A 288,358-nucleotide genomic window follows, 5' to 3' on the forward strand; every position below is an offset into this window, starting at 1 on the left:
ACCTGTTATGTGTCATTGTCTGTTCATTTAATTGTATCTATGTGTTTGTCAGTCATTGTTCCTGACTTACGTCTTAGTAGCCTACGTGTTGTTCATGTAATAGCGCTAAAAATGCTGTTTTCTCATTAAATTACTCACTCCCTGTTACATATTGAAAATTACATAAATGAATAACCTGCTAAAAGCATGGGGCCATCACTTCCTTTGTGGGTTTCATAGAATGAGCAAGGAAGAAAAAAATATGTTTTGGGAGCTGGGGAATATTCTGTGGTCTCCAGGGAAGAAAGACTCTTTCAACAAAACAACAAAGGGGCATTTCAATCAATCTCTTTCTTGTGACCAAAGAATGGATTACTTTGAAGTCCTCTCCTTTGATGACTTTAATGTCTCTTGCTCAAAACTATAACTAATAAATATATATTGTTAGGATAGTTAGAAATGTAGAATGCTCATTAAACCCAGAATCTATCAATCAATCAATCTATCTATCTATCTATCTATCTATCTATCTATCTATCTATCTATCTATCTATCTATCTATCATTAATCAAACCCTGTGTGTGCAATAGACACAGCAAGACGGAAAGAGTGAGAGTAATTTGAATTTAACAATTATAATATTGGATTGGTAAGTGAAGGGAATGTAGAAAGCCTCTTGATCATGTTACAAACGCTGCATACGCAGACCTGCACCAGCACCATCTTTATGAGATCAAATATGTACTGCATGCTACAGTTAGAAAGTGTTTGCTACAGCACTGATTAGTGCTATGAAGGACTATACTATAATTGAACTATAACTGGAGATGATACTATAAGGATCTACAATGCTTTGCAAAAGTCTTAGATTTTAGTTCACAATTTCAAGTGAAGGGGTGACACACGAGTGAAAAAAGGTTTATAATAAATAAAGCAATGAAGGACTGGTTGAAGAGCAAACTGAGGACAAAAACATAACAGAAAAACAAGTAGCCTCCTTAAAATGTAAAAAAGATGAATGAAAGTCTGAGTAATCTCAGAATGAAATAGTTCATAATCTATGAATGGAGACAATCAATGCAAAGCACTGACTAGATGATCCTGTGGGCATAAGTTGGGAGGATGTAATGAGCTGCAGGTGTACCTGATAATTAATGAATGAGTGCTTGTGATTGTGATTGGTGGAGTGACTGGTGACTGATTGGCTGAATCCACCCCATCCTACACTGACACCTGCATGACCAGGGGGGTGTTCCAAGAAGCGGGTTAAGCGAGAAAACCCGGGTAAGTTAACTCAGAGTTCACGGAAACTCGAGGTTTTCCGTTGCAGAAAACGAGCTTAGAGAGAACCGGAGTCAGTTACTATAGCAACTTATGCTCAGTGGCGGACTTAGCAATTTGGGGGCTCAAGGCGAATTTAGCTAGGGGGCCCATCAACATTAATATGCGAGAAATAAGTTCAGGTTCACACTACACGATTTTAGGCTGGTTTTTCAGTCGCCGACTGTTTTTGTAGATCGCCGACAGAGGCGGAGGCAAATCGGGGATCATTCGGCGCTCGCTCAGTCGTGTAGTGTGAACTGCTGAAAGACGCTCGCCGAGCCGTCGCCGAGTGGTCGCCAACTCATCGCAGACGACCGGCAGATATCTAGCGTTTAATATGTAGCCCAGTCGGCGACTGAGAGTCAACAGCAGCGTCTAGCTCAGGGGTGCCCACAGTTTTCAGCTTGCGAGCTACTTATAAGATGACCAAGTCAGAAAGATCTACCGGGGTGGCGGCGAACGTAATTTGTTGAGCGGGGGGGGGGGGGGGGGTGGCGAACGTAATTTGTTGAGTGGATTGCAGATTGGCTACCGTGAATGTCAATCAAAATACAACCGTCAGTGCAGATGTGCGATTCATCTACTACTATTTTATGTGACGCGATCTACGCACATTCCTTCGAGCACCCCTGGTCTAGCTTCATACAACTTTACTACAACACTGTGTTACTGGGACAGCACTGGAGAAATAGTGCGATTGACTATATATATGTTCACTGCAACGGAGAGATGAAATAATTCTGGCAATTTGGGACTATGCAGTGGTTAAACGGTACAAAAAATAATAATAATAACGAAAATGTGGAGTACATGTACATTGTTTTTATCTTCTTCGTGGTGTTGCTGGTTCTCGCGAGTGTTTCGTTTTCGTGTTCTCGTGTTTTTGGACGGCAGCCAGATGAGTCGGCGATTCCCAAGTCGTGTAATTCGTGAGTCCGCGTCGCTGATCAGTCATGTAGTGTGAAAGCCACAACAACTGAGAGACTCGCGATTACAGCACAACCAGTCGTGTAGTGCGAACGGCACAAAAACCTGACGACTGAAAAGTCGTGTAGTGTGAACCTGGCTTTAGCTAGACAAGGGGGCCCTACAGTGGGAGGGGCCCAAGGCAATTGCCTAGCAACGCCTCTATGCAAAGACCGCCTCTGCTTATGCTCTGAAGCTAACCTGCTCGCTGGCAGGTTAACTTGGACCTGACCCAGAGTTACAAACACGTCATCATGACGTGTCCTTTCCTCGAAGATCACGTGGATATTGAAACTCAGTTTATTCGCTGAGTTCTTCGTCGGGAACGCCTTATAAAACCCCGAATAGACATAGGCCTACTATCATTTTCGGATTATTTTTTTAATGAACGTTATCGTTTTCAGCACAATCCATTACTTACATCAATAACTTTATTATTATAATAACATTTCAAATATTACACATCGCGGATCAGCCCTAAATTCTCTCCAGATTGTTATATATCGGTCTTCGTTTTTTGCTAGTGGAAGTGTTCTTTATAGTGTAGGAGATGCGGAATCTGTCAGCAAAGCTATGTCGGTCTGTCCGAAAACTATGTCCGGCATTAAAATGACTAGTGCCCGGTTTTGTGGTGTTTCCTGGGCATAAGCCAGTTATGGACATCAAAGAGGAATTCCACAGCATCATTGGTTTGTCTTTAATTCACACGGACAATAAAGAAATTAAGCAAAGGAGAAGCAATATATAACGAACTTCATTCCATTTACATTTTAAGGATTTCCTAGAGTGATTGGCTGTATTGATGGAACCTACATATGCTACCTATTCCAGCACCATTAGAACATGAAAATTCATCCATAGCATTAATGTACAGGTACTAACCTTTATCATCCTTAATGAATAATGTACTTATCTTTAATGGTAACAAAAATAACGTAGCTATTGTAACTGACCATTCTTCCCATTAAGATCATATGTGATGCTTCCCACCTCATCACAAATGTTGAAGCCAGATTGGCCAGGATCCATGTATGATTCCACACTGTACAACAAATCTGAACACAGTAGGCCTGCGGTAGTTTTGCTAGTTGTTCACATGCAGTGTAATAGTTAAATCATTGCAAACCCTAGTGTGATTATAGGACATGACGGCCTCCTTCATGGAGACAGAGGGTATCCCTGCCTGTCCTATAGGCCTACCTTATGACTCCCTATTCAGATCCTGCACCTGGACCACAGTCCCACTACAATCAGGCCCACAGCAAAACCAGGGCAAGAATTTAAATGACCCTAGGAATCCTTGAGGCCAGGTTCCAGTGCCTGAAGGAGGTCAGAGTTACCCCTGATAGGGTGTGCCACATAATAAAGGCATATGTGGTATTACACAACATTGCAACCATCCAGGAAGAGCGACAGCCTACCATCTCTGACATGCCCACAGACGAGGAACCTTACATGCACGTGGGTGACAACAGAGATGGTGGAGTTGTCAGAGACTCCATCTGCAATCACTGCTTTCCACATTAAATCATGCACCACCACCCACCCCACCATCCACCCTGTAACCTTTTAATATACATTACAGTCAAATTCACTGTTATGTTTCATTATTTAATTTTTCCTGTAAATAAATATATTTTATATTTTAAGAATAAGATATAGTTATGTACAGCCATACCTTTGTACAATATTCTTATACTTCATTTTTATCTGATGCCATGTGTGTTTCACACCACTCAGATTAGACCTGGAATTAGTAAGTGTTCAATAAAAAATATTTAAAAACTCAATACAGTATTATAAAGTTGGAGAAAATAATAATATAATCGCACCCTTCTGCTAAATATAAAAATATCATTTTCACTCACGCATTAACTCTGTTGGCAATTTTTTGACATGCTGACTGCCTTTCTCTAGCAGCTACCGCAGTATTACATTTACGTTTAATAATATCTAAATATTCTGCATACGCAGTCATTAATACTTCAAGCTACAGTGGTGTGAAATACGATGTTCGGCTGATTTTCGCGTTTAAGTCCATGATAAATCCTATTTATCTGCGTTCCATTAAGAAGGCCTTTCATAGTTACGCATGAACGCGCTTCTGTCTGGGTCAACCTACTCAGAGTTGAGCGACCCTGATTACTTTAACTCCGAACCGCCGTTTTGGAACCGAAAACTCGGAGTATGTCAGATCGGGGTAAGACAACTCCGAGTTCAGGGTTAAGTTTAGAGTTTGTTAACCCCGCTTCTTGGAATACCCCCCAGGACGATGAGGAGCAGGCATTGTCAAGGCAAGTTTATTTATGTAGCGCCTTTCATATACAATGGTAATGCTTTACATGTGAACAGAAAAGGTTTATTACCTCGGGAAGGTCTTCGCCAAGAACGTAACATAATGTTATATAATTATCAAGATTTAAATATAAAAAAACAAATAATTTAAAGAAACAAAATGAAACATTGAGGTCAATGCCATAGGGACTGAAATAATATCTAACCTGAGCCAACAGCCAAACAGGAATCTTTTTAATTTAAAAACACAGGAGCTCTTCTAATATCCTCCAACAACTTTCCATTTAGAAATGGCATTGTATCTAATTGCTGCCTCTCCATGCTTAGTGTTTACCTTTGGCAAGACTAATGCTCCTAGTGAGAACATATAAACAAAGTTACAAGACACTAACATAACAGACAGAACATGTAGGCTCTACAAAGACTGACAAACGACAACATGCAACACAGGGTTTAAATACAAAGGACAATGAGGACTATCGAGGAACTAAACTAGAAACAGGTGAAATGACGAGAGGCAGAGAACTAAAGTGTTGTGGAAACTGAAACCAATACAAGGAAACATATGGCAAATGGAAACAAGGAAGTGACATGAAACACAGGTAACCAAGGGAACAGGGAAGTCAAGGAAGGGCGAGCGTGACAGGATATTGACAATTTTAGTATTAAAGGACGTAAGCAACATTACTTAACTGATATTAATTCAGAGGTCTTTTGTGTATGCAAATGTAATAATTTGTCAACCATTGTGAAGAGTAATTTACTATTGTTAATGTTATTGTTCATAATAATGAAAAGAAAGGTAGTGCTTTGCATGTAATTATATTGTAAACACTGCATATTTTTGTGGATTTCTTTGTGAATCTGAAGTTTTGAATAATTCCATCTGCATTCACCCTTCCTGCAATCTCTCTTTTAATTCTAAACTGCAGTACCATTTATCCATTCTCATTTACCTGAAATATATTTAGTTTTAACTGGAGCAATCTCATTCATAAAACTAATATTTTTAAATATTAAACCAATGCATCAACAGACCCAAATGATTTGTATGGTGCTGGGCACATATTGTTCACAAAAAATGTAGGGGTACTATTGTTTATAAACCTCTTCTTAATTAGTGACTCGTAGGTTCGCATAACAAAGAACACAGTAATGATCTGACAAAGCTACATCCTTAACAAATGCTGATATTTTGACACCTTTTCAAATAATGAAATCCACAGTGTGACTATGACAGATTACAAGTTACAAGATTACAAATACTCAAAGAATGTCAATGTTGCACACCATTTGAGCTTGAGCTACCCTCTTCCATTACAGCGGAGGGTGACATCTGGGGGTCCTGTTGGCAATGTGATAGAGAGCAGAGTTGCTTTTCTGGTGGTATTTGGGCTACCACACGAAGTGGGGGAGCTTGATGTTTCTTAAGGATGGTGAGAGATGGAGGTGTGCATGAAGCAGTAGATGAGGGTTTAGGGGATGGTCTGAGGGATGGATCTGATGATGAAGCAGTAAGTGAGGGTGGTGGTTTGAAGCTGCATGCTCCTTACAGAGGAATTTGAGGGATGGAGTTGGGAATGAGACAGTTGATGAGGGTGTAGGGGGAGATGGTTTGATTTTTATAGTGAACTTGAAGGCTGGCTGGCCAGGAAGGCCAATACAAGCTTCTTCATTGTTGCTGGAAGGTTCATTTGGGGTGAGGATTAAGTGAAAATGGAGGACTGTCATGGCTCTCATCCATGGTCTGCAGTTTTGTCAGGGGAATAGTGAGAAAAGATGTTGCTGTGTAGCGATAAAACCCACTTATAGAAGGGAATCCTTGGGTGCTTGTGACAGTATTTCATCATTCGTGAGGGTGGATAGATTGCACACAGAGATAATTAAATTCTCTGTCAAAGGCACCCCTATTGTTTGTGTCCTTGTTTCCTAAACAGTTATCTCTTTCCAAAAAACAGGTTGAATTTATCAATGAAGCTTTATATTATTGGACCTGTTAATTTTGTGTTGCCTTAAGTGTTTAATTTAAGTAGCCTTCAGAAAATATTTGTTCTCCATGCAGGCAGAGTACAACTGATAAATGAATGCATTCTAACTGTGATGGAGAGAATATTATGGTCCTTTTTTTAATCACTCATACACCTACTTTTGTGCGTCACCTTGCCGAAATGCAAAATAAGTGGTCAGCCGATATTTTTGGCAGTTTATCATTTAACTCAGAAACTGATGTTTGGCTCACAGTGAAAAATGGATTTCCGATATTCCACGCCATTGATCACACCATGGCCATTCCGTATTATAAGGGCACCAACGGCATCCACAGGATGAGGGCACGGTGCTGGAGGCACGAGCTGTGCTGGAGCATTGGGGCAAGCAGGCAGTCACTGTTCTTTTTGGGAGGCTTATGGATCTCGTATTGTGCTGAAGTCTCTGAGCAAAACCATTAGCTTTAACATTAGCCGTTGTTGAACAAAGGCTGTTGGTGGGGGTAGAAGACAAAGACTACAGAGCTGTCTGCACCTTGTTGTTTGGGTTTGGTCCCAACCTGGACCCACTGATCTTTCCTGCTGCGTGTACTCATGGTAGTGGCTCTGTTCATGCCTTCCACTGGTCTGCCTCTGTATGTGTCCACTGCTCACTGCTCCACTAAGCTGCCGGTCATTGGTCAACTGCCAGCACTCCCACACTGATGCTCCACACACAGAATGGCAGCTTTTAAACTCAGATAACAACCTCTGAAAACTCATTTCCAGCACTGTCATTTTCGGTAGGAGATTGTAGCAATTCTGACAGCAAACATGTTCAGAAACCTGAGGAGCAATTTTTTTATGCGCTTCTTTTAGTATCCAAAATTAGTTTTCCCGTTTCAGTATCTGTGGCAGTAATCTTAAAAATGTGAAAATTACAAGACAAACTGACTGCTTTCAGATTTGCAGTTCTTTGAAATAATGATCTCAGGCACTGTAACATGGAAAAAAAATCACTTTTGAAAGCAAGTGAAAATACAGGAAACAGACAAAGATGAGCCAAGCCGAGAAGTGTAATCGGCGTACCACACCAGTGTAACGAACATGAGGAGCGTCAGACAGAAGACATGGCCAACATCCGGGCTGTCTCCCTCTTTATTCATGCACACAACCAGCAGTAACACCGTACTTTCTATCAGCTATGGTTTTTGTACCCTCTCTGGCAACGCTATCAAAGTCTGCCATTCCATTCATACGATCAACGATATGCACTCATAGCTGCACATACACACTGTATTATACGGCTAGGTTATGTTACTAAAGGAATGGCACTGCTGCTCTAATCTATACAGTGAGGGAACAGGAAGAAAACTGAAGAAAACGCTACGTGATCATATAGTGGTTTAAAACAATGTAGCTATTTTTTTTCTTATAGTCTCGTTGACTAGCCTGGAATGCAGATAATATTTCAAAGTATAATAACGCTGAAACAAGAAAAAAAGAGAGGATTAAAACATACCTGTGCATAACTAGCAGTTACACTGTACTTACTTTCAGCTACGGTTTTTGTACCCTTTGGGGAATAAAAATATAATATATTGTTACACGCCCACACTATAACCAGCTCTTGTCTAGACAACTAGTGGGCCTGTAAACAATTAAGTTCAATTTAGTTCAATTAAGTTCAAAACAATTAAGCAACCCTTACAACGACTGGTAGCAAAAGTCAATAGGATTAATATGTTAATATGTAGTATAGCTATATAAATATATACATATAAACAATACAATAGTTATGTATAGTATATAATTATACAACAATAAGAAGCACAATAAGAAGCACAAATACGACACACATATATATATCATAAATCACGTGCGCGCACCTCTGATCTGTCCCCCAACCGAGTAACAGCCCAGCAAAGTGCAAAAAACAGTACTACTAATAGGAATCAAACTCTAAAAGCCGGAAAAAGCACAGTCAATAGCTAACTCTGATCGAGTGAATAGGGTAGTAGACTGAAACACGGGGGTAGCAGGGGAAAGAACTAACATCAGCGCTCAAATAGCACATAGATCGTAAGACAAATTACACAGAGGGTAAACAAAGTTTCACAAAGTTCTCTCCCACAAATACTAGCTTCTTCCTCTCACTCTCTCATTTCCGCCGACCTCCAACCTCTGACGTCGCTTATATCGTCTTATCCCTGCCCACTGAGTCCAAGGTAAACCCTCATTGGCTGTCCACAGGGGATTCCCTGGTCCAATGGGAGAGGACTACTCGCATAGTGTGGTTAGGCCTCAGAAGTTTAAGTGTCCAAAACACTTCAGTATTCCAACAAGGTTTTATCAGCTTGGTGCTACTAACGTAGAAAAAGGGTATTCATTGTATCTAAAAGCTATTGAATTATTATTTTAATTTAGGATTGTGAAATCACTTTCATGATTTAACTCTGGCCACTTTATGAAAGAATATGGAAAGCCAGAAGCACAAAAAGTGTGAAGGCAGTTATGTAGCTGACACCCAGGAAGTTGTAATCGCATGGCAGAATTACAAAACTTGTAATGAACAACAACAACAAAAAGAAAAGACAATAGAAACACTTTGAAATGCGATGACAAAAACCAGAACCTTTTCATTTTGGTTGAATTCATGCACAATTCCATGAGAGTATTTTCAATTCTGTTACAGGAGCACATGGGCACAATGAATAGATGCACCAAATCTGGGTCCAGGTTCTGGCTGGCCAGCGCCCAACTACATTGTTCAGGTCTGTATCCCTACCAGTCCATGAAATGATGTATCCCTCTCTCGTATCTCCTGAAGTTCAGTAAGGCCCACACTGCTTAAGCTAGTTACTTGAGGTCAGTGGGTTTATACTCAAGTTCTGTGGAGGCATGACAGAGTGTGTTCTGGGCACCCAAGAAAGATAGATGCTCCAACTGTTGGAGTGCTCCTGGCAGTGCAGCCTCAGGAATGTGCTCTCCATTTACCTGTTCCACCTACCCACTGGGCTGTGGATGGTAACTTGATGTAGGTTTTCCTTGAACTCCCTCTGTACTCTTGATGTGAACCGTACAGCTCCCTCCGATATGATGCCCTCAGGTCAACCAAACTGGTTGAAGATGTCTCGGAAACTAACCTTGATGGAATTCACACAGTAAAGCTGGTTCTGGAGAAGTGTGCGCAAGACATTGGTCAAGGAAGGGGGAATAGTTCATGATGTGGACTATCTAGTGTTTAGGCTGCAGTAGTCTACACAACGCCTCAGCCCTCTATCCTTTGGGAAAAAAAGACACTAGCTGAAGCTGATGAGGTGGAGGGCAATATGTAACCCTGAGCTACAGCCTTGCTCATATACTGTTCCATTATGGATATTTCCTCCTGTGATATAGTACAGATTTACATCATGGGCGGCAAGCATTGGCCACCAGGAAGATTGAGCCATCTGTGGATCCAAGGGGAGGAAACTGAGTGACCTTGACAGGGCTAAATACTTCAGAGGTCCTTGTAGAGACCTCGAATGGCTAGGTTTGTATTAATGTTGGGAGACTCAGTGGTGACTGGAAGCACATAACTAGACATTATAGTAAGTGGGTTAGGCAAAAGGGAGACCACTGGATTATCTGCTCTTCGGCCCAGGAAATGAGGGGATTGTGTATGCGTATCCACGAGAGACCTAAAAGTGATACAGTGTGTGATGTAGCCTGCTCCCACAGGACTTCAGTCTAGTGCTCACACTGCCAGAGAGCAAGGAAGTGACAGGATGTCGATGCCCATATCTTCAGCCAGTTCCCCACCGCTCCAGACTTGAGCTGGAGTGGAGAAAGTGTGTCCCTTGTGTATTACACAGCAGGGTGAAGAGAAAGAAAGAGGTGGGAATGCCTCCTCTGAACAATTGAACCTCGTTTTGCTAAGTCGGGGCAATGAGGACAAGCAGTGATCAAGATCGGCTTCTTCATAGTAGAGGCAGTTTCACTCGCCAGCTCGTTTCTTAAGGAGACAGGCTGGCTGGTTCAACATTGGGCAGTTGGTGCTGCACAGATGACGTTCACTTTGTGGACAGAAACTCTGACCAAAGGAGTGGTGTTTATCTTTTACAAGGCAACCCAGAGAGTCTCCTTGAGAGCTGGGGTCTCTAAGTTCCACTTAGTCACCATCCACAAGTGCCTCCTCATTTCAACTGCAGGTTGCTGCCAGAGTACTCAAGGGAATATTCTGCCACAGTGCGGAACATAGCAGGGCTCTACCACATGCCCTACCCCACTCAGACTGAGAAAAAACTGCCCTGAGCTGTTGATGAACTTGAGGTAGGCGTACCGCAGAGGATAGTCACTGGTAACGATTGCAGCAACCCAAGCCTTGGCCCTCCCCTTGAGACGGCTGATAATAAATGACACCTTAGTGTAGTCAGGCTTGTGCAACTGATAGACAAAGTACAGTTCACATTGACCTATAACACCCCCCTTGCAATCCTCCTGTGTACCATTGCAGATCTATGTGATATGGCAGAAGCAATTCCTGCTACCTAGAAAAGAAGCCTCTCCACCAGTTGCCCTGGCTGGGTTCATGGAGAGATCATTTAGGCAGCTGACCAACCTGTCAACCATGGCAGGAAGTTGCGCAAACCCGTGTCCTTGCTGCCAGTGACAGCCCCTTGGAGGCTAACAACTTCAACCTTGGAGAGTTCACTTGCTGCGCTTCCAGAGTCTGGTTTGGCATTTTGTGATGTTTATGATCAAATATGCTTCAAGTGAGTGAGATTAAACAAAAAAGATTTTAATTAATAAAGTAATAAAGAATTGAGAGCAAAATGTAACAGAAAAAACAATATAGGGTTTTAATTTAGTGAAAGATTGAGTAGTCTTGGACTTGTGATCCATATTCTCAGGGTGGAGAAGGTCAACGCAAAGCACTGACTGGATAATCCAGCAATCTTAAGCAGGGAGGGTGTAATGAGGTGTGAGTGATAATAAATGGGTGATTGTGAACATGGAAGTCGATGCGTGTCGTGATTGGTGGAGTGATTGGTTGGTCGATGGACTGGAGGTGTCTGATTGGATGGAGATGGGAGAATGGGGCTGTGTGTGTGTGTGTGTGTGTGTGTGTGTGTGTGTGTGTGTTTGGCTGGGTGTGGGCCATAATATGATGTTAGGCCAATATTACATTAGTTATTTTATCAGTGATAATGATAATATGTAATTGTTTCTGTGTGCTTATTAGAATACAACCAGAAATGTGTATGCAGTATTTAAAAAGCAGAAAAACAGCTTCTAAAAGCTACAGTAGTAAAAATTTAGTGTCGTCTTCTTACACTTGAGCAATAGCAGTAAGCAGAGCCGGAGTGGCTAATAGGGAGATTTGGGAGGATTCCCGATGGTCCGGCTCATGTCAATCTCTAGTTTGGGCAGAATGGGAGAGAAAAATAATTTTGGGCCGGATTTGGGCATGAAACTCCCGGGCTGAAAAAGGGGCCCACTCCGGCCCTGGCAGAAAGCAACAGCATAAATCTAAAATATACTGTCAAATATACTATAAAATTACTTCAGAAAACTTCAGGAGTTTTTCTAAAAGAGTTCAAGATGTACTTCCTGCCAAGGGAGGTCACATTAAAAAAACCAAATTCCAGAACAAAATGGCTTCTACAGGCAAAGGTTAGTATTTAATGTAGTGTGTACATATTTTCTGTATTTTCTTGTGAGAAATAGAAATAATTACATATGGTGATTATACTATTACTGAAGCAACAAATGTAATGGAGGCCTAAGACTTTTAAACAGTACTGTTGATTTATTCAGATTTAATCATACTATACACCGCGCAACTCCGCCCAGTTCCTAAGCCATGCTAGTCATTTTACAGCTAATCACAATTCTCTTGTTAGCACTTGCACACTAAACAGCCTCAACTCAAGAGCTAAAAGAGAGAATAAAAAGACAAGAGATGGGGTCAGTAAAACAGCTCCGTGCATGCAGCTGCAATGCGTTGCTTTGCCGAGAGTCATGGCAAAGGTGAAAGAGGATCATCATTATGAATCTGGGATATCAATAACTTTCTCCTCCGGCACGGGTTCCGGCTCCCCCCGGTTCCCCTTATCCGGCGTTCATTAAAAGAGCCTGGCAGAGGGAGCTCTGAGTCCTAGCTGGAGCGTGGGCTGTATTTGTTGCTTGCGGCGTGGCACTCAGCCAAGGTGCCCCTCCACGTCTTTCCATCTTTTTGCCTGGTTACAACCCACAGGACCAGGCTCTGACCGTCCCACATGCTGCGTGGGGAGATGGGTTCAGATAAATCGAATCTGTCCGTCAGCCCGGCTTTGTGCTGTATAGCCTGTGATCCAGTGGACAGGTAGGAATAGAGGACAGACAACCAGAAGTACATATGATCAACATGGGCGTAATGTGTGAGCATATCTACTTATACATGCTTCTGACAGCTGATATCGGAGATATAATCTCACAAGAGCAATAAGGCGATAGGGTAACAGAATAGACATTTCTTTGATATTCAGCTTAGGCAAAGTTAGTAAAAAATTGTTTTGTAAAAACAATGCCAGAAAATGCTAACAGAATGGCACAAAAATAATTGCGGAAGCTCTGATACTGATACAAATCTATAAAAAGGTTGTAAATTCTAAGCCCCTATACATTGCATGGAATTCACAAGACAAGATGCTTCTAATGTCTGCATTGTGTTCTATCTATAGCTTTACTCAGGCACTAACTTCACAGCTGTGATTAAACAGTGACATGTACTATACAGTGGGTGCATTAACTCTAGGTCACCTTTGATTTCTAAGTTGAAGCTTTCTGTTAATAGGGATCTAATTTAGAAGAAGAGGAACCCATGAAATGATTCTAATAGGAGCTTCACTGAGAGTGATATGTAGACATTCCCTAACGTGTGTGTGTGTGTGTGTGTGTGTGTGTGTGTGTGTGTGTGTGCGCGTGCGTGCGTGTGTGTGCGTGCGTGTGCTGATACTGTGTGCATGTAGGTGAAAGTGAGTGTTAAAGACCCAACTCACGCATTGCAATAGTGAGCTGCTTTCAGAAGAAAGGTAGCAGATGATACCGCTATTTCAAAAGATGATTTCCAATTTCTATCAGCCAAGTATAAAATCATTGTGCTGCCAACACTGTCTCCCAGCTTCACTGGAAGGGTGGGATATGAAACTGAATCTTGTATTTGTAGTTCGAGGAATGAAACTCATTACTTTACCTTGCTGCTTTAGTTTAATCACAGGGATTCATTTACGGATCATTCACTTGGTAGGATAGAAATCAAGATTGAATAGGAATACAGATCTTTAATTTTCAGATTATTTCTCCAAGCTTAAATCTGATAAGATATTGTGCTGCTAGTACTATGCTTCATTTTCCAGTACAATTCAATAACTTTTATTATTCAATAATCACAAAAAACATTGTATATACAATTGTCTTTACTTCTACCAAGTGAAGAGGAAAGCGAGCACCTTTTCCTTAGGCTTGCCACTGAAAGGTTCACCTCATCCAGTCCTATCTAGTTACTGTGACACCCGAGACCATTGAATAGAATAGATTATTGATTTTTCTATCTTCACAAGCTGTGAAGATTTTCCATTTGGCCCCAGTGCAGTGAAAAAGCAGAGCAGAAGAAAAGCACTAGTCATTAGGTCCCCTGCCACTCAATGATGCAGTGGTTATTGTTGGGGAAGGGGGGGGGGTGGTGCCGAGCACGGCAGTACTAACGCATGACATAGGCGGCCTCCCCCCAGGGAAATGACAGGGAGGACTGTAGAGTCATTACAACTGCACACCCCTCCAACTATTTTTACATTGATCCCACACCTCGGGAGGGTGATGGTGACAGGCTTAGTCTCCGTAATGAAAGAGAGAAATAAAGTGCACAGTCTGCTGTGGTCCCAGTAGTGTCTTCACTATGTGATGTGTAAAAGTGGTAGAGGTGTGACTGTAAATATTACATTTAAACCTGATGTATTTACCAAATTAAAAGCAGGAATAATGATTTGCAATTAAAATGGTCAGGAAATAAAATGATTCTGCTAATCGGATGTTGATTTTTCTCCCTCATGCTCCAGTCTCTGCTCCATTCTATCAATGCTCAGCTTTGCTGCTATGTGAAACACTGTCACCTGTTCATAACCACCTGACACCTGTTCATAACCACCTGTCACCTGTTTCTGTTACTTCCTTCGCATGCCCCCTAGAGACATTCATGACTGCCAGTCATGTTTGTTCTGTAGCTTTCTGGATGTGTGGTGCTTAGTCTATTTGGAGTGTGTTATCCTATGCATCTGTTAATGGGTGTCTTTTCCTTTGGATGATGATTCTGGTTTATCCTTTGTGGTTTCTGGTGGCCTCTGACTGTTATATCGCAGGGCATGCTAATAATCAAACCTTGTATTTGCATCCTGTACATGCATGGTTAGTAGTCGGTTTACTTTCTTCAATTGCTCTCCCAGTTCAGACACAGTCAGGATTTTTTTTTTAAGTTGCAAGTCTGTTACCCAGTGCACCACTCAAGCACAAATCTGGAAGGGTAAAAGCCAGCACACGCCTCCTCCTGAAGGGTTTCTGAAGCCTTTTACAGAACTTTCTCATACCATCAGCCACGGAGCATTGCAGAGTGCCTTGGACTACATGAAGGACAAACATTCACATCTGCTCCATAACCAGTCACATGTTTATCTGAGTAACAGCCTGAATTGCAAAGGCAGAGACCAGGGACCCACTGCTGCCCTCCTCTCCCAAACAGTACACGGACAGCTGCAATGCCTGGGAATCCATGACCATGGAGGCCACATAGCACTGATAAGAATTATAAATAAGTGGCAGCTACGGTGTTCACCTAAGACATGCTGGGTACGGAGGAGTACAGATGCTTCTAAATCGGCATTGTTCTGCTACCTCTCATATAGTATTAAATTGCAATTACATGAATGCATAACGTTTCTTTTCTGTTTTATACCTAAAATTCTTACGGATATTTGTTGTGTTCTTCTCTGCCTCTGAAATCAACCTTCTATTAACACATTGGCACATGTACAATTAATGATATTCATGGTGCTAAAATGTATATATTTAAATATATTTGGGATGTTTGTATCCCAAAGCATAGGGCTTGCATTATATCTCAGATTATGTGAAAGAGATCTGGGCTGTATGGTGCATGTGGAAAGGCTGTGGAACACAGATGTGGTGAACATTCTGCTCTCCACAGATGGCAGCAGAATGCAAAAAATGGCCGACAGGAAACATGTCAACACCAGTGCTTCGATTATTTCTGCACTCGGGAGGTGAAGGTTTAATGCATTTGTGCAGCAACCAATTATTTTGATGCTGTCTAAAATAAAACCTGAAATAAATAAATGAGAAGCCACAGAGTTTTTTTTTTCTAACATTTTTATAACCATAGAGAACAAACACTCATCATTATCCTTTGACTGCCCACAGAATAAGACATTTGTTGTTGTGACGCATTGCCAAACCATTATATCATTATGAATATATTACCAAAGCAGTGGTATAGTAAAACACAGACACTAATTCAGTTTTGTTTACCATGTGAGATTGTAATTTCTCTCTGCCATTATTTTGAACTACTGCAAAATAAAACAGAAACAGTTTGTATTTAAATACTGTTGTCAAGCACAAACGTACATGTTGATCTAAAGCAAACCAGGAAGAGGATTTGATTAGTTCTTCACCTATGTCATGAGTAGCTGGTGCATTTAATTTGTAATAATACAAACTTCCTTTTAATGTCAAAAGAAGATGAGGTGTTTTTATAGTTTATGATGATTCATGGTCATTGCCCCCTTATATGCTTCTCAGGCAATTCTTTACTGGGTGCTTATCAGCTGAAGAAAAAGGAAAAAATCTAAATGTCATTTAGGAGAAAAACACCTGCCCTATCATTTATTTCCATATGTGTGTTATATAGCTAATCTGTTCCTTTATATTTTGTGAATTGGATTTTTTTCAATTTCTTTTTAAATATCATCTGCCTTACTCTGACGATAGTCGAGAAATATCAATTGAAGGCGGTGTTATCATCGTTTGTTGAATAACACCACAGCAGTATAGATAGTGACAGCGGGAGAAAACTCTTTTTAAATTCGGCTTAGTCACTCATGTTACTACATGACCTGATTACAAATACATCTCTTTAGAGGAGATCGTTAGAGAACATTAAACCTGGCTTTGCCATGGTATCCCTCCTTATTCTTTGCATGTGGGTTTCATAAGCACTGAGCCTCTGAGTCCCGAGTTCTGTTCATTGCTCTTCATTTTACCCTCTTCGCTGGTTCTGCTGGCAGACTTGTCTGATAGGATTTGTTCTTCTCTCAACTGATGAAATTTTAGCAGCTCAGCAGCTGCGATCCATGTTCGTCCCCTGGTGAAATATAGTCCCATCTCCTCTCTCTCTCTCTCTCTTTCTCTCTCTCTCTCTCTCTCTCTCTCCCCTCTCTCCCCTCGCCTGCTCTCTCTCTCTAAAACCTGTTCACACACAGACACACAAACCAAGACCCACACATACACACCCACACAAAAACACAAACATAAATTCCCAATTATAGTAATCATCAACTGTCTGCTGGTTGCACCATTATTGTCATTAAATACAACCCTTACATTTTCCACAGAGTGAATAAAAGGTGACAATATGAGCCAAAGGTGATAAAATGCACCTATTTATAGTCTTGTTTGATGTTCCATACCTTTGGTATTTGTGCAAGAAGCATCTTTTAAATATATTATTCATTATGCAATCATTTTACTGACAATGACAGTAGTGTGCAGTCATAGTCATTTGACAAGGAGATGTAATTGCTATGTTGAACTGTAAAAATGCCTATATCTCTCATATCCATAATATTGTATATTCTTTTTGCCATATGATTGTTTCTCAACATGTCCCTCATTTCCACTGTTTGAATGCAACATTGTCATACAAAACATTTAACTCTATCGTTACTAAATGCATTTCTGTTTACCAGAGTTTAGGGTAATGGAATCACTTGCAGTCCTGGTGCTTTCAATACAACTCAACTAATCCAATTTCTGAGGCAGAGTGTCCCCTGTTGATTAAATGTCACAGCACAAATGTGTTCATATTATGTTTATTCAGAATCGAAAAACAGGGCCAGGAAGCAGAATTCATTTAAGAGTCACAGTTCTTGCTGCTGGGAATATTACTAGTGACTTTACTCATATATTTGTACATAAATTCTACCTCTCTCTCTCTTTTCTCTCTCTCTCTCTCTGTCTATATATATAATAACAATACCACTTCCTGTAGGCAAGGTTCCCACTTAGTGCTGATAAAAGGCTTGTCATTTCTGTGGCAACATAGCTCAAAGAAGCTCAAGTAGAGAATTTTGACAAGATTTTTTTTTTATAACAACGCAATGACAATGGAAACAACCAATGCATTTGTCTTTTCCATTTTCTTTGAGTATAATTATTTCATAGTCACAGACGCCACACATCTTTTCTGGATGTCAAACATTGGGCTAATGGTCCAGTAATATGGAATGATGAGTTCAACAAAGACATAATGAGACTCCATTTGCTCACTCCAATGAGAGCAGACAGTCGTGATTGGCATCCAGCTCTAGCTTTTCAATCTTTCCTTCAAAGCTCTGTCAAGCTGGGTTAAAGGAACTATTTGTTTAATACTCAGAATCACAACTGCCTGTCACGGCTAAGGATGTGGGATGTCGTATGATGACAAGGTCACCCACTCCTGATATTTTCAGCAGCACCATCTATCATTCATTTCCTGTACTGTTCAGATCAAGCCAGTTCACAGTGTGGTTTTACACATGCAAAGCAGTGTGTGAAAAAAGTGCTGAAAAATGTCTTGAAGAGTTACTGTTTACTTGTCTGAATCTACCTTGAAATGTCAGACCAAAACTGGCCCGAAACATACATTTTAATCAGACTAAGCTTAGGTCAACTAGTTGGACCAAGACAATCCAACTACACTTTTAACATAAAAAACAGCTTAGTCATTGTCAGATCAATAGTGAACATAGTGAGTGTCTATGGCAGTGATGAGAGTTAATTCAGTATGGTGCTTCAGTGGTGTTGAAGTTGGCAATATAAAAACAATGCAACCTCTCAAATTGGCACTTAATGTATTCTCTTAGCCTGTACCGGCGGGGCAAATTCTGCTTGACGGTGAAATCTTCTTATAGTTGAGCATGTGTGCTTGGATGTCACGTGCACTGACAACTATGACAATGCACAAAACACTCAAAAATATCACTCCACTACTTTCAAACAGCCGTCTCACCACCACCGCCATCTTAGAATGTGACTTCAATAGCATTAATTGTCTAACATGTATTCTCAGGAGTGTAACACAAGAGAGCTTTCACACTGCATCACAATGAGAAAACAGCTACTATAAACTCTTATGCCCCAAATCCTGCCAGTAAGCTAAAAGGCTACAACCTCAACATGTAAATTTCCACGTTCAACAAGTAAAGTAGTTTATCATTCAGGATCCTCTGTCGCATACATTATTCACTTAGGTGATGGAGAACATAATCTGTAATATAAACAATGCTGAAACAGTGAAGGAGGGGTGTAGTGAGGAAGCACTGAGCCAAGGACGGATGTTTAAACTCAGCCTCCATAGCGTCAGTCCTGTTCCATGTTCCTGAACTTCACCATGCACAAGTCATTCTTATTTCTTTGCCTGTCCAGATTTAAAGGAGCAGATAATATTTGAACAGCTTTTTTAAAGGTATGGTCTTCCATAGACAACCCTTTCCTCTTTGATTCATATATGGCTCATATAGTAACTGGCTGCTTGACAACACGCAAAACAGATGGACTGTAAACTGCTGCTCTGACATCATGTATTACAATTACACTATGCCTGTGGAGTCCAGTTTTCCCAGAGACAAGGCTATTCAAGAAACAGCATCTCTGCTCAGAATTCATGAATGTTAACTAGGTACAGATGAACGATTATTTTGAAATCTATCGTTTTAATTGTGAGACCCAAGGCTGCAGCTGATTCATTAGTTTGTTGTTGAGAATATTTAACTTTTCTGAATTATTGATAGAGACAAGATTTTACATTGTTTAGTACTTATGTATTGTCATTGCTATTTATGGGTCTGTTCAGGATATTATTTGCAGAAGCAGGAAGTGTCCCAAGTTGAAGGTGAGGCATGAGACAAGATGCACGCGCAAACAGAGTTTATTAAAAGAAAAAAACAGCAGCAACAAACACAAAACCAAGAATAACTGAAAAAAAACAAACAAACTAAACAATATCTACAATATAACCACACACCTAAGTAGAAAGACCTGCTTCATACACCAGGGATTCACAATACGTCACGGCATGCCCCACGGACCCCTAGTGTTAGTGGTTCAGCCCGCCACGTGCTTGTGTTGCATTGTGTTTAGCTCCCTTGTTTGTAGCCACCCCCACTTGTTAATCTGTTGATGTGTTGCACCTGTGTGCTGACTCCATTCTGCTTCCACTCGTGCATGCGCTGCTCGTGTGCTTACCGCTGTGCTGCTGCCTTTGTGTTTACATATGTCACATTCATTATTGACATTACATAAATGTCTTTCTGTGTACTGCCTTGTGTTTGCATTCCATCCACAGTCCTCGATGCTCCCTAGCATCACAGAACGACTGACCACAAAAGGTGCAGTGAGTCTCTCTCAAAGGAGACCTCATGGGAGTGACGTACTGATCGGTTCTCCCCGACGACAATGAGCAAGTGTGGCATGAGAATGAGACGTGCTGCTCACCGCCTGGTCAACCAGCTAGCGGTGAGGGACACAACCAGCTGGGGAGACAAAAGACGGTCCTGCTTCTCAGAAGCGCTTTCTGCACCTGTGATGGGGAGTGAGGTGGGCGTGCTCTTGCTCCACAGTCAGTGATGGAGGAGACGGAAAAGAAAGAGAATCGGCTGCCTCCAACACCTGCATCCTCCCCTGCACCCTTGATTCAGGGTCTCTGAGGGAGGAGGGAGAACCCTGACATGCCCAGCGAAACCCAAAAGAGGAAGAAAAAAATGATGGAATCCCAGGAAGACCCAAGGAGGACCAGTCTAACATCTTGCTGCAGGTGTGGGACATGAAGAGGCACCAGACAGACCTGAGGCCCTTGATGAGGGCTGCTATTCACCCTGCACCTCCTCCATGGGCCTCCTGTCTGGTCCTTTGTCCCTTCTGCGTTGAGGTCCTGACCGGTACCTCCAGTCCTATGGTAGATGTGATCTCCTGCATGTCCATGGGGGCTGTTGAGATGCAGGTGTTCCAGCCTCCTAGTCCCCATGTCCATGTGGATGGTGGACGTGCCTTCATGTGGAGATGCCTGTTGGGGATGCAACCCTGGTCCTAATGTCTATTCCTGTCCCTGTTCCTGCCACCTCACTTTGCCTGTCTTTCCTTGTCTGTCACTGTATCTGTGTTACTCCCTCTTGTCCAGTTCCAGATGTGGTCACTCCATTCCCAGGTAAGGAGCAGGGCAGGAAGTGTCTTTTGGGAGAAGACCACTGGGGATGGCAACTGGGCCACCATGAGCTGTGACATTGAATTGACCACCCTATAGTCAGACACAGGAGAGTAGTGTTCCAGAACCTTCTCACCAGAAAACTAGTAAATAAACTTATCAGAAACTGGCTCACCCTACCTAGAGCCAAACCATCCTGAATTCATGAAAACCTGCTCCTAAACCTTCACCAAATCAAATGCCAAACAAGGGAAGAAGAGGTGCTGTATAGGCACACAGGTAAATTAGGGGGTACTGGGACAGGTGAACACAATAAAGGGAATGGACTCACACAGAACGAGACAAGGGTGGAGATGACAACCAAACAAAAACATATGGCGGTTGTTGCCTTGGTAACAGAGCTAAAAAAACACACAATAACATGGTGCACCGTGATGGCAAGGGGGAAATCACAACAGGAAGGTATGTCACATGATGAGCTTTAGAGTAAATACTTGATTGCTTCCCTATATATATATATATATATATATATATACAAAACCAGTGCAAGGGGGTGTAGGTCTGTAGGCGACCTACACATAGTGACCTTGGAGAAGATGCTACTGCCTTTTCTTCTGACCTCAAGCAGAGCTAGAGAAAGCTAAACATAGCATGTTGAAAATGACTTTGATGTGAAAGCAAAACAACAATTTATGGCCACGTGGGAGAAGCTTGTGCAAAATGCTGAGAAATAAGCCCAGCTCATTCTCATCCTAGAAGTAGAAAGGCAATTAGAGACTTAACGTGTAAAAAGCAGCGGACCTATTTTCACCAGACTCCGAGAAACACAGTGGTAATTAAAGAAGCACTTTTCCCTTCTCATAATTATATTGTACTTTCTCATCTGAGCTGTCACGTGTGTGTTATTCTTAAAGAAGGTGCCTGCTGGTAAAGAAAGCTAATGTAAAATTGAAAGCTTTTGTTTATTTAAGACCATTTTAGTTCTGTTTTTAACACAAAGAGCATTCTGCCCACTTAGTCTATTGGAAAAAAAAAACAAATACTAGCCATACTAAACAACAGTAAAACACTGTGGTATGCACTAGCCTATTATATTTGAATGGCATGTTTATCTCTTTAGTACAATACTTGAAAGATCCAAAAGTGGGGTTCCTGCCATCTGGAATGTACACAGTCCTTAAACACTGCCAATGTTTGTTATGGTCAGCAATTAAATATATGGTTGTGAAATTTTTGTATAATACTTTTGGATAATACTGCACTTATTCCTCATTGAAAAAGACTCTCGTTTTATGACCAACCCATAAGCTTTTAGTGGATGTTGCTAGATAAAATCTTCATGCACTGCAGCATTAGGCTGAATCTGGCCCTCTGCACTTTGTAGTGGTTCACAGGCCACAGGATTTACGGCCAGCCCCTAAGATTACAGGTTTCACTAGTGATGTGCAAATTATTAGCTCGGCTTTTCAGCTTGTGCTCTGAGTTGTACTGAATACCAAGCAGATTGACAGATAACAAAGCAAAGTCTGAAAGGAAATTCAAACACATTTTAAATGTGCATGATTGATGTAGGTCAAACAAAAACTAATATAAGCGATCAAATTGATAAACGATAAAATAAATGAGGCAAGCTCTGAGTAATGTGTATACTAATGCAATATTTATTTGTGTTGGAAATACAGTATGAATACAGTGAATAGATCAGGTATTCCCTTCCCTGAGCATCGTTATTGCCTTGGCGATGCCCTTCTATTATTGCCTTGGCGATGCCCTTCTGTGTTTCTTTGCATTGGCTTTGCTCTGTTGCACCTTCTTGTTTAGTTCCCCCCTTTACTCTAGTTATCCCTTGTTAAGTTTTGTATTTAAACCTGTATTGTTTTAGCTTCCTGGCTATTATATGGTTTGTCGAGGTTTTCGTGTGTGTTTTGTATGCTGTGTTCTTAGTGTATAGTTCGATACCTGTCTGGCTTGTGTTCTTTGCATTTATACCATTTCATTTGTTTCTATTATAATCCCTCCTGCTTTTGCCTCTCACCCTTTGCGTCTCCATTTCGTCCAATGTTCTGCTGTTACAACATGATCAAAATATTTGAGAATGTTTCAAACTGCATTATTAATTTTTGTAATGTAACTGAAATCTGTGCAATCTATTTAATATGTGTACATTACTAGATTGTAGCCCTCAAAGCTGATCTTTACCTATATCATCACACCTCTATATAACCATCCATCCATCCATTATCTGAACCGCTTAATCCCGCTAGTCGGGGTCACGGGGGGCTGGAGCCAATCCCAGCATCTCCGGGCGAAGGCAGGGTACACCATGGGCAGGTCGCCAGTCCACCGCATGGCCAACACACACGTACGGGCAATTTAGAGTGATCAATCAACCTAACACGCATGTCTTTGGACTGTGGGAGGAAACCGGAGTACCCGGAGGAAACCCACGCAGGCACAGGGAGAACATGCAAACTCCACAGAGCAGCCCAGACCGAGAATTGAACCCAGACCGTCTTGCTGTGAGGCGACAGTGCTAACCACCACACCACCATGCCGCCCCTATATAACCATGGGGTGGGAAATACATTTTGCGCGATGCAGAAGCATAGTCTATTTGTTTATTCAAACATCAGTACTCAGGCAGTGTCAAAGGCCGTGTGAATAAGTATACTGAAGTATATATATGTGAATAAGTATACTGAAGTATACGTATGTGAATAAGTATAGTGTTTGTATGATTTCAGAACAACAAAGTCCCAGGTCTAACAAATCCCAGCAAAGACACTTTTGCTCAACATCTATGAACTTGGGCAGTATAGCCCAAAGTCTTGCTAATTAATAAGGAATGAATGTGCTTTTAAAATGTAGAAATTTCATCATATAATGATTACAATAAAAAATGTAATATTATTAAATTATAGATTTTTGCATAGGAAGTATAATAATAATACTGAAGACTTTATTCTCCATTAAATGTGAAGGGAGCTTCCTCCATGTGTAGTGAAATGCCTTTTTAATGCAGGGAAGTCAGTAGCTCAGGCATCCAACCTGTCTCCCAGTCCCAAACCCCCAGTACGTTTCCCCATCCCATCTGTCAGCTCATTGACAGTCCAGTCACACTGGAGACAATCCTCAGGCAATAATTGCTACAAACAAAAATATCTGTTTATCTGAAAGGAACAGCAATCTCCACGAATAAGCTTTAGCATGGGGGAACCAGAGGAACGAAGGAAGAGGAATAAAAGCTTAAAATTCATACAAAGAATGAAATCAATTTGAATAATGCACTCATTGAGCTTTTTTCCCCCCACTTTATCATATTAAGTCCTTGATTTTGTGGTAAGCAGCTAAGGGTTCTGCTTTTTAATAGCTGTGGATTGGGTGTTTAAGTCTACAACATTTGATAAATAATTATATTCCACCTTGTCTGCATGCTTGTTGGCCTGGCTGTCATAATGTCATCACATGCACATAATGGAACTGTGACAGCAGAGCATACAAGTCACACCTCTAGTTCTTAAAGAAGACCAAGAATCCAGTCAGTTGAAGCAACGTCACATTTTGTGACATTCTTTCCTCCAGTGGGAGTTCACATAGCACATTTGGCAGAGCCGGGGGGGGGGGAGGGGGGGGGATCTTGTAGGGACCATTAGAAACACTAGCGGACATGTTGGGGAAGGCGCCAGCGTGTCATCAGCAGCAGTGAATTACTGCTCGGCTCAGGGACAGGAAGCACACAGAGCAACATGCCCTCAACGCTCCCCGTGGAGTCACACAACATTGTCTTTCAGCAAGGCTGTGGTTTCCTGGCCTTTGATCGCCTATGTCCACATTTGGCATTCGGGTGAAAACATTATATGTGGTGAAATATGATATTGTAAATAGGACATTCAATTTCAAAGATATTTTGAATACTTAACTGAAAGTCATTATTTGCTATGATTTGACAGCCAAAGTAGCAGCATTATCAGGACCTGATAACTATTAAATCCCATGTTTTCCCATTTTCGTGGAAAACGGACCTTCTTGAGTTATTATCCTCTTTGCATATTTCAGTGCTTCCTAACATTACAATGAAGGTAAATGATGATAACGCACTTTTCTGAATCTTCATCTCAGCCAGGCTCTCCTCACATTTAGGTGTTGCTAAGCTACCTTTGTGAGTTTTGAGGATCTTGTTTGCTTGTGCTGTGTTTTCTTGCATTCATTGTTCCCACAACAATCCAAACTCCTTATGTCTATCAGAGGTCCCTGAGTTGGCTGTCCACAAAGTTTTTGAAGTAAACACAAAGAACACAACAGTGCATGAAGATGGCTTGTCAGGTCCTGGAGTCCAGGTCTGTAGCTTTGACCCGGATCGATTTTGTTCTCCTGCCAGCACGTCCCGAAGCCAGATGGTCAGTGGCCTTCAGCCTGAGAACATTCATCAGTGTCTTTCAGTCAGAAGGTCCCTCCATGATGACATGAGACCTAATCTTCACAGTAGCTTCCCCTGCAGCTAGTGTGGCCCCGGGCACCAAGGCTCCTGCAATAAAAATGTAGAGGGGTCATCACACAGTCACATAATGAAACTCTCTACCTTCTGCTTGGCTTGGTATCAGTATGGAGTCGTCTGATATTTAACGTGGTACCTAAAGATATAGTGCGAGTGTAGACAACACTGAAATGTTGACTGATGGCAGTACCACAGTGGTCATGAGTAAGTCCGCGATTACTGCCCTGAAACACCGCTTGCTCCCTAATGACCTCAATGTGTGCAAGTTAATTACCTGAAGCAAATGTACCGATAGAGCAAATGGTCTCAGCATTCAACAAAATGCAGCATTACACAGAAAGTGCTTTATTACAACTCTGATCACTTCTCCTTCCCCCATCAGCACTCAGAAGAAAGAAAGCAGTCATAAAAAGAAAGCAGTCATAGAGAACAGAGACGACTCCATTTCCATCTCAGCAGGGAGACATTGGATTGGCTAGAAGGAATGAACAAATGCATCTTATTGCTGTATATTGTTTTGCTTCAATTAGAAGCCTAATGCATGGACAGAACGAGTTGCATTTCTGCAATCACAATATTTTTTTGGAAAAATAATCCATATACATGACGTGCTTATTTCCAAGCATGCCATAAATATTCCAATACACATGGTAATTATGTTTTATAAAAGAAGTTTTTTTCAAAATGCATTATAACCTGTGATACTTGTAGTTCTGCATTGTAGAAAAAATGTTAAAGCATTTTTGTGAGTCTTTTGCTAATATTTTCAAAATATTTACACCCACACCCACATCCAATCACCCCCACCCGTCCACACACACAGTACTGTGGTTGGATGTTCAGATGTATGTCTGAATGCTTCAAATATGTCATACAAACAATGAGAAGCACAAAACAGGATTATTAGAACTAACACAGGAAGATTCTTTTGTATGCGTCTAACAGTTCACTGGGATGTTCTGTGGAGATTCATTTGGCATCAGGAACAGACAGTTAGCCTCACAGGCACTTAGCCTCACGGGCAGTTAGCCGCACAGGCATTTAGCTTCATAGCAGGCTGCTGGATTTATAAAGTGTCAATTTGGCAAATTGTGCAAATGTTTCACTTCTATTGTCATTATCATTATTATTTTGTTTATTTGAACTCCTATCTATTTTTTGTGACTAAATGGCATTTTAAAAAATGATGCCATTAAAAAAATAAAAATACTAAATATTAGTGGTAGACACTAACTGGGTTGTTGTAAGGCTTTTATCCACACAAATGTTTCATCCTAAAAAAACAACAAAAACTAAAGAAAATAACTTGAGCCCCAACTATTTGGAATATCCATGAAGTTGTCAGCATGCTTCATTTTTAATGTTTTTACTGTGAGGTGGTATGTCCAAACTTAAAAGTGCTGGAATTTACTTTTCACCTCACCCCTGAACAGTGTTCTCAAGTCTCACGCATTGAGCGTGTGACACACGCATTTTACCGTCTTCACACGCTCTCACGCCACACTTCCGATTTCACACGGCGAAAAAAATAAAAAATAAAATAAAATCTAGTTTATTTACCTCTGATCCAGGTAACCCGACACCCTCCACTGGCGATCGATCGCCAACCCCCCCAACAACAACTTACGTCCCCCCCCCCCCCCGCTCAACAACTTACGTTCGCCACCGACTCTCACACTTTGAAATGAATTCAAAACTTGAGAGCCCTGCCCCTGAAAGACATTGAAGGGTAATAGTTTAACATGACTGTTCGGAGTAAAACATTTGGGAAAGTATTGCAGCGTGAGAGAGAGAGAGAGAGGGAGAGCACACTGGTCACTGTAATTTATTTTGGCTAAACTAATATTAAACTAATGTAACACTGTTAGGGCTGGACATGTTGAAAAGGCATGTGAACTATGTCAGAGCTTAAACGGATGACACCAGAGAGTATAATTTAATTTTCAATTAATGTCAAAGCTGAAGCAATCCCAATGGTGAACAGGAAGTTGTTTAGCACAGAACTACAGACATGCATTTGCTATTTTCTAATCACTAAACAGAGAGATGCTGTAAGCTACAATGACTCTTCTGGTCTTAAACTGCAGAGCCATCTAAAAGTAGCAGCAAAGCACTTTTCTTTCTGTTCTTTATTTTTCAGAGTCATTGCGCACAGGAATTAGAGGGCAAATTCCAGGAAGAGCATTTAGCAATTAGAACTCCAGCAGCCGCCAAGGTATGTAATTATAGGCAATATGTGTAATTAAAGAAAGAGGTTCAATACATTACATTAACATGGTTTTAAAGCCAAAGAGGAGATCCTGGCTTTAGCCTGAATGAGGTAAAAGAGGGAATGCAAGTATCGATTTCACAACCCCAATGAAAATTTATTTGGTGACTAAGAAATTGGGGCAGCACAATACAACATGTTCTCCGTACAGCTCCGTGAGTCAGAAATGACTGGCAAAAACTCAATGAGTGTCTAGAGATGGAAGTAAGAAAAATAACACAGAATCTGAGCTACAAAAAGAGGAAATCGGTTATTTCACAGGTCAGGAAGGCAATCAGCAAAGTGAACTTAGTGACATCTGGCGTCTGACAACTCCTATTAAAAATAAGAGGCAATCATAATCAGTTGTACAAAAAAGTATGTATCCTTTGATGTTTTTAAAGTCTATAGTATCCTTATGTTGCTTAGACATGATAATCTTCTTGATGATAATTTACTTAGGAAAACCAGGTGTGCCTTTTTAATGAGCCATTAAATTCACAAACTTACTGACTGCCGGGAAATCAGAGAGCAGTCTGCTTTAATTGATGGGACAAACCTCAAGAGTCTCCCTTCAGTGACTATGAAGGGTGATTAAGTGAAGTCTCCTCTGAAGACTGTGGCCTGGTTGGGCTCACTGGACAGTTCCCTCAGCTCCTTGAAGTTAGGAAGGAGAATGAAGGGACGGAGGACGGAGAGGAGGGGAGAGATGCCTGGCAGAGCCTGAAACACAGATGCTGGCTTTAATCGACTTTTCGGATGGGGAAGATTTTCCCATCCATGGACCCACACCTCCAAATCCGCTCAGAAGACTACTGGCAAAAGCGAAGCCCCATCCCTACAGTCTGACGCCACCTTTCAACCCACATGCTGATGGTCTGGCACAGTGCAGGGATCAGGGTTTCTGGGAAGGTGCTGGCAGCAGCACCGTGGCTTGCTCTCTTCCTTTTTTATGGTGGAGGAACCTAATTGCATATGGCATCTAAGCCCCCCAGACTTGGCATCCAGCCACTGCTTTTCCAGCGCTCAGGTTTCTAAGAGTTTCCCCCTCCTGTGCAAATTATACCAGTCACACAATGTATTTCCTCACCTCTTCAACTTTTCCTGGAGATGTTCAAAAAAGAGCTTCATTTATCTTTAAAAAAAAGTAGGTGGGGGGTGGGGGGAATAGAACCATTAGCAATATGTAGTTAGTTCAAATAACAGTTAGATAACAGTTTAAAGTAGATGAGTTGTTTACAAAGTACTCAGAGCTGTCATGATAATGCATTTACACTGGACTTATACATTTTTAAATAGCTCTGTCAACCAAATATTTCAGCTTTGGCTCTTGTGGTCTGTCTACAAGGTGTCGATGTTGGAAGGAAAATATGTTGCTGTGAACTGCTGGCAACTGATCTTTAAGAGAGGTGACAAGAAGACTGCAAAATGGCTGTCATTGCTCAAGATGGGCAATGACATCATTACGTTGATGGGACATTCAAGGTGATACTGGCAGTCTTAGAAACTCCCCCAGACAATCAATCCTTCTTATGGCATCACTAAGCCACCGATGTCACCATAATCTACTTTTAATATTAGCCATGAGCACATTCAATGAGTGTGCTTAAGGTGGGAGTTTTTTTCTTATGTTGACTTGACAGCCTGAACTCATAGGTCCAATGGTGATAAGTGTGCATGGATTATAGTGCAGTCCTCATTTTATGTATCCTTAGGGTATCCTCATTGCATTTATCTTATGATGACTCTTTTAAGCCAGCCTTTCTTTAATTTGATCTCCTTGATGATGATAATTGGATTCTGACACATTTTGTGCTTTGTATTCCCTGAAACAATTAGTACTTAACAGTGCAGTTTGTCAGCTTTAATCTGAGAGTATGTATATCTACACCTAGTAAACCATATATGCATTTCAGCCTATTTCAGTGCAAAGTAATGTAGTTACATAATGTACTTACATCAACACTGAAAAATTGAATTGCATGTCTTCACCAGTTATGACAAAAGAATGTGAATTACTATTTTAAATTGCAAAATGATCATATAAACTGGTAGATATCCCAAGATGCTAGATTGCTTATATCAATGTTGCATTACGTTTGGATAAAACAAACACACATTCTACAATTTTACCACCCTTCAGTATTGGAAATGGGATGTTCCATATAGGTCAGGGGTCACCAAATGGCGGACCGCGGTCCGGATCCGGACCCGAACGCCGTCCTGTCCGGACCCAATCTCAATCCCGATTAACTGGATACGGACCCAAATGCCAAAAATATTTTTTTATTTTTACGGGAGACTAAATTTTAAACCGGAGCATTTATTTCAGGGCTACTGGAAAAACACTCCGTGACGAGTGTTACTTTCGCCCCCCCGCTCAACAACTTACGTTCGCCACCGCCGACCCGGACCTCAGGTCAGAGCTATCTGCCAAAATGAGACCGCGAAAATATATAATTGATTACCCCTGATATAGGTCATAGCATTTGCCTAAGGGTGCTACCTGGTACAGCTATAGAAACAACTAAAAATTAGCAGTGGTTCTAGGACAGTTCTACGGAAATCCTGAAGGGTAACCTTCATAATGTGGCTTGTTTGGGGGACGTCATATGCTGCTTTTCAACATGTTGAGGGACGCAAGATTTTATGTATTCTGCACAAATGCATATGTATGCATGCCTATTAGTAGGAATTAACTGTGTAACATGCAAACATATTGTATTGTGCTCTTGTTTTGACAAGTACATTGTCATTATTTTGCATAACATTAAACGAGGTTCCAAAGTACCAATCCATAATTATCTATAACCTGGCATCAGATAAGAAGGAAATGTATCTGCACCTCACAGTTTGTTACTTTGCTTCATTGCAGCAGTTTACATTTCTTCATGCTGTGGAATCATGAAGTCTCTATTTTTACCCTTTCCCCTTCAAAGCTTGGGCTGAGTGCAGATGGCACTATTATTACTAGGCTGAAATGAGCCCTAATGATTGATGAGAAGCACATCCCAATCAATGCAGGTTGCATGATAAGTGTTTACTGTGCCGATTATGGCACGGCTGTGCTAGGTAGAGTGGCACTCCTTGTAATATAATCAGCACCTTGCAGCCCGAGCAGATGTCTCCTCAAGTCTTACTATGACCCTGAGAACACACTGCACTGTGCTCTGATTATTAATCATGTAAAAAACGTAGCCCGATTTCAAGATGTCTCATGTCTCCTATTGATCGGCGATTATTTTCTTTGCAATTTCAGAATGAACCGAAGGTGCCTGGAAATGACGCCGTTGATATAGTAGAGAGAGGAGAACAGGCAGGCTTAGGTGAGTGTGATGTATAGAGTGGAGTAAGTAGTTCACGCTCATGAGATGAAGTCATCTGATTGGTATTAGAGTAATACAACCTACACTACTTTATTCAATATTCAAGATTATTTGTGGTCATTTATCAGTTATAGCTTTGGCACTGTACTGTACTCCAATCAATATATACAGATTTAAATAGGAATAAAAATACCATTTCAAAATATTATAAAAGACTAAAATCATAATAGAACTCTATATTGATACTTAACACTGTATGTAACACTGACATTTTAACAATCGCACACAATTCGATAAACATTCAAATTAATCTGTAAATACAGAAGAGAATGTTCATGTACGATAGAGTAGTGGTATTGGATCGTGTTGTGGTACTGTTGAGGCAGACGGCCTGTGGATGAGAACAGTTCCTGAATCTGCGGGTGTGAATCTTCCTCCCTGAAGGGAGCAGGGTGAACAGTCCTTGAGCAGGGAGAGGGGACTCCTGCGTGACGCTCCTGCCCTTCATCTCACACCTTTTGATGTAGATGTCCCCTAAGTTCAGGAGACAGGTAGCAGTGCTCTGTTGGGCGGTTTTCACCACTCTGTGAAGAGCTTTCCTGTCCGATGTGGTGCAGCTGCTATACCACACTGTGATGCAGCAGGTCAAGATGCTCTCCGCTCCACATCCGTAGAAGGAGGAGAGTGTTGGTGCACTCGCCTCAGCTCTCTTCACATTCCCCACAACGTCAAGTCCTTGATGGGGGTCTTAAAATGGCAGATGTGTTTGGGACCAGGTAAGGTTCTGAAACATGCAGCCTCACAAACGTAAAGTTGCTTAGCATTTTCACTGCTGTACTGTTCAGACTGAGGTATGTGTGCATGTGAGTGTGTGAGTGTGTGTGTGTGTGTGTGTGCATGTGAGTGTGAATGTGTGTGTGTTTATGTGTTTATGTGTGTGTGTGGGCGTGAGCATGTGAGTGTGTTTGTGTGTGTGTGTGTGTGAATAAGTGATGCACGTTTTCCTAAAATGGACCACCTTCTCCTGTCTTGTTTATGTTCAGGATTGTTGATTTTGCACCATTCCACTATCTGTCTCACATCATCTCTTCAGGCTATCACCTCTCCTTTGGTAATGAGACCTACCCCTGTGGTGTCATCACCAAACTTGATTAAGTTGCTGGGCTGTTTGGCCATTGAGTATGTGTGAATAGTGCATACTTCAGTGGGCTCAGTACACAACCCTGGGTGAATTCTGTGTTGGTGCTGATGGGACTAGGGAGTTAGTTATGGATCCTGACCACATAAGACCGATGTGAGACATCTGGTTTCGACCATAAGCGTCAGTGTTCTTCTTTTACTTCTTCTTATCATACAGTCATTATTTTTGCCCTTACTTTTGTCTATAGTGTATTACTGCTGCCATTATGTTCTACCGATTCATTCAGTATCATTTGATTCACAGTGGAAACAGCCTGTCAGTCCAGTCCGTCAAGCATGAACTTTCCCCAAGCCCCTCAGCTCAACTCAATTTCATGCATTCTGTGTTTTTCCTCTATTTATTACGCGATTCCAGCCAGGTGTGTGTAGAAGCAGAGGTGGTGGCAGACTTTAAACTTCCTCTACGAGGAAGTGTCTCTAAAATAAGCCCAGGCTTGCCCAGCTAGTCTTGCCTCCCACATCCAGAAAGCACAGATGGCAGATGGCCGACACTTCTCATACCTTAAGCAAGACCAAAGCGTCCTCGCCTGCTGAAGTGTTCCGTGTCCTTGCTGACCATTTCTTGTTGGTATCTTTTGCAGAGAACCCACCACAAACAAATAGCTTCAACAACTGAGAGACTGAGATAGTGGATAGGGCTAGAGGTCTGGTTTCATTTTTGTACTGTGGCAGTAGTGTGACTCTTCTGTCCCTGTAAAATAACGTGGGGGAAAAACTTGTCATCTAAAACACGCCGACATCAGCTGCATCTGTTTAGGCCCAGAGACAATATTCTTGCAAGATCACTTTGGTGGGACACTGAGAGCCTTAAAAGACCTGAGAACCTGAAAGGATTTTGTTGTTTTTTTTTTTTTGTAATAAATATTCATTGATTACTTGAGAGTGTTGTTATAAATTATGGCTGGTCTTATTTCATGCATAACAACAAAAGGGAAGCTATTCGTGCCATTATTTCAGAAATGTTCCTTGTCAAAAAATAAATAAAATTATAACTTCATATAGGCCTAACACAGTGCATGAATTGCAATGTAATATGACTTTGGCAACAGTAGTGTTTACATTTTTATTTATTTTATTTATATCCATTTGTACAGTCCAACTCTTCTAAGGCTGATTTCTGATAAATTTGCATGTACACAGTTGCTCTGAATGTTTATGCAGTTCCATAGCAGAAATAAGGAATCTCATTAGCTTATTCATCCAGATATGATTAATCCCTATATCTGATTTCATAAAAGGTTATGACTGCATGAATATGTTTACTACGCCTGTTTAACACATCATTGGTCTGGAAATGCTTGCGATCCTTAGATGGCAGTATTAAACCACAATAAAATGGCCAGAACCAAAATTTACGACAAAAGTTCCTCCGATGTAAAATATTCAGATTTACCTTAAGCTCATAAAAGCCACAAGAAGAAGTGTTTCAAAGTGATTTGCCCTGTCTATCCTGAGGTCTCCGTCTTACATAAAATGGAAAGTAGAAGTCCAAATGAACACTGGAGTGACTACAAATGAATCTGTAGACAGTGATCAATAATCATGAAAATATGAGTAAATTTCAAAACAGTATTTATTAAAAACGGGGGTGTATTAACTACTGGCAGCTGTGAATGGAAAACCGTCACAGGGGACGTTAAGCAGTCTAAGTGGTGTTCACTCACTGAGGCCTGTTCTAAATGACAGCTTAATTTGTATGGGGCAGGAACTAAAATTGACTTTCTGACTACTACAGGCTTGATAGGACTTGGGTGGATAATTAATAGGTATCTAATGTAACTTTTGATGACTAAGATAAAGGTGTCCCGCGAAAATGGTGTATAATGTACTCCTCAGGAATGCGCAGTGTATAGGCCTGCAGCAGAACATGCATTCACAAAAGTAGGTGTGGGGGCCAGATGGGACTTTCTCCTCCGTGAATGATCTTGGCAAGTGACAATCACTGTCAATGTCTGTGTGACATGGGGAAAAAAACCCCAAAACTCCACAACAGCAAGAGCAAAGTTGCGCAAGGAAAGGAAATGAACTACCAGTCAAAAGTTTGGACACTCCTGACTAAATGCATGTTCTTTTTAGTGAAAAAAAGACATTTTAATTGAATGGATTATGTTTAAATTTTATCATTAGACAAATCTGATTTGGAAAAGGTGTTATATGAATTTATTGTCAACACACACACACACACACACACACACACGCACGCACGCACAATTTTAAATGCACCCTCAGCAAACAGCTTTATTTCAGAATGTTTACTTCCTCACTCTACAAGGTCTCTGCATGTGTGAGAATGTCTTCAGGACTGATGGAGAAGTGTCATAGGTGCTGCGTCATGAAGCGGCATAACAGAACACCAAATGCATGCGAAGCTCTCGTCACAATATAGTTTTTGTTAATTTTTTGTTGATTAGAGCATAATAACATGTTTTCTTTCATTCATTTGGCATCTTCCCTGTTTTTTTTTATGTCAAAAATAATAAAAATAAACAGAGTAGGTGTGTCCAAACTTTTGACTGGTAGTGTAGATATTCTCAATCTGGAGAATGTTGATGTAAAAAGTGAATTTCATTGTGATGCACAGATAGCTTAGTTTGTGTTCATGTTTAATATGCCTTACTATTTAATCTGGTATTCACTGACAATCAACATTTTACATTAATGAATTGTTATAGACAAAAAAAAACCTTTGCCAGGGTTTTACTGTATAAGAATGTACTCAATTTGTTCCCTTAATTAGTTCACGGTTCATGTTCTGTTTGGGACACCCCTCCCCCATTTCAAGGTGTGATCTGTAATGCCCTTTGAGCCAGTTGTCTACATGATTGATGTTCAGGCAAGTAGTTTTATCTCAATTGCATTTTGTCTGTTGATGCCTCCCCTAGAATCTCTATTATTCAATAAAACCTCAAAGTTAAATAAATGGCAACATCCTGTGGTTTAGATTCAATTTTACTGCTGCACAAGAAGTTACTGAAGCTTTTAGATTTTTTTTGTTTATTCATTGTGTTGAAAGTTTACATACCTGAGATGAATAGATGAATTTTAGGACACCATAAACAAATTTTAACATAATTGATATTTGCATACATAACAGCATGATCAATATTTTCCACACCTTTAGGAAGAGCGACAAATATAATAACCTTGGTGCTAATGTTGCCTTAGATGATGTCTCATACTATGGCGTCTCATACATCATACAGCATCACCATTAGTTGGTGCTCCTACCTTTGATGAATATCTCTCTTAGAGTCCAATTAGATGACCCACACCACACAGTGTAAGTTTTGAATGTGAATTATTTAACAAGGTAATATAACATGCATCACTGCTTTTTAACAAGGTGTATAAATGTGAATTATGATTCTAATCTTTGGGAGGTCTTTTAAGTGCACTAGGAATTAGACAGTAAGGCTACAGGCGTTACATGGTGTGACTGACTAATAATATGCTGAATATTCCATGCATGTTGTGCATTAGAATTAGAAGTTAAAACTGTAGTTACTGCATCAATGCTATTATAGACCTGTTAGCTAAGTGAGCTACGTTTTGACAGGGTCCAAACCACTGTATTCTTAGTGTATGTACACTTATACCTGACACTTATACCTCAAACATGGGAGTGACACTGCTAACAGTCAGGAGACAAACACACAGCTCTAACATGTTTTTACTCCATCTTCCCACAACTTGTTCACGGATCATGGAATTCCATTATGTACAACACTGTTTTCCTTGTTAAATGTCAAAGGATAAAACTTTAATTAGTCTAAGCATATATTTAATTAACTTTTGTAGAAGAAGTGGAGACTTGTGCCCTATAATTAAACAAACTGTGCTGACATCTCCATTTCACTAGCTGTTGAGATCTCTGACTAATTCCATCTGGGGATACTATGAATCACTGCAAGAGTCAGTGCTTCATAGGCAGAAACAGTAGAAACATTCGATTCATCCAAACCACTCTTCATTTGCTCATTGATGTTTCTAATCAGATAAACTACCTCAAAATGTCCACATAGTAACGCATACTGAAAAAGTGATTAATTACACACCTTAGACTTTACCACAGATAATTGAGGAACGACTCTTTACATAACATATGACCTCACTAAATAATATTGGAAGTAAGGTTACCAGCCTCTCTGTTCAAGGTCACTGGCCAACTGCAAGCTTCCTTATTACTTCTGTGGCTGACCTTGTCAGAGTCTGCAGAGCAAAGCCTCTTTTGCTGTATGAACTCACTTTCACACAAGCTATTCACTGACATATGGCAGAAGGCATGGCAGCCTGTAGCATTATCAATGGGGCCAATGTGCATAATTGCCTCTGCACGACTGCACTATTTGGCCCAAACCTGTGCTGTCACACAGTTCTTTTTTTTTTTAGTTGTTTTTACATGGGCTAACACACAAAGAGGCAACGGCTGACTCATATGAAAGTGCAATATCAGATGCAGTTGATTTTAGTTGCTGTGCCTGTAGATTTGTATTCATTTAAAAGAATGTTCTTACCATTGAGTGTCAAACTCTGTGGGTACTCTCAAAGATGAGACAATAACAGAGTATTTCACTAAAGTGTTATTAAATGAGATGAGTCTAAAAATGATTTTAGCAAATGTGTTTTAGTTGCATAGCTAATGTAATGAGGCAATGATAAACTTGGCTAATTTTGAGTGCATTTTTATTCAGAGGCCATCAAACTTTTAATCACGTGATCAGACAAAAGTGGTTCATTATCAGATTTTTAAAAACACAATATAAAAATTGTATTTGTAAAGCTTTTGGAGTTGTAAATATTTTTAGAGGCCCTTTAAGTCTTTAGTAGCTTTACAGAAGTCTGGGTTTAGACCTTGAGTAGTAGGCCAAGGGTAACAGTGGCAAGGAAAAACTCTGTAAGCTGGCATGAAGTAGAGGCTTTGAAAGATGAAAAAAGAGAATTCATCTTCGTCTGGGAAAGCTAACAATATAATTAGTCAAATTCAAATAGATTATATAGTGTAAGTATCAGAACAGCCACAACAGAGTCAAAATGTAGCATAGGCAAAAACACAATCATTAAAACAGTAGACCACACAAGCTTAGATTTTAAAGAAACACACCTTTGAAAGTGTAGATAAAATAATCTCATTAAAATGAAGAGCCTGAAGTGTACCATGAACCTGAAGCACTGGCCCCCCTCAATTCCACAATGAATGATGGATCACAATGAAGGCGATAAATAGACTCAGATACTGTGGAGAAAAAAGACATTTAGTTTATATAGGTAGTAGTACTTTGTAATCAGTAGTCATCTGGATGCTAGTTAGTTTAGATATAGTACTGATTAAGAATAAATAATGATTTGGTCTTTTTCTTTCAGAGTGAAAGATATGTTGACTATATTGCAATAAGCTGTTCTGTAGTCCACTGTGGATCATAGTGTATGATAGATCACCCGCCCCCCCCCCCCCCCCCCCCCCCCCACCACCACCACCATTTTTGGGGTTGGTACATTACTACCTAAGGTGCACAACCTTTAAATATATGGTCACTTGATTAATATCAATTGGATCAGATGGTAAACTACTGTAATGGTAAAGCCTGTAAAGGCTATGAACATATGTGCACTTTAACAACAGAGCAGTGATCCAAATTCATAGTCTGACAGAGAATATCTACATTATCTGCAGTATATTCTGACATTTTTTGCTATCCTTTGTAACTTATGACGAAGTATTTCTCCTGCTGTTTTCCACTTTCTTATATTTCCATCCCCATGTTAATTTCTCAAAGCATATCAGGATGTATAAGAAGTCAGACCCTTTCATGGCATGTATGACTGTGAACAATGCAGTTTAACACAAGTTAAGTTTTAGGTACTCCAGACAAAAGCATTTAACCCTTGCACACATTTAATTGTGAATATTTTTTTTTATATTCCTTTGATCAGGGTAATTGTAAACCTGAATGTGTATCACACCAGTGATTTCCTCAAAGCTCAGTCAAAAATAGATGTAGGTATTTATAATGGTACACTGGGTCATGAATAGGTGGCACTGTCCAGAAACCGATGAACAATGAACTAGAGGGTGAAACCTGTTTCACAGATCACAGGTTGGGCAATTGCAGTCTACAAGGTTACAAGAAGCACTGAATCTTTGATTCCAAAGTGCCCTGTGGGTTAGGATAAGATGTCATGGTGTCAAGGTGGCATTAGATATTTTCATGGCAAGGATACTATGAATCTGTCTGTCTGAGACTGGGTGGTACCTGAGTCTTCCAGAATTACACTGGTCTAAAGAATCAAACCCCTAAAAACCGGCAGCAGATTGGTCATTTCAGACACTTGACCTAAATACTATTGAAAACCAGAGATGTGCTGAAGGAGATCGTCCTCAAGTGGGGACTTGGAGCTCTGAAGGGGATAGAGTAGTGTTATTTTTATGGAGAGTCCTTTTAAATGTGTTTTCCCCATTTTGTATTATAAGCATTTATTATAAGCAGTTAAATTAAAATTGTAAAACAAGACTTAATGCAGTAAATGGACACCAAAAAATACTAAATGCAATGCAAATAGGCCAGTTTAGAAGATTAAAAAATGTTACTTTTATCATAATGTTTTTATTAGTCTCACTTTTACCAAGATTTCTGTGCAGTATTGCTTATGAAACAAACTTTGCAAGGTTTCATTTACTGTTTGATTCATTGAACTGTGTCAGTATATTCAATTCTACATACTTTCTCAACAGCTTGCAGGCCAGTTCTGTCTGCAGCCTGACCTTGGCCCTTGATTGTCTATGGCTACTTATAATAAGATGACAACACAATTTCTTGCGTTGTGGACACAGGTCTAATGCTGGCATATAACTCTTAGACAGTTCTTTGTATTTGCTATTTGCCTTGGCTTACACTAATCTAGTCAGCAGGGAGAGCTTATGCCTAGCAGCTCTCGTACATCTAAACAGCAGGTATAAAAAACAACAAACAAAACATCAATTCTTGAATTCTTGCTGTCATTTGCATTATTGTTATCAATGCAGTTCTTCTTACAGTCAAATTTGAATAACCAAGGCATTGTGCAAGCAGTTCTCTTCTGTTTATCTAAACATGCAGCCATTTGCTCAAGGGGTTGGTATTTATAGGCTCAGAAATATACACGGCTTGTTTACAGCCATCAAATCATCACAGCTGTCAAGAAGCATCTTTTGTAGACTAAACCTTTCCTGTATCTGTGTACTCGTAATTGATTCTCTGTTATATCACTGCCGAAATGCCGTTGAGATAAGCAGGTTTCAGCATGCATGGCACAAAAGCCTCAGAGAAGTTGAAAAGACCGTCACATCTTATCAGAAGTTTGAAACACTGGGGGAGAGAGGAGGGAGACCAGGAAAACGAGGTGCTGCTCCTCAGTGCTTTATAGCACTCTGTTACCATGGCAAATGTTCAAAGGCCTGCCAGGTGGAACATACCACAATCATTTTCCACAAATTGATCACTGAATGGTTTGCAAAATTAGTTCTATTTATGAAATTAAATGTATTTCTCTCTTTTTGAGCTCAACTTCTCATTATAGAACGATGGTTTAGATGTTTACTTCATCTGAAATCCAGAGCATAAATGTTCCTGTTAAAAATGGTTGTAAAAATAACTAATGACCTCACAGTTTTACTGGTTTTGGTCAAACTGACAGTGTAAATACACCTTGATTTAAATGTAATGGATGCATTTTCTTCCCACCATGTAAGGCACTGTTTTACTTAACAAACTACAAAATATGGCCATCGCTGTAATTTGCTTATCATCTGTTATTAGTGAGGTCTTGGATCTTATTTTTTAAATTATTCACTTTAAAGTGATCTCAATGCGTTTGCCTCTGATGTCTCTTCAATATTAATAAATGTGAGAACTTTCACAGTAAATATTATAAAATAAGCTATGGCTGCTATACCTGTTCAAAAGTCAAAGTAACATGAAAGTAATGACCAAATTGTAATCATTTCCAGAACACACTGGGAATAAATTAATTTATGAGCTAAAAGATAACTTTCTCACCATTCATATATGTTTTAATTTACGGTATGTTCAAAGGTCAATGAGATTCACAAAAGATATATTCAGTGAGTTTTAGAACTTCAGAATTGCCTAATTACATGGGGTAGTGGGAGCTGATTGCAGCTGATTATGACTAGGGTTATGCCTAGACCCTGCTTTATTATCATTTCCTTGTTCAATCAAGTCAAACATCATGAAGAAGCCAATTATCAGAGTTGCTAAATGCAAGACACAAGTAAATTATACAAGAGGTCCTGATTAACATTAATATGGATGTGATGAAAGTGCACAAATCAAAAAGGCAAAAATCAGAAAGACAGATTCTTAAAATTAGAGATAACCTCCAAAATTCTTCTCTTTCGTGTGCCTACAAGTAAAAATTTAAAATGTTGTATTAAGTTAAAAATAAGAACCTTTTTTCATCTGTCCACATGTGTGTTGTTGATGATTATCAGACTAAATAATAAGATTAATCGTAGCCACAAAGAAGAATTTTTATTTGTAAAATTCAGCAAATATCCTTTGTACAAAAGCTAAAATTTGCAGCATTTCTAATACAAAGTGACCAAATTTAAGATTTACATTTTCCAGTTGCAGCAGTGTTTTACAGGCCTTTTTAGATAATATACACTATATTACCAAAAGTATTCGCTCACCCATCAAAATTATTGGAATCGGGTGTCCCAATGACTTCCATGGTCACAGGTATATAAAATTAAGCACCTAGGCACGCAGACAAACATTTGTGAAAGAATGGGTCTCAGGAGCTCAGTGAATTCCAGCATGGAACTGTGATAGGATGTCACCTGTGCAACAAATCCAGTCGTGAAATTCCACAGTCAACTGTCAGCTGTATGGAAGTGTGGAAGTGTTTGGGCATGATAGCAACTCAGTGACAAAGTGGTAGGACACGTAAACTGACTGAGCGGGGTCAGCGGATGCTGAAGCGCATAGTGTGAAGAGGTCTGCAGAGTCAGTCACTACAGACATCCAAACTTCATGTGGCCTTCAGATTGTCTCAAGACCAGTGCGCAGAGAGCTTCATGGAATGGATTTCCATGGTCGCGCAGCTCCATCCAAGCCATACATCACCAAGTGCAATGCAAAGCGTCAGATGCAGTGGTGTAAAGCACGCCACCACTGGACTTTAGAGCAGTGGAGGTTTGTTCTCTGGAGTGACGAATTGGGCTTCTCCCTCTGGGAATCTGATGTACGAATTTGGGTTTGGCAGTTGCCAGGAGAACAGTCTGACTGCATTGTGCCATGTGTAAAGTTTGGTGGAGGGGGAATTATGGTGTGGGGTTGTTTTTCAGGAGCTGGGCTTGGCCCCTTAGTTCCAATGAAAGGAACTCTGAACGCTTCAGCATACCAAGACATTTTGGACAATTTCATGCTCCCATTCTTTGGGGGAACAGTTTGTAGCTGGCCCCTTCCTCTTCCAACATTACTGTGTACCAGTGCACAAATCAAGTTCCATAAAGACATGGATGGCAGAGTCTGGTGTGGATGAACTTGACTGGCCTGCACAGAGTCCTGACCTCAACCCGGTAGAACACCTTTGAGATAAATTAGAGCGGAGAGTGAGAGCCAGACCTTCTTGTCCAACATCACTGTGACCTCACAAATGTGCTTCTGGAAGAATGGTAAAAAATTCCCATAAACACAATTCTAAACCTTGTGGACAGCCTTCCCAGAAGAGTTGAAGCTGTTGTAGCCACAAATGGTGGACCAACGTCATATTGATATATATATATGTCACTCATATGTGAGTCAAGGAAGTTGAGTGAATACTTTTGGCAAAATAGTAGGCCTATATGTGAAAGAACCACAAAGTCAGACATCCAGATACTCTGTTAGCTGTTAGCAAGGGACAGTCTTGGATGTCAGCCCAGGCCTAAAAGAAAAAAAAAACATCTTAATCAACCAGAACTGAGATCAGGTACTCTCTTTATACTAGGGTGAACCGTGGTTGCTATAGTGTAGTGGTTGTAATTGTTGTAACTCAGTGTTCAATATGTGAATTTAGGTACAGGGTGTTACTTTAGAAGCAGTTTGAAATATTGTACTTTTGAATTCCTCCATGCACATGTAGTTATACACATACAGGAGGATGTGTCAGACAGCTTTTTTTGCCCTTTGGCTTATGTTTCAGATGAATAACAATTCCTCTTTGTCCCCACCTCCAGGACTCTGTGTGGGAGTGTGATTGTTACACCCCCACCCCTGCCAGGTGGCTAATGCTAGCATTGATAAATGGAAAAGGACATGCATTAGCTTAGTCCATATCCCATATGTCTCGCTCTCAGTAATGGCTTCACCTCCTGGTGATCATAGCCCTCTATTAGGCCAGGGACAGAATCTATAGATTTTAGAATACAGTAATACCATCCCTCATGATGGGACCCATACCCTTGTGTGGCTCTACCTCTTCAGAAGCATAGGATATTTACAACAATTTAGTTTCCATTTGTGAAACCTCTAGGAGATGGCTGCTAGAGGTAAAGAGTACAGATGTGGTTTTCAATCCAGAATACTTATTTTTGTTTCCTGTTTGAATGTTCAGCTTTACTTCATTTTATACATAAATTAATTTATTTGTTCCTTACAGTGGCAAAACTGTGGTACATAATTGTTCTCTAAGTATCCTAAAGGTTCCTGGGCTGCTGATCTTGATTGACACAAATGGATTTCACTGCAGTCAAATTAAACACTTTAAACTTCTCAAAACACAATATCCTGAATTCACACGGTGACGTCCCACAAGGAAATGTGTGAGACAGAGATAAGTCCTCAGAGCAACAGAAGCAAATATTAAAAGATTGACACACTCTGTATATGGCTTTGCTAAGTTTGGATTATTAAAAAAAACAACATCACATTATGATTACCATTTATGGTAAATTACTGTTTTCATATATGTATTTTCATAGTTATATTAGAGCTCAATTTTAGAAAGAGTACACAAGAGCTTTTAGAGACCAGAGAAAAGCGACCAGAACACAAGGGCTCGTGAGATGGTGCAATGTGATTCATGCTGTTTAAGCCACCATGCTTCCCAATGACATCATGTTGGCCTTGTTCCTGAACGATATTAAACATGGCTATTTTTCTCCACTTACACTAATCATAATCATGATTTTAGACTGTTATCTAAGCTGAAAACCTGTCAAAATTTAAATCAGTGGTTCTCTAAGTGGGGCTGCTAGATCCCTGAGAAAGCCTGTGGAATGATTTGCTATAAATTATAAAATTGTGCTGTATCATTAAAAATACATGTAAAATACATGTAAGTTTACTCATGTATACTTTAGGCCAATACAAACTCGATATGATATTATTGTGACACACGACTTCGCATAGGGTACAACCAGGGCTCTCAAGTTTTGGATTCATGTCAGAGTGTGAGAGTTGTTGACGGGGTGTGGCGAACGTGAGTTGTTGAGCGGGGGGGGGGGGGGGGGGGGGGGTGTTTGTGGAGTGCGACATAGATATGGATCAGAGGTAAATAAACTAGATTTTTTTTTCTCGCCGTGTGAAATCGGAAGTGTGGCGTGTGAGCGTGTGAAGACGGTGGTCAAATGCGTGTGTCACACGCTCAATGCGTGAGACTTGAGAGCCCTGGGTACAACAAACCATCCCTGCTGCTGCTACGATTGGCTTATTAGCCAGCTAGCTAGCAGGCCAGCATGGAGAAATGTTTGAATCAGTCAACATCATCACGTGACCCTAGGCGTGAGCTGGCTAAATTGAAAAAAAGGGGAAAATGTGACAACAGTTATATTGAGTTTGGTTTTACTGAGAACAGCAACAGGAGGCCAAAATGTGTCATGTGTCTTCAGATGCTAACAAATGAAGCCAGCCAAGCTAAAGCAACTTCTAATTACAAAGGATGTCATACATCACTCCGAGAATGGAGAAACTGCTCTGAGAGACATGCCCACCCATCTCATAAATTGAGTTACTGAGAATTGGTGAGAAAAGAATGTGATGTAGGAGCCTAATGCAAATATTCCAATCAAAATATTCTGAATAGACATAATTACTATGATTTTTTTCTAACACTGTTATGATAACTACAGTTTTGATTCATTCTGAGAGTTCTGCCACTGATTTGAATAAGGAGAAAGTGCATTATTTTAGAGTTCAAACACAAAATCAGCCTTAGACTGGTCATTTTAAACCTCTGGGTTTATTATAACTATGTATATGGTAGTCTCTCTGCTGTTCATTTTCTAAAAGCTTTTATGATCAATTATTTGTTTAAAAGTTTAAATGCGTGTGAAGACGGTCAAATGTGTGAGACTTGAGAGCCCTGTCCATGGGTAATATATGGTATTAACATGTTTTAAACTGAAATGTTTTTGTTCTGTTTATCCTATGCTTAAGAATATGCTGAATCCATGATAAAATTGGGAGGGGATTCTTGGAGAATGTTCTCCCCTGTAAGGGGTTCCTGGCACCACAACATCTGAAATCCCTGGGGTTACGTCATATTTGGTTACTACTGCTTATTTCAGATACCTTTTGTAGTTTCTTGTTCAAATGCTCTGAATACCTACTGATACCATCAATGAGGATCAGAATGATTTTGCATTTCAGGCACGTGTGTGGCCCTGGGAAGGAGGTCAACTATCCTGGGTGAGCAGGGCTGTGGGTCTTTATGCTGCTGCAGCTTTACAAGCTCCGGTCGTTTTTCTCAGGGCCATGATTAATTGGAGCAATGAGGCTCATTATGAAGATTAAGGAGTTACGGGAAAGTTATTGATCATTGTCCCTTAAATAACCCTAAAGTTACTTGTCTTGCATGTGTGTGTGTGTGTGTGTGTGTGTGTGTGTGTGGGTGTGTGTGGTGTGCAAGCGCACGTGTGTGTGCACGCTTGTTCAGCACAAAAAAATCAATGCTGGATTTGAAATGATCAACATATTGTGGTATATGCAGCACCATAATTTAATAGCTCGACATATTTAACCTAATTTTTATATTTTTACAGATATTTGCAAATATATTGTCTACGAGTAAGTTTACGTATTGTCATATGGACAATTGGCAATAATTAAACATTTTAGCCTTAGGCAGTCTCAATTTAGTGTTATTTAAATTTTATTTTGTAGGGTATGAACTCTTTATTCAACACAATTCATTAGAATATATATATTTTCCTTCGGAATTCTTTTATTTATTTATTTTTACTATTCCATGACCTATTTTGCCCAATTAATTTTTTCCCCAGTGCTGATTAAAAGATGATTTGAAAGTGGTGTTAGTGGGTGTCACATCATTACCATTCATATCACCATGGTTCTATACTGGCAGTATGCGAAAAAATTTGAGAGATGATATTTAGCAAGCTCTACTCTTAACACTGACCTCACCAGCTGTAGTTATTCATAACCACTAACGAGAAATTACAAGGACTTGCCAAAGAGTTAATGCCATTGTAGAAATTGTATAACACCTAATAATAATGTGGCGATGGTCAATCTAGGGCGCTCCATTCCAGTGGGTAGATAGGAGCATGGTGACAACTCCCAGAATGCCGTGCACCTCTGTGTGGACTTTATTTAGCTCAAATTGTAGCTAAATATGTATGCATTTTAGCATAAATGTGTATGTGTATGTATGAGTTTGGTTCTGCATATTCATATCTTTTTTTTAATGTTTTGCTGTCTCTTGGTGTGTCTCATATTTACTCTACCCCACCTCTTCCATTTTCCAATAGTTTTCAGTTCCCTTTTTTCTTGTTGCTGTGTCAGTTTTTACTGTCAAAGTCAACATATGTTGTGACAAAGCAGCTTTATAAATGCATGGATCCAGATCCCTAATGAGCAAGCCAGGGGCAAATGTGGCATGGAAGAACTCCTTAGGCGGGAATTAGGAAGAAACCTCGGGAGGTCCAACACTCCAAAGGGAACACGTCCTCCATTGGGGGACCCATTAATACCACACTTTATTGAGCTATTTATAGACCAAGTAGTTCCTCTGATGTGGGGCCTCAGGTATTTCAGCTGGATCAGGATGGATGTGAAGGGGCAGTGTCAGCGTGTCCACTGGCAGCGTCAGTGTGTCCACTGGCATCGTCAGAGTGTCCACTGGCATCGTCAGTGTCCACTGGCAGTTCCAGCGTCCGCGTGTCCCCTGGCAGCGTCAGCGTGTCCACTGTCTAATAAAGAGTGATTTCCTCAAGCACAAAATGGCACACTCTGGTATTCTTCAATGCTAATGCTACATTGGTGTCAGAAGTTCAATGTGGCTCCTAAGCTAAATGTAATCAAGCAGGGCATCATTGAACAGTGCTGACTGTTACATTTGCCCCATATTGAACGGGTCCAGCCTCCTGAGAGTAAGCTGGCTGGCTGGGGGAGATAGTAAACAGAGCGGCAAGGAGAGCAGCATAATTTTTATCATCAAAAATATTGATATATTGATGCTGAAAATTTTGAAAAGGTAAAATACTTGTACTATCAGTACTACCCATATCAAGTGTGCATTCCTGCTTGTGCTTTCTTTCTCTGCTGTGATAACAATGATGTCTCCATAGCAGTGCAATTTGTAATGCTAAAATTGCAACTGTAGCAGTTCACAGACTTTTTCGCCCGTCTTTGTTGACATAGAAAACAGCAGGAGTGCTGCGTGGACAAACTTTGGCAAATAAGGCTTGAGAGACATAGGACATGGGAAGCCAGTATGGGAACAGTGCTTCAGAACAGTTCCAACTAAAGCCTAGTCTAGAAGCAAAACAAGTCACAAGTCATAGCAAAGCTTGCCATTTAATACTGGTGAATAACCGTGTGTATAGAGATACAATGACAAGTATTCCCACAGTGACAAAGCAATGTGGATGAGTAGTAGTCCACTCCTGGAGGAACGATAATATCTGTTATTTGTGACTGGCTTTTTCGACATGTTTTAGCACTGCGGTGCAGCTGGTGTAAAAGGGTTGATTAACATAGGTGTGTTTTGCTTGGGACTTGCTGGAGCGTAGTTACCATGTCTACTGTAAAATGGTCTTAGAATTGACTTAATGGTGCTAACGTCAAACGTAGCCAAACTTAGAGGCAGACCTGTACAGAGAGTTCCACTAGTTTAATGGTATCTGCCTTTTTTAGCATTACTGAAACATTTACCATGTTGTCTCCAAGCTAATGGCAGCTAAGCTAACTTAAAGTTACTTCAAAGCATACAATAATGGCCTCAGCATTTATTGGTGTTGACAACTGAATGTTCCTGGTGTTCATTTAAAGAATATTGAATTTGGTTTTTAGGTTACATAAATTTTTCATGCCACTCTATCCACACTGATTAAGTGAACATGAGCCCCCTTTTAGTTTAGACTGAAATACACTTCCACTTGCTTCAAACGTTTCATGTTTTTTTATATTTGGTGTGAGTAGTCATTGTTAACATTAAGTAATGTTGCTACGTTGATATAAAACTGATCAGTTTGTGGTCATGGTCTGGTGGTTAGGGAACTGGTCTTGTGACTGCAGGGCCGTGGCTTCGATTGCCAGGCCCCAGGCCATGACTGAGGTGCCCTTGAGCAAGGCACTTAACCTCAGCTGCTCCCCGGGTGCGGGGCTAGGGCTGCCCACCATGATCACTAGTGTGTGTGTTCTCACTGCACAGATGGGTAAATGCGAAGGACAAAATTTCGATTGGTGTGAAAATCACAATTGACAAATATGGCACCTTTACGTTTGTTTGAAGTTTCACATTAGTCAGGGTTAAGGGTCAGATGATCGAGATGCTACAGCAGAAGTGCATGGGAACCTCTTCTGCACAGCTGGTAGTGGCTGCTGGGACTTGTAGTTTGTTGGAAGCCATCGCTGCAACGTGGCTGTGTTTGGCACCAAAGGGGAAAGCTGGCAGCATTCTTAGTCTAGCAGCTGCTACCCGAGGGGCTGAAGCTGAAGGGCGGGTGGAGAAGTGTGGTGGTGGAGGAACTGAGCGTGTTGGTTCAGCGAGCACACCTGCCAGCAGAGGGAGAGTCAGCTGGAACACTTCCTGTACGCGTTGCGGCCGGAGGAGCTAACGCGGCATGTGCAGCTAACTGTGCTGGCCTGCTTCCTAACAGCTGCCAAATGGCACGTAGAGCATCTTCGGGGAAAGATGCCACAGAGAACAGCACAGTGCTAGATGGTGGAGGAACGAGATGGAGCTTCTGCGCTGTTAGAAGAAGAGCATCTTTGTGGCCATAAAGACCAGATGCAGAGACTGATGCAGCACAACATCAACACTGGCAATACTGCACGGATTTGGCTCAGTTCCCACAGACAGTGAGGTAGATAGGAGCTGTGGGAGTCATTCAGCCATTGAATGGCCCCTGGCCAATGCCAGTGGGTCTGGCATATCTTTGTGGATTATTGATGGCTCAACACTGTTACAGAGCCCAACACACCCTCTCCTGTGGATTCATGATGCCGTGTATCATGTTGCTGGCACCACATGGTTCATCTCGCTGGATCTATGGGATGGATATTGGCAAGTGATCCTTGTTCTCACTGCTAGAGGAAAGGTGTTCACTCTGGACACAGGTTTATGGCAGTTCACAGTGAGGGCTATGTGCTACCGGAATTGTGTCAGTATATTTGCATGACTACATCAGCGCACAGTGAAGGGCTGTAATGCCATGGAGGAAGGAACCTGTGTATGTGTTGTTTGTTGCTCTCTGTGCTCAGTTACGTGAGGCATCATTACTGGCATTTCACAGATTGAATCAAGGCACTGCAGTGACTGTCACTGAAGAATACTGCCACTGCAAAAGCATCAAGGATGGAGCAGATGCTGCTGAATGCAGTGCCAGTGCTGGTTGCTCTCACGGCACTTGACACTGTGAGCTATGAGGAGTCCTGACATGGCTGGCGGAGGATGTAAAGCTTTCCTGGGCATGCAGATTGCACGTAGAGGGACGAGAAACAGGTTGGGCAGATGTGAGGTTGCATGGCCCATGAGAACAGTGGTTCTTCCTGTCCAACGCTCAGCAAGCTGCTGTACCGCCTGTCTGAGGAGCCGGTGTCTGGGCAGCATGTTTGGCAGTTGCTAATGCTGCACAGCTTGACGAAAACTGCTGAGCACGCTAAGTGTCATGGGGCATCTTGTTGTAAGTAAGACCAGCAGTTGCAGCAGAGCGCCCCATGGCTGGATCCACCTTCACGCATCAATCATGTCTTTGTTTTCAGCTTCCGTGTGCTTTGTTGTTTTCATTTCAGTTGTCATGCCCATGTCACTTAGTTCTCCACCTCTGGTTATTAGTTACACCTGTGTCTAATTTAGTTCCTCATTAGTCTTACAAATAGACTCTTGTCTTCCCTTGTTTTCTGCTGGTCATTATTTCCTAGCCTGTCTAATTGTTGTTGTATAGCCACTGTGTGTCTTACAGCTTTTCAGTTGTGTTTCTTGTGTTTGTTTTTGTTAATCATGACTCTTTGTGATATCCTCGTGGGATCTGCCATTCTCAAAGTTTTGGGGGAAAAGCCCCTAGTGATCCAGTTACTACAAGAACCACCGTTGCCTTCACCTTTCGTCCCGTTTTCTAACCCTTCTCTCAGCTCTAGGTTTTTTTGCAACCTTTTTGTGTTCCTTGTTCCTGATGTTGTCTTCATTTGGGAGTGTTACTTCCGTTACTATGCGGCCACTTTTTGCTGTTTGTTTGATTATATCCAGTTGGTCGGCCATTACCATTTTGTCGGATATATCTGGAAGTCCCACAGGATCTTAGCCTGGTCGTTCCCCACCACTTTCAGGGGTGTATCCCACTTTGACCTTGGAACTTCCTGCATGTTCTTAGCATAGACGATTCTGCGTACTACGCCAGCCGCTTGGTTATGGTGTTCCATGTATGCTGTGCCTGCTAGCATCTTGCATCCTACTGTTATGTGCTGGATGGTCTCTGGGGCATCTTTGCACAGCCTGCGTCTGAGGTCCTGCCTGCTGTGGTCGATCCAGCCTCTATTGATCTGGTATTCAGAGCTTGTTCTTGTGCAGCCATGAGTTGTGCTTCCATGCTGTCTTTCAATACAGCCTTTTCCTGTTCCAGTCATTATACAGAATATATTGAAATAAAACAAGATAGCATAGCATGTATGTATGTACGTTATATATATATATACAGTATATATATATATACACACACATACATTATATATATATATATAATGTATGTGTGTGTGTGTATATATATATATATATATATATATATATATATATATATATATATATATATATATGTGTGTGTGTGTGTGTGTGTACATAATTAAAAACAACATCAAGAATACAAATCTTTCTCTCAGGAACTGCAACCCACTAGAGCTTTCAAGAGATTGTGACTATTTCTATTTGTGTCAAAAATTCTTATTAAATCAAGGGTGACAGATTATTGGATGGAATGTCTGGTGCCTCAGATATGGGGAAAAATTTAACTCGTCCTCTGAGCACCAGAAGTAGAGTATGACTGATCGAGTGGAGAGAGGATCCATTTTCAAGAGCTGCACATATCTAGGAACATCAGGGACAATCAGTTCAGCCTGAACCCCCCAATTACTCCTGAGAGATGTCAGACAAACCAACTGAGTGGATCAGCACCTGCTCGTACTGGTGTGAAAGGTGCAAACCTGTCAGTCAGGGCTGCATGTTCTAAAAGGACCTGCTAAGCTAATGCTCATGGAGTCCAGAACTCAGCAGGCAGAATAAAAAAAAGTCAATTTAAGTTTGAGGCCGATTGCAGTACATATCTACTCCTTGAATGAAAGGCATGTTCTTAGCATGCTAATGATGAGGTACCGAGCGCATCATGCTTAGAGTTGGCATGGGGGCGTTCTGAGCATGTCCATGTGATAATGAAATAGCAGGGTGCATGTTCACACAGCTTATCACGCCTCACCAGGAGTGTGTTGCTAGCGCTTTTAACACCACCACAATGAAAAGAAACATCAACTACAGTAAATGCTGTTGGTGAGTGTGCTGCAAATAGAATGGGATATTTAATACCCATAGGAACTTTTTGCAAAAGTCCTTTTTACCTTCAACCATGTTGATCAAGATGTTCAGTTTTGCTAATGCTTTTGATTATTTAGTAACTGCATAAACTATGACCTCACACATTTGAAATAAAGTTGGTCATTGACATGTTAACATTGTAGTAACACTGCAGCTGCTGGTATAGTACACCAAAACAGTATCACATGTACCTCATCTGTTTAGGCATAAATACATGATCTGTAGCCTTCCTGTCAGGGCATCTTCTAACATAGACAGAGTAATGCTATGTTATCTTGGGGTCACCATCCACGCTGTCTGCTGTCATGCTAACTCATTCACTCCACACAGTATTAATTTTTGTGTCTCAATTGTATCTGCCAGGACATCTCACCATATCAAAACATGAACCACAAGATTCACTAACAGTTTAGATTTTTAAGTGAGTCCAATATATATATATATATATATATATATATATATATATATATATATATATATATATATATATATATATATTTTTTTTTTCATTTTCAATATACTCAATACAAATGACAAAAGAAACACTTAAGTCTCAAATCTTAAAAGCACAACAGACACTGATATGCATTATAATAAGATTTCTAAAAAGATAGCTCATGATGTCTGTGCCCTTCTGAGGCAATACTATTGATATTAGTGAATTAAGGCCTGTTGCTCTACTGCTAGCTCTTTGTAAGGAGCTCAACAAACAAAAGTCTAATCTCACTAATCTACAGGTGGGTTTGTGCTGCCCGCCTGGCTGTAAGGCTTGGCGGATATAGATAAGCAGATTCATTGACATCTACGACCGAGCTCCCTCTTCATTCACAGACCCCATTACGACTTATTGATTTGTAGGCTGAAGTTCATTTGAACCACAGAAACCACAAATAAACATGAAACTAAATTTATCATGCAACAATCAGTTAGATTTTGTATCTCTTTCTTACAAAGCTTTCTACATGTGCTGAATTTTCTTTAAAGTATGATTTGACCATTTTTTTAATTCCAGATGGATGCTTTTTATTACTGTGTGGATAACATTTGGAGTCAGATTTGTATTTTAAATGTCATGTTCGTATAGCCCAATTTGTTTATAGTGATCCTTGCAAAAAGAAAAAAAAGAAAAGAAATATTTTAATTTTGTTTGTTTAATGATATATATTCAGTTCTAGTCCCTTTGTTATAGCTCAGGTGCAAATCTTGCTTTTTTCACCTGTTGTATTTTCAGTAGACTAACACTGATTACAGTGAAAGACACAGTAACCAGTGAAACAGTAAGTCAATTGCATACTGATACAGGAATATGCTGAGACTTTCCATCTCTTCATGTCATGTATGGACAGTGGCATAAGTAATCTCTCATGTTTTCAAACCAGTAATGCTTTTATCAGTCACCAGGACATGTTTCTGTTTTCAGAGTTGTTAAGGTCATTGTCAACCAGGATCTTGTGTGTCGAACAAGTCATATCTGTTAATGTTACTGCCTAGCCATTATTTCTCCCACAGGGACGGTGAGCTGCCTTATCAGGTGTTGTTATCAGAGACACTGATGATTAATGAACATACAGTGATGGACCCTCAGTGCCTGCTGTCACAGTTTACCTGCTCACAGTGAGAAGCACTGAAGGGGATAAAATGGAAGGTTATAGTAAAAAAAAATGAGAGCATCTGTGTAGTAATCTACCATAGGAGGTTTTTTAGAGGGGGAAGGGACAGAATGCTAGTGTGGTGTCTGTCAATATACTGTGAACTGAAATAACTGTGATGCGTGATGTAGTTTCAATTTTTTTTTCCATTTTTTTGCAACCAAGCCTTTACTTTAATATCTAATTCATCCTAGCACTTTCCACCAACTGTGATAGCTTTCAGCACGGCCTTAATTATATGCATGACTGACAACTTGGTGATTTTCTTTAAAACTGTTTCAAATTAAAGAGAGATAAGATAAGGAATTATATTTGAGAGCAGTTATCAAACACATCTATTTTGTGCTGGCTACTTTTTGTCTTGAAAGAGGACCATTTTCTCCAATTACCAAATGCATCTCTCTGTCCCTCTCTTTCCAGCATGCTTTTTGGAATAAAAATAAGTTAGAAGATTGTAGATTACTTTTATGTGGGAGTCTAATTTGTAATTGAAAGTTTTATCAGAACTGATTGGGTGGCTGGAACATCATAATGAAAACTGGGTGACTCATGCTAAAAGCAGGCCAGAATTATAATCAAACATGTCAATGTTAATTGCACCGTGCCAAGATTTTCCATTTCTCAAAAGAATGATGTGATTTCTGGTCAGTGGTAATTATTTAAGATTCACCAAGTTCCAGCTGCCCTCTGTCAAAGCAGGTCCGTGGATTTAAGGTCACACATTAGAAAGTATTCATATTTTAGGACTTAGGATAGCATATGGGCCTAAAGGTTTCTGTGATGGTAGAACGGATACACCTACTTGTTAAACTACTTTGTTTAAATGGGTAGCGCCTTCAAAGTTTATGGATCAATATCATGAATCGTATGCTCTCACTCTAGAAGCTATTTTAGTAACTACCATAAAACTAATTTGAAAATGATAGTTACGAGAATGGCGAATAAAAGTCAGGAACCTCCCAAGATTTCTTGAATCTTAAAAAGTTTTAGCCTCGGCTTAAGCGGAAGCTCATTTGTGCTAGCAGGCGTGCCAGCGTTAGCCTCAGACTAAGAGACCTTCCAGCTCCATGGAAAGAGCAACATGAAAGACGCTGCACCTCAAAGAGTCCTTCTGGCAGCTTTATTTCCTTCATCACAGTTTGCACACACTTTATCTACCTCCTTTTCCTTAACACCCCATCCCAGGATGGCATTTCTCTGCTGGGCTATAGGATTAGAGTGAAAAGCAAAGCAGCGTGCAGCCTCTATTCTTGCACATATAAAAGGAGCAGGCTAAGCTTTTATACACCAAATCAAAATCTCACATCATTTGAGATTTGACATAAATCCATTCTACCCCATACAAAAGCCAGACTCCTTTGTGCGCTGAGTGATATTGCAGTGAATCTCATTTCATTGCTTATTGATGCTATACATACTTGCCTCCATGTAGAAATCAAACATTAGCAAAATTAATTTTCAGCATTCTGTATCGAAATTAATGACGCTGGGTGATTTATTTGTAGAATACAAATAGAAATGAACCCCCCACCCCCCCCCAAAAATCTCAAGCAATTCAAAAGCTACTATGCCATTTCATCAGCTGTTGTTCTGAATTACAGTTAAACTTATTTAATAGAGTCCACAGTTCTGCACTCAGTGACTGAATGCTGTGTCCTTGAAGGAAGATCCTTCTTTCCTCTGTGTACCTTTTGCCTGTTTTGTCACCCAATCCCCTCAATCGCATCGGGCAGATTTTCTAATATCCATTACTTCCACTGAGGTCAGTGCAATCCCACTGGGCCTGCCAAAGACTTGGCAGGTGCCGATAAGGGCCTCACTCCAGACACAGTAATAAGTTAACAAATCCGACCATGACCCAGAATCCTCACCACCTATTTCCATAAAGTCATTAAAATACACCTGGTGTCCTTCTGGGAGAGAGGAGTAAGGGGTCGCAATACCACGTGTGTCTCGGATCATTCACCGAAAAATGTAAACTAAAGATGGAGTGAACTTCGAGCATAACAGCGAAAACTGCTATGTAGTTTTAACCTGCTTTAAGTGTGTGATCTGTCTCCACCTTTGCACGTAGGGTGGTTTTGTGCATGGATTTGTGGCAAGTAAGTCTCTCACACAGATTTTCGTTTTCGGGATCAAAGTAACCCTCCATCCTTTTCTCTGACCCCCCAACAGAAAGTATCAGCAATGCTGATTCAGTAATTCCTGGGGATAATGTCACAGCCTCCCTCTCTGTTCCCGGCCCTTTTCCCAGGCTTAGCCTGCCAATCACTCTTCGGCTGCATTCAAGTGGCAATAGTGTTAATGATTCATTTCCCTTGTAATCCCTGCTCAGCCTGATAGCATTTGATGGCTACCATTATTTGTGGATGTTTGTCATTGTTTGCTCTGCTAAAGTAAGCCCAAACGATTTAGCCAGTGAGCCTTTTAGTGCATAGAACAACCCACAGGCCAGGGCTGGTGGGTAAGACTTATGAGCAGTGCCATAATGCTAGAAATACGCAGTAAACTCTGATTAGTGCAGTTGAGGAGGCCCATAATTTTTCAGGATTTAAAGGACAGTACATGTGCTACCCATTCTAATTTTAGTAGGGAAAGCTTATAGTGCTTTAACTAGTCACTAATGTATCCATTAGTATGTAGGATTTGTGATATTCACAGTCTGACATGCCACCCTGGCACATTATTTATCTAGTTTCAAGTTGTTTTTTTTCTTCTTCTTCTTCAAGTTTCCATTGAAATTGCACAAATTTGATAGATTTGCCAAAGCATATTCAAAACAGCAAGGAGTGTCTGTGAAGTGATTGGTTCATATTCAAGCTGATAAAATTCTCTTAGTTTCATTTTAAAGCAATCTATCAGTTAAATTTATCTATCTCAGTTAAATTATCTGAATACATAGAACTGAAATACGATTAGTAGCTTGTAGATGCAACAACCGACAGGTCAGTGTAGATTGTTGTACAACAGTGGAAGTGAGTCACATATTTTTATTACACACACATTACAGTTCCTGAATTTTGCTTTGCTCTACAGCTCCCTCTGTAGCATATTTCATTGGTGACAGCTTGGAATATCAGTTTACTCAAATTTGAGCATTAAAATAGGGAGAATTTAAAAATATATATTTTTTTCTACATAATAAAAATGCACATTAATTCAAAATGTGATGTAATTGACTGATGGAGACACATCACATATGCAATCTTAACAGATTCTGCACATTTTATCTTCAGTATAAGAGCATTCCCACCCTCATAAAGACATCGGATAAAGTGGCCCTGGAGGGAGAAGGAGGTAGTAACTTTCATGGCGCTGTAAATCTGCCTAATCTAATGATTTGGTTCACCTGCAGTTGCGGTTTGATATGTCATTGTCCCCGCTTTGTCATTTCAAGGAGATGTAGCTACAGCACACTGCTTTTCCAACCCAGATGTTTGATTTATAATATCCTCCATTTATTTTCACATAGCTGATACTTGAGATTTTATATTAGCATTGAACACTCTGAGTTCAAAGCTAATAGTGGTGTGTGAAAGTGCCCTAAAGGTAACTCTGTGCTTGACTGAAGAAGTCGGTCATAACGTGGATGTAGCTCTACCAATTCTCAATTGGTCATGAGACTAATATAGAAAGTTCTTGAAGGAGTTTCTATGTTCAGCCGAGGTTTGAAGCACAGTGACTTCTTGTGACATTACAGAAATGCCACCCGCTGTGAAAACTGCTTTCACCAGCAGTTCCCTGCAGACAACGGCTTGCTGAAACTGCATCAGAACCACACACTCGGAGACATTACTTCGTTTTGAGCAGAGGGTAATAAAACTGGAGAATTCTCCAATGTGCTCTTTTGATTCACTTAATTTAACGGCACTGCTTCATTACTCTGACAGAGGCATCGGTGACTGCTAAAAACGACCACAACACACACCAGTCAGGGGAGATAATGATGGAGCACAACAAACACTTACTGTCCACAAGCAGGACACTGGACCTAAAGCCATGAATGGCCTTTCTGTGCCAGAGTTCTGCTCCAACATAAAAGACTGTATGGGTCTGTGCCAATCCCTGACAGTCACCTAAGCTCTTTGCTGTTTGCAAGGTTATTAATAAACTGCCTTATTACTTTAATATACATTTGTGTGCAGACAGTTATTTTTCTTCTTGTTGACCTCTGTACCCTGACACATAAGCACAATAACAAAAGTCCTGAATGAACCTATGGACTATATTGCACAGTGTAGGGAACAGCATACTATATTTAAATGGCGATAAAATTAATTTCTCAGGAATGGATAAATAAAAAAACAAATAAGTAAATAAATAAGCAAGTCACACTTTACCATATGGAAAATATCTCCCTCCCTCCCTACCATTGTCAGTGTCATGTCCAGCCCCTTCTTCCTCCCTGGTCCCGCCTAGCTTCCCCGTTCCCATGGTTGGGGTCCCCCAGGGCCTCCTTGTCGCCCATGCCCCCCAGGGCCTCCTTGTTAACGCCCCGACTCCGTGGGGTCTACCTGGTCCCCCTGGTCCCCCGCCGGCCTCGCCTGTCCCTACGGCCCGCCCGCCGGTCTCTGCGACCCCTCGGCTGGACCTACCTGTCGTTGTGTACCCTCCGCCAGCTCCCACGGACGCTCCTCGGTCTGTGCAGGGCCCCACAGTGATTGCTATGCCCGCCTGTGGGCCTGGAACTGATTCAGTGCCGGTCTGTTCGAATGATGGCCCCCATGTTGATTCGGTATTGCGCTTAACTGTGTTCCCTTTGTTGCCCTATCTCGTATCCCATTTTCTTTTGGTCCCTGTCCCTGTGTGCGTTTCTGTTCATGTCCACGTGCCGTCCCTGTGTCTGTCTTTGGTGGCTTTCTCCAGATCTTTGTGCCTGTCTCTGTCCCCCAGATCGTCACCCACTTTGTTCCCGTCCCTGTCTCCGTCGTCCTCTGCCTATTTGCCTCTGTGTCCCAGTCTCCCTGAGTGTCCGGTCCTGTGTCCTCGGCCCTGTCTTGTCCGACCCCCTCAGTTCCGCCTCCTGTACCTGTCCCCGGTCCTGTCCCATCTTGTCCTGTTCCCGTGTCCCTGTCCGTTCCTCATCCTAGTCCTCCCTTGGGTTTGTTTTGTGGTCCCGTGCGCCCGTCCTGCCCCTTGTCTGTTGTCCCTGCCCCGGCCTCACCCGCTCGTCTCCCTCTGTGTCATGGTGTCTCTGTCCCTGGCGTTTGTCCAGCCCTCCCTGTTTATATGATTTATAGGTATCTTTTGGGCAGGTGTATTTAGTCACAAAATAATCTGAAGATGTGATATTACGAAACTGTTTAATGACAAACCGGAGTTACACGCCTTGATGGGGGGGGTTATGTCACGTCCAGCCCCTCCCTCCTCCCTGGTCCCACCTAGCTTTCCCGTTCCCATGGTTTCTCCCTCTGTCTGCCACGCCCCTGTCCTCATTGTTCCCACCTGCATCTCGTTTCACCGTCATGTTGTCTGTGTATTTAAACCCTTCCGTGCTACACTCCTGTGTCGGTCATTGTTTGTACGTGAGTTCCCCTTTACCTCTCTGTATTGTTTCATGATTTTTGCATCCATTACACCTGTTCTTACTCTTAGTTTAGCTTCTAGTCCTCGTTGTTGGTTTTTGTTTTGCTTCGTTTATTATTCAGGTTTTTGTTGTGTTGTTCCCCATCGTTAATGGTTATCGGTTGTTTGTTCTCTCGTTACCCGTTTAGTTATTCATTCATGGTTTGGTGTTGTTTGTGCCCCGTTACCCCTGTAGTCATTGATCCCGTTGTTATATTCTCCCCGTAATGTTTAAGTAGCTTCTGGGGTTGTTATGTTCTCGTGTGTATTATCGTTTCCTAGTTGTCTTGCTTACCCGTTTGGTTGTGTCTTCCCCTCTGTGTTTACCATAGTCCCTTTCTGCCTTCTGTGTTGTAGTCTAGTGTTTTGTTACTCCCTTTTTAATAAATATTCCGAAATCTGCATTTGCATCACTCCTGCTGTTCTGAAACGTTAGTCAGTAACTAAAATGAGCAATTAATGAGGAACTGGTGATGATTCTAAAAAAAAATTGCACATATTCCATTGACCACAACACATTTTGTAAGTGTCCTGAGAAATGTACAGTTACAGACAGCACAAAAATAGCTTCATTTCATGATTGTAAAATGCTTTTAGACACTAAAATAGCGATCATGTTGCAGTGTAACACTTGAGCTACAAAAGTTTTGAAGAAACTTGAATATAATGCTTGTAGAATTGTATGACCAACCAGGATAGTTGTACTGTTGTGGGTAGTTATGCATTTCATCACTGCGTCGTTTAAACCTCATGAGTATTTAGTTTCTATCTGTGCTAACTTTACACTAGACCTCAATTTAAATAAATACAAACTTTACTCTTATGGAAGCATTTCTACCATGTTGTCAGACATGATGTAAGTTAAATATGTCACAATTGTGGAAGTTGGTACTGTAACTAAAGTAGTTGCTGCTATGACCAAAGGAGCAAAGAAGATTCAGTGAAGGTACCTAGAGATAGCAGGCTTCTAGATGTCAATCTGAGATGATTTATAGGTATCTTTTGGGTGTATTTGGCTGGGACACAGGTGTATTTAGTCACAAAATAATCTGAAGATGTGATATTACGAAACTGTTTAATGACAAACCATATCATAGTACATAGTGGCTATATCAGCAATTCAAGGCTTCATAATTCTCAGCATATATCTGTGAATTGTGCTACAAGCATACACAAAGAAATGTGTCTCATTAAACATATTTACCCATGTGCCTATTAAGATCTCCAGTTGTAAAACTAGACCAACATTAAGGTTAAGGGCACGTGAGGGTTAAAGGCACGTGAGTGTTAAAGGCACGTGAGGGTTAAAGGCACGTGAGAGTTAAGGACACATGAACGGAGAGGCTGTCATGTTTATCGTCTTTTGTTCCTCAGCCAGGCTGCTCCTCTTTCTGCTCGGGCCTGCATTCCTGTGCTCTCCTCTCTGAAGACAGTGAGTGGATGAGCTGAACCAAGACCTGGCTACCACTGATAAGAGCTTTCCTCTTGGCTCAAGGTTCTCGGGCTTAGTGCGCAATGGCAGGAAGTGCAGTTTGAACTGCAGTTTGAAGAGAGACAGGGAACTTGCTCCTGAATGATTTCTGCCCTTCTTCGTAAGTGGCCTTTGCTCACTGGGTCGTCGTTGGTCGTTGGTGGACTGCACTGTCAATTAAATTAATGTCTGCTGTCACCCAGGGTTGTAAGGGAACAATAAGGGATTTGGAAAATGTCAGAAATGTCAGAGCTGCATCCTTTGCATGTTTACAATTTTGAAATTTCAAACAAACAAACAAAAAACAATCTAACATGAAGGTAAACATAGCCCACTTCACTTACAACCATGGAAACCAGCAAATATGGAGCCACACAGGGGAAACGCATCAGGAAGTTGCAGAGACAAAAATTACACTGTATGCTTAGGCTGTCACCCCTCACCCAAGTAATTTATTTTATCAGTTCCATCTTTGCAGCAGTACTTGTGTAAGCCATAAGCTCTCTGTAACAACACCTGTCAGTGCTGTAAGCTTATAAGCTGTGACGTCATTTGTGCTCTGAGCCTCAGATGCAGAGATATCATCTGCCAGCTATAGTTACTGTTTAGCTCTCGAGGCTAAAGCGTCCTTCACTGTTTTTGTTTATAATTGGACAAGTAGATAATTTCTCCCAAGAGAAAAATGTGTGTGTACACTTAAATCCTTTTTGAATATTTGATCAGATTTGGACATTTTACATAAATTGTGTTTCTGAATCCCAGCAAGTAACTCTTCTGCTTATCATGTATGGGTTTAAAAGTATTGGCATTTTTTTTCTGTTTTTTTTTTTCTTTCTCCAGCATTATACTCAGTTTGAATAGGGCCTGTGCATTAAACATTCAGAAATGATGGAATATTTTGTACATGCTCACCAAGTGATACAGCAGCAAAAGTATTTGAAGAACTAGGCCTGAAGCTTATGCTTATTCATGAGTATATGCACAATACAAAATTGTATGCAGTTGTAGTATAATCTTTTTTTTGCTATTTCAACATCATTCAAAAAATATCCAATATATACAGTAGGGCACCCAGCAGGAGAGGAATGCCCACTGAGACACACATACACACACACACACACACACACACACACACCTTCACCTGCCTGGTGTTCAATCACACAATTATTAACCATGAGCACCTCTGCCTTATTCCTCTATTTAAGTCCACAGGTACTCTCCTCCAGTGCTTTGCCTTGGACGCTGACAGAGTAGCCTGCTTCTGGCTCCACGCTATCAGCCTTACTGCCAGGATATTTGCCTCTTAGTTTTGTTAGCTGATAGCCGGCTCAGTGCTCTGCTTTTATCGTGGAGAATAAAGACTCCTCAATTGCACTCTTATCACTCTCGTATATGTATGAATGAAACACTCCACAGGTCTCTAGGACACCTATAACTATCTGGAGATTTTCCCATCACTTGGGATCCCTGAGGCAGAAACAAAGAGAGCAACAACCAAGTAACTCCCATACATAAATTAGTTCTTCCAGACCCAGTTTAGTTGGAATAATAAGATCAAAACTATAAACACACATGTTCTGACAGCCAGGTGGCAATAACGACCAAAACAAGAGCTGCTAGAAGCTGCTGACACTACCATCAGAAAATCAGACAACCTGAAATCCAAAATGCCAGCCAGAACAAGAGGGAAAAAGGGTCAACAAACTATATCCAGGGTGAGACACAAAAGATCCATGAATACTAGGGGTGACCTGCAATAGTCGCTGATTCGACTATAGTCGACTATACCCCCGAATGTACCATTCTAACTGCATGGTGGTGCCCAAGAATGCTGCTAAGCATTAGTTGTTACATGAAATGTCTTGTTTTCGTTATATATAGCTAGCCTTTTGTGAAATAAAATCATCCTAATTTCTGTTAATATTTTAAAATGATGTTTTAGCATTGACAATAGGCATCTTCCTTACTACACATTAATCACACCCTGCAGTTGCACAATCCAAACGAGCGGAGCTGAACACGCGACACAATACGCAGCATCTGCCGAGATTATAACGGCTACTAAAAAACTTCAAAAGTATTTTGAAAAAGATAAAGATGAATCAAACAAAGTAAAGTGCGAGTATGTCATCAACGTCTTTCATTTCGCACGACAACAACCAACATGGCATACCATTTAAAACGCGTAAGGCGAAAAAAAACTTTTTGTTGTTTCGGTCGTGCCGTCTCGTCGCGGTGCGTCTCGGCAAGTAGGCCTATAAACATTTTTTGATGTTGTTTGCTTATAAACCCCGTTACTTGAACCTTTCCTTATACTTTTTTGCTGTTGTGTAGCAATTTTTTTATATTTTCAGGCAGGCATATTTTTAAAATATTTTTTGACATTTTGCACTGTGCCTGTCTGACAGTTCGATATGCGCAATGCGCACTGACGGTTAATGTTCTCTAACGTTTCATTAAAAAATAAACAAGTAAATAAATAAAAGCTAAATAAAGCCAACCTACCGTGTTTATTCATTTATCTGAGTGTTTTAGGTTTTTACTTTGAAGAGGAAAAAAGTCCTGAATGAGAACGGGATCCCGTGCTAAAAATAAAAATAAACCCGATACGACTATTAGTCAACTAAAGGGAAAAGCTGATGAATCAGATTTGACTATGAAAATCCTTAGTTGAATACACCCCTAATGAATACATTCAAGCAATGGTACCCAGGGCTGAGCTGATGAGGGAGATCCTCTGACAGATGAGGTACATAGACGTCATGGAAACAGAGCATGTGCCATCACAGAATACACGCCTCCATGGAACTTCACACCAGCTGATAGCAGAGGTTGACATAAGACAATCATAGCAATGGCTAGAAAATTGTAGCACTGAAGTCTCACACAGAGGTGCTAATCATAGCATAGCAAGATCAAGCACTAGGTCAATCGAAGCAGGGTTGTTTCACATCACCCAAGATGAAGACAAAGGACACTCTGAAACAATCCAGCACCTAATATCAGGATGAGAGATCCTGGCGGGGAAAGCATACACTCAGACACAACCAAGTGGCACAGATAATATACAGGCATGAAGAAAGATAGAGAATGTTGAACGTTAACACCATGGTCGTCCTAGTAGTGGCAGGAGCACTGTGAGCTGTGACCGCTATGCTGACCATGCAATTAGTGTACATGTTGGAGTGACAGCAACAGATTCCAGGAATTACATCATCAATCTCAGTCCAGAAGAAGGAGTGGAAGGCATGAGTGTGGGGCAAAATAAGCCCTACTGGAAGGGTGAAACAGGATTTGTGTTTATATATTTATTTTTCATATTATAATAAAAATAAAAAAGTTAATTAAATGCCTAATTAAATTGTTGTAGCAGCCACGCTTCAAAGGTGCTACTCTTATTGTTGCTTAGCAGTCAAATCAAAATGCTTTTGCGAGGATATTTCACAAATTAAGTCTCAAAAGGCCAACCAAAATACAATTATGGCACTAAAAATCTCCTCCGTACTTGATCTACTGCTGAATTATGCATTATTTGTGATTGAAAGAAAGTCTCATAAAAAAAAATATCTCATGAGATAAATTATCACACTAATTTAACATACTAGCCAAGATAGCCATTTACTTGACATATAAATGTGGATACATGATCATACGAGTTTAAAAAGGAGTTTTTATCTTTAGTGATGTGCAGTAGCTTATTTAATTAGCACTAGCTAATTTAATCTTTTTGTAGCTCTATCTGTTTCATGCGTCAATGTGTTTGTTTCCCTGTGTGTACACATATATACAGTATATATAGGTAGATATTCAAAATTGTAGTGAAGTATAAAAAGTTTCCAGAGACACAGGAAGATTCAGACATTGCATACTCATGTCCCTCATGAGTATGCAAGCAAAATGCTTCTGAATTTGCAGGAGGATGAACCAGTTTATATTATTGATATGTCTACATTTATTACTACATTTTGCAACATATAACCACATTTATTGCATTATAATGTTCATATGCACATTTAAAAGGTTTGAATGTGCACTTTTCATTGCTCAGAACAGTAGAGTAAGGAACTTGGAGATAAAGAGAAATCGCATGAGCAAACGAAAAGAACAATCAATCTGAAAAAGAATTATTTAACAGCATCAATCAATAGGGCATAAATCTTTAAGGATTTAAGGCCAATGTATCAGCGAACTAAACAAACTAGGCTAAAGTAAATATTCTGACTCAGGAGTATCGCAGTTGCTTGTTCGAGCTAGTCCTACTTAGGAATTTCTCATGAAAGTAAAACTGTCTTCTGTTTTTAAGTGCAATGCAAGACTTGTTCTTCATGGTTGAGAAATGGAGTGTGAGTGGGAATGAAAACGGCATTCATTAAATTCTTTAGAACACTTAAAACTCAGCATCACACTGCTGGTTCAATATTGGGCTAATCAATGAACCATACTTATGTCCTTAGACTAAAGGTTTCTGTTGTCAGTGAAGAGGGATATGAGAAGTTGGAAAAATACGAGGGACTGAAAAAAGAATAATAGAGAAAGTTGAAGGTTAATAGCAAGATTGTCTCTGTGTTGGGGCACTTGGATCTTTGACCACTACGCTGGAGAAGACATTCCAATAGATTTTATTAATGGATTTATCTCTGTCCCAAACCCAAACAAACTTCAAGCAAGTAATTCTATTATGGATGGCATGTGTTTCTGAAAGTACTACCACAGATTACTGCCTAAGGTTGCGTCTGGCGTCTGTCAAAAATGGCAATCAAAAACAAATTTAGGGCTGTTTGTGAGACATTGTGATTAGTATGTTGAGGCGTTCCGGTGTGCATAAGATGTGCATATGCTGAGGGAGCTTAATAAAAGGATTAGCTAAGTGACGCCCTAGGGACAATGCTATTGTGAGAATTACAATTAGTTGCACCAGTGATATATCATCACGAGACAGCTTTCAGGACATAAATCTAAGCTTCTGACCAATATTTAACTTGACATTTTAGCATGACCCTGTCAAGGCCTAGCACTAGCAAGCAAAGAAAACAAGTCACCACTTGATTTTTTGTGAACTTCTACTGTAAATCTCAAAGTGCTATTTGATTCTAGATTTGTGCATCCATGTTTTACACATTCAACCAGCTGATTTAAATTATTAATTTTTCACAGGACTAGAATTTAATGGCTCAATATTACTTTCTAGTAGTACAACATTACATGTGCTTGCTAATTCAACTACATTCTTCATGCTGTATTCACTGTGGATTTATATCTATGTTCCTCCATAATTCTATGCTGTTCCATTGCAGTATGACAGCTATCATGGTACTGAACAGCCCATTTAATTAATTTGCACCATTTGATGTTGACACATCAGTTACTCCGGTTTTGGGCCATTAGATAAAGAGTGGATCACTTGTCTGCCTTCAAAAGACATTCTTTACTAAGTGCTGAATCATCTGAAATGGTAATCACATCTACTCTCAATTTGGCTTATCAGCAACGCTCAGACTTTCTCCAGCACCCTGACTCAGTAGACCTTGGGGACACATGCCTCTTCTACAGATGCACTGGGATGCTGTGTCAGTAATGCCATTTCTCAGCTTGCTGCAGGAACTATGCATAAGCAGGCTAACTCCGGCTCTTATTTTAATTCAGCTACCTTTTTTATCCCCGAGATTTCAGGGACCAACTGTGACATGTATTGGCCCACTTCAGACTTGCTTAGCACTGGGAACCATGCGGAAAAAATGTCTGCCTTTCCACAAACTTGACTGGATTATTGAAAACCTTCACAAACTTTTGATACTGCATCATTGTAAGAACTTTAGGGCACCCAGAACTCTGTGAAAGTGTGTGCATTTGTTGTCATCAAATATTCAGATGCAGAACGTCTACATCAGAATAGAATAATGCACTCTGATGAGATTTTGTCTTATTTAATTACATTGCCATTTCCAAATGACTTGTCTGACAGTATGCTGAATAATTGTGTTCATTAAGCTGCACTACTGCTTTGTCAGAAAGTCAGGTAATGCAGTGTCCAGTAGGGCCGTGAGGTTTGCACTTTCATACCTAAGAGGCTAAACTGTTAATGTCAGGAGCAGCTCCTCTAGTATCATGATAATAGGTGAGTTATTAAGGTGTAACAAGGTTAAAAATAATATTGTGTAAAACTGTGCCTCTAAACATGGCCACCCCACTGTGATGCATGCTGAACTGAGGGGAGTCTGCACAAAGATCCAAGGAACCAATTGCAGAGTTTAATCGAAAGCAAACCGGTTTAAATCACAAAGCCAGGAGTGCAATGTAAGTAAAGGCAGAGGTCACTTAACAGATCAAACAGAGCAATTCAACTCTAGGGCAAAACCAAACACAACAACATCATCCTTAGCAAAGGGTCACAACAATATGGATGATAAACAAAGAGAAAGCTCGGAATTGACTTACAGGCACAGTCAAGACCTTGCACAGACTAAGACACAACAGGTCTTAAATACACACAAGGATTAATGAGAAACCGGGAACGTGTAGACAGCCAGGTAAGAGACATGGGAAAATGAGCTAGAACTCTGGAAAGCCGATCACTGGTGGCCAGAGGCAGCTTTGCCTGGAGCAGGTGTTACAGAGCACCTGTCTGACAGTCCCCTCTAGATACCCCAGCATACTGGCGCCACGACCCTCTTAGGACAAATTACAGGTCAAATATGGTGGTCGCAATGGAAAACCTTAATTACGGACCTGACATGACGGAAGTCCATTCAGGTGTACCCCTCCCTGAAGATGTCTGCCATCTGGTTTGTGCAGTGAGACATGAAACGTAGGGGCAACATGGTAGGACGGAGGAATTTTAAAGTGGTACAAGACTGGAGCCATCATAGATCCCAAGTGATGAACCATGCTTGGTTGCTCGACTGATATTCTAGGGCTGGTTGGCATCACAGATCCTTATAGTGGCCCACAGCATGGCAGATGGTTCTCTTGACTAGGAAAAAGACCAGGGGCTGGAACTCTGGATTGGCATTAATCCTATGGCAGTCTGAGTCAGGAAGTTTTGGATGTATTCCACCCTGATGGGTGATTGGAGGTATTGTTCTATTTCCAAGTTCAGACAATCCTCCTGACCATTTCTCTGCAGGTGGTAGCTTGTGGTAATGCTAACTCAGATCTTCAGCCACTGACAGAAGGTCTTTTACAGTTTTGAGGCGAGCAAGCCCCCCGGCAAACATGACATTCTCTTGCAGGCCATATATATTTGGTTTGCAGTATGCAGTCTCTGGTGTTCTTGACAGTTTTCTGAATGCCACAAGATGACAGCCCTTCAATAACTAATCACAGTTAATGAGTATAGTTGTCTTGCGTTTGAGTGAAGGCAGGTCAGTGATGAAGTCCACCACTAGATGGGACCATGGTCATTTTGGGACAGGAGGTTTTTCAATCAGTTCTGATGGCAGCTGCTTAGGTTTCCAGTATGGCTTTCTATGTTGTGGGACAGTGACAGTCAGCAGAACCAGTTTATTGCTAGTGGGATGGTGCATTAGATGATGCCCTGAGTTCAGTGCTGTGTGCACTCACAGTCTGGACACTGAATGTGCCTAGATTCTGAGATTGAAGTCAGAAAAATCCAACTGCCTTAGTGTATTTGCTCCCTGGGTGGTATGACACAGTAAACCAGTACCACATAAAGAACCTGCCCCGACATGGGTTTAATCTCCTCACCGTGTTCACATTCTCCAGATTCTCTTATGATCTGTGAGTACCAAAAATAGATTGACTCAAGGAATAGTGGTTTTAGTTAGAGCTTGTGTGAAAGGAATGCACATGAGGGCACTTCCGCAGTGTCCATCCATTGGCTTTCTAGAATTCCTTTTCAAGAGTAAGGTCAAAGAGCTGGCCACCTTGCTGAAATTCTTAATAAACCTTTAAAAGTTAGCAAAGCTTAAAGACCTTTAATTCACTTCCTGCTTGTGGATCTCACACTTGTCCCACTACATGTACTCCATTTTTTACTTAAGAAAAAGAAGTCGGCTGCAGGTGGCTTGATAAACCCCTAAGCCAATGCTTCTCTTAAATGATCTTCCATGGCTTCTGCATGAAAGTGGGTATGAAGAACTGTATGGAGCTCTATGTGGCAGTATGCCTCTCTGTGAAGTAAATATGCCATATTTTGTCAATTGTGATTTTTTACACCGCAATCGAAATTTGTCCTCCGCTTTTAACCCATCTGTGCAGTTAACACACACACACACACCAGTGATTACTAGGGGGCTGTGGATCGCACGTGCCCAGAGCGGTGGGCAGCCCTAGCCCGGTGCTCGGGGAGCAGTTGGGGTTAGGTGCCTTGCTCAAGGGTACCTCAGTCATGGCCTCAGGTCTGGGAATCGAACCCACGACCCTCCGGTCACAAGACCAGTTTCCTATCACCAGGCCATGAGTGGGACTACTGCAGCATGGGTTTTACTAAACACTTCTAACAGATCATAGTACACAGGGCAGGTAGCAGATTCATTTGGAGGTGGGGGGCTCAGAAGCAGATGAGCAACCAAAGTTCACAGCCAGAGCTCCAGACTGTCACATCTGGCCCGGTCAGGTCCTAAATGGCAAACAAGATGTGCCAGAGATGTTGGCCATGTCTCATGAGCGATGTGCCCTGCTGATCGGGAGCAGAGTGTATGTCCTGCATCTCTACTGGGTTGTGCATGATGGCAGTCTTCTGAAACAAGGGACAGACTACACAGGAATTCAGAGTTTCATAGAAAACACACTGGTGTGGGAACTACATTTTAAAAAGCTTGATTATTGATTCTTTCTTCTTTCATTAATTCTTCCATTCATTCATTCAAAACAAGCCAGTTAGACTCACAGAGACAGAAGCGTGAAATAGGTGTAGGCAAAATGCACACAACAGAGAGACAGTCAAACAGGGAAACCAAGCTGTAGGGAAAACCAAACATGAAAACATAATCCAAAGCACTGGGTCATAGCAATGCAGATAGTAAAGTGAATGCTCAAAATTGAGTGTTTAACATTTAGACAAGTAGACCAGGACACAACAGGGCTTAAATCCACACTGAAGGCAAGTTATGAACAGGTGTGGACAGTTAGGTAACAGACATAGGGAGAGGAGCTAGAACTCCTAGAATTCCTGTTTTTTTCTGGTTATGATCTCCTGGTTTGCATTAGGTTAGATGTTACTTTTTCTTTTTTGTCAACTTCAATATTTTTCTTATTTTTTGCAGATTTCTAGATTAATAACACATCTTCACCTCAAAACAAAATATAGTAAGGTTTGCTGTAAAGCTGTGAAAGTATTGTTGTTAAAGGACACGTTTCATCCTCTTCTTTAATAAAGGGGAATCAGTACTACTCAGACGTCCAAGATAAGAGAGATACAATGTATTTTGATTAGCCTGCCATTTGCATTACACCATCATTGTGGTACAGAACACACATCACAGGACAGTGAAGTGAATTTGCATTAAATTGTAGCTTTAAGTTCCATCACAGTGAGTTCATGATTTAAATCCAAGGCTGCCCTGACAATCAGACTGACAGTTTGGAGTAAGTTAAATACAAGTTTGGTCAAGTAATCACTTTCCATGTTACTGAATCTTGCTATGTTTAATGGAAATGTGACTAAATTTATAACATTAATTACAACATTGATTCTTAAATCTATAATTATCTGCTTATTTGAAGTAGCCTTTAGACATGGTCTCTGACATGTCAAAGGATTTTGAGAAAATGGAGGAGCAAATTGAAAAGGGGGTACTTGAAGTAGAATTGACTGACCCCAAAGACAACTCCCAAGCCACCTTCAGATGAAAGAAATGAAAGGGAAATGAAAAACTTATTGAATATATTGAATAATTTTACTGTGCAGCTATGCAAGGCATCAGGAATTGGAATGCTGTCAGACTCAAGATGTCTGAGCCATTTTTAATGTATGGATATATTGATATATTATAAACAACCCAGGGGGAGCATGTTCTGTTATCAATAATACATTTTATTTTGAAATTAATTAAATCTTTTTGGGGACGTAAAAATCTCAGCTAATCCTTCCTTCACATATGTGGGAGTGATTCTGATAACTCAGTTTCTCAGAGAGTCACACCAATGTGTTTACTTTACCATCTCACTTTCAATGGCTCTCAAAATACCCTTGTGATAAACAGTGATCTGTTACTGATGGTGTGATATTATCAGATTTATACCATATTAAAAATATGTCTGTTATTTTTAATGAGAGTTTTGTTTGTTGCTTTTTAAGAATCCACAGACTATTAATTAACACACTGCTTCTTCCAACTTTGCAGTATGTGTGGATTTAGCTTGGCTGTTCATAGAGTAGAAAATTTGACAATTTTCTAGATACGAGTAGATTCCTACAGCTTGTTTGCACTTTGTTTACTGTAAAATATTTTTTGTCAACATATGTTCACAAGACGAGTTTATGGCAAGGACGAAGATGCTGGATATACCTGAAATGTACATCCAGCGATTGCAGAGAAGTCTTCATGAACTCAAGAGAGGCCTCTGGATGTTTTGCAAGATCAAAAACAAGAGGTGCAGCCCAAAATGCATTAGCAGTCCAGAGTCGGTGCAGTCCATGACAAGCACATCACTTCAGAGAAAACCTTGTTTAGTATAAGAACCTTAGCTAAATCTGTCAGAGTGAGCTATTCACTGTTATTAAGTCCTCTCTTTCAACGATCGTAAGTCCTGACAGATGCATGTATTGTTCTAATGTCAGTTTCTACAGACGTTATTGAATTTCACTCATAACAGCGTCTTACTATGTTTGAACTGAATGGGAGAGGTAGAAGCTCATCAAAGCCCTTAATAAAATAAGATTTACTTCCTTTGTGTTCCCCCTTCTTGCTTTGAGGAACTCCCAGCAGATATCTCAGCATATCTGCAAAGAGCACCAGAGGATCGTAGCAGGTTAATCTCTTCACATATGCAAACTATAGGGCAACACTTAAACTCTGGCCTCACTCATTGTGATGTTACAACATTTTTTGGCAACAATTCAACATAAGAACAAGTAGTTCCTCATTTTTTCTGATGTGTTTTGGCATCACTACAGCAATAATTGGAAATTGGATATAAGCCTTTACCTTGGGTTCATATCCCCAAACAAGGGCCAGAACCACACCAACAGGGTTTAGACATAGTGCTTTTGTGATGTGAAAATTAAGTGCTAAACTGTACTATATTGCACATACAACTATTATTACTGTACAATGAATGTTATATGGGTAACATGCATAAAATGCACATTTTGGAGCTGAATCAGCACACTTATCACTCTCATTCAGGGAGCCTGACTGCATGAAAACATTTACTTATTTGAGTGGAAGTAAATAATACAGCACTGTGGGCGAGGAGGGAAACAGCTGATGCAGCACGTTTATAATGGTCCTCACACCAATACCAACCATGGCATGTATAGAAAACAAAATGACGGTCCATTTGAAGGCATTGTAACCGTGCCATATGTTATAAGGCATAGCTGTGAAACGTAATGGTTTTAGATTTCAGCCGTATGCACGCAGAGCAATTCGGATAGAGAGGTAGACATGTGTGTATGAAGCTGTCACTTTGTATAGCTTCATATGCGTTATGTTGTATCATGATATATAGTTGTGGTATGGTCACGTTTGGAAAAAAAATCTGCCATCACTGCAATATTATTGACTAACCCACATCCATTTCTTTATATGGCCATGTGTCGTTCAGCCCAGCAAAATGCTTTCTGGGTTTATTATTCATAATGCATCTTGCATATTTAGTATTCTCTTGTTCTAGTGAGAGGAAGCAAATGCCAGAGCAGAAAGAGAAGTAGCAGACACATTTTTGTTATCTCTGCACAGACAGCATGGGGTGGTAAGGATGTGAATTGATCATTTTAGCAGCTCAGTACTAATTGAGGGCTGGTAAATGAATGCAGTTTCTTCTTCCGTCTCAGTAGGCAGCAACATCAGGTAGCACTGTTATAAGTCTATTTCCATAAACAGCTCTGGCACAATGTAATAAGCTGATCATATGCAATTCCCTGGCAGACAGCATTTTAACCGTGTGCACTAATCACAAACAAATTGAATTAAAATCTTGATATGCCACATGGCTATTTTTTTCTAACACTGGGAAAACCTAGGCATTCAAATCTCTTTCGAGTTCTTATAGTTATTATCTATTAATACTCAAACAGAACAATGATGTGTTAAGCATCCCAAAAGTAAAAGCATGATCACACACAACAGCCTTAAAATGTGAGCTACATTTTAGAAAGTCAACTCTCATTCTGTTGAAATACAGATTTTGTCTTGGGTTAGTGGCCTCATGGGAGGCCTGCTCAGGAACCCTTTCCTGCCAAGCTTCTGAACATTTTTCAGGTTTTGCAGTCCCCTCCAGGAGAGCAGGAGCAAGAAGCAGTAAATCAATAAGATCGCCACAAGGGCAAGTGACAACCCGTTTAGTTTGGCGGCCTACTTCGTTTCACAACATGTGGCCTGGCCTTCTAAACCAAAAGCAGCTTCTGGGAGAAAAAAATATTTCCCTGCTTTAAATCAGATTTGGCAGCGTGTGGTCTGGAAGGTTTACAGAGAGGTGTCTTTACTCCTGCCATGAACTGATGGAGGTAGGACAAGAAAAATATTATATTTACAGTTCATATTCATATATTTATAGCCACAAAACCAAATGATGTGTAGTAAAAGGCAATTAAAACCTTCAGTTATGCAGCTCTAATTCATAGTATAACGAATTAGAGCTCATAATGAAATCAAAGGACTTAATACACAGACTGATAAGAAATGATGTATTAGCAGTGAATGGGTGCTTGAAAGCAAGAAACACTAGGAATTGTTGAAAAACAAGCAAGATTTTGCAAAGCCAAATGGCAAACCATGACTGTTTCATTATTGGCTTTGACAAGCTTTCAACAAGTTGACAACTCCCGTTCAATTGAAAAGTGTGTATTGTCTGTCACAAAATTGGTCACTAGACAGAATTGATATAATTTTTTTAAGTTATGACAAGTAAGCTCAGTAGTAAAGTTAGCTGTCATGTCTAACAGTCTACGTAAAACACAACTTGAATATAACCATGTTTAACCTTTAGTTAAATCTTAATATAAACAATGTTAGCTAATACTGAATACTGACTTTTGTTTGTGGTTATAAAGAGTTTTTTCTCATTTTTTTTACTGTTTTGGATGAACTCAAGTACCTTCTGTTGGGACAGTTCAGATTTCAGCTAACTCTACTCAACCCTTGCCCCTCTAAAGGGAGCTTGTTTCACAGAATTCACTTTACCTAATAAAGTAATGGAATGGCTTTTAAGATGCATTGGGGATTTGCTCAAGGGGGAAACAGGGGGAGCATGTTGATGAGGACATGTTCAAAACAATGTAGAAATGGACTATATATGATGTGACTACATAAAGAGGCAATGTCACTAACTGGATCCAGGCGAGACTGATAAGCAGGGACTTGAGCAGATGATGCTGCATACAGAATGATCCAGCTAGAAACGCCCCAGATAGACACGGAGGTTCTTTGTACCTAAAGCTACAGTAGTTTGTTCCAACCAAAGTCACCCTAAAAATTGAAGCCTACAAGATGACTAACTACAAGATGACTAATACATATGTAATATAACTCAGTTATATAAAAATATTTATCTGATTGACTGCAGCAGTGACTAATTGTATAGTTTCTCTCTTTGTGATCTATAATCTTTACATTTTAAAACGGGCCTTTTCTCCTGTTCTGACCTTGGGCCATCCCTTTGCTTCAGTCTCCAGCTATGATCTCCATTACCCCAGTTTAATTTATGACATTACAAGAGTTTTGTTTGTAAAAGGTCTCAGCATTTTGTTGTTTGTTTTGTCTTTCTGAAAGTGATTCAGTTTAAAGGTCTCAATGCAAACTTGGATTTCCAAATCAACTTCTCTAGAAGTCAACACAAACATATTACTTTCCATAAAGAAAATGTCTATTTTGAAACTTTATGAACAGCATGGTAGGTCGGTCTCGGACCTCAGAGGAGACACACCCTCACATAGACACTCCCTCACATAGACACTTTCTCACATAGACACACCCTCACACCCTTAAATATCTGCAGGTCCTGCTATTCAGCGCTGTGCATTTCTCGAGTCTGTCCCAAACGAGCCAACCTGTGCTCCGGACTAAACGTGCCTTCTTTCGTTTCTTCGCACTGACTGAGTTTGTGACTGTTTAGCACTCTTGTGTTGTGAACAGTTATTGTTAGTGCTTATGTGCATTTTTGTTTGTGGACTGTTTGCATGATTTCCTGTTGATAAGGACATTAAACAAGTAATACTCAACAGCTCCACCCTCACATCCTGCTGCTTCTGCCTCGGTACAATACTACTTAACAGTAATAGTCCTTATAAACAAAAGTTCTACTTCACAGAACAAGTCAACGATTAAAGCTAGTAGTGGCAACACTAGTAGAATCTTGGACAGTTTGCTACCATTTCAACACCATCATTGTCTTCTCTGCCTCATCTGTTCTAGACTAGATAACAAACTGCACCAGAAAGTGAGGGTCACATTAACGTGTTTTATGCTAAAGGTTAAACAGAACATTTTAAATAAAAGGATTTTATTTAAATAAATAATTATTCTTGGATTATTCTTGGATAATATTTTCTTTTTTTGTTACAATTCCTTGTGCAAGCTTTATCAAATGCAGTGAATATACAGTAAATAATGTGCCATATTTTGTCAATATTGTGATTTTTCTCTGCAATCGAAATTTGTCCTCCACTTTTTACCCATTTGTGCAGTTAGAACACACACACACACACACTAGTGATTACTAGGGGGCGGTGGATCACACGTGTCCAGAGCAGTGGGCAGCCCTAACCCGGCGCCCAGGGAGCAGTTGGGGTTAGGTGCCTTGCTCAAGGGCACCTCAGTCATGGCCTCAGGCCTGAGAATCAAACCCACGACCCTCCTGTCACAAGACCTGTTCCCTACCACCAGGCCATGACTGCCCATGTGTAGTCACATGTTTGTGGGTGTTATGTTATAAATGAGAGAAGAAAATGGCTGAAACTTTGTTCAAGGATAAAAAATATATATGCGCCGTAGTTAATAATGTATACTAATTTATTAACCGAGCTATTATGCAGAAGTGCAAGATGGATGAATGTATTCTCAATCTAATTTGGTTTCCCTCAGTCAAAAGTGCAAAACTGTTGTTATGCCCATGGTTCTCATCTGTAAAGAGAGCACCATATTGTCAAATCACATTTAAGAGCCCACTGATGCCTGAACTATTTCTCACAAACATCCCCAGATTATTCAGTCCCACAGTGCTGTTGCCAGCATGCGATAAGATGGAGAATCCATGCAGCAGTGGCTTATCTTAAGTTTGCATGCGCTCTCTGGAGTATGGGATTTCATTGCAGCCCCCTCCACAGCACATCAGGTATGACCCAATTAGGCTGCCTTATTTTTAAATGTGACATCACGTCAATAACAGATAAGAAGTTTCATTTATTTTATATTGGACACAAAGTTCAAGTTTCCAAGCATGTACTGCTGACCACATCGGGCTGTGATATTTTTGGTTTGAGATAAAACAAAAAAAATTGCACAATACTTTAATTGAATAAATAGGATTTAATTGATTGATGTAATTAAATTTTTAGGAAGTCATCCCTAAAATTCTAAATCATAAAGTTTGGGTTTCACAGTCCTTGAATTTTGTCACTGTCTCCCCTCTGGCACTGTGGTTCCCATGATGTCAGCACTATGACTTTGACATCCTCTTTGCCTCTACCATAAAAGTGGAATGAAGAGGATTACATTATGCTTACTAAAGCTAATTAAGAGATGTTTATGGCACAAGCTAATAATGTGCGGGAAACAAGGGTAAACAAATGCAGTTCTCTAACTGAAGAGTTGAATGAAAATGAATTATTATTAATAATTATTGTGGGCATCCGTGGTGCCCACAGAGCTGGTGCCCCTGGATGGCCTCCAGACTCGAAGGACTCAAGCATCCACTAACTCCACCCAGAAAAATCGTGGGGGGAATCCCTCTTCCATGTACAGGGGCTTTGGCTCTTTTGCTGTGGCTCTTCTCCCTCAGGTGAAACTTGCAGTGCCCAGGGCACTGTGACACTGCACATTCCAGTTCCTCAATGTGGCCCCCTCTTGTCAGCTGAAGACGAAGACATAGAGATTATGCATTTCCTCAACGGGACCCTCTAAGGTCACCATGCTTGGACGGCAGAGCCCTCTTTCGTCGATACTGCATATGGATGGTGCCCCCTTATGTCAGTGGAGACCCCTTCCCCAGACAGACTATGGGAATGTCCTCTAAATCAATGGAGCCCCTTCTGGGTAATTGGGCACAGTACTAGCACCCTCTTGCCTTTAAAGGTTCAGTTCATCATCTATGCGACCAACACATCACCTGTGGTTGCAGGAATGTGCCAAGCACAACAGGTTGATATGTCCATGAGCAGTCATGCAGACGCGTAGGACCTAGGGCTCCACTAGCTCCCCTGTCCTTGGAGATGAGTAAGCTGGATCTTATCACCTGGCAAATGATGGTAGTAGCTTCAATGTCCCTGACAAGAACTGCCCATACTTCCTGGGAGAATTCCAGATCTTCCTTTCCTGCCCAGGGAGCTGTACAACCAGTTCACAAGGCCACTGGAAGAGAAGAGACAAACACAACACAACATGCAGGTGGAAGAGGGTGGAGAAAAGCACACCATTGCTTCCAAACATGGTTGGAGTTTAATGAAATCAACAAAAAACAAAACTGAGCATAAAAGTGCACCAACGAAAGAGGCACAGTTTCTAAAAGACTCTAGAGAAGGAACACAGGTGGTACAGAAAATCAAGTGACCAACAAAGTGGAGCATAGCAACAAACCTAAACAGAGACAAAAGAGCAAACATAAACAAAAGCCACGTGCAAAGCCACCACCATCTGACAGGGATGACTGGTAGGGGGGCATTGTCAGAGGTTGAATGAAGCTTAATAAAGTTTGCTGTACCTAGTACAAACAACCTACAAAGGTATCAATATATAAGCCTTCTGATGTAAAAAAAATAAAAAATAATATATTGCTGCAACAACTGACCCTGGCACCATATTCTCATTAGTGACATAATGGAAAACAACAACAAAATATTTCATGTAAACACAAATGGCAGTTAATGAGGGGTTGCCATGGAAAAATGTTGGCAAAAATCTTTCTCTTAATATGTATATCTATATTTCTCTATGAAATTAGAAGATCAAAACTTTGGTCCTGGTGCTATAACATGCTTAATGCTAGAAATGTGTCAGGGACATAAGTAGCTATATCTTTAGCCTTCTAAAGCTAATGAAGTCAAAAATGAGTACCTCTTCACTTCCCTGTTGGTCTGTTGAGCAAGAGTTCTTGTACCTCAGTCAGAGCTCAAAGGAGGTGATAAAGAATGACACAGAGGTTATTCTAGACACACCCAGTCTATTACAATATCATACACTATATTCTTTTGCTGGACCTCATTAAACATCTGTACAATTAAATTGGATGACAAAGCGGGTGTAGGATAATTATTAATCACACTTCCACTTTCAAGTGGAAAAAAGCTGAACAAAGAGACTACAAATTCTACCTTCCCATGCACAAAATAAACAATGAACTCAATGCAGAGAAAAGTAACATTCAAATGTATCTGTTCTTAGAAATTAAATACAAGTCGGTTGCTTCAGTAGAATCCAGAAAGCATATATTTCACTTATGCTTAACATGACTTGTGAATTCCTAATGTTAACAATGTGAAAGTGTAACGATTCAAGGGGGGCAGGTGACGCAAACGCAAGTTATTCAAATAATTTATTAAATAAAGGACACAAACACTAAACAAATGAGAGCAACCAAGTAAGGGGATGAGTAGACTGGGGAGAACATGCAAGGACTAGACAGGAAAAAAACATGCCGGAACAGAATATAAGCATACTACAACAAACGCTTGGGATAACGTGAACACCATACTAACAGGATCAGACTACACACGAGCATAAGGGCTAAGACATCAGTAACACAGGGAGCACCATACAAACATACAGACAACTCACACTAGCAGTAGCACAATATCCAGAACCACAGAACACCAGACAGAAAAAACGGGACAGAACAACGATAGACTATGAACTACGTACCCACGGGCAGAGATACACGCACCGAGGAGACAGAGAGGGAACTACAAGGGCGAAACCAAACTAACTAGGGGTAACACGGACAATAGACTAACCGAATGAACAAACAAAGAGAAGCACAAAGCCAAAACCAGGAAGATGAACGGGACAGACCAGGTCAGCTCGTGCAATCAGTGACAGAAAGGTACAGGATTACTGAGCGAGAGGAATAAGCCAGCACGGGGAGAACGGACACATGGGAAACACAAAGACCGACACAGGGGAGTAAAACTGAGGGGAATATATACTGGAAACAAGACGGTGAAACGAGACTCAGGTGTGTGTGACCAAATGACGAGGGCGTGACAGACAGAGGGAGGAACAAATGGGAGCGGGGAGCTAGGCGGGACCAGGGAGGAGGGAGGGGCTGGACGTGACAGAAAGTAACCATCAAAAATGTAAACCCAAGAAATCAATAAAGAACCACAAATTCCACAAGAACCACAGAACCCTCACACTTCTAAACATAATTTTTGATACAGTTAAGAGTCCAAACAGACTTATGTCAATACAGTGACACCACAAGTGTAACCATCAAAAATTAAAATCCAAGAAACCAATAAAATTACTGTAATGCAATGTGCGCTGCGGAGTGAGGGGATGGATACAAACGCTGAGAAGAGCGAGATTTATTATAGGGAACTCCATAATCGAAGTCGTAGCCGGGGTCAAAACGGGTGCAAGGTACAAAGAACAAAGAGCAAGTAACGGAGAATGCGATTTACCATGAAGGCAGAACACAGATCCACGAAACCAAACACGATCGAACATTAATCGAAATAACGAATAACCGACAAGGGGCTAGGGAATCACAGGAACTATAAGAACACGGAACTAACAAGACACAGCTGATCACACTGACAACACGGGCGTGGCAGACAGATGGAAACCAGGGCAACAGACAAGCAGGGCGGGACTAACGGGCAAGGAACAACACAGACACGAGGAACACGGACACCAGAGTGACAGCTAAGAGAGGGGGGTGTAGCCCTACGTGACAATTAAATTATAAAATTTTTGATAATATATAAACTTCAGGTTATGATTTCATTAGCAAATTAGAACACTACTAAACACAATTTTTCATACAGTTAAGATTCTCGTCAATAGAGAGTGACACCACAAGACAGGACACGTGAATTGTAAGGACCTAATTAACATCCTTAGACTGGATGGGTCAGCGTGTCCACCTCTAACTGCATAAAAGGCTTCAGTGGTTCTCTAATGTGATGTGGCATTCTGTAAAACCTTCCTCAGGGAGCTATGGGGGCCTCAGGCCTGGACACAGTCACACAATCTTGCACTCAGATCCATGGCTACAGAAACAGACCCAAAACAGAGCTTCTGGAGTGAACGAATAGGAACTTTAAGTGAGTGGTCTGCCAGCCAGTGTGATCAGTGCCATGCTCAAGGCGTTTGTTCACAGGAAGAGTGGAGACTAATTCACCACAGCTCAACAGAATTGACAACCCCCAATGGTTATCAGGGCTATGGGGCAAGATGGGAGAACTGGCTGACAACTGCTTGTCATAGTGTTTTCTATTGCTTTTGTAGTGTACTTCAGGGGTCATATTCACATGGTTGAGTGTACATGGTGAGGTAACTATGAAACCTAACCAGGAATCTATGTGTTTGGGGCGGGGCGAGGGGAGCACTGATCTGTTTTTTGCTGTTTGTTTGCTTGTTTGTTTGTTGATGCGGATGGAAGATCTTATGTTGGATCAGACTGAAGGAGAACTGAGAACCAATATCACTCAATATTGAAAATAAAATGTATGAGATGATATGCTAAAAACTTTTTGGTTATTCAGCATTTATCTAATGACAATTTTTAAAGAAAATGTAATTTTACTATTCTAGAAATAAATATATAAACGACAAAAAGATAGATAATACGAATAATTATGTTAATGGTGTGTTATCTGTACTGTTATTCATATGAGACATCTTGTCAACACTATGACCACCTGGAGGGTAGTGAATCTACAGGACATGCCTAACTAGCAGCAGGCTGCAATTAATGAAGACTGTACCCTTATTATTTTGCTCATTTGCTGAAAATGGTTGTCAGCTCATTGCTAATGAGCTGCTGAGGTCGCTGGCTCATGTTGCTGGACATCACTCACACACACGGGGAAACACCAAACTGTTTGTTATGACCTGCTGCAAAATTCAGTTACAAGATTATCAGTAACGCACTATTTTGTATCATCATCAGTACACATGTACAATTGAATGAAAACCATATAGGTTTTCATTGCTTTTAGGGTATTAAAGGATGACGGAAGGCAAAACGTCAACCAAAGAAGCTTGCATGTCACCCAAACTAGCAAACTAGTTCTTCATTTTGATTGGATGCTCAGTCAACTTTAGACATTCACTATGATCAGTGCAGTATCTGCTACATGTTATACGGACATGAGGGCATGACCAAAAGACACTTGTAAATTTCATTTGTATATATTGCAAACATATATGTGCAAGACAGGCTGTTGTTTAAAATAACGCAACAAAATACATAACATGATATTTAATAGTTAGTATCATCTCAGTCAGTCATATTTCTTCTGTTAACAAAAGTGCAACACTGTGAAAATAGCACATCTTTGGATCTTCGTTTTTACTTGGTGCAGCTCTATAAATCATTGGAGTTTAACTCTTGTGAGGTTTACACTTCCCTACCTCCCCACCTAAGAGTTAACTTAGAACTAAATATGCAGTTTGAACTGTAACGTAAAGGATGCTAGTTCTATAACTGTTAGTAATCCTATCTATGTGCTGCTATACATCACTGTAGCAGTCAGCGGCTCTGTGCTGATTGCAGTGCACTTTACTATTGTGCATGCATGATGTGCACAACTGAAAGAACTCTGAAAGCACACTGCAGACGTGCAGGAACGTGCATCACTTTTGCCACATCACTTTCGTACTTTTGTGAAGGGGAGTGAAAGCCTTTGGTGCATAGTACTCCACAGTACACTCAATATATAGACCCATTTCGAAAAGTGCAGCCCATATAATGTGAGATGTACACATTTCCGTTATAGAAAATTGATATAATGTTAAAAAAATACAAGATATGGATGCAGTTGTACAAGATATAGTGTCAGTGCAGGTGTAGATATACTAGAATTGCACGATACGAGCCGTTCAAGATCCTAAGATGTTCAGGATGTATTGTAGCACACACAAGCCAGTATAGAGGTGAGTGGGATGAAACGTCAGTGCTGGTGGTGAACAGTGTAGTGAACTGCAGAGTTACACTTCTAGTAGGCAGAGTGCATGTGTGGTGCAGATTGTCTACAGAGATCAGGAAGATGATGAAGATGATGATGCAGGTGAGGTGTGAGTGATGGACCATGGATGACTATTTGATGTTCAGCAGGCTGATGGCTTGGGGGGAAGAAGCTGTTACAAAACCTGCCAGTTCTAGACTTTATGCTTCTGTATCTCTTGCTGCTCGGCAATGGCAAAAAAACAGACAGTGGCTTGGGTGGGTGGAGTTCTTTAAAGTCTTGGTCTTCCTCTGGCAGTGGATGATGTTAGAATCCCAGCAGGTGTGGGGAGCTGAACCCTGGTGATGTGCTGAACCCTGGTGATGTGCTGAACCCTGGAGATGTGCTGAATCCTGGTGATGTGCTGAATCCTGGTGATGTGCTGAATCCTGGTGATGTGCTGGGCTGTCTGCATCACCCTTTGCAGAGTTTTCCACTTGAGATCACTGTATGTCCTAATTTCTACAAAAATAATATCACCTTCATGTGTCATTCACACTTTCAAACATTTTAGTTTCATGGAGGCAGTATCTATCTGAGCCTAACTTGATAAATTGGGCTTGTGTGTGGGGTGATCGTTAAATGATAATGTCATAATTTGTGCATGATGCAATGTGTGATATTACTGGAATTTACTGGAAAAAAAACGGAGGAGTATTCTTCATGGTAAACAACAATAATACATACTTTACATTTTATTTAACAACGTAACTTAATCTCTGAATTCCAATGGTAGTTCTATTACCTCTCAGCAAATCCAACACAATAGTCCAAGAAACAGAGAGATGGAGTTATTGCTATGAAATACATCACCATTTGCTGTCTCATTTTCCCTGGATTTTTCATCTGTGTGTGCTCCTGTATTGTGTTAAGTGAAGGGCTTCCCTCCCTAGACTGTCCATATATACCAGCTTCGTTACATCCAGCCTGTATTGCTGGCGTTCCTCTCAAGCAGCAGTCAAAATCAGAGCCGCCCCTACTTTATATGCCTACGAGACATTACACACTTATACTCAAAATATAATTTATAACATAGCAATAAAACATGACAGTGTTAACTATTGAATTGCATAATAGTATGATAATATACTGAGGTTTAATTGAGCCAAAGGGATATCACCAAAAATTCAGTATTTACTACGTATGTAGTATTTAGTACTGCAGGATGTCTATTGCGTTGCCTTAAGCATTGCTCTAAGTATTTCTACAAAGTCTGATAAAAGCACTTAAGGTGATAAATTTTAATGCCCTACACAACACAATTAAGACACATGCTTCATTCTGCTCCTCCATACACTTAGTGCCACTGTCCTCAATAACTATACATCACTGTGACGCTATAAGCAAAGAAAACACACAACTGCGATTGAGTCTGAAATAGGAGCACTTAAAAGTCAGAGTTTCTAATAACTTCATTTAACCTAAGGCTTCTTGTGTTCTCCAGTAATCACCTTCTCACTGCAAGTTTCACATCATTATTTAGTTTTTCCCAATGGCATTTCTAATTTAATTATCAGGTGAACTGACTAAAAGGCATCATGCCAGCTCAATGCAATAAAACGAATGAAATAAAAGTCTAAAAAAAAACCAATCCTAATGGCAAATAAATGTGTTTTTGCTTTCTGTCTTACAGACCACAAAGGAAAGCAGAAATTAATAATTAATTTTCATCCAAGCCCCATGCTTTGGAACCAACATTAAACACCTCCTGTTGGAATGCAACGAGTCCCTTTAGGAGTCAGATTTGGTGCCAACACAACCTAAGACTGTGCTTTACACAGACAAAATGGGACTTTAAAATGACAGCAAGCTCACCACACATGCTTTCTTGCCGTCTGTACCTACCACTGAGAATGACAGCTGGTATTTTTCAGAAATTTTGTACTGAAAGAAATAAAGCAAAGGCGTGCGCCCAACACTTATTTTTCTACACATTGTGAGATGATAAGAAATTGTGTTCCCTTTGTAAACACGTTGTTAATAAAACAACAAAAATGGATTTAGGTCAACTGGATTTCTGAACAATTTAGAAAGCACCTCATGCTGAAATTCAGAACTGCGGGGACTGCAAATAACTAGGCATTTCATCAAAAACTCTGAACATGAAAGTCGTTTTCTTGAAAGCCGATGGGGGGATTCTGCTTTGTGAAAAACTCCTGTCTGTCTTAATTCAGTGATTTTCAAAAGGGGAATTAAAAAGGGGAGTTATTTCAATGGCAATGCATGGCAAAAGGTTAATGGTTGCCATTTCTCTACAGTGTTTGTTCATTATCCAAATGCCAAACAGACGAGGTTTAATCAGCGCTCTCCGCCATGCATGGGAGTTACGTTGCAAGATCGTGAATACGTTCATTAGATTCCTCATGTTTTATTTAAGCAATCAGCCCGCAATCTACTCCTATTCAAGTCAGCGAGTGGCCGCTTTGATCCAAAAACAAGAGCGCAGAATGAAGTTTATGATGATGATGATGTCCTGGCAGCGCAAAGCCTTTCCCAGGCGATCATGTCTTATACAGCTGAAGATGGGTAATTTACCATGGGTGAATTATTCAGACGAGGTGAATTATGGTTTTGTCAGACTTCATTGGTTCTAAAAATGTGAGTTCTTTGTGCTCAGACTCATGCTGGGAGATAGAATGTGAAGCAATAATTTTTGTTTGTTTGGTGAATCTTCCTCAGACCGTTGATCTGTTCTGAACTGTCGCCCGCTCTGTGAAGCACAACAGCTGTATATTTCTAGCCTCCTAGCCCAAAATAATTTTGAATGCAGAGTTTGATGAGATATATATTTGTGATTATGACACTTGGACTGCTGGATGTTTTCAAATGAAATTGCATGAATAATTTTGAAATAAATATGCAAACAAATGTCTCACCAATAATTTTTAAGTGCAACAAGTGCAAAGAGTATAACAATGCTTCAGATAAGTGAAGTCTCACAGAACACTTAATTTCTCAGTCATATTGTGACGGGCGGGGTGTGCGAACTAAAAAGGAAGCGTTCACGCCAAGTCTCAGGGAAAAAGGATGGTTTAATAGAAAGTGTGCAAACCTAAAACCCGTGCAATAGATCCAAATTAAGGATATAATGACCAGCGGTCAACTGGTACAAAGACAAGACATATATAGGCAAACAAACGACCCTCAGGTGAGACGGATCACGGGCTCCGCCAACCTGAGGGACGCACATGACGTCACCAGACAACAACAACAACAGCCGCTGTGGACGGAGGCGGCCGGTAGGGGGCCGCCTCACCGTGACACATATTCACACATTTAAGATGGTGCTGAGACATTAGACTGCTCTGAGAATGTAGAAAGCCGAATAGTTCAGGCCATTATTCAAGTAAATATTGCATTTCAAGTTGCATTTCAAGTAAAATGCCTGACTAATAAAGTTTAAATATCAAGTATCTAATTTTACATGTCATTTTTTTCTTTGTATATATATGTATATGACCAAATTTTGGATCACAAATTGACATGTTCTTTTATATATGATTTGCTGTCATTGTAAATCAGAAACAGTTGCTGGAGGGTTTGGAGTGCACGTTAAATGGTTGTACAAATTAATAAGTCAGAAAATTAATTCTCAAAGGTCTTGTCTGTGTAGATTAATTCTCAGAATTTATGTTTCATACAAGATTTTCAAAATGTTATATAATGAAAATATAATGAAATATGATTTTCAGAAAAAAGAGTTTAATGAAAATAAATATTATTTCAATAAATGGAATCTTGTTAAGTACAATTAATCTTACAGTGCAAGACGCAGTGTATGGGAACTGAAAATGTCCCCTCCTGGAGATGAATACCAGAGCGTATGTTTCTGCATCTGCAATAATAACTTCCTCCTTCTGCATTATGTTACCACACATCTAATAAGATTGCTGGAAAATGGCAGCTGTTGAAAATAATGCAATTTATTTTGTATAGCTTCAGGACACTACCAGAGCCCAAATGAAGCATGTCTTCTATTAGACCCCTAAAGAAACAAACTAATAGCCTGCAAAGACTTGCCATTTGTAATGTGACTATAATTCGTATGATTCATTAACCAGAAATGGAAAATGATAGAATATTCTGATTAAAAATGTCTTTGGGGAAATTCTCACTGAATCTGTTCCAAAATCTTTCACTGCCTAAGCATGAATGGAAGCATGGATGGGATACACTGATCAGGTATTTTTATTTGCTTGCCTAGTTCATATGATTAAATGCAAACAGATTCAACTGCTTGCTCACCTTAATCTACTACTACTTTTATTATTGTCATGAAATCCAGAATATTAAGAAATATTAAATTCTTATTCTCAGACGCATTCCTTCTTGGTCCACATGTGATGTACGTGTGGCCCCATTCAGTTGTCGCATTCTGCAGTGCAGCAGTCCATATACATCAGATTGTATGATAGGTGAAGGATAAACAAGACAAATAAAGCCCTCTCAGTTATGGGTAGAGTCTCCAACGATAGTCCCGACCTCTGGGGGACTAATTGTCAGGCCCCCTGCTCTATCTGCCATTTGTCTGGAGGATAATTGCCCTCCTCTTTGCCATCTTTCACCTTGCAGCTGTACAGTTCCCCATGCAGGGTAAGCTCTTGCAGCTGCAAAGAGAGAGAAAGTGTCCATCTGTGTGTTGTAGGCCATGGTCAATTCATCACACCACATTAAGCAGCCTCTTCGGGTGGGCTTAGCCGTAGGGCTCTCTAAAAGCTATACATCTACATCATGAAGCAGTCTATGTTAGCTGAAAGATCATTTGTTAATTACACAGCAAGGTCCAACTATGTGAACCATATATCACTGTTTTCTGTGGTAAACACCATAAGGTATGATGCTGTGAAGGACCTGTGGTCAATCTCCTCTTCAAGGACAAATACAATTAAGATGCTTTCTTCTGGAATAAAACAGAACTATGTATTTATTCAAATACAATTTTTATATAACATTTATTTTGTAAACAATAAAAAAGGTCCAGCACAATTCCACACTACATTATAATTCTGTCATAATGTAATAAGACTTAGTCATGAAACCTCTTCCACAGACAAACTACAAAAGTGTAATGGCAAATTATTCACATAAAGTTATTCACCTCATGACTATTAACCAGTTGCACTTGTCCTTTATTGTTTAAGGACAATTAGCTAAATATGTAAATGTAATGGCAGTGCCAAAAGTATTTTTCACATATTCCAGCTATCAGGTTTCAGGTTTATGCCTAAATATATGTATGGTGTAACATATACATATGGTGAAGAGAGCTAGTTATGACTCCCCACAGTTAAATATGTTTTTAATTAATATCATAAAAAATTACAGGTAATAATTACTGTAATTATTCATTTACTGCCATGAATCATGTTTAGTAGTCATATTATTCCATATCCTGTTGTACGTCCACGTTTTCATTACGCCTTCTTTTCTATCTAATGCCAAAATCCATAATAAAAGATCATATTGTGGTGGGGTTTGGCTGTTGTGCTCAGAGTGGATGGTCCTTGGGTGTATTACACTTTAAGTAGTCATAAAATTAGCAGCACCTTTTCCTCCAGCTTCATCATTTGCCCGGTTAGTTGCCCCAGCCCTCCTGCTACTCGTGAAATTCATGAGGCCTGAAATGTCAAAAACTGGAACATAGTAAGAAGGAACCTGTAAAAAGACAGTAAATAAACATACATAAGTGATGAGGGATATATGGGTTTTAATCATAATAGAGGCATTCTATTTCTGAGATAAATATAATTAGAAGTTCCTCACCCTACAAGAACTCTGCATATATGAGATCTTCTTCAGGACTGATGGAAAAGCATATTTAGGCAGCTGGTTAAGAGAACACCAAGAGCATGCAAGGCTGTCATAGTATATTTACTTAAAATCCAAGATATATATCACAACATGAGCACATATGTGTTAGGCCACCAGATTGCAGAGGTGGGCATTCCAGGTTCAGAAAGTAAAACTCCTTCCCAAGCTTTTACTCAAGCTTGATGGATTTTCTAATTAGTGCCAGGTGAAATTAGTCAACACAATCCAGGAAGCCTGAGCAAAATCTTGGTGAGGACTTTTATTTTCTGAACCAGGAATGCCCACCTCTGTCATATTGATACCATCCCCTTATTTTTAAGAAAATAGTAAAAATAATCAAGGAGTAAGTGCGTCCAAACATTTGACTGGTACTATGTATGTATCACTATCCTACATCTCACCTCACCAACATAATGACTCTGCTCGGTTTGAGTTCTGTTCCCTGCTGCCATTTCTATTGCTGTGTACTAGATAGACAATATACAATTTAGGGGGATGACATCTACTGTCTAGTTAACGTAGATGTTTATGATGTAATGTGAGGATGTGACCACAGGGCACAAGAAGCCAAAAATAGCAGTAAAGTCTCAGTATGCAACATGACAATTGCAATACTTTGCAAAGTAAGAATGCAGGAGATGAGAGTAAATAGGATGTCCCAAGCAGGAGCAGAAATAAGGAATCAGGTGTGTCTCATTGACATTCAGGTGATCTCAGTGTGATGGTGGACAGAGGAGGTGAGCATGGCAGTGCTGGAATGGGCAGTCAATGGAATCTGTTACAGAGCCCTCTTCCTGGAAAGTGACTCCTGAAACCCAAGACCAAACCCCTCTGGGCTTACATCAATTATGGGGACCTGTACATCAGAAAAAAAGAGAGAGACATCTAAAAATGTCTGCTGCAGGCAACCAGATTTGTTCCTCAGGTCCGTGCCCTTCCCAATCCACAAGATATTGAAGTCCAAGAGTTCCTGTACCGCATGTGTCAGTTCACCTTTGATCTCATCTCAGGCCTAAGGATTGATTGGCAGACATGGCTGAAGAATACAGGTTTAAGCAGAGTCATATGAAACGTGGGGTTTATATGGTACCATGGGAGTATCTGGAGTCGATAAGACACTGGGTTGACTCTGTAGAGCACTTTAAATGGCACTATATATCAAGAGTTTCTTACTGGACAGTCTGAGCCTCAGATTTTGGTTAAAGCTCAAGTGTAGGACCATGGTGACAGTTGGCAAATTCCTGTCATGTACAAACTGTCCATTGTTGCTGGACGTGTGGATTTGCATGTCTGTGAACTGTGTCAGAACCACTTGTCTAGTTTTGATGTTTCTGTAGCAGTCTCATGCAAAGGGAAACAGGATGATTGATAGCCATAAACATGCTGAAAAAGTGTCACCTTAGATGGAATATGCACAAAAATTACTCACCCATTTCACTTCACTAAGTAAGTTATTCTTTTCTGCTCAAGGAAGCCAATTAGTTTGCATGACAACATCGGCAGAGGAATCGTCCCTCGTCTTGATTAACCTTTTCGAGTTTGCTGTTGGACTGGGGATGATTGCCTGAGGAGAGATTCACAGTGATGCTCAGTGTACTGCAGAATTGTCTCCACACTAGCAAAGTGGATTATGAGCCTCGGTCAAACTCTTCAAGTAAGCGATAGATATGAAACATGAAAACAAATATTGCCTTCTGCCGTTTCCATTGCCATGCGCAAATGGTGGAAAGGGATGAGGCTACACATTTCGGAAAACCGATCAACCACTACTGGTATTGCCATCAGAGATCAACAGATTGGTCATGAACTCTAGAGCCAGATGGGTCTACAGGCAATGAGGTATGGGCAGGGGATGTAGTTGTCCAGCAGGGGGAGCTTGAGGAGTACACGATTGTGCAGATGACACCTAAATTATGTACATGATTGAGGGAGGACAACCAGAATTTTTTTGGTCAATAAAGATGTCATGCACAAATTCATTTCAGCCTGTTGTAGGAATGTTCATCCAAGAGAACCAGGTACATGTAATTTCCCTAGGAGACATTATTCTGGGCTTTGTTTGGCTAAGAACCTCCTCAAGATCTTCTTGACAACCCCACCTGATCAGTGCTAAGAAGCAGCTGTTTGACAGTATGGAAGCTGGTTCATGGTTGGTCTCCTCCTTGGTCAGGTAGATGTATCAGATTGTCTGCCTTCTATGTTTTTTAGCCTGGCCTGTATTAGGGCAGATGCTAATGTAATGGGGATGTAAATGGTGCAGAGAGAAAAACAATGCCCCCATGGCCTGCTACAAATTGAGCCACCATGTGGATTTGAGGTATTCTAGGTTCTTGTGATCTATATAGACTATGAAGACATGCCCTGCTCATTCCAGCCTGTGTCTCCACCATTCCAAAGCCAGTTTAATAGCAAGAGGTTCCCAAGACCTCCACATACTAATTCCTCTGGGTTGTAGTTTCTAGGAATAAAATTACAGGGATGCTAATTCAGTGCCTTGTCTGCTCCTATGCAAAGACAAGTCCATACCAATGATAATGGGTACAGGAGGATCCAACTGGTGAATGACTGGTGTACATGAAATAATTTTGTAAGAATTGAAAGGCTTGATTGGCTGCAGTGGACCACTCTTATTCTGATGTCGTTCTTGAGAAGGTCCACAAGCAGATATTTATTAGGATATCCTTTAATAATCCTATAGAAATTTGCAAACCCTAGAAAATTATGCAGCTCCTTCCTAGTGATTGGCTTGGGCCAATTTGTCACCTTTATGGACTATCAAAATCTATGGAGATAATCTCAAGTTTGATGGTGCAGCGTAAAAAGGCAACAGAACATTTCGTATGCTCAAATGTTTCAGGTTTCGCTGAGATAGGTTGTGATGTCTTTGATGTGCCATCATGTCAGAGATGTGTTCAATATGTGACTTTGAAAAGAATATCATCATTGTGTATAAGGCATGAACATGTATGCATATAAGATTATATGCACTTTGCAGGTTTCATTTTGTAAAGGTATTAGCACCCAACAGACCCAACAGTAGGTGTACTTTATAGTTACCTAATTGAGGGCCCAATAGTCAATGCATAGCCTCTGGCTGCCTTTCTTTTTTCTCATGATGGTGAGATGTAGAAGGGTGGACAAATCCATGTTGAAGTGCTTCTGCAACATATGCCTCTATAGTTGCCTTTTTTGGTCAGGAAATATGGTACATTGGTGTCGGCAGTAGGGAAGCTCTTGCAAGAAGATCCAAGGTTGGTGTGGTGGTACTTCAATGGCTTTGGTCTTGGTCATTTTGGATTGTAAGTAGGGGGACTCAGGGCTCTCTATGTAGTGGAGAAAACAGGCAAAGACATACGGTGGAGGATACACTGTCTGCTCCAAGACACCGGTTCAGTGGCAGACCATGAAGACATGGTCATTGATGGATAGCCAGGGATAGACTAATATGGCTGAATCATGCTACACTGATTGTACAATGAACTGAATTTCTTCAAATGAAAAACATCCCACACTGAGAGTGACTTGAGTCGTTTGCTGCCTGATAATGCCCTATGGGCCGACCATTAAAAGCCTCATAATGGGGCATCCAGGATAATTGTGGGGATGGCTAACCGAGTAGCCAAGTCAGAATCCTAGAAATTCCTCACCGCTCCAGAATCAAATAATACAGAGATAGTGAACGTTATTCCCTGTCTGGTGAACTGGTGGTTAATAACATGTGAAAAAGAAGATATTCTTACATGGGCGGTAGACACAGGTGTCCTCTCCTCTGTTCAAAGTCAGAAGGTAAATTGGTCAGAGTAGTGCCCATCTGAGTAGAGTATACAGTAGAGGCATAAGAGGAATATGTAGTTATGTAGCAGTGCAAGCCAACAGCATAGGCTCAGGGATGTAAATATTTTACTAACTCGTAGGGTTATATGGAAAGGAAGCCGTGAGCTTCAGAGCGAACTGTAATTATTCTGATTCTGTTTGAGTACATCATAGTTTGTGCACTGTGATGGCTAGCTGAATGAGCTCTGATAGAGAAGCCAACTCCCCTTAACAAGTGAGCTCTAGTCACAGTTCTGACATGAGACCATGATGGAATACTGTTCTCAGTGCAGAGTCACTCCAGCCACTATCTGTGGTGACAGTATGGAATTCTCTAGTGCATTTCACTGCTGTGCATCCTCCCTGACGTATTTCACATAAAAGAGTGCTCAGTATTTCACATAAAAGATGTCTCCAGGATGACTGAAACCCGCTTTGAAAAGACTGTAAAAGAGAGTTTCTGATTGTAATACAGGATCATGACTATGCCAAAGAGCCATTCCCCATGCACATGCCTCTCCGGATAACAAAGACAGCATGAAGTGTATGCCTTGTTCCGCAGAAACGAACTGAGCAGTGTGAGAGGTGAAGTACATCGAACACTGCATAAGGAAGTTCATAATGGAGGTGAAGGATACACCATTGGAGAATGAATTGGAAGTAAACATGACAGTCTGTTAACCATTTCTTTGAGTCCAATGATGTCATGTCCTCCTAGAGGTGTAACAAATAATTTTAGGTGACTGCCCGCACAATCCCAAACCAAAACAACCCATATACCATTGCAATACAATAAATAATGACAGGTTTGCAGTTGACAGACAGTTTTTATAACATTACAGTTCACTAAATTTTTTTGACTTGCATGAGTTGGTGATGAACAAACGAGGGTTAGCTCGTGCAGCTACGTTGGAGTAGTCAATCCGTTCCGAGGTCGTAACGTGTTGGCAGAGTCCGAGAGGTACCTGAGGGCGAGGCAAGAGACGTGGTCTAGAGAACAGGCAGAGGTCGGTGCACAGGAGAATCAACAGGGAGAGAGAACGCATAGTATGCAACATCGTTGGAAATACTTCGCAACTAAGAAGTGAAGCGCAGGTGTATATGAATAGCTGTGGCTGGGATGAACAGGTGCGACTAATCAGGCTATCAGGTGTTATTTCTGACATTCATTTAAATAACGAATTTTGAGGTTGAATTCTTGGACAATTGGTGCCCACCTCATGATGCATTGATTCAAACTGTGCATTTGTGAAATCAGGGAATTATGATCAATATGCACACAAATAGCATCAGACTAGATCCAAAATACACCTCAAAATTCTGTAACACCAGCAGTAATAACAAAGCTTCCTTTTCAGTTGTGCTGTAATTAAGCTGATACTTTTAATACATCTTGGTAAAATAGCACACTAGATGGTCCATCCCCACTCCAATCCTCTTGTTAAAGGACTGCACTAGAAGCAGTTGCAATGCCAAGCAAACATTTTAGTGTCACACAGGAAAGTCCATAACAACCTACACTTTGACAGCGATAAGACAAACTTGACCATGACCAACCTGTTTTCGTAGGTAAGTGACCATAGCATTACCAAACACACACTTAGTCAGATGTAAATTTAAAGAAGCTTGATGCAGTCTATAAAACACAGCAGAAAGGGTCTTTAAATGAATGTACAGCACTATCATTCAGATAACCTCACAATCACAAAACCCCTTCAGTACCTGACTCATAGGTCATTGGAACGTGGCTGGTGTGTATTGAAAACCAAAAGGCATGACTTTATATTACAGAAAACTATCTAGTGTGACAAAGGCAGAAACCTCAGCTGCATGAGAGGTCAAAGGTACCTGCCAGCACCCCTTGAGCCAGTTTTGAAAAATTCCAAGGCATAAACCACCTTATCAACAAAAACCTCCATGCATAGAAAAGGAGATGAGTCTGGTTTTATCGTGGTATTACTTTCTGCTATAATCCCCATGACAACCCATGACAGCTTCAGCATTGGCTGTTTATTTGCATGTACATTATATGCATGCTGCTTTATAGGGGCGTGTTCACCAATATCAACATGAGTAAGCAAAGGAATATCATAAAATAAAGCACGGTTTATTTATCGGGATTTAATTAACAGTATCTCTCCAAGAATCTTCAGATAAACAAGACAGGAATGAATCCAAATTCTCTGAATTCTGTATATAGGCACCAGCTGCAGGAATGCTATGCATGCCTAAACCATCCTCACGAGATCCTCAACCAGCTCCATTTGGACACACACAAACATCAAGGGTAAAGGCACATTTCAACTCTGTGATGTTATCATCCATGCAGGAATATGGTATAAGTATAATATGACACACCCTAGTTTTATATCAGGACTACAATAATCAGTATCACTGAGTTTAGACTGAACTCCAAATAAACAGAAAAACATGTTTATAAAGTCGGATCAGAAATGGGGAAATAAAGACAACACTTTATCACATGGTTGGTGTGGCGGAAGAGGGAAGTGCAAAAATAAGGAATTGATCACACCAGTTTCAGGAATAATATAGCATTATTCCGTGAACAAATCCAAACTAAGGATGCAATAATCAGCAGTCAACTGGGGCATAGACAAGACCTATATAGACAGACAAACACCCCATAAAGGATATTTATCTTCATCTGTTATCTTCAAGTGGGACACTTGCTTATGTCCATGACATAAAGTTCAAACCCTGATCAGTTTGTACACCCCCATCCCCCAAAATAAACAAATAAATAAATAAAAGAATGAAGCATATGGCCTTTGAGGGACATTTTGCAGTCCATTATGCCATTGTTCTTAAGAGTGAACCAGGTCCACATAGTTTTCAGCCTTGACATTGCTCAGGAGGCCACAAACCACTGCAATGAAACCACTTTCTCCATCCTATTGAGCTACTTGGGGAATTATTTCTTGTACTTCGAGATCTTCTTGATCTGTGGTCCGACAAAGACATCAGTTTGACCTTTGCCTCAGACAGCTTAGGGAAGAGATCTTGCAGGTTCTTGAAAGCTGCCAACTCTTTTATCTAGACCTGTGAAAAATTGTTTCATGAGGTTACATGAGGTTACACCAACAACTTGTTTAGTGTGCAGTGGTGGCGTCAGCATCTTACTGGGTTCCACCGGGCCTCCCACTCTATGTAGTTCTTTGCTACAGAGAACTTGCTGTGGTTAATACAGTATTGGTGTCCCGGCTGTCCCAAAGACAAAGACAGAAGGAATTAATGCTATTATTTAACCATGAGGGATAAAAATCATTCAAGACAATAGAAATTATTCACTCAGACTTTGCTAATCTACCAATTAGCTTCTGCCAGCCACTCCTGCTCTATGTGCATCTTCAATCTCAAGTTCATACTTCTTAATGCACAAGAGCTCAGGCGTTGCATCTACATAATTTGTCATGCGACTAGGCTCCAAGAACTACGCTTCCCAGAATTCCCAGTGTCATTTGCCTTGTTTTGTATTACCAACTACTATGAACGCATACCAAGTGTTCATATCTGTTTTGGATTAGCCCCTTGGTACTTTTGCCTGGTTCTAGCTACTTGCTGATAGTTTTGCCTTGAGCTGATTCTGACTATGACTATTTAAACACACTCTTTAAAGGTCTGCAAGCATCTGTATTCTAACATGCTTCCAGCATTACATAATTGCCAATTTAATAGCTGATTTAGGAACAGAAATATAATAATATTATGCAACTACATATAATTAGGCCTTAAGTAAACTAGCTAAAGCCTGCAAAGAAGGGTTTTCTAAAAAATGTCTCAAAACTATAATCAATCAAGTGATGAAAATAATTGAGGAAAGCTACAAAAAAACAGACAAGGCCCCATTCTGTTACTTCTTCTAGGCATTAAATCTAAGAACATTTTTCAAGTTACTGTCCACACAGTTCCAGACCCAATATACCAACACAAACACAATAATGACACTAATTACTCTGGCATGTCTGCCAATTTTTTATGACCTTACAGTTTATAGGATTTTATAACTTAAAAGTGGTAACCTCTTGTTCGGTGAGTCTGTACTTTTGCTGGTAACGATGGGTTTCCCCTGTTTGGTGAGTCTGAATCAATAGAAAGACGCTGTAACAAAAAAAAAATTCAGGAGATTTTTATTAAGACTATGGACCAGGCTAACAGATAAGCAAAGCTCATGCTCGACGTGAGCACATCCGTTCTCGGAGTTGGTCCAGCCTTGTTAACAAAATCCAGACAGTGTCCAAGGGTCGGCCAGTAGGCTGGGTCTGGAAGACAAGCGGAGTTTGGTTACCAGGAAAGCAAGTAGATTGAGGAGAGGCGCAGTACTCAACATGACAGTGGCAATACGTTGCAGAGTACGCAAGAGTGGAGATTAACTATGGAGCCGTGAGCAGGGGGGGGAATAGAGATCAGGTGTGTCTCATTAGTATTCAGGTGAACTCGATCAAATATAATGGGGGAGAGAGGAGGTGAGGTGGCAGTACTCAAACGGACAGAGTCAATAGAATCCATGGCATCAGAATTCTCATTAGCAAACTTACTACAAAACACATTCAACATTCAGTTCAATACTTTAGAGCAAACCATTTAACATAAAACGTTACAAAATTCCAATTCAAGCTGCATCACATGTACAACAGCCGAGATATAGGCTAGTAGTCTCTTACAGTTCTTCTAGAATAATTCCCACATTAGCCATAATTAATATCAATACTATAAGACGTGCTTAGGTAAGCCCACAGTTCCTCAGAATAACTGCTCACTGACCCATGCCGCAAACCCAGATTTTGGTTAACAGATGAAAACAGCAATTGTAATTATATACAAGATAAGATGTGAAATATCCTGTACTAAATCATTAGACTAGTGCCTAATCAGCCTATTCAGTTGATATTAGAAATTGCAAACTCACAAGGTCTTCATAGGGGTCATCAGGTTTCGCCTGACTCACCCTCTTCCAAGCTCCATTTTAAACCAGATATACTGTATAACCTCTCCAAACATAAACAATGGCCTCCCTGATGACTAAGGCTGCACTCAGGGAAATATGTTTTTTGATATTGGGGATAGACGAAATTATTTAAATCAGTTTCAATGCTGAAGGGTGAAGTTCAGAATGACTTAATACAGTTGGGTTAATTATATTTGCCACAGTTCTTAGTTTCCTGAACAAATACAAGTTTTATTGATTAATGATATCAACAGGTTTAACGTTATAATGTAAATGACCCATAGAGAATTACAAGGTATTAATTGAACAAACCAACTGAAGTTAAACTAACTATGAAACAGAAAACTCCACAAACTGTTTAAATCGATAATAACTAACCCAAGAGCTATGATGATTAAAGATTAAAGATGATGGTGTGTCCTGCATTTATGTTAAAATGGATAAAAGCTCTAAATGCAAGAAAGGGACTGGCTAAATGTATGTATCATGCTACTTTTGTCACGTTGTGGGGGGGCCCCCTACCGGTCGCCCCCAGTTACAGCGGCAGCGGTCCTGTTTTTTGTCACGTGATGTTCGTCCTTCAGGTGGGCGGGACCCGTGATCCGTCTCACCTGAGGGTCGTTTGTTCGTCTATATATGTCTTGTCTTTGTACCAGTTGACTGCTGGTTATTATTTCCTTCATTTGGAACAATGCACGGGCTTTTGGTTTGCACACTTTCTATTAAACCATCCCATTTCCCTGAGACTTGGCGTGATCGCTTCCTTTTTTAGTTGCTCACCCTGCCCGTCACAACTTTGGACAGAATATCTAATCCTATATTGAGGTTAATATTAAGAGCACATCAAAGCGGCACTATGAATGAAGGCGGGCTGGTCTGAGCATTTCAGAAAATGCTGATGTACTGGGATTTTCACACACAACCATCTCTAGTGTTTACAGAGAATGGTCAGAAAAGGAGAAAATATCCAGTGAGCAGCAGTGCTGTGGGCGCAAATGCCTTGTTGATGCCAGAGGTTAGGAGAATGGCCAGACTGGTTCAAGTTGATAGAACGGCAACAATAACTCAAATAACCAGTCGTTACAACCGATGCATGCAGAAGAGCATCATCTCTGAATGCACATTATGTTTAATCTTGGGGAGGATGGGCTACAGAAGACCACACTGGGTGCCACTCATGTCAGCTAAGAACAGGGAACTGAGGCTACAATTCACACAGGCTCACCAAAATTGGACAATAGAAGATTGGAAAAATGTTGCCTGGTCTGATGAGTTTCGATTTCTGCATTTGGATGGTAAGATCAGAGTTGGCGTCAACAACATGAATGAATGGATCCATCCTGCCTTGTATCAACGGTTCAGGCTGGTGGTGGTAGTGCAATGGTGTGGGGGAGATTTTCCTGGCATATGCTGGGCCCATTAAAACCAATTGAGCATCGTGTTAATGCCATGGCCTACCTGAGTATTGTTGCTGACCATGTCCATCCCTTTATGACTACAATGTACTCATCTTCTTATGGCTACTTGCAGCAGGATAATGCGCCATGTCATAAAGCGCTAATCTCAGACTGGTTTCTATAACATGACAATGAGTTTAATGTACTTGGATCTCAATTAATGTACCAGATCTCAAACCAGTAGAGCACCTTTGGGATGTGGTGGAACGGGAGATTTGCATCATGGATGTGCAGCCAACAAATCTGTAGCAACTGTGAGATTCAATAATGATAATGATACTGGATTTAATATTCATGTTCTAACAGCAGTCCTAACAGGCAGACAAGGATCCAAATGCAGAGAATAGCCGCTTTTATTGATAGAGCAAATACAGAGCGCTTGAACTGACGAATAACTCCGTTCGGAGTGTGATGCACAGGGGTGCTGCAAACGAGGTCAGGACGGTCCAGGGTCACATTCAGAAGTCAGAACGTACAGTGGGACTAGGCAGGGAGAACAGAGGTCAGCACATGGGAAAGCAATCGCTTATAAGGAACGCTTGGTCATGAAAAGGGTGGGGTAATGAGTAGCAGGTGAATCAAATGTTCCAGGATAGATCATTTGCTGTTTCTAACAGACTGGCTGGTTATGTTCCAGACACTGGACACCGCTGGGCTCCGTGATCTGATGATCCTGTATTCTTTATCTATAAGTTATCCTTTTCTTAATTAGACTAATTGCAAATTTGGTGACTTTGGTTTGGTCTTGAAGAGCTGCTTCCTCTAGAGGGGGTTAGTGCCTCTATAGAATATAGAGTTAATTATAAGAATCATGGTCAATTTTGGAATTCTTGGATAAAGGTCTGTTCACAGAATTTGGTTAGGATTGCACCAACCTATGCAGCAAAGCCATAAACAGGCGCCCTGGTTTTCCTGGTGGAAGCCATAATTCCTCAGGCCAAGATCTTGGTGAATCTCATAAGAAGGTTTTCCTCAGTCCTGTGGTTGTGAATTTTGGGTCCCCAGCAGAAGGGTGCCGGGGTAGAAAACCTTTTTGCATTCTTTGTTACACAGCCCAAGCACTAAGGGATCAGCTAATGTTAGTATCTCAAACCTTATGAGGGGAGATCAGGCCTGTGGTTGTGATCATTGAGTCCTCAGAGCAAGGGTGATGGATAGAAAGCATTCTCTGTTACCTTTTCCAGGCACCTTAAGAGATCAGATAAGGTTAGATTCTCGCAATGCCCTTCCTGTGATTGTGATCTGTGGGTACTCGGAGCAAGGGAGTGGAAAACTGCTTTCTCGACTACATACCATTAACATGTAGTCTGTACTGCTAGTTCCATACGGATTTTTCCTACTACACCACCAAACCTTCCCCAACGCAGCCAATCCATACTGGTCTTTCTGTTGACTAAGGATATACCCAGCCCAAACTGGCACTACTTCTGCCTACTCAGTGCCACTTGCTCAATCTGGATGTACCATTATATATGTTTATTTATTATTAACCTGTATTTAACCAGGATATGTTCTCACTGAGATTACATCTCTTTTACAAGAGTATCCTGGCCAAGACAGGGAGCAGCATTATTGGCAGGATTACAGACAAGAATGGAGACATACAATGGAAAATAAATTACAAATGCATAACATAGCCCAAAAATGGTATCAATAAAACACCAACATTCAAGACAAACAAAGCTACTAAAATACATGACAATGACATGACACGACAATCCACTCACCTGTGCACAGAATACCTCAGCCATGCCATCTTTATATAATGCATTTCCCCAACTAGTCTGAGCTCTCCTCTCCACAGCCACTCTCTAACCCTTTTAATTACCTCAGATAACTCGGCTACTTTTCGCCTCTAAAACAAATCCCTCTGCATTCATCTCCACTGGCCTTTTATACACCTGCCACCTCAGGTCTCTTACCTCAGCCACCAAGTTTGCCACCATTTTTTTTTTCTTTTTTACTTTCTAATGCTTCATTCATCTCATCGTCATCCATCTTATTTTTTTGCCCACATCCAATACCAATTTTCAATCTTGTGCTTTAACTCATCTACCTATATTTACGCCTGCACTAGCTCTCCAGTACACTGTGCCTTGTGCACAAACATTAACACTCTACTCATATCAATACTGGGCAAGGATGTAACCTCTGTGCATTTAATATTGAATAAACTTTTTAATGAGCTAATGATTATGTACATCATCTATGTGACAAACTAACCTCACAGGCTGGTAAAATGCTTCAGCGTGAGGGGGCTGTCTTCAACCCCAGCACATTTTTGTAACAGAGCTGTTGTCTGTTTTCTGTACAAAGCCGCTGTTGCACACCGTGCTTCATCTTCCTTGGGCTGTCACGGTCTGGTGGTTGGGGACTGGACTTGTGACCGGAGGGTTGTGGGTTTGATGTCCTAGGCCCTGACTGAAGTGCCCTTAAGCAAGGCAGTTAACTCCAACTGTGCGCCAGGCTAGGGCTGCCTGCTGCTCTGGGCACATGTGTACCACAGACCCCTAGTGATCACTCGTGTGTGTTCTCACTGCACAGACGGGTAAACGCGGAGGGGTGGAAATCACAGCTGGCAACTCAAACTTAAAGTTCCTGTTCACAAATAAAACTAGTAATCATTTGCCTTCTCTCTGTGGATATGGCCTCATTAAAAGCTTTCTCTGAATCACCTGAGCTATGTCCTGCTCTTGCCCCTGCCCTAACACATCTCTATGGTGCCACGCTGTCCTTGCAAAGGGTTTGTGACTGGCACAGACACTATTATCACCACGTCTTTAGACCCTAATAATAGTATCTATGTGTGACTTAGAACATTTAAATTCCTGAGAAATGTTAACACGATAAAGTATCAGCAAAATGTCAATAGGTAAACTGATTTATGATTTGTTACTTGTAAAAAATGTGCCATATTTTGTCAATTGTGATTTTTTCACCGCAATCAAAATTTGTCCTCCGCTTTTAACCTATCTGTGCAGTTAGAACACACACACACACACACTAGTGATTACTATGGGGCTGTGGATCACACATGCCCAGAGCGGTGGGCAGCCCTAGCCCGGCACCTGAGGAGCAGTTGAGAGTAGGTGCCTTGCTCAAGGGCACCTCAGTCATGGCCTCAGGTCTGGGAATCGAACCCACCACCCTCCGGTCACAAGACCAGTTCCCTATCACCAGGCCATGACTGCCCAATAGTTATAGTGTTATGCACTATTGATAAGTATATATTTTAAAGGACATTTTAATATAGATCACTGTTCTAGAATATCAATAAGGTTTAACCGTTTTAATGGATTTGACATTTTGCTGGATGACTTTTAACATTATTGATAACACTTCAGTATTGATATAAGAAGGACAAAACTTAGAAATAGTAGTAGTAGAGGTTTATTAACTATTGCAATTGATGCATATGTTTGTTAAGGGTTAATGACCCCAGGTGTTCTTCAACCTATGCTCACACACCATGTCTGGACCTTAGTGCACCATCATATGCAACACTCAGTTATGAATAAAAAATGTATGTTATGGAGCACTGGTCTGCAAGAGCGTGTGGAGTTTTAGACATAGTCAAATGACATGTGAACCTTAACTGGCTTCTATGCACTGCTGTCAGTGTCCCTGCTGTTAGATGATAGCTAGATCAGATTACATGTTTGGAGTAAATCTCTGAATGGTAGACTGATGGAAAAGATGGAAAAAATAAATTTTAGACCACAGTCACTGATGTAATTGTTTGATACCTTTCTATGGATTTTGTGCGAAAACTTTAAACTACAGGTGTAAGATTTGTAAAATATTAAAAGCTTCACTATGTAAGATGTGTTAGTTAAAAGTGAAAGAAGTTGCTGAGATGAAAAAAAGTTATATATCTATAAAATATAGTGTTGTTCTTCTACTGCAAGTGAGCCTATAAGGTGAGAAATATTAATTGGATAGTCAGACCTGTCAGGTATATGTCTTTATGTAGTAATATCACATGCACAGGCTTAAATAAAGTGTGACTTGATGGGTTACTTGAGAAATGTTAGTCAGGGTGTGGCTCACAGTGCTGATCTTTACAACACTGAAAGTTAGTGAACCCAGTCATCTTCTGTGTTTCCCGCTGTGGTCTAAGCAAAGAAACTGAAGAGAGCTGGCAAACTGAAATACAGCGTGACAGCTCAAACTCAAAAGCTCAAAAGACCAGAATAACATCGCTTGGCTTTTTGGGACTGGGGAGTAAAACTGTGGAGTTGGATTTTGCATTGTTGAAAATGTATTACATTTTGGTGGTTTGCTAGATAGCTACTGAAAATTGCTAGACAGATTATTATAGTTGTGGGATTATTGTCACTTCTGTAATGTTCACCTTGCATTTGTGAAGTTGTTTTAGCCGTTTAGCTAAAGATAACTGGCTAAATTGATAACATTAGGTCAATGGCAATGTCAAATTTATTTATATAGCACTTTTACAACATCACTATTTAGCTCTAGTGAAATATTGACACATTTTTTGTAATAGCATACATCTAAATGCAGAAGATATTTGGTAATTTGGTGGTTTCATCTAAAATGTACAAACAAAATGTAGAAAAATCTTAGCTGTGATGAGTATGGCAAGAAATAACTTTTAGACACGCACTGAATCACAACTAGCATCACACTTGTCTTGTGTGTATGAGGAGTGAAATCTAAACCTCATAATATTCCAACTTGTGTGACATTTTACAGTGTGTTGAGATATTGTTGAGGTGGTTACATAGGTGGCTGCCACTTGTTTTGTTATTGCATTTACTTCCCTCTACCTCACATAGCTACAACCAACCAAGGAAATAGATGCAGGCAAAGGTTTAATGTGTGCAAAATGTAATCAACTTATCTTACTCCAAATTTTAACTAAATTGCACTGACTCTAAACCACATTGCATATCCCATGAGAATATGCATAACCAACTTTATAAAGTTCATTGATGCTAATCAGCCTGTTTTAATAGAGGTTTAGGGTGGGGGGGGGGGGGGGGGGGGTAGAAAGAGAGAAAGCAAGCCCACCTGTCTCCCAGCTCCACCCCCACCACCCTAATCCCCACCCCCACCACCATAAGCTCCACCCCCAGCTCCACCCCCACCAGCCTAAGCTCCACTTCAACTCTTTTCCAAATCTCCTGCATTGCCAGACTTCCTTTAGGCTTACCAATGACTGTATACTGGTATCATCCCACTGTAGAACATTTGTAGATTGTCTGGTTCTATAAGAAATAAAACCTTTATCACATACAGGAAGCTTGCACTTGTTGCAGTTTTTCTTCTCTCTGTGTGCTTTGCAGAGTTTCTCCTCATCTAAATTAAATTGGTGTAGGTTAATTGAATATGATTGCTTGACATTACTTAACATTAACATTAAAGGTCAGACTATACATACATGCCATTGTCATAATGACATTTTAAAATTATTATTAGTATCCAAGGAGATCTCTAAGTACAGAGAAATTAATAACATAGTTGATGAAAGTTCCAGGGCCATTAATAATTGGGTTCCATACTTGAATCCCCAGCTGTCCCATGTGTTGTCCATGGCAAACTGTTCTAAAAGGTGCTTTATTTGGAAATGAAGGAGAGTGAGGCAGTAACACACATTTTGACCATATAGTAGAAATGAGGTCTTGCATTCCTTCCTCTCCAGGGCACTCAAGAATGCTGTGACAGGCTGCACAGACAGATGTGCTAGAATGTCAGCAGAGACATACTGCCTTCTGTCCTTCTACCTTGGTGCCACTGACATGCAGTTTAAGAGTTTGTATTACGGTGGACACTCCCCACAAATAAATACTGAGGAAAAAAGTTCAGTGTTTGAGAAGAACCTTAGGCAGGGAAACAAGAGGTAGGAGTGTTGGTAATGTTTCCCAGTGACCTCAAGGGCAGAACTGCCATACACCAGTGTGACTGATCTGCATGAGAATTGAATGAGATCATTTTAGACGCCGTTCTGTTCTATTTTCTTTGGCAGGTGGAGTTGTGCCATCGTTACTGGCCTTCATGAAAGATGGGGTCTCTGCACTGAGGCTGCAATGATGCTACATGACACCTGACAGAGACAATGAGCCACTGGTCAGGTACTGAGAGCTTTCAAACAGGGGTTCAGTTTGGCAGCCTGGTATGAGTTACTGGAGATAGTCAGAAGAGCAAAGTAGTGAATTTTTTAATGGTGTCAAGTTAAAAAAAACACATATTTCATATATTTCAGGTTATATTTGCAATTACTATTTAACAAAAAAGTCAGAGAGGTAATTTATGTGTGAGTGCATTTACCTAGTGCAGGATTTTTTAAATTTTAAATAAGCCTCAAATACAAGTGTTGTTTAAAGCATTCCACCTCCATATTTTCAATAATTCCACACGTTCATCCAACAACTCATGGGTGCTGTCAGAAAGTGATCATAGTTACATCAATTAAATAATTTGGTTTCAGAGGATGATATAGCATGTTTTCTAGTGACATGGTTTTGATTGGGCACATATGTCTAAAAAGTACTGTAGGATGTCATAGCTTTCTTTGTGTACATATCATCTGTTTTCCTTGCTGAAGCACAGAGATCTAAAGGAGAGGAGGTAAGTGAAATGCTGACAGACAAGCAGAGGGTCAAACAATAAACAAAATTGCTAAAGATCCCTCACCGAGCAAGTTTATTGTGCTATCAAGTTAGAAGTAGAGAAAGATCATAATCACGGCAAACATTGAGCCTTTACAGGAAGTGTAATTACACAAATTAGAAGGCATTTAAAAAAGGCATCTTCAGCCCAGCTGCCTTCCGTTTTGATTGAATCTAACACTTCCTTCCATCTGAAGTACCTTTACTCTAATTAGCCAATTGTGACTGAGATCCAAGATTGCTCGCTAAAGAAATGATCACCAGTAGCCATGGAAACCATACATTCCTAAAACCCAAGGATTCCCCTCCTTTTTTCAGTGAGTAAATCAAGCAAAACTCAAAGTCGAGTCCTCTAGGCTTTTACATCAGACATTTCTGTTTCATCACATCTGTGGGGGTGCTGAATGAGCTAAGAACTTGGTACACGCTCAAATGGCTCCTCACTGCAAAAGCTCAGTCTCATCAGTGTTTGGCAAAGCAAACTGTGAATTGTGGGCCGCAGAACTGCTGTCACAGCCCAGCGGCCCCAGTGCATGATGGGAAGGCTACAGTCTTGTTTGACCTTTATCCTCAAGCTCCTGCGTCACATCCAGAGATGGCCACCACAGCCTTGATACCTTGAGTAGCATGTTTCCCTCCTAACCTCACCTAATATGAGATATATTCCTGCTGCGAACAACACTTTTCAGCCTTGCTAATCTTCCCCCACTGATTCTGGAATTTTAACATCCAGCAGAACATTTAGCATCTTCTCTCAGTTACTTGTATTTCTGTTTTTTTTTTTTTTTTTTTTTTTAACTGACAATGCTAAAATTGAATTGTACTATTTCTTGTAGGCACACCAGCAGAGGTAAATGAAAACAAGTGAGAACTGCAAGAGCTGCATTTCTTATTTCATGTTCAGAATTAAAATGTTCTATTTCTGTTCGCCAAGCAAAAACACAGAGAGGCAGTAGCACACTAGACATAAGGACCAGAATATCACTCTCCAAAGTTCAATTATAGTGTTGACAGTTGCAGGAAACCAGCCCATCACATCTATTCCATGTTTTTTCTTTGCTACAGTTCCTTTATATAATGTACATGTATAGACTTCCTTCAACAAATATATCAGTGCCTTTATTACATTTAAGATATATCTCATTCCAGCACCCTAACATTCTATAACATAGTCAAGAACCTGAACAATCTGGAGTCATTAATGGTGTGTAATAACACAGTGACATGTATTATTGTTTTTAATGTTGGTGATTGTAAATCTCCACATTTTACTGATTCTGGTAGATCAGTTTTGATAGATCTCAGCATGTGTTAAAGCATATGCGGTGTTTTCCCTAATAATATACACTGATTGTCCTTTGATGTTTTGCTTCAGAATGTCTAATGGAACTAAAAGCTGTTCAATGATAAAAGGAAAACTGATAAAAGATGAAGGACACATTTCCTAAATCATAACCAGCACCAAGTGGGCCATGATAATATACCCCACCCCACCCCACCCCTCTGCCCCTGCACCCAGAACATACCTTGCCTATTTCTTCAGACAAAACTGCAAACAATCCAGGCTGATTTTCCCCAAAAGCATAATACAGTATGCTTAAGATGATCTTAAATTTTTGAAAAATTTCTCATGATCAGGTGAGTTTTATCCTTTAAGTTATGACTCGTATACAACTCATAAACGACTGATACATGGAGTGTATGTGATCTGTAAGTATATAAACCATTATTGTAGTTCACATAAAATTTATGTACATTTGACCCTTAGTTCTGTAGAAATATTATTAATCATACATCAGATGTGCGAGGATACAATCAACCTTGTATTTGGGCAGATTCAACCTTGCACTCATGTACTCTTGCCTTTTGGACAGAAAGACTGCAGGGCAACTCTAACCCTAAACATTTGATGGTATATGATGTAGGCTATAGTTGTCTATACAGGACAGTCAGTGTTCTGTGTCAGTTCAACTAGTTCAAAGTTCAGTTCATTTTAATTAAAATGAACTAGTTAACATCCATATTCATTTTTCTAAGTACTGCAAATCACCCACAGTGTAATCTTGGGAAATGCAGGCAGCAGATTAACTTCCTTTGGCTGAATGAACTTTGTGGTTGTTCCCTCATAGTTCTTAATGATTTCTTGTACTCATCATTAAGTGGCGTATAAAACAACTATATGTTGTTTTAAATTTGATACCTATGTGACTGATGTCCAGACTTGTTATTTCAGACCAGGTGGGCACTGTGACGGGCAGGTGTGAGCAACAAAAAGGAAGCGATCACGCCAAGTCTCAGGGAAAAAGGGTGGTTTAATATAAAGTGTGCAAACCTAAAACCCGTGCAATAGATCCGAATTAAGGATATAATGACCAGCGGTCAACTGGTACAAAGACAAGACATATATAGACAGACAAACGACCATCAGGTGGGAACGGATCACGGGCTCCGCCCACCTGAGGGGCGTACACGACGTCACAAAACAACAACAACACAGCCGCTGTGGACAGAGGCGGCCGGTAGGGGGCCGCCTCACCGTGACAGGCACATTAAAACGTGAGCAGCGTTCACTCTCGTGAGGGCGTATGCTGCTCGCATTCACGTTCATTGTTTATAAACAGAATTGATAAAAAATATGAGCGCTGCTCATTGAATGCATGCATGCACAACACTGAGGACAGGGACTATTATTACATTTACATTTATGGCATTTGGCAGATGCCCTTATCCAGAGCGACTTACATTTTTATCTCATTTTTTATACAAGTGAGCAGTTGAGGGTTAAGGTGCCTTGCTCAGGGCACCTCAGTCATGGCCTCAGGTCTGGGGATCAAACCCGCGACCCTCCGGTCACAAGACCAGTTCCCTAACCACCAGGCCATGACTGCCCTTATTATTACACACTTATAGTTGTATGAAATAACTATGCATGCATTCTGTATGAAAGGCTCCCCGTGTAGATGTGTGTCCATATATGGTCTGTTTCCGGGTGAGGCTTGGTGCGTGCTCGTCTTTGTTCATCCCGTTATTTGTTGCATGCGTCTTTGCCTTGTCCTTGTGATATGTTACACTTGTATCTCATTATAGTGTGTATTTAAGTGTGCTTGTGTTTCTGCGTTCCGTGTTCGCCATTGTCATTTGTTTGGTGTTGCTTGTCTCCGGTCAACGAGTAAAAGACTAAAAGATTAAAAGCAAGACGCCACTCTGCCCATCTTGGTGTGTCTCTTTGACCCTCGCATCACACATATTCTCAAACTGGCTAACTTGAAAGCACTTTGCCAACTATAGAGAATACATTGACTTATCATGGCTTTTTATATCTAGCTTATTTTATTCCTATAATGATATTGCTTTATTCATAGTTGCCCTTGCCTCTTCCACACATTCATTATATGTTCACCATAGCCTCTTCTCACACTTCAAACGTTCTGTATGTTCGAGCCAAATTCCACTTGGCCTATCCTTATTCCAGAGGTTTCCTCTGCCAGACCAGGTTTTTGTTTTATTCCAGCCCCTAACATAAAACAGTGAGGAACTAAGACCTCTGCAGCCTTTTATTACCTGGTCAGGCTGCAGAGACTTTGATCAGAACAAAACCCTGGACTGGCTGTGGGTGCCTGAGGCCTGGATTTAGATTATTAGAAACTCCAGTCATTTTAGAGCACATTGGGTATACTGTACATAGGTAATAAATCTTGGAATAAATCTAAATGCTATTTATTGTAACGATCTGCGCGGGGCAGAACAGGTAGACGGACACAAACGCTGAGGAGAGCGAGATTTATTACAGGAAATTCCATAAGCAGCGTCGATGTAACAGGCATGGGTCAAACCGGGCAGGCAGTCAGGACACGAAATACGGACAGACATAGCGAACACAACGAGGAAGACTCACGGAACAGCAGCACTAGGGCGAACAGGCAAAACACAGAGGAAAAACAAAAAGACCGACAACTAGACCTGGGAGACACAGGGATTAATATACACAGGACTAAACAAGGGACAGGTGATGACAATGACACAGGGGCGTGGTAACAAACAAGGAATCCATCAAAACCAACGAGCAGGGCGGGACAAACAGGCAGGGAACACGGACATGAGGGAACCCAGAGCGACAGCTACGAGAGAGGGCGTTGCCCTACGTGACATTTATTAACTAAGAACAAGATAATATCCTGTAGTTTTTACCATTTAAAGAAAAATTGCACTTTGCAGACTGAAAAAAGGGCAGGTTATGTAGGAATAAAGACTTCATGGAGAGGTGTGTTGTTTCAAGAGTATTATTTTAGAACAGGAAAACACTGAATGTATAATAAGTACATCATTTGATATTAGAATAGTAATCACCAGTATAGTCTTTACTGACCTGGTGATTTTCATTGCTGACTTTCATTACTGGTAAGGTGGTTGTTGGAGGTCGAGTTATTAATAAAATAATAGATTGCATTAATGTTGCATTAATTATAAAATATTCTACATCCGTTTAATAAGAATGTACTCTGAGTAAATGATTATTAGAAGAAACATAAGTAAGGCATTATTTTATGAGATAGCAGTGATTAACAATTCAGTAATAAACTTGAGATTTGTTCAAAGGTTCAGTTTACACCAATGAATAGGCAGCATCTGTTCTGCTACAGCCACGCAGTGAAATAGGTCTAATGCAAACAGAATTAATTCTACAATTCCTTTAATCATGAATTGACTAACTCTATTGCACCACTTAATCTTTCTTGGCATATATTTCATGCTTCCCCATCAAAAAGAAAAATATTAATAATAAAAATGCACACTTCCTTAGCCCCATTCAGTATGTCTAAGATGTGGGTTTTCTGCTGTGCATGAGCCAAACCGTAGTAGGGTTACTACTGATTTACTTTTATAAATACATATGGGCCCAAAAAGATTGAAGCAGTTTTGTGTATTATGACCTTTTTTGATATTTTAGTGGCCATTTTCATGAACACTAAGCATATGTAACTAGCACATTTACACAGTTCAACACAATGTTGCCACCATGTTTAAGATTACATCTATAAGATTATGTAATAAGGGTTATGAATAGAGCAGTTTTGCTGTGATGTTTGGTCTATAATATCTCAGTTATCTAATGTGCTGTCTGTTCTTCTTCTGTAGTAACACATAATATATATGATTGTTAAAACTTGTAAATCCTGTAAAACTGCTTTGTGACAACGTGTTGTGAAAAGCGCTATACAAATATATTTGATTTGATTTGATTAATATCATATATAACGGTAAACACAAAAACTATATCCATCCATCCATCCATCAATCTATCCATCCATCCAAGCCTATATAAAATCAGTGTATATATGCATTCTAAAGAATAACAATAATATTAAAACAAATGACTGTACATCCACATATTCTTTATAGTTCTAACATTAAATATAACTGATAAAACAGAAGCTTCAATGAATAACACCAATTGCAAACAGGGCTTGATCATTTAACATACTAACGACTAGTGGATTAAATCAGAGCCCATGTTACAAAAAGGGTCTCTGAGTACATTTACCCCCTACCTTGTTCCACTGAGCTCTGTCAATAAGCCATCTCCCCAGTGCTGGTCGAGCTGCCGAGTGTGGATTAGCTCAAACTCGTTGTAGGCATTAGCCAATGTTTGACGAATAAAGCACTAACGAGATAGCGATCAGAGAGGCCCCAACACCAAAGACAGTCTGGCAGTGCCTGATAATTTGTTTCGCTCGATTCGTTTGGCTCCCTTTAATCTGACTTCACATAAACCTTCTGAGTGTTTTCTTTTTCCTCCTTTCCAAAACTCCTGATCAAGTAAATGCTTAATTATGGTTAATGAATTCTGTCCAGAGCTTGACTAAACATGACTATCAAATGTAAGCATGCTTTCTCATCTGAAGAGAGATATGGGGTAGAAAAAAGTATTCTCTCTGTGTATGTTATAGTGTATTTTATATAAATCATAGTACATATGAATCTTTTTGAACAGACTGTCTACAATCACCTCTCTGAAACTGACATACTTTATTTTGTTCACTGTTGAGGAGAGAGCTTTATGGAACATTATTCAGGTTAGTTACCTATTTTATTCATTAAAACAGTTATAGCTGTCACAAAATATACAGAGCTCAAAGTCTGTGTAACATGCTTAAATGTCTTTGTTCATGAATGAAAGTTGATCCCTCTCAGGTGTTTGAGCTTTGAGATTTTTTGTAATGGTATTCAGTTTGGATACAGTTACATAAAGAAGACCCCACATTTTGCTCAATTATATTTAGAAATCTGCCTTATATATTATATATAGATATTGATAAAAACCTTAATTCATTTTTCATTAATAACCATGCTCTTTTTAATGACTAAATCTGCTTGTGTTTTGTTTTTGTTTGTTTGTTAGTTTTTCATTTTATTTATTTATTTTTTTACAACGAACAAGATATTAAAAGATTCGAACAGGGGAATAGCGAGAGTACACATGTCACCTTAGGCAGTTAGGCAGAATAAGCAATTTCTGCTTTTTGAGTGGTGGGGCTGCAAAATCCTCTAACTAGACTTTTCCATTAATAATCCTCTCTCTCCACTCCACTGTCCAGCAGTACTGCATCAACAACACATCCAAGCTAGCCTGGGACGTACCGCTGCACAATCGCTCTGACCAGTGCAATCTCACCCTGGAACACAGTGGAGCGGAATGGCTCCAGAGAGCGCTCATGGATGGCTTGACTGGAATTGCCGTCTCTCCTCCCCCTCTTCACCCTTATATTTGTGAGACAGAAACTATCATCTGTGTGAAATAACTACAAATCTGTGTATGGGGCACCATGTAAAACTGACCTATTAATAGAGTTAGCTAGGTTTGTCTTAGCTAGAGCTAGAGTTAACGCTAGAGTGATGTTAGATTAATGCCGACTTAAATCTAGAGTGATGGACAAATGAGTCACGGTCCAACAAATGAGGACACAATATACCTTCCTTTACATTAACATTAAGGAAGTGTAGAGGTAATGCAAAAGTTTTTGGTCAGAATTATTAGTAAAAATGTTTATTCATTCCACAAGGTAATCTTGGTGTAATGTTGTATGAACCTTGATCTGTCTTAAGTATAGTGCTTAGGCACATTGGCGGCATAGGCAACGTGTACCTAAACCTGTTTTCACCCTATCTCTTTCTGTCTGGACACTGATGGTCATTAACTTACAAGTCTTGCCCTCTGGACTGGGATGAGCTGAATGGAGAGTGTTGGCTAGTGATTTCCACTGCTGCTTTGCTGCAGGGAGTTTCTGCTGATGTGCGGAGGAGGGACCTTTCGGACTAACTCTGTCATTGTGTCACACGCTGCCGTGGGTTTAGGCAGCCAAACATAAAGACACTGGATTGGGCTCCTCATTCTTCCTTCTGACTCGGTTCAGCCAAGCCTTGCTCAGTAGGAAGTTCAAGTCAATTTGAATTTGCTTTGTTAAAATATTGTGTCCTTAAGCAGCAAGGAATTCTGAGCTTTTGCTGTAAAATAGAGATAAATGATGTGCTTCGTATCACCATGCAACAAGAGCATTAGCAACATTGTAAGCATTAGCAGGATTAATGTGGAAAATGGGTTGTGTTATTATCTTGACCTGGGAGTGCTGTAGTGCATTTTATTCCAGAAATTAATTGCAAAATTAATGAACCAATTCAGTGTTATTTATTTAAATTATTTTTGTAGATATGTTTTATTGTCTGTACATGTTGTTAGTAAAGCAACATGTCATGTCACTTCTGAGACTCATTTTAATATCATGGGTATTCATATCTCGCCCTCACAGCCACATGTCTCGTCCATGAAGTAGCCTCCCTTTTCAAAGTGCATATTTCACTTGAGGAGGTGGTAGCAAAGCGGAAAGATAACACATTTTTCCAGATCAACACTTTCTGTTTTCCTCAGACAAACAAAGCTGGTCTTACCTGATCTTGTTTGTGGACAATAGCTGCTCTCCAGGTCATGGTTGTGGATTAAGTCCCTATTGAACTACGAGGCAATCTATATTTATATAGCACTTTATCTGCTGGAGGTCCAACTGATTCAATAGTGGCCAGCTCATGGTTCAGTGAAGTCAAGGTACTCCATCAGTTTACACACAACAACCTCATACAAATCCTCAGGATTATAACAGTTCTAGCAGTACCCGGTCCCAGCAGTAAAATCCGTCCTGATTCTAATGGCTAGAGGTGACCACCCTTTCCTGTGAAGGCTGATGAATGGTAGTAAGCAGAATGGAGCACTGACAGTACATGACCGGGGAGCAAGCTTAGGTTCAAAAAAGGAACAAGAACGGAGACAGTGAGTACATAAAAAATAAACATGCCATAGTGAATGCACCTCACTTTCCTGGAACCTGGTTTTCCTGCATGGCAATAAGATGTTGTAATGTTTTAAATGAAACAAGAATATATTAAAATAAACATATTTGGAAGCAAAATTTGTTTGCCATAAGGGTAGCATAGCAGCAACGGTCTGTGGAGGAGAAAAAAAAAAGTGAATTGGTGCCCCAGGGGAGAACAGGTGCAGGACGATGTTAATAGCTCTGCATACGTTAAGCACCCCATACTTGGCCAGATTTCAGAAGATATGGTCAACATCTATGGACAGAACAGAAATAGCATGCGGATCAAAATGGCCACCGTGTCTCAGTAAAAACATCGTTCTACACAGTGAGGCATCCCAAAAACAGGCTACAGGCTGCAAGGTACAAATATGTCAAAAGGGACATTTATCAGTGTCTCAAAGTGCTGTTCCATACACCATAAACAACTGTACCTGATCTATCTGATTATGTGTGTGATTTTAGCATGTCGCATGTGTTACTTTTGATTGATCAGTGGGAGACTAATTCTGTTTCAGCAATTACAAGATAAGGGCCTTGCTCAGAAACAGATAAGTTGCTAAGAGAGCCATGCTAGCACTCACCGAACAATCTGAAGATCTGCAGATCTGGTGTTGCTCTGTTTAATCTTTCCTATCTAATCTATTTATCTGTCTATATCAAGTAGTATTACCAAGGCTGTAATGTTCTCAAAGCTTCAGGTATCTGTAGTATAGCCTCGTCACAATATTAATTTTACTGCAACACATAACTAGCTAGTGTGCAAATAAATAATAAAAAGATAAACTTCCACTTTAGCATTTCCAGGTTTCAGCATGCTTACTGGCGCCTTTGTATCTCCAAAGTACAATTTATAAAGAAAGTATGGAGGTCTGTACTCAGCAAGGAAATGGGCAAGAGATCATCGCTGCTTAAATAATTTTCTGTTAAGGATATCCTACATTAGACTTCAGTGTTACCATGCTTCAGAATGAACACCTTCACGATGTAATGGGGTACACAGATTTGATCTTCAGGCCAAAGCATGATTATGTCCAAGCAGCCAGCCCGGTGTTGAAATTTCCTCTAAGATCAAGTGTGCTACAGTTCTCTGTCTGCAGAGTCTGTAGTATATTCCCCCTGTGTCAGAGAGACTTTGTTAAAACTCCACATGCGAGGAAATTGTGAGAGACTGATATCTGCTGCTGACATGAACATGCACTAAATGGGAGCGGACACACGCCACATGCACATTCACTGTAATCCGAAGGTATAAAGCTGAGTCTGGACACGACAGTCATTTTAAATGCACATAGAAGAAAGAGAAATGCCATAATGCATCACGTGTAATAAGATGAAGGGTAGCATGCAGATTTGCATTATTTGTAGTGAAATGTATCTATGGTTTTTAAGCTGTATTGCTAGAGCTGTTTTCCAGTCTGCATTTCTGCTGTTGCACTGCAAGCAGTCCTCGTTAGCATGATGGGCTTGATTGATTGGCTCCCAAACTGTGCTCAATATTGTTCTCTAAAGTCTCATAAGTGTCAATGAAGTCTCATACACATCTTTACATTCTATAACATTTGCAGAACAACATCATAAGATGGACTCAATATCAAGTGATATACTGTGGCAGAAATACACATTAAGAGACACAATGATTCCACACAGTCCTGGAGAGGCGATTTGTATACACAATGGTGATAAATGCAATGACGAGGAAGTGAGCCCGCTCATTACGGCTAGGTGGAGACATGCAAATGTGTGGCATGCAGTGTTGAATGGGTTAGTGACATAGAACAGGATTCTTGGTCAGGGTGTAGTAGGCTTCTCTGGGTAAAGAATGAGATAATGAGAGGTGGAGGTTAGAGAGGTTCGTCTGCTGTGAAGGGTTTCTAGTCATTTCTCTCTTGTTACTCTGGGCAGGGTGACTTTAAATATACCTTGAGTGAAGGCAGAGGTGCTGCACCTGGAATCAGTCATTGGAAAAGAGCCGTGCATTACGCCAAACCCCTGCCATGCAGCCATGTGTGTGTGATGGCCCACAGCGTCGGTGGACATGGCGGCTGGTCTTCACGGTCTAAAGCAACACAGCATATGAGGGGCTGGTAATGATGCTGCATCTTACTGAGACAAAACAGTTTCCCTCAGTGATAAATAAAGTGCTCTGTCTATCTGTTTTCTATCTAGCATCACAATGCCTAATTAGCAAGAGAAGGGAGAAAACTGTACATACATAACAACTAATGGGAAAGCAGGAACTAAAGTATATTGAAATACATATCACCATTTATTAAAATGCCATATGTTTATGCCAGCCATTATAAATTATACTAATTTATACCTAAGAGGAAATTTGCCAATTAAGAAATTACCACAGGCATTTTATTAAATAAAATAAATGAAAACACATGTGTTCATTTTCAGTAGAATTTGGCAAAGTAGTAGTCTTTTTAAACAATATATTGTTCATGAAATTGTACTCATGCTGTTAAACTAACCAGAATATAAAATGTGGTATAATTTGTAAAGCGTAATTTTAAACACACATTCCCCAATGACCTTCAACTGTCAGTGTGTCATCCAGGCACTCTGCTAACTTAATTAGGGCCATTACTGGGATTAATTGGACAGCTTTGCCTTTTATGAAATAAATCCAGTGCTCATTATGCAGCAGAAAGAGACACACTATGGTGCTGCATCATGCATTGTCTATAGACTAACGTGTACAGACATTAAACAAACTGGAGGACGATAAGAATAAACCAAAAAGTGAATCCCATAAACATCGGGCAAGGGGTGTGAACGGAAAGGTAAGTGATCACGCCAAGTGTCAGGGGAAAAGGAGGATTTAATGGATAACGTGTGCCAAGACCCATGACAACATCCAAATGAAGGATACAATAACCAGCAGACAACTGGTACAAAGACAAGCCCCGCCCACCTGAGGGTATCATGACACATATATAATGTACATAAATATTATTAGCAAGATTAATAGCAAGATTATCCTAAAATATCACATATATTAAATTATACTCTCATGCAAGTGGTTTACAGAAATAACACTTCTTGCATGAAATATATGTGATAAACCAATGAACATAGCACATAAGCAAATATATTTGCCTTTTTTTCATTTACTACATTATCAACATTCAGTTATTTTACAGGCCTTACGAGTTATCACTCTGGATACATTTCCCCAACGTTTTTATATCATTAGCACTTTGATCAGGCTTGGTAAATCTTGCTCATTTTTATTCACACATTGCACTAAACTCATGCGTAGGGGCCCAGGAACTGTTCTTCCTTTATACATATAAAAACATAGCAGAGAGACAGAGGTAATGCAGTCTCGTGTGGTAAAAACATGTTTAAGTCCTGCTGCAATGTAGCCAGTCAGTGTGCTACCATTTTCATGATGTTCTAGGCCAGGCGTACTCAACTAAATTTGTCCGCGGTCCAATTTTGGCAGATACCTGTGACCTGAGGTCCGGGGGGGGGGGTTGTGGTGTTTTGTCCGAAACGATATGTGGTAGAAACACCCCTCAAAACAGGGGAATGAACATTTACCTGACCAATTTTAATGTTGCTATGTGTTTCAGGTTTGAAAAGTGCTGGAATTTAGGTTAAAGTACTTAAAAATGCTTGAAATTGTAACTACTTGGTTTCACAACAAATATCTGTCTGACTGAATAGTTCTCTTGTATTAGGTTAACCCTCTATGGCATGGTGTTGCCCTCAGGCAACAAACCACTATTTCTCCCCCCACACTGCCTCTTTAAATTTTTTTTGGTAAAACATCACATTTTAAATCAGCTGATAAGTCTGGCACCAATAAAAATTGGTCTGGGTGTGGGTGTGTCTTTCACCTGGGGGTGGAGCACTCCTTTTTTGGAGCATAGCATGCTTGGACACACTGCTAGCAAAAGGTAAGATCAATATCACTTTTTCACATGTTTAAATGTTTTAAATTTGTATTAAAAAATATCTGTGATGTGCAGGAATATGTGAAAAAGCATATTTGATTGAGTAAAGACACTTTTTCTCTTTATCTATATTCTAAAATTTAGGTTTTTCATTCGTTGCCTCAGGGCAACATTGCGCAGTTAGACCACTTTAGTTTGTACAATGACATGTTCATGGATGGAGATGTGCAGGGACTCACAGTTATTTATATAACATTGTTTTTGCTGTCCTATCAACCATTACTCACAGGAAAAGGATGCAAGAACATGTTATGGGTGTAAGGAACATGATCCATCAGTTAAGGTCAAACCTTAGGACAGTGAGGACAGTGAGATTGAGGACAGTGACGGGGAAAATTTGGATGATGATGGTCCAGTCATACTGAACATACTGTATGTAATGTGTGTGTGTGTGTGTGTGTGTATGAATGTGTATGAATGTGTGTGTGTGTGTGTGTGTGTGTGTGTGTGTGTGTGTGTGTGTGTGTGTGTGTGTGTGTGTGTGTGTGCATCAGCGGGCTATGACAGTTGTATATGACCTATTGTAATTTTATGCTTTATGGTTTCTTTTGAAAACAGATGAAAATGAAGATGATAATGATGTATCAGAGGAAGGTGTTTCAAACATACCTTGGTGGAGAACACACCACAGTCCCAACATCACTAATTTGCAGGCCAGCCTTCCAAAATCAGACAATATTGTGTCCCTATATCAACACTTCCAGATATTTTTTCTGAAGGCATTCTGGAAGTTATTATAGAGCAGTCAAATTTACAGGGGTTGGACAATGAAACTGAAACACCTGGTTTTAGACCATAATAATCTATTAGTATGGTGTAGGGCTTCCTTTTGCAGCCAATACAGCGCCAATTCATCTTAGGAATTACATATACACGTCCTGTACAGTGGTCAAAGGGACTTTAATCCATTCTTCTAGTGGCCAGGTAACTACATGATGCTGGTGGAGGAAAAGGTTTCCCGACTCTCCTCCAAAACACCCCAAAGTGGCTCAACAATATTTAGATTTGGTGACTGTGCAGGCCATGGGAGATGTTCAACTTCACTTTCATGTTCATCAAACCAATCTTTCACCAGTCTTGCTGTGTGTATTGGTGCATTGTCATCCTGATACATGGCACCGTCTTCAGGATACAATGTTTGAACCACTGGATGCCCATGCATTGCAATATTTTGAGCAAAACTGTGCTCTTACCCTGCTAATTGAACCTTCACTGCTCTTACTGGTGCAATGTGCAATTAATGAAGGTTGACCACCAGGCTGGTCCAATTTAGCCATGAAACCTTCCACACTAAAATGAAAGGTGTTTCAGTTGAATTGTCCAACCCCTGTATATGCCATTCAGTGTGATACCAACAAACCCTTAACCTCACTACTAAAGAACTGGAGTAGTTCTTGGGTACAGCAGTGCTTTGTGCTTTCCAAAAAAGGGAAACATTGATTCAATCTGTACCCCACAGGAACAAACATTCAGAAACACAAACACACATTGCAGCTAATTTCTAACCCACAGATTGATAAACCATTTGTGGAATTTGTGAAATAAAACTTCTAATGTGATTAATACTTCTTTGTACCTCATTACACTTATATGAAAATTACAGAAAACCTTGGCGTTTTAGTACCCTCATAGCATCTTGTTGCCCTGAGGCAACAAACCAAAATCTGGGGGCAGGAGGGTGGGGGGGCAAATTTTATTATTTATATATTATAAGGGACCCCTAATCTAGCAAATACTAGAATGAAAAAATTTTTTCCTCCTAAAATAAAAATTCATGCCATAGAGGGTTAACAAATACGAGCCTCTTGTAATTCCAGGACGAAACATGAGAACGTGAAGACGTGAAGATTGGGCGTTTTTAAAATAAACAACTATTAAATAATGTGATAAAAAGCGAATTATTTCGAGTATATGTATAAATATTTAACTTAATTATGTTTAACATGCTGGGAAATATTGAAATGGACCTTGAAAGTGACGTACAAGTGCTTGAATTCCACCTTGTAAAGGTGTATGAACCCTGAAAACGTGACTTTGTTCATTGCGCTGAAGCGCGGCGCGCGCGAAGTTACAAAATTCGAGAGGTGCACGACCTCGCGAACCGACAGCGCGCGAGGCACTCGCGCACACGCGGAGCCACAGCGATTACGTTATTTTCGCCGCGCGGACCCTCGCGCCGCTCGCGAAGCGTCAACCAGGCTTGTAGCCCGGGGGTGGCGAACGTAAGTTGTTGAGCGGGGGTGGCAAACGTAACACTCGTGACGGAGTGTTTTTTCAATAGCCCTGAAATAAATGTTACGGTTTTGTTTTGGTCCGTATCCAGTTAATCAGGAATGAGATTGGGTCCGGACAGGACTGCGTTCGGGTCCGGATCCGGACCGCGGTCCGCCAGTTGAGTACCCCTGTTCTAGGCCATTGTGGTTGTTCAGACACCCTTAAAGGAGAAGCACTAGTGATTTAGTTGGTCACTCAAAGCAAATGACTACCCTGTCTCTTTTTGGGATGATAGACATTACTTGGGCTGAATTCCATTTAATGAAAATTGCAAATACATGGCTACATCCAGCAGGGGCAGCACTAGTTTTCCAGTCCAACATTTAATTCCTAGTTACAACAGGAAATGTACAAAACCTGAAGAAACAATACATTCGGTGCATTCTCGCCTGTATGACAGGCTTTTAACTAATCTGGCAATGTAACATTTGTCAGAGTGTCTGAGTGTCTGCAGCTGTGAGATAATGATCTGCATTTAATTCTGGGAGACTGACTAAAATACCTATGACTCTTAGCCTGTTAAGAAAGTCTGCCAAGACCTTGCTTTGTTTCCAGGTGTTGAGAGTTGGACATGTTCCTGGCAAACAGCTGACAAATGAGTGAAGCACAGCAGAATTTGAGAGCATCCAAAACCTATTTAGGAAGCTGTCTATCAAAATGGAGCAGACGTTGCGTCATGTAGAGGATGACCAATAAGCTCCCTACTCTTCAAAAAGAAAAATAAATACATACAGAAATAAATAGAAATACCTCAAAATTATCAACATGAGAACCAATAAGAAAACTTTATAAAAATTTCACATATTACTAGAAAATGCATTTGAATCGTATTCAGGTCCATCTTGTAGAGTGGTTAAGGACAGGCTTGCATTTCATACTACAGGACAGCTGCATGGTAAATACAGGCAGGGGTCTTTCTTTATTGAACTATTATATTCCTCATATACAACAACAAGCTTAATATAAGTCATCATCCCATACTAACCTCATCGGGATCTTATGGCCCAGGAAATGATGTGAATTCACACATTACATAGAAACATTTTTAAATCTTGCAAGGATAACTTACTATAATCTAGTGACCATTTGCAAATGCTTTCTGGTTATCAGAATCAGAATACTTTATTGACCCCCGAGAGAAAATTGCAGATGTTACAGTTGCCAGATTCCATACATAAAAATGTAATATATGTTAAATATATCTATTAAATCTATATATACACATTAATAAACATATAATAAGAATAAAGTGGCAAAGTACGTGTAAAGTGGCAAATGCAGTGGTGAAGGGATCAATGTTATTGCACGTTTGGTATTGTACATATTAAAACTATCCACTGTATATACGTTGTATATACGTTGTTATTGCACGTTGTTATTGTACATTTTAGTTACATGTGAAGTGAGGAGTTGTAGAGTTTGATGGCCACAGGTAGGAATGAGCTCCTGTGGCGCTCTGTGGTGCATTTGAGTGGAATGAGTTTTTGGCTGGACGTGCTCCATTGTCTTGGCAGTGAGTGGTACAGTGGGTTGGAGACGTTGTCCATGATTAAAACCATCCCTGCACTGCCATAGGCCAGGGATGTGTAGTTTCTGTCTGTATGTAGAAAATTGTAGTTTAATAAAGGCTAGTGTTCGGTGGCAGTGTCTCCAATATTTCAGAAAGAAAAAAAAATTAAATATTGGCCATGTTCTAATATGTACTACAGTCCAAGTTATGCCAAGTTCATATTTATTTCTCTATACAACATTAAGAAAAAGTATGCCACCTTTTTACTATGCAAAAGAGTAAGGACTCTTTAGCAGACAACTGGACAACTTGGGGATATTGGGAAAATGGTTTGGATCAGCAGTGATTCCAGGTACCAATTTAGGTTCATCTTAGGCAGTGCATTTCCTTGAACTATAGATCCCACTGCACAATCAGATAAGACATTATAAATAGTGTCTTCTCTTTCCCTGAATAATTACATGACTGTAGTACTGTAACGTATGTAAGAGGCAGGAGTGACGCAAACGCAATAGAATGAATATTTATTAAAAGGGGAACGACAAAACACTAGACAGAAACTCAGAATACAGATAGGAGCTACACTATACACCGAAAGGCTAATACTATAGAACGAGACAACTAAGCAAAGTCAACACACATAGGAACATTACCACAATGCACGCTACATGAACGGAACGGGGAGAACCATAACACCAAGAGGAGTAATGACGAAGGGCAGAGAAAGAGAAACAAAACCTGACAGCTGATGAGAGAACAAACCAGACTACAACTAAACACAACGAAGGAAGAACAGAACAGAACACGACGAGGTTAAACATAAAAAGGCGAAGCAAACTAGAATATATGAGCGACAGGGAAACTAACAACAGTATAATTGATAAATAAGACAGACAACACGGAGCGGATGAGAAGGGCAACAGGAAGATAATCTACACTAACAGGAGCACATAGAGAAAACACTAGAAACATGAATCAGGATAACCTATGAACGGGGACCACGAAAGAGCATGAAGGCAAAGGAAGACATACGTACAATGACTGACAACAAGGGGTAGAAAAGAGGGGTTTAAATGCACTGAAACATGGAGGTGAAACGAGACGCAGGTGGGAACACTGAGGACAGGGGCGTGGCAGACAGAAGGGAAACCAAGGAAACGGGGAAAACTAGGCGGGACCAGGGAGGAGGGAGGAGCTGGACGTGACAAGTTCCACTTTACTGACATCTAACTACAATGATTAGCAAATATTAGGATTTAAATTCAGTCAAGCTGTAGCACATTTAAATGTGTAATAATGAAACTACAGATGAGGGTTCAATATTGAAGGTGCTTATCCAGGACTTAAGAGATTCATCCTTAAACTTGTTTAAGCAATTTAAAATTACTTGTTCATTATATCTAGACTCTTAGTCAGGAATTAGGTTTACAAGTGAACCTAATTAATGAAGTCTACTTTACCTCATACAAAAACCTGTTCAGATCTGTTCCATATGGCTATTCTGTCCACCGATTTTATGAATACAGACAAATTAGGCATTTATTAAAATTAATTTTAACTGTGACGCTCACAGACGTCCAACATACACAATGAAAAGGTGACAAAGAATACATAGAATCATCGCAAGTGAAAGAATAAAGACCAGCACAATGACCCACAAACACGAAATGAACAGAGAGGTTTAAATGTACTCACCAACAAGCAATAGAGTAACAAGCAACATGACTGGAAATAGGTGTAACAAATAATGCTATGATCCAAGGGTGTGGCAATACATAAACTACACAGAAGCAACAACAACAAACGTGGGCTGTACCACGTGAACAAGTAATGGGGGCGCATATCATGCTGTTACATTAACATTTCATAATGTTAACATTAAAAGTTACTGTCCAGAGTAACACTGCAATGTTTAATAGTGCCTGTGTAAGGTCACTGTGCCATGTCCGAATAAGCAAACACCCATAAGGTCACAAAAGTACTGTAAATTACCTTCACGAACAGCTGTTTGTAAAGGAGTATTCATGTGAATTCTGAATTAGCAGTAAGCACCCTGCCTGATTTGTCATTCATAAAAATGCAATCTGTGGGAAATAAATTATTCCTGTAAACAATTAGTTAAATAAAATAGAGCATCATAACATCACACCTGGAAATATTGACAAAGGAAAGGAATATAAAACATGCTTCTCAAGTTGTTTCTCAGAAAGCTGAGATGGCTCTCTGCAATATGCAAAAATATGTCTCTAACTTCAGTGTGTCCCCCTAAAGCCCAGTTTATGTGAGCCCAGTTTATGTGAGCTTAGTTTTGGACCAGGCAGCAGGTGTGTCTTTGACAGATGAATTAAAAGTGTGAGCTGGTGTTACACTTGCGAGTGGATTGTGGTTGTTGCAGACTGCAGCTCTTCCCCTCCCGAGGTTCCTCCCACACCTGATCATGCATTCCAACCTGTACAGGACTTTTCATGCTGTGGCCAGATTGGCTGCTTCGCACATAAGAGCAAGACTGGGAAAGAGCGATAGAGACTTATCACTGCTTGAGTTGTGACTGCTTGTGTGATTCTCTTTGATAGCTTTGGGTGTTGTTTAGCTGATTGTCATTGTGTTTCTGGACCTACGCCTGTTCAATCGCTTTGACTTATCGCTTGCTCCCACTTTCTGGGTATGTCTTCTGATATAAATATCATTTTGTACGTAGAGTGCAACACTTTGTTCAAAAGTCTGGTGTGGGAAGGGTGCTATATTCCCTGTTGTTTGTGTTCAGTTAGGGATTTTTGTTGTGTTGATGTTAGTGCTTTTCTAGTGTGATTTATGTTTCTTATTGTGGAGTTGTCAGCTCCTAAAGTTCGATCCCTCTCGCAATAAACATACAACTCATTTGACCCCTTCATTGATGTTTCAGACTCTCATCCTGGCACGGGTCATAACAACTGGTTATATTGGCAAATGTAAAGGGTCTATCCATGCAATCCAGGAGACCCCAAAATGCCATGCACAGGCCTTAGGGAGATGGGTTCTGCCATGTTTTAAGGCCCAAGGTCAAAGGTCCAGTCTTGTCCCAGGCCATTGTTTGATGTAGTTTAATGTATTGTGTTAGCTGTACTATGTTCTATAATAGTTTATTTGGATTAATTACACTATGTTTTGTATCACTTGTTTTTCTAGTTATCCTTCTCTGTGTTTTTTTTTATCTTGTTTGATTCTTCAGTCATGCATTATGGTTTTGTTTCTGTAACCAATTCCTATGGCTCTTTGACCTTGGACCATCTCTGTGACAAGGATTCTGGATTTGCAATAGGCAATTTGTGGTATTGGAGTATGTAGCATCCATGGTAACCACAGTAATGGTATAAAATATAGGTTATCTTGTGGCAAATTTAAACCATATGGTTTCCAGAAAACATATGGATGAACAACCTTAAATTGTGGCAGTTACATTGCATGAAGAAATATATTTTGCATCACTCACATAACAGAGACAGGAATGAAAATATTTACATTTTGTAGGTTGTCATCTCAAGCCAAAAATTTTTTATTTTTTTTACTTACACTAAGCAGTTCCCATTATAGGTGTGCTAATGTCCATTCCAATTAAGTCTGAAGGGAGATATCAAGAAAGGGCATTCTTGAAAACAGGTGTTGTTTTTTGACAATTATTTTAAAAGTCTGCAGAAATAAATAACTGTATTTAAAAGAGTAAATCACACAACATTCAACAAACCAACACCAGATGGAAATGAGAGAGTTGAAAGAAGTATTCTCTTACGACTTCCCCTTGACCTTTTCCCATTTCAGTCATGTGCCATTATATTATTAATTTCACAGAAGGTATGTTCGTAATGTTGTGATGTTGTAAGAACAACTTGAGACACATTTGTTTTATATTCCTTGCCACTGTTGATGTTATGGGAATCTATTTTCATTTACTGATTGTTTACAGCAAAGTCTTTTTACCCATGATCATATTTTTATGAATGACCCTTCTGGACAAATCAGAAAAAAGGTCTTAACTTTGTAAGGCATTTTCGGGTGTCAAACTTGCTAATTCATAATTCTCCGATGCACGCTCTTGTACAGATGGAGCTATTAATGAAAATAAATTTGGTGAACTTCAAAACATTTGCTGAATCTGTGTGTGTGTGAATCTGTGTGTTGTTCCTGGGATCTGCTTGAGCCGTTATCCTAGTTTGGGGGTTATAGCTCCCTGTGTGCTCCGATGTGCCATGGGAATCATCTTCCACATCTTTTTTACCTCTTGTCTCAGCCCTTGGTATATTTATCAAGCATTTTGTCTTCCTTGTTCCTAATGTCGCTTGCTTGCATGGCCTCTACCTCCTCTAGGGGTGTATGCCAGTTTGACCTTGAAACTTCCAGTCAGTACTTAGCACAGATGTTTATGTATGCTATGCTAGCCACTTGGTTATGGCATTCCATTTACACTTTGCCTGCTAGCATCTTGCATCCCACTATTATATGAATGTCTCAGGGACATCTTTGTCTGCATCTTGGGTTATATCTGGTGTGCTATGTCCAAGCCTCTTGCATTCAGAGCTTGTTCATGTGCTTCCATGATTAGTCTCTCCATGCTATCTTTCAATCCAGGATTTTCTGGCCATTGGTAGGATTTCTACATATCTGCCACTTCCACTATATGCCAATGGTACATACCATCTCGTGATGGTCCTGCTCCTCCTCATTCCCATCCTCCTTGGGCTCCCCTCAACATCTGATATGGTACGATCCCCTCAGTTCTATCTACATTCCTTCTCCTTGTCACCATGTGGACACACTTATCCAGTCCGTATGACATTGGGATGCCGTTACTGTACATTCTGGTGAGGTGGATTAGTGAGTGGATGATAGACGTCACCTTAGGTTTGAGACTTCAAAAGATCATACACACTAAAGAAAGAGCTGTTGACAAAGGTGTAATATCCATAGAGATAAAGGAGTAAGATGAGCAAGTATATAGTATATATATATATATATATATATATATATATATATATATATATATATATATATATATATATATATATATATATATATACTATATATATAGTATAGAGCAAGTATAGTAAATAGTCATAATAGTCACATTGTCATATTGCCACCCAACTATTATATTGGTTTTATGTGAAAACTTATTTTACAAGAAATTACCCATTTTGTCCCCACTGCTAATGACATCAATTGGTGTCTTTTTTCATTTGCCACTACTCTGCTGTAGAAACATATATACTAGCTGTCAGGTGTAAGTCTCAGTTTTCGTTTGAAAGTAAAAAGGCAGCCAGGCAGCCTGAAGCATGCTCCCCAGGGAAGAAGGGACATATGGTTAGCAAATGGACAGACTTGTTTTTTCCATGTAAGTAATCCTGTGGGGCCAGTTAAGTGGTAATGGCAGTATCAAATAAATTGGTGATGTCACTTGCCTAGAGGTAGTGAAAATGTTCAAGCCATACTCCTGCAGGTATAACGTCGTTGTGTTCTTTGTGGTCTGTAGAGCTTTGTCTAAAATATTCTACATGATTTGTGCATTTGTATGACTTATTGTATTAGCACTAAACTGCATATTCACTGACATTTTTCTTTCTACACATAAATAGACTGTAGTGATTACACCTGCTCTGGTTTTACTCTGGCTAAGTTTAAGACAACCAAGACATTAGTACAATCAAACTGTGTATTACATGATCTTATCTTAATCAGACTAAGAGACCTTAGATAAATATTGGATCATTGGTGCGCATTGGTGTAAACTCAGCTATTAAGAACCATTTGCTATTTTCCATTTGATAAATGTGTCTTAAAATGCCAATACAGTAGTACAGATTTATCTCCATTATATTGCTTTCACTTTACATGTTAATTCTGTCAGCACCACATTAAAAAGCACCTCATTCTTTGGTTGGCTGGCACTAAGGCACCCACAGCCTTTAACATTTTTATATCTCAGTACAGGTGCATTTACACATCTGGTATGTGAAGAAAAACAATGGTCATCCTTTGCATTTTGGTTTTTGCTGTGCTTATAAAGGCATTATGCAAAGCATTTACTCTGAGAGTAGATCTGTACTGCATGAGAAATGGTATGTTTGAATGCAAGCAATATTACTTCAACTGATATTCCTGCATATCACACTTAGTCAGGTTGAATTTAATGCATTGTAAGTAAAAAATGCTTAGGAAAAAAAAGTGCATATCTTTTACAAGGCTTTTTAGAGCATAATGTTTGTACTAACCCTAACCTTTGAGCACTTTAACCTCCATGACTATTATATCCTGTCATGACTAGGCATATTGTCTGTCCTGTCTTAACCGGACACAGTCCTACCAATTTTGGACTGTATTTTTACAAAATATATAAACTTTATTATATTAACATGGAAATATATAAACAGAATTCCTTAACAGTACAGATGTAGCAGATGTTTCCCTGACCTGTCACTTATCGTTTTGGATGTAGTCTGATGTAGATTATGGTTGTGCTGGAGTTTCATCTTGGTTCACAGGTGTCTCTGGCCACAGGAAGAAATCTATTGCAAGGATTCCCCAGCTGTATTTTTTGAACAACGGGAGCACAGGTGTATTGAGTTTTCCAGGCGGTGCCAACACTATTTCTGGGAGCACCCTATGGATCTGCAAAAACTACTGATCAGAGAAGCACTTACTGAGGAGGCTGTGAAGGCTGCAGACACTGCGGGACGAAAGGTTAGCAGAAGCCTTGCAGGGTTTCTGATACTGTAGATGGACTATTTTGCTTTCCTGCCTGCCCTGCTACCTCAGGTTCTGCTGGAGATTTCTGCTCCGTTCAGCCATTAGCAGTGCCAATGCCGAATGGAGCAGACAAGGCATCAGCCAGAGCCCACTTCAGAGCCAGATCCTAGTCTTGAGTGCCCTAGTCTTAGTGCTGCCTTGCTCCCTAGATGGCACCATTGTGACCTGCACCCTAAAGGACACAGGCTCTGCTGTGTTTTGCTATCAGAATTACATAGTCACTCCATGCTCCACAGAGGGTTCTTCCTGCACTGTGCCCAGAGAACACCATCACCACGCTCTGCTCCCTTCAGGGCTCTACATCTGGCATACTTTGCTTCCCAGATGCCAATGCCACACATTCGGACCTGCCAGCCACCTCTAGATGTGAGCCGTCGCCACGCCTCCAGAACCTGTTGACCCTGCAGCCACCACTGTGGCTCTGGACTTACCAGCTGCCCCGTTGCCTGACCCACAGCCTGCCTTATGTCCCACTTCCTCTACTCCCAGAACCGAGTCCAGTTCACTGCTCAACCTTCCAGTTCCATTTCGCATCACCCTTTATTTCTGTCCACACCACAGTTCTCAGCCATTCCTGTGTTCCCATCTCCCTTGCTTAAATGTGGCACAACAATGCATCTTGCCCACATATGAATCCATGTTGAAGTCATGCCTTTTAAAAAGTGGTGTGCCTAGGCATCTCAGTACTGACTAACATGTACCATGTTGCTGGGAATAATCACTGCCACGTAATCAAACATTTAGTGCCGTCTTCCAAACATATTGACTTGGCAACAGGACGTATTAAAAGCATGCAGCCGTGCACCTCTCGTGTCTTTGAACCTCACAGATGGGTAATATTTCCATGCAGCTTGAAGGTGGAGAGGGCTCTTTTTTGGCATTATCGTCCACTGTAGGAGTGTAATAAAAAAAAAAAAACAAACAAAAATGACAAATGCAAATCTAAATGCAAGTCTCTACTATGGCAATATGATTATAGAGGTTTGTTATGATAAGAACTGTTTGAAGGAATCACACTTTAGGAAGCAAATTATCTATAGAGGCACATGCAGAAAAAAACAAATGAGCAGATTTTCTGCGGAATGGGCATGTGAGGGCTGTAACCGAGCAACAGAGGCACTTCCCCCGGTGCCGGGCCCTTATCATCAGCCTGCATCAGGCGGCTCCCCGCACATATCAGCACATTATCACAGCTTTAGTACAGGCTCTTAATCACAACAGGCACAGAAATCCATTACTTTCTGTCAGTCTCACTCCCTCCCAAACTCAGAAAGGCTGATCTCTTATCTTCCATTAGAATTTTGTGTTCCCTTTCTCATAGGCTTTTACAAAAGCAGAGAAAAAAGAAAAAAAAAAAATATATATATATATATATATATATATATATATATATATATATATATATATATATATATATATATATTTCATGTAAACCATCCTCTGATTACCTCCATTTTGGGTTTCTAGGCTGAAATATTCTCTCTTTTTCCATGCATCACTCCACTGGCTTATCTGTCAAAGGCTTCAAACATATGTCAGACTTCCTGTCCATGAGACACATGAGAAGTGAAGAATTTCAGTACAAGGTTAGACATTTTTTCTTTTTCAGGCAGCACTGCCAGTATAAAAGTGAGCTATATTAACAGAAATGATATTACATTGGTAAGTACATGCACCTTTGGAACTAGCAATGCCTTTTTTTATGCTGCTGTCCAAAGCAACTTGCACCAATTACAAAAACACCCCTCGTAAAGTAACTTGCCATTCCTGAAAGCATAATAACAGGACCATGAAATTGTTCATCTGTTCTAGGCATGTTCTAGAATCTGGCAGACGACACTCACCAGCAAGTCTACTCAGCTGAATACATCCTAAATTATAAAAGGCCACAGCTTCTCTAATATGACTAGGCTATACTGCTCCAATTATACATATAAAAATAAAATTCCCACTGCACTCTTCCAGTGGGTGGTCATATCTTTTTTTTTTCTACCAGAGGCCCAGGATTTTTACTGTTTTTCACTGTTCCTAAGATTGTGCTCTTCTGGACTGAGATTGATGTTATTATTTCCAGGATCTGTTGAAGCTCGTCTTCTAGTTAAGGGGTCAGAGCCCGAAGTACCCATATCACCATGGGACTACCTTGGTATTAACCTCCCACGTTCTCTCTATACTCTATTTCCACTGTGTGTGTGTGTGTGTGTGGGGGGGGGGGGTTGTGTTTAACTCAGCACATATATATGTATGTGTTGCACGCTTTTCTTGTGTTTTAGTGTGATTGTAATTTAAGCAGTGTTTACCAAAAATAGCCAAATACAAAGTATCACAAAGTAAAGAACACTATTCTTAGAGCAAACAATATCGAGAAATCAAGAAAAGCAAAGAGATGTTCCAAGAGAAAGACACAGTAATCATATCTGAGGGGAGGGATGGGCCGTAAGGGAGGGATGGGCCCCAGCTGGCATTAAAGTCATACAGCACCACCACACAAGCGATGCAGGCAATCACTGTTCTGTAGCAAGCAAAGAGAAAACCCCCTCCACTCCTGTTGCCTCCCTGTTAATAGACTGTAGTACAGTTAATGTATAGTTGCACAGACTGGAAAGCAAAGAGAGTGAAGTGGGTTCAGCAAGGCTGATGAAATACTAGAAATAAGTAAATAAATCATTAACATAAGGAGCGTGAGAGGCAACACACATAAAGCATCAACCGAGCCATCGTCATGGCTCACATTAATATGTCTGATGAAGCAAGAATATCCCACCTTACACGCTCCCTACAGGTGCACTTAAACAACTAATGCAACCATGAGTATTTACAACAACAAAAACCACCACCACCAACAACAAAATGATCAAGCAGGAATGAATCAAAGGAAGTCAGATGTACACCAAGCCAAATGTGGTAGATGACAGAAAGCATGCAGTCACAATTAGCGGCTGGGGTCTCAGTCCTAAGTGGCCATAGACCTCAATACAGTAAAAAAAATCTTGATATATCTATAAACTGTAGAAACACTTTTAAAACACAAATGACTAGGCAGCGGTCCTTCAAACAAGGGGAAGGCAAAGACATGATCTGACCATTTTACGGTGTGAAAAGCCAAGCACAGCCACCTACACCTGTATTCTATGGCTGGTCAGGTTCAATCCGACCTTTCATAAATCTGGACGCCCTACCTGTTACGTTGTAGTTGATTGTTGTTCAGGAGATTCTTCAAAAACTCAATATTTGAAGATGACTTCATGAAGTAAAAATACAAGGCACAGTTGTTGTTGTTGTTTTGTTTTAATTTTCAAGAGATTCGTAATTCATTTGTAGCCATTGATCATATTAATTTATATAACATTACATATAGATGAAATAATCACAAATCAGATCAACTTTAAGCATTTTATATGTTAATGTTTACACAATAATTTAAGCATGTTTTATGTATATTTGTTTGTTTATTTATGTATTTTATATTATGCGTCGTCAATCACAATGGAATCTCTCTTCCTAATGTTTGACATTCAACCCACTGCTACATATGTCCTGCTGCTGGTACTGCTGGGTTTTCTTTTTGTCTTACTCTTTACCAAACTCAAGCTCCGTCCTCCACTGCTTCTGTTTGGTCATGATGGAGGGTGCTCATCTATTTTGGTGACATTTTCAACATGGCATCCGTAACCTACAGCACACTCTCTCTCCTCATTCTATTCCCTATAGTAAATCCAAGTTTCTTTCTTTCCTTCTTTCTTTCCTTCTTTCTTTAGTTTGTGTTCTCCTTCAACCTTTTTCTGCCGTCTGCAGTTATCAGTCTGTTTCTACAAACAGACATGACGCTGAAGGTTCCGACCCAGCTTTTATTTCTAGTTGGAACAGAAACTGAGACACAGGTGCAATGTGTCTTGCCAGCAACAATCGGTCTGGTCTGCTTCCTTACGAAAGAACTGGTGCATCGAAAAACAACCCCTCTCTGCTCACAGCTCATTATGCTAGTCAGTATCCTCCCCGTGAGAACACTCACATTATGGCCATTTCTGCTTTTCATTTAGTCAGGATTTTTGGGAGGGTTTAATAATAGTTAGCCAATGTTATGTTTTTACCATGTCGGTTGGTGTATGTAAAGGATCAATACAGATGAAATTGTCTGAATAATTATGAGATTTGGTCATTAGCAGATTGTGCCATTTGCTCTGTTCTGGTGCCAAGTGACTCAACATGCAGTGGACTTGGGAATGAGAGTGCTGCTTCTGCCTGTGGTGAGGAAGACCCACTGCTTCAGGAACCATCTGTAGCACATGCAACTCGGAAAACTGTTCCTGGGACTTATTTGTGTGATATGAAAAGTTTTGTTGAAAGCATTCTTTAGACAAGGCCTGCGCGCTTTTCGTGCTTTTAAGGAAAGCAGTGCTGATGCCTTTCCATGTTAACAGTGTTAACTTTCCATGTCTTATTCCAGAAGTATGATTTTCCCCAACAATTTTATATAATGGAAGAAACTGATAGTAAATGTGGGTATGACATCTCTCACACTCTCTTCTATGTACACATACACATAGTTTGGCTGTAAAATTACTCAGTGCCTCATTGTGTTAGTGCAAATGTTTTCCGTTTGTGCTCCTATATTTCCTCTTGGGTTTTGCTGTATATTTTTTCAGACAGTCTTATATCATGCACAAACAATGAATCAATCAAATTGATTGCATCTTTATCTTCTATCTGTGATGCTCGTCATGATCTGGGTGCTCTTTAATGGTGCACTGATGGAATCATTTTTGTGTCCTCCATGTGTTCCTGCTAATTGCATCCAGTAATAAACATTCAATTTCCCCTGAAAATGCTAGCCTGTGAATGTTAGCTGACTATAAAGAATTTAATTATGAAATTAAACACCATTCATCAATTTGTTTGGGTGTGTTTGTAGTTTAGCCTGTTATGCATTGCTGTTTAGTTAGATGTGCAAATTAAATAGTAATTCAGATCCGTTATAAGATTTCATGTACATTTTGATGAATTTATTTAATTACTGATAAGGGGAAAACAGTTTCTGAAAATTCTGGAAACTTTTTTGATATAAATATCCAAGCCAAAAGTATGAAGTAAGGCAGCACAGAGAGTGAATACTGCACATTGGCTAACCTCTAGTCTCCCTGATAACTTCTGCAATATTTAACGTCATAATGTTTCTATTTACAGCATCTGTTCAATAAGGCAATACCTCAAGATCGATTTTGCTTCTGCTCATTCTCTTCCCATCTTGCTACCCCTCCCAGTGCTCACTGGATATGATAACTCAAGCACTATTGATTTTTCTATAAGCAAAAATAGTCTTCAGCAGACCACAAACAGACAAGAGTGGCAATTGCAACTTGGTCCATTGAGAATCTGTTTCTTTTCATTATTTATTTTTTTTGTCTCGTGTTCCTTTGTAACTCTAATGGAGCCAGGATCATGTCATTTATTTCAACAATGGGTGTACTGATTTGAATTAACAAGCTAGCAGAGTCAGCCAGCCAAATCTAAACATGAAAAGGCTACCTAGGACATTAGCACTTTTGTCAGCTGATATAAAATGCAAATGGATGTGGAGAACAATCTCAGTAGCCTCTTTCGGCATTATTGCATGACCTAACTTACTGAGTAGGTAGTTGCCATCACTGTTCACCATATCAAGTTGAACATCGCAAATTATCATTCACTCAAAATGTAATATCCTTTAATACATATGTACTGTATATGCGGTTAATGCATTTCATACTAGGCATTTTGCAAATATAGTAATGATATGTATAGTTTAAACACAAACAACCCAAACAAAACCTAATAAACCCTAGGAAGTATATAGTCACTGTTTCACAAACACACTAAGATTGCATGTTCCCCTTTAAATGCTCCTTGGTGAGCTACTGCTATAATAGGATGATACACATGGTAAAGGAAGTACAGAAATGAATAGCCAGTTGGTGAAATAGGCTTATTGCCCATAAAGAGCTGTCTGGGACATATCAAATCCCCTAATAGATGACTGAACCACTCTAACCGAATTTAACCGACAACACTGGCAATGAATGAACGTTGAATTCAACAATTTAGTCATCCCATTTTGTTCCTCAGGAAGTTTTCCCTCATTGCATTTTCTCAACAGATGAGTCTCTCTTTCTGAGCAGCTGTTTGGGGTTATTGATGACCTCATTAGCATGCTGCCTGCGGCGTGCTGTGCGATGGTGAAAGTCTCCCCATATGCAACGACACTAACCGTCACCCTGGTCCAGACCCCTGCTCCTCCACCACGGAGCCCAAGCTGGCATTTCAGCACACAGAACCACAGCCCCATTCTCATGCTACGGGGAGAGAGATGGAGGAGAGGTTACTGGGGGTCATTCCTTCCACGGGCCCCACACAGAAGCTTCCGGGAGATTTCATTATGTCCCAGTCCATCGCTTGACATTTCGCAAAGAGGTTTGAATCTGGGCAGTTTTAATAACTTCTGCTAGTTCAAATCCCAAGGACAGCAACTAATTTGACTTAAGCAAATGAATGATTGCTGATATTTTTTTTTCTTTTATATGAGTCTGACATTTGTAGGTGGTTTATGTTTTGTTTGTGTTGTGCATTTGTTATTACTTTGTTAAAAGAGCTATACATTGGACATAATATTGTTGTAGGAATCTATTGATCAGCGTCGCATGGGTTTATGGTTATCTTAAACATAAGGAATTATTCAATATACAAAAGATAATCAAGAGAGTGTGGGGCAATTATAGACTGCTTTGTTAGGCTATTCCAAAGATTCAATAAAGTGGTCAACTGAAGCATTTGTGAAATGTGCTAATAAACTCATTCTGAAAATTAGATTTTTTAACAACTTGACACTAATATATCTACTCAAGCTACAAGGGGAATTTGTTTTCTGATACATACCAATTAGGCACCATGCTGAATTTAATAATGCAATTAACTGAAGTAATACATTTCATATATGTCAGTATAAATGTGCACTTTATCTTTTATTTTAACATAAAAAAGTCAAAATACAGATTCAGGTGGTTCCAAATTGCCTCAGTCAATGTGCAAAAATCATAATGGCACAGGTGGCTAATAGCAAAAAAATTGTCTATAAACATATTCTGTCTGTTTTTGAAGCCTAATTTGTCTTTATATGTTATACCCCCTTATGGCTTGATATAGTGAGGAGTTGTAAATTAGAAATAAATAATAAAGTACTAGGAGTCCTCTGATGAGAGGGGTGATAGTTGGGTAAAAAGGAAATAGCAACAATATCACAATTCCTTAGGTTAGCTGAATAATAATGACATGATAACTTCCATTATAATATAAAGGCCTTAATATAAAACATAAGAGGAATAATTGCACAATCCAACATGTATACTCATCAACTATTAATATTCAACTAATTCTTGATGATTATAATTCTTTACTTAAAGACCCAAAGCAAGCTGTGAAATATAGCTAATGATCAGTAACGTATTGTTTTTGGTCCCTTTTGTATGATATTCTAATCCCCAGAGCATAGCCAACAGATGCAACGGCTTCAAGGCTCCTGAGCAGCAGTTCCTAAACACCAGCAGTTCCACTGAAGCAGTGGCAGCCTCCCTTAGGTGCCAGCTACCGCTGCCAAGACCCTCCAACTGTCACTTCCTTACTGAATAATAATGAGAGTTTCACATTACAAAACGCTTGTGCCGTTCTACTCCTCAAGTCTATGAGGTCTACACAGAAAACACAGACGGTTTGTGCTGCAGACGGTTTGCAAGGTTTGTGTGCCGTCGTCGATATATGAAGAACTTAGAGGAAATAGCAGACAAGGGCTCTGTCATCATTCTGCTAAAATTGGTCTTCACACCTCATAAAGTTTCTCCACAGGCAAGAGTCCTTCGCCTTCTCCTTCCAAGCAGATCCTAGAACTGAGGGTCATAACTTTCTTCATTTGTCTGTGTGGCAATGGGAATTTTATAATGATCTTCTGAAGCCTTTGGCCATCATAGAATTCCTTATTTATATATCAAATCAAAGCTGCTGTTTAGACAAACTCAATATTGTCATAGCCAGACCTATGAGATCTACAGTTGTTTAAGATACAAGAATTTGTCTCAATTCATGAATAACCTTATGAAATGAAAATAAAGTATTCACATCAATAAAATAAACACATTTTATTTGTGGAACATCCATTGTGAAACACATATTGTATAAGACATGTATTGTCCAAGAATATGACCTCCTAATGGTAATCAATTTAACACTAGACCTTCTCTTCCCTTGGTCTGTTGTCCCTACTCCATATCATTTGTGCAGTAGAGTGGATTCCACAAATGAATGTTCTATAAAGTATCATTCAGTCCCCAGATCTGAAAAATGGATAGTAGGCCAGGACACAATACAGAATAGTAAATCGCATCTTTATGAACCCTTCTTCCCCACTGGAAATGGAACATGTCTAGGATTCGGTGTACTTCAAAGGCCCTAGCTGTAGGCTGCAAGCAACCTTGGGACAGAAACACAGGGCGCTTCTCCTCAGGTGAAAATAAAGGGAAAGAGCAGAAGTTGTTGTTTGATGAGGAGCAGTAATGTGCCTTGAACAGAGAACACCCATTGCATCCATTCTGGAAACACTCCCATAACATAAAGCATGCTCAATCACGCTGGTCCTCATTTTCAAGACTAAGCATTTGGCATTTTGTCCATTTAGTATGAAGAACGTTCAGGCATGTTTGTATTGGGCACAGATTTGGTGTGTATTCTCATACCCCACAAAAAAAATAATCCGTACATTTTCTTTATTAAAGCATGTCATCAGTTTCATCCCTTTGTTCTGAGCTGATGAGTTTCAGATATCCAACTGAAATGTCTTCAAATATTAGCTAGCAATGTTAGCCTTAGCCTATAGCTGAATCAAAAAGCTAAAAATATTGGACTACATTTTAGGAAAGTGTTAAATTCCTACATATCTTTTCCCTTTAACACACTATACTGATACACTTCTGTATGTTCTCCAATAGCAATGTCATTGAGGGATAGTGAACTACTTCTCATCTATCATGTTTGTATCGGGAAGAGCTGATGCAGTCATGTATGTGGTGTGTAGAACGATGTAAATCCACAGACACACATGCAAAATGGCAACTGTAACACAGATAAAGAGTTCCTGCTCTTTTTGCTTGGGTTAGTGTTTCTTTTTTTGTGTTAGTAGTGCAGGCTTAAATCAGAGCAGGTGAGGTGAGTGTGTGGGCCCCAACTGGGAGTGTCACTTCTCGCTCAGTCACCGCCTGTGCCAAGGTCAGTGCACAGCACCCTCCATCTGAACAATCTTCCAGCTCTGCTCCAGTGGATCCAGCCCTTTCACCCTGCGCTCCAAGCCAGGATCTGTGCCGCTCCACTCACCCGCACACAGGTCGATGACCCGGGGCCTCTCAGCAGAGGCCACTCACCCTGGAGAGTCAGGCACACCACAGACTCAGTCAAGGTCGAAGGAAGGCAGCGGTGACCTTTGCTTGGTGTGGGCAGCTTAGGAGCTAGAGCTTTGGTATCCCTCTTCTGGAACTGTGCTTTAGTAGTTTATTGGACATATTATTAATGACATTTGTTTTACAGCCCATATTAGTTTAATGGCCTCATGCCATTAATGCAGAAAAGTCTTTTGTGGGCAAGGGGGCGCAGTGGCATCAGAGTTTTGTCAATATAGTAAGAGACAGTTCAAAGAGGAACATTTGCAGTACCTTTCATACCATAAGATGGAAAAAAATATAATGTTGAAGCATTGAAATGCCTTTGTTTTTTCTAGCCATTATTCTTGAGCTCTGATCCACTGTCTGCATAATTATCTAAATTATTTTGTCCTTTCAAGCTTAAAAACAAACAGTCACTAATTCATGGTAAATTTCTGTTGGCTTTATTGACTGATTCTTTCATGTTTAGTCACAGAAGTCATGCTTGTACATTTTCTTTTCGTTTTTGGTTGCTTGTGACATTCTTTTTTTTTTCTACGCAGCATTTTCATCTAATACACAAACATATATATACACAGACATACACATATGCAGTCAGACAGACTCACACTCTCCTGGCCTTTGACTGCCCGTAGGGATTAATTGATGGTGTGAGATAATAAATCTTCCCAAATCTACCCTTCGCTCATTATTCACTGCTAGATGCTGCTCCATATGTCCTGAAACACCCCAAGATTTGAACAGTGGTGTCCGACACCTCCTAACTGTCAAGGTTAATTTCTCTTCTGTGTGGTCTATCTACTAGTCTATCGCAAAGTACTATTAGAACATTAAGGCATATTGAATTGCCTTTTCACTTCAAGACAATATACATTAAGGTATATTGAATCGCAGAGTTCACTTGACATTGAAACAAAATACTATACTGAGACTTGTTTGTGAACAACCCAAGAGGCCTGGAAACCCTCCCTCAGTCTCTTTATATATAATACAGAGGGGACAGGGGACATTGAAATGGCCCTTTCCTTCAAATGGAGTTACTGTATCAAGAGACCATCTGGATCATGCACCAAATGGGTTTTACTTTCTTCACTGGAAGCTTTGGAGATATATTCTGTCAGTCCAGAACAATCTGAAATGCATCAAAGCTGTTTGTGAATTTCCTTAAAAAAAGATTTTGCACTTTTGTATTTTATTTAATAATTTTAATTTCTGATTAAATAAAATGTAATTGCCCACACAAATTCAATTGTGTTTGTGTGAATGTGAAGTCTACAGATTACGTTGTAGACTTTGTTTACTATGTAAACATGACATTTACAAATGTAAACAACTACACTGAGTTACAAAACAGAAATAATATCATGAGTTACAGTGACTTGTTGGCCAATGACTCGAATTAAATGTAGATTTATAATATTGTCCTAAAAGAGCTTAAATGATTTCACATAATACGTAGGATCTTTATTAAGAATTTCTGAAACCTAGCTTTTAAAAAATCTGAAATTAAATCAACATAATCTAGAAATCAAAGGAGAAAAAATGGTCACCCAACTAAGTAAAATTACTCAGGGATCGGTCTTGTTGCTGTGTCAATACATGCTGGCTTTGCTTGTAGGTGTTCGTAGAAGAACTGCCTATAAGCACAATCCTCAACGCCAGTCCTGGCTGACCTATGAATTATTCCACTGATATCATACTGGGTTCAGGTCACTGGCCTGCCATCAGCACCTGCATGAGTTAAGGCAGGCAGCAGGTGCTCTGGAAGAGAGACTAAACAGAGCTACAGTTCGTGGTTCCCAGGAGACAAACTGGAGAATCACCAGGGTAAACGTTTAATCCCATGGAATATCCTGATCTCTTTACTTGCATTTCCTCTTACATTCTTGCACATGCCATGATTAACTCATGTCTTTGGAATGCCACAGTAATAAAGTGCAAATGCTTCACCAGCCACAGCTGATTTTATACAATTCAGGATACCATCACTAACAAAAGGATTTCGCATATTTTATTCAAAATTTCAAAATCAGATAACCCTTACAGCAATCTGTACAATTGAATTATTCACAGTGTGTCAAAAAAAATGGACTCTGCTGTCTTCTTAATCCTCCCTATTTGTCAACATCAGCTATACTATGCAATGCCTGTTAACACATACTGTTACTAAGAAAACAAAATACAAAACATTACAAAAAACTATATAGAAATTCTGAATCTCCACAAATAAACCCATGATATCTGTCGTATGACTATTATACACATCCTCCAACAATTAAGTGCTACCACCCCCCACCCCCCAAAAAAAGAAATAAACAAATGAAACAGAAAAAAACAATCATCAAATAAAAGATGTGAACAGCATCATCACTGAAAGAAAACATTTATGGATTACATGATTTATAAAGGTTTGCTTTATTTTGTGTCATATAATTTTGCAAAACAACATTATTCACATTGCTTATTCATTCTTTATAAAATAGAGGTTTATGCTCTTTAAATAGCACAGATTGAAATACTCAAACTAAATTTTCTATGTTAAGTTGCAATCTATACAGAAAAGAAGTGAAACTTCATAATACAACGTTTCATGTAGTACAGAAAAATGGGTAATCAATGTCATAATGACACTAATGTCTACACTGAGTAATGAAATTAATATTTGTAATGTAAGTATAATTATGCTTATATCTTACAAAAATTGCAATATACTCATCTGGTTTAAGAGCCAATTTTACCAATTTTATTCAAGTATATGAGACAACAGCTTAAATGTTTTGAAAATGTTTGATATGTAGTCTGATTTGTAGGTACATAATTCCTGGGATGTCGTAAGTGCATCATAGGTGTACCGCATTGTATGCTCAGGTTTTTAAACAAACAATGAAAAATATGCAACATAAATTCTGTTTCGCTTTCTAAAGTGGTGAACAAAGTTGATGCTGATCCTCACTCATGAATAATTTGAAGATTTGATGAAAAGTCATTTCGTTTTTTGAAGCAATCACAGCTACTCCTCTAAAAATCAAATTCTGTTTTTATTTATATACACTTGATATGAATACATTAGATTTGTTTTATTTAAAAAGGGGGACACATATCAAATTCTTTCCTTTCATCACTTCAATCCCACCTGTTAATGAATTAGTGTCTTTGATAATAAGGTTTAGAGATCATTGTTCTCTAAATTCCATCCAAGTATAATCATATAACAGATCCTATACTACAAAATGCATTTACAATTTCTTATACACCATTTGACAGATTATAAAGAGGATTGGTGTTGGGAAATAAAGACAACAATTTACAGGTAGAAATCAGTATTTAGCAAAATACAGTAATTTTCCCTTTTCATCTAATATATATTCTACTTTGCAAGAGGGCGTTAAAATTACACGGAATTTAAATGACACTTGCACAATGAGCTTGCACCGAATCAACACCAAGTCACATGAATTGGAGTTATTTTGTTCGTTACATTATCTGCAGTAAAAAGATTGAACACAAAATGTTTTTGACACTGTCTTTTATATTTACCTCACAGAGGTATGCAGGCTCTTGAGCTACCTGAAAAGGCAGCAAGTGAAGACTCTTAGCACCTACATCTCATAATGCTAACACTGCTCATGTGTACTGTTCATCACACCTACACAACAAACTAAGGAAACCTTAGACAAGTCAACCTAACCTAATGCAGTCTACGAGAACTGTCACTTAACGTTGCTCATGGTCTAAGGGAAATTAGACTGGATCAAAAAAGAGGGTCCTTCAGCCATTACTCAACCCAATTGTATATTATGAAGTAAAATTATTGTTTCTGCCTTATTTGGGGGAAACCCAAAATAGCAAAACTCAAGGCTGCATAAAATTCTCTAAACTGGTCAACAGTGACTCAGACAGCTTTCAAACTACATCCTGGCAAACTGCAGCATGTCCTCAGATACAGCAAGCTAAAAACCTAATTGCTGCCACAAAGCTTTTAGCTCATGTCTGCAAAATGGGTCAGCTAAATGCTATGCAAAAGCAAAGGAGATGTAGCAGAACACTGTTGAGACAAAATGGAAACACACACCTGCATGCATCCACACACCCCTACCTACAAACACGTGATCTCATACACATGTATGACTGTACAGTGGAAGGAGAAGCTCAGGTCATTTTGGGAATGCCACACCTAGTGTGCAAATCACAAGTAATTTGACAGTAAAACAACTTTAATACTTAGATGTCTGAATGTCAGTTGTGTGCCATGTACAAGAGAACAAACAAGGCTCAGAAGTGACTCATCTGGCTAAGAGGGATGTATCCTCAACCCCCAGACCTGCGTTTGAATCCTCACAATAACACAGGTATCCAGTAGAAAAGATGCCCATCTGGCCCTGCTCTCTCCTGGTGATCACATTGAAGGTAGCACAACTTTTCTTAGATTAAAAACTCAGCATTTGTCAGAATACAGTGACAAATTGTATAGACTGAACACTGAGTTGTCCTACAATATGGCACAAGCAGTAACTAAGGAAGCAAACCTTGGCCTTCTCAGATTGGGAGACATTGTGTAATTGGGTGTAGGGTGTTGGTGTAAGATGGGAACTGGCTATAAAAAAAGAGAAAAGGCTGTGTTCTGAGAAAGCTGCCCATAATCTGAAGTATTCCACCTTATCTGATAAATATGGCAGCAAACCAGCGATACAGGTTCACATGTCTTTATTGATAAATACCATCACTTACAGAAGCATCGTAAGTGCTCTGATCCAGCTAAATTCCAGTGACCCAAAACATACTAGGAAAACGCTCATGTATTAAGGCCCAAATATGCAGTGCTCTTGAATGGCCAAGTCAGTCACTTTAACCCCACTGGGCATTGATTTCACTTACCAAAATGAGACTAAAAAGTAACAAGTCCCTGAATGAGGACAATTTTATTTAACCCCAACACACTATATCCTTATATGAGAACAATTCTGAAGTTTGTCTTCATTGTTCCCTGGGTATGAGGAGGTTTTTTTTGTCCAATTATTTATGGCTCCCTGAAATAGGGAAAGGTAATTTCTTACATAATTCACCCTACGTAGATGTACACACCTTCATTGTTTAAATGCCAGAAATCCTCTAATACAATAAATCCAACATGTTGCAATACTGAGCCAAAAAATAAAACATTGTGGCACTGTCCAATCATGTACATACTGCACCATATGTACCTGATACCCAGCTATTGTCAAAACTATAAGCCTCCATTTTATGTAACCTCTCTAACCTCCATGATGGCATACATGAATACAGATCAAAAATGTTATATCAAATTCATTTGTAAAGATATAATACCATCAGAGGAAAGACAGAACACATATTCAGACTGATGGCAAAGTCTGTGGCTTATAGTACTTGCCGGTTTAATATTGTACATCATGGAAATGACATCCAAGGACCACTTATCTCTTCTTTTTATCCTTTCTGTAAGACTCTTCACTGGAGGACCCAGGCAAAGAGTAACAGAAATGGATGGAAAGAAACAAATGTAAGCAAATGCATTGGTACATTTTGTGCTGATTTTATATTTCAAACACTCTTAACAAGAGCATTCTGAAAGTTCTGTCTAGTATCCCTACTTCAGGCAGATTATATGTGTTTATGCACCTGAATTAATGTTTTTGTAGTCCCTACTTCAAATGAAGAAAACAATGGCTTAGGTGAAATATAGCTCAGTAAAACACTTATTTTGATGAAAGGAATGTATTTGTGTATGTTTGCTTTTTGAAATATGCTAAATCTAGTAGTGTGTATCGTTTTGTGTTAATGTGACCTTAGCAAAAGAAGAATATGATGCATTAAGATTTGCTTTGAAGATATGGAAGAATCTACATGTGTGTTTGAACAATAAACATTTTAACACACACAACTGGATCAGTTTTATTTTCTGCCGTTTTTGGACTGGATGTGTATTTAGATATCTATCTTGTTTTGTGGACAGATCTTTGGCAATTATTGTTTTAATCAGTCATCTCATTATCATTTAATGTGTACAAAACATCTGGCGGCAGGAAATGATGTGGCACACAAACAAACTGGATTTAGTCTCGCCACTATGATAAGACGCAGAACTACATACAAAGACTTTATTAATATCAGGGAGGAAAACAATGTAAATGGCACTAGGCTTTGTTACCTTGAGTTATGCTGGCCCTGTTTGTGCATTCACTCTGTGAACCAGGGAGGACACCATATTCACTGTTCTCTGCTGCCATCTTGGAGCTTGGAGATCTTAGATCTTAGAAGTTGCATACCATCACTAACTGCCGATATTACCAGTAGCCAAATCTACAACCCCAAATTAAATTAATCCCAAGATCCAAAGCACATCTGTCACATAGCTCCCATAAAACTCTTCCTTCGCCAATGGCATCAAAGGCCCTCAGCACTTTTTGACAAAATCCAAATGAATGAAGTCAGAGCACTGAATTTCCAAAGTGAATGTGCTGTCCTGTAAATGATGCTGTAGGAGACACTACACCCCTCATATTCTGTAGTTTGTTTATTGCCGTGCCTCACTGAAGTTTCTTTTATCTCCCATTTCATTTGCTCCGATGAGATGTTTGTCTTTTTTTTTTCTCAGTGTGGGGATCGGGTGGGGACTCCTTCGATTTCCAGTGAACAGATGGTGAACATGTGTTTGTGTTTCATACATAAACATCAGACTCGGGCCCAGAAAGCTGTCCTCATGGCTCCCTCTCACAGGAAAGACACAGTGCGGCCCCCTTCCCTCAGTGGCATGGTGGGGTACATTGGTTTGAGGATGTGGTCATTACCCGGGTTGCTGCTACTGCCGCCATTCTGGTTTGCCGTTTGTTTGCGGACGTCTCTGCGGTTGATGGTGAATGCTGTGATCATCTCCGAGCCGTAGTCGGTGCTCTCAGGCACGGCGCCGGGAACGTGCCTCAGGTGCCCGTCCCCCAGGCACGTCATGGAAACACGGGCGTCATCGCGGTGTGGCAGCTCACGCTGTCCTTTCCCGGCAGGCGACGGTCGTTGAAGGTGTGCATGTTGATCACGGCGTCCGTCTTCACCATGGCTGGCGGCTGGTGGCGCCGGTGTTTCACTCTTCTCTCGCACGTGAACGACAGTCTGATCTCTTCCACCACCGTGCTGCAGAAAGACCTCTTGGGGGAAAAAAAGAGACATGGTGGGGTAGGGGGAAAGCGGAAGAGGAAGTAAGTACACCCATGTCAAATTAGTGTGACGGCCAGACTGTCATTGTTCACACTGGGAGGAGTGGAGCAAACATGAATTGAGGTTAACTGGGCACGACACCATGGTGAATGATTTTTCTAGCCATTTTTACAGCTTTGCCCTTTTGCCTTTAGGGCCAAGTCCAATGCATCTGAGGGTCTAGTAGTAATTTGCAATGCACAAATTTTCCATGTTCCATTTTAACTTCTGCTATGTCTAATAGGAGATCAAATTTCCATGCTTCAATTAGCTATCTGCACAACTTCAAAATAAACAACACTTAATGTCAAACAGCAGTCAGCCAGCAGTCTGTCAGATTGTATAAGATATTTCATATATCAGCTGTGTTGTGAGCATTTGGAATATGAGAAAGCATTATTCTTGTCTCACGGGGCAGACTTTTGCTGCCCCACTTTTACAATTTATTTTGTTAATTAATGTCAAATGATGTGTTCAACATGTCTGACACAAGTGTAATTTGTCAAAGTGTAGAAATTCCAAAACACAAATTGTTTAGAAAAAAAAAGATCAAAAGTAACACCAACTAAGGACAATTAGCTTCACATCTCAAAATACAGCTAATATAGGATAAACATGAAATCATCAAAATAATGATACATGATCAAGTTGGGATATAACTGAAGTTACTGGACTAGAACCATCATAGCAGAACTGGCTACGTATTGAGGTAGAGTGTATAGTAGGCAACATGCCTGTTATTGCTAAAGGGAACAGAAGTGCCTACAATTAATGATGTACAGATCCAGTGAGTTACAGAGCGCAGCCAACAGCTTTAAGCCCATTATTATACCTGTTTCATCTATGAACTAAAGACTGTGTACAGACATTCGAGGTCTAAGTCTCTAGAAGTACATATTACACATTAGTATATATTACCTATTAGTACATTCTGATTGTATAAAAAACATTTAAACCTTAACTATTGCTTCACAGCAGAAACTCCTGGTGGTGGTAGTTGGCAGTGAGTCTGTAACGTCGGTGGTAGGGACGCACACACACCGCGTTAGAGAGAGCGAGGGAGAGGTGGAACCAAGTGCCACAAAAACAAAACAGAACTAAAAGGAGTGCCTGAATAACCGCGGACTACTCAACGCGTAAAAGAAACAAAGCGAAAACAAGGACGTCAGGGGAAGTAGCTGACTAATAGCAAAAAGGCTATATAAACAAAAAACCCTTCCCAAACAAACGGCAATGGGATAGGAATGTAACAGGTTGAGGAAAACTTGAGGGAGGTCAGTAGCGACGCAGGAGAGAACTCGAAAAAGACAGAGAATATAGATACGAGAGAGAGATGACGAGATACCTAAAGAGGCACACGCTGTAACAGAGAAAGAGAGAGGCTGAGAGCGTAACGGCATAACCAAAACGAATCAGCAATGATCTGTCTCCAAACGCTTCCTTATGAAGCCATGGCAACAGGTGAGACAGATCATTGCTGATTGCGCTGCTGGAGTCTAGGACTGGCTCGGGTGCCCCTAGCGGACGTAGATGGCACGGCATCCGAGCCAGCCCTGACAGAGACATGAATATCAATACAGAACAGTTAAGTAGTGATCAGCAATATCTGGAAAAAATGCAAAAATCAATGATGTATTGGCATCGCAGGGATGGTAAGAAACACTTGCAATGACTTTCTAATTGAAGCACAAAAGAACACCCATCCTGGTTTAATGAACCCATAAACCTCATAAGTGAACTTTGATTGGCTTCAGTAGACCATTGCTGTATACCACCAGACTGATGTATATTCAAAGGAGGTTTGCTATTGTAATAATGTATTAATTTATCCTGTAAAACTGTCAAGGGGACAAAGGAATATATTTTTTCAATTTTTTTTTTTTTATTCTGAACCTGTTTAATTAGATCAGTCATTATCCATATTAATGTAATATATGTAAAATAGGTCCTGGCTTGGTATGAGCAGAATTCTCACCTCAGTGCACCCTAAGAATAAAAAATGTAATATGGTGACAACAGCTGTCTTGGAAAATTGTTAGGCCTGCTGGTTTCAACAAAGAAATCACTGAAAATCTTTGTCCAAGGATACATAATAATATTTCAATTGGCTGTCCTGCTGCTAATGCGTCATCAGTGAAAGCATTTAATCACAGATTCATGAAGCTCCAGATTATATTAACATATTGTGGTGGTACACTTTGTTTCCAGACAACTAATCCTTGATTAGCCTGTCACTATATATCATTAAATGAGAATAACAACGCAGCCTTTTTACTACTGTGCAAGCAACACTGACTTTGACAATTTTCTGTCATATCTGCACACTTGAAGCAGTTTTTTAGGGCTTATGCTTCCAGCTTTGCCAGTTTCCAGCTGTTAAATTTGTTGACGTACCTTATTCAAACATTTATAACAGCACTGCAACAAGTCCTGAAGTGACACGGAAGGCAACACTCAGCAGATCACCTTAAATTTGCCAAATGAGCTTGTCCTGATGTCTTTCCTTCTCCTCGCGTCTCATCCTGTCCGTTTGTCTTTGATACTACATCCACAATCTCCTAACAACTTGACCTCCCACTTAAACATCCCTCACCTGCTCGCGCTCTGCCGTCTTGCGTAGTTTGTAGATGAACTCCCCTATAGCCACGAAGACGGACAGCACCAAACCCGAAGCCAGCACAATGAAGATGCCCCCCAGGTTCTGGATGCTCATGGGGCCCGTTTCGTAGCGCTCGTCCTCCTGACAGCTGCTTCCGCTCCACCACTTCTCCTTCAGCATGTGCAGACGTCCATCTTCCAGCAAGCTCAGGATCGCTATGGTTACTTTGTCTCTGTAAGGAGAACCTGTGTGGAGAACAAAAGAGGAATGTCTATATATACTGGGCTAAATCTAAAGAATCACTTACTATAGAAAGAGGACTACTTACTGAAATTACAGCTTTATACTCCAGGGACTCATTGGGGTGTTCAGCCTTTCATTCCTTAGTTTTGTAACTACATAATTTTTATATTACTTTCAAAGTAGCTATTACTAAAGACTTCACAGTAGTTACTTAGTAATAGGCTCTGAGATTAAGAACAAAATGATATTCCCAAGTAAGAGGTGAGAAAATGTGAACATCGTGGGATGAATGGCAAGACTGAAAACTGAAACATTACAAAGCCCCTCAGTGCCAGCTAAGACGTTTTCAATCAAAGGTTTAATGATGGGACAGGTCAGTTTGGACGAACTGCTTATAAGAGAGATTATAGCAACCATTATACAAACCATTATACCGCTTTAGCAGTAAAACTTAAATAAATTATTCTAGTTTTCTTGTGGTGTGCAGGATTACCTTTGGGTGTACCAATTCCATAGCCCTTGCTGTCAATAATGCCTCCAACTTGGGTTAGGTTGCAGTTTCTGCGGGTGACATATTCTATAGTAGTGGACTCCATGAGCAGCGCATAGTCCGACTTCAGAACCCTTTGGGTGCCGTCTTCAATTGACTTGACAAACGATGTGCTCTGTTTGCTGGTCATAAAAGCCCACATCTTCTCAAATGTCGAAACTTTAGATTTCTAGAATGAAAAGAAAATGGTTTATCATTCGGTTGGCTCTTTGCTCGACTCGTCAAGGACACAGTTGATCATTTTCTGTTTGAGTGTCTTCTTTGACTGTATGTGAGCTGATGCACCAGCTGATGTTGTCCTCAAGGTTGCATTCTTGTTTAAGGCATTTAGCAGTACAACATGGCCAGAATTGTTACGAGATATTCATGCGCTGGTATAAGCGCTGGCCAGTGTTGGCTCCTGTTTTGGGGTCACTAATGTAGATTTGAGCAGATATCCACAACACACACCACTGAGTACAACTAACATAAGAGTTCAACAAACAAATAAACAGCAAACAGCATTATTACTGCTCCAATGTGTGATGTATGCCTAGATCAAACATCTCAAAACATCTCAAAATACCTTAGATATCTGACTCAAAACATTCTCCACATCTTTCAAGAATAACAGTATTACCATGGCACATTTTGTTGTTGTTCAGTAATAGTGGTACATTTTTAAACAGGCAGTACTAAGGTGGGCTGTGTGTACTTGACGTCTCTCACACTATAAAACACATACACATGCAGTGTCATACTTCTTTTGCCCAATATCAAACTCTCACAAGATGTCATACATTCTCACATATTCTTTAAAACTGTCACGCATGTGCTATCACAGTCTCTCACACTCACTGACTCTTGTGCATACACACTCACAGTCTCTCACACTCACTGACTCCTGTGCATACACACTCACAGTCTCTCACACACACAGTATCAAACTCTCATGCCTATGCAATCACACTCCCTTCCATACCCCATTAAACTCTTATGCAAGCACTAATATACATCTCACACTCACTAGTCAGGTGCATGTGAGTATAATAATGTGTGTGAGAAGTACAGTAGTGCATGTGTGTCAGTATGATAATGTGTGATAGAAGTATGAATGTGCATGTGTGAGCATGGTAGTGAATGAAAGAAGTTCAAGTATGAATAATAGCCTAATAGGCCCTTCAGTGCTGTAAATATTCCATCAGTAATAAATGCAGACAGTGCATAGTCAAACACACACACACACACACACACACACACACACACACACACACACACACACGCATACAGATGAATCAAATGAGCATTTTGTTTCTCTTGGGCTTTGGCTCTATTACTGTGAGATTCTCCAACTCGGCACCATGCAGTCCTGTTGTTGACACTGTTCTGTTAACCTTGGGCACCTGTTATTCTTTGCCTCCCTCAAATGTTGTTTTCCCTGGTGTCTCACAGTATAATTGAAAGTGTCTGGGAATTGGCTGGAGCCTTAGACTCCTTGAGAATGAATAAGCAATAGAATGACAAAACCAACACAGGGTGATTCACTTAGCTTCTTTGTCTTTTGGATTATTGCATTCATAATCTGGTCTTACAATTGATTTGCTTGACTTACTGCATACAATAACATGGTGGCATGGGACGGAATACATCTACTCTAGTATGGGGGAAATGAATCCAGAATTGTATTAATATAGCACTATGCGATTTGCAGTTAGTTTAAAATGCCATTTCAAGCTATTCTCTATTCTACAAGGAGGTCATGTTAGCTACCATAGCTAATCACAGATAATTACTGGCTCAATTCCAGCAAGCATCTAAAGTGACACATGAGAATTACAGAGAGTGAGTGCTCTTTGATTACACTCGATAAAACGCTAAATTAACAGTCGCTGTTTCGGGTTCAGCAAGATGATCTCCAATTCAGCTCTTAAAGACTTTTCATGGCTAAAGATTTTGACTACCCCTGTGCTCTGTTAACTCAGTCAGGCTTGATAGTCCTCCCTGTGCTAATGAGGAGGAACTGACAGCAGTGATGGTTTAATTGGAAACACCTGTCTCTCTCATCTTCTTGTTTTTGATACTGCAATCATGCACTTCAAAAAAAAAAAAAAGAATGATTTTATTCAATCAGACTGGATAAAATATGACGGGGAGCAGACAAATGGAAAGTACTGGATCTGTCTAAATTACTCTCAGCCAGGCATCCCTGACAAAGGCTCTGTAGTATTTGTGGATTCGCTCAGTGTAAAAAAGTTCCTTAGCTCACTATAGGTTACTACCTTAGCATAAATCATTCAGCAATGCTGACGTACACTACAAAACATGGTTATAAGAAAACATTTGGAAAAAGAAAAAAATATTATCTAGTAAGGGAGAAAAAAAAACAGAATTTAAAAACCGAATTCATAAATATTTAATCTCCACTCGAAGGACATATTTTTTGTATCGTTTACTATAGAATGTGTGGTATTTATGCTGCAGTATCAGAGGAAAATCTTAAAATAATAAAACCAAATGCAAAAGCCTACAGGCCAAAGTTAAGACTGCAAAAAAACAAAAATAATTTATAAAGGAATACTTCGAGCAGCCTACAAAAGTGGCAGAGCTGAAGAATTTACTTTTGCAGTGGGAATTGTGATCTAACTAGGAGCTGGGAAAAAACCTTAAAAAACTCTTTTGTGGAATTATATTGATTTTTTTCTGTGTAAGAAGAAAAAGTTTTTGAAAGGGTTTCTGAAAAGTTGGCTCAAGCTGTTAAAAAAAATCACTTTGTTAACGTCTTGCTGGATAGCAGCCCATCAGCACACATCCATTAGCATGGCACATTATTAATACTGGGATGAAAGCAGGCTTTGAGTATTTTGAGCATGACACCCATCTAACCCGTCTTGGTACTCCCACCCCTTCAACAAAACACTTCTTACACATATACACATGTAAGGACATTCTACCTTGAAGAATGACATAGTAGCTCCATCTTTTACCACGCCATACTCAATCTTGGTCTGCTTCGCCAGGTCGTCGGCTGAATCGATGGGAGATTCCATCCTCTCCACCGTGAGGAACGCAGCAAGGTTGGCCGTGTAGGAGGAGATGATGATGAGGGTGAAGAACCACCAGATGCCTCCTATGATCCGTGTGGAGAGAGCTTTGGGCATCAACTCAGAGCCTACAATGGAATCAGCAGCTTGTTTCAGTCATGCACACCAACTATGGAGCAATAACATCAGAAAATTGGATCACAACTCTCAGTGAGAAGTGGTGTCAAGCATTTAAAGCAGCCAGTACAAGCAAGGAAAGGCTCACAAATAGGAGCGCAGTTCTGTTATGCCAAAAAAGCCTGCAAGGAAAATCAATAAGGCATATTAAAAAAAATCTGACAAGACAGGCTAGGTGGAAGTACTAATAAAATGTTGGAAAAATGCCTTTCATTGGCTTTATGAATAAATGTTTTTCTTTGACAGTCAGGGAAGGGGAGGGGGTGTTGAAAAAAATGTTGTGGAAAGAAATGACACATCTATACTTTTGGCAAGATAAATACATTTTTTAAATCTCTATTAACAATGCAGATAATCACAATTTACTAAGAAAAATGGCAATGTTTTGATACAATATGAAGAAAAGTACATTTTATTTTTATGCACTAACCAGACAGAAAAGACAACATTCTATTTACATCAACAATATGCAGTATGCAGTAATATGTTTACATATATTTCCAAGCCAGGCAATCCCAAAGGTACTATTGAATTGCATCATTTCCATTAAAAGCTTCTGACTCGTAGTATATGGGAACATGCTGATCTCAAAGAGTATGTCAGCATCCGCATTTCTGCCCACACTGCATGCCCGAAGGATAAGTTAACGTCCCCCAAGTGATGGAAATATAAACATGTAGCTGCTAGGTTTTTATGCTCTTTCTAAACAAATTTCTATGTAGAACTAGACTGCAAGAAAAAAGTGCTGATGTCATGAGAGACAGCACAGACTGCCAGATTTAGTGCCATAATGCTGAATCTTCACATCTGCTCATTTCCATAAAAGAGTAGAGCAGGTAAGTTGCTAATCAGCACCCAGCTGGGAGCTGCTCTCCGTGGGGCGAGCAGTGAATCATATTAAACGCACCGCTCTGCTTTTCAGTTGTGCTATTTCCCCCACAAGCCATGAAGCTTCGGTGTAGTATCACCGAGGCCCCTTGAGAATCATCAGCTGCAACTAACACTCCCTTTTGGCAAGAGCAAAGCAAAGAGCGCATCTCGGTGTAAGAGTGCAGGGTAACCCTGAGCACTGCTTTCTGTTTTTAATAGGGGGGTTAAGTAAACGTAAAACCATGTGTTGCCATGTGAGCACATGGGTGAAGAGTGGGGCGCATGGGTTGGGAGCGGGGCGCATGGGTGGAGAGCGGGGCACTTGGGTGGAGAGTGGGGCACTTGGGTGGAGAGTGGGGCACTTGGGTGGAGAGTGGGGCACTTGGGTGGAGAGTGGGGCACTTGGGTGGAGAGTGGGGTGCATGGGTGGAGAGTGGGGCACATGGGTGGAGAGCGGGGCACTTTGGTGGAGAGCGGGGCACTTTGGTGGAGAGTGGGGCACGTGGGTGGATAGTGGGGCACGTGGGTGGAGAGCGGGGCACGTGGGTGGAGAGCGGGGCACGTGGGTGGAGAGCGGGGCACTTGGGTGGAGAGCGGGGCGCATGGGTGGAGAGCGGGGCACTTTGGTGGAGAGTGGGGCACTTGGGTGGAGAGTGGGGCACGTGGGTGGAGAGTGGGGCACGTGAGTGTAGTGTGAGGCATGTGGGTGGAGAGTGGGGCACATGGATGTAGGAAGCTCTTAAAAATGGGAAGAACTAGTTATCAAGTTATAACCACCAGATAAAGAAAGTTTGCTTGGTGTGACAAGTCATGGTTACAGTAAATATGGTCACCATAATGATTGGCTGGCTCTGTGTTTTTGGTTGTTTTGGCATTGCAGTTGCCATGGTGATTCCGTGTGCCTCTATATAAAAGGTTTTCAACCAACCGTCCCATGAGCTGGTGTCAGATTGGTCCAATTCACTTTGCCTGTACTGAACCAGTGGTGTGTATGACAGATGTGTTTCTGTTCCCTGCTGTTTGTCCTCACATAATCTACGTATTTCTCTCTTCAGTCAAGATTAGGGACAAACCATCTGTCACACTTCACTCACGGCACCAGGATGTGCACTGCAGTGAACAGGCATGTTCCCTCTTTAGAGGAGACGACTGACAGTCAACCTAAACCACAGGTCTGGGGCACTAAACAATAATAGTGGAAGCAGTGACTTAAAAAAAAACACTCAGACGTAGCAAAAAATAAAATTTAAAATAAAATTTCAAGTAGGGAATACTCAATCAATTTGAATGAATTTCTTGCTGCATGCAAGTTTAAAACGAACCCCTTTCAACTGACCCAATGTAAAAAATAAACAAAAAACAAAACAAAACTACAGCTACAGTAACAACAACAACAACAACAACAACAGTACGGGGGAAGATGTGGGAATAGATGTGAGGACGTGGGGCCTCGCCAGCTGCTGGAACGTATCCAACACCGTTGCCAGCAAGCACAGAGAGATTTGAGACATGGGGGTCTCTGAAATACCATGTGGGTGTCGCTTATTGATTTTGCCTCTACACTTTCCATAACACCGCGCTACTTGTGAACTACTCGCATCTGTGAGCAGTGGCAAATTGACAGAGATTCCACGCAGTTCAAGGGCAGAGCAGTAAGGCTCTCGTACGTAATGAATTGAGTCTCACATTCTCGATCCTCACGGGCAGAGATTCACCACAGAGAACTCTCCGTTCGTCACTTTACACGAGCTTAAACATTTCATTAGTCATTCTTTCTCCCCTGCCTACTTTATTATGCCCGCTTCATTTTGGGGGGCATCATTTGCTAATGTGTGCCCATGAGGAGTATGAGAAACAACAGCACAGCCTTGTGTTTCCCTAATAGCTTCCATCTCCCACTAATTGTGTGAGGCTAGAACTAAGTGCACATGGAAAGAAGAAAATAATTAAAATGACATTCAGGCAAATATGTATGGAGAAGCAGAGAGAAATGATTTTTGCATCATAAGATAAAAGCTTGGGCATTTGTATACCATATTTAACATAAAAAGGGGAGATTAAATAGATCACCCCCCCCCCCTTCAAAAAAAAAAAAGGAAAGAAGAGTGTCAGAAGTTCTGGAAAAGAAAATCACTGAAACTTAAGGCACAGATTTCTGGGGGGACACCGAGACATTGGCAAAGTTATCATCTTTTGTGAGGTTTGATCCTAACCTCAACTCTTCACCAACAACATGAGAGGAGGGTCCCTGACAGAAGCAGCGCTTTACAGAAACAAACTCTACTGATATCCTTCCAACCTGCCACAGCAAGTGACAGCTCCCTGGCACTGCTCCTCCTCGCCGCGCTGACAGGGAGCAAGGCGACATCTTTCCTCTGTGATGGAAGAGCACATTTCTTTGGATGCAGCTTCCTCATGCTGCTGTCAGCAGAAGTGCTTTTAGAAGGCATGTTAAACAGACGTGGTGGAGCTGGAGAGATAGATACATATGAAAGTTCTTTACCTTGCTGCATCAAGGAACCCACACCAAACCAGAAGCTGTTGAGGAGCGTGAAGTTGTTCTCTACTACATCAGAGCTCGGGTTACATGGGTGGGCGTCATACCACTCATAAGGACTAAATCTGTAGAGAGAACAGAGGCAGGCATTATCCCTGTGCAACACAGCATAACCTCTCCTACTAATTTCATTTTATGACCAATTAGTTTAGTAGCAGGAGACACTTAATCATTTTTATTGAAATGAATTTTCAAGGTATCTGATTTTGTTAATATTACACTTACACATTATCTTCACACTTTCTAACAGTGGCAGGTAGTGAATGTATCATTGAGGGGAAAATGAGCTAATTTAGTCACATGATATTGAATTTGATGATGACAGGTGATAGGGTAGCTGCTTCCTGATCTCAAATGTGAGACAGATATTATGGCGATTTTACTCCTGATACAACATGCTTGATATTTCCTACCCTAAACACTTGCGGTGTATGATACAAAAGCAGACTTACACTCACCAGAAACACTTCCCACCAAGCTACAGTTTGCACTTGCCATTTGTTACTATACATAGTTTATTTGTCATCCTCAAGCCTGTAATCAGTGGTTAGTTCCTGACCACAGTAATGGTACTGGTTGGATATTTTTGGCAGGTAAACCATGTTCAACCCAGCTGTGACAGTGATGCATGTTAAACCTCCAGCCACAGTACTAGTGCAAAACGTCCGTCAGATGAAGATCCACAATGGAACTACTAGCATGTCACTATTAATGCTCTGCTGAAAATGGTCCGTCACCCAAAAACAATCTAGTCACCAGTGGTTGTGTTGTCAGACTGACCAGTGACGGATGGAACGGAGGATGTTGTGTGAGCATAGCAACAGAATCACATCAGCAGTGCCTCTGTGGTCTGAAACCAATCAGTGATGAGCAGTTGTTCACGTATAAACTATGCCTATACGTTCTGTGCACATACAGGGGGTTTTTAACAGAGCTGGTGCGGAGTGTGTACATAGCCCAGTGAAAGATACGTTTCTCCTTCATTAAGCAAATATGTATCTACTCTACTTGCAAATAATACATGGGACAGTTGCTGACACAGCCTGAAGCCTGAAGACTTTATTATTTAATATTAGTATTTTGTAATTTTTCATTATATAAATGGATAGAAACAACCACAAAAAATAAGAGATCATATCTGTGTAAAGGATTTAACTGAATGTAATGAAAGCTGACAAATAAGAAGCAGGCCAGGTGCAAACAGGTGAGAAGAGTGCTGCTCTGTACACCACTCAGGTGACGACCTCCAGCTGAAGTGCTTGAATCTGTCTTCACATCTTACATATGTGGGTGAGCCAAATGAAATGCAAAGTACATAACTGGTACTTCCAGGGTTAGTGCTGGTTCATGGAAAAATCACAGTCCTTCTTCCTTAAGAGCAGAAAAGAATATATATATATATATATATATATATATATATATATATATATATATATATATATATATATATATATATATATAGAGAGAGAGAGAGAGAGAGAGAGAGAGAGAGAGAGAGAGAGAGAGGTTCATGCCATAGAGCACACTGGACTGTCAAGTCAACTTTTAGCCAAATATCTGTCTCTCTCTCCCTTTCTCTCTCTCTATCTCTCTCTCTTTCTTTCTTTCTATCTCTCTTTCTTTCTTTCTTTCTCTCTCTAAGCTTATTTAGGTCTGAGGGCATTAAATGTCGTTTGGTACAAAGGAGACATAAAATAAAGAGTAGTGTATATAAAGCTGTCTATGCAGTAGATAGAAGCATTTAAGGAATGCTTAATATACAAGAGAGTGAGGCATCTAAAACAGCTTCCCAACCAGAAGCACACATTTACAAATGCTAAATAACAAAATAATAAGCTATATATCAGAATATCTCTACACTAAACATCTCTTACACGGGTCAACATTCAGTTCGCACCTGGGGTGTCAGTAAAAAAAAAAGACAGTGGTCCTGATTGTCTATACGTGTCTGTGATTACAATTAACAGAAGAAGCCATTTATCTTCCTTGTCCGGCCCTGAGCTCAAACACCACACGTCCACAGGATGCACAAACTGTCGGAAAACCGAAACGTGGGAACTGTGCAGGTATCTGACGTAAGGCCAGGAGAGGCAGGCAAGGAGGAGTTGTCCATTATTACACAGTCACTGGAGCGTAAGTGCTTATCCATACTGGGGAGATATTGGAGTCTGAAATTTTAATCTGTATTCCATTGGCCATTTTTTCTATCTTTTTTCAAATTCCAAATGTATATTTTCCAGTGCATGGGCAGTTATTGGAGCATTGCTGAGAGGGATCCACACCCTCTCTTAGTTACATCCTTAAATGATTCTTGAATTTAAGAGCACTGATAAGACTGCACTCAGGCTAGATTAGCTTTCACATTCAAGGCTCAGTTTGCTGCAATTTATTTCCATTTCATGGACCTGTAGGCATTTGAGGTAGCCTTATATATGTTTCGCCAAAAACCAATGACCTCAAAATGTCAGCATCAATAATTGTCATTATGAGATTATAGATCTTAATTTTTCTGTCTTATGCAGCTCATGGCATCGTGACATAATGCACCCTCATGTTCACACTAAGGGCCCAAACCCCCTCGCATAGTGTGAGAAATGTATACAATAGGCTTTCAATGTCTTGAAGGGTATTTCTTTAAAGCAGCAGGTTACTCATGGGCATGTGCTGGTGTTTACTGTGTAAGGCTACATAAATACGCACTGGAAAGCAGGCAAAAATAATAATTCCTACATTACCGTTACATTCTAAGATGAATAAATTAAAGCCATGCTAAAACATTATTTTATTTTTCTTATTAAAACTTTAACATTTTAATTGAACCTCACTGATACTTTGGACCAGAGTATTTAAGAAAATAATTGGTTTCACAAACACATTACCTATTCTAAAACTCACCCATTTTATAACAGTCACCTATTTTCAACTGTACAACTTTTTTTCTGTAAAACACCTGGATGCTTTGTATGTCACTGATTAGCTGAATTTAAATAAATTGGTTGGATGCATACCAAATGTCAAAATATAAGGCCCTCCAGTGCTACAGTGCTGCTGGCTAGATGTCACTAGCCACCAAAAAGCTTATGGACAAAATAACATCACATTCACAAAACCACTTTTATGTCTTTTCAGTAAAGTACTGAAAGGAAACATGTCCAACGACAAACCGACGCGTATGAGAGCAGCTGCCTCATCTTGAAACTCAGAGCCCAGCCAAACACTAATTTCCTCCAAAATTAACTCAAGTTCCACTCGTCACGCAGACCTCAATGAGTCAGCAACAATGGCCCCTCACAAGGAACGAGAGTCCTGAGGAGGGCAGTCTAAGAGCAGCTCTGCTTCCTGAGTACTTCAGCGCAGTCACGACTCGCCTGACTCTTTCTTAAGCTCAAAGCTCAGTAAACAAGATATTTCAAAGGGGTGTGACTGACAGCAAAGGAACATCTGTGAATGAATACAGATTTTCACTTTCAGTTTCACTCACCTGGCGATGACGAACAGGACACAGCTAACGCCCAGATAGGCCAGCAGGATGTACACCCAGATGTCAGGGGTCATGGGCTTGAGGAAGGAGAAGAAGCCGTTGTTGGTGCTATTCGGCCGATGGTACAGGATACTGATCCCTGTGTTCATGAAGGGCTTGGAGAAGTCGATCACTTTCTCTCTCGCAAAGGTGATCGTGAGGGGAGCTACAGCGAGATCCGCTCTCTGATCAGAAGGGAAAACAAGAAGAAGTCAAGTGTATAACATGTATAATGGAATAACATGCCTGAAACATGAACTTAATTTGCATTTAATGGTACAAAAACTATTGCCATGCTAAGTGCTACAATACCCCAATAGCTATATAACAATAAAATATAACAAATTTTATATATAAGGCATTTTTTAAAGGTTTTCCTCACTGGCCCCCTAGTGGCGCAGATGTGCAATTCCCTTCAAACTGGTCATATAATCAAATGGAAAAGAAAGCAGCGACATTAGAATCTGACAGTATGTACCAACCACCTGACATCATGCTGCACAAATAAGTGCTACAGTATGTGTAGTCTGGGCACAAAAACAAATGCCCATAAAGGAAGTGTGAGTGGATCTGTCCCACGTGTGCTTAACGTCAGGTCTGCCAAGGTGATCCAACTGTTGACTCGAATGGCCTAGTTTCTTCACTGCAACTATTGCCTTTTTTTTTCCTGCCCTGTCCATAAATTGCGGAAGCATAGAAGCGTTCAGTGGCACGTGTCTGGCTGCATATTTAGAAGGTCACCATTTACATCGCCTCACCCTGTTTCCCTCTCTCCAGGGTTGGACAGGAGGTTAATGAAACCAGCTGCTTGGCTCACGCTCGACTGCCTCTTTCCCCCCTAACATGATGGAATCACAAAAGAGTTCAGGCCTCCTTCTCCTGCTGCACGGAGAACCGGGCCGTGCAACACTTGCTCTCACAAAACGCAGCGTTGAAAACATCTGAAAACTAAACATTTTCATTACAATGAACTCCTTTCCCCTCCGCAAATAGTACCACAGCTCCTTCTTGACATTTCATTTCACTGCAATGGCCTCTGGTGGAGGTGGTAGGAAGTCTGTGTCTGCTGTCGCTGCCTTGCTCCCCCAGCCGAGTCTCTCAGACTTTGGCTCCATCCGTACGGAGCAGGAGTGACAGAAGAGGCCCCATGATGATTGGCAGGCGGACCGAGAACAGTGCAAAGCTGCATGCAGACGCCTGGATTACCAAAGCCTGCGTTAACCATTGTGGTGGCTAAATACCTGACAACCAGCCAGAGAGAGCAACTGAATGAGGCACACATAAAGAGGGCGAGAGAGAAAAAGACAGGAGAGAAAGACAAGAGAGATAAAATGCCAGTCTGGCAGTGAGGCTGCTGAGATTTCATTAAATATTTATGCGAAGTACACAAGGGCTTCCCTTTCTTCTCCACGACCTGCCGTGGATACGCAACCAACCTGACGCTGAAGCACCTGGCCGACCTGCAGGGCTGCCCGGCCATCTCTGGCATACCGGGAACACTGTGGCCGTGTCGTTGGCAGCAGCGTTTGGCCATAGCGGAGTGGACTCGTCCAGCAGCGGCCCACTGAGAGTCACTAGGCTGAGCATTAGATCCGCTCAAATCATGACCATGTTTGCCCCGGTACGCCTGCTGCTGCACGATGCGTTCGAGCCATCCTTGTGCTCAGCAGATGGAAATGTCAATATTATCACTAAGGCTCTTTAAGCACTCGGTTCTCTGTAGTCTGGACAACAACATTTGAGTACATGGCTGGTGACTGTAAAGAAAGTGACTTTTCATTAAAGGATATTCCAAAGGAGAATCCGGCCGCTATCTACGCTCAAGACAACAAGACCCTGCTGGTGTATAACCTTCCACTGAGAAGATTAATTACCAGGACAGAAACAAATGATGTGCTAAGCCAGCTATTAATATTGGTGTACTGGCATGATTAATGGGATCATCTATTGTAACTAAATCAACTTTAACAAGGCCTGCTGCATCACTTGGTGCCTTCCACATTGTGCCCTTTGACCTTGCACTGGCTTTTGTGGCCATATACAGAGGATCATCCAGGGTCATGTCCTACATGACACAAAAGCCTTTTTTACATTATATTAAGGAGGGTTTCATTTTCTTGCTACAATCAGGGGGTTCTTCTCTCCATGACTTCAAAGAACAGGAGAAAGGGCATACTCTGTCAAAGTGACTCACATGTGCATTGCCAAATGGATGTTGCTTTTGTGTGTGACATTTTTAGTTACCCTCAATTTGGTTCTGTGACAGGGTGCAATGACCTACGGAGTGGAGAAAAGAGGTCTGACTTACTTTAAGGCACCTACAAGCTTGCGATATGGTTAAATAAATGTGCCTGGCCAAAAGGCGTTTTGTAATTCGGTAATGAAACTGTGATTTATGTGGGCTTGTGGGGTGACAGTTTCAATGTATGGCCCTATCATTTAATGCCAATTTATCAGGTGAAAACAAGCGCAGACCAAACTGTTTGTCTGTTCTCTTCATTAAGTCCATAAGCCCTCACATGCATGCAAGTCTCTAGTAAGCATAAAACACACTTAGTGTACACAAAGCAATATGAATGTAATGAAAATTCTTTAGCTTAATAACAGCCTTGATAAAAATAAATTGAGCTGATAAATATCTTTGACAGTGTCTATTAATAACGCCTCCTTCCTTATCATGTGTGACAAAGGCAAAGACCCTGAAGCCAGAGAGCACTACATCTAAAATGAGAACCATTGGCATAAGTATATGACTAAATAGAAAGAAGTTTATTGTACGTTACCCATCTATCACTAAGGCAATTCATATGAAAGCAGGATATCTCACAATTCATATAAACAAACTTCGGAAATACTGAGATATACTACTTTAAATTCATTCTTATAGCATGCAACTACTGTCTTACTACGCTTAGCTGGAATCCGTATAAAAATCAATTACATTATGATTCTTTAGAGATTTGACTTGCTTTGAGTTAATGCAAATAAAAACAGTCTATCTCTTCCTGCCTCTTGTGGCAGTCCAAGGTCAGCTCTCAGAGCTTGTTCCTTAGTTTGCTTTTCAGCTCTACTGATTCCAGATCAGCTTATCTATACAGACAGCAACAAGAAAGGCACTCAGCCACAAAATGGAGCTCCTAAAATACACACAGAACCTTCAATACCGTACAGACCATTTGATAAGGGTCAAGAATACCACAGCCTAATCCATGGCAGAGATTACAAGGATGAAGAGATTTGAGAAATGGGCATACTCAAGAAAAATGAAGATTTTCAGTATAATAGGAAATTGGTGAAACTTGGTAAATTTATATTTTACTGGTTTACTGTCCTTTACAATTCATGCTGAAAACCTGACTATAGTATATCCAAAGTTTTTGATTAAGTAACTGGACACATAATAAAACTATAATGCATTAATATGTTATGATATGCCATATGGTATAATTATACTTTGTGTATGAGTGTGTCCTTTGTGCTCATTTGTGCACATAACTTTTACTTTTATGTTACAAACAACCACGGTGAACCCTCAGTATCCCTCCATGATCCCACACGCAATATGTCAATACCTCAATTGAAGTACGTCAACACCCGAGGAGATGACACCGTGCTTCCTGCATGTATACGCTGAAGTTTGAACGAAAGCACATAGCAGACACGCACCTCTGACTGCCCCTGCCGTAATCCCTCTGTTTGGCTCAAGGTGACTGTTATCAGAGCGGATCTGTCTTAGGCGTGCTGGAAGATGAAGTGCTGTGCTAGTGGCTCACCTCTCTCAGCTCTTCCAGGTACCAGCCATTGACTCCCACCATATAACTCCGTCCACTAAATGCCACTTAAGCTATTACAAGTTCCCAGCCAGCCCTAGCAATGCTCTGGGAAGGTGAAGGAAAGGGAAAAGGGGGTGGGATGAGAGCAACTTGGTAAATGCCAGCATGGCCGTGCCATCCCAGCCTTCGGTGCAGATGCCCCCGGGCCTGCAACGAAGAGGCAAGGGGAGGAGGCAGGAGAGGGGGCAGGGTGGAGGACTGGGGGCGTGGGTTTCAGTTCTGTTGCCCCTCTGCGGCATCTGCAGAGCTACATTTGCTGAGGCAGCACATGGTTGCAATCTTGCCCGGGACTGTCAGTGCTGCCGGGGTGTATTTCCCCAGTTTTGTCACTTGCTGTTTCATGAGTGGAAATTGGATTGAAATAAATGGTGCACAGTGTTAATTCAGACTGTTGTGTCACCTTGGCAGGTTGTCAGCAATAACGTAGCATTAAGTACTTGTGCTAGCAGCTGCCGTGAATTTGTTGACGTCTTGATAGATGGAGGATCAGCCATTTCATTCATGAGGAGTAGCACAGTAGCACATAGCGTGAGAAAGCTGACCCAGCATTGGTCAACCTATACTTACATGCTCCATAAGCTCTCTTATAATGCCGTTCCATTGGCCCTTGTCGTCCTGGAAGCCATATTTCCCATCAGGCACCAGGCGGATCTCATAGGTAAAGCCCAGAATGCTAGCCAGCTCCTTCAGCAGGTCAATGCAGAAGCCTTCAAAGCGGTCGTTACCAACAAGCGCCTTGTCAGACTTCTTAAGCATGACATATGGCTCCTCCTGCTCAGACACAAAGCATCACATGAAAAGCAGTGGTGAGGTCAGCGTTTCCTGTCACTCCGAGTATACGCTCCTAATTGAGGGGACGTGATCACAGCTGAGTGGTCTAACAGATAGCTAGAGCAGCTCACAGCCACTTATGCACTCACGCAGCCCCATTCAGCACTGCATGCTGCAGCTGTGACACTTTGATATTAATTAGCAGTTTGGGTACATTCGCATTGTTCCTAAAACATGCTGTCAACTTAATCACTGCTTTTCATTTAAGAACCGTTAATACACTATAATACTACACATACTACCAACCTTTTATAAAAACTCATTCAAAAATGTATAACGGTAATTATTATACAAAATTACCAACAGTAAAAAGCCATAACCTCCCAAGTCCAGTTCTTCCCTAATACGTTCCAATTCCCAGCTCAGTCTTTGAGGGCAGAGGAGGAGGCTTGTGTGCTTTATGTTCTAGGCCCTGGCTCTCTTTACAGCGCTGCAATACCTCTCCATGGAGCTCATTATTTGGTTCGTATAAAACCTTGATTAGGAACATAACACCGTTGTGAAAATGAACATACTCATAAAGTCATCTTCAACAATGTCACTGATGATTTTAGCGTGAGTGATGTAGTAAAATGCACCTGTATAGAGAAACTAAACAAAAATAGATTTGTAAAACATGTGCACTGTACTTTATAAAGGACTAATATGTACAGTCTCACCACTGGACAATAAACATGTAAAAATGTTTAAAGATCTCACAAAAAAAAAAAAACAATCTTAGTTCCTAATTACACTTACAACGTAGTGATGAAATCTACTTTAGCTCAGTTTTGTTTTACTCCGGGTTACTCTGACCACAGTCTAGCTTTTGCATTTTACACATGAATGAGAAGAAGAAGAAAAAAATTCCAGGTGTTCCCAGGCAGAAAGAGGACAGCTGCATTCAGTCACCGCTGACGACGAGTAATGCTTTAGACGTGTAATGATGCTCAGGCAGAATTTCAAAATCGATTTCACTGCTGTTCTCCGTCCCGTCCAGTTGCCTTGATAATAAATGCCTTGGAGCTCTGCCATTTGCATGCTTCTATCAGCGGAGCAGCCGCCGCTAATTCATCAGTGGCACACATACTGTATGAATATAAAAGCAGACGCACTGGCCTCAGGCAGATAGGAGGAACCGTTTTCATTTTCAGCTACAATTTGTCCATTGGTGGTACATACCACCTTTAAAAAAATTTATAAATCTTTCCACTTTGCTTATGTTTAATGTAAAAATAGACATGATCAGTAACAATTTCCTGACTGAAACACATTTCCTATTCAAAGTTTACTCTACGTGCTCTAAGAAGAATATTGTATATTTTCCTTGTAGAAAATTGCTGTCCCTTTGTTCGATGCATAGCTAACAAAATAGCTAGTTAGGTCACGCTAATATGGAAAATCTACTTTCTATAAACATTACACAATACAGTTACAAGCAAGGGTGTGTGTGTGTGTGTGTGGGGGGGGGGGGGGGGGGTGACAAACAAACCAACAAAAACTATTTGAGCACTCACCTGTGTTAACACTCACCTTTTCTAACACCCATACCTGTCAATGTTTTAATGGGAAATTTTATACTTCTACAACAAATTCTGAATCTCTTATTATTTACATGCCAATGACTTTCAATGACAAACTATTTAATAAACCCTAGCTAATAAATATTGATTATAATGCTACTTATGTTGATATGGACACCAGTCAGCTCTAAGGAAAACTTTATATAAGTTGTCCAATTATCTTGATCAAGAAGTTTACATTGCAGGAAAAAAAAAATGGTATTACCATCTGTTCCTAGACTCCTGATATGTTAAATTCCCCAAGGTTTGGACTGATTTCAAAGCTGTAAAACCTGCTTCCCTCTATCTGCCTCTCTGCATGGATGTACATAAGAGAAAGAGAAGTGGGGGAGACGACAGCACAGAAGACCATTCACAGGAAATGGAGTGAAGACAATGCGTGTGGGGAACTACATTACATATCTTGGTGTCTTTCCAGGGTGCCGGGTCTCCCAATGAAAACGGGAGCCATCTTATTTGTGTGCTGATAACGTTGTTTGATACAGTGCAAAAAGATCACAGGAAGGGTTTGTTTTCACTGGCTAAGCTTCTCCCTTCAAGTGGATTTTTGCACTGTTGCCATCATGGCCACAGCTGACCAAAGTTGTGATGGATCTTCAAGCCAGACGGTCTTTTTTCTTGTCTAAGCTTAGCCGACAGTGCCTAATAAACTGGCTGTTTGGCAGACCCTCACATACTGTATTTGGGAAAACGTAAGAGATAAAAACAATAATAAAAAATATACTGTCTAATCAGCCTGACATCGTATACTTCAATTAAGGTAAATTAAAAACTGCAGTTTGTATAAATTCTGGTTGGTCTAAACATTTGCTGTACTCATTAACCATACATTTATGATATTGTCCAACTCAAAAGCGAATGACACGGTAAAATTCCAGGAACTCCCACAGTTGGCACTGTAGAAGCAATGATTGCAGCCTTGCAGGTCAATCCAGACATAATGACAGTGTTTCTCGTCGTTGCTAACTCATGTGCCTGTCCAAAATAAGCCCAAGCATGCAGTTCAATGTCAGCACCCTACTGACAACTCCACAACACCCCCCCCCCCCCCCCCCCCCAACCTCCCGACAAGCATAACTACAGAGCCGTGAGCATCAGCGTGGCTGCTGCCTCCATAGGCAACGCCTGTTTATTTCAAATCATGTCACTAATGGCCTTTTCGGGTGCTTTTCTTTGTGTAAAACAGCTCTTCAGAATCCTAGCACAACTACCATTTGAGCACCACTAGACTACTATTCTGTATCCATGCTCTATTAAACAAAATAGCTCAGGTTGATGGAGATATAGGTTTCACCTATTTACACTGTATAGAATATCATGCTTCTTCAGTTTTTACTTGAAATTTCAAGTGACTAAGAGGAATGCTTGTCTCCTTCAAGCTTTTTAACAAGGTTACAAAGACAGGAAATACGCTTCAGGTTCATTCTGAACAGGAAAGAATATGTTGGCTCTCACTATCCAGCGGGGTCACCTCAAGGACAGAAATGCTGAAATCTAGCTAGGTATTAGATAGAATTAGATATTTCAGAATGGAGAGATTACAAATACTGAGGCTTACTTTACTGCATTATCTACATTGTTGAATTGAGCATTATTTTGACCTAAGGGGGTGGTTACCTTACCAGTATGGTGGTGATGACCAGCGAACGGTTGGAAAGGGAGTCAGTGATGTTCATGCTATTTCGCTTAGGGACCTCCGTGATGTTCAGTCCTCCTGAAGCACTCCACTTCCCCACCTGTACAAGATGGTAATTGGTTAGCTGGGGTGCACAGGGTTTACATGGTCCTACATGGTCCTCATGCTCCCATCAGCTTAGCTCACTGTATTAGCAGACCCTGCCGAGCTCGTCCACTGGCATTAGCCCGTTGCTCATGTCACCTGTATGCCGAAAGGTTTGGATTGGGAGAGCTACGGTGATGGTACCAAAAAGACTCAGGCTCTCATACATCTTCTGAATACATCAAAGTCAGAGGAAGGGCAAACCAACCAATGGAAATTGCTTTTCAATTCAATTTAGGAAAGAAAAACGTCGAACAAAAGAATAGGCGGAAATTACCATAGCGTGCATTACAAATTGATAACATTGTTTGCTTATCATTATTAAAGACTACAGACAGATTGTTCTGCAATCATTCTATCATGCTGCATTGAGGAGCTTTAGTAACTGTGCTTTACACACCTAAAACTTTGAAGATAGATATGTTTATTTTACCCAATATTTCTGTAGTTTGCAAAGGCTACTGTGCTTATTGAACTTCACTGTGTCAACCCTTCAGAAACTAGGCCAAAGTTAAGCCAGTTGAACAAATTATCACTTCAGTCCAACATTGTTTTTTGTTGTTTTTTTTTTATAAAAATTTAAATATTTGTCATATTTAGGTCATTATTTTAACCTCTGTCAGATGTCAGTCACTTTCCAAGTGACCTTTATTTTTTTCTAGAATTTTAGAATATGATTTCCTTAACTGCATTAACATTTGTTATAATATTTTTCAACAATTTTACTATGATTGTTTTGATTATATACCTATCAATGCTCAAGTTTTGGGTGATATGAAGTTTTGGGTCTTAATCTAGTGTAAGATAGTTATGACAGTATCAAAGAAGATAGCTGCGCATTGTTACATTGTTCTAACTTTTTATAAACAACTAAATTGCCATGTTGGCTAATATGGAACATAACCCCAAATTTTAGTCACTGGTTGAATAAAGAGTTTAATCCTAAAATAATCTCTCAGTTTTCATGAGGCCCAGAAGAATATGCAGAGACAATGCATTATAGTGTTTTTGTAAATCCTATGGGACTCTCTCAGTAAGGTTGTGTAAAGTGCTGTCTGGGGACATGGGTATACATGGGTATACATGGGTATACATGGGTATACATGGGTATTCATCTCACTACACTCTTCCTCTCATTATTTTAAATTCACTGTAGTTTGTTTGTTGTATTTTTGACTATTAAACAAATACAAGGACACGTACACACACAAACAATTGCACTAATAAATGAAGGGATTTAAAGGTATTATAGTGAGTTCAAGTTACACACGCTAAAAATAGTACATGACATCAATGAGAATTTTCCATGGTTGTATCTGAAGGTGCAATTTCTGTTATTCATCCCATAATTATTCTAGCTTTACAGATAGCAACCAGGTGTATCACAATTAATTAATCTGAGGAAACTAGTGTCCGTATGAAATAGCATGTCAAAAGAACGCACTTTGAGTTAATTATGTTCACACACACACACACACACACACACACACACACACACACACACACACACACACACACACATACACACACACACACACACACACGCACACACACACAGGTGTGGTTGCAAACACACACAGGAGCACACACAAGCACACAGACACGCGCATACACACGCACACACACACACATGCGCACACAAGCAGAATGTTGTCTGTCAGGATCAGTTTATTTTCCTTAAGAAGTTAAGCTACGAGTCCTGCTAATGTGTCTTAGTGGTGTCCTCACCAAGATCTGAACAAAGAAGGAGGCAACAAGAAGACCTGCATTTTGTATGCACCCTCTCAAGCAAATTCATAGTGCAGATAACACTGGCCATCAGCATCCGTCTTCATCTACATGTGTGCGGTTGCAGCACTACCCGTCCTCTGACTGTCTCTCCCTGTCTCTGTCTGTCTCTACCTGTCTCTCCCTGTCTCTCCCTCTCTCTGCCTGTCTCTCCCTGTCTCTCCCTGTCCACTGTGTTGCTGCTGGTTCTTAGACTGTGCACCGTCCTCTTTCCTCTCCCCACCAATGCAGGGACAGACTCCCTCTCTCTGACATTCAGGAAACTATGAAGCTTTAGCCATTCAAAGTGGCACAAGTGCCTTAGATCAGACGCCATAAAGGCCCAGTTATGCCATCCGCCTGACTCAGCAGCCAAAGTGTTTTGCTTTGACATCCACTCATGAGAGTTTGCGAAGATCCCAACTAATTCCGGAGGGATGTGCTCATGAATTTCAGCATTTCATCTTTGCTAAATGACAGCAATTTATCTTAATTCATTAAATGTGATTAACCATTAAAGTTATACTTATTTAGGAATGGCAAGAGAGTGTCTCTGCTCTTAACCACTAATGCTAACATAAAGCAAATTCTTTACCCAAGAAAGTACCCCTAATTCCAGTTAGCGATAAAACAAGGGCTAATAATCAATTAAAAGGATTAGTTCACCGCGCGTGTTTCTCCAATATGCCTGGACACATTAAGCTGATTTTTCTCTGATGCACTGAATCTGCCTTTGGATTTGTGGGAAATGTTACGCTTGTAAGTATTTAAATATGATTTATTATTGTTGATTTGACTATGTTTTCCCTAACATTTACCATTCAAATCAAATAACCATATGTGTACTCTGTACTCCTATTTTAATGTATTCTTATTCATACCATTAAGACAGTTAACGTATAGCATGACCACTGAAATTTAAAAGCACATGTAAAAATGTAACACTTTCCTTTCTATTATTTTTTTAAGGTCACAATGGTCACATATGAGATATGTAGCAAAAATGCCTTAAATATGTTTTTAATCTTATCTAGGAAACAATGAACATTTACCATCAGTGGTAAAACAAGTGTTCATAACTGTTGGCTTCTTTCTAAACCTATTTTTAAGACAAATACCTCAGCCATATTTATACACCTCATTGCCACCAAAAGCATTTTGGACATAATCTCTGCTTGTTGTTAACAAAGACTGCAATTAACAGTGCTGGATACCATAATCCAATTTACTTTATTATCCACTAACTTATGCTGATGTTTAAACAGTCCATTGGCTTCATTGCTAAGGGGTAAATTATTATGTCAAGACATAGATTGCTCTTTATTCGTTCTGAAATGGGGACCAAATTAGACAAGGTAGTAAGGAAAGTTTAGTGTACCATTAGACCGTAATGCCAATTGGTATTTAACAAGAGAAATGACTGTGTGGAATACTGTGTTCTCATATTTGTCTTTACAGAGAGAGTATTATGAAGCCACAAAATAAAGTATAAAACAACAGAGGATGGCCAATACGCATGATCCGATGCACAGAGAATTTAGCAGATAGAGGCCATTAGGCAGAAGCAGGCACCAGTGGCGGTGTGGAGTGTGATTTGGCTATTTACCTTTTCCAGGCCATTCTCTTTGAGGTTGACTATGTCTAGGTCAAAGTCAGTCCGCAGGCCTGTTGTCTTGTTGAAGGACAATCGTCCTGTCAGGCCGTCCCAGTGGGACTGCAGAGAGAGGAGTGAATTCTTCAAAACACACATACACACATCCACACACACTACAGTGCAACACCACATGTCAGCGTACACATGCTCACACACACACACACACACACACACACACACACACACACACACACACACACACACACACACACACACACACACACACAAATACACTTGTGCACATGCACACACACAGTGTATATTTCCTTTTTAATTACATTTTACATCCCAATGCCTTAGTTACACACAATATTCCCCAATGACCTTAGTCTTAATTAACGAGCATCTCATACTCACTCCATTCTCGAGAGAGCAGGAAAAAATTAACCAGCACCCTTTAAGCCCCTCCTCCTCCACCACGGCACACACACGCCCAGTGGGGACACTTCTGCTATTTTTTTCAAAGGGTTGTGAATACGGGTTTCATAGGGACACCTGTTTTGACTCAGCCAGATCCAAATTCTCTCCACACTAACTGTGACTCTCTCTCTTTCTCTTCTCTTATGCACAGAGCTCTGCTCAACAACTCTAATCTGCTTATTATAAGTCACAATCACAGACTCTCATATGAGAGCTGATTTTACTGTTTTTACTTCTGAGCTGAATGTACGGAACCATAAATGTGGGACGCCAACCCTGATGCACACATTCTAGTATCTGGTTTGTAGAGTTTAGAGTCTGCATTTCATAGTGTTTGAGGGAAGATTTTCCTGCATTCGTGTTCAGACGTTCCATTCTGGTTTCTTATCTCGGGTGCAGAGAAATAGCTACTGGCTACAGAACCTCTTCAAAATGTAAAGAAAACAGTCACTTCAGGGATTGTAAAAATGCCACCACCTCACATGATTTCAAGCTCTCCAGCAGTTGATAGTAAGCCACAATGAGCAACATCTACATATCTCTCCTTGGGTACATGCTAGCGTAGCTCCCTGTCAGGCAGGCTGAGCGGGGCAAGTAGCACAGAGGTCTTCATCCCTTGCCTGTGGTCATTACCTCCTTAATGAAACTCATAAAGCGTCCTCCGAACCTCCACGGCTTGTGTCGGTGGCACTGCAGAGAGTTGACCGTCATCTGCGGTGCATGCTGGTAGGAGACGGACACGATGTGGACCGCATCATACGTCAGAGCAGCGTCTGTCTGGAATAAAGGGGGACGTTATTTCAGCTGGCAGGAGCGGACGCTGAGAAGCCCCTGGCACAGCCCCCAGCAACCCCCGTCAGACGGGCAGACGAGGAGCTCGCTGCTCTGCACCATTAGCAGAGGCGTATCAAAAGCAAGTGAGGTAGGAGGGGAGAGAACCGGAGAGAGCAGGGGCCTGGGACACACTGATATCTCTGCAAAGCTGGTCCCTGTAGCTAAACACACGTCAGGAGGTGTTTTTTATTTTCCCCAGGAAGCAAAATGGCTCAAGAAGTTGCTAAATTATTTATGTTGCTCCCTCCTGCGCACATAGCTCTTTGTAAATGTGGCTATGAAGCTGTCCATTTGAGCAAAAGGACTTTGAAGGTAGGCTGCCTTCATGTTTATGCTAAGCAGTCATGTGCTTGTACTAGTTTCAGAGCAATTAAGTGCTTGTCTGAAAAAGCTGATTTCTTAAAACAAGGGAAAAGTATTCCAATTTAGAAGCAAACAGGCCTCAGAGAAACCTGAGTGAGAGTGTTTAAACCTCTGAAAAAATTATAATAAGTAAACAAATGGAGCATCCATACATCTTATAATAAAATACTTATACTCAATTCAGCCTGCGTTTAGAAACCTTTATCCTCTATTAGCTGTGCTCTCAAGTTTAACTGAGAGCTTCTCTGCTGGTATCAGGCAGAGAATGTAATTACTGGATTTGAACTGTTGTGATCTGAAGGATTTTATTGCAAAGTAATAAGCCCTGCTTAATAAATTTAGAAAACGAGATCAGAAATCTACAGATTCTGTGACCCAGCAGCATTATAGCACTGGTTTATCATCCATTACTCCACTAATCATTATTACTGGAGGAAACTAATCTGTGTCAGAGCTCACTTTTCCTTCGAAAACAACAGTTACATGTAATATAAAGTTCAGCCTGCATCAAAAAAAAAACAGTATCTAGTCAATCACCAGTCTACACATCACTATGGTGTTTTGTACTCAAACATTTGACTTTTTCAGGATTTGGCAGACACTGTTATCCAGCGTGACTAACATATTTATCAATGTGACAGTGTGCACTCTCCCTGGCAATTGAACCCAGTGTGACAGTGTGTGTGTGTGTGTGTGAGAGAGAGAGAGAGAGAGAGAGAGAGAGAGAGAGAGAGAGAACTGAACCCATGACCTTGGAATTGCTACTGCTTAGCAGTACCTGTGCTAACAGGTTCATGTGTGTTTGCATTGTTCTATGTGCTCAGTCTCCAAAGCTTTTGAGATGAAACTGGAAAGAAAATGTTGGAAAATAAGACATACTTTAAGGGAAAAAATGAAGCCTACCGTCATGACTCCCTCCAGGAGACCAGAGTCAGGCTTCGGGGGTATCTGCTTTTCTGTAGACCATTTCTCTACGATAGAAGCCACCTGAGGATTGTCCACATTCAGGATACGGAAGCCGGTCATATTAACACCACAAAAACGGTAAGGCTCTAAATTGATAGCCATAAGGTCCTAGAGAGAGAGATAGAAATAGAGAGAGAGAGAGAGAGAGAGAGAGAGAGAGAGAGAAAGAAATTAGCCTGGTATAAACAGGTCATTATTCTTGGTAGAAGAAGGGCTGCTTGTTTCTATGCATAATAAAATGCAAAATATAGGGAGGGCAATAAAAGATAAACAGAGGTAAAATAGGGCCAAAATAAAGGGGAGTGACAATAATGCTGTAATTCTGGACCGTGGGGTGTGTGGCGGATCAGGGACTGCAGGATGCACACACATCGGTGTATGATTTCAGGGACAGAGAGCCAGCAGTCAGCCTCTCAATGGCTGATTGAAACAGTTATTTCCACAATAATCCTGTGTTCATTGCTCCTGTTCTGCGCACCCAACCATAAGCAGGCTACCTGATACCGAATACCACCCCGACAATGAAATGGATCACAGTGTCTTCAGATTCAATGCCTTTTTCATAGAATGAATGAAGGATCAGAATTTCACATACCAAAGCAGTGACGTGAGACTAAACCTTTGAAAATGAAGCCACTAGTGTGGAAAAACGTAGTTGCGATCAGGTATAAATGATTCTGGATCCACTTGAGGTCACACCAAATGAACATACAGCAATCTCACATAAGCTTACATATGATATTTGGCCTATGGGCTGTATGAAATGTATTGCCTGGTTAAAAACACACACACATAGATTGTTCAGACTTTCTGGACATAATCCATAATGCAAAAGAATATGTGCTTGCTGTTTGTGCAGTTTGGTGAACACTAACTGTGCTTCTTGTAGAAAGTGCCATCCAGCCCTGCATGGTGCCTGCATATGCCAGGGGGATACAGACGTTTGGTAGGACATAATCGACAATTTCATTAACACCCTGTGGGTTCTGAACTGAAGGAACAGGAGCATGCAGGACCCATGGTGGAGAAATGCTTACCCCCAGCTAGAGAAAATTAAACTGCTCTTTATTATCTGGAAAACCTTTTTTTTATCCCGTGATGAGTTTTGGTGTGGATAAAAATAAATATATTGAAGGATTCTTCTTAAAAACTATCCTTAGCTAAAACTGAAATCTAGGAGTCTACTGTTGAGGTACTAGTGAGTTTATTCTGACATCGTTTGCAAAAAGCTTTAGTGTTATCAACATTTTTAATAGCTATAGAGAGTATTCTCACTGAATTCAAGACATAATCTTCAGCTATAATGATTCTAGAAATCTTAGATTCTTCACAACCAGACCTCAGGTTCTAATATATTAGATATAACCATTTTTTCTGCCACTGTATTTGAATTTTATTTGTATTTCATTTCATATTCAATAGGACTTGGACTTTTACACCAATAACTTGGGACTTGAATTGGACTTGAACCTGTTTACTTGCAAAGACTTGATTTTTTTAAACCCCAAATCTAAATTTTAAAACGCATATTAATATTTATAAAGTGCACCCCATTAATTTCATTTCAGTCCTTCTGACACAGACCGGTGTTACACCAGATTCTGTGACCGTCGAGTTTTGTGACCACAGGGGGTGCTATTTCAGTTTCTGTTCAGAGGCACAAACGCTTTACGAATGCTACGCTGATGCACTTTCTTTACTCGTTTTGTTGGTGTCCACGAGCCAAAATATGACAGATGTTTATATTTACATTTTATCGTCTCTTAATTACATAAATGTACTTAAACAAGATTTACCATCCCCTCACCATTGCAGCCAACAAAGAAATCATGAATGGGATGTACAGGTGAGCCTTTTTAACTGGGGTCACCAATTCTGATGGCAGCCATCAGAATATGTGACCCCACTGAATCTCCAGGTAACAATAGTAGCCTACACCGTGACCCCACAATAACAGAAAGCAATGAAAAAATAACCCTAACCTTTTATTAGTCTATATTTAAACATTTTATCCAAATGTTTAGAATAACCATTCGTAATGACAGCATCTTGCTTACGATGAAGCTTGCTATTTTCGTGTAAAATGATGTAACGAAACATTCTTGTTTAAGTACATTTATGTAATTAAGAGAAGATAAAATGTAAATGATCTGTCATCTTTTGGCTGGCGGACACCAACAAAACGAGTAAAGAAACGCATCAGCGTAGCATTCGTAAAACGTTGGTGCCTGTAAAAAAAAAGACTCGAAAGGACTTGAAATTCCAAGTTTCAGACTTGGGACTTGACTTGATGGTTGCCTGTCTTGACTCGAGACTTGACTTGAGTTGACTGTCTTTGCTTGAGACTTGACTCGGGACTTGAGGATAAAGACTTGGACTTACTTGAGACTTGCAAAACACTGACTTGGTCCCACCTCTGGCACTAAGTAAATGTGTTCAGTTACTTAGTACACTGTACATACTCTCTTGTTATACAAGTACATTAAATAAATGGTGTAGTTAGGCCAGTACAAGGCTGTATGGTATTAACTCCATTGCTCATTTCACCTCTAGCTGAAATTCTTTTTCAAGTGCAGAAAAAGTTGGATATTTTCATGGAGAAATATTTTGCCCATAAACATGGCACTACTAACTCTTCATGCTCTACTAAGTCAATAGCTTCATCCTCTCAGAACATTAGAAACTAATTTAGCTGGAGTATAACTGAGCTGCCATTGGATTGATTTACCCCTTCATCACTTTATAAAGTATCTACTTATGCAATATATTTTAGAATGTGACTAAAATCATAAGTGAATGTTGAGTTAGATTTGTCATTATGACTGAGCTATGCTATACTGATTTTTTTCCTTGAAATGAACATTGTCATTCATTTGTTTATTCACAATGCTCAGCAGCACAAAGTCTTGTTTTGTGCACAAACACCAGGTACCTGACAGTGTTAAAAAGCAGAGATCCCATGGTGTGGCACATTTACTGCTGTAAACACCATCATGCACAGCATAACAAAGCTTTTGTCACACCGCTGAGCTTGTGGGATGAAGTCTGTGCCCACTCTGCACCCACATGTGAGGAGAGGGTTAGATGACTATTCCTCATGTCAGGGAATTTACTGTGCCAGAGTGTTGACACACCTTGATTAGAGACTCTTACATGGAAATACTGAATACCAATATATGTTACAGTGCTGTGGGAACAAACTGCTATTCTGTACTTTGCAAGTTTTACACTAATGTAGGATCAGTTGTTTTAAAACATCTTCATCAATTTAAAAACACTATAACTAGATGACTAGTCCTAAATTAACACATGTATGTCACGTTGAGCAAGGTCGAGGCAAAAAAGCCAAGATGTTAATCCGTTCATCATAAACGTAGCCGTTGACGTAGAAATAATGCTTCGGAGCTAATTGAGACACGCGTCTGTGTTGCATGACGCTGACCAGACGAGATACAGACGCGTACACGTAGCAGAACGTAGACAACACAATCATAAACACAGGTACAAACACGCAGACACGTCCGAGGGAGGAGTCAAGGGCTGTACCATGGCAACCTACAGTCTAGACGGGGGCAGCTACGCATAGTGCACGATACATAGTGTCACTGCAGGCTGGTTAAACATCATTAGTGTTCATTAAAAATAGTGACTTTGTTGTACATCTTAATTCCTACTCATCTAGCTCTATAGATATTACCTGTTCTCCCATTGGGCTTTCAGAACATAATCCACCTGGACTCGGTTTCTTAAGTGCAGAGGAGAGTCATGGTTTTATAAATCAGAGAATGTTCAACATTAAACTTGATTTGCCATTTGTCTTGTGACTCTTACAGAAGTTTAGTGTGAAGGTTCCTCTGGTGATGTTCGATTTTTGCTTGAACCATACAGTTTGTGACTGCAACAGCCTCAAGTGTTTGTGGAGTTCGGGTGTTCACTACATTCTAAGTGATATATTTCTTGGTAATCATCTCCTCGTAGTATTTCCGACTGATATATGCTTAGGGCTAACGAGGGTTCTGCTAGCTCTGTGTTCCCACAATACTTAGAAATATTTCTGTGATTGACTGTAAAATTACAGATTATAACTACATTTTAAGTCAGTGCTGAGTTAGGAAAATTATTATAATTATGTATGAGAATAATCAGTTCCCACAATTCACTCTTCTTCAATTCAACCTTTGACATCCCAGTTATAGCCTTACACCCAACTACATTTTAAAAGGGTCTTCATTAATTCATCCATTCATCCAACCAGCCATTCATTTATTCATTTGTTTGTTTGTAAAAATCAACACTGCCAGAAACCTTGTATTACACACACACACAAACACACACACCAAGGGTTTTAAAAAGCAGTGATCCCATGGTGTGGCACATGAGTGATTTACTGCTGTAAACACCATCATGCACAGCAGAACAAAGCTATTGTCACACCGCTGAGCTTGAGGGATGAAGTCTGTGCCCACTCTGCACCCACATGTAAGGAGAGGGTTAGATGACTATTCCTCATGTCAGGGAATTTACTGTGCCAGAGCTTTGACAGACCTTGATTCTGTGCGATCAATCTAAATGTTTCTATGATGTCCTTTCTTTTTCTTGATGTAGAGCCATCATTTATCTTTAGAATAAGTAGCATTCACTTTCCCATAGTGCAAGGCAAAGAATGTAATGCATTAAATACACATAGCAGATGGAGATGGCAATAAGATTGCAAACACGGCACAAAGTTTATTTATGGCATCTCAGAATTTTTTTTAACACCTAGCAAAAGCAGTCTCCCAGATGGTTCTGCTCCGAGAATGACTGACACTTGTACTGGCCTGGCTCTGATGTATACACTTGTTTGGTGATCCTTAAAATGTAAGCAAGAAATATTATAGAACGATAATAACAATTAAGTCAACTGATTTTACAAGATATCAAGATATTTTTAATTGGGGGGTGTGTCTTTATTGGGGGGGGGGGGGGGGGTTCATATGCTGTATTGATTTGTATTCAGAGTGTGGGATAATAATCCAGCCCTAAGGAAGTTCCAGTAAGTTTCTGATAAGTATTCCTGCTTTGCACTTTGATAGATCAGAAGCATGAAAGGCCATTCAAAATGCACACTGAAGTAGCAGGTCTGACATTTAAAGACTCAAATGGAGGTAATACTGTAAACTGTCGAGCGGGTTTTAATTTAAAGGGCACTGAAATGCTAGATTATTAGCTTAGGCATTTACACCTCCATTAAACTCTCTGTTGACAAAATCAACAGACAATCTGTCACCAATGTAGACTTTAGTTGACTCGAGCTCTTTTTAGGGCGTATGCATATTTGCATTGGAATATGGAAGAATCTTTTGCACCGCTGCAGGAAACTGATATTATGAAGGGGATCCAATTGCCTACTGGAATTTAAAAGCTGGTTATAAAATAGTTACATAAGAATAAACGAGATTCAATTTGCTTTAACGTTACCAGAGTGGTAAAGATGTAGTGGTAGTACTCCGTCATCATCCCCATCATCTGGGCCTGCAGCAGGAAAAAAATGGGAGATAAAGGAGGAATAGAGAGCAAAGGAGAAAGAGAGGGAGGGAGAGAGAAAGAGAAATACAAGACAAAGGAAAAGGTCAGCATCTCAATTTACAATCAATATGACTCCCAACAAAAACAATGCAAAAACAAACCAAACTCCTTCACAACAAGGAGGCCGCTGGGAGCTGCAGACCTGAGCGCTCCTTGTGCCTGTGTTTTGGATAGCAAACCCAGTCCATAGGGCAGAGACAGTAACAGATGACGAATCCAACCTGACTAAAGTCTTGTCGCTGTCAGCCTTTTCAATGGATCACAATAGCAAATGTCATACAGGCACCTTTCCAGCAGCGATAAGGGCCCTTAATCAAAGAGAGTGATCATTTTAGTCATCTTCCACATCCACACCCCACTGCTTCGCTCACTCCGTCTCCATTGAAATGGCTGCATTTCCCAGGGGGGCAATATTTCCTCTTTAATTGTACCATCTGTTGTAAAGAAAACCCAAGGTTAAGCAAACTATCTAAAGCTCCTTTTTCAGCTCTGTGTCATTCCCTTTGTCCAGGCTGAAAAAATTACTTTGCTCCACTAAAAAACGCCGTCGTTCTACGAATGCAGAGAGGTCCTTTGTTTGGTCTGTCCGCGTTTACCAGATCGTGTGATATTTATTTGTGTGGATCATATCTAATTCCTTCAGTCAGTGTTCTCTCCCACCCCCGTACACACAGGTATTGCACTCGTTTTGAAAGCCATCTGGGATCTGGCCTGCAGACAACTTCAACAGACTTCTTGTCCTGTTACGTTTCCTGTTTTCTGTTGCCTAAAGGGGATGCATGTAGCGACAGAAGTTTGTGAGAAGGTGACAGAGGAAGGCCGAATGAAGGCACGCTGCACATACGTGACCGGAGGAATCTTTTTAGACGACTAAGGCATGCGGAACCACTCGTTCATAAGATCAAACGGGAAGTAATGTGACCTTCATCTAGAATGTAACTGCAGGGGGTTTCGACTCACTAAAATAACTAAAGTGTTGAGTAAAGACACTTTGGGGAAACTTAAAAGAAAGAGGTATATTCCATGACGAGTGCACTATTACACCCCTTACCTGAACCATAGTCTCATATAACTACAAGATTTAAAACATATATCCGCATTCCTTCTTAGCTCCAGGATGGCTTACTACATAATAGCTAAGGTGGCATTTGTTCAAGAGTTCAGAAGTGTTCAGAAAAATCAGACACTCTAAAATACACTCTACCTTACTGGATGTGCACTTTATTGATTTATTTTGTTAAATGGTATGGCCCAAATGCAGGGATTGTTTTAGCTGCTGTAAACAGCAGAGCTCTAGGAAAATGCATATGTATTATTATGGCTCACTAGTACTGTTGCTATGCACCACTCTGACTGCACCGAACATTGAAGTGAGCTGTGAAAACAGTGTACATGTCACACTGAGTCCCATGCCCTGCTCATTACTAGCATGCAGACTGACTTGTTTGAGTATCTGGGCGGCCATGACGTGGCTACAGTCGAAGATGATGCGGAACTCGCGACTCCTCTTCATCTCCTTCAGCAGGGGACGCGTGTCGGTGGAGTCCAGCGGGAGCTGGCGAATCTTCAGCCTGATGTTGTACCTGGACGGGGCCATGATCAGCTCCTGCAGTCTAATCAGACCTGCACCCCAGCAAACGGGAACAAACGTCAAAACAGTCAGCCGAGAGAGAGCATCGCACTTGCACTCCGGATACAGGGAGGACGTTTATCAGATAGGAAAAATAGAAAATAACAGTGTGTGTTTGTCTGGATCTGAATCAGAAGCAATGCCTTTCTAGATACCCTTGTTTTTTTTTTGTCATACAGTATGGCACAAATGTAGGGATTAATATTAAACAAATGTTTGTTTATGGTGGCTTATTATAGCTGTTGACACAGCTCTAGGTGACATGCATATTTATATGAGAGGTATTTTCACTCACCAGTGCTGTCGTCATACACCACAGTAGCCGTCTTCCACTTGAGGAACTGTACTAGATCTAGGATGGCATAGCTGAGAGACGAGTAGTCTGGGTACAGGTTGGCGTAGAACGTGTCCCTGTTGTCCATAGGGTGATGTTTCCACCGCACCTGCACGTGCGGGACCTCCAGTGCGTTGCAGATCGACTGTACTGCGTTTGACGAGGAGCTATGTGACGGCCCAAATATGGCCACTACACCTAAAGACAGCTGGTCACAAGCTGGTGGGAGCAGGGTGAGGAGCACAACTTCAGAAACATGCAATGCCTTGCTTGTGACTGGAATGCTTTGACATACCTGTACAGTAATATACACGGTTTAATCAATGAACTGTAGCAAATACGTTTTGATTAATTCCCTATGCTCCAAAGTCCTGCTTGTGGTTCTGGACACTCATTTCTCATTCTTGTTACTACAACATTTTTATATTATTTTCAATTAAATTACTGAATAATTCAAAGCAGTTACTAGAAAGTGATTATTTTACCGTTGAGATTATTTTGTAAATAACAAGCATATAAACCAAATTATCATGACCATCTGTCCACCAATAACTATTTTCAGTTATAATAATTTTGACGTGCAGTCGATGTGTAGCAGTAAAAACTAATGCAAAATCAAGTTATGAAACAAGGGCTTTGCTTCATGACAGTTGAAGAGCAGTTCTCACCATTGGAAACACGGTCTTCTTAAGTTCACTCACCTTTTCTGGAGGCCTCAAAGCTGTCATAGATATTAATCCTCTGGATGTCATATGTTAATGTTGTATTTGGCAATAATGTCCTGTTTCTGTTGATGTTATTGACTGCAAATTTAAAGGCCAGCTCTTCTGCACTGACGAGTGGGGCGGGTCCTTCCACTAGCTCAAAAATTCCTCCTGCAAGTCAAAAGAGAGAATGTGAATCATCACGGAGCAAAGCAGGCAGCAGTGCCTCTCAGAACTGCATTTAAACCTTCAGCTGGGGAGTTGCTGGTGAGCTAAATTGTATACTGTTAGGCACTGCATTCGATTTGCTCAGCAAATAGAGGGAGCTTCTCTGCATTCGGCACCACACCTGAGAATTTCAGCTCGATCTTTTAAAGTTCAGGGCCATTATGGGGAGAGAGAAGAGAAAAGGGGGGAAAATAGTCCCATCAAAGGTTCCAAGCCATCTTTAGGCCTGCAGGTCTCTTTTCATACTGTAATCAAATGAAAATGGATTCTTATATGGGGGGATATAGCTGAAGCTTTTGCAAACAAGTTTCATTTGTTCCTCTTTTTGCCAGTTTATTTTATAATCTATTGAGATTCCATAAATGCATCACATAGACTAAAAATAAATAAAAAGGCACTGCTGAAACTGAAAACAAAGTTGATTGACTGAGACCACTATATGGAATGGTCCACCAAACCCATAAGATGATAACATCTGGAGTGCCGAGAATGATCCAGAGACCCTTAAGGTTTAATACTATTAGATCTGCTTCAGCTTCTCCTAGTAAATTATCCATGGCCTTCTATCTAGAAGTCCAAAGCTCTCTAAGATAGTGGAGGAAAAGGAGAACCCACAGTAGTTTGGGATTTGATAACCCAATATTTCATTTGTTACTTAGAATACTTATGATTAATTCTTGCTACTAACACTTGATTCAAATCCTAGTATTTCAAAGCAAGCAGATCACCAATGGCAGAAACCAATTTAAAAATAGCACAAAAAGAAATCCATCATCCCAAATGCATTTCATCTCATTTCATCTGAATTTCAGATTCTTCCACCGCAGGAGAGGTCATCAACCCCCTGATCAGAGCGGCGGTCCTCCCCGAGGGCTGCTTGCCCCGCCAGCATGGTTCTCCTCTTCAGGATACCGCACAGCAGCCGCACAGCACCACACAGCACCGCACACTCCACTATTTATGACTCCAGACCTGCTCGCGCTCTGGAGGGACATGATGCATAAACTCTCTGGAAGGAGCGGGCGCATTAAAATAAATGAATCCTGCCATTTTGTGGGGAAATCTCATTAGAGTACATTAAGTAATTGCTGGAGTATATACTAATTTGACTGTTAAGAGGATAAAATGTGCATTGCTCGGAAGCACTTTAACAAATTTAATAAACATGGGGGTACCAGTCTTTTGGAGGAGTAAGAAACCCTGGGATCATTTGCATTGCCATTTTCAGAAACCCCAGTCTGAAGCATAATGCGAAGGCCAATCACAAAGATTTTACTGTCTGTGTCAAAAAAGTAAACAGCCCAGACAATACCCTAGTCTGAAAAACACATTTACACACACCCACAAAAAAAGAATGATAATGATGATGAGGCTTGTTATCATTGCCTTGTTAATAATAATAATAATAATAATAATAATAATAATAATAATAATAATGCCCAGTCTAAGCACAGCATGTGTTATAGCTACAAGTACTATAACTCTATATAAGGCAAATTGAGTTACAGAGTTTGATCTGAGATTTCTCCACTCTGTAACATCTGTCAATTTTGGTTGTGATTAACTTGTTTCCTATTCGTAGGCTGCATTACAAAAGAGTTTAATGAATCTCTTGGGCCTCATGTAGAAAACAGGTGCTCATTACAGCAGCTGCGTCTCCTAATATGGCCTCTGTGAGCTCACGTAGCTCCAGATTGTCCAATGAAATAAAAATATCCCAAATTTTGAAGTCACGTGCTACAATTCTAGACTCTACATATCTACTGTGTATTGTAAAATGGTATAGCCTTTGATAAATACTGCCACAAACCATTTCTGTCATCAAAGGCAAAGAAGTTTTAATGCAAAATGCCAAATGCAGTTTTAATGCAGGAAGGACGAATCCAGTGGTAAATGCATGCCAACGTTGGATTTTACTGCTGTGAAATTGGAACACTGCCTTGATTTTTGGCGGAAACAGGTTACTTAAGTCCTGTGTTTCCTGAAAAATGAATCATGGAGCTGGTCGTATTTATCACGCAAAAGCATGGGGGATAAAGTTTACAGCATATGGTTGTTACAGCATAAACAGGATTTAGAGAAAAGACGCTTAGGAGAACTGTGGGATAGAGGGTTGGAAGTGATATTCACACCCAAAAAGCAAGCTTCAGTGTACATCACTGCAATTTTCACATTAGTAGCTTGACAGATTTATTACTATAATATGGCATATTAAGCGTAGATTCCAGAGGTTCCAATAAAGTGTCCATATTTTTTATGTGTAAAATTGCCCCTAAGCATCTTGCATGAAATGCCATGTAAGACTTTTAGGAAATCCTGAGGTTCTTAACTTACTTTCTAATAACTACTGAAGCCCCCTGAAGCCAGGAAATATTGCTAAATGAAGAACAAAAGAGCTGATAAACTGGACTTAGCTTTCTACTCTACATGGTTCTTATTAGTGACAGAATATTCAGACTAAGGGACTTTAGACCAAGCTACATATACATTGTATATACATGCATGTACTTAATTGAAATAGCTGGCCATTGGGCAATTAGGGGGGGGGGTATCACTATGGATAAATTTACATATAAACATACATATAAATATTCTAAAAATTAATCATTTGTCTGTGTCTACATAAATATTACAGATATTCAAAATGTATTGGCCAATATACATATAGCCATTCTAAATTATTTTAAATAGTTAAAACTACAGTATGTACATATTTATGAACAATTCCTCCCAATGTGAAGCATTAAATGATGAAACTATAGCATATAGTATAGATGCACAACAAACCATGGCATCACTTCACTAGATTTTGATTCAATGTTCTGAAGTGAACTTATTTGTTTTTGCCTTATAATATGGTTCTCATTAATATTGTATGGTTATGATAATCATTGTATTATAATTTTATACAGTAAAACAGTAAAACCTGAAATATTCTGAGCATCTATTTAACTAATCAGGAAAGTACACAGCAGTCTATTCTAAAAGGCACAGGCAAAGTTTTAGAGTTCCTCCTTCTCAACTCACTGTGGTGCAGGAATATACCAGTGCTCCTTGTACCAGAATGCTCATCATTCAGAGTTTGTTCTTTCAGAAAGCCAGAGAAGCCAGAACAGTGCCAGGGCCTGCACAATGAGACAATATCATTATCTTCCTGGATGAGAACGTATGCTAGCAGACCCAGCATTTCCAGAGAGCTCTTTTGTATGGATGTGCTTCTCTGGTTGGGTTCCCAGGCTGCCTCTGAATAGATGCACTGCTCCACAGAAGCACAATGGAACTTTGCTTCACAATGGCAGAGCAGAATGGAGCAGAACAGAACAATTGCCCACGCTAAACAATTACAGCAAACTACCATCATTGTGCACAACACTGACCAATTAAGGGGAACATTGTGTTCAACTGTTGTCCTTTTCCATTTTCATATCCTCAAAGGAAAAGAGAAGCCACAGTGTTTCATTGCATAGTGCTTACCTGCCAAGGAAGACAATTCAGTCACATCACCGTTCTGACCAATTTGTTATAGAAAATGCGACACCATACAACACTGTTATCCCAGTAATACCTAATGTGACACCGCTGACGTGTTGACAACAAGATCTTTTTATGCTTTAACGATTTTACAGTAAAATAAATAAATATATGCTTAGGTGGCCTCTTTAAGGATTACGTTTTATTTTTTCCTCTGATAACTGAAAGAGATCAATATCTATGTAGACGCTGAAGGAAACCAGAAATCTGTAAACATTTCTGTTTACAGAAATGTAAGTAAGGATAGCAATCTTTTTACTTTGATTTCATGCGTTGAATGTTATGTTGGAGGAATTCTACTGTGGATTACGACATAAAGACTATCTTAAAATTTGTTCAACTTTAACCCTAAGTTGCAACAGCATGTTCAGGTTTGCACACTAAAGCTACATAGTTCTATGAGCAATTATGTACAACCTTTGCACTTTTCCTGGTTACACATATATCAATCAATGATATGAAAGTAATGTGAAAAATTACATCACTGTCAAATTACCTAAAATTTGTCTTATTTAATCTTACGCAAACTATGCGATCATAACAACAACATGAGTGCAACACAACCGCACTGCTCTGCTAAAAACCAATGTATGTACTGGGGTTTTGCATGTAAATAAGGAAAGATAATAGCAAGAAAGTGAAATGACAGCACTGTCAAAATGTAATGTCAAATTCCTTTAGGATTAGGATTTAAGTGTAATACATTACTAGACCATTTGGAAATATTTTCATTACATTAAACACTACAGTATTATAATTAGTACGGTCATGTGATTTACGGCTGGAAGACCAGTTTTGGATCTATGGAAAATCCTGAATAATCCTCTTTTCAATCAAGCCTAATAATCACACACCTTTTCTTCTTTAGCACAATTGATGAGGGCATTTTCAAACTAGAGTTCCTTAATAGCAAAGGTCTGCATTGTTACACAGTATTATACATTACCATATAAATAGCATCAGTCAATAATGCTAATGTTTAGGACTGTAATGAGAAAGTGTGCTGTAATTAAGCTTTGACCCTCATCTCAGGTCACTTATTGAATAGGTATCTAAGTCGCAATATATTCAAACTCTTATTTATTTGATATGATTAGTATTACATATAGTGGCTAGAATACACTGATATCTCTTCTGTCAAATAACTGCCAGGTAACAACATATTTGTAAAATCTAATTTTATGCTCAAGTGGCTCTGCTGGTGTAATTTATCGCAGCTTTCGTAGTCCTCTCCTCTTGCCTTTATTCTCCTCTCTAGCTTACTAGCATTCTTGATCACATTATCGCTTGAAACATTCACAGTAGATAACGTGACAGGCAATAACTGCTGTTTGAGCCCCGCATCACTCTGGGCCCCCTGGACTGGGAAAAAAAAACCCCACCGAAACACAGGGCTAACAGTATAAACAAATGCACACAGTCATCCATATAATTGACACTTAGGAGACGGTCCACGTGAGACGGGGGTAGAACATTACCAGAGAAGCAAAAAGGGTTAATGTAAAGCACGGGATTCATGTTTCGGTCCAGTGCACGAGAAATCTTGCGTCTCACAGCATAGTGCTGGGTTCCAATCAGGGCTGGCTAGTTTAGCAGGACAGTGCGGTTGTTCCCTTATCTTTAGTGTGCCGTTCTCATGAAGATGGACGGCTCTGGAGCCAAGGTAATCCCTGCCAGAGACGAGAACAATGGAGACACGGGCCAAATGAATAATGGACCTACAACGGTGAACGCCACCAAGAATGTGCACGCACACAGAATGGAGGGACAGGATGCAGTCCTTGGCATTCATACACACGCGGAGAAAAAGGAAAGGTAGCACAGCAGGAGAGCAGCTGGGCTCTTTCAGCTTTAGTTGAAGCTGTGAGCACTGCCCCTGGTGGCCAAGGAACTAATGTCATCCATGGGATGGCATTTCATGAACACAATTCTGTGATCTGCCATACCACTGAGAGCAAATGTCAGGTGACATGCCGGCAAAGTTAAAGGTGTAGGGGGCAGGGAAACACCCCAGGTGGCATATAGGTGTTATTGCCACCACTGTCTGATGTTAGGTTTCCTTTCATTTCCACATAAGACCAGTTATTAAAAAATACATGTACATATATATGTACAGACCATATAAATGATATCAGTCAATGACTTTTATTAAAAAATAATAATAAATACAAGCAAATTTAAGTGTATTCAAATTATTATTGCAACTTTTGCCATTTGTAAAAAAGGTTAATGTTGTTATATTGTGTAATGAACATAATACTGAGTAGCAGTAATTCAAAACATAGAAAAATGTCTGGTTAATTCTTTAATCCTGGTGGAAATGAAGGGGTGTAAGAAAAAGTGCTAAACTTGACGATAGTGGGAATACTCAGAAAAGACATTCAGCAAACTCTTTAGGCCGAGATCTTTAGTAGGGTGAACTTCTTCTCAAAAAGCTGCCAAGATAAATGAGAAATAACACGTTTTGAAATCATTAGTGAATGATGATGTAATGATCAAGCTTTTTCTTCATGTTATATTCAGAGCTAGCTAAAGCCACTTTCCCGACCTCATTTTAACCAAGCAGAACCCCTCAATTTCTGCACTTGCCACTGTATACAAGTATGAAACCTGACCTCCATTAATAGCCCATCTGGCACACTTTGCCCTATGAGTCTCTCTCTCTCTCTCTCTCTCTCTCTCTCTCTCTCTCTCTCTCTCTCTCTCTCTCTCTCTCTCTCTCTCTCTCTCTCTCTCTCTCTCTCTCTCTCTCTCTCTCTCTCTCTCTCTCTCTCTCTCTACACACACTCTATACATAGCATTTCACATTGAAAACAAAAGACACAATTTTTGTTTACAAAATGAGGGCTATGAATGAAAAAGGGATAAAGCAGTGCGTGTGAGGGAGGAAATGTGCCCGGTGCGTGTCGTTCATTTTAGGAAGCTGTCACCTCCGCCTTTTATTCTTGCTCTTGTTCAAACATTCATCATTCATCCATCTGGGCATAAATAAATGTATTTGAGACACAGAGCACTATTTTAGTCTGCAACATAAAGGCAGGTCTTAGTCTTAGCAGCAGACGTGTGTGTGTGTGTGTGTGTGTGTGTGTGTGTGTGTGTGCGTGTGTGTGTGTGTGTGTGTGTGTGTGCGTGCGTGCGTGTGTGTGTGTGTGTGTGTGCGTGCGTGCGTGCGTGCGTGCGTGTGTGTGTGTGTGTGTGTGTGCACAAATTTATTATAATGTGTCTCTCTTTGGCTTGGGGGCATAATTTTCATTAAGCCAACACGAAGAGACCTTTTAATTCCAGAGCCAGCAACGGCAGACTGGATATATCCTGAGGCTCAAACAATCCCATGAAGAAAATGGATCTCCAAAAGCCCAGATCCCAGAGTTAGATAACCACTAAGCAGTGCCGGTACTACGGATAGTGTAATTGACATTGATTTTACACTTTAGGAAGCAATTAATATCTAGTGTGAGTAGAGAATGGGATGGCATTGTTTATGGACTGCACCTGATTAGCTCACTACTTTGACCAAGACCGTTCCAAGACATTTAAAGGTGCCTTTCCTGAGCTCTTGTAAAGCTCAAGCTAGCACACCTTAATTACAACAGACATACGCTATTTTAAGATCCATTCATTCTTTTATTAAAAAGTAGAGGTGACCAGCAAAAGAAATGGCTTCTACTATATAAATATAAGGAAAGGGGGATCTATTTGTAAAATGTCCAAACATTTTTGATTGTTTGTCTTCATAATTCGTATTCAATTCTTGTATACAGTATAACAGGTCTACAAAATAATATGATAAATAATATAACAAAATAATATAGATTCAAACTATAATGTGAATAAATTGTACTGCTCACCCAGGTTAGAGAAGATTAGGTTACCCCACTTTCAAGGTGTAAGCGGTCAAAACTAAATATAAAATTGGCCCACTTATTACAAAACAGTCTGTTCCCATGCAAACGTAATGCAGACAAATGGGGGGAAGTTCAGGGCACATCATTTGGGACACCCCTGGCTAATTTCTAGGACAGGAGCTGCTGAAATGGGAATCAAACAGGCCTTTCCTTGATCGCTTTTGCAGCCCCTGGAACAAACCCAATAATGAGTATATGACATTGGGACCACCTTTCCTCCAGTCTCTGGACGCGTTCAGAAGATCCAGCAACCCGAGTTTTACATAGAGCTCATACTGCATAACTTTCAACGTAATACCTCGACTAGCTTGCTGTGTCACATTAAAGACTTTGAAGAAAGAATTTGTAGGTATACCAAACATATTAAGGTTTCCCAACACAATCAGCATTAACTAATCAATGGCTATAAAGCATACTTTTTTTTGCTGTATTTTCTTCTGAATGCACTACAGGAGAATTAGTGAAATGCTTTCATCTACTTACATATCCGTCTTCTCTAAATATGGATGCCTCTATTTCTCCCTGTTTATTTATGTGTTCGAAATGATATTTTTATCCACGAAATGTGATTGTTGTTGCTGCTGTTGTTGTTGTTGTTAGGGAATACAGAGAATGCTTTGCACACGACTCTTTTCAAAACCATCTTGTAGTTCAACTTTATCCTTTTATTTTCAAGGAGGACATGTTATTGTTGCATAAATGTCTGCACAAGAATTCATGTACAAATATCTAATAATCCTTCAGGGACCTTTATTTTGTTTTTCCTCAGCCACACTAAAACTACCAATGCATGCTAAGGCAAACAAAAAAAAAACCAAAACAAACATGCCTGAATATCATATAGAACAATGGCTATACTGTTGATAAGATGTCTCTTCTTCAAAGACAATATAATTTAATTTAAATTATCCTGACTTTGCTTGTCCTATATTTCAGATGATAACCAAGAATACCATGAGTTCATTTTGAAAAGATAATTTTGACAGATATTTTTTTTGGTTTGAGCACAAAAATACTAATAGTTGTTTTTCAACATTTCAAAAATTATTTGAACATTATTTGCTTTCCTGAATAAATTTGTCAGATCAGCCATTTTTAAAGGAACTTGTAAAGATGGACAAAGTCTGCAGCAAGTAATGAACATCATCATAATTAGAAATAAAATGAAATAAACATTTATGCAGTACTATCTACCACCAACAATAAACTTTAAGCACATGTGACTAATGTGGTATGTTTCCAGCTCAGAACCATTAATTACAGCTCAATGTAATTAATTTTGCTGGATTCTTAGTTAGGTAATTAGTTAATTTTTGGACTGGAATAAATTGTAATATCTTATTTATTTGGCAATTTCATGGATTTAATCCATTCCAGATAACCTTTGAATAAAAGGCCCCTGGAAACTGCATACGTTTAGGTAAAATGTCATGACTGGTGTGTACTTACATTCATCAGTCTGGGCTTTCGTCAGTTTACATTCAGTGGTTCAGAAAATAGTTTCTCGTCCCACCTTCTGAAGAGTTTTTAAAAACACAGAAGACATGTCAGAAGAGTTGAATATGAGCTATACCTCCTGGGATATGCTGTACTTCCATCTACACAATAGAACCAGAAGGACACTGATTCTTTTGAATGGATGTCAGCGGAGCGAGTCTTAACGTGCTGTTTCTCTGAAGGCTCTACTCAAGGAGCTGTGGGCATCTTTAAAGGATATACATAAAGGCTTTTCTTGAACTTATCAATGATCGGCATTGGATGAATACTGTGATGTTGCAATTGGGGGTTAATGTGTGAAGACCTGTGTGCTGAAGTTCCTTCATCGTCCTCCCTGTCAAAGTGGGGAACATGTGAAGACCCACTCTGCCTCGTGTCAGGTGCACCTGCGTTTTCTCCAAGCAGTAGTCACGCTAGGTGCGCAGCATGGCGTGTTCACTCTATTCTCTCTGATCTCTAGTAAGCACTCGGCGAGCTCCTTGACAGCCAGGTTGGCTCGTGTCTGACGGCAGTAATGGTTTGCTGGTAGCATAACATTTGGAGAGGGTTCCAAGATCTCTCCTCATCCAACAGGAACATTCATGGGTCTGAGAGTAGCAGAGCAGAGACCACATTTCCCTGACATGCCATCATCTACAGTGACCTCTGCTTAGTGCTTCAGAACCATCAAATGCAATTTGAACATATGGCTTTGCATGTTTTAGAGAACTAAAAGCCTGGCCTTGTTCTCAAAACACTGCTTAGAATTCATGTTCGTGTGTTTTTGAATACCAAGAGCAGTGGATTTAATCATGTTGTAAGAAATCCATCTTACAACCTGATCCTTATTTAAAATATTACACCATTTAGGACCACTAATTTTGATATGCAAGTTTAATTGAGTTTTCATTTAGGTCTTTAAATTATCATCTTAATAAAATCATAATCCAATTTCATAATTATCCCAACAGCTCAAAGTTGACAGCCAAACAAGTTAATTGTATTGAAATAAGACAGGTAGCAAAGACAAATCTTATGTCAATTACCACCACAATAACCATTAATTCAAGATAACTGTACTATTGAAGGTACAATTTATGAACATGATGCAGGACTATGTCAAATATTACATGCACTTATACAATACACCCTAACATAATTACAGTATATCATATATCATGTTACAGTATGGAAAGCTTTTTTCAAATATGAAACTTCAACATGAAATCAGATATAAGCAATAGCCATATGTAGGGCATGCTGGGAATTGTAGGAAACATATAGCTATAGGCTCCAACCATGATAGACTTTGCTGTGTATCATCTGAAATTACACATCAATTCCCTAGTGCAGTGGTTCCCAAGGTGGGGGGCGCGCCCCCTAGGTGGGGCGCGGAGCTATTGCAGGGGGGGCGCGGAGCTTGGAAGTAAAACGTGCACATGTGTCAATATGGGAGGGTGTGTGTAGGGGGGGGGGGGGGGGGGGGGCACAAAAATATTCTCATCTACTAAAGGGGGGCATGGCAGAAAAAGTTTGGGAACCACTGCCCTAGTATGATCTACTGGAGTGCCATTAAGTTACTTGCATAATATCCCAACTTTATATCCCAAAAATCTACAACTTATAATTGTGAATTAAAATAATAAAAGCCAGTGAGTGAGATTCTGCATACATAGCCTATAATGTAACTGTAGCAACCTTACAGGAAATAGAAATGAAATAACAATAATGGAGAAACCAATTACATTGAGGTCCATGCTTACATTTCTATGCATTTATGGTATGAGAGTGTTTCCTTGTTTGCATGTTTGAAGGAAACAACCATCATGATAAATAAGAGAATATCAGGATACATGTATTAACATGCATTAACATATCATATTCATTATTGATCCATGGCTAATGATCATACGCTGTTGTAAAATTACATGGAAACCTTATTTAGAATAGCCAATATAACACCATGTATACAATGTACAATGCTACAGATGATGAGCCTTGTAAAGAGTGTTGAGCCTTGTACAGAACATTTGGTTCTATACAGTTTTTTTCTTATTTCAAACCCTCTGTTACAAAATAGGAAAACAAATAGTAAATACAGCATCCTGCCTGGCATCGAAATGTTGTGTCGTGACGTATGGCTCTGTTAGCACACCAGTGCAGTGACTAACACACTGCAGCATGCACACATGTGCGTTTGCACATCCACACACTCGCAATTTCCGAGCTCGCTGTAAAATTCTTTAGCCGCAGCGTACAGGCCCGCCATTCTGATTCCACCCCTCATTCTGTCTCTACTCACTAGTGATCGCACCACAGGTTATGCATGGTAATGCTTCTTGCAGCTCTCTGAAAACATAAAACATTTTTTTTTACCAGCCAATGCATCTAATCTAAAATTTTAACATCTGTAAAATCCATAGTGGATCTATTAACACCAAGCCATTTTTTTTTTAAACAAGGGCCAGTGTAGCACCTTGGGTGAGGTGAGACTAAGCTGAAAATATGCAGGCGAGAGACCTGGTGGCATTTGAGGAATCAGTGAGGGGAATGGACAGCAAGCACAATGCTGAATTGAATAATAACCTCAGCAGGAGACCCAGAATGCTACAAGGCTGACAAGTTCATTACTGCTGGAAGCTGCCTGGTGTAGGATTTCTGATAGCGTAGTATTAACACCCCCTACCCCCAGCGCCCCACAACCACCCGCCAACTCAACCAGGGAAATCACACAGTATGCAGACGTACACGGGTGCCATTGTGTGGTAACTGATTACAACTCTTTCCTTAGAAGAAACCCCCTTTTTCACTGGATAAGGTAAATGCTGTATATTACTATAATGCTGTATAGTATAGCGTATAGGCTTGTTTTTGATTGGCTAAACTGTAAGAATAACTAAGTGTCATGAGAAATTCTCAGGAAATACAACAGGCTAGAATATGTTTGGAATTTGTAGGAATGGCACACAACTGAACAAATATGAACTTTACATATGATCCTGTATGAGGTATTAATGCAAATTTGATGATATTTTTATGTATATTTATGACGTTACATTATTATTTCTATCCACTACATCACGTACTTCTTTCGTTAAGTGAATCAGAGAAAAACTGAACACCCACCAAAGGTTGAAAAGGGGGTGGGGCTTGTTTTCATCAGCCCACACAATCACTTCTACATGTCACAAGGACACAAGAGTGCAGAATAAAGGCACTCGAGAGTTTTGTTCGTATAAGTACAGATGCGTCCATGGACACTACGCACAAGTGGGCTGAGTGAAATGGAACAGAAAGTGGAAGGTGCAATGATTAATTAGCATCTTCTCAGCTAGTCATGTTACTCATCTCATGGCTTTAAACAGCTGTGCTCAGCAAAACGCTGCATCACGAAAATAGAATATCTGCATCTATTTCTTACAGCTCTGCAAAATCTATGGAGCATGAGGTATCATGAGGAGCGTGAGGTATTATAAGGTTTACACCTTCATCTCCTCCTTATGTACATTAGCTAAAGGTGGAGCTAGTTATGATTAATTGCATAGAACAGCAATTCTAAAACTGTTTCATAGTTCTAAAACTGTTTCATCGTTGTTTGTCCAAGGACACGCATTAGTAAATGATGTACTGTAATTGTGCCTGCTGGAGGAATGACCAAATTATCAAAATTGTCAGGCTGTATTAAAAATGGTTTGGACTGTGCCCTCAGGGTTCTCACAAGGACTTAATTTTTACAAAAATACCAACACCCTGCATGGCCTCATCTGGATGTAGCTTCCATTCGGTTTCACCAGTCGTCTTCCCCTCTAAGACAGACAGAGCACCACATTACAAAAACTCACATCCCAAGGTCACAAACCGTCAATATATTGTTACACTGCATGCAACGGCCTTTGCTCATGCCCAAAGCTAGAGGCTACAGTCATTTTAAATGCCCTCCTTTCTCAGTAAGGGAATGTATTAAAAGGGTATTTAGTGACCCCACTACGTTTGCTCACCTCCTCAAGACCTAGTGTAGAGTGCACATGTTTGATGTGCACTTGCCCCGGTCTACATCAGCAGGACTTTCAGGCCTAATTGTTTTCCCTACAGATCTGACACGGTTAAATGAAGGGTGTGTCTTTGAAACTGTATCCACTTGGCCAATCTCTAGGGTGCCCCTTGTATTTCACAGAAGTGTGAAGTGCTGACTAAAAGATCGGACATCTCTGTGAAACAGCTTTGATATACGACTGATCTACAGGGCTTCATGCTTCAAAGTGGCACGAAGTTTATTATTCAACAGTAAAAACAGCCTGAAAAACCCTGCTATTATGTCGTAGCAATCAGAGCTTTTAATAGTCTTATGCAGCTTACAGGCAGCACACACTGAAAATATACAGGGAAAATGGGATAAGGTACACAAAAGCGGAGAAAAAAAAAATCTATGTATGAATCACTGAAGATTAGGGAGCACCACGCAATGGAAATGATGTGCCATTTAGATGCTTACAATTGTCCAGGTGAATGGGATTGTAAGCAACATGCGGAACACTTTTCTCTGTGTTCTTTGTTCCTCTCTGCCGCCAGACCCAAGCCGCCAGCCTCCTCTCCTCCTCGCCCGCCTGCCCCTTCTGCCCCTTCTCTCTTGCTCCTCGTTTCACCTCCTTCCCTCTTTTCCGAACAGACACCAGCAAACGCTCTTTGACTTGAGAAACAAAGGAGTTAATTTAGCGAACTCCTCTGTTTACACGCAGCACAGGCTGCGCATGAGGGCACACATGCTCTCTCGTAAGTCTCTAGCGTTCCATGGCTGAACGATTCAGGATGTAAGATTCATGTAAGTGATTCTATTCGCCTGGGAAGTGCAGCTTTTCACACGGTGTCCTTGTGTGTCAGCAAGCTTAATTAACAGGGAAAAAGATGATGCAGTCATGACTCGGTCCACTACACGTGTGACATGAACCTGACAAGTGACACATTTGTGTTAAGATAGAAAGAAAGAAAGAAAAAGAACGAGGGAACCTCCCTTGATTGAGGTGAGAGCACAAGAGAGCATGTTAAGTCCTCTCCATCAGTCTCCACACTCATTTGGCAGAGCAACACACTATTCAATAATTCATCTCTTAATATTTCCTAGCAAATTAATCCTCATTCTTTTTGACAAGGAGAATTAGGTGATGGCTTACCAGGTAATTTGACACGTAATTATTTGCTTTGCAAAGTGGTTGTTATGATAGTTGTTTCTGATGAACTCACACTCACATTACTTTGATCCTACATGAGAGATTTTGTCTATCCAGGTGGTGTGAGGTGGTGTGAGCACAAACTATCTAAATGTATAGAAGTGTTAGACCTCATTACCACAGTACCAGCAGAAGTTAAAACATTTTTTAAAATGGCATTACTAGACTGGCAAGAGTAGGTGTATTTAAATTAAGAAAGACATTGCTGCATGGAGTAATTAAATTATTTCGTTGCCATTAATGTGCATGGTATTTACATTTTTTACTGGCAGAATCATCTGTTTGTTCTTAAAGTTAACTTTTGAGTTGAGGTAATTGCTAAGGCAATTTTAGAGACAATTAAGTTCTTTCAGCTAAATCAGCTTTTGCCTTTACCCACACCCAATTATAGCAGAAGCTTGACATAAATTACAGAATTACATACTTCCCGAAAGTATCTGTGACAATGACTTTGTCTAGTGTTACATTAATTTTCTAGGATGAAAGAGGAAAATATGTGCATCAGCAATTTGTCAACATGCAATGAACACAGGCCTAACGAGATATTGGAAAATAATTGGGTTGGAAAGATGATTAATTAACTGGAAACCTCAGTATAAAATATTCATCAGTAACACTTCAATAAGAACTGGAGTTTCATAGACTGTCTTTCTGTAGCCACTGTCCAAAAACTAAAGAACGTATAGTTTCAGAAATATATATTTAATAAAAATATTTAGATAAGGTTAAGTTTGAGAGTTCTGACAAAATCTTAGCACAATACGTAGTCTAGCACACTAAAATTGTACTTAACGTATTTCGCATGTGACACTGTTTCAAAGGAAACAAAATCTAAATTAGGTTTGGAATAGGCTCAGCTCAGTGGATGTGCATCACATCATCAAATAATACAGCGCCATGCAGGCCATTTCTGTTCTCTATGGCATCGTAGCATCCGCATGTTCTCAGGGCAGTTATACAACAGCTTGTGTATTCTCAAAGCCATAGAAACAACCCATGACCTCAGTCTGGTTTGGAGACCAAGGTTAACACTCTGAGACAACTACATCTAAAAATGGATTCCATAGGTACAACGTTCACTCTCGCCCAGTCTGGGATCTTGAGGTGGACACGGTGAGGGTGTTTGCACAGCACCAAATTCACCACTCAATCTGTTCTCCTGGCTTTTCTGCTGAGGAAAGGGGAAAACTAAATGAACGGAAACTCACCATCTGTCAGAGCGACAAGCTCCCAGGGCTCACACAAAAACGATGGACTCTCCTGTCAAGCGGGTGAAAAGTGCCGGGTTTGTAATGGATGTTTTAAAGATGGACACCTTTACATCCATATTTGCCCTCTCCTGAGAGGAATCACTCAACAGAGAAAACAATTGATGAAATATTGTCCATGCTTTGTGGTTATTGTTTGCCTGCCATGTTCTCTATACACCAGTAAGTGAGGGTAGCATTAGTGTCTAAAAATACACATGGCAAATGGTGATCACTGGGCAATGACTGGGAGCAGCTGGACACAACGTCTGAATGAATATAGATATTTGAATTATGAAGAGAATTATAAACGTAGATGCGAAACAATATATTTTTTTCACCTTAAAAGAAAAGTCATTTGCACAAAGCACCACAATCCTGAACATAATACACAAAACAGTACATAAATAATCAGACACTGTTCATTGGCCAAAAAGCAACTGAACAGCAAATCATACAGATAAGATGACTTTGATGTCAGCTTTGATGGCTTTCATTACTATTTGCCTTTCGCATAAATGTGAACATCTTTGCGTTAAAGCTGGCCATTTACGATTGTCGTTTTCTAGCATACAGCCAATACCTCAAACAAAAGCAACTATAACAGTTCCACGTATTACCTACACTGGACATGTAAAGCCATATTTTCCACAGTTGTAGATTGTGTGCAGATTCGAGGTCTCGGGTGGAGCGGGACACGATCAAAGCAGATGAGATGCAGAAGGTGTGGAGTCAGTTCTCAGCTCTGCGGTACAGTTTGTGACTTTAAAAAGCAAAGAGGAACAGTAGTGCAGGATGTCAACATTTGAACAGGTAGGACCTGTGTCGTTTGTGATACATCCGGTGGGGAAAAGCTTTCCTGGGCACAGGAGGTAAGGCCAGACATGCCGGAATTACTGAGCACAGCTGCATGTGTGTGGCCACGCCTGAGTTTGAGCTGCTCTCTCGTGCCTCTGTGTCTGAGCCGAGTTAATCTGTTTTCTGCATCGACGGCTCGCAACAAGTCCACTCTCTATTTCATTAAGAGCCTGAGAGAGTCTGGAAGCTGAACCGTGCTGCTGTCAGAGACCTCAGCCAGACCATCTCGGAGCACAGTACCACTCACAGCACACTCGCACGTGTGTACGGGCATGTTCATGCATGGCACGCACGCACACATGTGCACTCACACACACACACACACACACACACACACACACACACGCAATCATGTGCAATCATCACGAAAAGCACCCATAACTGAAAGGTCTTACAAACAAAAGGCTACACAACATCACATCGATCAATATCTTTGTGAATCGTATCCACTGTTATAAGCCAAGAACAATCCGCCCATGAACTGAAGATTCCATGCGAAGTCCAAACCACATGACCACAGCAAGATGCATGCTGAGAGCCTGCTAGTTACTGCGGAAACAGCTCTTATTTAGAACTCTGCTCTGAGAGAGAGAGAGAAAGAGAGATAGAGAGAGAGAGCACAGAGGGATGGGTATGAGCACCATCATCTCCTCTCTCCATCTGTCTGTGCACTCTTCCGGGGGCTAATTATCCTAATCCACAGAATCCAGGATGCGGGTTGGTGGCATGCGCCTCGTCCCAGGATGCCACCGTTTTGCCTCCCGGTTAAACGTGGAAATTAATTACTGCCCGGCCTGCTGCCGAGGGGAGTATAACCACGACAGATGCACCATTCTCACCCTGCCGGGCGTGCCAGGGAGACTGGAGCCACCCTGCTTGGGTCGACTGGGTCAGGGAGTGGCATCAGGAGGACTCGGGTTGGGGTGAGCTAAAAGCAGGCCACTCCTGCCAGGCCTAAAAGCACGGCCGTATAAAACATTATAGTTTTATGTTTAATGTATTTATCAGTAAAATGGTTCTGTGACTGTGAGAGAGTTTCTACTCGATGTGAGCATCTGCTCCATATGTATAGTCTAGCTTCACTAGTTTATACATATGTTTAGCCTAATTAAAACATTAAGAATGTATTAGTCAAATGCACTTTAATCACATTTGAGCTAAGTATTTGTTAAAGTCCATCACTTCTTCACAGCTTTTGATAAAGCCTTTCACCATTCTTTTTATTTATGATATCTCACCTTAATCCAGTGGTTCCCAAATTTTTTTCTGCCATGCCCCCCTTTAGTAGATGAGAATATTTTTGCGCCCCCCCCCCCCCCCCCCCCCCCCACACACACACACACACACACACACACACCCATATTGACACATGTGCACATGTTTTACTTCCAAGCTCAGCACCCCCCCTGCAATAGCTCCGCCCCCCACTTTGGGAGCCACTGCCTTAATCTATTATTATTATCATTATTATACATGTTTATTTATCTAAGCAAAATAAGAGATAAGAAAATTTTCCCTGCACCTTAACTAGCATTATCATTGTATTAATGTAATAGCTGATTTAGTGGATTTTGTAAGCCTAAAACATCAAGAAACAGGAAATCACAAAAAAAATGGTAGTGGTAATGCATATGCATAATAAAAGCCACTTCCTTCCCTTACATTTCAGAACAGCTCTGTAAATCAAAGTGGATATATGTGAAATTTCCCCCAAAGCGGAGGCCTTTTCTTCTCCACCCGACTCATAAAGCAGATGAGGCTCTCGGTGGGCTCCTGTTCCTCCAGCCTACACGCCTGCTTCTGCAGCCCTGTCACAGATCGCCATCTCAGCCACGCACCAAATCAGAGACGGCACTCTCCCCCCGTGGTGCAATTAACCCCAAGCTGTGGGTGAGTCGTCCCCCTCGGCTGTGCTGTCCAGAAACATGGCAGCGGGCTGCTAAGGAGGAAACCCCTTGTACCCGACAACACCCTGCGTTTCACCATGAGCAAACCCCCCGGAGAGTCTAGGCATGGTGCAGACAGACAGGAATGCTTAAGACTATGAAAGAGGTCTTGACCAAGCAGCGGTCTTTTCAGTAGTATGTGTCTAAACTTTACACTCAGGAAACGCATGTAAAAATACTTTTTTGTCTATGCTTTCAGAACTTGGTTTTTCACATGATAGGTAGGCTCTCCTTAAAAAATGCCATGTATAAATGTAAGGATTTAAGCTTTTAACGGCATCACAGCTTTACATCATTCAGACATGAGAACATAAATTCAATATGAACAAATAATCACACAAATTCATTTTTGTCATGTTAACTGACTAATCATTATTTCACATACATGCTTTAAGAATTTTACTTAGTGAAAGGTGCATGTACATACAGAGCTAAATACGTCTACAACAGCAGATCAAATATGGTAGATTAGCTTTAGCTCCAGTAGGTCTTTTTTGTTGTTGTTGTTCAGTGTTCATGTTGATACAACATATAATAAAATTGAAACAGAAAATAAACTACAACCTATGGGCAAAGACAAACTGAACATTAAAGTATCACCTAAATGTAACATCACTACACTATCATTGGGAGCTCTCACTTTTTTTCTTTAAATTTTTAATGATAAGTCTGTATGAATTCTAATTTTGCTGTCAAGAACATGTCTAGTGCTAATTCGCTGATATGTTTAATGTATTCAGTTTGGTTTTGGTGAGTTCATTACAGATTACTGTAGGGGTTATAACCTCGCAACGCAGATCTCTAATAACTAATAGCTTGAACAGACCTTTGCCATAGAAGAGCCCAGCCTCACCATACATAATTTACAAAAGGCAGCAACTTGGAATGTAAAACAGGACCTTTAAAAACAAGACAAAAACACAGCTATTCTACATTTTCGACATGAGGCCACGAGGATGAATGAGCAGCAATAATTGGCAATGGGTCACAGATATGTGTCTGCAAAAGCTGCCTAGAGGAATGAGAAGTGATCACCTGGCAGGTATGGAATGAGTTCATCTGTCAACAGGTCACCGTTAGTCCCAGATTAGCTTCATACTGAACTGACTGTGCACACTGCTGTTCGAGGACTAGAATTCACAGAGGAGATGATGTTCAGAAGATCAATGCAAGGGATGCCTGTGACCTTGAGCTGCAATGCTGAACCGTCTATGCCAAACAGGATTAGCATTCCCCATGAGTGACGGGCTGGTGGAGGTGAGATCTCAGCTCCAGATAGACCAATTAGTTTTTATTCCTGATCATTAGGCACATAAGTGCCTTAATTGACGCCCATCTCACAAACAGATGACTTTCTGATTAGTATGCCACTATCCCACGCTCGCGAGCAGTAAAGTGAGCTATTTGTTCTTCCAGACAATCTCCTGGGGTGTCATTGTCTCACTCTGGGAAGGTCAGTTCAGGTTCACGTCCCACCTTTGGTGCTTCAATCGACTTTGTAGGTTTTGTTATCAGCTTATTGCTTCATCACTAAGGTCAATTGGACAACGGTGCGAAAAGGAAGTGCTTCTTTTAGTGCTTTCACTGCCCACTCTCTAATGCACTTTATGTGGTCGTATGTGTGCGTGGATCTCGTACTCTTTCCACTTGCTATCATTCTTACTTCAACATCACTCTGTGTCTGTGTCTCTGCCCGTTTCATTGCCTATTCATCTATCCACCTGTCTCACACACACTGACCTCACACACTCCCTTTGCCCACCTCATGCTGTACTTTCTCTACCCAGACACGCAGTCGTGGTTAATGATCCTAACAGGCCATCTATTACGCTATGGAAGAATAACCTCTAAACCTCAGTAACTTACACTCTGCAGGCAGACCTAAGGGCTAACAGAGGAAGAAAACAGCTCAATATAGGGTTGTCTCCACACATCCTCCCATCGCATGGAGCACAAGCTACTTGATGGGCTCTTCACTGGCAATGCTGCACAACCAATGATCTCAAAAATGATGGATACCTGGGAAAAAAAAAGGAAAAAATGTCCTGTCCTGACTGGAGGAAGTTTACACTGTGGCTCTATGGTGAATCTTGCTGTCTGTCACTGGCAAATACGCCTATGATTTAGCAGAATGTGTTAACAGCACAAAAAGAGAACAATGTGTGTGTTTGTGCAACACTTGTAGTTATTGTTCACATATTCATGTCAATACATTCTTCACAAGGTCAGACGTATTATATGTGTTAGGGTGTTAAAAAACACAAATTAGCATCTGTGGACTCTCTCTCTCTCTCTCTCTCTCACTCCCTCTCTCTCTCTCTCTCTCTCTCTCTCTCTCTCTCTCTATATATATATATATATATATATATATATATATATATATATATATATATATATATATATATATATATATATGTGGCAATCTTCTGATCTCTAGGAACACTGTCAGGCATATAATACACTAATGTATCCCATTACCCATCATTTCCCAGGCAGAGGATTTTCTTTGTTGAATCCCAACACATGTCACATGTGCTACACATAATGGCACGAAGCTTTCTTTCCCCATCCCTTTATGAAAGAATCAAGGGTAGCCCTGCCGAGAGTCATTAGGATAGCATTTACAGTGGGATTTTTTATATTTTTTTTACCCATACACATTGTCAGCTGTGGCCACAGCACTTTGAAGACAGCACTGAGATGTGCTGCTTCTGGAAGAGGCTCCACTTAGGACAACGGGTCTTGCAAATGGCACAGGGAAGGGCCAGCCACCTCAATGTATAGTCTGGAAACTCGGGCAAAATTGCAGCTAATGTTTTTAAAGAGGGTAAGAGCTTTGAAATATCCCTTTGGGGGAGACGGTGGAAAAAAAAAAAAAAGAAAAAATAAATAAATAAATAAAAGAAATCCCTGACAGCCCAGGGTTGGGGGATAAAGATGGTCGTTTGGCCTGCATTTGCAGAGCATGAAACATGAATTAGCACGCTGGGGACAGGAGCAGGGTGGGGAAATTGCAGCCTACTCTCAGCCTCTCCTCTCTGGCCTCTGCATTACCATTCTGTCTTCAAATTGAATCCGCGACTGATTTGAATTTTGCCACTGTATAACCCCTTATTTATTCATTGCTTTTCTCTCCCCTACATGCCATTAAATCTAATAATTCGCGTTCAGTACGGCCACAGCAGCAAATATGTGCATTCTGCCGATTTCACATTTTCAGGGCTCAGGTTCCAGCAGACCAAAAACAGAAATTAAAGGCTTCCGTGTGAGCGAGGGCTGCTTAGCAAAAGATGAAAGGCTGATTACAATTTAAAGAGTACATGTGGTCAGCTCTTTGATACTTAACCTGGTTAACCTCTTTGGTGGACATGTTACCTAGGCTGCCCCTTATAAGTGGTGTTGACAAACGTGGAGACAACAGGCCCAGGTCATTTTATACAGACAGCAAACCCTGACAATGACTCAATGACTCGACTTCTGCTACAGTGTGCTACATTTAATTATTATATGTAACTACTCATAACTGAGATTTCATACAGCATGCTTCTTTCTTTCACTCAAGAACATCTAGTCAACTACTTTGCATTCCTATAGCTTATTCTGTACTCAGGTAATAAAGTGTGCGCGAGGGAGATACGTGTGTGCTTTAATTAGGACAAAATACAGAACGCTCTATGTGGCAGTCACCTCATCTTCCGTCTATTACAGCTAACAGTGTTATTTATGTATGTGAAGAGACAGCGCATAAGGAATATAAATATTGATAAAATGTTAAGATACACATCATATACAGTTTTAGAATGGTTATTTGTTCAAATTGGTCCAATAGTGCAGTATAACAGAAAGAGAAAAGCTTCTACTATTCCAGAATTTTTGCATGCGAGTCATCTTTGTAGTGGCGGTTCTGCCACACTTCACCAATCATCAGGAACTGTTTCAATAGGATTTGCATAAAATAGTACAAATAGTGGTGCATTACTTAACAGGAATGCTAATGCATGTAATGTTGGTCTCCAGCCATTTACCCCAGTTCTCTTCTGAGAAGCCTGATATACCAGTATCACGCCATCACCAACTAAGTCAAGCATCTATAATGGATCACAAAGTTTCTCTCCAAAGAGAATTGGATAGAAAAAGAAAGTGTTCTGAGAAGTGAGTTGCACCCTGATGTATTTCATTGTCAAGAAAAAAAAACTGTTATTTATTCTGAATAAAATCTTTTTTCAAAACCAAGAAATTCAAAAGAATGTCCTGTGTGACCAGGACACTAACCTACAAAGCACTAACCTAGAAAACTTCTGACATGAGAACGCTAGGGTGGGAATATTGCACACAGCTGCAAACTAGGGCTTTGCTTGAGGGCTTGGTTTGGGGTTTAGAGTTCCTTTGTGTGATTATATTCTCAAGCAAACAGTCCTGAGATTGTCACTTGCCAAAATAATTCGACCAGACAACCTGCCCAGAGGGACGCAAAAGAGTAGTCTGACTTGGGCCTCTGTGAATATCAGCCAACATGTGTCAAACACAGCAGAAACACCCAAACAAAAATAATATTTTTGCTCACAAATGACCTTATCTAGAGTAAAATGAAATATGTTGACTCAAATCATGACACTTAAACAATTAGAAGAAAACTGCTCTGTGTGTTTTTAGCTATTTTTGTTTGCTGAGGAAAATGTAGAAATTACAATATTTATGACTCCCCGCTGTATGGGTTTGGCAGTGTTTGACTCTTGTATAATAATGCCTGTCCTACTTAAAACATATCACATCATTTACACAAGAAAAGACAGCTGGTGGTGACCAGGACATACCTGCTCCCTGTGAGTTAAAAACCTGATATGTCACATGGTAAATATTTTCATATTTACACATAAAATGTTCTGTAAATGTCCACAATCATTGACACCTAGCCGTTTATTCCTGGTCTTCCACTGTTTTAAGCTCTGTAAGTGACACTACTGTTGGCGCCAGATAAAACGTTTCATTCAGAATCCTGTTATGCCTTCGCAGGGTACAAACGGTGTCTACACTCAATACAGACCCGATAAGAAACACCTGCCATTCTCCTTCAGCTCCAGTAAACCCACAAGATTCATTACTACTGTTCCTGCCAGCAGGCATGTTAATCTCAATATGAACATGTGGACATGTGAATTATCATAAGCTCTTATAGCCAATGAAAAAACACACCCAAGAGCTGAACAACACTATACCTTGCATGTCCTGAAATGCACTTAGTTTCAAACTGTCACATTATAAATAAATAGCCAATTTTCTTACCACAAGCACACTTTCACATGTAATATGTAATGGGATGTCATCTCAATTTGAAGTCACCCTTTGACTTGTTCCCTGTGTAACTCACCCACAGGGAAGGACACTCACACACATAGAACTATTCTGATGTGTATCATGTAGCCACAGATCATATTTAGCAAGCTAAGAGGACAGTAGCGAGCAGTGCTCATTTCTGTCCCCCCAACGTGTTCTACTGTTTAGATTGCAAACTAGAGTTTGATGTGAAGTGGACATTCTCAGTTGGACGGACTGTGGACTGATGGAAAAGTCATTAACCTGAATCAGAGAGGTCTTCAGGCTGTGGACCACAGCACGAGTGGCTGACGCTCACATGGCGTAAGTCACCCTCCTGCCGTGTGGGTCACCAGACAAAACAATGTGCAGCACCACTAAAATGGACCTTATTCATCAGTCCTACGTGGGTTGTTCTACAGCTGAACAGTGTGAATGCAAAGGTCTAAAGATGATATATGACACTGCTTTCAGTGTGAAGACATTAGGGCCAGCCTGATGTCCTTGTGTGTGAAGAAGTGCGGCTGTGCTGCTGGGCTTTTTTCTGTTTTGCTTCACTGGTCAGCAGTACAGAGTGAGTCACAGGGTGGCCATGACCAGCTGAGTGGTCACATTCAGACTGTGTCCTTTTTGAGTGTCTTCTATTTGCCCTCTGCATGAAACACACACACACACACACACACACACACACACACACACACACACACACACACACACACACACACACACACACACACACACACACACACACACAAACACCTATGTTTTCTTGCAGCATTATTGCTAATGCAGTAATCTTCCAAGTCTTGTCTTGTATGCATTCTTTGTCATTATTTTTTACTTTATTCAGAATGAAAAAATTCAGTTTTGTGAAGCTACCACTCATCACCCACATAATAGCCAATAAAGTGAAACATTTTGTCAAACGGTCAGCTGCTGAGACTGTGTATCTGCATTGTAGTGATAGGACAGTCAAAGCCATTCTAATGTGCAAATATCAGCTGTTTCTTGAACTTTATATTCTAAGTAACATCAAAGAAATAATGACCTGTGAGATCAGGCTTGATAACTGTGTGTTGTGGTAACACCCACAGTCCTGCCAGCTCCGCCCACTTCACTGTCTCCAGAATACTAATCTCCTATCTGCCACAATCCTGCCATCATTCAGCCTGCACACTCCCAGTCTCTTTATCTCACTCGTGCCATGTGTCTCATGGTTCTGGCTGATGTTCCATGGCCCAGATCATGTTTGGCTATGTTTTCGGTGTCACTGTAACGTGTCTATTCACGTGTGTAACTGCATGTATCTGCATCGCTGAGTCCAACAGCAAACATGCGCTTGCCTCTTGTGACATGGTCGACTGTAAGTGTGACTTTTACGGAGTAACCCAGAATCAGAGTGAAGTACAGACTTGATTCTCCTCCCACCATCTCTGCCCAAGAAAAACAAAGATTCTTGCATTTCATCGAACGGTCTGATTTTTCACAAAAAACCCCTAATCAACGCAGTACAGCTGAATATCCTGAACCATTTGCTGTTGTAGTCCTGTAAATGGCTTCTATTAAAATGTTCTCATCGTTTCCTTCTCTTCCAGATCCAGGTGTGCACGTATACACAAGACATGAAAGAAGCAATTAATTTGTCTTTTTGACAAATACATTTGTTAATGCATTACTTGACCTCATGTGCTCATTGACCTCAGTGCCCTCATCTCCTTCATTTTCCCTCTTGTCTTGTCAGAGAGGGAACACACACACACACACACACACACACGCACACACACACACACACACACACACACACACACACACACACACACACACACACACACACACACACACACACAGAGAGATAAGTGCAAACTTGTGCAGTTAGTGGCTACTTCCTCACACATTATGCACACAAGCACACTGCTGCAGAACAACTGGGTGATTAGTGCAAAATGTAAACCCTGTGCACCATGGATAGCCAGTTCTAAAAGGTCTAGTATTCTAGTCTTATTTGTATAAAAATAACCTATTTTTATACATATGCTCCATTTACCTCTGTCTCTCCATCACACACACACACACACACACACACACACACATTATCCACTGGCGTTGGCCAACATACCATTTCCCTCTGATTACAACACTTTTCATACGCGTTCAAGAAAACTGACATTTTCTCTCCCCTTGCCTACTCCCTTACTGCAGCGCCCCCTCCCAGACTTCACTGAGCAAACGTGTAATGTTACCGCAAGCCACTCTTCTGCAGCAGACTTCCACTTCTTATGTAAATGCAGCACAGAATGCGATCAGGGTTTTATTTTCTCTCTGCCTGTCCACTCTTCCAACTGCATGGGTCTATCAGGAGACACGGTGCCAGCTCCGCTCGCCTGTTTGATTATACAAATTCAGCATTGTCACATTGTAATCTTCTCTGAGAAGACATGTTGTAGAGGTAGAAGTTACAATGGAGTGGAAATTTTCTCTGGGCTGGAGTAGAAAATCTGCAGTAGAAGAGACTCCCATACAAATCCACTACCAATGGAGAACAATTTTTTATTTTTTTTGAGAGTGAACAATGGGATGAATAAAAGAAGTCCACTTCACACTATGGAATGAAGGATTTTCAAAGGGAAAGGGTGGACATGTGAGGCTGACAAAAAACATTAGAGGATAGATCCATCGAGACATTGTGTTAGTGTTTATCTAAAGGGCAGCTCTGAGGACATTTTTTAGGATAAAAAGCAGTGACTAGGTTCTCCACAGAACAGGAATAAGCCCGTGGCCATTCTCACCACTTCATTTAGGCAAAAGAAATATATAAAACCTGGCAGCCAGCTAAATGCAATTGCACACATCAAGGGCCAGAGAGTAATTTTGAAGAAAAAAAAAAAAACAAAGGACACTTCTGCAGTGGAGATACTGTGAAAACACAGAGGTAGCTTATGTTTGCATTCTAGTCTTTGCACAGACATAACCACGGTGGAGCATGCTAAAGAGAATCCATTTCTTGAGTTATTCAGAGGAGGGGGAGGGCCAGGATGTTGGTGGAACGGGCAAGTACTTCCCATGTATAATCAGCTCTGTGAGATCTCAGACTAAAGTAGTGTCATTTTTTTTATTTGTTGTTATTTATTTTAGAACTAATTTTAGAACAAATTTGTCACAAATGGTCCATGTGTCAAGATATTTTCCCAATATTTATACTGTTGTTGTAACTTCAATTATGATTACCCATGACGTTTATAAAATATATATATATAAACCTCAATATATTGCCAATATATGTTCTCACCTATCCAACAGTTTCTTTCAAAACAATATATTGAATTTATCTGTATTAAATTGCTGAGTACATTTCATTTAACCCTCTAACCCTCTACCCATTTAACCCTTTAAGTCACCAGCACTAACACTGTTCACCTAAGTCAAGCTTTCCTGCCCAATGTGAATAACTTAGGCTGGCTTATTAGTAACTGCTAACCATTACATATATTACACTGAACATTAGTAATGGTTAACATATCTCAATGACAAAAGTATATTAGAATAATAAGTTTTACTTTAGACAAACTCTGCTTGCCATTGTCATAAAGAATAAAGTCCTCATTCCTTATCTTTATTTATTTGGTATGCCTTCAGAAAGTTAATGCTTTAATACGCAGAGGTTCAGAGCTGAAAGTGAGGGATGTTAACGAAATGAAACTAGGTTCTTAGATGAGATAATACTCAGAAGAAAGAGACAACCACCACTTCATATAGACGAACAAAAGAGCAAATGACTTTTGCTTCATTCATTTCCACATTCTCATACTTTCAATCATGTCAACCAAATTATTGTGAATGCTATTACAGACGTTCTATTAAAAGTTCCTTGGTAAAAAAAGTCATTACACAGGCTCTATTTTCTCCAGGCTCTGGCCATGTGAAAACTCGTAGTCTTTGGTACATCTGTTCAAATTCTAACATTCAGATAGCAAACCAGAACCCATCAATTCCTGAAGTACATTTGGTCGATATTCTGACGTGACTTCATTGCATATCCCTCAGTGAGTCCGTCTAGGTTGACACTAAATGTGTTACATTCTTGTTTTGAGCTAAAGATGTAATGAATGTACAGTAATTAACAGTAATGCTAAATTTTTTTCACATTCTCTACATACCTTTCTAGTTGTCTGTTTAAAGTGTTTTCTGGTATGTATGAAATCTTTTAGGTATAACAACCATCCTCCCCTCTGCCCCCACCCTCAAACCACACACACACACACACACACACACACACACACACACACACACACACACACACACACACACACACACACACACACACACACACACACACACACACACACAGAATTAAAATGGACAAGTCACATCTCAAGTAACATCTTTAGTAACCCAGAAAAATTGTTAAATCACTTTGTGCTTCTTCAGGTATTCCTTCCTGGAATGTAGGCAACCTGTTGTAGCATGGAAAGAATCACAATAGAGAATAAACACCTTCTTCTGAACTCTCCATACATACTTGCACAAGGCAATCCCCACACGTTTCCTCTAGATTATACATGAACACTCTTAGATGACTGTAGAATCATGGGTCTGCTGAAAGGCCTATGGGAAGAAGAATGAAATGCTCAAAAACAATGTGGTATTGAGTGGTGGAACTATGAAAAAGCTACTGCTTACTTTCTGACATAACTGAAAATCTGCAGCCATTTTGGATTTCTGACACAATGTCAACCATCACTTTCTCTAACATGCACCCTGTTTTTGCAGTGTGCATAAGCCCTTAAAAGAACAGAGCATTCAGAGGTAGAACAGACACAAATGGCATTGATGCCAGTGCATAAATATGTGTAATTGGTCGTCATTATTGAAATACAAACAGCATAATCCAACAAGATGAGGCAGGGGCTGGAACTGTAGTGAACAGGCATTTGTGTCTCAACGGGGATTACTACAAGTTGCACAGGCTGAATGAGATTAAATTTGCAATTTGACAGGATGAAGCATCCACAAAAGCACATTCTGTAAGGAGAGTGAGGACGGGGACGTTCACGAGCTTCAAACGTAATGAGAGGAAGTGTTTCAGAGGAGGAACAGGAAGCATGACACAGACAGGGACAGAAAGTCTCTATACATCATCTCTGGACCTCAGAAAAGAGTCAGACCGGCTGACAGTGTGAAAGAGTGTGGCCTTCCTTATTCCACTTGATCATCCTGGTCTAGGACACCAGCATGAGACATAACAGGAGGTGACTGCTTCACATGTTCTTTTTAAATCCTAATAGTGGGTGGAACTCATAGCACTTAATAGTCATTTAATAGGCAGCATCCAGTGTATGTTGGCGTTGTGAGTCCCGTGTGCGCTCTGCAGCAGACTTCAGCGGTTCAGCCAAGCACGTGGGCTTATTTCTATGCACAGGGCATCCTAAATGTCATTACTGGCTGGGAAAACAGCACAAAGACCCACTGATTGTCCTCTAGCCTTGACGCACCTCTTGCTTTTCAATCACTGCTCAAGTTGTTCAATCAGTGAGCTTCATTCATCTTTTTTTCTTCCCCAGACCAAGAACCTATGGTGGAATAATAGCTAATGTCATACAAAATTTCTGATGCATGATTTAGGGTTTACCAAGGTAACGTGGGAATAATTATTTATAACCACTTGGGTATGTTTAAGCACCTGTGTGTACAGGTGTAGATGATAACATGTACATGTATACAGTGTACTGTGTGTTCTTCCAGGATATATGCTGTGCACACACACACACACACACACACACACACACACACACACACACAAAGCATACATCCTGGAAAAGATTAAAGGACCACTTCGAATCCTGTATATTGTATAACAAACACACTCCTCATTGTCTTAAATGAAGTATTAATTAGGTGATCACCTATACCAAATCGTATTTAACAAGCAATATAAATAAAGATGCATGCCAAATATTCCACCAAAGTTCTTTTGTATTGATTAATAACTAATATGAACTTGCTAAATTAGTTTTTTTCAAATCCTGAAAACATAGCATATTTTTGTTGTAAACAAGTACATTTTTATCAGAATTTGAAAGAAATGTAATGTTACCAGTATGAAACAAAATAAAATATAACTATTTTGCAGTGGTCTCCTTATCTCATAATTGATAACTTCACTGTTTTTATGCACTGCATGAGATACAACTAACTGTGTGTGTGTGTGTGTGTGTGTGTGTGTGTGTCAGGGGTGTGGAAGGAGGGGGGGGGGTGGTCGCAGGGGGATGGTGTCCCCCCACTTATTTTAACAGGGGGGTTGCGTCCCCCCCAGTAGTGTAGTGAGAGTAGGTAGCGGCTGGACACCATCCCCCCACTTATTTTAACTGGACGTTGCTCTTGCTGAGACTGTTACATCAAAAGCTAGGTTTATACTTGATGCGTTAGTAATTCACCAACTCTTGGTGATCGATCGCCCCTCCCCCCCGCGCTCAACAACTTACGATTGTCGCCGCACCAAAATCGACCCCCCACTAACTTTTTTAGGACTACACCACTGGTGTGTGTGTGTGTGTGTGTGTGTGTGTGTGTGTGTGTGTGTGTGTGTGTGTGTGTGTGTGTGTGTGTGTGTGTGCGTGCGTGCGTGCGTGCATGCGGTAAGAGTTAAGTATTTAGTATTGACTTTCGTTACACTTGAGCAATGAGATGATTGCAGAAGATTAAAAGAGTTCAAGATGATTTCAATCTTAAAACACAGTACTGCTCAAACATTTTATGGAATATTTAAACTACGCAACGGATGTCGATGAGCGAAATTTCAAATTGAAATGATGTATTGATATACATTGTGTACTTCACTAAAAACAAAATGACATAACAGTGATCAATGGAAACCAAAATCATGAACCCACTGTGGAATGGGTTTAAACTCTCCTGATGAGATAGCAGGTCATCTCCAGAGGGATCACCTCCCAGAGTTGGAAGAAGAAGCTCTTGGATAAGGTTGAGTTTGGCGTTGGATGAACTGGTACATATCTACATGCTCCCCTCATAGAGTCTGGTTCTGACAGTAGACCAGTAGACCGTTGGAGATCATTTTGTAGGGCTCTAGCAATGCTACAATGTTCCTCCTTGCACAACGGAGCAGAAACCAGTCCTACTGCTTCTAAAACCCTGCCCAGCTCCTTATTTAATGGCTTGTGTCCTGGTGTCTTGTGTCTCCTCCATGCTCTTGAGACTGTGCTAGGAGACACTGCAAACATTCTTGTGATGGCACGTAGGTATGTGGCATCGTGGAGGTGCAGGACTACCTGTGCAAACTTGAATGGGCTGCCGGTACCGCCTGTTGCTACCAATGGTGACAAAGACACTAGCAAAATGCAAAAGCTACACTACTGTAGAGAAGAATCAGTCAGGAAGGATAAGGAGAGAGTACTTGTCTGTGTGCACCACTGGCAGAACTATTTGCTTTTTGGGACTGTCTTGCTGTTGCCTCTGCAGGGCACCTGCTGTTTGCTTTCACTTGCACTAACGCAGATGAAACTGATTCACAATTGCTTATATATGCTAACTGCACTGACTCATATCCCTGAAGTTGAACTGACTTGGTGTTATAACTGACTGTTAAGTGCTCCCATAATTTGTTGAACAGTGCATATATAGCTGCATTATCCAACAACACAAAACTAGACCATGGATAGTCTCATTTCACAGAACATCTTGCCTCACTCAAATGTGTCTCCATGACATTTAAACAGATCAATTTAGGCATTTCAAAACATTGCTGTCAGTAGGTCTTGCTGAGCTGTGGTCTTTTAACAATGTTTTTAAAGTCCAGACACCACATCATTGTTGGGGTGACTGAAAGATACCTTATTTTCTGTGTTTATTGGTAATCTTTAAGGTTGGCAAATCAGAGTGCAGCTTTAAGCTCTCAGCTTCAAACAGGATGGTCGTACACTACCTCTGCCTTTTCCCTGTCTACAATTGGTTAACTGTGCATCAATACATTAGTGGCTTATACCACCAGTTCAGATCATATTTACATGGTAGGAGTCCTAAAGCGTTGTTAGGGCAAGCAATGCTTAGCCCTTTTGTCCTGATTGCTACTGAACTTTCCAAATACATATTGTCAATGAACAGTGCTTTTTGACATCTTCAAACAAAACAAACATGTGAATGTAAAATGGGCCTTTTTTGACAGAATGTAAAGCTCTCTCATTTTAAAATTCCATTTGTCTCTCTTTTTTAAATTCCTTTTATGTAAAAATTTTAAAATTTAATTTGTAGCAATATGACTGCATCATGTAAAATTTATTTCTAATAAATTTTATATATGAAATCATATTGATAGATTAACAAGTAGCATTATTTATGCAACTTTCATGATCTTAAGTGTCCAATGTCACTTTTAAGCAACGTAATTAATTCAGTGAATTAATCTGTTTTAATTCCAGCCTTAGTTTGTGGCAGGATACAGCAATGCATTGAATTCTTATTGCAAGGCAAACTTAACACTTTAAGATTTGAAATAAAACTATTTTCAAACATAATTGAGTTCTGTGATGGTGATCAGTAATTGTTTGGGTGAGCCTAAACTGAAAGCCCTGAATAGATACACACAGGACACAAACAAAGACACTCAGCTTAATTTTATTATCAGCTGATTCTTTTAGTTCAATGTTTATTTTTATGTCTTGCACTCTTATTTGCTTAACATAATTTAAATTATTCTATGACTTGTTCATTTCTGCACGATCTGTTACAAATCAATCCCGAAACATCTCTTCTCTATACAAGCTAATGACACTTCATATCCGGTCAGTACTTCAGGACATTAACACCGTATCAGTGTTCTTCTGGCTGGGCTGCCCTTTATATAACCACTGCAAATGAACACAGTCAGAGACCCGGTCCACCTGGTTCTACCTACACAGCCCTTTAGCCCTCTCACAGAATCATGGGAAATTTTGGGAGAGCAATGACAACTAAATGAAAGCACAGAATGGCTTCCCATTTTAGTGATGAGTCATGAAATAAATGGTGCTGATTATGGTCATGTAGTTGTCCTGTTTTTCTGATTAAATGGGGTACAACACGCCAGGCATCACTTAAAAGCATATGGCAGTGCAGACATAAACTAGGTTTTACCGCTGTGTATGTGGTGTGATTTTCTGGCCCCGATATCTGTTTGCATTCAAATATATGCTTCCTATCTAGATGTTGAGGACATCGAGCATTTCTGTGTCTGGCACACTTGACACAATGCACACCAGGTTTGTTTTGAGGAAAAGCATATCACACTTGTAAATATCTGTGAAAAAATGAGAAAATAAAACTACATGACTTTTGCACACATGTGCCTCTGAGATTTTCCAAAGATTTCCAATATATGCTGGTAACAATAGCCTGGGGTCAAGAGTCAAATCATTATTTAGGCAAAAGCTACTCTTTATACCAAGAAAGCCACTTTGAAAAATATGGAGTTGAGTGCAACAAGATGAGCAGCTGTTTCATCGTAACCTCTGCAAGTTTTGCGTCTAATTTAAAGCCAAACCATTTGACATTGTGTGCGTATGTTTGATCACATTTGAGCTCAGTTAGAGTCTTCCCAATGGAGGACTCATTTGGTGTATTCTGATATGTACAGCTGCCTCCAGACTTGAGTCGATGCCCTGCTTACTGTGAAGGTTCCACATCACTTCTGCAGTCTTACAAAGGACAATGGCATGGAGAGGAAGAAATGTTCTATTGATCCAATGAATCCGTGGGCTACTCTCAATGTGAACGCTGACCTCCAAAGTCTTACTCAAGTGCAACTACAGTGGTGAACATAATGCATGCCTGCAGCCCACGAGAAGCCAATCAGAAGGTCAGACATCTGAAAATTCCATGTGCTTTGCAGGACCTGCAGGGTGACTAGAAGTTTCTAAGCAAAACGAAATACATCAGCTATGCTTCCTCTAATCGATTTTCAACGTGAGTAGCAAAAAACCCCAAATAAAATAATATTAAACATAACGTCTAGAGAGCTTTTACATATGGCAACTATATTTAGGCCAGAAATAGAAAAAAAACACTACTTCACCAGCAATATGCCTAATGGCTGACTCATGTTTAGCACAATAGCAGCACAGAAAATAACAGTTCATCACTTGCCTCAACTTGATAATGACATTAGCTGTTCATCCATATAAACACATTAAAAGATGTTTTAGAAATGTGAAAGTTTATAAGTGTGAACATTTGTGTGAAATGTGTGAAAAAAATTTTCAACTTTTCATTTTTAATGGTGTTATCATATTTAGTTCTTAGCACACTGCTGAGCGTCTTCAGACATTTAAGCAGCGCTTGTGTTGAACTTCAGCATGCTGAAGAGATCACACACAAACTCAAAACGCATGCACACAAGAATTGTAGGGAGCCTACTGTAGTGATGGCAACAGAACAGCAGGCAGACCAAAGCTTTGCTGTCTGCTCCAGCCAGTTCCAAGTCAACAAGTGTTTTTGCTTTGAATATGGTTTCTGTTTAAAGGTCACAACAGTCCATAAAAGCTGGACCAACTAATTTATATATATAAGAAAGAACACAATTTGAGTGGTCCTCTGTATTTTACTCAGAGACAGACCTCTAGTGTGTTCATCTGCTGCATAGATTTCCGCAAAATAAATATTTGTTAGTATTAATATTAAATACTAATATTAATACGTTTAATACTGCAATTGTTACATTCAGCCAAAGCTACAACCAAATGTTAAACATGAAGTCCCTTGGCTATCTTGTTTTATCAACAAATAAGTAATGAATTGTGTAAAGACCCTAATGTTAACCCAAAAATATGAGATCAATGTAATGTAGGTTTTTCTCCAAGCATTTGCCAGTAGTATCTGAGAAATCAACGTTATAATGTTTCTGATCTTGGGTTTTAATTTTCCCTTCATGTGTGCGAGTCCCAAGGAACATGGGCAAAGAATTACAAATAACTATTAACCTCATCACAAACATCACAAGCTAGTTAGAATGTTAACCTAAACTATTTTACAAGGCTATCAGCTTCTATTGTTGAAATAATGATTCTAAAATACAATCCACCCTTGTTTGCAATTTAATGGGAGAATAACAATCACTCTTCATCGGCAGCAAGGTTTTGAATTGTGACTTTGCTGCTAACCACTTAGTGCGTACTGTGCTAGCTAGCTCTCTGCTTAGCTACAACGTGGATGTTCTGAGACTGCTTGTGCATGCATGTATTAACAATGGCACACACGCAGTCACAAGTCAGTCACACTGAGCAAAACTGCATTTCTGCTCCTTCAGTCATTTGTGCAGAATGTCCACTGCCTTGAATCTCTATGCTCTTTTTTTGTTTGTCTCTCTTCCCCTCAGTGCCGCTGCTCGGACGACCCAGACCGTGACCTCACGATCATGACTCCTGTGGTTCCATGAGCTGAATGTGCCGTGTAATACCTAATGGCAATGTCAGTCCCTTCGCCTCCTTTTCTCCTGGCGTGGTGGGTTGGTGGAATCACACTGAACCTGCCATTTCCAGGCTGACACTAAGAAGGTCAGTTCAAACAAGTCACCCCCCTGCACACTCTCTGCTAAATATGGATTTAACCATGGCCAGTGAATGCCTTATGTCCAGGCCTGATTAAGCAGGACGAAAAGGTCTGCTATTGTATTGCCAGAGTAACAAGGAAGCTGCATTGTAGCACTTGTTCCTGCAGACGCTAGCCGTGTCTGGAGACGGATAGAGCAATCCTCATTGTAGTAATGGTGGGGACTGAATGCCACACCGTTTGAAAGGCGAGGGAAATAAGGCTGGACTTTATCTGGCTTTGGCCAGTGCACAAAAGAGGCAAGCACAGCAATGTGGCACATTTTCAAATCAGGATCAAAAGGTCTGAGCTAATTAACAAACTAAACGAGAGAACCTGAGCTTTGTCTTCTCCCTTTCTTTTCTCAGGCCAAGCCACAGTGGGTATTTAGTGGTCGTGTATATGTGTGGGTGTAAGTGTGTTTGTTTACAGCTGGAGCAATGTCGTTGTAGTTGCCGTTGTTGTTGGTTGCATTACTGGATACAGCAGTAATCGCCCATGTCCATGCTATAGCCCATTATGCAATGCTGGCATAAGCTGAGACCATAAATGGTGTCCGATGACAGAGGTTTTCCCATTTAGCTACATTAATTGTGTTTGACTTCCTCAGCAGTGGCCAGGCAATGGTGGAGACTCTAGAGTCCGATGGGTAAGACAGGAGCTCGTAATAAAGACAAATAGGGAGAACATGAAATTTGATCCTGTCTGCTGGTATGGCACCTCCCACAAGAAGTGTGTGTGTGTGTGTGTGTGTGTGTGTGTGTGTGTGTGTGTGTGTGTGTGTGTGTGTGTGTGTGTGTGTGTGTGTGTGTGTGTGTGTGTGGCTGTGTGTGTGACAGAGAGAGAAAGAGAGAGAGAGAGAGAGCAAGTACATTGACAACCCATGAATTTTCCCTGAGCTGTCAAACGTAGAAGGGCACACATCTAGCAGTAATGGCATGCCATCTCTGGAGACAGGCGTGCAAAATAAAACAGGAACAGCACAATATTATCTGCTTCCATCCCATGAACTCCCGACTGGATTCCCCAGCCGACCCCGACCCCCCCCCCCCACCACGAGACGCACGGGGCTCCACAGGCCTGCCCACCGCCCAAACGCAGGGTTCTCGTCCTCGTTATTCTGACGCCATCCGTGGTTGCGTCAGTGCAAGGTTCACCCACCTATTATTTATTTAATTACCAGGAGCATATGTTCCCCTCAGACCTTGTACTGTGGAGCACACACTTTGTAGCGTGATATGAAAACACCATCTGCTCTGAGAACAGTTCAAGGCTTGTAGTGGAGGGAAAGGCCTACTGTGTCTGTGGATTATCTCACTGTTTCCAAATCTTCATTTACCTTATCTCCTGTCCCAACTGACCATCAGGAAATGATCCTTATAATGTATAATAGAGTCAATTATTCCTGCATCGGGTAAGTCTATTTCCCAGATGATTTATAGTGAATCAGGTTTATCTGTACTAATTCCCATTGTTAAAAAGACCTGCGTTCTTCCTTCATAAGCACCTCTGGGGAATCTTTGGCCACTTGCATGGACTGCAAACTGTCAAACTTGCAAACTGTCATTTGTTCTCAACTCAGAAAAAAGTAAATAGATCATGCCTGCCCATTGAACATGTTGGCTTCTTCATATAGTGTTATGTTTGAGAGGAGTCAAAAACACATTGTGTTTGCCTCTGTGGACTCACGTGCCTTTAATTACTTTCAACATAATGTATAGATTTAAGAATTAGGTTTCAAAGCCATTATGTGGAGAGGGTACAAATTTCCTATTGCATTAAAAAGTAATCACACAGTTGCACGTGATGTGTGTCTGTAAGTGTGCCTAGAACTGCATTATATTTCACTGTTTTTATGCACTACATGAGATACAACTAACTGTGTGTGTGTGTGTGTGTGTGTGTGTGTGTGTGTGTGTGTGTGTGTGTGTGTGTGTGTGTGTGTGTGTGTGTGTGTGTGTGTGACATGTTGGATAGCTTGCCAGTCTGGTCTAGTCTCTCAGGAAGTCCCAATGCCAGTGCAAGCAGAGTGTCCCGCTGACACAAGAGAAGAGGCCACAGTGTGTTTGATTCAGACTTTCAAGAGGACAATACAAACATCTGCTGTCTCTCATTAACTATATTGAAGCTAATAGCAAGGCCACAAGTGTGCTGACTATGTTAATGAAACGGATGTGTGGAACACCACCAGAAAAATTAGACAGCTGTGAATGTATATGTGTCAGAACATCTGGTCACAGACTGTGTGTTTAGCGTGTTGTGATGGAAAAACATGGTTAACTTTATGTGTGTGTGTGTGTGTATGCGTGCGTGCACGTGCACAAAGGACTGCTTCCCATCTCATTTCCACATCTGAGTATAAGGTGCCTCTCCATATGGACACAACACACACTTACGCCTGAGTCTAAGCACAGCTTTCAGCACTGATCAGTTCTCTTTGCTGGGAGGATTCATCACACACACACACACACACACACACACACACACACACACACATGCAGGGAAGATTCATCACACATACTCATGCTCTTGCTAACTCTCCTATTAAATTTACATGAAAATTAAACATTCATTTTCTGTTCAACAATTGATCGTCATCTTAATTTGATAGAGCGTATGATGACGTGCCGGTTGTTGTCAGCCTCTTTATAAATGAAAGTCTTCCTTCCGTCTGACTGTAGGAAGCCTGTTAGTGCCCTTGCAATTGACTTGGTTATGACTAAGGTCACTGAGTCTATTAGACTCTCTCTCTCTTTCACTCTCTTTTTCTCTCTCTCTCACACACACACACACACACACACATGCGATGTCTCAAAAATATACATTCATACATAAACCCTAAGAAATATTTTAAATCTTTGAAAATGAAACTGTTATTTTCAAACAATAATGTACAATGTACGTACATACACAATATAACACATGAAACATCTTTTTCGTGCTCGCGATCAGATTAAGTGTCTACAGTAAGATTCAGATCTTAGAGCAATTCATGCATTGTGCTATATATGATGATAAAACACTGCACGCCCCACAAAACGAATACGAGAAATTTAATACAATATTGCCAACTGTTGCTCTGAACAAAGGAGCAAACGAAACAAAAGTGACATAAAATCATGAGCTAGATTGATTAACTGGCAATGATGAAGCACTTGAAGTATTAGGTAGATAAAGCAATTGATTATCCAATAAATCCTTGTCTGGCGCTGAATTCCCTCATTCAGAAATAGAAAGAGGGCCCATGGCAATAAATTAGTTCCATCCATCGTCTGCCTGTACAGAAGAGGAGGCATTTGCAACCATGCAACTTTGAACACTTACAAAAAATGAGGTGTAGGATTTAGGAAGTAAAGAAATCAGGAAATATGTCAGCAAACACGTTATACATGTTGTCATTTAAATGTTAGCTGTGAACCGTTCTAATTCCTGGCTTCATCAAGTGTTAATGTGGTTAAAATCTGTTTTCAAACTGTTCAGATTTCATTCGACAGAAAGGTCTCGTTGTCTCTGTGTTGTGTGATATGAATACAAGTTAGTTCCAAATCACATATTCGGAGCTGCATTGCACTGGTTGAAAACTCAGCTCAGTGGAAGGCTGTAGCATCCTGCCAAACACACTCTCATTACATCCATCATAATCAGTAGTGATGCTTACACAGAAGAGCTGCTGTTTTAAAAGAAAATAGACCCCGCTCAGCTCAAATAGCAAGAGAGCAATACGGAAAATAACAGAGAGACGCAGGAGAAACAGTTCTTCCCAAGACATTTACAGTCTTGCAGAGTGAGTTTGATCGGCCATCTGGCTTCCAAGAGGCACGTTGTAAAAACAGTGAAATCAGTGGAGGCAAGTCCACCTTGGATACCCACCATTACACAGATGGTGTGGAAGTACTTATGTTACCACTTGGGGAGACACAGACCCCTCCCTCTCCTTCTCTGGACAGCACCCACTTTAATGAATTTCACTGGTGTGGTTCCGATGTGCGTAGAGTTCTGGCGAACCAGTTAGCAAATGCAGTAATTCAAAGAGAGCCCTCTAGTGGCCATTCAGGGAGTGGTTTTAATACCGAAAAAAACGGGTAGCATTTATTTTGTTATAAACACTGTGACCTTTTCCTGTATAACACAGGTATATGCGTACAAAGCATAAGTGCGTGAGCATAAATATCTACAGAGGAAAAAAAACAAATGTGAACACAAGCACACACATTTACAGACACACAATTCATACAGTAGACACAAAGCAGATACACAGACACTACAAATACTAATGAACACAGAGAGGAAGAAAATGCATAAATATATGATGGCTGTATCATCACATCAATTGTGTGCATGTGTATGCACGTGTGTGCATGCGTGTGTGTGTGTGTGTGTGTGTGTGTGTGTGTGTGTGTGTGTGTGTGTGTGTGTGTGTGTGTGTGTGTGTGTGTGTGTGTGTGTGTGTGTGTGTTGTGTGCATGCACAAGTAAGTGAGAAAGTATCAACATTAGATTTCAAAGTTACATTTTAATATGTTACTAAATTTTTTTAAAGGTGATCACATCTTTAAACGTTTACTAAAATAAACTGCAAATCCTGGATGTCAGAAACGACAGAAACGGTGTTCACCACAATGTCATACAAGTCACTTCCACTGCCATCAACAGCCACAAATCCAAGAAGCAGACATATTAAAATGGGAAGCTTGATGGGAAATTCTGTTTTGGCCCAGATACAGGCCTCCTACCCATTACAGAATAAAAAAATGTAAGACGGTGTAAATTAAGTATAGCCTGAAGTGTTGGCCTAGAGAAATACGTGTAATGAAATTCAGTTTGATGACTCATATATATATATATATGTTGTTATTATTATTATTTGACCCAGCTAATTTATCTGTTATGTACTTAATGCATCTCATTGTAAAGTGAACGCGTGGTATTCTTTCATTTTCAACACTATTTACTCGGCCTGCACAGCACGAGCTATAGCCTACTTGTCAAAAGTGATATACCTCGAGACAAACCCGTATTGATCTTCATTCGAGTATCGTAAGCTCGTGCCGTGCAATGTGTCATCACCTTGCAAGTGAAACGTAGCATGTAGCCCCTTTTTGCACTCCAGAAGAGTAAATAGTCATCATAACAAGACTTTTCATTTAGCTAAATGATAATACACAACTTGTAAATGCGAAAAGAAGTCACGTTAAAGCAGTCTGCGATGTCCCAAACTTTAAAATGTACAGAACACTTGTTAAGTACGCCCACATCTCAACATTATTTTCAACGTGTGCTTTTTGAGATGTAACATTTTCTCCTAAGTGCTAAATGCAACTACAGTGCCAAAACCTTTCTCTTGTTTAAACGTAGTGCATGTTGAACTCAACGCCAATTTCATGTTAGGAAGCTCCACGCGACTTAATTTCAGGTCTGCATGTAACATTTTGCAGCATTTATAATGCCAAATCGTTCGCGCTCCTTCTTTATCGATACATCTGTTATTCCATCAGTTAAAACAGATCAATGTGCGAACACATTTAACATTCACTCCGTCTTATCAACAGAGCACACAAGTGTTGGTCGTGGCTTTTAGGATCAACGGTGCAGAGTGACGCATAATGCTTAAAATGACTGAATTGTTTCAGAAAAGAACTGAAATAAAATGTGAAGTAAACTCCGTCCGTGCGTCAGTGTCCAGTGTGCATAAGCATTTGTGTTCTCTTACCTATCCGAATGACATGAGGCATCCCGCAAGAACACTGAATCCAAAACAGACACACCATCACCGTGCTCCAGTATTCCAGAATCGCTCTCCGGGGCGACAACCAAGTATTTCTCATGATTCTCAGGAAGTGGGATCCACTTTTTTTTTTAGGAATCCAAAAACGTCTCAGAATTGCTCATCAAAACTGTATTCGTGGGTATCATATGAGGATTTCTCTGTCTGAAACAAATAGGCGCTCATACTTGATGGAACATTCTTCCAGCTTTTTTTTTTTTTTTTTTTTTTTTTTTTTTTGGGGCTCAAGTCCCAAAACAGCTCGCTTTAAATTGAACTCCAGTTCTCAACACATGCGGATCAGAACTCCACCTGCGGACGTGGGCTGGTACTATTAGCCTGCAGGAGTCTCTGCACCCCTCCTACTGCTGATGATGATCTTACGGCTGGCTCAGGCGCCGCAACAACCGGGCTGGAGTACCGTGCAAATGTGGAAGGGGTTTTTTTTGCGCCCACTGGGTTTTTTTTGGCAACCACAAACAATTATGTCGACCGTGTCAGCAAAGAAAAGGCGTTCGCTCCTCGGAGCTTTATCCGAACAGAATTTAACACACATGTATTTGCACATGTAAGTCTTTTAAGTAACTGTAGGTCCGAAGCTGTGAGACTGAGATTCCGTTACATTTCAAACCCTATCAGTGGATTTTAAAGAGCACCAAACCCACTTGTACATAGTTGTAACGCGACAGAACTGACTAAATTCGTGTAACGTTTGTGCTGCCGACTACTTTTATATAAAAAAATACGACTTAGGGTGGCATGTTCTCTCCATGCAACACAAACACATTAACAAAGTAGTAATTAATTTAAGGAACATGGCCATATCTGTGCATATACAAACACTTCAATTGGATAACAGAGATAGGTAGCATAACTAAACGTAAACCCAAATATTCCCACTTCTCACACAAGATTTCCAGACTGTTCAGGAAGACAACCAAAAGCTTTTCTTTTTCTGATGCATTTATCATATTTTTGTTTGTTTGTTGTTTTTCTGACATATTGATTTGTTAAGAACACTGGAATATTACTGGATCCAAAAGCCCAGTATATTTTTAATGAATGTTAATATTCATTTGAGAATTCTACTAAACTCTTGGCAGTTTTTGTCTGAATGAGTGTACATGAAAGGCTATTTTAAGGTTAATAGAGTGATGTTTTTAAGGAATGTGTTCCTAATAGTAGCCCGCTAGATGCAGGTACACTCTTATAGACAAACCAGCATGTTTCTGCAAACAAAGATCAACATCACATGACTGCACAATGAAACACAGAAACAGGTCAAAGTGTTAGCATGACAGATAGCAAGTGCCCTGTTGTGAAGGACAGACATGTTGACAGAGCGGGGTGCATATGGTCTTTAGTTTGGACCCTCAATCTGTGTCAATGAGTACATTAGGCCGATATAACCGCTTATTGCCTGTCTGTCCGCTCATTCGTCACGCTTTATGCGACAGCGTCAGCCGCACACGTTGGGTGAGACACGAGTGTGATGGCGTAGAGAGCATGCCACCACTCCTCCCTTCAGCCCGCGTCTTCCCCTCCCTCCGAGACGCGTAGCCGGGAGCTCCATTCGTGCAATGAAACGGAATGATAAGTGTATTTATTTTCATCCGTGACACATGCACTTTATTACTGTCATGATGCATTTCAAATAGTACTCGTAGCATCGTTTGTAGTCCTCAGCCTTCATGTGGCCATCTGCTCATGAGAGACAAGATTGATGATAGCAACAACAGTGGGTGTCCCATAACACAGTAATCAGCAATAGAACAGGCACATTTTGATGCTGAATTAGCTTTGCAGATTGTGCTGTCCACTTGGCACTGTGGGGTACTTGCTGTAATGGTATGTAAAAATCGTAGAGAATTGTGCCACTCTCTATGAAAATCGTGGCATTTTAATTTGTACATCTTCTATGTTGGGTTAAATCTGGGCTGTATTCAGTAAATGATTAATATGTAGCCTATAAATAAACAATGAAACATTAGAAAGAAAAACCGTAACAGGCAAAATAAAACGGAACAGGCAAAACAGTTTTGACAAATAAAATGTTAATGTAGCTGGGGACAAACAAAATGGCCGTGTCATTGTGCCATGAGTCCATGTGTTGAGATCCTACTATGAGCTGACCGCAAATGCATATTCATGTCTGCAAGTCTGGATTTACAGCCCTTTGGCACAATATAAGGGCTATCAATGTGAGTTATGTGCCCTGAGCTCACGCATTATCAAGATTCATTGACTGCTGCTTTCTGAAATACAAAATGTACACTGGTTTGGAAAACAAGACATTGTGGGACTGCTCATGGTCTTCTGAGGAGAGGCCTTCAGTCGCTCTCTCCATTAGCTGGAGCACTGAGTGGAACTGATCAATGACTCTGATCAGTGATTATGGCAGGTGTGTGCCAGCCAACACAAAATGGCAGTGAGTGGAAGAAATGGACCATCGTCATCATCATCACTCAGCTTGCCTCCACCAACAACAATTTTCTGTATTACTGTACCGGAGCAGATAATGCTAAACATATACATTGTCATTTTGCTTTGTAAATACAGCAAGAGTAATGGGAGAAGAGAGATTTATAGCACCTTTAATGCCCTGACTCAAGTGTGGCGCGGGAGTCGGTTTTAATAAACACTCCACTCAACAGCGTCCTCTTCAACTCTCACATGTTCCCTACAGCATTATTGAGGGAGAGTGAAGGTAAAACTCATTACTAAACCCTCATGAACTCCCTGGCTGTTGGCTAATCTAGGACCTTATGCACAACTTGCAACAGGAACCATGTCTTATTATAGCATGTTTATGAATATATTATTAATATTTCATTGTTTTGTTTAGTAATTTTATGATTATTACTTAGTTTTCATGGTGGTGAACTGTATGTATGTTGGTTCTATGTTAATGTTCAATGTTGTACGCATGAACTCATAGCAGGGTTCTTTGGAAGCATTTGGTAAATGGTCTGAACATCTCACGGTCAGTACACCTTGGCCTATCAAATGGAGTGTGGTATCCTACATAATCAATAAATGATTTTCCATTTGGGGAAGGATTCTATATTTGTCCCATTGTGTTTGTTATATAAGGAAAGAAATACCAGTAGGTGAGCTACATGCATTAGTACTCTATCTGTTAGTGAGAATTTCTGCAGATTTAAACTTACATTCTCATTCAATACGGCAAACTGGACAAACATGTAAAATTATTACGTGTGTTTGAAACGAATCCCTTTTGTTTTGATGTTTTGTTTTTGTTTGAATACTTACTGCTGTGGTTTTGGTTATACAATGAGATCTGCAAAGACTGTCGAGAGTAAACTGCAAGTGTCTCTACTTGTTGCCTTTTGTGATGATAACTGATGCATTTACAAGCTAGCCGACCCTGCAGATCAATGTCTTGTCTGGCAAGTCCGTCAGAGCTAATGGTTGTGAGAGCACAGAACCCCCATCATAAACCCTCACATATTGACAAGAGTTGCTCTTAGTTGACTGGATTGATCAGTAAACTTTTTTTTTCTCCTCGAGCTATTGCAGCCGAACAGAAAGAGGCAATCGATTCTTGCCAGGTATCTTTAAGTTTCTGCTTGAAATCCTGCTCTGTCATTGGCCAAGAGGAGCAATGGCGTTGAAGTTGTTGGGGTGTTCATAATTGTTTGGAAAAATTGCAGGGACTGTATTGAGCTGGAAAAAAAGTGAATCATGTGAAACATTTTTCCATTGATTTTCATTCACTCCTTTGGAAGAATATAAAAGGCTTATCCAACCAACTGAAGATAATGTTGAGATCGAACATCGAAAGGTAAAAAAGGAACCAGCCTCTTATTGTAATGTGGCCATGAATGGAGTGTCATTTTCAGGCCTCCTTTTGAAGAAGATAATTGCTTTTATGGCATTGCATTAAAGGGGTTTGAGATTTATCCATTTTCTTAAACAATACACAAAATGTTGCCCACAGTAGAGGAAAGTAATTTAAAGTCAGGTCTTGTTACCAGTACCAGTTGGTTTTCTACATTAAAACTTGTATAGTGTAACTCAAATATACGTTTAATTGGGTTTCATTTGTGTCTGACACTTGAAATGCCCCAAATGCATAAACTGCTCATAGAAACATTTAAGATCATAGTAGCATATTTTATGTAGATGTAGGGAATGATTAGATCATTAAAACAGATTCATAAATCTGTTTTCATGTTCTAAACTTTAATGTGTTTGTATTATAAATTTCCAGGTGGCACAACCAGTAAAATCCTCACCACTTTAATTCAAGTTCCATAAGCCTTAGCAATGGATGCTTAGCTGAGTGGCATTTGTGCTTAAGGGTCCTCAGTAATTCGACTGGAAAGGAAGGATAGTGGGCCGCTATTCTGTCTCATTACTGAGGAGCACGCTGGTCTTTACAGTATTAGCCTTTTACCATCTCAGTGCTTTGGATTCTGTTCCAAGCACACGGAGACAGGCTGCACTGAGGCCTGCTTACCGGGAGATGGAAACGATGTGGCAGGCTTCATGCACACTGACCTTGTGAAGATTTCCCTCTTGGACTGGTGGCATCAGTGCACATTTCAGAAGATAAAATAATGTGAAAATACCATTCAAAGTGCCCAGGACTTAGACCCAGTCTTATGAAATGTGTGGCACAGATAGAATACGCACTTCTGAAATTATTTGGAAACAAGTGATACTCTAAATTTGAGCCTGGCAGACCTGATGCAACTGCACATGTGTTTATGCCCAGGCAGTCAGGCCGTCTTATAACTAATCATTTTGGCTGTTTCAAACATTAAACACAAGCAAAGGATTCTTGAGACGTTTGCCGAAGAAACATTTGGGGTTTACGAAAATATATATATGTGTATATTTTCAGGATGACCGGTTGATTCTGAAACTCATTACAGAAATGCTGGAGTGACTGCTTAAGATAGGCAAAAGGTTAATCAACAAAACCCAGACTAGAAGCTCAGAAGACTAAATCTGCCTACTGATGTCCCCTGCCTACAACTGCATCTGTGCTTCTGTGCACCAGACACAGAACCACTGTGGCTTTCTGGCAGCTCTCTCATGCTGTCCTAACGTCCTTGCAGTGTTAGCAGGCAGACAGATGATTAAGTGTCTATTTACTCACCTCTGCTTTACTAGAGCAATATTGCCCCTCCACTCAGAGCTGACAGATTAGACGCAGGCTGTGGCCTCATGGCTGAGAACTCAAGGCAACCTGCTGTCTGCAGGCTCGCATATGAGGGATTGTCCCAGGCCTAGTGCTGATCACAGTGTTAACCTTAGCAATGACCATTTCCAGCCATTTCAGTGTGTTCAGCCATATGCCCAGTTCTAGGTATTTGATCCCATGGCTCTAGAACAGACCAAATGTCCAAAGACTTCAGCTAGCTCAGTGCCCACATCAAGGATTGTATGAAGTCTTCAGCTAGCAAGAGCTTTAGTATGCTAATGGAAATAAATGCAATGAGATTTGTCCTCTTGTTCATTTTTTTTTAAATTTGATAATTGATAATACATTTTTTGTCTTAAGGCGGGTGGGTGAACATTTCTAGTCTTGAGTTAAATTTTACTGGACATAAAGAAAATAAAGCACATTACATTAAGAGATATTGTTCAGTTAATTACTATGAAATCAACTTTGAGATGCTGTCCTGTAAAAACCAACGTTCAGCACTCAGGGGATGGCTGAGGAGACGTGGCCCGGCAAATGGGACCTCAAATATGGGCAGGAAACAAGAAATGGCCAGTGATCACTAGGACAGTAAAGATGATCGAGGGAGAATTGGAAGGGGGGGGGGGGGGTGGGGGTCAGGAGGTGTGACACAAACGCAGAAAGGCAGAGATTATCTATATTTGTCTTGAGATTGGTATAATTATAGATTGATTTCTGTAGATGGAATTTTCCAAAAGGTAATGGTGGACGGAATGGAAACAAGCTTCCAGTCACTTCCTAATAGTTTAATAGGCACTTTAGCAAGATGACTGTATTTCAGTGTTTATACCGTTTGCCCACTAGACTGTCACTTCCTAGCACAGATTTGTTTTCATATTAATTAAATAGATATACATTGAAGGCAAATATGCCTTACCCCCCCCCCCCCCCCCAACTGCATTCTGAACTAAGACTCAATTAACCTGAACGACATGGTACAAATGATGAGAATTCATAATGTTCCACACCTACTCACAATGACCAGGGAGTAGCTGCTCCAGATAACAGATCAAGTCAATCAATAACTATAGAGTTATAATCTATATGATCTATGACCTATATAGTTATGGTCTATTAATCTTTACTTAATTTTCTCATGACTACCAAACAGCCAAACAGCATACAAAGACTCTTGCAATAATAGTCGCAAAACTGAGAATCGACTGACTATACCTTATCTTTGACTAAATTACATCATAAGTCACCATTTTTATTAAATCAACCTTAACCCATGTCTAGAAAACTGTCTGTGTAACAAACGCAAGCCAACAATGTCTTCTCCACTATATTAAATAAATCAAGATATGGCACTGAAAATTGAATCTCCAGTTACAGAATTAACTGCTGTTTCCTTAGTGTCAATTACACTGATATAAATCGTATAAGTACCCCATATCTCTTGTAGGATTTCTGCAGTAAATCATAAATGAATGTCTAGACCTGATATATAGTTAAATGTGTCCTTTAAATATGTTCAGAAAAGTCACATCAGGCCATAAAAGTAATATTAGGGTCTTTGACTTTGACTTGCCTTTAGTTGATTTCAGAACTGATTTTGAAGTGCTACTCCTTATTTATAAATCACTAAATGGCTTAAGAATGCATTTAAAAATGCATTTCTTAATATGTTTAAAGAATACCTTCCCAATAGGCTTCTTATATCATTAGTGATTAGCCAGTCAGTAGACCAAACTGTATTGACAGAATTACCAAACAGAACTGAACTGTGCTACCCACCTGTAGACACAAATTTCAGATAGTCTCAGATGTGTCCCACTTAAAAAAAATCCTTGTTCAGGATTCATGAATTACTGCTTTAAAATATGTTCAAATAATTGTATTAAAAACAAATCTTTATAAATAATTTGAATCCCTGTCAGTGACAGGTGACTTGTTAAATTACATGAAGTGGAGAATACAAAAGATATCAAACTAAGTGGTATGCCTCTCACAGCTGTTGCAATTCCACACTGACAGTAATGAGTGGACATTCGGCAATGGCAGCAACCAGCTCACAACAAGACCCCAGTGAGAACTCCCAGTGTGGTGTTTCTGTGCTTGTCTCACCTTTTGGGTTGGTGGTGAAGATTTTCAGCCTAATTTAGAATAAAACTCTGAAAGTCTGATCAAGTGGCTACTGAAAAATAATCCAAAAACAATTTTAGCACAATGCATTTACCACATGAATGCAGATTTGTATACATTTATGTGCATTGATATCTCCTATGCAAAAAGCATTGGGAGGCAAGTACACACACACATTGATGTCTAAAGTCACATTTACTTTTGACTAGAGAAATTACACACTTTATTAACGGCAGTAGCAGTGAAAGACTCACTGCTGTGAAATTTGTTCACGGAAAAGAATTTAAGGTGACCTCTGATATGCTGTTCCTCAGTAACTGCAGGTTTTTCAAACATGATAAATATGAATATGATTTTAACCTCATTATATTCTCCAGTGCAGTGCTCATAATTTCCCTACATCTGGAACAAAAAGCTTCTCCTCTGTTCTACCTGACTGACCACTAGAGTCACGCGGGTAATGAATGCCTGTCCTGTAGCACTGGAATTATCACTGTCAGAGATTTGAGGAACCAAAGGGCAGGTTGTAGAGGTTATTCAGTTACTGTCACCTCAGTTAGAGCACATTTTGAGGCATTTTAATGAAAGAACATAGGTAGTCACTACGAGGGAAAGTTTACATTCACATATACTGATCTACAGGATCTGATCTACATTTTTTTTTTCAGTGTGTTACCAATTGCCAAGAAAAACTATGATTTGTGTCCTTAGTATGATGTGTTTTGAAGCAACACATGAATTAAATTAATTAGTCAATTGGGAAATCTAGATGTTTTTCCTCAAATGAGAGTGAGCAGATACAACACACCACCTGAATTGCCTGTATACGGTTCAAACTGTTTCCGCTACATAATGGGCAACATCTGAAGTGAATGACTGGTGAAAGGTTTTATTTGTGTTTATGTAAATAATTTTTCATTTTTATTGTTGAAAACCTGTCACTTGTATATAACTGTTCACTATGTTTAATGTTTGCAATACGATAATTCATCTCCAGAATAAGATAAATGGGCCTGTATTATCTGCTGAGTGGCAGGATTTCAGATATGTGAAGTGTTGTTCATTTGAACCTGCAGGAAGTGATGTTGACTCTTGTTCATGACATAAAACATACAGAATCCAGTTACTTTTTTTTAGAAATGCTGGTTTTTACAATCACTAGCCATTTACGTGCTTACTCTTACATGTACTTGTAAAATATAAGACATATCTACAGTGTAGTGGTTTCTAGTAATGTAGTTATTAAGTGTACAATTCCTTAACATCCCTGGTTGCTCAGGAACCTTACACCCTCTTCAACACATGTTCATTTACGATTGTAATGTTCATTGTCATTGTCCATTACCAACCATTGAAACCAACTTAAAATGTAAACAGATGACAGCAGAGATATCCATGTAAGACCATGAACAAAAATACCCAAAAAAGTCACAAAATAGATTTTATGCTTAAAGAGTTAAGATGAGGATTAAAATGTGTCACAAAGATATATCTTGCTATATAAGAAGTTATTTCCATTGTTTCTTTCTGTTAGTGGTAGAACCAGAACACAGGCAATAATCATGCATACACAGTAATGGTATGGTTAAATCTATATGAATTCCAAATACATTCGATATCTATATATAGATCCATATATTCTAACATATCTAATTTGCATCACAATGAAATTACAAATGTATTCAATTGAAGCAGTGTGAACAAAAATTTGATCTGATTTGAAAAGATTTTTGATCACACTGTTTAAAATAATCAGATTGATGTCACAGCCAAAGAGAAAAATCAGATTTGGATTACATCCATGCAAAATCTGTATTGTGAATATAACGTTATGAGATTCCACAGTAAGAGCGCTAAGATGTGTCCATCTCTCCTGGCAACCTTTGAAAAATGTTCAGCTCCTTTCCCAAAACCAGTGAACATATCAACATTGCCTCCAGTTTACATGTCTCTGAATCTGAATGTTGAAGCTCTGGGCAAAATTATGCAGCTGTCTCTCACAACTGCTTAGGAGGCACTGAAGCTACAGCTACCTCAGGAAAAAGCGGAATCAAATCAAGCCAGAGTCTTCCCACAGGAGCTTAGCCTAAGCCTTTGTTTCCTCCACTAAAGACAGTTCCCATTGCTCTTCCTGTCAGACAAGACAGAGGCAGACTCTGAAGTTTTGGTAGTTTAGCGTTAGTTGAAATCCCCCGAGGAGTGTCTTTATGAAATCTACGTAACTCTCTGCGGCACTAATTAGCATGTGGCTCAGTGTGGCATTCGGAACACCGTGGTTCAACCTGGACTCATGGGTGTATTATTACAAGACTTTATGCAGATGTTTAGAGTCCTCTGTCAATTCCTGAAAACAAGATTATGGGAGAAAAAAGACTCATTGGCATAACATGAGCATTCATTAGACACAATACTGATCAGAAGGGGCCTTTTTGGAAAGGAATATAACCTGCATGGGCAACACTGTATAAACACTGTAATACATAACACTTATATATACGATGTTGCAGTGGTCAAAAACACATGCCTGTCATTATTTGGCCCTTGTCATGTCTACACTTTTAGATAGACACTGCCAGCATAACATGCAGTTATGTGATGTGGAGGAACAGTTGAATCCTTCTACCAAGTTTGATGGTACTATCTTGAAAAACATTGCATTAACATGCATTATGTTTATTATTATTAGACATGTAGGTGACTTGTTTGCGACAAATGCTAAAATATTGCACCCAAGCTTAGGACAGGGTATGGATCACACATGGCTATTGTTGTTTTAACACCTCTGCACAGCACAAAATGTCTGGCCAAGGAGAACAAAGGTTTAACACTCCCCACTGGACGTACCACCCTTAATGTGATGCCAGTGTTTGTAGCATATAAATAATTAACATTATATAGGATAGAGCCAGTGTTTCTAGTATATAAATAATAATTATGGGTGCCCTGTAGCACCATTTGTGCAAGAGATGCCATCTAGTGATTATTACGTGTCAGTCTTTTGGCCAGCACTAGCAGGAGGTAGTAAAAGCAGTCAAATGATCACCTCTCGGCAATCCTAGGTTGAATAGAATAAAGTAGAATAGAGCAAAAAAGGGCAAAATTCAGTATCTTTCTGTGGGAGAACTCAAGGAGTATCAAGTAGTATTTCTCTATACAAGGATGATGCAATGATAGTAAAGTAAAGCAGGGTGTCTATGTCCCATCTTTTAGGAAACACTAGGATCTACAATTGTAAGAAGCAGTTAAATACCACAATATAATGTACTTTATATAACTAGTGACTGTATTAAATATAGCCCAGAGTAAAAGTCAGTAAAGTCAGTAAAGCAGAGAAGAATTTTAGCACTAGGAGCATCATAAGAACAGTTAAGCATAAAGATAAAAACAATATCAAAACCAAGCTGGTACAATAAACTAGAAAGTAAAGTTTGTGGGATAAACTTTGAGTTGCCTTGACAAAGCCTGCATGTAATAGCATGAAAACGATGTCTGTGTTAACTGAAAATCAGTGTAGCAGTTCTCAGTAGGGCTTAGTTCAATAAGTACAGCAAATGTAAATCTTTACAGTTGAAGGAGTTGTAAAATGGATTTCTCTAGGAGGATGGAGGGATGAATGAAAGGAGAGAAGGGGTGGATAGGCAAGTATCATCAGTATGACATGCAGATTGATGCTTAGGGTCCGGTATCGAGTCATTCCACCAAGTTTGATGGCTATAAACATAAATTAAGGGAGTTAGTGAATCACCAGGTTCTTGTGGGAGGATGGAAAGAGAAGAAGGTGTGGACAGACTAGTGCCATCAGTACGAAGTGCATTGGACCTACTAGTTGTGACATCTGTGAGAAAACGTATAGGGTGACATTTGCAGATCCAGGGAAAGGGACATTTAATAAGGCTCAAACAAAGTATCTGGTAGGTAGAACAGGCAAGGGTTAATATTAAGTCGGCAATAACACAAGCGACAGAGCAAAAATGCTATTTAAAAATCAACATCAAGAAAACAATCCAGTAATAAACTGATAAAGACAAGGCAGACAAAACTAGGAGTAGGCAGATACAAAAATCTATAAAGAGACAAATTACGGAAAACGGTAAGAGACACACTACAACAGCTTGGTATGCACACCTAGCTCAGGCAGAAATGGCAATACATTGTAAGGAAGAGAGAGTAATTAGAATAATATAAAATATTTCAATAAACCAATAATTTATCACCATTAAATAGAAAAATAAAAAGTCCATAATATAGTATATGTTGAGACACATAATGCACATTTGTGACACTGCATGCTGTTGGACATTCTTTGTCCAAATGTTGACTACAGCTTAAAAATTAAATGTATCAAAATCAGTAGTTTCAGAGGAAGCAAGAAAGGCTAAAAACTCCCGTTTTGAGTGTGATTGCTTGTACATTTTCTTCATACCATTCCTAGCACTGGCACATTTGTCCATCTCAGTAGGGATCTAGATCTGAATGTCTCTGCAGCTGCTATGCCATATAAAAAGAGCCATATTAAAAGCACTATTCAAATAAAAAGTGGTCTTGAATATATATATATATATATATATATATATATATATATGACTAAACAAACAGTGTCTGTACGCTGGCAATGATAATGTAAGCAGGTTTTGACCCACTGTGTTGATCTGAACAGTTAATTCAGTAAACATATATCAAGATAATATATGAATGTGTGTCAAAACATTCAAATTTTATACTTGCACACTAATGCTGCTTATAGGAAAGCATTTCAAAAGGTCCTTTAAAAAGGTCCAAGAAAATTATATCACAATAATGGTGAATACGTGAATCAACTTAACCATCGTGTTACAATGGCCATAGCATTTGTACTGAAAAGTTGATATTTAATGATCAGGCACATTAGTGAACAGCTTATTTGGTCACATGATCAGCAGGCTCTATGCCACTACTGCCCTGCTACCTCTGATGCCATTTCATCCTTTTGCTTACGTGTGCATGCAGAAAAGTGTATAAAGTTAAGTGTAATTCTTGACTTTAGTTTTGAATATGCTAAAACCACAGTTGATGTTTACTTAGTTTAAAGTTAACTTTATAGCTAGTAAGGGTTGCCACTTTTAGCATGGAAATATGCCTCCAACCCCACTATCAACCACCTACTAACCCCACTGACAACCACCTATTAAACTTACTGCCAACCACCCACTAACCACACTGGCAACCACCCACTAATTCCACTATCAGCCACCTACTAACCCCACTGCCAACCACCCACTATCCCCACTGTCAACCACCCACTACCCCCACTGTCAACCACCCACTAATCCCACTATCAACCACCCACTAACCCCACTATCATCCACCCACTAACCCCACTACAAACCAACCATTAAACCCACTGCCAACCACCCACTAACCCCACTGCCAACCACCCACTAAACCTACTGCCAACCACTACATTCAAAATTCCATTCAGAAATATATATATCCTTTCAAAGTTTGTAAACAAGGATGAGAGTATGGCCATACTGGCAACGAAAATTGAGATTTGTGCCATTGATCTAATCAATTAATAGAAGTCTGTAGCTAAGTGTCAAAACATTATTCCATTTTTGTCCTTACACAATGACACATGTATGCAAGCATTTAGATTATAATAAAAACAAAAACCAATCTGCACTTTGTCCGACAAATTATTTTAGGTAGCTAAATAACTTACCACTGTATACAACCACACATAGCACAATACACTCACAGTACAGTTCACCTTATGTCAACATGAGGTGCATAATTAGTCAGACCAAGAATGAACGCTATGCCCACCCAAGCCTCGTACATTGTTTAAATGTCTAAATCAAATAAGTAAAGATGTGACCACTGAACTGGTGGCCATTTCAACAAATCATCCAGTATTCTATAGATGTCTGGCATAATTTCTCCTGTTGGTAGGGTGAGTTTGCTTATACCAACACTTTTAAATGTTGAATTGCATTGGGACTTGCCTGCTATTATTATGAGAGATTAATTTTGAATGACGTTATAAAATCTAAATACCTATGTATAGCATAAATCACTATGCAAGGATAAAACAGGATTAATGCTTTGACACACATGCATACAATATCTTGACATATATCCTTTGATTAATAGAGTAAGTTTTTGAAGAAATGGGATCACCAATGTGAATCAATGGCACAAATCTGTTCCAAAATGCTTCCTGATGTTACTCCTGAAAATATTGGAAAACTGGATTAAATAGATGAGTAAAATCTGTATGAAATGCAGTCGTGTGCTTTGATCCAACAGCTGAATCATATTTGCTGGTTGCTGCTTGAAAGTTCAATATGTAATTAAATTAAAGAGTTTCTGTGGGGTGACTGTAGGCTTAACAAAAGCACAGCAGGCTTTGGTGGGCTAGATGGCAGCTCTGTGCTTTGGGGTCAATAGTTCATTTTTCTACCAAGTTTCATGGTTCTTAAATGCAAGGGAAAATAAAAACTGAAACACTGGGTTTCTAGGGGAGGACGGATAGAGAGTCGGGTTAGATAAACACGTTTTATTAGTATGAAACACAGTGCTTTGGGTCAACAGTTGAAGCTTAGGCTGAAAGAAATGTGATGGCTCTAGCTTGCAGATACAAGGACTATAAAATCAATATTTCTGTGTAGGTTGGAGCTAACAAAATGAAAAAAATCATATTTGGAAATTTGTGCTAAAGAAAAAGAGCAAGACTAAACTGATTTTAATTGGCACACCGGTGTAGTAGGCCTAGTCCTAGTACTTATTCGTAGCTGCAATTTATTACTCCATTTCTGCATCCATTATCAAACCTTTCTTTAAAACACCACATTAGAAGGAAACTGAGAACTGAGCACATTTTCATAGTAGTTTTGTGAGAGTCCTAAGAGCTAAGATTAGCCTACTTGTAGCATAGCATTTGTGTTGCAAATTTCATGATCGTGGTTATGGTGGGTTGCCATGGCTACAGAGCAGATGGTATTACCTTGTTTGGTGGATAAATGTATGAACCATAAAATGTTCCATATTCTTTCCAGAAATTCACTGCACTGCTACCTTCTTGGTTTCTGTCTACTTAAAATCCTGACCCTAAATTAATTGATTACATTTTTTTTTTTTTTTTGGGGGGGGGGGGGGGGGGGGGGTTGTTTGTTTGTTTGTTTTTTGTGAACTTTAATATTGGCTTTCAAACACTGGCCACATGCTGTATCTCATTTCGGTGAACATTTAAAGTATGTCACACAGTAAGCATATAAGTGTGAAATACAGAGATGCAATGTAAACAGGCATCTGCCAGTAAAACATGTAGCAAATTAAATCAAGAGGGAGCGAAGCGAGGACATTGTCAATGTCATGGAGGAAGTGAAAATCCTTTTCATCATAAAGGTCAACGAATGCAGGCTTCCCTCTGGCTGACTAGCTGAAATCCTCAATGGGTGAGCACCCTCAGCAGTAATGGAGCGTTGTGCTATATGAGAGATTATGGCATGAATGGAAAGAGTTTAGAAAACATTACATGTTGCTTCATTCTGTATGGGCCAAATGCAAAATGACTTCTAAGAGCTAGAACGGTTTGGGCAACGCTAAACCACTTCCTGTTTCCTTACATTTCTGTAATGTGCGGGAATGGATAGGCACTCTCACATTATGCACAGAAATATAATAGAGGAATACAGCGGATATAAAGGAATCCTAGAAAGCAACAAAATTGGGCATGAAGGAATATATATCTTAGTGACTGATAGTGGGTAAATATCCCAAAGTTCCATAGCCAGTCCTCCATAAATGCTCATCTTAGAAGCAGAGTGAAGGTGCATGAGGTGTGAGAGACACAGCACATCCGATCCTTAATCCAACCTCTCTCTCCTGCTCCTCCCTGATGTCATGAAGCTCCAATTAATTATTGATCATACTGCTTGTACAATGAAACTTGAGGAAATGCGTGTGGTTCAGCCTGTGTTTCCTCTCTCATTAAATATTAGTGAAGCCTTTCTCAGGTCTATGACTGTAGCACATGCCTGGAAAGCTAACCAAACATATGCCCACACAGAAAAAGGACCAATGACAAAATGATATAAAAGTTAAGTGTCTGTAAAATTTTCTTTACGTCCTCTAAAGGAATGGAACAATTTGGTGTGGATTAAGATAAGATGCTAAGCGCCTTCATGCCCATCACGAAATGTAGGATAGAGTTTTGCCTTCTGCGTCTGAACCTGTGCCATCTCTGTGCCATGCCAATCCTCCTAGACTCCCTTTTAAGCAGCTGCACTGGCAGTGAGCATCTGCCTGTCTCCTGAAGCACCCCCTCCCTCCAAACTCCCTGTTACTGGAGTTCAATCCAGCAGCCTACGCTCCTGTAGTGGATTAGGGGGATCCCAGGCAGTCATGCCACAGTAGGCCCCTCAGATAAAGAAGGAAACATTTCAGCAAATGAAAATGGGTCCCCAGATTAACAATGGCTGTCCAGATTTACGCTGCACTTTACTCGTCACATGGGTGGGGGGGAAAAAAGTGCTCTGCATGGCGCATTGGAGATAACAGGTAGCAGAAGTGCCACCATCTTCTAGTGGCATTAGGATTTCATCATGAGGAGTTCTGACTCTGATGTGAATTCGCTTCAGGTCATGACACAAGACTTGGTGGCTGCCAAGAGGAAACATTAATATCGACTGGCATTTGGCAAGCAATACGATTCAGTGGTATTAAAAACAAGAGCTGTTTTTCATGCTCATCATGCTCACAGGAAAATACATTTTAAACATAGTTGGTTTATAATATTCTAAACCTAAACCTCTTTGTGGAGGAAAATTTGAGAAAGGCACTGACAACATCCTGGCAATCACAGTTCATTCATGATTCTTATTTGTCTAAATACTATCTTGTGGTATTATCTAGGAAAATTCCTTCTGTCCGACACAGGCCACTACAGTGTGAGGGTGATTCACATTTAAATACACAAATTGTGCAGTCTGACAAGGGTAAATTACAACCTTCACAATTACAATCTGTCCAACCTTTAGTTTGGGGTCATAACCATGGAGAGGTCCACATCTGTGAATGATCCCACTGTCTTTCAGACCAGCACACAATCACAAAATCCACATCACAGCCCATTTTAAGCACACCACCTCAACCCTTAGTGCTGAAGCATGCATGTACACCCAGAATAGGTCTGGACAAGCCAGCGAAATATGGGAAACAAAAGCACATGCTGGCATCGAGGTGGGCCAGGCATCAAATGTGTTCTGTCAAAGGCTATGGCATGTGAAGATTTTGAGTGACCTGGTTTGCAAAAGACATTGGAGTAAAGTGTCATTGGTGTATTTTATGGAATAAAAGTGAGTGCTTTAGTAAAGTGCTTTTTTCAAATTTGGTAAATGCATTGTAAATTCTAATTAGTGTCACTGCTAACCTTAGGCAGTGACATCCACCTGGCCTTTTGTTTATGTTGTGTTGTGCTTTTCTGTTGCACATGTTGTGTTTTTTGGTTTTGTGCCACACTCCACACATGTGTGTTCAGTGTCATTTGCCATGTCACCTGTGTGTCAATTTAAGCTTTGTGTTCATATATAGTCAGTCATTAATGTTACATTGTCTTCCTTTATTCCTTCTTAGGCATGCTTATGTTCCATTATGTTTTATTAAACTCATGTTGGAGACTCACGTTGGGTCCTTTTTATTTTGTCTTGACCGCTGGCAAGTCCCCTCTGAGCAAGAAGAGCCCAGACGATGCCAAAAGGCGCAGTCTCCACACCCAATCGATGAAGGGGGTCAGGTCAAGGACACAGGGCGCCATCTTCCTGCTTCAATGAGGAAAGAGGGCAGGGATGCGTGCTGAGAAGCCATGCCCCGGGCTTCAGGTGGGTTCAGTGCCCACTGCGTCCCCCTCTCCCCTGCAAGATGGAGTGAGCGTTCACTGGTGGAGGAGCTGTGTTTCCCTGCCTTGCCGCCACATGTGTGTGTTAAGTGGACAGTACTGTGAGTGCGACTCCTATCCAGCCACCTCCCTTGAGCAGTGATGGCATCCGTATGGCCTTTTGCTTAAATTGTGCTTTTCTGTTGCGTGGGTTGTATGCTTTGTGCCACGCTCCATGTAGGTAGTGTGTTGTCATATCCTCCGTATTACCTGTGTGCCATTATATCTTTATGTTGTTCCTTTATAAGCCCTTTGTGCTCATATATCCAGTTGTCATTGATGTTACGCCGGCTTTCTTTTTTGTGTATGCTTATGATCCATTTCCTTTGATTAAACTGTTCGGTTGGAGACTCGTGTCTGCTTCCTTCCATTTCTGCACGTTCTACACCAGTGACAGTATCAACTCCACCACTGTTCAATTTACGTTTCATAATGGTTCAACTTCATATGCTGTGCATAACTCAAAAATGATGAATCTAGAAACTACTTATATATTATACCATTTTATCTAATCACTCTTTTGCCTTGATTTTGTGATCTCTTGTTTTGATTTCTCTTTCTGGAAAGGCAGCTGAAGTTGTGGGACCGAATCAATATTGTAACATTGCTTGAATATTAACAATTAAGATTCTAATTAACAAATGAATAATAATATTAACAAAGTCAATCACACTACAAGTCATTTGGCCCAGAGTCTTGTTGATAGAGGTAACTTGTCATGTTGAGAAGTTTGAGCTTTATTCATGGTCTATGATTATATCTCTTTATATTCCTAAAAAGGAATCAGTAACTTGTCTCTGCTTTAATTTAGTAAGATATTCATGGGCCAGTGAGCAGCATGATAATTCAATTTGAAAAATGTATCCCTTGAAGCTGCTATTTCTGTTGGAGAAGGTGGGTTCTTGTTTGTGTGTAGAGACTGTCGGTATGGAGTCTGAATCTTTTTGGAGAATTGATATTCTTGAGCTTTCTTGAGAGTGGATTTGTGTTTTAGATGTGATATGCAGCTAATTGTTGTTTTGTAAGTTTACTTATATGCTTACTTTTTGGTAGCATTTACTGATTGTAAAATGCATTAAATGCATTTAAATTTTCTAATTAAATAGTATAAACTACTGTAGATATTCTAATAGATATTCACCAATGCACTGTATATTCCTTTAAATATAATTTATATATTTTATATCAGCACCTATGCTTTACCAGTCATCAGATACCCAGTTGGTATAATAACCTGGTCAAATGAGGAGATATAAGCCATTGACATCAAGATAAGGAACTCCTAACAATGCACAGAGGGTTTTATTCCAAATCCAGCACTCTGAGGCTGTACTAGTCAGAGGACTAGTGAGAATTGCCACCATCAAGAGCCACTGTCCAGAACACAGCAACCAAGGTCTGGCAATACACCAGGACATGGCTGAAAGTGTCAAGGTGCTTGGGGAGTACATCTAGCAGCAGGAACCCAATGAGGAGATGAATGAGGAGGAGCAGATGCCTTCATGGGTGGATAAACCCCTGTGTGGCATGTACCACCAGCAAATAATGGAAGTGGCTGATATGGAGAAATCCTACCGTTGGCTGGAAGAGGCTGGACTGAAAGACAGCACAGAAGCACTAATCACGGCTGCACAGGAACAAGCTCTCAATACAAGATCAATAGAGGCTGGGATCTGCCCCAGCAGACCCCAGATGCAGGCTGTGCAAAGATGAGATGATCCAGCACATAACAGCAGGGTGCAAGGTGCTAGCAGGCAGAGCATACATGGAACACCATGGCTAGCATAGTATACAGAAACATCTGTGCCAAGTTTGAGCTGGAAGTCCCAAGGTCAAAGTGAGATTCTCCCCTGAAACCAAGATAAAAACTGATAGAATGGTAATGGCTAACCAACCAGGGAAGGGCTGTAGTGATACATAATAATAATAATAATAATAATAATAATAATAATAATAATAATAATAATAATAAGCTTTATTTGTATAGCACCTTTCATGCATAATTAGAAGTACAAACAAAATGTAATTAAGTTAAATAATGTCATAAATAATAAAATAATTAAATCAAAGTTGTTGAACTAAATGCAGCTCTAAACAAGAAGGTTTTGAGGCTCTTCTTGAAGCTCTACAGGGATGAAATGTCTCTGAGCTCCTCAGGAAGAGACCACCCTCTCCGATCTTTAACCAGTCATTGCTGTTTGAAGACCTGAGAGACCTGACTGGAACATCTAAAAATAATTTCACTAAGGTAAAGAGGAGCAAGGCAATGAAGACATTTAAAAACTATCACCAGAACCCTAAAATCTATTCTAAAACTGACAGGTAACCAGTGCAGTGAGTGGAGTGCAGGTGTAATATGATCCCTCTTTGTCCTGCGGGTCAGGACCCTTGCAGCAGCATTCTGAACTCGCTGTAGGTGTGAAATAGAGCTCTTTGGGAGAGCAGATAAAACAGTGTTACAATAATCTATCCTTGATGTAATAAATGCATGGACAAGTTTCTCACTTCAGCAGAAGGGAGCATTTCTCGGACCTTAGTGATATTTCGAAGGTGAAAATAAGCTGTTCTTCATGTAGTCATGATGTGTGATCAAAAGTGACGTCTTAGCACATTGTTTGGCCTTCAGATTCATTTGATTTAAATAAGTCTCAACATTAGTCCTTTGTGAATCACTAAATGAATGAAAATCTAAATCTTCTCTTTATTTAACTGCAAAATATTGTTATACATCCATGTCTCTATATCTCTCATCCACTTTAACAGTAAGCTAATTTGGTTTTAGGGCATAGGTTATAAAGAAATGTAAAGTTGAGTGTCATCTGCATATCAATGATAACTAATACCATGTTGTTAATGATATGTGGTAACGGAAGCATATAGTAGTTTGAACAGTAAAGGCCCAAGAATTTATCCTTGGGGGACACCAAAAGTTATTTTTTGATGTGTTGAGGAAGAAGTACATAATGCAACATAATCATCACACTCATTTAGATAAGATCTAAACCAGTCTAAGACTAAGCCACTAAGGCCTACCCAGTTCTGGAGTCAAGAAGTATTTCATGATCAACAGTGTCAAAAGCAGTGCTTAAATCTTGCAGAAAAAGGACTGAGAGTTTGCTTGTATCTTTATTCAATCTCAGGTCATTTACTACCTTATCTAATGCTGTTTCAGTGCTGTGGAGGGCTCTGAAACCAGACTGAAACGTAAATTTATTTGGTTTGCTTTAACAATAATTCATCTGGGTTGACACAACCTTTTCAATGATTTTGCCAAGAAAAGGAAGGTTATATATAGTTTGATAATTATTGAGAATTGTAGGATAATTCTGTTTTTCAGTAATGATTCAACCACTGCAGTTTTAAGAATACCTGGTAATTCTTCCAGTTACAGATACTGATCCAAGTTACCCAGACTGATTCATTAAATAATGAACTCAGATGGGATATGGCAATCCCATGTGATAGCAAGATCAGGAACATGAGACATTCTAAAAATATAAAAGGCTGAAAGAAGAACTGGAAAAGCAGTAAGTGCTGGGATCCCCAAATCTGAGAGTAGCTCCAACAGATGCCAAATCTGGGGAGTGGCTCAAACAGATCCCAGGAACAACATCCAACATCAGAAGAGTGCAGTCTCGTACTGTACAGGACCCTCAAGCTCCCAGGTTTCCAAGATCTGAACTTGAAGGAAAAGATGGCCCGGAAGTGTGATTTGACAAATTTTTTTTCAACGGTCTGGATCAAACCAAACATGACCCAGTTGATTATGCTCCAGGTTAGCCTCCAACCTTTCCCCAACATTCATTCAATATTCTATGTGTCACTCAGCAAACCTGAATTCCTCTGTATCCTTAGAGTAAAACAGGCAAACAAATTTTCATACTGAATCACTGACAGTGACTTACTCTAAAAGTTTAAAACAATAACCTAATTGTTTGTTGTCAGAGGTTGCTTGGACCATCAACTTGATTTTTCAGTTTTGCATGCGTGAAGCATACTATCATTCTTTGAAGAACTATTAGTAGCTATATGAGGTTACGATAGCTAATTCAACCAATCCCCTAGTAAACAAGAAGATAACTAATCTAACTGATCCCCTCAAAAACAAGAAGTATTTTGCATGTTCCTGTGGCAAGGACGTTTGTAACTCGTGACCTCCAAGTAATACATTGTTTCTCCTCATTCTCTTTGTCTATGATAATTTGGGTCACAAAAACTAAATCAGTAATTCATGACAGGGCAAAGCAGCTTTCAAAGCAGACCCCATCTCTGATTTCATGTCTTTCGGTGTTCAGATTCATCTCAAACATTAGCCATTAAGAAGGGTTATGGAGAGGTTATGAACTGCAGTGGTCTCATTACTTCCAAATCATGAGGCATCTGCCGACTGCACCAACACTAATTTAGAAACAGTTTGCTGTCAGAACATGGCAAAGCTCATTGGAGTGCTTCATAAATAACTGACACTATAGATGTGGTGACAAAGTGAGGAAGAGTCACATCCAATCAGTCCTGTGAGATTGGCGCCAGAATCACCCATGCTCATCTTTGCTTCCTCCATGGTGCCGTGGACACTGCCTTGTGACTCGATCTTACTGTCACAAATAACGTACCAGCAGTTACAAAGGAATGGAGACAAAAATGAAAGTGATTAAATCAGACTTGTCTGATTCAGAGCCTCAGCTCAAACGTGCCATGTCAAAGCTTCATGGGACCTCAGAACTATGAATCACTCCCTGCTCATCAGGGAGGTGAGCAAGATGTATGTCATGAGAGATCCCAGCATGAACTGTCCTCCCTAAACATATGGTGCTGCTAATTAGCCTCGAAGTATTTCTTATAATATCACTTTCTGTCCCTCAGAATTAGCCAAACTGATGACTGGCTTTTATTTTCTTACTCAGCAGTGTCAGTGGAAGCACTAGTAAGTTTAACTGGCTCCTAGGTGAATACTCTCATTACTGTATATTGTGACATTTCTACAGATTCCTCAGATATATCAGCATTGTATTTTTTATCCTGTTACCTACAGATCTTCAGTGAAAATCACTGATATTTTTATTTTTTCTTGATGAATCACAAAAATATCGACTGAGAGAGAGAACCACACAAATAAACACATTAAATCTGCACATTGCTGTACACATCTACATATGCATTCATTCTTCTTTACTGTATCTTCTCTATTGATGAGGAGGTCAAGTTAGCCCCTCATTCACTCTGTAGGCCTGCAATCTGCTCTCCTGCTTTTCTCCGCCTTGCTCTCGGCATTGTATTCTCTTCCTATTTGACCCCTCTTTTGTTTGGTCTTCTTCTCTTTTCCTCTGTATTTTGCTTGTCCACGCTGTAAAAGTCTCTCTCTGGACCAGCCTCAACATCTTCAGGCTTGAACTACCAGTTATCTTTTCAATACTGGCCATACTATCCTCACACTATACACACTCTTTCCCCCACCATTTCAGAGCTGTGCCTGCTTCTCTCTCTCTCTCTCTCTCTCTCTCTCTCTCTCTCTCTCTCTCTCTCTCTCTCTCTCTCTCTCTCTCTCTCTCTATCTATCTATCTATCTATCTATCTATCTATCTATCTATCTATCTATCTATCTCCCATTTCTCATTGTATTCAAGCAACACACTTGTCTTTCAGTCCTCCCCAATTTTCCTCCCACATTCTTCTTGGCTTCATCACCGTATTAACTTCCGCCCCATACTGTCAGTCTCTGATCTGTGTTATGGTCCCGGTCTCCAGGTCATTCTGTTGTCCAGCCTCCCCCATATACACCGTCATCCTCTGACATTCCCCCCCCTCCTGTCTGCCAGTTGCTGTTTTCGATGAAATTTCTTGTGAGCTCCAAATCCTGTTGGCGTTCTTGTGTGTGTGCGTTGCCTTGTCTCTCTGCCTCCCTTTCCATATGAATCATCTTCAGCAGCCTCTCCATAATTTTGCATATTTGTCTTTTCCACTGTTTCAACCATTAGCTTTGTTTTCAGTTCTCTCTCTTATTTTGATCTCATACCTCCAGGCTCATGCGTTCCCTGTGCATGCCGTGCGACTTGGGGAGTCCTCACTCTCCATGAGCTTAGCTCTGTCCTCTTTCCCATGTCTGACATTATCCTCCAAGTTGTGTGTGATCAAACACATTCTTTATTATTGTTTGTGTGTTTATATGGATGGATGTATAATTGGGAATTGTATATATTAATATTTTTAGTTCTATATTTGCCAAGTAGTGTGCCTTAATTCTATAGTACAATGACAAGATATCTATCCATCTATTTATTCTTAATTATTATCTTTTTGGAAAACAAAGAACCTTACTTATATGTTGGCTTAGTTATTGACTGTAGATTATTATGACTTGATTCATAACTTTCTCATTATATTATTAAATTCACCATTATGAAACTCTGGCACAAAATGTAAACTATATTGTTAGTTAGTACTCTGAAAATTTGTAATAATTATCCATTAAATATCACCACATTTTTACAGTTTTCTATCTCCTGAACACACAGCCCACAGAGCAGGTACTGGCATGTAAAACTGCTCACCAGCAAGATTAGTAAATAATGTGCCATCTTTCGTTGTGCATCACTGAAATGGCCTTGTTGCCAATCTGTTACTGGTAAGCCTTGAGCCAAAATATGTTTATCATCTATTTTATAATTGAATAATGACATAATGAGTGTTTACATGATCCAAGCTATTTGTCTGCCAGTGCGTGCGTGGGATGTTAGAGTGAAAGGCTACCCCTCTGTTACAATGGCAACAGAAGTGGTAATAAGCATTACAGTGAAAAATATATGCAATATACAAATGTTTTACATTAAACATTGTATGTTGTCAAATGTAACATGTCTCATTTTATATTCACGTGCAAAACATAGCTCAGTTAGTGCTGTACTCACAATGGTTAAGTTGTTGAAGTTATTCAATTGCAACTCTCATAAAATACAAAGCTTTAATTATATTATTCTGTTAATTTTCTTGTAGAGACTGTGTGTGTGTGTGTGTGTGTGTGTGTGTGTGTGTGTGTGTGTGTGTGTGTGGAGTCTTAATTTTTTTTAATTAGAGCATTATAATTTGAGTCCTGACAGTGTATAGGGGTGGAGAAACAAGGTGACTGTGAGGAGGTCCACGTTTTTGTGACATGTATTGCCTTTGGTGTTTGCTGTCACTGAATTCCATTACTGTGTCACTCTCCATGTCTGCCTCCTTGGTCAATCTTTCCACCACTGTGATGTGCTACCATTAGTGTGACAGATTTACAATGGCGCTTTAATTCAATCTACTGGACACTTGATATATCCCTATAGCAGACAAAAGGTTGTAGATTTTGATGTTGTTCAATCAGGACTGAAAACAGTGAACCTAATTACCTCGGAATTAAGACTTATTATTTTACGTGGTCTGTGCTGATTAGTGTCATAGGAATTAATAATCGCTTCTCTTTTTTATTACTGTCTAAATATGTGATTAGTTCTACTTATTATGCATTAATAACAAAAGGAGTATAAAAGACAATCCTAATCCTTTATTATTTGCTCTTAAGTAGAGATAAGTGAAGCTGCAAACTGTATTCTTCCAGTTTCTTTCAAAGTGTCATTGGGGATGTGAAACTTGGAAAAAAAAAGGAGGAAGCAAACAGGAAGTAATATGAACTGAAGGTAAATGAGGCAGAACGTACCTCACTTGAGTGAGGGGCTGGCACACAACCAAAACGCAGACACACGCAACAGAAAACAAACACGTGTACAATGCCACCATTGCTTAACGGCGGCAGCTGAAGGGAGACAATGTCACGGTCACACTGTTGAAAAGCCTGGCAAAAGGACTGGGTCACAATGGACCATCACTGGCAGGAGAGAGAATTTGAGAAAAGGGAAAACACGGACAGCGGCCCCAGGTCTGTAATTCAGAGATGACTGTTTGCTCTGGGGTTTCTCTCACTTTACTCCAGTCCACCTGTGCTTCACTTCTAATCTCCCTGGCTCCAGCTGCCTGCCAATTGATTTTAAGATTCTCTAAATCAATTACTCCTCTGTCCAAGGCCTTACCAGCAGCAGATCTCCACAGGTACATACCTGCAGACAAACATTCTCTCTCTCTCTCCCCTCTCTTTCTCTCTTTCTCTCTCTCTCACACAGACACACACACAAACTTGGAAAGACAGGTTTTCAGTGGTCTCTATAGGCTTCTATCAGCTTGAGATGATGGACTCAGAGTTTCATCAGGTTTTCCTGCATGTCCTGTAAACCTCTGCCCTCCTCTCAGCCTGTCCACTGCTCACCTTGTCCACTGTGGACATGTCAGGTCATTATCCAGGATGAGCCTGGTTCACCAGCCTGCTCTCATCAGCTCAGCTCTGTTCTAGTGTCTCGTACCGTGATTTATCACAACGGAAGGAGAAAAGGGGAATGACACACCCCAACAGGTGCATGAGAAACGCAAGACAGGTTGAGATATTCACAGCAGGATTTAGTTTTAGATTTAGTGTTTAGTTTATCGACAACGATTAATCTCAACGATTTACAAACAACTTTAAAAACACATTTAAGAACTTTGTTAATTAACTAAATTCACCAGCATCACACGAATATGAAATCGGAAATACTTACTTCGTCACGTAGTGACATTGTCCACGGTGTTCGCCCAGGTGGCACGTGCACGACACAGATAGCAAAGCCTCCTGAAATACACCAGAGGTTAATTTTTTTCACAATAATATCGCATTGTTTGACGAAGCCTGGTGAATGTCTTCGCCATAAAACACACACTGAGGACTTCAGTCTCCAAACTTATGAATGAGTTTAAGTACATTTGTTGACTCCACATCTGCTTGAAAAGTACCACTAGTCGAAAACTGAACCAACTATTTACAAATATTTTCTCATTATTATACCACAAAAGATAATTAGGAAAATAATAATCCCAATTTTTTTTGTGTGTAAACTTATGTAAAATAAAAAATGTGTATTATTTGCCTTTGTGTGTTCCAAGCCATGCTGGTAAAGTCATTGTCTGCTTTCTTATTGAAAACAGGAAGAGTGAGGCAAAAGGGATACCAACAGTCAACCAGTACTATGCAAAGGCAGGTTTTAAATTGAAGTGTTAATAATTTAATTTAGTCAGTTAACAAAATACAAAGTGAAAGAACCGAAAGATAAATCTAAATCAAGTGGTGTGACCACTCTTCACTTTCAAAATGTCTATTTTTCTAAGAACACTTGTGCAGGGATTGTGTAGGACAACAGGAGGGTGTATGATTACCCTCTAATACCAAACGTGATAATAATCATCATTTTCCTATGTAGGTTGAACCAAATAATTAACAGAAACAGCTGTGTAGGAGGCTTAAAACTGGGTGAGGAACTAATTCTGCATAGGTAAGTTTGTGGAAAACAGGTCATACACCATGGCAAGACTGAGCACAGCAACAAGACACAAGGTAGCTCTACTGCAACAGCAGGGTCTCTCCCAGGCAAAGATTTCAAAACAGACTGGGGTTTTAAGATGGGCTGTATAAACTCTTTTGAAGAAGCTGGCACAAACTGGCAACATTGAGGACCATGGGCACAGTGGTCAGCCAAAGAAACTTACTTCCCTTCTAAATCAGACCATGTCCAGCAGTGCTATCAGCTCAGAACTGGGAGAAGCCACTGGCAACCAGGTACACCCATCTACTGTTCGGAGACATCTGGCCAGAAAGGCTCTTCAAGAAAGAATTGCGGCTAAAAGCCATAGCTTTGACATGGAAACAAGGCAGAGCAACTAAACTATGCATGAAAATATGGGAGCTGGGGTGAAGGAAATGGCAGCAGGTGCTCTAGAATGGTAAGTCAAAGTTCGAAAGAGGCGATAACAGAAGACTGAAGGGCTGGAGAATGGCACCATAATAGGTGTCTGCAGGTGACGTTGAAGCACGGTGGAGGTTCTTTGCAAGTTTGGAGCAGCATGTCAGCAAAGGGACTGGGGAATTTGGTTGGGATTAATGGTGTCCTCAATGCTGAAAAATACAAGAAGATACTTACCCAGCATGCAATAACATCGGGGAGGCTTCTGATTGGCTCCAATTTTATTCTGATAGTGAAGCACTATCTTCAGCAGAGATATGGCCCCCACAAAGCCATAATCCACACATAAAATCTAATCCACAGCCCTAATCCACCCACAAGATCTAATACACAACCCTATTCCACATGGTTATTCCATTTATGGTTAGTTCTACAAGATGTCAGGAACAACCTCCCTGCTGAGCACTTTTTAGAAAATATTTGCGTGTGTACCGAGAAGTGTACCGAGAAGTGTACCGAGAAGTGTACCGAGAAGAACTGATGCTGTTTTGAAGGCAAGGGGTGGTCACACCAAATTGTGACTTCAATATTTAGATTTATCTAGTTCATTCACTTTGCTTTTTGACAAAAATAAATGTACACTTACTTTGTAGCAGTTTTCCCCACACATGCCTAAAACCTTTGCACAGTACTGTATCCACCAGCAAATGTACCTTCCCTTGCCATCTGACACACTCCAGAATTTGTCCAGATGAAAGGGTCATGAGTACTTCACCACAACCTACGCAAAGAGGCCTTGGTGGCTGTACATGACTTGCACATTCAAGGCAAAGAAGCCATTTTTGTCAGATGTAGTTAGGGATCAAGAGGCTGGCAGTGTGTATGGGTGTCAGTGTGTCTGGCGTAACTCAAAGTTACTTATTTGAGTAAATGATGAATCAGTCCATTGGACTGGCTAAGTTATATCATATAACTTGTAATAGGGTAACTTGTTTGCACATGATACTAATTTACTACTACTACACTGGAAAATACATTTAATTAAAATATTTGGAGTAAAAATGTACATGAACAAATAATCCCCTGTACTTCAGTCAAGTTATATTGTTTCAGTCACTTGAATAAACTGATTTAAATCTTGGAAAAAAAAACTAATGGTGCAAATTTATGCTGCCTCTATCGTTTTCGAGGTAGAACTGCAGATAAAATTAAAGTAAAGTAAAGTAAACATTTTGTGAAACCCATGCCTGGCCTTGGAATGTGGTTTTTGGTGGGTTTTTTTTTTACTAAAGCACACATTACCTGGTTCATTAATTAACCATTCATTCCTTAATGAAAATTAATATTTCAAATATCAATTCAATGATGTATTGAAAAAAACTGAAAACAGAAGGAGTCAGTACATATCCATGTAAAGCATGAAATGTTGTGTTTTGGAGCTGCTCTGTACTAGCTTTATAAGGCAGGTCAAAGATAAATGAATCCACTGGAGAGAGAGAGAGACACTCTGCAGGGATCTGTTGACCTTTAGAAGGATGAAATCCATTGCCTCACTCATTGATTGCATCTCTACTGAAAGCTGCAGTCAATGTGAAACCTCAACAAAGGTTGCACTTCATGTTGGAACATTTCTTGCTCTGGAGATGTTTTCATTGAAGGTGTGCAATGCAATTTCCAGCTGCCAAAAATAAATTGTCATTTATTGCCAATTAATCTAATAGGTTGCAAAATAGCCCAAGGTCTATGGCTTGATAAAATAGTAGATGTGAGGTGATGGATAGGCCAGAGGGGGAGGGAGTACCTCGTTCCTGGCTGCACTCATTAGAGGTTCTTCCAAACAGGTCTTCCCTGGAGCGTGTCTCCCCAGGAGCGACAGTGTTCACAGGGTTTCAAAACCCTGGCCAAAGGGAACTTGAGGATGGGGGGGGGGGGGGGTAAAGTTCTGTTTGACAGATGTCAACTGCAGGCCTGGCCGGCAGCAGCTTGTGAGAAGAACATCATTAATACTTCATTGTGCTTTAGCCTAACCTGGCACACCGATGGGCACAGATTGAGCTCTTGGTACCTCTTCTCTGTAGCCTCCTGTTATTTTTAGTAGAGATGGCAGTGCAGCATAAGACCACATACCCGTCATGTTACATTTAGAGAGATCTAACACACAGCATAATTCAGGTCATTTAGGTGAGATCAAAAGCATACTAAACATGAAAAAATTATATTACACTATACTATTCTGCAGCAATCATTCAGACCTTCCCCAGATGTTTAGCTATCATAACGTATTGGCCATCAGGCTGACACAGAGCTGTTCGAGCTACACGGATTATTAGTGCGAGAGCATCATTTTCACCGTTTTTCGCACTTTGCCCATATTATATACAGCATAATACTGATGCAAGCTGAAAAAGTAAAGCATCATTTTGTATTCTCTTTTGCAAACACACCCCAGCCATTCTCATTTGCCAAGCTTTTACCTCTTAGCATTTGAGAAGAACAAAGCAAGCCAGGCAACAGATCATTCCGCTTCTTATACCAAGCCAAAACTACATCAGCACAAGGTTATTAAGGTGCACTGGCTGGCTTTCTGTCAGACCTGCATGCGTGGTTGGCCTTTCTGTAGATTTTAAGATGCAGTCGGATTGGCTTCTCAGAACATAAAGTGATTCAAGATAAAAGTGAAATGAGCTATCATCTTGTCTGTCGACAAACCCATATGCCTTTGCTTATGTGAATGCCATTCGCCTCCTTTTCAGTGTGCGTGAGGTGGTGAACCCTTGCTTGGAAATGCATTAAAATTGCCTGTGGTATCATTAAGGATGAAATATGGTTAAAAGTCTGGCCTAATTCCCACTCACATAGGTATCTAAGGCAAGGCTTCATGAACCATCACTGTAGTTCAAGTGGCAGAGGGGAGATATTAAGGAGAAAATACCTGAGAATGCCTGCACTAAATCCTTTTGTTTTCAGCTTTAGTTTTTTTTGCTTGTTTGTTTGTTTTTTAATTACATTTTATTTTTTGTCATATTATATATCTGATATCTGTTTCTGTGAACAATCTCTACTCTCCCCAGTATTTTTAATTCAGAATCTTTGAATGCAAACCTTTCAAAAAGGCCTATAATCAAGTCAGACTTGGTTATAGTCAGAATAAAATAAATGCTTGTGTGACGTTGGGCGCAGGGAGATGGACGTGGCGCGAGTCTGATGGCCGTTGTACTAACGTCACTTTTATTAAACACAAAGTAGCGCGGATAGCGCACGTACAACAATTAAACATATGACGTGTATGAGCATAACATAACAAACATAAGACGAGCACGGGACACTGCGCGAACGCACATTAAATAGACAAAACCACATGGGCCCCGAGTGATGACGAGACGATCCACAGGTGAGACCGATGAACACTTTCAGACATATCCACACCCACGAAGATCCACAAACGCAGACGTCCAGACGTAGACGACATAAACACACGCCCAAAGGGGAGGGGTCAGGGGCTGTACCGTGACAGCTTGACTAATAAATTATGGAAAAGTCTCTTTATTATTATTATTAGTCTCTTATGAAAAATTTCCAACATTAATCTCTGATGTGACCCATTTATCCTCATAGTAAAGAAAGTTTGTGTTTGTCATGGAACAAACTCCAATTCCCAGAACAGACATGTTCACACACTTCAGCTCAGCAGTTCAGTAATAGTTCTCACCTGTTCCTAGTTTTCCTCAGATCAGCTCATGTATATGAGCTCATCAATGTTCCAATATGTACTCATATTACTATCACATCTGTCTGTATTATGCATGACCCCTTACCTGTTTTTTTTTCATCTGGAAACTATTACTGATTGAATTGCTTGTTATGACCTCTGTCTGGTTGATTTATTAATGCCTCTCTGCTCATTATTCTGTTTAGCTTGCCATCTTCTAAGCATTTTTTATATATTTTTTGGAAATCAAAAGACCAGAATCAAATAGCTGGAAAAGTAGATGGTTGTATCTCACGCCACTCAGTGCCGTTAGAAATGAATGGCTTCTGACTACAGCTTACTGCCAGAACCCTTTGTCCCTTTTCTATTAAAAACAACAACTCATGAGTACAAAATTAATAAAAGAAATAGCACTCAGATTTACACAATTACAAATTATTTGCATTATAGATCTTATTTGAAGGTGTTGTAATGCATTATAAAAGGATTTTCCCTGATCAGAAAGTTCAATTAAATCTGTTCAAATGCCTTTTACTCCAGTGTAAACCCCACTATTTATGCTGGAAAGGCACCAAAAAAGAACAAAAAGAAACAGTTGTATGTGTAATCACTTACTGTTGTGGATTTTATGACTTTTTCAAGACAAAATGTTTATCCTGCCCTTCAAATGACTTGCCCACACTGAATACAGCCTGGATTGCCAGTGCCAAAGTGATGACCCAGACACTAAAAGCAGAGATGGGGTCCTTGGCTGTCACATGGAATTTAATGCTCGGTCAGAGTGATCTCTTAGAGCCTGTTGATTTGTGTGGATTTGGAATACTACAGAACATCTTGTTCATTATGTTAATTATGTGCCACACCACAATCTGTGGAATGGCAATTAATTGCCCTCACAACATTTTTAATTTTGGGACCCCTCAGGCTAAATTGGCTTATTTCACCGCACTGGATTGTTATGCTAATGTGACTAGGGTTCACATGAATGATTTAAATCAATGAGGTGTTATGCAAAAGGGCCCTACTGACTATGAGAAAACCAGCATTTATCATCAATCCAGGCAAAATGCAAGAATGTGGAATCAGAGGAGGACATCCGTCTAGAATGTCCTAGTCACAAAATAACAGGATTAATTGTGTTCACGCTTACATTGTACAGGGTTACCTGTGAGCCAAGAAGGTTACAGTCCTGCAAAATGGAGGTGACAGGTTACCTCGCTGGGGCTGCTTATGGAGCCGCAAAGAAGCAGCACGTGGCTCTCGCGGGCCGCCGCGCAATGATCCCCTTTCTGCCTACACGATCACTCATGCTTACACTTTGCACCTGGCGGGGTGTCTTTTGGCCCCAGATCCATGATAACTATGGAGAACTTTGCAGTAAGGCGGTGCAGAATGGAAGGGTTTGAGCAGGCCTGCTGACCGGCACTTTCCACACTGTCAGAACCAATCAGTGTCTTTGAAGTTAATGGAGAACACAAAACCTATTTAAAAGCTACATTTACCACTTGGCTGATTCCATTACATTGTGTAATTTCCAGGTGTCACGTTTCCCCTCCACACGTCTGTCTTAATGCTCCCCCAAGCAGCCTCTGATTAGTCAGACTCTGCTGCCTCCCAAAATCCCCCCTGCTCCCTGGTGGGCAGAACACACCACTGGCCCCATCAGCGCTGGAGCTAGGATGGAGAAAAAGTGTGTCCCTCACCTCCACTGCTTTTGCCCTGTTTGCTATCTGCAAGCGAGAAATCTTGGACTGCAGGCATTTCCCCATGTATAAAAAGGGCTGCACTGTAGACCAATAATATGCATTAGGCTTGAAATTAAATGGGCAAGCCAAGATTGTTAGCTGTTTTATAAAATCATATGTCCACAGCAACAACAACAACAACAATAAATAATAGTGATAAAATAAGGCAGCCCAATTTAAGAACAGAGTTGTTACTATCACTATATGATTACTAACTTAGTACATTTGAGAAGTGTATATCACTTCAGTCTATCTGTAAGACTTCCAGCATTTGGTAGAATGCACATGACTTTTTTTCTTCAAATGTTGTGTCATACTGATTAGTTTATTGCACAAGTATATTTTATATGTATTGTGCGACAATAGACTTGAAATACAAAATACTTGATGCCCGAAATTATAATGGTAATAGTGCAATTGTAGTTGTAGTAGTAGTAGTAGTAGTAGTAGTAGTAGTAGTAGTAGTAGTCATAGTAGTAGTGGTGGTAGTAGTAGTAATAATAGTTGTAGTGATGTAGTAGCAGTAGTAGTAGTGGTCATAGTAGTAGTAGTAGTCGTAGTAGTAGTAGTAGTAGTGGTAGTAGTGATCAGTAGTGGTCATAGTAGTAGTGATGGTAGTAGCAGTAGTAGTAGGGGTAGTAGCAGTGGTCATAGTAGTAGTGATGGTAGTAGCAGTAGTAGTAGTAATAGTGGTCATAGTAGTAGCAGTAGTGGTCATAGTAGTAATAGTGGTAATAGTGATCATAGTAGTAGTAGTAGTAGTAGTTGTAGTGGTGGTGGTAGTAGTAGTGGTCATAGTAGTAGTAATAGTAGTAATAGTGGTAGTAGTGATCAGTAGTGGTGGTAGTAGTCACCACTGTAGTAGCAGTAGTAGTAGTAGTCGTAGTGGTGGTGGTAGTAATAGTGGTCATAGTAGTAGTAATAGTAGTAATAGTGGTAGTAGTGATCAGTAGTGGTGGTAGTAGTCACCACTGTAGTAGCAGTAGTGCTAATAGTAGTAGCAGTAGTAGTGGTAGTAGTTATCAGTAGTGGTGGTAGTAGTGGTCATAGTAGTAGTTGTGGTAGTAGTAGTAGTAGTAGTAATAGCAGTAGTAGTGATCGTAGTAGTAGTAGTAGTAATAGTGGTAGTAGGAATAGTGATCATAAAAGTAGTAGTAGTAGTAGTAGTAGTAGTGGTGGTGGTGGTAGTAGTAGTAGTAACAAAATAGTGGTCGTAGCAGTAGTAATATTACTGTTAGTAGAGTATTGAAGCCTGCCATCTATCTATTAACCAAAGAAGAAAGCTTAGATAACAGACCTCTGCATGTAGTTTCTACAAGCATTCATTTGTTGTCACCTGTTACTTTAAATAGTCACTGTACATGTATACATGGTACTCTACTGTAGAGTCATGCATTTTAGAGTCTGAAAAGTGAAAAGGGAAAAAAAATATCAAAACTTGTTTGGCCACATTAGATGACCACTAATTTATTTCAGCAGGTCGGGCTTTGAGCACTCCAACGCTTTGTCAAGTTATTGTGGCTTATCCCTATGTTATACTGTGTCCTGTTACAGAGAAGTTAAGATTTAATCAGGGAAGGCCCATGACTTGTGGTTTTGAAATCAATTCTCTTAGAGGATGCAATCAAGCAGGTCATTTGATTAGTGACCTGAGGTACCCCAGGCCAACAAGGTGCATCCTTACAAGAAAAAGAAAAACTGCCAGTACATTTGTCCTATAGACCAAGTCCTTTTAGCAAATGAGACGTATCGATCACATGGCATCCTTCTGGAGAAATGGAAACCAACCAGAACAAACAAAATAAGGACTCCAAAAAATACAGAGCAATGCGTATAAGAAATGGCAAATTAATTGTTGAAGACCATTTAATGTGTAACGTGATTCAAAGTCAAAATGTTTGCATCAAACTGAATTAAGTGATAAAATTGAATTTGAATTAAGTGTTGTAGAGATGAATGAATAGTAGTCCTTGTTTATCTTTTTTCAGTCTTAGTCTGAAATACGTTTAAGCCTTGTGCAATGAACACAGTATTCTTATATAGTAGGCCTATATATGAATTTTGAAAATGTGCACCTATCACATATACACAGTACATTTCGCAATACAATTCTTAATATATTAAAAATAAATATATTAAGCCTATTAAAGGTATGAAACAAAAATAACAACATGAAAAAGCTGGACATTTCATTGTGTATTATTTATATAAATGTGTTTTATACATATGTTTTATAGGGTTGAAACTGTCAGTCCCCAGTATATATCAATATTTTTTAAATATCAAATATATGTATGTTGATACAGTGTCTGTCTAAATTAAATCACAGTTCTTACATTCATACTTCAAATACTATATGCAGAATTCTGAAGAATAATAGTACGCTAGTATGTTAGAGAGCAGATGCAGTGATATTACAACAGCACTTTGTTTTTTTTTATTCCCGGGCTGTGGAGCTTTAAAAAAGACTGAAGAGGAACAGTTGTCTGTGTGAATGTGGGCACATTGTGCTTATCATTCAGTGACAGCAGACTGTCATTTGGCAAATAAACATATGAACTGGAATACAGAGTTAACAGAATCAGCCCCAGATTGATCTCAGGGACGATGGGTTGTCCTACATTTCCCAGGCTGCCCATAGCTGAACTAATTGGAAGTAATTTAAGAGGAGTATTCCCCAACATATTAAGGGACACTGAGAGACAGTTGACTTATTTGTGGTTGTGCAGACCTTCAATGACTCTTAACATGGCCATTCCCGTTAGTATTCTACATGGAAGCTCGGATAATCCAGTTCCAGTCTTTCTTTTTTCTTTACTTACTCATTTACTGTCAAGAGTTACAAAGATCACAAGCAGTAATTGTCTATAAAATGAAAAATAGGAAGTTTGTTTATTTCTAGACAGAGCCTTTTAGACATCCACTATATCCTTCACCAGTTGCCTATGGCTTTGATATATGCATATCAGCTTTTTGCAATCAGATGTCGAGTGACTCGGAACTTACGATGATTAAAACAGGACAAGTCACAAGTCATCTAATGCAGTGCTTCTTTCGATAATAATAACTGAGCACGTAGTAATCTTTAAACTCTCTCTTTCTCTCTCCCTTTTATGTAGGAACAAGCTGGAACGTTCGTTTACGAATGCCCACAGGAGGCTGATTTGCGGTGAGAAGCGGAATTACTGCCTTAAAAAAAAGCCAGCTCTCCGTGATAATAAAGGCTGCCTAATAAAGAGAGAGTGGCAGCGAAGCACACGGGGGGCATCAGCGGCTTTTACTGCCGCTGATCTCCTCTGGTGCAAATTGCAGGTCAAGCAGGTTGATTTGCTGGTTGATCCCTCCTTCCCCAGCTGATGCTGAAAAGCCAACTGGCGCATGAGTGTATTAAACACACCCAAAGGGCTTCTAATGATTCCTTTTTTTCCATCAAGATGTCTCTGGCCTGAAAGTGTTCATCATGCCTTAATTAATCATAGAGACTAACGGCCAATTCATGTGGATGTAAAAAGAATTAAAGTAGTCACTTTAAATGTAACCATAGTGTAGGGGCAGTAATTGTTAGTGTTATTGACAGCTTAATACATGGGTGAAATAGTTGAGGGAGAGACAAGCGTTAATGGGGCTTGAAAGCATTATACTGCCAGGTCTGTAATCGCCACTCCTGTTTGTATGTTACGGTATGTTTATATCCAGGTGTGCTTCATGATATATAAACTGGGTTCACAGAGATCAAGAAGTTTTGAAACACTGTGAAACACACACTGTGAGCTGTGGTGAGGGTTTCAAACAGTGCACTCCTGTTCTGCGGTACAGGGCCACAGCTGCTCGTGCTGCCCTAAGGTTTAGCTCAGAGGAAAATAGCTGCTGGCGTTCCCCTTTGGAAACGCAACTGGACTTCATCCCAAAAGCCTGATTTACAACGAGAAATTATGAGAAATTACTAGAGAGCAGTTTCTCAGCTTTAAACCTAGATTCATGCTAACAGGTCTAGGCCGGCCGTGCTGCAGTGGTTAAGCGCTGTTAGCGAAGGCACGCCTAGTGAGCTGAATATGCAGATTCGCTTAAGGATGTACATGTTCACTGAATGTGTAACTTGGCATGTTCTCTGTTACTACATAATTGAATCAGTTAGCCATATTCTATGTCGTACGTAGTGTCCAGATGGAAACCTCACATTCTAAATATGTCACACATGCTACATAGATCTGCCCAGAATCAGATCAGTATGAATAAATGAAATGAGAATATCACATATATCACATATAGATTTACACATATATGATTTGGGACTTTTGAACTGATTTCAATAACCTTAAAATGATTGAAGTAATATCCAGGAAGACACTGAGCTTTCTAACAGTTGTAGATGTTTATTAGAAGTGATGTTACAAGGATGTTACAATGTCTGGAAAGACAATGATGTTTAACTACTGCTGTGGGGAACTAAGGACACAGAGTCCTGAGAAGCTGATGTTAGCCAGCAATGGAAAAAATATCCAATAATGGAAAAACAATATTTGCTCTTTAGGGAGTTACAAAAATACAACGAGTAATAGAAAAGCACAATGATAAAAAAATGTTTAAAATTAAGTTAAATTCAGAAATGTTGAATGATGTAAGCAATCTGTAAACTGTTCATTACATATTTAATGAAATTTAGTCCCTAAAGACGGGACGTGTTACTTTTCAGAGGGAACGTGAGGCATTTAGACTTGATAATGCCTCATATAATAACTATATATTATTCAGAATAAAATTAGATTCATTCATCTGCTAGAATGTTTAATGCCCAGAGAATGAAATTTCTGTAAACATCAGGAGAACTGCATAGCACACGCATACCCGTGACAAACATTACATACGATTATATGATGAGTATGATCATATGATTATATACGCCACCGCAAATGACAATTATCATTCTGCTGTCTAAATCTAAATGTGTATTTTAGAGTTTTCTGTACATCATTTCATCTGCTGTAACGTATTTCATTTTCCTCTCCAACAGGAGACACGACGACCTGCCCATCGCGGGGAGGACACATAGCTGGAGTGTGTGTGTGCGTCTTCCTCCTCCTACTCCCCACTCAAGTGTGAGATAGTGAGGTGAGGAGCTGCACACGTCGTTGGGCTGTAGGGGCTGCTGCCGCCACGTTATCCCTGACATTCATCAACCTAACGTGACACACGTGGTTAGGCAGGCAATTTCCATTTCCAAAGACTAGTCCTTCTCCACGTGCTAAACACCCCTTCACGATCTGCAACTCTGCAGACGCCGCCTGCGTCAACTGTTCCTCCCGCTGACAAGCGACTCTTTCAAGTCTCTGGCAGCTACTTTTTCAGCTCTTTTTCTCAGAACAAGGGCTGCAGCCATCGCCTGACATGTGGCTATGGAAACAGTCACATCCTAGTGTCACAAAGCACACATAAGATAAAGACGGCAGCTATTCTTAGTCTTACAGAGCATATCCCCTCTTTGTGGAGAGCTTTGGAAGAGGATTTGCCCAAAGATGCTGTTATGGCTTTCATTGGTGATCATTAATGTGTCAGTGAAATAAGGATTTAAAATAATTTCCTTAGCTTCTGAGGACATTAGTCTTTGTTCATCACACTGGTGGAGAAATGAGAATAGGGAAACTGCTTCAGTTCTGCTACACCGCCTTAGTAAATTAAGCCTGATATTGGCTCTGTATGTAAATCAATAGCTAGACATAAAAGGACTAAGGGTCATAACCTTGGTTCTCTTTAGACCGAGCTGACATTAGACTAAGTTGCATATGCAGTGGGATTTTTCTGGAAGGATACCAATTGTAGTAACGTTAACGCACAAAGGGCAAACACCAAGGGAATTGTTGCATCTCCCAATACTCCTAAACGTTTGCTGTTTCAGAGTTTACCAGTACACCTGCTGGTTCAAATAAAATTCAGTGTTCATTTGGTTAGCTTAGCAAGCAGCATGCTGATTGAGAAAATGCAGATAATGAAAGTGGTTTTATATGTTAGCTGGCAATACAGCAGCTGACAACACCATCAGATTTCCAGCCATGCTTGTACTATAAGCAGATAAGAGCCTGCATTAGGGTTTTGAAAAAATAGCACAACAAAATTATCAGCTGTTGCCAAGGCACAACACTGAGAACTCCTGTAAACTTTCTTGGCATTCCAACCAGAAAATAAACTTACTTAAGGAAACTGGTGTTGAATACTAACACTCCCCCAGGTCTCTCATTGTATTCTTTAGTGAGTTCACAGTGCAGTGGAAAGCATGCTTGAAATATTATTCAATATGCTAAATTAGTTCAAATCAACTATTGAAGTTTTTGAGAAATTATTTATCACAACAACCTTCCTGTCTGGTGATGTGCTCTCCTCACATGTATTCCTTTCTGATTTGATGTAATTGCACGACTTTCAGCTTTGAGGTTTCTGAGGTTTGTTGCATTGCTTCAAGGCCTTGCAAGAAGAGCCCACTGAGAGCTAGGCCTCGTGCCCTCGGAGAGGCTGCAGGAAGAGCCCACTGAGAGCTAGGCCTCGTGCCCTCGGAGGTGCTGCAGGAAGAGCCCACTGAGAGCTAGGCCTCGTGCCCTCGGAGAGGCTGCATGCTGCAATCTCCTAAATGCGTTTTCTCTGCAATCAGGTTGCATTCGAAGACGCTTCATCAGAGGAGTGTGAATTTCCTTTGTAGTTGTCCAAATCAGCCCCCTCCCTCCCCACCAACACACAGCCTTCTGCTACCTTGGCTGTACAACTCCTCAGTCCTTCCTTAAGCTCCATTCTCGGTCACTCTCAGGTGAAGCCCCAGGCTGCCTTTGATTGCACGGGCGTGTGTTCCCCTCATCAGCAGCACTTGAGCTGAAGCAATCAGCAATGGGCCTCACCTGCCCCCACATGCCAATTGCCACAGCGACCAGTTCTGTTTGATCAGATGTTTATTTATTGAGTGACTCTTCAGTGACTAATTCATAGATCAGCAAAATGTGACCATCTGGTTGAGGAAAATAGTAATAATAGTAAAAGCTAATAATAATGGTGATGATCTCCCTGGGGCATCCAGAAATGTACTGTGCATTCAGAGACGTAGGAGACCTGTTGTGAACAGAATCAATAGTGTAAAGAGCTGACTATCGACAGGAGGTGAAAATTCTACTGTCCTTTGTTCCCACAGGAAGCCTAAAAGTTTGACTGAACTGGCAATTTGCAGTGTGTTTAAAAAGAACAAACTCAGTCCTATTTACTTTCTCTCTTTCTATATCTGTAAGTTTTATTTGTGTGTGTGTGTGTGTGTGTGTGTGTGTGTGTGTGTGTGTGTGTGTGTGTGTGTGTGTGTGTGTGTGTGTGTGTGTGTGTGTGCTCCATGATACATAGTGGTAGCAAAGTGTAGCTGGGAGAGTTTAATCACCGTGTAACACCATTCATGTTCACATTTCTGACCAAATAACTTATGTCAACAACGTAGGTTGCAACCAGACACACTTATGCTAACACACCTCACTATAGCTCAAGCAACCTGTGTACATGCACCATTCAGTTTATAAGAAATCATTACAGTGTGTGTATCTGTATGTCTGCTGATGAATGAAAGTGCATGACATACTATCTAACCACTGAAAACAGGGGGTAAAGTACAGGGTTGTAACACAGAGGGCATGGATCGATCACGGAGCAGCGGCATATGATGAGTACAGCGAGATTTATTAAAGGCAAATCCAAAAGATGAGTGATTGTTATGGTCCAGAGTCATATCATTACAGTCAGACATGGTCTGTATAGACAACAAAGACCAACGAAGACTAACTGAAAAAACAGGGTATATAAACACTACACTAACAAGGAACTAAACTTGAAACCAATGATGAAGGGTAGAGTTAAAAATGATGAAGGTGTGACAATGACAAAAGCACACAGAACATGAAAACAAGGACATAACCGACCAGTGGGGACGAGGCCAGATGTTACAATGGGGATACTGTACACGAGAGAAAGTGCAGTAAAAAGCACATAGAATTTCTCCAAATGCTCTTTTGATATTAAATTAAAACAATTAATTATATTGTATTTTAGTATTTTTATATTTTGTGATTTTTTTTTATTTTGTGATTTCACTTTTGTGAAAGTGCACATTTCATACAAATGGAGCAACCTCAATGTTTCATTCTGCTTAAAGATAGAGGGGTTCATTCACCTGCACCATCAAGATCTCATGATTGTAAATTTACAGTCAACCATGCATACAAACACCAGAAATGGTCTGATAAGTTAAGGTTACACATCAAGCTGGCAGATATAGATTTCTATAGTTTTTTTTCTATAGCTTTCCTTATGACCTTCAATAAAATCGCTCTGCCTAGAATTGCTTCAGTTAACTCTCCCTGACATCCACTTCTGTGAATTGTTCCTAAGGTTGCCTGCAAAGTTCCTCTGTTTTTCCTACTCTGACAACTGGTTAGGCTCACGAAGGCATTGGAATTCGCCAGAAAGAACAAGATATAGTGTGAGGACAACCAAAGTTGTACAGGAGCAGGGAGGCAGAAGGGTAAAATACATCTCTAGGACTACAACCAGGGCTCAGTGCAGTTGGTGGTATTTTCACAAATTTTAAGATTTCATGAGCTTCACTGTTTTCTTCTAGTTGGTTAAAGGAAACCAATATACTAGATAGCACCTTAGTAACTACGCTATATTTTAAAATAATCACTGAATGAATTATCATTGTTATTTTTATAACTTGCTTGCTATTTTGGCAGTGTTTCAGAATAGTTTGCCCGAAATGGTATTTTCAATCAGCACTTCAGAGACCAGCCAATCAAATTAGTTTGTGCTTTGAACATAATGATATTTGCCTTTTAGCCAGCTTAAACCAGTATTTGCATGGCTGCTGTGCTGTTTGATTGTTCTTAGGCTTTGGGTGTCCTGGATTGTTACTGAGCAAATGGGAGGGTGGTATTCATCAGAAATGCTTCATGCTATATGACAGCCTGTGTGTGAGAACAGGCCACACAGTGAAAACTAACACTGGCAAGCAAGCAGCAAAAAACAAATTCATGAATTATTTTCTATTACTTAATAACAGTAATGGTGTATAAAATAGTTGCGCCATATGAAGTAACATGAATCAAGTTGATGCAGTCAGGGACAGGGATTTTTCATTTTTTCTAAATGCGTGTGTTGTAAAATTTATATCTAATCTCCTACGATGTGCAGAAAAGCATTGGTGATAGTCATGAACCTCCTGAAAGCATGGACCAAGTTTGCATGCCCATGCTAGCCTGCGTTTGCAGCACACAGAATGTGGACTGCAGTACATCTCACACGATCAGCCAATTATGGCTATCAGACCCGTGTGTGCCAGCCTAGTAAATCAGCCTCCACATCACCTTTGCTTGTCCTCACACTATAGCGTGCTCTAAACCAGCACAAGCCCCATGTTAAATCAGGCTCACTCTGCTGTCCTCAAAACAGCCCACGTCCTGATGTCTTTTCTGTGCCTCCAGCCTCTCCATCTTTTGGATGTCCCTGGTTGTTGTAAGGAAATGGTTTGAGTTTCTGTAAGCAGGGCGATTGTTCTTTTGCTGGTGCACTCCATCATACATCACACCACTTGTCAGCACTGGTCATGTCTGTCTGCACATCTGGAAGTGTAGCAATAATTCTTGCCATCAAAAACAATGGCCTCCTGGACTAGAGCTAGAATGAAGTGACTAACATACGTGATTGCAATAGCATGAGGCCTGGGGCCATTTTTGACATATATATATTATGTCAATATATATAATATATATATATATTATTATGAACAATTTATATATATGTACACTGTTACATGCTTTTTTAGCTCTTAGAACACTTAGGTTAAACAATTTGCCATATATCACTGCATGTGCTTTATCATGTAAAATGGTAGTTTTAATATACCTTGATGTGTTAGACAGCTGTTTCATCATGTCCTTAAATCACTTCAGCGTCTTTTTTTGCTCGTGTTTTTGGTCAAATCGCTGTTTAAGTTCAGGTGATTTCTTTTAAGAGCTTTAAAATATAAGCCATCTAAAACATCACAGATTTTTTTTTTTCCTGTTAAAAAAAAGCACCAGCCCATTATCACAGGATCAGCCAAGGGCTCTATAGGCCTCATGGGAAGAGAAAACTTTGAGAAGGAGAATGCCTGAGAGCAGGCGAAGCCGGAGGGGTTGAGACCAGCGCCTTCCTCCACAGAGCAGCCTGTCAGAGAGAACTGAACCATCACTTCCCCACTCGGGCTAGCAGCTGGTCACACCGCCGGCAGTGGTCCTGCTGGCTGGGGCTGGGAACGTCATACACTAACCTGACTGCTATGACACATTCATTACTTTCACAAATTGCGCTGCCAGAAAAATCCATAGTGTGTGTGATTGATCAATCATCACTCCATCTGTTTGGGTTTGGCTAAGGCAAGGTGGCTTTCAGTGTGATGGTAATATGTGTGCTGGGTGCAATTATAAATGTCTAGTGCTCTCCACATTTACATTATTATGCTTTATTGCCTGAGTGGCTGTTGTGATGGAAATTGTTTCTGAAAATGATGGTGACATTTGTGTTTTTCAAGGCTTTGGTTGTTTTCACACATCTACACTGTTTTTGCTTAACAATAACTGAAATCACATTATTATTACATTATATGATTATTATTACAGCCAAAGTGTAACAATTATTGCAAATCTCATTATATCTACATACAGTGCTCTTAAATAGCCAAAAGATACATCAGTAACACAGTAGCACATGGGAAATTTATTGTGTCATGAACAACCATGTACTTATGGACCTGTTTGATTGTACAGTGTGAAATAGGGTATATCTATGATATCCTTATTATCATTGTCTTGTTCTTAAAATGATCACTTCAGACTCATTTCTCAAATTTATCAAAACTGCATATTCACAGATTCCACATTGTTTTCCGAAAGAAAGTAAAACATTGATGTAACAAATATCTAAAGCCCACCATTTTAAACAGAAGTTATTTTCTTTCCCAAAAAGTGTGCAGCAGGGATGATTTCTCCTCTCTCTTGAAAAGCAGGCCTTATCAGTTGTTCTTCAGCAGGAGCGGTGCTCTTAAACCTGAGGTAATACAGCATGACAGAGCCCTACCCAAACATGGCCCCCAGCACAGCACTGTGCTTGTTTCTCCTCTGACCAACATGGTGTGCCCTCTCCGCCCTTCTCTCTCCCTTCACGCTCGCTGCAGCCTTATCTCTCAGGCCAGCTATCAACCCACCTCCGCTGTGTGGTGAAGCACAAGATCAGGCCCGCAGCTGCCGGTGGCCCATGGCAGCTTGTCCTCTCTGGTTCCCTCCACTCCCTCATCCAGTGGGGGCTCCCCGGTCCTGCCTGACAGGATATGGAACTGAGTCTTTCGGAGAGGCTGTTTCAACTCGAGTGAGCTGTGACAGTGCCGCGGTGTAAGCGAACACGTCAGTGTGGGAAGCAGGGTGTTGCTGTTTTTAATGGATGTGAACTTGGGTAGTAGGTAAGAGATCCAGAGCGAGAACACCACATTGCCACTTAAGCCCTGATGAAGCATTACGTTTCTCAGTTTGATTCCAGATGTACGTCTCTAGTCCATGTCGGCTGCAGTGCAATGCTTTGCAAGCTCACTGTCATGGAAAGTTTATAAAAGGTCACCATCTAGATTGGAAGCATATAATGCAATTTACTAATTGATGCCATTGTCATATGGAAATGAACAATGAACACAATCTCTTCCATGGCTGTCAATGGACACTATCCAGGAGTCTGGTTGCTGCCCAGCCTTAGTGCTAACATAAAAACAAATTAAATTGAAGTAATGAAGTAATGAAGAAATGAGTGCTATGTACATCTGGTTCTGCAGTACACAAGTCAACATAATATAGCCTATATCTTTTAAAACAAATGTTAATAAGGAAATCATAGAATGAGGAAATCACAAAGAAAGAACAATCAGAATCTTATATGAAATCCTATGACTAAAGGGTGGGGTGGGGGGCAATTGTGTACTCTGGGGTAATAGTCCAATGCAAAAGAACCAACAGATTAGGAAAATTACTTGTTTTCATCTTTTCACAGTTCATTATTTTAAAGAGAATAAGACTTTAGAACACGCTTTCCATGATAAGCACATTCGGATTATTTTTTTTAGCAAGCAAAGCCTTACAGCTCTGTTTTCAATAAGCTTTCTTTACAATTTCTGTTCAACAATTTTAACTGATGAACAAAGCTTAGTGATTAGTGATTTGTTGAAAACAAAAATTAAAAATAATGTAATCTACAAAGCAACCATAAAAAGAGTGATATTCAAAATGGCTTCAAGCTGAAATGCCTGAAACCATATATATATATATATATATCCAAACACACCAGTCAAAAGGTTGGACACACCTACTCTATTTAGTTTTATTATTTTCGACATACAAAAACAGGGAAGATGCCAAACCAATGAAGTAACATGTTATTATGCTCTAATAAACAAATATTGAGTAACTTAGATATTCGATTCTTTGAAGTAACTATCCTATATTTTTGATGACAGCCCTGCACACTCTTGGTGCTGAAGCAGCCACCTATGCTGTCAGTGCTGATGACACTCTCACGTGACATGCTCACGCTCGTGTGAAGACATGATCATATGCACAGCATTTGTAGAGCATAGCAACATACGTATATATATATATATATATATATATGTATATATATATATATATATATATATATATATATATATATATATATATATATATATAAGTGAAATCTAACAAGTAAGAATAATAGATAATTAAAATAATAATTTTATATAATCATGGAAATTATGCCAGCTTCATACAGATAAGAGGACAATGTCACATTCAAAGAACTTTTAAATGCTCAGACAGGTAAGGAGAAGATCAGCTAGAATCATTCCATGATACATTAATAGGGGCCCTGTACATGTGTACTTTGACTGAGGGCAAATCAAACCTGCTCTGAATAAATCTGTTCAAATGCATATATTAGCATTACATTTAGTAAAAGAAGCTGAGGACATATAAACCTGGTAAAAAGTTACTTAACCTGTGCTTAAAACAACATATTTTATATATTGTACTGCCACACTTCTATTCATTATTCCAGTTGAATTGGAGTGAGGTGAATTTGTTGCACTTGATGCTTGAACATGTTGGTGTGCTCTGAAAAGTGCAGGCTAGTCAGTCACAATAGATACACATCTTTGTCAAACCATTATAATTATTAGTAGTAGCAAGAGTAGTAGTAATAGTAGTACTACAGCCCACAGACTTTTAATGCTATACACCCTGCAACTTTTGTACATTCAGTAAACATTTGCTTTATACCTTCAGGGAAATGCAACAGTTATTCAGTGGAAACAATAGTGTTAATAATGATGATAGTAGTAGAAGTAGTAGTAGTAGTAGTAGTAGTAGTAGTAGTAGTAGTGGTAGTAGTAGTAGTGGTAATAATGATGCTATGATGGTGGTAGTAGTAGTAGTAGTAGTAGTAGTGGTAGTAGTAGTAGTGGTAGTAGTAGTAATAATGCTAGAATATGTAGTAGTGTTAGTAGTAGTAGTAGTAGAAGTAGTAGTAGTAGTAGTAGTAGTAGTAGTAGTAGTAGTAGTAGTAGTAGTAATAGTAGTAGTAGTAGTGGTGGTAGTCGTAGTAGTTGTAATAATAGTAATAGTGGTAGTAGATGTAGTAGTAGTATTAGTGATAGTAGTAGTAGTAATAGTAGTAGTAGTAGTGGCAGTAGTAGTAGAAGTAATAGTAGTAGTAAAAGTGACAGTAGTAGTAGTAGTATTAGTGATAGTAGTAGTAGTAATAGTAGTAGTAGTATTAGTGGCAGTAGTAGTAGAAGTAGTAGTAGTAGTAGTAATAGTGACAGTAGTAGTAGTAGTAGTAGTAGTAGTAGTAGTAGTAGTAATAGAAGTAGTAATAGTGGTAGTAGTAGTGATAGTAGTAGCAGTAGTAGTGGCAGTAGTAGTAGTAGTAATAGTAGTAGTAGTGGTAGTAGATGTAGTAGTAGTAGTAGTAGTAGTAGTAAGAATTGTAATAGTGATGGTAATAGTAGTAGTAGTAGTGGTAGTAATTGTATTAGTGATGGTAGTAGTAGTATTAATAGTAGTAATATAATATAGTATAACATGTTATATAGCAAAAGCAGATTTTTTTTTATTCTGAATCTACTGTACCTATTGAGTAATTGACCTTTATTTTTAGAGCCCATGCTATCAGGTTCATATTAAAGTTTAGTGTCTGTCCTCACTATGAAACTATGAACACTATGAAACGATGAAACACTTGGTCCCTTGAGTTGTCAAGAGTATTCATAGCCTATTCAAGTTCATCTCATGATATTCTTCATCTTCAACTAACGGCCAATGCAGTTCATTCATATGGCATTCCTATGCATAACCATTAATGTAGACATGAATTTCAACTCCCAATCAAATATGGGGAATAAATCACCATCAATACAAAGCATATATCATTTAAAAATTAATGTTAATATGGTCCAGGATCATTTTAACAATTCTCAATACATCAGAAGGTATGGCAAACAAATATACAATGCAAAACTGTACATAAATACACACGTACAAACCATGAGGGGTAGAGAACTAAATGAAGGGTGTAAAAACATACCAAAACAAAGAAGCACCTGGCAAATGAAAAATGACTGACAGATAGGGAGGGGCCAATTTTGTAATATAGATCACACTGTGGCATCAATTACCTACTCCAGGACATAGAAGAAATATTAGTATCCAAAGGTACAGAATGGACTCACATCCAAATTATGGGTGTGTCCAATTAATTGGTTTCTTAACATTGGTGGGGACTATCACATTCCCTGCACAATAATGTATAATGCACCTTTTGCATTTTGGACAATTTTGATCAAGCTTGAACACGAAAAATGTGTACCATTAGGTGAAACAGTATAGACTTCTGTTCAAGCTTCTCTCCCATGAACTGGAGGAGCAGTACGAGTAAGTGCTTTGTTGCTATGGAATCATCTTGTTTGGATTGATTAGTTTTCTTGGCTCATTTGATTTGAAATCATTATAGATGTGGAAGAAGTATGACAACTGAATTCAGTCTCTATATTGGCACCTGCGAATAGCAATGGCATTATGAAAGAGGTACTGTAGTCAGTGACAGTGTTCATGTTATTTCAGCTGACAAACGTGTCAAATGCAGGCTAAGACTTTTTTTTGTACTCTATCAGCAATTAAATTAGATATCACTGAAATATTGATTTCAGTTATCACTATCTTTCAATGTTTCTAATTCAGTCAAGTTCAAGTGCCACAATGTTTTACCTGTGCTGATTGCATGTCATCAGTTCTTTGTGTAAAGTGCTTTCACATTATGTTGCTCACATGGAAATATAGCTATAGCAACTTCCTTCACTTCCACGTTGGTGAATATGTGGCGTTTGTGTGTACACATAAGCTTTGATACTAGTCATCATTGTCTGCCTTTTTTGAAAGATAGAGTTATCATTTGATAAGACACTAAAAATAGCTTTTTGATACTTTTACATCCATAGGCATGAGGGAGCCATGAAAATATTCAAAATGTCCATTGGTCTTTTCAAAGCACATTCCCCATCAAATTTATTTGCAATCAACTTGTTCAAATCACTGACATTTTTAAGGATATATTCAGCAGTACTTGCTGACACACCTCACAGATTGCATTGGGCACAGTGCCTTACATCGTCAGAAGTAGCCCGATGAGGAAGGCAAACACAACTTGTCTGATTGGTCGACATTATCATTACAGCGGTGACATAGCCCCTCATCATACACACAGGAATAGACTTCCCACTGATCACACACGCTCTAGACCACTCGTAGGCAAAATTCAATCTGAGCTATTTTCTGCCATATCAGCACATTGTGTTCGTCTCCCCACAGTTGCTGTGCACTCCTTTGAAGAAGCTATGATGGTCTCAGCTAATGAGGGAAGAGACTGGGCTACCACAGTGACAAATGCAGGCATTTGTGGCCAGAATGGGAGGTGCAGGGGGTGACCAAGGGCTGCTTATGTATGCAAGCAGCAGGTGATAGCTACTGAGCTATTGTATCTCTCTTGGACAGGATCCAATCTTGTGGAGAATGCTGCCAAGAGGTACTGTAAATTCTGCATCGATTTTTTTAATTGATTTGCCTTTGAACCCAGCCAGACCATTATGTTTGGCAGCTGGGTAATGTTTTCATTTTAGTTTACAGATTTTTGCCCAGATACAAATATGATATCAATATATTAACATGATTAGCAAAAATGTATTTTGTTTATAAATTATTATTATTATAAATAAAAGTTGAAAAAAGTTTAATACCTCCACAACTGCTAATTATTGTTTTTTAATTAAAGTAAATTAAAGTAAATGTAATCAATTTTAGCAAAATAACATAAGCGCATATGTCTCCAAAGTGACTGTAAGCACAGTTACTGCTGTTTCTCCTGTGGGTTTATTTTCGAGCTGGCTTATCCATGATAAAATCCATGAGTAGTGAGCTGCTGTTTTTTCTGAATACAGCCATAATGTTAAATCATATATGAAATACACTTTAAGAGATTTGGGGGTGATAGTGTGGGAGGTGTGAGCAGAAATGTAGCCTGTCCTTGGCTGTCATCACCACCACTAAGAAAAACATGGCTTTGGGTCCACTGGCAGCTAGTGCTAGTCACTAATGTGAAGAGACACAGGCAACATTGTACCATCACTTCTGTTTGAAGGAACAGGTAGTGGTAAACATACTGACAAGGGGAAATACATGATAATAAATTAATTAGTTTCTTAAGCAACATGTTTATAAGGGACTGTTAAAGTGATTTTTTCAGATAATACTCAGGTAATCATATAATACTTAATCCTTCATCAAAAATACCTAATTAAATTTTAGTTTCATGCCACCTAACGCAGGTGTGTAGTAAAACTGTAGTGAAATATTGCTTAAAAAAAACTGAACAGTACTCCTTTGCCAGCAGTTCTCACATTGTGAAGCATTTTCTTTGAACAGTGCAGAAGAAGGCAATGTTACTTTCTGACACCGTGAGAAAAGTGTATTGTCTTCACTCCATGCTGAGCACATGAAAGAATACAGGCCATCTTAGTATGGCAGAGCATGACAGAATATTACATATGCCAAAACCCCAGAGTGACTTCCTGATCCGGTTGAACAATTTCACTCATGAACTATTAACTTTTACATCACCTTTATTTGTAAGGTGAGCTTTTTTTTCCTATCAGTAGATTTTCATTTCTATAAGGTACCGCTACATGTGTACAGCGTGCTTGGTGCTGTGCGGTAATTGTCCATCACCAGTAAAATGACAGGTGAAAGGCCAGCTGAGGGAAAGTGTGAAGGAGAAACCCGAGGAGGTGCTCCGACGTGATTAGATCTTATCTCGTGAACGATGAGTAATTCATCTGCTGCTAATGCTCTGCAGCTGCGCTCTAATGAGCTGAGTTCACAGGAGAGGGTCGGCTGGCCTGTCTCACTCTGCATCCATCACCCACAACACTGGTGCCAAAGCCCCCATACTTACACACTCTCACTGGGCTGATCCCAAACACACTAATTGAGCTGGTCTCAGACATACTAATATAGTTCTGATTCTCCTCACACCATTGTAGTCTAGGACACATGCTTGGTTTATAAAAGAGCTTTATAGTCTGACTCCTAATCTGAAATATGAACACCTCATTTGAACACTAGATAAACCAATACCTGTTTATGTTGTGTTCAAATGGTTCACTTATGAGATGGCCTGTAAATCTTAAGTGATTCGGGATAGTTACAGTCGTGCATAATGATCTGTGGAAACCAAGGGAACCAGTTAACAGTGCACTGCACTAGGATCAGTGATTAACAGTCATATGTGACGTTATGTGAGGGCTGTATGAATTTGAATTTTAATATTAGCAATGCCGTTGATTTGAATCTACAAATTTTCACTGGAATTTGGATTTTACAAAAATGAAAGACTCTCTTCCATTTTCCATCCATCCATCCATTATCTGAACCGCTTAATCCCGCTAGTCGGGGTCACGGGGGGGCTGGAGCCAATCCCAACATCTCCGGGCGAAGGCAGGGTACACCATGGGCAGGTCCTCTTCCATTTTGTCTAATGCAATTTGTCCTTCTGCAGATGCCCTTCTCGTCATATCAGAGCTCCTCACACTTACTGCGGTTATACACTGAAGACTGCCTGGTGCATCCGTTCCAAACAAGCCTTTGAACAGTGCGATATGGGGGTGGGGAGGGAGCAATTCAAAGACGCCACTCTCACAAACGGAAATTTCCAAATGTGTCACCCACCTGTGCACCGGTTGGCCAGTAGTGAGATGTGAAATAAAGTGTGAATTGGTAGGAGGCGTGACTCTGTTGCTGTTACTAGATGAACGCATCTGGTGCGAGGTTGTCTGGGAAGGTTTGCTTGTACCCTCACGTCTATGATTTCTTCCCCCTGTCACTACAAAGAAGCCGGGGAGGTGTCACTATCAAAGTATGCCACAATTTTTGCAGGCAACGAGGTGCATCCTTTCACCTATTATGACTACATCGATTCTTTGATAGCCAGCCTGCAAATAACTAAGACTCTCCCAGTGTTCTAAAAACATACCAACATTCCAGGCTTTTAGAAGTTTATTTCAAGCAGCTCTCACAAGCAAGTACGAAGGTGCGTGAGCCTGCCTTAAGGCTAAGTTGAGACCACCTTTCTTTAGATGCTTTTCTGTTAAATGTGCACTGTGAATATTTACTGGGTTTTGATTATGCTACACAATTACTGCTTGCTCATTTTGAAACGGACTAAAAACTTCTCTTTCAAATATATAGAGCTAGATGTGCAACTGCGTCTTCTGATGCTGGGTTAGAATGTGTTTAACAGTATTTGTTGTAGTTGTGTGGAAGTTTGGACACCAGTCAGCATAAGGACAGCTTGAATTATAAGTGTTTCAAACCTTTTAAGTAGTTTGTAAGTAGTTTGGATGATATGCTCTTCAATTGTTAGTGGCCTGTATTTTTCGTTTGGCAGGATGAAGTTGACTTTATTATATGACTGCAGAGAATAGCAGTTCTGAGAGCTGGTAGCGTACAAAAATCAGCATGATATTTGTTTGGTTGGTTGCTTGTTTTGTGTGGTTTTCTCTGAAAAGCTGAGGCCTAGGTTACTTCTATATACCACTGAATACTAAACAACAAATGTCATGGTGATCTAGGTTTTTTGAGTCAAACATTTGGCAAGTTTTACAAATAGGACAAATGGTCTTTACACACAGGGGCATTTTAGATGTAATTCAGATAGTAGACATTTATTACAATCTGCATGAATGCATTTAATGTGTATATTTAAGTTTTATATTGCATATTTATTTTAAGCTACTGTGACCATATAAGCATACTCTTTTGCCTCCTTTGTAGAGTCCCTCCAGTCAAAGTCAAGTTTTTAACCTTGTTAATATGTTTATGTGGTGTTTTTATATGCTAGACAAATCATGAGTGAACTAAACTGTGTCATAGCTGAGCATTTTGAACTGCAGTGTACCAATGGCACGATTTTAGACAGCCAGGGTGTCATATGCCACAAAGCTAAGGAATGAATTCTGTCAACATGTAGGGTTGGGCTTTCCATATCATTAGCATAATGCTGCAGTGAAACAATGTGTATCAGAGGAGAAATCAGGTGTAGGATCTATCATATTTTGCGAGCTATGTTTCACCACTTTCACAACAATGGCAGAGACGTGTTCTTCCTGTGGTTACAAAAATGCACAAAGAGAAAATGTGATCCTTCATGTATTTCCACGGGCTCGGAAATCAGACTGATCAGGAATCAAAGAGAAGTTTGTTTATCTGTATTTTTTTGTTGTTATTCATTTGTTATCTTTTTTTGACTTTTGAAAAGATGAGTTCTGTTACAAAACAAATAGATGGATGTCAAATGGACGCTGTTCCTCCATTTGTCCTGGGGACACAGTGAGCCCAGGCCATATGCTGGTCAACCAGTTTATTTTATCCATTAGATGTATACAACAAATCTGTAGTGTGCTAGATAATATTAAACAATGTTAGCCTGTCAAGTTACACAATGATTCCTGTCCAATTCTGACAAGACACTTTATATGACATAGAGATGTTGACAATAAAAGTAGGGGTGAGCATTAAGTAATTAATCTGCTAAATTAGATATTCGCATATTCACAATGAAAGCATGTCATGATAAAGGTCATTCTTTTAAGTTGTTAGCAGAGCATTAGCAAGATAAAGTTAGCTAATAAGGTTAGCATATGGCACACGGAGGACCCTGAAGACAGACAGATCATGTCATAATGCCGTAATGTGCATGACCTGTAGCCAACATTAGCACATTTTGGAAAGACAACCCTGCATAGCTAATTACACATGACAGATTGATTTTTTTGTGAAATTCTAATAGTATATGTTATTCTTTTTAAATGCTCCTACTTTTTTCATGCACTGTTTACATAATTCCTGAACACAGTATACTGTATATTGACTGTATATTAGTTATGAACAGTGTTGGGAACGTTACTGAGTTAGTAACTGAAATACTCTATAATAAAAGTAACTTGTTACCAGGTAAAGTAACTATTTGCATTACAGTAAAAAAAAGTTATATGCCAATGAATAAGGATTTTTTGAAAAAGCAGTTTTTACAGTCAGTTGAAATGAGTAGATCAGAAAAGTGTTTAACTTTTGATATTTATTGCACATTTATTGCACAGACCAGTGCAGAGTAAAATCCTTTAAAATCCCAAATTAAAAAAAAAAAAAAAAAAAAAAAACAGTTACACTATATGAAGTGCAAATGAAATTAAATTCTCTCAACCTGAGACAACTGGTTTGTTCACAACAGAAGTAAATTTAACAATAAAGCCTCTATTCTCAATTAAATAAATCAAATACCCAGTCTGGTAGACATTAAGGAATTTCAAGTATTTTCTTAAAAATAATGTTTATATCACCACCTTGAAAATGCAAATTTTTCTTCGGCACGCGTGTAAAAACACTGGCTCTGATTGGCTACCATAACGCTGCCTTAGCCAATCACTTACTGACTTGTTAAGTTAAACAGGTGTTACACCGAGAACTGTGACCTATCGAGATCTGTTACTCCTCACTAGCCTGGGCAGGGGTCCGTAAGTTGTTGTTGAGCGGGGGGGGTTGTTGTTGTATTTCGCGATCGATCGCCAGTGGACGGCGACATATATATATGGATCAGAGGTAAATAAACTAGATTTTTATTTTTTTATTTTTTCGCCGTGTGAAGACGGTAAAATGCGTATGTCACACGCTCAATGCGTGAGACTTGAGAACACTGGTTATTCGCAATACTGGTTATGAACAAGATGTCTTACTCCAGAAACTTCCTGTGGTGTTCAAAGTGTTTATTCCTAACATTCCACCTGGATGTTTAGCTTTACAATTTAACTTGTTGTCAGAACTGTCGATCAGTGTTTGATAAACAGTCAAGCCAAAGGCTCATGGTATGTTACTTAAACATTTATAATATTGTAGAGAGTAGGTTTACATAAAACACATTAATGTTCTGATACATCCACTTATAGGTGGTGACCCTGTACAGTTCACTCTATTTCTTACCTTGAGTCGGTTTCAGATTAGAGCATGGCTGTATTACTCCAATATTACCACTTGTCATTATATAGTGTACATTATATAGTGTACATTAGATAGCGGAACAGAAGAACAGCAGAGTTTTGTGTGTTTGATGAGCAGACTCTAAAGTAAGCTCAAGCTGCTAGTGAGCGGATGAGTGGGCGGAGATAGAGACAGGAACATTTGCATATTCATAGATCCATGTGTACTGAATGAAGGCAAATATGTAGAGCTACATGTAAGTCACATTTAGGGCATGAGGGGATGGCTTTCTTGGAAATAACCTCTAAATCATTTGTCTTTTTGAAGAAAATATCAAATCGCTGACAAGAGTGGGTATTTAAGTACATCATGCCATTTTGATAGATATAGAAAAAGATATAAAATAATTCCAAAACTGCCATGTTTTTTTGTTTGTTTGTTTCTGGAGTGAAAAATAAATGTGATAATACAATCAAAGATGTTCATTCTGCAGTAAAACCCGTTGTACACACTCTTGATAAATACGTTGCGCTATTATCACTAAACCTGTGAACCTGTGCCTTCTGTACAAGCAGAAATGTGTCTGTTGAACGCATCAGAACATCGTTCCCACCTGTCCTTCTGCAACAGGGGCTGCCGTCTTTCAGACAGGTACGAAAATTCGAGAGATACATGCACTATTTGGCAAAAACAATCTACACAAGGCAGGGCTCTGAACCCAGGCTTATTGTTATGCTAAGGAGGCACGAATCGGGAGCCCAGTCAGACGTGCTAGTGATCATGAATGAAACCGAGAAGAGTCTGAGTGGCGAGGAGCAGCAGCAGTAGGTATGGAGCAGCAGGTCCTGCTACAGTGCCCTTCAGGACACATCTCATCCGACACAGAACCCCATATAAAGCACCCACAGCACCGTCTGGAGACCCCTAATAAGAAGAGGCCTTATGCATTATTGATTCACTGAGTACCCTGCCTCTCCTCTCTCTCCTTCTTCTTAAGACATATATTCCCTTTAAATCCAGGGGCTTTGCTCTTTGCTTTAGGTTTTCTGAGCACAGTCCTGCAAGCGAGCGGCTAAGGGGCGAATGCCTGGGAAAGAGAGCCCAATTAGAGGCTGTAAAGATGCCCCCAGTCCGGTTCCCCAACCTCACCTCTTGATCCTCTAACTTCCCCCTGCTGAGGAGAGGTCAGTGAAGAAGCTCTCCCCAAGCTCTCCCACACTCCTGAGCTGTGCTCAGAGCCGGAGCGGGTTTCTCTTCCCCCTCTACGAACACGGCGCCTCCCACTGTGCCGATTAGTGACACTTACGGTTGGGTAACAGCGCAGCTTCAAATGTCGAGCGGTTTTCGAGCCATCAGCTATACCACTAATCAACAGGAAAAACTCAGACCCCATTTACAGGCTCAGTTCTCCACAAGAGGGCTTTGCAGAACTGCACAAAACGTGAATAATCATTAGCACTGTAGATTAACATTGATGATTCATTAAACAAACGCTTGGGTAATTTCATGGAAAGTGATTGCACTGAACTAATTAGAGTTCAGATTTGCTTTTGTACTTCTGCAAAGGGCAAAAATGGTTGTTTGCAATATTCACTGTCTATACTACTCATTCTTTAATACAAACCAGGGATTTCGCCTCACAACTGGCAAATGAAGACAGATATTGAAATTGCTCAGCTGACGACGTGCAGTTGGTGATGTGTAGTTCCCCTGCTAGGGCAGTATGATTCTAGTAGTTCGGGTTGTTGGTTTGATTCCCAAGGAGCACACTTATGGCAAGGCTGATAAATCTAGAAGGTGCTCTTGATAAGAGTGTCTGCCAAATGCCATAAATGCAATATATCCTTGGTTGAATTTCCTACTGCTTTCAGTTCAGTGCATATTGTTCCATTCATTGGCTTGTCATTTGTCCACTTAGCATCTCTGCTGGTTATTGCAATTAGAGCAATTACATTAAAAGCAGACACAGGCAACTGTCAATCAGTTATGAAATGTAACAAATTCCAACTGTTTTTTTCAATGTTCGAGGTATACAGTTGAATATCTGTTTTTTTCAATTGTTCTAGGTTTATTGCAAGAATAATGAAGTGTGTGTGTGTGTGTGTGTGTGTGTGTGTGTGTGTGTGTGTGTGTGTGTGTGTGTGTGTGTGTGTGTGTGTGTGTGTGTGTGTTTTTATGTAGGTTGGTGCCTGTTCAAAACAGAATCAGAGGCTGGTTTTAACACAAGATGCTCCCCCATAAAACAGACAGAGAGCAGACTGTTCTTCTCCAAAAAGATCAAACTTTGTTTTTACTTCTTTTGCACAATACAGTGTTTAACTCCTGCAGCTGTTTGACTGGGATTTCGAATCAGCCATCAGTCCTCAAATTTGAACGTGGCGAGATTCGATATTCATGCGCTTGCTCACCTTCAGGCGATCCTGATTTATACATCAGCTCCCTGTATCTATTCCATACTTCTTCAGTTCCTTTCCCTCCCAGGTCACAGGGCTCGGGGATAAGCAGAGATATACTGAAATATTCAAAGGCTGCGTGCACCTGGACCTGCCTGTTAATGCTCGATCCACTCTGCAGAGCCAGGCAGAGGTAGGTGATGATGCCGATGATGATGGTGTTGGTGCTGGAAGTGAAACAGGAGGCTATGTTTATCCTGCACTGACACTGTTCTCTGACATGCAGAGCCCTCTTCTGGCAACTCTGACTCCCTGCCACACATCTCTGTCTCTCTTGCAGCCCCTCCTCTGCAACGCTGCCCTCTGTTCCAGCCCAGATAAGACCAGCTGATTACTATGGCATAGATTTCCAGTGTATCTGCAGCGGAGCTGAGAGAGGAAAGCTAATGGCCTCCAGCTTGGGGATCAGTCAGCGTGCTCTTAGCAATGATTGCTATCTTAGGCCGGTAGGTAATTAATGCATTAAAAGTGGCTCTCTAGGCCTTTAACCTTTTGAGAAATAGCCTAAAAGTTGGGTGTTGGGAGTTACTGAAAATGTAAATACATCTTCAGATCAATGTTGTTTTACTTCTAAATCGATAAAACAAACAGGAAATAGAAGAAGCGTTTAGAAAAAAAAATTGAGTGCTTTTATATGACAGTGATGGCAAGAGGACACAGTGAAGGACATTTTACCACATGCATTTCCAAATCCAAACTTCTGGCATTTTAAAAAGCAGCAATAAAGACTTTTTAAGTGCCCTATTCACAGTCTCTCTTTGCTGGCTTGAAGATTACATTATAAGCGTTCCCAAATGGACAGACAGACGGTTCTTTTACTTGCAGGAAATGCAGGGACCCATTTTCTCTTTTAAGAAGAGACTGCAAGCTTAAAGATGTCTTGTGGGCACACAGTGCAGAGGTATGCATTTGACATTAAAATAAGTATCTCTGAGAGGCTCGCTGAGCATTTGAAGACACTGCGCCTCTTTTAACTCTCGGCGGCGATTGGGAAATAGTGATTCTCTGCTGCTTGATGGAGAACCCTCTGTTGTGCCTTTGCCAGCTCTCCAGCTTTAAGGCAAGCGCACTTCACAGACACCCACTGAAGCAATAACATCAACTGTACAAAGAAGCAGAGAAGAAGAGAATCGCTCTGGGAATTGCCTGTTTGGGGGATAATACGCTGAGAGCAACTGGGTGGCTGAAGAGAAGCGTAATATATGAAATGGCTGTGTACTGTTCCTTTGTGGCATTTTCCTTTGTGGCGTTTGTGGAGCGCACGCTGGATGAAGCGAACTGCTCTCCGAGGAGAGAACTTCCTGTAGCACGAACATATGGATCGGCTTTTTCAGGCCATGCGCTCAGAAGCGTGACACCCTGACAGGAAATGTGAGACCAGCATGCTGCGTGTACTGAGCGCACTGCGTTTGACTTGCTGCATCATTCCAAAGATGGCTGCATAGTGTGTCTGTGTTGTCAAAAACCACATTAGCAAATAAGAGTTTTACCTGTTCATCGAATATTTTTTTCACAACCTAAAAACCTTAATTTTAGATCACCAAGAACTGTTTGTGTGTATGTGTGTGTTTGTGTTTGTGTGTATGCGTGCACATGTGCATGAGTGTGTGTGCGTGTGTGTGAGCTATGAGTATGTGTTTTAGTGAGTCTGCCTCGAGCGTGCGGTGCACCTGGAGCTGAGGGTGCCAGTGAGTCAGCGTTGGCCAGCGAGCTGCATGCAGAAGTCAGCCAGGTCACCGAGCAGAATGTCAAACCCAGGCAAAGAGTCCAGAGCCTCCTGACGGCACCGTGGTTGTAGCCGCGCGCCCATTCCTGAGAGACGCCTCCCCCACTCTTTCACTGGGCGGCGTAGGTCTGCGCAGCTATAGACTTTCCACTGCCATGCCCTCCAGAGGCTGTTCGAACAGTAGCTGCACTAATCTAATTGTGCAATTACCAGTCAGTGGTTAGGACATGGCTTTGGTGAAGGAGAGGGTTGCTTGAATCATCGCCATGCAGTCTGCCCGCAGAGCTGGCTTTAACTGCTGATCGTGTTAATGCAGAGCTGGAGAACTGGCGGTTGTAGGATGTCTGGGAATGGCTGTGCCTTGCTGAAAGAGAGGATCCTCTTATCAGAATGGCCCAAGGTGTTTATGTTCACTGTCTGCTTGGGACAGAGTGCACTTTACCCTATACATGTAGCCAAGGGCATCATTGCACACTCTATTGCATGAGAATGAGCTCGGAAAATCTCTGCCTCTCTATCTTCTCTGTTCTTGTTTGTTAAATCTTTTGCATTAATTTTTTTAATGTTCATTTTCAAGGGTACTTGACCTCATTTCTCTGCGGTTCAAAGAACAATGTCAGCTTGATGACAACAATAATATTCCTAAAATTCTAGCGGGTTCAGTTCAGAACAGGCTGTGAGAGTAGCAGTAAAATGATTCGCGTCCTTAACACTGCAGCTAAAAGGTTGTTCGTGCTGAACCCAAATGAATAATATTTGAGATCTGCAGATCAGTGCACATTTAGATAAGTGGGGGGGGGGGGGGTGGGCAACAGGACCAAACTAAAAAGTCCTGAACACTAATCATGTATTAAAATAGGACTGGATTTCTAATGCATGCCATTCATAACGTTACTGAAAGTGCTCTAGAGTCCGTAGATACATAGGCTGAATGTCATCATTCATTAAACATTTTTAAAGACTTGAAGCACTTTTTGAGTATTTAAATTCAGAATATGACTTGTATTCATCACTAGACTACTAGCACCACTGCTTCCGCTAGGATACTTGCCTAGTAGCTTGCTTATGTCACTTAATATGTGCATTTGCATTTTCAAGCTTACATTACATTAACTATCTGCAGCGGTATCAAAGCCTAGTCTATTTATTAATCTTGTCTGTGTAGATGGGTTGAAAATTCAATGTATTAATTAAAAGATAGCATTGTGTGAGCAGATGGGCCCTTCTCATGGCTTTTTCAGTGGCAAGAGTCTCTCAGGTGTAACAGCATGCCAGAATGAGGTGAATATGAAGAGTCCAGCCAGTAGATAACTGTGTAATGAATGATGTCAGCAGACAGATGTAAGAAGAGGAAGCATGCAAGGAGGAGACGATCTTCCCTGGACCTAACCCCCCCACTAGAACAGGTCTCTCCCTGCCTTGCCCTTTCCCTGGATATATGGACCTCATCACCATTGGGTCCCCTGCTATCTTCGATACACAGCCCCCCTCCTCCTCAACTTCTGCTGATTGCTTGATGTGCACTTTGAAATCTTCTGTGCCCTCCTGTTGTATTTTCTTCTTCTGTCTTTTGTTGTTGTGGTTGTTGTTGTTGTTGTTGTTGTTGTTGTTGTTGATGCCGGGTGTGGCAGGGGCGACAGCTCATTAGTCCGGCCGATGGGATGATTAGCGGTGACGAAGTCCCGGAACATCTGACATTGTAAGCATAACAATCACACGCCATTTTATCTTCAGCCCTCTGCACCCTGATCCCTCTGCAGAGAGCCGCCAAAGAAAGAGTCTGGGAACTTAATCAGCTTAATTGGGCTCTATTAAACAGCACTGGATTCAACTACAAAAGGCAGAAAACAGGCCCATGCACAATGGAGAGGAGGAGATACAAAGGCCTTTAATTAGAGTTAGGGGAGAAATAACATGAGTAAAGGCCACTGCAAGCAAAGGTAGTCAAGGAAAAAGTGATGAGTTAACAATGACTAGTAAGATACAGTTTCAGAGAGTGAACAGACACACGAGACAAGGGACAAGAGAGAGAACTGTGTGTGTGTGTGTGTGTGTGTGTGAGAGAGAGAGAGAGAGAGAGAGAGAGAGAGCAATAGGGGGTCTTGAGAAGAGAGTAGTGGTGATGAAATGAATGGAGAACAGAAAGATAAGCTTGGTTTGATCACACCTAAATGTCACACACCAGGCATAAACATTCATCTCCACTTGCCAGTCACAATCTTTTAAGGCAAATCATTAAAATAAGTGCAGCTGATCCAATACTTCCAGCCCTCATGACTGAGAGGGAGTCGTATTCTCCCATAGTCGTACCCTCATGTGTGTTCTAGGCAGTCAAGCTACAACTTTCCTTGTGCCCAACTCAGGACTTACGATGTTTGCAGTAAGCGTGTCACAGCTGAGACAGGAATGAAAAGAAAGCAGCTGACACTGTTTAGAAGTCCAGTCAGTTCTGCGGCTGGCAGGCCAATCACACCAAATCCCCTAAAACAACTACCCAGGTGTTTCACTATGGTATCACCAGAATACTCTCACTATACTACATGCTGGAGTCCTGATGAAAAGTTTGCTTGTCAACTATTCCTACTCCTACTGCCATAATGTAGCTCCCACTGCTAAAGTTACTGCCATCGGGATCACAACAGAACAAAATGGCTCTGCTTAAGGACACAACAGCTGTCTCCCACCAGGAATCACTCCCACCATTTTAAACCCCACTCCCCCCCCCCCCCCCCCCAGCAGTCCAAATGAAGCTTTTCTTGTTCCTCTCAATCTGTGACGCACTACACAGGACAAAAGACACGATTTAAGATAGATAGTCAGCAGTTATACAGTATTACCCACCTGATGAGCAGCATGCAAAAGTACCTTTAATAGTTATGACTGTACTGTCGGTGGAAGCGGCACCACAGGAGGGGTAATGAGTATTGATACTACATTATTTGATTGACTGCCTGCACTATTTGTGCTGTCACTTGCAAGGCTCATTTAAAGTAGTGATTTGGGCTGCACCCCAGATGGCGTGTATAAGGCAGATAGAGTTGGGGCTGAGCCTCCAGGACTGTAAACGCCTGCTCTACGTGGGTGTTAGCTGCTCTGTGATGCTCAAGGCTCAGGCTTCATTCATGTAACTGTGGTCTCCACCAATAATGTAACTTTGCAGTTTCTGTAACTTAAAATGCTCTAATTTGAGTTATTTCCGTTCTTCACCCCGTGACTATAATGACATAGCATGCAGAATGTAACATGATTATGCCACTCAAATTTAAGGAGATTTTCTTTGGTAACAGTTTCCACTTTGAACACTTCACTTTACACATTGCTGACAATTTCATATCCATGTCGTTTTCTCCCAAGACAATGCTGCGTGATTGGTGTCTATCAGGACTCCTGTTGAGCTTTGGGTTAAAACATCCTTACATATCACTGCATGACTGAGGGATGAGGAAGGCAGACTCAGAGTTTCCACACAGGAGACACGTGTAATGTATCTGTCAGTCTGACAGCCCATGAACACGAGAGGCAGCTGCGATTTCTCTGTGTCAACTGACTGTGGCTCTCCGAAATGAGAAAAGCACTGATTCATAGTTAATATTGACAATGTGACAAATTTAAAAGTGAAAAACCGACATATGAGTGCAACTTATATGCACATAACCATGTTAAACTGCCTTTGCACCTGTCATCCATGTAATGTTTAAAATTAAAACTGTTCCCAATGCTGTGACGTAAAAAGTTTAGGTTTATGGTTCATTTCAATTTTTTAAGTTATAATGCCATGTTAAAACATCTGAACATTTAGAGAATTTATGCAGCCTGTCAGAAATCAAATTTAAAAAAAGGACTAAGACACATTTGTTTTATATATATATATTTCATCCCACTCAGTCCTTCAGAAACAGTGGAAACAGCTGGATGTTCAAAGAAGCATCTGTAACATGTAGGATAGATTTAGAAGACCTGCTTGAATAGAAAACACTTTCCTCTGGCTCATATGCAGCATCTACATGAAGACGGCCATAGCTTTGCCATCTCATTCCACCGGACCGTCCATTCAAAGCTCAGGTCATATAGATAAGGTTTAACTGAACCCTGTCCAGGGAGACACAGAGGAAAAGGAAGAATGAGATATTATAGATACAGCTGACACTCTCGTACCAATGCCATAGTCATAATGAAATATTAATCAGCCATTTCCAGCTAATTCTAATAAGGTACACTGTGAAGCAGGAGCAGCTAGCAGCCACTTCTGCACAGCTGCTTCAAGAGGAGAACTGTCCTATTATACCACACAAATGAGCACTGGAATCTGCAAATCACAAAGTGAGAAAAACGTGGATAATTAAATCTTAACATCCCAAAGTCCCACAGATACCTGCCCTTTAGACCTCCTGAATTACGTAGGAACCAATTACAAGGTAGAGCAGGTGTGTCTGCCTCTGTCCTCTCTATTTCTTCCTATTTGCCCTTTCCTTGTACTTATCTTCCTCAGTGGCGTATCACCAATCTCTCTATCCATAACCCTAATAGCTTTCTAGATTTGCCCTTAGCACTTTCTCTGTCTCCCGCTTTCTCTCTCTCTCTCTCTCTCTCTCTCTCTCTCTCGCTCTCTCTCTCTCTGTCTCACACTCTTTCTCTCTTCTCTCCTTCAGTATATCTGCATTTTCCTCCCCCTCTACAATCGTTCACCATATTTTGTCAAGCTATGCCAGTTCACCTTGGCCAGAGGTGAGTATGGCAACTGGAGGGACTTCCACTCTTTAAATATGGGACGCAAAAATTATATTTATATATTCCTGAAACTTCATATCTTGCTTGCAAATTAGACCATTAAGTAAAAAATATTTAGGTTTGAAATTTCACAAAGTTCTTGGCTTTAGAATAATAAATTACTGGAATGTTACCAGAGACATGGCCTCTTTACATAAAGTATAAATAGAGAGCAATATAACAAAAAGTTTATCGTAATTAACAAAATACAGCTGGAATTGCAGGAATATATACATTATATATATATATATATATATATATATATATATATATATATATATATATATATATATTAGTGGTGGGACTTTAACGCGTTAATTTCGATTAATTAATTACAGGAAAATTAACGCACTAAAAATATTAACGCATTTTAACGCATGAGACACCTTTGCACCGTGGAATGTTTCTCCGTGCACGAGTTCCAGACATACAGATTATATGTACGCACAATAAGATGAGCATGATGCAGATGACTGAAGAGGCTACGCTGGTGGATGGGAAATTTAAATATAAGAAACTTCCAGATGGAAGTACAAACAAAAATAGTGTTATTTGCACTTTATGTAGGAAGGAGTTCGCTTATCACAGGAGCACTTCCACCCTTCGTTACCACACCAAGGCAAAACATGTTGGGGCTAACGCGCAGGTCAGTAATGATCACTTAGCCACTTAGCTGCTAATTGTATTCCTAGTACGATATGGTGAACAAACGTCCGTATTTTCCGGGACATGTCCGTATTTCACATCCTGTCCCGGGCGTCGCGGGTTTTTTTTTAAGTGAGGAAATGTCCTGGGGTGAGTTTCCCAAAACGTTCTTAGCGCTAAGTACTTCGTAACCTCGTTCATACGTACGAGGTTAAGATGTACTTAGCGCTAAGAATGTTTTGGGAAACTCACCCCTGGTTTTTAAATTACCTTCATTGGACCATTAAGACTGGATTAAACTTTCGCGAGTGACCGTCGCGCGCGACTCTGCACGCGTTTATACGTGACGCGTCATATTATTTACAGTGTTGTTCGCTCTCTGTGGTCGAAGCTAAAGGCTTACAAGAAGCACTGCAAATTGTGTCAACTGATGCAAGTTAAGAACTGCCGTCCAGAAAGACAATGTCGAAGAAAATCCAGCAGCTGTATGATGAGGAAAGGGAAGTAAAACAGGTTATTGTGAAGAAACAAATGTGGCTCTGACTGGGGATCACTGGACCTCTGTTAGCAACAAGAATTATCTTGGTGTCTGTGACAGCTCATATTATAGATGATGAAGATCCAGTCATTTGCTTTGAGCATGCAGAAGACCACTTATAGGCACTATGGAGATCCCTGTGGCAGAGGCCTGGGAAATTAAAGAAAAATATACCATCTAAAATGGTATTAAAAAACATCTTCTGATTTACTTCAATTCTTCCAATATCCTGAGCAAAACTTCCAAAATTAAACAACATTTTTGGTCAAAATTTCCAGTGTTCTGAACTGTTTTTTGCACTCGTCTATTGGTCTATGTAGTAGACTGGTGGAAAAATAAACAAGATGTTGAAGTTTATGATTATGTTCATTGATTCATTCATCATTCAAACTTAAATTAATATTTCTCATGTTAAATACTGAAATGCGATTAAAATGCGATTAATTTCGATTAATTAATTACAAAGCTTCCGATTAATTCGATTAATTTTTTTGATCGCGTCCCACCCCTAATATATATATATAAAGCATATTATTGGCTAGAAAATGTTTAGTGGTAGGCAGAGCCGGAGTGGCTAATCGGGAGATTCGGGAGGATTCCCGATGGGCCGGCTCATGTCAGTCTCTAGTTTGGGCCGATTGGGAGGAAAAAATAATTTTGGGCCGGATTTGGGCATGAAACTCCCGGGCTGAAAAAGTGTCCCACTCCGGCCCTGGTGGTAGGTAAACAAACAAGGATCTGATCTAGAGAGGACATTCTTGTCTGCAATGATTTAGAACTGAAATTTATCACAAAGTTTGAATGAATTTGTCCACAAGGTGCAGGCAAAACCCAATGCTATCAGGAAAAATTTTCTTTTGACAAAGGAAAGAAAAATATGGGAAACAGATGTTTTGCTTTAGGATATCTCTAAAAGCATCCAGTGAGAAATTTGGCTGTGGGACAAGTTGTTATGCCTCATAGTAGGAAGGCAGTAATGACTGCTTATGCACTATAAGCCCAAAACATATTTGGTTCTAGATTTACATGATAAAATTAAATTGTGATTGTAATTTCTAGATCATAACCCTGATAACATCTTTGGCTACTGTCTGGTAGTTTGTGAACATCAATTCAACATCAAACATACTTAAACTACAGCCTAGTAATTGCTAATGAATGGAAATAAAAAAAAAATGCTAGAATTAATTTTAAAAGAAAACAAGCAGTAATCATGTGTCAGTAGCTAGGTATGCAGAGAAACGCTGACAACCCCAACAAAGATGGCTAGCAAGGTTTTGAAAGGTAGATGACTGTACATGCCAGCGTGCACAATATGAATGTCAGGAGGCAGGTTTTCACAGAGGGTACTGATGAATGCAGCACAATAAAACGCTTGAACAAAACAGCCTTGATGGAATTGCGGGAGGTTCCACACAACTGGTCTCTCCCGGGCCAGGGCAGCCCAGTTCCAGAACCGAGCGGACACGCTGCCTCTGGGCCATCTGTTGCCCTTCTCGCTCCCGACCGCATGCTGGCCCGTGCCAGCCGCGTCCCGGCCGCCGCCACTGCCCCCGGAGAACTGTGCACATGCATTATGGGAAACAATGGGCCGGGAGCAGGAGACAGATTGAGTTCTGCGAGCAGCACCACGGGTCTGGGCCAAGAGACGAGGTACACGGCGAGCTTGTTATTAAGCCTGAGTGCAGAGATATCTCATGTCATGGAACAGCTCCCAGGCACTGCTGTAAAAGCACACGTATAGCTAAGATTACACAGAGCTAATGAATGAGCCACCATCCCATTTTAGAGCAACCTTTCCACTGCATTGGGTTGAGGCGGGCCAGCCGGGCTTGTGTCTGGGGACATGGTAGTTGGGAGATTAGCATTCAGCAGCCACGTATGACCAGTTCTTTGACTTGATAACAGGCAGGATCACTTGCAGTCTCCATCTTTCTACATTAGAGATGATGGCATGTGATAGGGAAGACATACAGTTGTACACTGAGAGATAACTACCACCCCAACCCCTCCATCTCTCTTCCTCGTCCTGTCAACTGTTGCTGACACCATCGGCATAGTACATGCCATCCCCAAAGATAAATGAAAACAGTGGCTGTTGTTGGGATTTTAGAGAAAGACAGTATCAATCTAGACATTACCAGTGATTAATGGAAGATACAACTTTTCTACCAGACACCCTGTGTGTTACAAAATAACAGTATGAATCACGAAGTTCAGCTTGCTGCAGCGTGTACACTCAATGTTCATTCTCATTCTTAAAAAAACAACACTATATTAACACTCTATAGACAAAATGTGGGTGACTGCCACCAATCTGGAGTCATAAAAATAACACAGCTTGCAACTGGTGCCATCATAAATCTAAGCTACCATTGTGTTTGAAAAGTACATGTGGATAGCCACATATAGGGTTAACACATAATATGTAGTGGATTCAGAAGGTTTTCAGATCCCTTCTTACAGTTTATGGAAAAGCAGATTTCAGTTTTTTAATGTAACTTTTTATTATATTTCCACAACTCTCTACAGCATGCTTTCACGTCTTCATTAAGGGTAATTAAGTATAGGCTGATAAGTTAAAAAGGCAAAATGCCATTTCAGAGTTAGATTCTAATGCAAAAGGCTTATGAGTACTGTATGACTCCACACTTTATGGGGACAAGGACCAGGTTGGATGTCTGAACCGCACGCGCCTCAGTCCCACTTCTTCCCTGCTTGAATTATGAACTTCAATGAAACCTAAGAGAGACAGCCACAAGGGATTTCGCATGTGTTCAATCAAATAAAGGCTCCATACATCAGGCTGAGATGGACTACCATGATTAGCATGAATAAGCAGGTCCCCACTATGCCCTTCTGACCAACCTCCCTGTTTCGCTTTCTCTGCCTGTCACACGTGTTGTCACCAGTCACTTACCAAACAGCTCAGTGATTAGTTTACCCTTCCACTAGAGTAGCCAGCACTCCAGGTATGTAAAGTGTATGTGTGTATACACTTGTACACAGATCATGCTTAACTAATAGTGCTGGACTAGAAATGTGAAATTCTTGTCAGCAGCATTTGTTGATATGGTGACATAAAATCATAGGACATGCAACAGCCGTTTAGGAACATTTTATTCTTTAACACGGGGTATTGTTTAAGCTGCAATTTCAACAAACCAAAACATTCATATCAGAGTATTTTTTATTGTATGCAGGCCATTCATGAGGTACACTAATTTTCCCTTTTTTACTGAGGTCATGTTTTGTAATTGTCATTGTGGTGAAGTTTTAAAAAGGTTCAACTTAACAAACTGAAACAAACTGAAATAGCAGGCCTTTAAAAGCGGGCCTGTCCTTAGGCTGTTGATGAGTGTGCCCTCTATCTCATTCCTCACCTGTCTGCTGCTCAATTTTCGATTTTTTTAAGCGGACCAATCAGCAGTAACATATTAAATTTCTCATTTGTTTGTGTTATAGTCTTTCTGCTACAAAATTTTAATCATAATGAATTTGAATTAATCCCTTCAGTGTGCTAGTCCAC

The 288,358-nt window shown here is 40.2% G+C and overlaps 1 protein-coding gene and 2 long non-coding RNA genes across 4 annotated transcripts; 2 read left to right on the top strand and 1 right to left on the bottom strand.

Annotated features, from left to right (window-relative positions):
• Positions 1-29,958: 29,958 nt before the first annotated feature.
• LOC143474338 (uncharacterized) lies at positions 29,959-150,493 on the top strand. Of its 2 annotated transcripts, none has more exons than XR_013120740.1 (4): positions 29,959-30,183; positions 31,024-31,090; positions 103,546-103,651; positions 150,133-150,493. It is a non-coding gene; the product is annotated as an uncharacterized LOC143474338 (long non-coding RNA). The 2 variants fall into 2 exon arrangements; XR_013120739.1 differs by lacking the exons at positions 103,546-103,651; positions 150,133-150,493 and adding exons at positions 31,535-31,866; positions 32,872-33,088.
• Positions 136,994-220,934, bottom strand: grik3 (glutamate ionotropic receptor kainate type subunit 3). Its single transcript, XM_076971790.1, has 16 exons — positions 220,539-220,934; positions 179,524-179,697; positions 178,784-179,041; positions 178,300-178,481; positions 176,751-176,804; positions 171,228-171,398; positions 169,761-169,904; positions 168,660-168,767; positions 165,129-165,242; positions 161,681-161,884; positions 157,242-157,465; positions 153,707-153,825; positions 150,067-150,284; positions 147,080-147,305; positions 146,338-146,588; positions 136,994-143,693 (listed from the first exon to the last, which is right to left on the bottom strand). Exons 1-16 carry the CDS (start codon positions 220,651-220,653, stop codon positions 143,268-143,270), a joined length of 2,988 nt encoding a protein of 995 aa, XP_076827905.1. The 5' UTR covers positions 220,654-220,934; the 3' UTR covers positions 136,994-143,267.
• A 53,313-nt stretch (positions 220,935-274,247) lies between these two features.
• On the top strand, positions 274,248-275,510 carry LOC143474224 (uncharacterized). Its single transcript, XR_013120712.1, has 3 exons — positions 274,248-274,325; positions 275,276-275,351; positions 275,441-275,510. It is a non-coding gene; the product is annotated as an uncharacterized LOC143474224 (long non-coding RNA).
• Positions 275,511-288,358: the final 12,848 nt, after the last annotated feature.

This window comes from Brachyhypopomus gauderio, chromosome 13, assembly GCF_052324685.1.
Source record: "Brachyhypopomus gauderio isolate BG-103 chromosome 13, BGAUD_0.2, whole genome shotgun sequence".
Lineage (NCBI taxonomy): Eukaryota > Metazoa > Chordata > Actinopteri > Gymnotiformes > Hypopomidae > Brachyhypopomus > Brachyhypopomus gauderio.

Bases quoted from the DNA above. Each gene is read 5' to 3' on its own strand.
- grik3 (XM_076971790.1), bottom strand. From the start codon at position 220,653: ATGAGAAATACTTGGTTGTCGCCCCGGAGAGCGATTCTGGAATACTGG. The intron at 171,399-176,750 runs GTAACGTTAAAG...CTCTCTCTCTAG, and splicing joins ACTACATCTTTACCACTCTG to GACCTTATGGCTATCAATTT. The intron at 168,768-169,760 runs GTAATGACCACA...CTCTCTCTGCAG, and splicing joins TTATGAGTTTCATTAAGGAG to TCCCACTGGGACGGCCTGAC.